At 49.3% G+C, this 265,875-nt stretch overlaps 1 protein-coding gene and 1 long non-coding RNA gene across 2 annotated transcripts; both read left to right on the top strand.

The window, feature by feature from the left end:
* The first annotated feature begins 32,836 nt into the window (after positions 1 to 32,836).
* On the top strand, positions 32,837 to 242,232 carry GALNT14 (polypeptide N-acetylgalactosaminyltransferase 14). The gene is made up of 15 exons (XM_004777897.3): positions 32,837 to 33,535; positions 171,007 to 171,176; positions 197,952 to 198,050; positions 205,490 to 205,557; positions 206,708 to 206,773; positions 206,915 to 207,036; positions 214,555 to 214,642; positions 215,347 to 215,431; positions 218,079 to 218,182; positions 225,467 to 225,593; positions 227,585 to 227,677; positions 231,200 to 231,283; positions 231,718 to 231,862; positions 240,370 to 240,489; positions 241,649 to 242,232. Exons 1-15 carry the CDS (start codon positions 33,407 to 33,409, stop codon positions 241,805 to 241,807), a joined length of 1,659 nt encoding a protein of 552 aa, XP_004777954.1. The 5' UTR covers positions 32,837 to 33,406; the 3' UTR covers positions 241,808 to 242,232.
* Positions 85,077 to 91,505, top strand: LOC101682111. The gene is made up of 3 exons (XR_001177166.2): positions 85,077 to 85,470; positions 87,725 to 87,797; positions 91,254 to 91,505. It is a non-coding gene; the product is annotated as an uncharacterized LOC101682111 (long non-coding RNA).
* Positions 242,233 to 265,875: the final 23,643 nt, after the last annotated feature.

Raw genomic sequence — 265,875 nt, 5'->3', positions numbered from 1 at the left:
TCCCCTCCCGTCAGGCAGACAGACTCCAGGTTGCTAGCTGGTGGTTTCCCAGGCCACAGACCAGGCGACTTCTGGGAGAGTCTTCTACGAGATGGCAGACTGACCAGAACTTACTCCAGGAACTTTGCTGGGCAGCTCAGTCGCGATCTAGAGCTGACCTTAGAGTGAGGAGGTGTGGCATGGCCATGGTTCAGAGGGCTGCCCCTGGCTCCGGTCCTGCAGCTAGGCACTCAGCCCTCTGTGGGAAGGCACTTGGCCACCTTCTACAGTGGGCCAGGCCCTGTACTGGGCCCTGGGTACCAGAGTGACAATCTTTCGGGGTGGCAGAAGACTGGCAGGTGGCCTGGCTCTGTGATGGGTGAGGCAAGGCTTCTTGTGAGATGATGCTTAGTAAAGAGGTTAGAAACTAGAAACCGAGGGGAGAACAACCAAGTTCCCCATGGAGGGTACTGCATGGGTGTGTGTGCGCGCCCATGTGCATGTGTGTGTGTGTGTGTGAAAAACCCGGGTGAAGGATGGAATCATACATTTGGATAGCAGCCAGCAGGTCAGTGGACCCAGAGCTTAGCTCTGCTTGAGGGAACGGCATGTCGCAGGTGGCCCAGGCAGGTCGTGACCAGGGCCCTCTAAGCTCCGTCACATCACAGCATCCGGGTCCTCTCCTGCAGGGCTGAGGCATCACCCAGGAACTTCAAGCCTCGTTCTGAGACCTCCAGGCCCTTCTTTCCCACCAGCAAAGCCAGGAAGTCAGTAGGGTACAGACAGTGACCTGGGGGCAAGACAGAAGAACTGAATTCAAACCCCTTTCCTGGTTCACCTTTTTGAATCTCCACAGCATCATTGACAAAATGGCGGGAACGGCACTCACCCCTAAAGGTCAGGACCTGAAGATAACCAGGGACAGGTGCCTTTATTCCCGCCTGTGTGGCATGCGCTGAGGCTATTTCAGCACTAGATGGCGCTCTGCCCCCACACACCGGCTCCTTCCTGGCCCAGGACCGGCAGGGGACAGCTTCAGCCACCAGTCTGGGCATCTGGTCCCTTTAGTGCCCTCACAGTCTGACTCTGCTCAAAAGGCCAACGTCAGCCCCATGCAGGTTCACTTTCCTTTTCTTGCTTCTTTGCTTCTGCTTAGTTTTGAATGGATGCCCTGAGCTTTTACAAATCCTGTCCTACAAGTAACGCATAGCTTTTTTGTTTCTGAAAAAGGCAAAACTATGTTTTCAAGCCTTTATTGTAAAGGCGTCTCCTTGAGAGACACAACCATGCCCAGTCCACTCACCCATGAGCCCTGCCACCTAGCTTAGCCCCTAGCTTGATGCCGAGCTCATGTTTGAGGTTCACCGAATGAATGGACAATTTTTGAAGTAATTCAGGTGAATCCTGTCACAAAAGAGTCAGTGTGTATTCGAGATGCTAACCGAAGATGTTAGCATATAAGGGTTGCTTACAGAAATGTAATGATTGTCCTCTAAAAGGGTCCCTCTGATGTGACCCAAGATAGTTCACTCTGGGGTCCTGGGCCATACCCTGGTCCCAGGGCCAGTTCAAACCACCACCCAAAAGCTCATTAGACTCTCCCTGAAGTCATTCTTATTTTGACATTTTGGGGACTTGGACATCATTTTCTCTTACGTATTCAGAATTCCTCCTCCCAAAAGCATTAACCATCTGGGACAGGTTCCGGAGCCTTTTACTTTCCGCGGAAGCTATGTGAGCCGTGGGAGGTAGCTGGTCCTGGGCCAGATCCAGACTGAGGTGAGGCCAGGTTGGTAAGTCCTTCTCTCCACTCTGAGCTTACTCAGCCTCTCCTGCTTGCAGAAGCAGAAAAGGCCAGACGTGGTGTAGCCCAATGCAGGCCTGGTGGGGGTAGTAGAAGGTAGTGGAAGATAGTGGAAGGCCTCACCTTTCAGGGAGTCTGGTTGTTTTTTGTTTCCCTGACCAGCTGTCCATGGGGCCGAAGATGAGTTCCCTAACTTCCTAGCTCAACTATTTTAGGAAGTTATATGTGCAGTTGGGGGAACTTGGATTGTATAACTTCTAAATCTGCCTCTGGACAGAACAAATTTGCAAGAGCACAGCCTGGCTTTAAAAAAAGATGCCTGCTTGAGGCCAGCTCTCCCATTTCCTGGTGTAAGTTCCCTTCACGAGTCCCAAATGTTCCCGTCTGCAGTCCGGAGGGTGCCCTGTGGATGGCATCGGATCACACACTTCAATAGCTCAGCCCAGAACCGGGCCTCTGCTGTGCCCTCTCTATTAGGGAAAAAGCTAGATGGTTTCTTAACCGGGGCAAAGCAGAGGCCACAAGTCTCTGATGCTTGATACCCAAGCTTCCATTCTACTTAGAAAACATCTCTTGGAAAGCTTTCATACAAAAGATCTGGTTCCCAGATTCATTTTCATTCTGGCTGAACGAGGGGATCGAAATGAGGGTTGTCTTTGTTCTGACTTCCCTCCCACTGGCTTCACATCAAGTCTCCCCCAAGAGAAAACCTCAACATGCTTGACATTGCCCTCACACAGCACTCAGACCAATTTGTTCATCAACAGGGATGGTGGGATGCAGCCCTGTGGCCACCTAGTGGGCAGCAGCTCAGACCCAGCGGGAGGGCCAGGCGTGGGCCCCTAGGTTGCCTCCTCCGACCTTTTACCCTTGGTCCCTCACACACTAGGGGAAGTGGGCCTGCTTCAGGTTCCTTGGCAAAGCTGGCCCGTGTGCTAAACCTCACTCCCCAGAGTGCAGTTGGGGGTGGCCTGGGGGCAGCTCAGATGGGTAACTCACCAAGAACCTTCTTTTCCTGGTCTTTGGCAACTTGGGAAGGAAGAAACCAGAGATTGTGAGAGTGCCCTTGGCCTGGGGTTTAATGCGGAGAGGACCGTGGTATTCTTGAGGTGTGGACACTCGGCTCCTCAAACTGCTGCCATCTCCTCATGAGTGGAGGAACTTCTCGAAGGAGCAGGGTGCAGGCAGGCTTCCTGCAGACTCTAGGAGTCTGTGATAAGCTTCTGGGTTTGCAGACGTTACGGGGAAGCGGTGCTGTGAGATGGTTGCTCAGGCCTGCTCATTGCTCCAGATCCGTGCCCCGTGAGCGTGAATGTGTGTGTCCCACACCCAGGCGTGCAGGAGTGGTGTAGGTCAGGAGTGGCTGCAGGTCAGGCAGGGCCGGGCTGGGAGGCTTGGGAGCTGGCAGGAGAGGTCTGAATTCAGTGAGTTGTGCTGTGAAATGTGGGGTCTCCCGGGGGGGTAGAAAGGATCCTGGGAGGAGGTGCTGGCCACATGGGAGACGCACTTGACCAGAAGCCAGTTGGCTTGTTCCGACCTCTCCCCTGCCACCGACAGGCCGTGCGACTGTGTGGGCTCAGGAACATTGTTAAACTTCCCGCAGTTGGTGGGAACTCCTGCCTCATAGGATGGTGGTGGCAAAGACTAAATAAGATTTGGAGTGTGAGAGAGCTTTGCACACTGTATAGTGGCGGTTTCACACACAGCCGAGGCTTAGTGCTCTAGGAACAGACCTGGCATCATGTGCATTGGCTGGATGTTTTGAGAATATTTGACTCGGCTCTAGAAAATAAGGGAAGCCAATGGATGAGACTCGATCTTACTAAGTGAGGAAGCAGACGGCACGTTAGATGGAGATAGAGGGCTGCTGGGGTGTAAACAGATGGGGGGAGGAGCGGAGTAGACACAAAATATACCTGAATGTACGTGAGACACAGGGAGCACCAGACACTCAGGATACAGCAAACACATGAGAGGCCCCCGAGGCCCTCCGTCCTGCGTCGTTTGCCCATCAGTGCCCCCCATGGCTCCACTGTAAGCCCGGGAAATGCAGTCTGGGAGTCCACGCTCCCAGCTGATGACCTGGCTCGCGGCCACTGTTGCCGGCCAACCCTGTCCCTCGATCTCTCTGATGGAGTAGATGTGTCATTGGGCACCAGCCCCTTCTGGTTAGTAGGCTCCTTGCTCAAACCTCAAGTCTGGTGCTTGCGACCCCACCGTCAGCAGGAAGGGCTGATGTGGTGAAGACACGATTCAAGGTTGTGGGTAGAAGGGACCCTTCCGTGCCCGCTCCCCACCAGTCCACCACACCCAAACCAGCTACCATGAAGAACACCGAGCAATGCCAAAGACCACACCGCCTGGACGATCTGCCGGTAACCCCCCCCCCCAACCTCCTCCCCTTGCCCTAAGCGAAGAGCACAAAGAAAACGGGGTCAGAGTCCAGCCTCTGCTACGTACAAGCTGTGGGAGTTAAGTGAGGCAAACTCTATGTCTTGGTTTATTTGCTAATAAGCCCAGGCTCTAGTGACAGCTAATGTTTATTCAACAACTAAAGCACAGATAAGGCAGCTAGTCCTTTATTTTATTTTTTTTCCCCCCATAGGTACTTGATTTTATTATTTACATAGTTTTTGTTTAAAAAAAAAATAGGCTAGGCTAGATCCTAGGACACAGAGATGAAAATTCAGCTCCTGTTCTTAAGGACGTTGCAGTGTGGTTGGAGGAAAATGCAAGAAAGTCAGCCCAGCGCAGGGTATAGAGAACACATGGGAGATCTCGGACTTAGCTGGGAGTCTTGGAAGCATTCCTGGAGGACGTGTACTCAGCATGAAGCCTCAGAGACGAACCCGGGGACAGAAGGATGCCCTGGATAAGAGGAATAGCATGGGGCAGGACCGAGCTTGAGAAAGCAGACTCCTCAGGAGAGGGACACTGGCTGTCAAGACAAGCGGCTGTAGCAGGGTACATGTTCTGGAGAGACTGTTCTAGTAGCTTAGCAGGGGACAGGTTGGCAGAGAGAGAAATGGGAAGCAGTTTAGAGAACATAAGTGGCGACCCAAGGTCTACAGGAAGTAGGAGGTTCTCATGACTTATCTCTTTCTGGGCCCTCTCCCCCGGTTCTTAGAACCCCGGAAGTCCTCACAGGTGCCCTTCCAGTCAGATCTACTGCCTGTCCTCACTCTCATGGCTGAGGAATGAGTTGTTCTTATGAGAGATGGGGCAAGGTGGCTGCCCCATCCCACCTCATGTCTCAGAGACCCAGACAATGGCTTGTTGAAAGTGCGATAGGACAGGGCAGCCCTGGGAAAGGGTATACAGGAGGTGTCCCCAAACCCTGCTGTCCTGCCCAGGCCATACTCCATCAGGGGAGTCTTGAGGGAGCTAGGGAAGAAAGGGGAGGAAGAAGAGGCTAACACATGACTTCATAGATGTGTCTCAGCTTTGGTTTTCCCCAATTAGCTGGAAAGGTATTTCTGTCCAATTCATTTTTTTTTTTTTTTAGATTTATTTATTTGAGAGAGACAGAGTATAAGCATAAGGGGTAAGGGCATAGGGAAATAGAGAGAGAGAATCTTAAGCAGACACCCTGCTGAGTGTGGAGCCTGACTCAGGGCTTGATCTCACAATCCTGAGATCGTGACCTGAGCTGAAACCAGGAGTCTGATGTTCAACTCACTGAGCCCCCCAGGCGCCCTTCTGTTCCACCCATCTTGTGAGGTGTGTGATAGACATGGTCCAAGATGCAAACGACATGTGCAGTGAATAAGACAAGGCATTTTCTACCTAGACTCATGCCAATAAGACCAGACTTTCCGGACAGGAGCTATAAAAACTTGCCTTTTGCTACCACAGAGTCTTACTGAACACTGTGGGGCTGTTGAACACAGGACTTCCTTTCCTGGGGATGATCTTTTGGAGGAAACCATCTTATTGTCAGAGAAGCTATCTGGGCCCAGTCAGGAGAGAGAAATGCACAGGATGGTGAACAGGAAAGCTTTTCTATGAAGACTTTGTAACTGTAAGGGGATTGGAGTAAGGAAAGATTGGGTGAGAAAGCTTAATGAGAGAGTTAAACAATACAACATTGGCAGGAATAAAGTCATGTGCTCCCCCCACCCCCAGGGCTGAGACAGGGTAGCCAAGAGCCAACTTCCTTCCCCCTCACAGAGCCGGCCCAGACTTTGATGAAGAGGGAACATCTGTGGCTCATGAATGGCAGAGAAGTCCCTATGGTGCCATATGGCAGAACCTATGGAAATGTGAACCCTGGAACTTGCCGGAAATGTGCCCTCTCGTGTGCCAGGGAAAGCTATTCACCAGGAAGTGTCTCCCCGGGGTATTCCGTTGTTCATCTCTCTTTAAGTGTACTTTCCTCACACAAAATATGAAAAGGCATGAGTTCAAGGGTTGAGATTTAATCAAATTAGTCATTTTTACTGCTTCATCAAAGATATTCTTAAGTGAAATTGGCATATATTCCCCCCTTTTCACTGGGAGTGTGGACTGGAGTGAGAGTGTGGGGTTCGGTGACAACTGGATGGATTGGGTGCAGGACGCCTGCTGTTTACCCACACTGCTTCTGCACCATTGGTGTACATGCTGCCACAATGCACAAGGACAAGAACAGCTTAGCACTATTACTCAAACGGTTTGATCCCTCTGGGCCCTGGAAGGATCCGCAAACTGCCCTTGGAGTTCTGTGGGGTTCCATGACTTGCCCATATACAAGCAGAAAGTAGGGTCAGGATTCAGACTTTGGGCTCCTGGCTTCAATCCCTGTGCCCTTTCCCCCAAAGCTGTTGAGAGACCCCAGTACGCATCCCTCTTCCTTGTTCAGATTCTCAATAAGTTGAGAGATAAAAGAAAACTCGAGTCTAACTGTCATTTTCATTACTGGTAGAGGCCACGCTGGGGGACATAGCATCAGGTCTGGTAACCAGGTGGGTTTGCTAATAGCAAGTGCTCTCAGCCGTGCGGTGCCGGCCATGTGTGCATACAGGGTAGGGAGGGTGCAGGGAGCACTGCATCAGGGGTAGGACTCGTGCAGTCGGCTCAACCCCAGGAGGGAGAGCGCAGAGCTGAGCTGAAGGTGGTCAGTTATTCCCAAGTCTTGACTGTCCTAAGAGATGGGAGAAGCCCAGCCTTCGCACAGGGTTCTCAGACACTTGCAGCCCTCCCATTCCACAGCTGGGATGTCTTCCCTTCGCCCCACGGCTGGTTCCTCATTCTACCCAGCTGAAGACAGTCTCCATGTGGCCAGTTCCCAGGATTTCTCGTCATTTCTTGGGTATGCCTTTCAACGGTCTACATTCTACACTAAAAACAATCCGATGCTTTTTTAGATAGAGAAAGCATGCTGGAAGTCCCCTTGATGAGAGGCAGTGGGAGGTTGAGGAGGAGAAGCAGCTACTTTCTAGCTGGGTCTCCGATGACCTGTGGGACCTTCCCAGTTCAACGCTCAGCTGGTTGGAAACCCCCAGGTCAGGGCACCCAGAAGTGATCTGTCTCTGGGAACCTGGGTCCTCACCCATCACGCTCACGTATGTGGAGTGAGGTGTCCTGGGAATTCAATCCGTCCACTGTCAACGGAGGCTGTTCCTTTGGAGTGACCAGGTGGGGACGCCCGCCCTCCGAGAAGGGCCACCTCTGGGCACCTGGAAAGGCAAACAAATCATTACATGGCTAAACAGTGAGATGAGCCAGAGCCGCTGCAGCGGAGGCCTTTCCAGTGATTAAATATTTGTGCTGCCAGCTGTGCACTCCTGTCCCCCCGGACAGCCCTCTGCCACGGCACTGAGCTCTGCTTCCCCTTCGCGCGCCATCCGCTGTTACTGTCATCCGTCTGCTTGCGCGCATGTATGACACCGCCGTCCTCCTGCGAGTGCATGGAGCTCGTGGCCGTCCACGCTGCCCAACTTTCCAGGTGATTCTATGTTGGTTTGCGTCGCCGAGTGTGCAGGGTGGGCCCTCTGGCACCCGTGGGTGCCCTCCCTGTTGTGCCTGCAGCCGAGCTCCCTGTAGGCAACACACCCCTCTCAGGAGTGCGGGTTCCCCTTGGATCCGAGCAAAGAGACTGTGACCCGCCCTTGAGCTGCATGGAAAGCCTGGCATGGGTGAGTTTACTTCACTAATAACTGTGCCCTTGAAGCCTACTGGCCCTAGGAGCCCATGGGAGCTTAGATAAATACCATTTATGCCAAAAGTAATAGCAAGTGTGCACGGGACTTAAGCAGAGCCAACCTTTGACTTTAAGTTTGGGATTTTGAAACTCAAAGCTTTTTCTCCCTTACAAAGAATTTTTAAAAAAAAGGTAAACAAACAAATTTTGTTAATAGGCATTTAAAAGCTAATCTTTAGGAGAAACAAGTCACTTAAACCCCAGGTCTGCATCTTCAAGTGTGAATCCCTCCTTAGAGCCCCAGACTTCTGAGGTTCCTTTTGGGGACTGCCCATGAGTTCCCTATGGCTCCGTCTCCTCCCTGATTGTACAAGCTCTCGCTAGTACGGCCCCATAAGGAAAGGAGGCTGGAAAGCAGTCCGTTTGCTTCAAAACTGAGACTCTTCCTGACTACCTTGGTTTTAAACCGTGAACTCCAGGAGTGTGGGTGATTTACATGGTGTGGGTTGCCATGAATATAGGAGCATTCATGAAAAAGCTGAATTTTCACATCTTGGCCCAGAATTTCAGATGTAATTGGTGAATGAAGGTGCCCCCTGCACGCCCAGGGAAGCAGCAACCCCAGATGCAACCAACCCAGGGTGCCGACTGGTGGGGCCTTACTTAAATCAGAACCCCGTGGGGAGGTTTGAAACATAGCTTCCAGGGTTCTTCATCATAGCACATGACACTTTCTTTTTCTAAGATGTTTATTTATTTATTTATTTATTTATTTAAGATTTTATTTATTTATTTGACAGAGATCACAAGTAGGCACAGCGGCAGGCAGAGAGAGAGAGCAAGGGAAGCAGGCTCCCTGCTGAGCAGAGAGCTCCATGCGTGGCTGGATCCCAGGACTCCAATATCATGATCTGAGCTGAAGGCAGAGGCTTAACCCACTGAGCCACCCAGGTGCCCAAGATTTTTATTTATTTATTTGTCAGAGAGAGAGAGTGAGCGAGAGAGCACAAGCAGAGAGAGCAGCAGGTAAAGGGAGAAGCAGATTCTCTGCTGAGCAAATAGCCTGATACGGGTCTCAATCTCAGGACCTGAGCCGGGATCATGACCTGAGCCCAAGACAGACATTTAACCATCTGAGGCCCCCAGGGACCCCCAGACATGGCACTTTCATGGTATGTCACGTTCGTCAAGTTTATAGATGACTCTGTGTTGGTTGCATCTGGGGTTGCTGCTTCCCTGGGCGTGCAGGGGGCACCTTCATTCACCAATTACATCTGAAATTCTGGGCCAAGATGTGAAAATTCAGCTTTTTCATGAATGCTCCTATATTCATGAAAAATCACTAAAATGCTTCTGATGTCTGCAGAGAGCTGTGTTTCAGAACCTACCCACTTCTCTCTGTTAGCTTCACATGTTCTGTCCTCCTTCAAGAGGGGCTCTGGTCAGGGGTGTTCAGAACACAGCAGACTCCTGCCAGACCCCTGCCTGACGGGCGCTGGCCGTGAGCACCTCCCGGCATAATGGAAAATGCTGGTTTGTACATTTCCTCACCCTCGCTCCTGTGCTGCTTGCTCACACCTGTGCTTGGTCCAGAGCTGCCCAGTGCCAAGGGGACCTGCAGACGCTGAACCTGACCCATTGGCAGCTCAAGGAGAAGGTGAGGAAATGAGCGTTTGGCTTACTGGGGCTGGCACACACATTAATTTTAGGGTCTTCATCTGCTTTGGTAGATAAATCACAAACATTTCCATGAATAACCACGTCTGTTATGCAAATTGGTTTCCAACCGCTGGTCTGCTGAGAATAATGTTACAATTACAACGGTTATTTACTTATGGGTAAATCAGCTTTCTTACCACCTTCTCCCTTTGAGAGGAGCCTTTGACTGCTGCCGGAGCCTGTGGGTCTGGCTGGGCTGCCGGGCTCTGTCTCTGTGAGCCTGTGGGTCTGAGTTTGCAGGTCCTGGGGCCAAGGAGAAGCTAGATACGTTCAGCCAATGAGTGGAGATGAGCCCCCCCTCCACTTTGGCTTCTCTGTGCTTAGATGTCTAGGACACGGTCCTCAGGGGTTTTATAGCTAGCTGGAAAAGAAAAAAAAAGAAGAATAAGAACCCATGTGGAACAAATATATGAGAATGAAGGCCTGAGATAAAGGATTCTACCTAGGATCGATGTAGTAAGTATTCATCAAGGAAGACATCCTGACCTGGCTTCCTGGAGGGGAAGTCGCCCTGGGCTTTAGAAGCTGGGAAGGGTTCATGGAGAGGCCCCAGGTGGGAAGGTATTCCATGCCCCGAGTAGAGACCGGAGGAAGGATCTAAGGTAAAACGGGCTGTCTGGGGGCGGGGGTGGGGGGCCTCCCATCCTGGAAGGAACGGACGTGAATTGAGCCTCTGCTCTCTGGCTGGAGCCACATCATATTCCTCTGGTTAGCCTCCAACAGTGGTGAGGCAGGGAGGGATAGATAGCTCCAGATCAGGAATCAAGCAGGGGGATGTTAGAACAGTTTGCCTGAGGTTATAAAACCAGGAAAAGGCAAGGTTGGAAAAGAAGGCAGGATCAGAGGATAGTGGATGTTCTAGAATCCCAGGGAGAGATCCTAAAACATAACTCTCTGGGATCATGACATTCGATGAAATGAAAAACAATTGCAGGGTCATAGGGAAGTTCTATTTTTAATTTCTTGAGGAATCTCCACACTGTTCTCCAAAGAGGCTGCACCAACTTGCATTCCCACCAACAGCGTAAGAGGGTTTCCCTTTCTCCATATCCTCTCCAACACCTGTTGTTTCCTGTCTTGTTCATTTTGGCCATTCTAACTGGTATAAGGTGATATCTCAATGTGGTTTTAATTTGAATCTCCCTGAGGGCTAGTGATGATGAATGAAAAACAATGTTGCAAGGACCAATCAGGGGAGACGGGGTGGGCGGAAGAGTGGGGACAACAATCTCACTTTCTTTTCTGGATCTCTTGACTTCCCTCCCCAGATATCTTTTTCACCTTGGTTTTGTAAATTGAACCCAAGGAATGTTATCTATATATTTTTTTTAATTTTCAGTATTTCACAGATAATGAAAATGAGACCAAGGAAAAGTACATCACTAGCCATATGGGCTTGTTTTCCTAGCTAGCCACAGAGTGCTGACTCTCTTGTGCTGTGATGTGTCCCCCTCCCTTAATTATAATTAATAATGGTACTCATGTCATAGGAAATTTCACTTTACACTTTCAATACCGCCCAGAGTGTCTGGTATAGTCCTCGTCTTCGAACAGCTTCCATTCCAACAGGGAAGCATTCAGTGTCTACTGAGCAAAGGCATAGAAGAGGGACAGGACGATGTGCAGAAAAACCCTCTTAGTCTCCCTGGAGGCTGTCTTGGTGGGAAAAGATCAGAAATCTCAAAGATTCAGTATGCTAAAGAGTGTGAGTTCTGCAAAGGGGCTGCTGACACATAAAACTAAAAATCCAGCCAGATAAACCAAATACAGGATTTCCCCCTCACTATCTAGCAGGTGGAGGGCAAGTGAGCAGAGAAGGGGAAGCTTGTGAGAAAGTCAGATGAGCTATGGAAAAATAAAACAATTTTCTGTGCATAGTTACAGTGTCAGTAACTGTGTGGCCCCGTTAATCCCATGGGCACAGGGACTTTTATAGAGGAAGCGTTTGTACGTTACTCATTCATACCTTTATTCCATGAGTGTTTGTTCAACCACTCCATGTCCAGAACTGTGCGAATAGAGATGGACAGACCCAGTCTGGTTCTCTGTGATTCACATCCTAGTTAAGGGGAGCCGAATATTCAGGTTTATTAAGATCACTGTGGAGCTCCAAGTAGAGCTAAGTGTCAGGTGTTAACGCGACACCAAAGGGGGCTCACAACCCAGGATCGAGAAACACTTCCAGGCAGAAGCAACATCTGCCCAGAATGCTCAGCCACACTGGTCTTCTTGCAGTTACAAGTTCCCTGCTGCTCCAGGGCACCTTCATTTGCTGTTCCCTCAGCTTCACATGCTGTTCCCTCCCATGTGACTGTCTCCTCGCGTATGTCTTCAGTCTCGGCACAAACCCCACTCTCTCACAGTCTTCCCCTGGGTAAACCTCCCAACCGATGTGGTGATTCCTGTGTTGTTTTTTTTTCCTGCTACTCTATTCCTTTCTTCTGTAGCATGAATGTATCTGTATCTCTGTGAATCTTTATTTTTTCTCAAATTTTATTTATTTATTTATTTACTTACTTACTTACTTATTTACTTTCTTATTTATTTATGAATAAATATGAGCAGCAGGGAAGGGCAGAGGGAGAAGCAGACTCCCAGCTGAGCAGGGAGCCCGATACAGGGCTTAATCCCAAGACCCTGGGATCATAACCTGAGTGGAAGGCAGATGCTTAACCGACTGAGCCACCCAGGTGCCCTCTATGTGAATCTTTTCTCATCTCTTTTCCTTGCTAGCATGTAAGCTTTTCAAAGTACACTTATCTCCGCTGCGTATGCAATAGTGTCTGCCACACAGAGGACTCTCGGTAAATATCAGTGGGACATATGTGTGACCTTACCCAACAAAGGCAAGTCAGTTTCTTCATCTGAAAATTGGGATTTATGGACCCACTTTCTAGGGTTTGTGCAGTGTGGTTGGCTGAGTAACGACTCCCAGAAATTTTCACATCCGCATTTCTGGAAGCTGTGAATTTGTTACCTTAAATGGCAAAAGGGGTTTTGCAGATATGATCAAATTAAGGATTTTGGGGTGGGGAGATTATCCTGGAATATCCATATGGGTGTGATGTGTTCACAGGAGTCCTTGCAAAAGGCAGGCAGGAGACCTGCGGGATAGATGGGGATGTGGTAATAGAGGCAGAGGGAGATTGAAGGTGTTACGTGGTTGGCCCTGTAGATGCAGGAAGGGGCAACAGGCCAAGGACTGCAAGTTAGAAAGGACCAGAAACAGATCCTTCCTTGGAGCCTTCAGAAATAACCACCCTGCTGATGCACTGATTTAGCTCTGGAAGGCTCACTTTGGACTTCTGACTTCCAGGACTATAATAGAAAAAAAAATTGTGTTATTTTAAGCTTCTCAATTTGTAGTAATTTGTTACAGCAGCAATAGGAAACTAATACACGTAGGGATCAAATAAGATAATGTGTGGGAAGACTCTTGGAAAAACACAAAGCCAGGAATCATTATTAGTTTATGACGGCTCACCCTTGTTTATTACATTTCTGTGTGGTGCCTATGTAAGTTCCAGCTACCCTAATGAGGAGAGATGCTTGAATAATAGCCCTCCACCCCAAGGAAGGGTATTTTTTCATAGTTTATAATTGCCATAGAGCTTGAAAATCTTCCAGGTCTTATAGTTCTTAATTATGCTCTCATGCATATGCATCAATTACCCACATGCTCCTACCTAGCTTGTTACTGCAAAGATACTTAAAAAAAAAAAAATTTGGAACAGTTTCCTCTGCATGCATCTCCCTCTGAAAATATCCTATGAAATATTTCACCTCCACTGCAATAATCTGCTCCAGTTGGGAAATGCTTGCCAGTCTTCCGTGCTCGACAGAATTAAACCTCCACCCTTGTCGGCAGCCTCCGTGCCTGTTTGTTCTACCTGCCAATTCTCCCCTCCTGACTCCCGGTGGCTTAATTGCAGGTTTGGTCCTCTGGGTTTGTGTCTGCTTTGCTGGGTATGATCTGCAATCCAGTAGGGGCCAGGGAGTACCTGACCCAGGTGGTTATACTTAAATGCCAGCAGAGGGGGAGGAGAGGGTGTTGATGTTTTTGCTTGCTGTTTCTCCCTGTAGAAATGGCTCTGCAGGGAGTTTCTGTGCTCCAGAGGCCATTTTATCTGCAAGCAAATGACTTTGTCAAGCGATAGCAGCATGTCACTCCCCAAGTGGCCGTCCCGGTGATTTTCAGGCCTGCCTGACTCGGTTTACCAACCCGTGAGTCAGTTTTGTTCTTCCCTGAGCCTCTCTTTTCCCTGTGTTCCCTCTCTCCTTGACTGCTCTTTCTGTGTGAGAGATGCCCCTAGGAACTCTGCCTGTTTGTTCCTGTTGGGAAGATCATAGATCTTCATGAAGCATTTTCTTCCCATGGACCCATGCCATTCTATTGCCAAGCTAAAAGGCAGTGGTCTGTCTCAAGTTTTGACTGTCATGGTGAGCTTTAAAAAATGTCGCTTGTGAAACAAGAGATCTCACCTTTGGAAACCTTCATTTTATAATGTGAGTCGTGTCACTGGGTCAATTCCTTATCCTGTGTTTCCTTGTCTGTGAGATGGAGGTCATGATAATAGAAACATGGCGGAGGGTTGAATTCATGGGGAGGGTTTAATTAATTAATTAATATGTGAAATGCTTGTCACGCACAGAGCACAGTCACCTGGAGAATGCTTGTTTCCTCCTTTGCCCCCTCACCCCACTTTCACACTTGAGGGGTTTGAGGGGTGTCCAGACCCTCCAGTGAGGTGGCTTTGAAGGGAGGTTCCAAGCCCAGAGAGTCAGATTTGGTTGGTCTGGGGAGAAGCCTGGGAGTCTAGCTTCCCCAGTGACACGGATGCTGGTGGGCTTTGGTCTGCCTCAGGGACTGCTCCCTGGGCTGTGAAGATGATAAGCTTGGGCCGTAGCATCCGAAGGGTAGCGCCAATGTGATGTCAACTTCTATCATGACAATGCCTGTCACGGAGAAGACATCCGACACACACCGGCCAGTGTTAGATGAGTGTCTCTGTGCTCTTTCAAGATAACCTAATTTATTTTTTCAACTTTTACTCCTCACCGGGCAATTAGAAAGCTATGTATAAAGCACACTAGGACTACAACCCATCGCCTGAACTGTGGAACAGGTTCGCAGGGAACATCTGGGGTCCCCAGTCTCCCCCATTCCTGCATGTCCACATCTAACCATTATGTTCAGTAAGCCTCAGCTCAGAGCTATGTCCTTTCTCCATGGTGCCTTTCCTGGTTAGAGCTAACACAACCCTCCTCCACTTCAGCCAGTTTCTCTCTGACACATTTAAAATAGGTTAACTCAAAAAAATAAAAATACATAAACAAAATAAAACCGGTTAATTCCTACAGGCCATGCATGTCCAGTAGCTCTCTCGCTACACTGCACAGCCCTTGCTGGTTTCTCCCTCGAATATCTCTCAATTCCATGCCCTTCCCCATCTGGGCATCACGGGCCCCGTCCCAGCCCCCAGTCTTGCTCGGACCTATGACATGGCTTCTCTGATCTGTCCACATCATTCTTTCCCCTTCCAAATTGTTTTTCTCTTTGCAGCCAAAGGGAGTCTTGGAATACAGGAGTCTGATACTCTCAGCGGTCTGTTAACCTTTCCTCACCCACCTGCCACTTAGAATCCTCTGGAGGCTCTTCTTCCCTGGGCTGCTGGGATAAAGCCCACAGATCTGAACATGACCTTGAAAGTTCTGTGGAGCTGAGCTGCCCTTTGCCTCTCTAGTCTCACTGGACATTATCATCCCTCCACTCGGGACAGCCTCTTCTTCCTCAAATGCAACACACTGCCTTTGGCTACATGCCTTCGCACGTGCCAGCCTTCCCTCCTGGAGTGCTCCTCTCACCCTTGCCCCCTGGGCTAGGGAACTTTGTTTTCAGCACTGAATGCAAACCTCACATCCTTGGGAAAGCCTCCAGTTCAGCCCTCTCCCCAGTCTAGATAAAATCCCTTGGTTCCGTGTTCTCCTCTGTTCCCTCATTGTCCTCGTCTTCCTTTGTAATCATGTCAATAGTACAGATACTCGGTTAATGTATGTGTCCAGGAGACCAGGGACCTGTCTGCGTTTGCTCTGCTGGGTCTCCTCTGTCTAGAAGGTCAGATGTAACACACACCAGGTGAAGAGTTGGTAAATAAGGGAATTATGTGCAGCTTTTCCTTTGAGTGGGGGCTACTCTTGAACTCACTCCAAAAGCACCTGGTTTTCTTAAGTTCTAGGGATCAGAATTAAGCCATTGGTCTCTAGAAGTCAGAATTGAAATATTTGTGAAAACTGGTTTATGGTTTAACTTGGACTCAGGCAACCATGCTGATTGATGTGTTATGACTACCTTCATTAAGGATAAGTCCTCTAATTCCCAAAGGAAGTAGATTTTGCTGACTAAATGATTTACAGAACAGACTTGCATAGACAGATGGCTATAGGATACTGCATCAACATGAGCTGGGGAGACAAATGTTTTCCAACAAGCAGGGAAGCAGCTGTGTGCTCAGATAAGTGGGGTGCAGGCAGGTGATCATGGAGGTGGCCATGTGGAATGTCTGGATGGAGATCCTGTGCCATCATATACCATATTGTATATGGTATCCTCCCTCCAAAAAGGAGGGAGGACTATCATGTGAGAGTAACTGTGGTGGAAGGCTGCCTGTGTGGCTCAGTTGGGTTAAGCATCTGATTCTTGATTTGAGCTCAGGTCGTGATCCCAGGGTCCTGGGATTGAGCCCTGTGTTGGGCTTCCCACTCAAAGGGGAGTCTACTTTTCTCCCTCTCCCTTTGTCACTCTTCCTGCTCATGCTGTATCTCTCTCTCTCTCTCTCTCTCTCTCAAATAACAAATAATTTTTTTTCTTTTTCAAAGAGTAACTATAGTTGAGGGTAAGGAGTATAAAAGTCATGGTCAGAAAAAGACATTCAAAAGGTGTAAAGAAAGCATGGAAAAACAAAGAGAAGTATTGAATGACAGGCAGCAAGCATAGAAACTTCAGGAAATAAAGGGGCTCAGGAGATTCCCCATCTTAGAAGCTGTAGTCGACATAGCTTGAGTTTCTGCCCCTGCCAAGGCTTCCTCTTTGGCCAGTGGCTCCCAGCCCAGATGGAGGAGGTTGTCCAAGGCAGTCATGACTGTAGCGTGCGACCTGCTCCTCCCCCTTAATTCTTATATAATTGTTTGGTCTAGAGCAGTTTCCTGAGCAGAGCTGAATCCATTAGATTCTGCTCTCAAAATCTGGAAGTGGGATAGTGAAGGGACTAAGAGAGTTCTTTGTCTTAACTTGGGCCCAATGTGTAGATAGAGCTGGGGTCAGAGTCAGCCCAATGCGGGGCCGAAGCTGAGGTTACAAATGCAGTAGCCAAGAGTGACAAAGCAGAGAGGAGAGGATAGAACAAGCTGGAGAGAGGCTGAGATGAAAGACTGCTCGTGTCAGAGAGAACCAGAGAGGGTTCTGTGCCTTTCAAGTACTTAGATCCTCTTTCCAAGAGGCCCAGCTGGGTCAGGTGACCACAAGTTCCATACCTTTTCAATAAACTCTTCTTTATGTGGGCTAGCTTAAAGGCGTCTCTCTATTCTTTATTTTCAAAAGAAATGTGAGAAGCAGTCAGTGATTGAGCACGTGCTGGAGTAAAGAGTTTCCACTTGAACTTGAGATATACCTGGGAGGGCTCAACTTTCCTGAAGAGCCACAAACATGGCCTCAGAAGACACAAGCTGGAAAATCCATGCTTGCAGCTAACCTGAAAGCTAGTTCTTGTGTGTATGCATATAGCTGGCATTCTCTGTTGCACTTGAGTGAGGAGATTTTCCTGCCTGGACATCAGACCCAGCATGAGTTGGGCTAACGGGTCATTATGGAGGAACCCCTGAACCTGAGGTCCAACATGAAGAGTCTTCTTTGTTGCCTTGGGAGATGGTAGTGGGAATGACAGGCAGAAAGAATTACTTTAGCTTTTCCCTCTTCCCCTCTAATCACCACTTGGCCTACCAAATCCCTGCTCTTCTGGATTATTTCTAAGGTCTTACCACCGTGCTGATGCTCTTGTAAAATCACACTGGTTGCTATTCCCTTTGGATGGTGTCTCAGCCACTAGCTCTAAATGCTTCAGATGTTTAAGGCAGGAGATTAAGCACCCTCTTCCTTGGCCTTGATGTTGTCAGCTAGTCAGCAAATGTTTACTGAGTATCCCCTGGGTGCCCAACTCTGCACCAGGTGTTCCGTGCCCTTGGCGTCTATGTGTGAAGAAAACAGTTAATTGACTACTGGATGTGCTATTTTGTTGGAAGGTTCTGACGCTTTGGTGAGCATTGCCAGGGCAACCAGACCAGGAGTCTCTTAATTAATTAATATCACAGTGATTGCACCCAACTCTAGCTAAAGAGGAGAGGAAGCTGGTTGAGATGATTTTCTTCTGGGTGAGGGATGGATGAAAGAGAAACATGGAGTTTTATAGCATAGTAGGGGGGTTTGTCTCATTTTAAAGTCAGCCGGGGAAAGATACTGAAAGAACTGGCAGGAACAGGGGCAGGGCGGAGGTGGGGATGAAAATAGTTCAGCTCATAAGCAGCTGGATGACCCGCGGAAAAAGAGCTGAAGGTTAAAGGAAACTGTCACTGAAGCATCTATCAGGATAGAAACTCAACTTGCTGAGTTAGTCAAGTCTAGCCTTCTGATCAGTGTTCCCGAGAAGATCCACTAAAGAGGGCTCTCAGAGAAACAACTGGGCATTCACAAAGAAAGACATGTACATGTGTGTTTTGTGCATTCTTAAAAATATCTTGTGTGTGTGTATGTGTGTGTATAATAACAAAAACTGATTAGTGATTGTCCAACTTCCCAATGGGAACACAAAATTAAATAAAACAAAGACTGTGCACGTGATGGTTTTTTATGAAAGATGCAGATTCCTTCTTCCCACAGTGCTGGCTGCCTTTTTGTGCTTCGGTGCCATTCTGCAACTAAGGGTCTTGGGACATAGAGTGGACTCCAAAGGAACTCACTTGTAGTTTAAACCGAGCCAATCGGATTCTTTCTCTCTTCAGGGATTTCACTAAGAAACTAAATTAGTCAATAATCAGGAGCTTGAATTGGGGAGAGGACTCAGGGGAGGTCACAGGGACTAGTGCTAGGCAGCCATTTTGTTCTATGAGCACCCAGAAGCAGAGAACAAGCCTGGGGAGAGAAGGAGGATTCATTCCCTCCCTCATTCATTCTTTATTCACTTAAAACAATCGACGAGCACCTTCTATGCATCATACTCTCTTTAGGGCACAGGTGATGTAATGTTGCCTAAACCAAAGTCCCTTTCCTCATAGGGTCTGCATTCTAGTGGGGCAAGGGAGAGATCTAGAATAAATAAACATAGCCTGTGTGCTCAGGCCATCGTAAGTGCTATGAAGGAAAAGAAAGCCCGAAGGTCATAGAGGTTGATATTAATGGTCGTGAGGCTACTATTTTTGACAAGGAAGAAGGAGAGGTAGAACAAGGGACCCATCCACGTGGCTATCCAGGGGGATATAATGAAAACAGCCACTGTGAGGATTCATAGCAAGGCTTCATGTGGTGCTAGAGAAACAGAGAGAGAAATTCTTCTGAGATTTGGCTGTCTTTATTGTCCTTACTGTCCTTCTGTTAGCTACTCAGCTATATATCCAATGAATTCCTCCTTTTTGCTTAAGCCAGTATGAGTGGTTTTCCTTTCTTGCAGTTAACAAATTTCAAAGTCATCTACAAATCCACAAGGTGAGTCTACATCAGTGATAAGCTCTCTAGAATTTCTGTTAAGGCTCCCTGGTCGGAGCACGGGCTCTTTATCACCACCAATGATGGCCGTAAAGGGCAGGGGCCTTCACCAAGGGGCAAAAACCAACCAGTCTGTGAGTAAAAGAGGTGTCAAGATGTAATAACGCCACAACTGTTTTTTTTTTTTTTTTATGCCAGTTCAGCAAATCTTGAAAATGCAAGGAATTAGAGTCTTGAAAGCATTAAAAGAATATTTGCACCAGGATTATCCCATTTCATCTGGGGGATTGGGGGAAACTTTAAAAAAAAAAAAAAAAAAGGCTTTATTTATTTATTTATTTATTTTTTGAATGAGGGCCACTGTTGGTCCTCAACCTGGCTGCGTCTCATACAGATCACTGTTGATGGCTCTGAGTGATGCGACATAGAAATGCGTACAGTTTATTTGACATACAAATGTGTACATGGTACGATTTGTTCTTGGCCTCATGACCTCACTCTAGCTAGAGAACCAACTGACAAGATGGAATCTCTCTAGAACTATGTGGACCCCCAGGGTACACCAACACTCTAAAGTCAAAAAAGGAACACAAGGCAATTTTGTGGCCGCCACTGGAGTTACGCTATAGGAAAATAATATTTATTGAGTCCTTTGGTGCCAGACGCTTGGCATAGATTTCCTCCTCCTGCTGTCCCTAAGGCATGAACCTCCTTCTAAAGATGAGGAAACTGAACTGCAGAGATTCCGTCCCTTGCTAGATCTGTCAAGTTTGGGGTTGGAAGCTAAAGGACATTACCATGACTGGTAGAACAGAAACAGAATATTGAGAGGAATTGGGGTGAAGCTTCCAGGGGTACACCGAGCCTTGCACTGCAGAGGGGGTCCACTGAGCAAAGCTACCGTTACCCTTATAGAACTGGGTGCCAGGGTGCGCCTGGCTGCCATGTCCGGCAGGTATGCGGCCACCACTGCTCCGGCCACCACTGCCACCACCATGCCTCTTTTGCCCCCTAAAATTCAACCTTCCTGCTCTCATGACTCCCACCGCTCTCTTGTCTTATCAGCTCCCACGGAAAACTTTGGCAAACTGGGTTCTTGTTTTGAGATTATAAATCTGGGCTCTCATTGCAAGGGAGGCTAGAAAGGGCAGTGGCTGGTCTTTTCAGCTCCCAAGACAGACCGGTTCAGTCCCTCATGGAAGTGGGGGGATTCCTCTAAAATAGAAAGTGGTTCAGATGTCAGCAGCCAGACACAAGTCACATGCCCACCGGAATTGTCAATATGGCTCATCCCCAGAGGAGTGGAGTGGGTGCTCCATTTCCAGCCTATCACTTTCCATTCCCTCCTGTAGGGCTCTCGATGGAGTAGAAGGAGATGCTCGCTTTAAAAAAATGTATTGAACAGGAGTGCCTGGGTGGCTCCGTTGGTTAAGCGTCTGCTTTTGGCTCAGTTCAGGAACCCGGGGTCCTGGGATCAAGCCCTGCATCGGGCTCCCTGCTCAGCGGTGAATCTGTTTCTCCCTCTCCCTCTGTCTCTCCACCTGCTTGTGCTCTCTCTTTTTCTGTCAAATGAATAAACAAAATCTGTAAAAAAAAAAAAATGTGTTGAACAAACATGGTGCTGAGTATTTTCATTGTGTCACTACGTGGTGAGGGGTACAAAGGTACAGAAGACGCGGTCCTTGTCCTCAGGGTGTCAGCCCCTCTAGCCGGCCTCACATGGTCCTGAGCAGCAGTGACAAATGTCGAACGTACTGATTACCTTCTGTACCAGGGACGTCGTATTCACTGTCTCTAAACTCTGACAACAACCCGCCAGGAGATATTCTGAATGCCATTTTGTTGTTCAGATGGCAACACTGACATTCAAAGAGGCTACATAACATGCCCAGATCACACAGATAAGAAGCAGCAGGTCCCAGATGAGAACCAGAGGTTCTGTCTGACCAATTCAAACCTGGGGGCTCTGGGGGACAGAGAGATCAGTAGCCACAGCTGCTGGCTGAGCTGGGATTTGAACACAGGCCTCTGATTCCAGCACCCGCAAGCTAAACCACTAAGTGAGACTGACTCCATAGATCAATGGTCTGCCTCTTTTGCCTTCATTGGTCTGGATGCCTTTTATTCAGTCTTGAGGTTATAGAACTTGTCTTTTCCAGTTCCGTCTTTTTGAGAGATGGTGACCACCTCCGCTGATTCTAGGATGGGGCGTGTCGCTAAACCAGACCACCCAACGCTCCTCTGAAGGCAACTAGAAAGAATCAGGGCACCGGCCAGCTGACCTTGAAGGTCACTTCCCTGTCTGACTCCCCGTGAAGAGGGCTCATTCCTGGAGTGTGTGGCTTCTCTAAGACAGAAAGCTCTAGATTTTAACTCTCATCTGTGAGACTGTGGGCTTTCTGATCTCAGATCAGTCACCCTGACCACTGGTGAGTTCCATCCCTAAAGGCTGAGGACAGGCTGCTAGTGGTGATAAAGTTTGTAATGAGGGAAAAGGATTGTGAAGAAGAAACAGGCTCAGCGCCTCTGGTGGGGGTGTCGAGAGTGACGTTGTGAGGGCCTGGCTCCCAGCTGGACAGGCCTGGCTGTGCTGAGGGTAAGAAGAGCAGATAGTCTTCGAGAGGTCATGAGAGGTTGAGAGACAGAGACAGAGACCCAGAGAATCAGGCGGACTTGGTTCTTTAGCCCATGACTTTTCTCCCATCTTGCACGGCTGGTCCAGGGTCCGCCATAGTTACCCAGCCTCAGTTCTCCCGTGGCTCCTCACCGCACCAGCGTGGTCTGCATATACGCACGCAAGCACTTCTGTTGTCCTGTTAGCACTATCCGTTCCTGTAAGCTGGAGCCCACACCGCCCCCCACCCCCAGCGTACACACACAGGTGCACACACACACCACCCCACGCCTCCTACACACACTCCCATACCACACACACCACACCATCCACACCATACTGCCCTACATCCCCCAACACATCCCCGCACACCCCCACACTCCCCCACACTCCCCAACACTACACTCTCAAGTACACCTGCCCACATCACACACACCATACCATCCACACCACACCACACACATCACATCCCCTGACCGCCACACCACATGCACACACACCACACACATACTACTAACCACACCACACACATCATACCACACCCACTGTACCCCCCCAAAACCACATACATACCCCTCACCACACCACATACAACATACCCACCATGGCACGTACACACAGTACACACACACCACACCCACCACAGACACCCCTCATCCCCCCCATCCCCCCACCATATACACACACACACACACACACACACTCCTGATCCCCACCCCCAACCACACATCCTACCAGTAAAAACTTTGGAGCCAAGGCGGTACCCTGGAGATTGCTTTGTCTTTGAAGAGTCTGAAAAGAAAAACCCATCAGCCATCAAAGATTTTAATTATTTATTTTTAATTACACAAGCAATGCATGAATATGTTCTACTTGTAAAAAATTCACACAATACATATAAAATCAAAGTCTCCGTCAAGTCAAGAATTTTAAGTAGTTCCAGTCCTCACCTGTCAGACAGCAGTCTGCTGCGGACCAGCTCTGGGGAACGCTGGGGAGCCCGGCAGGGGATTAAGGAAACATGGAGCCCTTGTTAGACAGGCAGGGGTGAGGACACTGGGGTCCCTTGTAAAACAGAAGGGGGGTCTCCAGCTGACTAGCTCCTTTCTGCTTAGAAGCTGTTGACGCTGCCAGGAACATGCTCTTAGATTTTTTTGAGTTTGCTTTTTAAAGAACAAGGAAAAGGAGGCTCAGACTCCACAGAGATGTGCCCTTTCCTCTTACACTTGTGGCCTCAGGCCAGCCAGACCCACAAGAAAATGCCCAGCCTCCCGGCCTGCTGCCTTCTGCTCCAGGAGCCTGCCTTCCCAGCCTGGGCAGATGAGAGAGAATCTTCCTCAGGCTCACCCTGTCCCACCTAACTTACTGAAATGTTTCTCAGTATTGGCTCACACCCTCCTTGAGCTTAAGGGACCCGGCTATATTTGGCCATCGGAAGTGGGAGAATTTTTGTCAACTCCACCTCTTTCTCCACCACATTCTATTAGTGGGTGTTTCCTGAGGACTCAGTAAACCCATGTATACATTTGCTATGGAACTGAGAGGAGATGAATCAAGGGTTTTGAACGAGGACGCAGAGATACAGTGAATTAAAGGAAGGTGGAAGCAGAATCTTAGAGACCATCGGTTTCGTTCTTCCGTTGACAGCTGAAGACTCCAGAGAAGGGCGGTGTCCGATGCCCTGCGTCCCATAGGCAGCGCTGAGAACTAGGATTCCCGGGGTCAGACCCTCCGCTCGGTGCTCTCTATTCATTGCACCAGAGTAGGAATCCACGCGGCCACTGGGATCTACCCGCAATGGTTCTTGTCCCCGCCTGCTTCATCACTTCTATCCACCTTAGAGTAGCTTTGCAAAGACATCACATGAAATAAGGACTGTTGAGTGCCATACAAATCGCCCAGTAATTTCCCAGCATAAACCGTGAACCGCAGCTCAGCTATTAGAAAGACAAGCGTTCTTAATTAGTCACCTTACAATAGTGTCTCTCAGAGCACAGTTGTCACCTCTCTGGATAAACATTTTTGGGAATTTGGACAGGAAACTTCATTGTTTTGTTTCGGTCTTTTTAAGTCCCCTAGAAATTTGCTTACGGACGAAGTGTCCAATTATCTTAGGAAACTATTTTTAATTCAGTTAGGTGTGATAATGGTGTTGTGGTTATGCCCAGGATGTCACTAATTTTCAAAACTGTGTGCTGAAGTATCTGGGGGTTATTTAGGGTTATTGTTTTAGTGTTGTGTATCATGATGTCTGCAGTGTATTTTTTAAGGGTTCAGGAACTGTGTGATGTGCATACCTGTGCAGGCCCACGTGTATATGGCTAAACGTTAACCACTTCTGAATCTAGGTGGTGGCTATGTTACAGGTGTGACCGTTGAGTGGATATAATCTATCTGTGTGTTCGAGAACTTCTACAGTAAAAATGACTAGTAAAACTTTCTCCAGGTGATTCTGATTCGCTCCGCTGGTTTGAGAACCATTATGGAGCTGCACTTACCAATGACAGTACATGAGTGGAACAGTCTTTTTAATTCCCTCCTTGGTGTCTCATTAGAATTGGATCCACTTTTCCCCAGCAATACTGGTAAGGTTCTATTTCCTTTTTCTTTGTTTTGTCTGTCTGAGTCATCGGCAGAGCCAAAATATTGATCTAATAGGCTGTCTTTCTCATTTCCAGGCAGGCCTAGAAGCATAACGAACTCAATTGGAACCTAGGGACTAAGGCCAGTAGTTCCCAAACTTGGGAGCCTAGAAACATTACCCAGGGAATTTCAGCAGGCTTAGGGTGAGACATAGCTATCTGATTTGACAGCCATCAGAGGTAATTCTAATAACGTGCATCTAGGTTTGAGACCCATATTTTTTATAATAACGACCACAAAGCCAAGGTCACAGGTTTGATTTCCAGCTTAAGAGGTACTGAACTTTGCATGAAGAAAAGTTCCATTCCCCCAATGACATCTTGCACACCTTACCTTATTCTACCAATTTGATTATTTATTTTTTGTTTTTAAATATTTTATTTATTTGACAGAGAGAGAGAGAGAGAGAGGCAGCGAGAGAGGAGCACAAGCAGGGCAAGTGGGAGAGGGAGAAGCAGACTTCCCACCGAGAAGGGAGCCTGATCTGTGGCTTCATCCTAGGGCCCTGGGATCATGACCTGAGCCAAAGGCAGACGCTTAATGACTGAGGCCCCCAGATTCTCCTGTTCTCCTGTTCTCCTGAAGGTTTTGGGGAAAGAAATTAAAAAAAAGAAAAAGAACCAGGATAAAGAAGATAAATGATCAGAGCAATTTACTGTTGCAAATACATATACAATTTCCCTTCTTCTTCTGAGGACCTGCTACATTCTGTTGTAGAGGGGGGCTGTATTTTATTGTTGGGTGAAAAGAGGCCTTTATTTGTCATTCCCGGATTACCCTACGTATCAACTATTTCAGGAATTTCGGATGGAAAGGTGAAAAAGTTTTGTCAGCATCAGTGAATTGTAATCAAAATGAATGGGGCTTTTAATGAAAAACACCTGATAAAAATTTCCCCCACAAGCCTGAGAGGAGAAATTGAATGTCAGGAGACAGAAAAATTAACCACTCCCCCTCCTCCCCCAACCATCTTTACAGTGAACCCTTTCTGGGGCTCCTTCTGCCATGAAGGAAGGTGGGAGCAGCCCTTCAGTGGAGCCCTGATTCCTGCGGCACAAGGCAGCGTCCCTTGGTCTTACGTAATACGTCTTTGCAGCTTAAACCTTTAATTAACCAGAGATGTCATCAAGAAAAGTTTGCCAAGGAAGAGGATGCCTGGTTTAATTAAAAAGATCTTTAATAGTTATTAAGGAAATCAATCTGGAAGTCAGGCCTAGAGCGCGGTGATGGGGGAAGAAATCAGTGAGAGGAACTTGGCCATCTCTTGGGGTAATGGATTTTAACCCTTGGATCCGGGTGGCCTCAGAATCCCTGGGGCAGTGGTGCAGAGATTCAGAGGAAATCTTATCAGCCCTCATCGCTTTAGAATTTACATTCAGGATCCAAGAGGCGGGTCTGCCTTACGGACACGAAGCCTAACCTTTCTGGAATGCAGTTATCCTGGCAATTGAAGGAAATAGGAAACCTTTATAAATTGAAAATCTCCTACCTCATAAGTATAAGCTATTTTTTTTTTTCAAAGAGATGCATTATTTCTCCCTGGGGATTTGTGCTTGGACTGTACATCAGGCTTCTTTCCATTACCGTGCAACCCCGCCTTCTTCGGATCAAGCTAGAAAAAGGGATTTGGCTCTTCGCAGCACAAGAGAAATATTATTTTCACTTGTCTCATGAAAATGATGACACAAAAGGTGAAATAGCCAGAGGATGGGCAAAATAAATTGTCGGTGTGGAGGAAAACTGCACAAGGGAAGGAGTTTTGCTTTTTAAAAAATAGCATTTTGCCAACAGGGGGATGATATTAATACCATCCTCTGATGCAACCCAGTTGAGTTCAAATGCTAAAAGCACTTTTCAAATAGTCTATGTTTAATTAATATTTGTACAGCACTTAGAGAGAGAAACTGAAGACAGGTGCAGAGTATGGCTACAAAAATAATTTTTCCTGTTGCAATGTAGACATTTCTCTGGTGGGCGTAAGAGCCTGTCCCTGAGACGCCAGTCATCACTCACTGGAAACTCAACAGAGAGGAGGAACGAGGTCTTTGAACCCTCAAGCCTGCTCCCTAATGGCAGCTTCCACTTTCTCGAGAGCTGGACACAGTCCTTGTATTTCTATTCCTTGCAGGAAATTGTCCAGAATCTGCACTCCCAATGGATTTGTTGATTGCTCTACTGATTACCTGGAAATCTCTGGGCTTAGCAGTGCCCCCCCTGCAAAGTGCCTTAGCTCCCTGTTTCACTCGAAGGACATGGCTTAGGGAATTTGGGGGGGGGGTGGATCTGGCTAGATACATGATAACCCAAGCTTTAGTAACAAACTTGTTTTCTTGCTGTAGCTAGATCATGTAGCTTCTCAGGCTCCACTTTCCTTAATTACAAAACAAGGAGCACTGAACTAGATGTTCTCCAAGGCCCCTTCTGACCCTAACATATTCTGATCCATTATTTCCCCTTGGCCTGAACAGCATGTATCATGTATCTGTTCTAAGTCAATAGAATGACGGTGCCTGGGAAATAACAGGGCTTATTAAAACATTGACGGCTGAAGGATGGGTTGTAAACCGGCCAGCAGCGGGCTGGCTCTGGACTGGACATCTGTTTAACTTAGCCCACCTGATTATCTTCCCCCTCCCCAAGGGTGGGAATTGAATTAGTTACCAATAGTTAAAATCCAGGAGATGTCTCATAGTTATCTAGACTTCTATTTCTGTTGAGAAGTTGGAAAACTCTGGCAATCATCTCCACTGCCAGTGATCAGCTGGAACTGCCTCCATGTGTGGCTTGCACCCTCCCCCCAAAACTGTGTCCTCAGCACGAAGGTTGAATGTCAGTTCCATTGCTCCCACTTAATTCTTTTATTTTTTAAAGACTTATTTATTTGACAGAGAGATCACCGGTAGGCAGAGAGGCAGGCAAAGAGAGAGGGGGAAGCAGGCTCCCTGCTGAGCAGAGAGCCCTATAGGAGGCTCCATCCTAGGACCCTGAGATCATGACCTGAGCCAAAGGCAGAGGCTTAACCCACTGAGCCACCCAGGTGCCGCATTGTTCCCACTTTACTTACGCTCTTGTGTCCCTGACCCTATCTTATTGTACTCGTTCATGTTTCTTTCGTGGCCTGTGGAGGTACAGGGGTGACAGGAAGAGGTGGTTGGAGGGATAATTAGGGTCTGATGTCAGGAAGCCCTGCCCTCTGAAGGGACACCTGGCTGCTTTCTGGGATGTGTGAGCAGCTAGGTGTGTAAAATACCTTCAGGCAGTAAAAGGGATTGGACCCTGATGTGGGCCATAGAACTGTTTCCTATTTTTCTTTTTTTAAAGATTTTGTTTATTTATTTGACAGACAGACATTACATGTAGGCAGAGAGGCAGGCAGAGAGAGAGGAGGAAGTAGGCTCCCCGCTGAGCAGAAAGCCTGATGCGGGGCTCCATCCCAGGACCCTGAGATCATGACCTGAGCCAAAGGCAGAGGCTTAACCCACTGAGCCACCCAGGCGCCCCAGAACTGTTTCCTATTTAAAGCTTGCTCAGTTTGTCCACATTGCCTCCTCTTTGGAGAAATGTCTTGAATATCATTTACTCCTAGAAGTGCCCCACATGAACATTCAGATTACCTTGAGCTCAGCACCCACACAAAAGTACTTTTAACAGCAAAGACCCCCATGTTCAGTCACCTAAGAAAATCAATCTCGTGTTTGGCAACATCATCAGAAGCCCTCCTGTCCATTATTGTGGTCATCTAATGTATTGTCTAAAATAGCACTTTCTTAACAGTCAAAGGGGGTACTGTTAATAATCACGCCGAGAAAGTAGGAAGAAACCAGGATTTTCTCATGCAACCTGGGACATGCGGTCACCCTGCTTGATATCTAACATCCACTAATGACCTGGTTACAGAATCTGCCATTGGCCCCTGGAAGTTGTCCTGGGAAGGAGGTTTGTCCCACTGGAACCCATACTGGGTTTCTCTCGCTGTTGATGATCCTGCCAGATTGGAAAGAACCCACACAGTTCTGTTCCTTCTGGGCCTCCAGCCCTTCTACCTTTCACAGGTGCCTCTAAGCATAAGCCTCCGAAGTTCTGTCTTTGACAGTCAGAGAGGATGCAGATGGCTGTCCGAGCTGGCCGTCTGAAATTCTGGGGACCCGGAGAGTAAATGACAGCTGACTTTGAATCCCTTCATTCCTTCTGCTTGTGCTCCCCTCTTTCAGAGACTTTTCTAGGTAATTCAGGTTAAAGAATTTTCCTCTACTTTTCTTTAAGCTAATTGGGTCACCCCTTCATGCAACTAGAACTTTGTACTTTCTTTGGGGGTAGCAGTGTGGAGGTGGTTCATGGCTCAGGTCAAGGCAGGACACTACCACTGGAGACAGAATCACTTTCTACAACCGGTGAAGACCTATCACTGTGGCAATGGTAAGTTCTCCGCTGGGTATCTGGGGAAGAAACAAAGAAAGTTTGGGGGCATTTCAAATAATGAAAGAGGAAGCAGGCTTTTGAAATGCAAAGATATAAATCCCTTTCGAGGAAGCAAATTACACCTGGGAAACAAAAGGGAGGAGGGGCGGAAGGGAGTGGGGTGGTGAAGAGTTGTTTAATGGATAGGGAAAGATCCAGAAAGGTGATTCTCAGATGTCTTAGATAAAGCCACCCATCTACTCATCAAAGATGAGAGGAAAAGCCAGTGGCTTTATTCTTCTGACAAAGATGCACCAACGTGGCAGAGAGAGGAGGGAGGCTGGCAATGGCTCGTGCACATTCCCCATGCAGCTGAAACTATTCTCTCCCTCACGTTATCAAAAGGCCTTGCAGGAGACTCGGGGCATGTGGTTGTGACAGAATTTGCAGTGGCAGGGAAAAGGGAGAGGAACACAGAGGAAAAGGGGCTGATCTATTATTTACAGTTGGAGAACTCGAACAGAACAGACTGCAGGGGACGGCCCGAAGACCTCTGTCTGTACGACTGTGGAATAAAGACAAGACATCTCTGAATTCTTGGTGTGCTCCTTCTGCTGCCAGGGCCCCCTGCCAGGGCTGGGCCAGTAGGCGCACATGCCCTCTCTCCACTGTGCCACAGTCTGCCCTCCCCAATTACCTCTTCCCATGGCCCGAAAGGGGGAAAGACCTCAACAGAAAGCTGCCCCGGGCCTCTGTGGGTAAGAATCTCATTAGGTGGGCACAGAGGGCATCTCGCTGGTGGTGACAGGTCTAATAAGCATGCAGATGGAAGACCCGCGTGCACGCACACTCTCTCCCTTAAGTGACACAGTGGGCAGAGAGGAAGGATGCAGGAAACCGGATCTGAAAGGAACAAAAGGCTGCAGGCTCCGCAGCAAGCTCGGTGAGAATGACAGGAGGACGGTTCAAGGAAACCAGAAGGAAAAGTGTGAAAGCCCAAAGCCAAAGCCACTGGAGAGCATGTGCCTTGGACTTCCCAGCTTCTTCCTGTTTCCAGCTTACATTTGCTCCATATGCTGCTTTACACAGCTTTCCGGGGCCATAATGGGTTTTATTCCATAGTTTTTATATGAACATGAATGACTCACATCTGCTCCAATACCCAATTTCCTCTCTAATGTCTTCGGTTGTGAGGAGAGAACAGCTTACACGGAACTTGCCAACGACAGGAGTAGCAGAGAAGTCCTGATCCAGGGGTGAGGCACGTTAGGACCCTCCGTGCGTGAGCTGGAAGGGCCTTTGAGAGGGCATGACGTTATGGATGGGGAAACTGAGACCCGGAGAAATGAGGAACTGGCTCAGGAACGTCAGGACCAGGGAAGCGGATCTGTTTTAGGGCACGGGAATCTTCCTAATTCCTTATTCCTAATGAGTGTACTTGTTTAATTCATCTTATTTCCTGCTATGTTAAATCTTTTGCTAGGAGCTTTTCCTCCCCGTATAAGCTGTGATGAGAAAAAAAGTAACTTGGATTAATCACCAACGATAGCTAATCCCCCACTGCGATCAACTGTGCTCTGCATTACTTAAGCTGGTTATTAAAGTTTTAAATATCCGCCAGAGTGTGGGGGACCCGGTGCTGGGTCCTGGAAGAGACCTATGGGGTTGGGTCCTGTGCGGGGACTCCCCTGGCTTCCAGATGTTTCAAGTCCCATCTGAAGTGGATATCAATCCTGATGACAGTTCTTGGTCTGACAACCCAGACTAATATGGCTTTGGGCTGGATCAGGTAATGACACTTGGCAAAACTGGATTCCCTTGACAGCTTCCACAGGCTCAGGGAATCATCTCCACTTGAGTAGAGGACAAAATAAGGATTTTAAGAAGCAGGCGCCTCGGAAGGCACTCCCTGCTCTCCCAGACATTGTAGTCCCTGTGTGGAGCTGCTGTGGGAAACCCGGGGCCTCAGTTTCCCCAGATGCCCAACACAATGATGCCCCTCAGCCCCTTGCAGCAGGCACTATCTCTAAAGCCTGGCGGTTGTGTAACTGTCGACCATCTGTTACCCAGGAGCAGCGTCACAAAGCGCTGAGCAATGGACTACAGGCCGGTGCGGCAGCTCCCGCCTGGAGCCAAGAGCATCTCCGAGGCTTGCCTGGGGGTCCCCTGCAGAGCCCGAGGAGCACACTGCGCCAGCCTGAGCCTGCAGGCCGAAGGTGAGGCCCCTGGAAGACACGCAGAGGGCTTGAGATGCTGCAGGGATGGGTTCTCCTTCTGCTCCCCTCACTCCTCCCATTACAGTGATCTACCTGGATTTTTGCCCAGCCAGAGTGGCGGCTGGGGAGCCTACCCCAACACTTGAGTGTGCAGAGTTCTAATAAAGTTGAGTTCTGGAACCCCCCTCCCTGCTCCCTACCCTTCCCCCTGCCCCACCCCGCCCCCAGGTTCTATGTGATGGTCTGAGAGTTCAGCCGAACCTTAGGACAGGCTGCCAAGAGTGTTCAGCTTTTGTGGGCTCTTTGATTTCCACCTCTGTTCCCAACCCAAAACTTTTTATCCACAGCCTGGCCAAGGACGCGTTGGGGCTGTGGGGCAGGACTGCCCTGTGGCTGGATGAGCAGGTACCAAGCACAAGGTGCTTCAGGCAGATTCCTCCATATCTGACTCCACTTCTTGGGGGCTCTATTTTACTGGAGAATGATTTCCGAAGTCCTGCTCCACACCTGCCCCACCTCCACACAGGGTATGGGGCTCCCCCTCTGCCAAGCTCTGCAGGGAGAGGCAGGTGGTGGGGGCTGGGGAGCGGGGGCTAGACAGTGCTAGTTACATCATCCGCGCCTCCCCATCAGTCAGCTCCCCTCCAGCTCTGGCTGGGGACATGAAAATGACACTGGCATTTTCTGGCAGCTGCTGTCCCCCAGGCAGGACAGAGTTTTTCATACCCTTCTTTGAGGGATCAGATGATCAGAAACACAGCACCTCGAATTCAGCTTTCACAACTATTCCCTCATTGTCAGAAGTATTACCATCCCCACCACTGTATAGGTGAAGAATCCAAGGCTGGGGAAAGGTAAAGGACTTGCCCACTATTCACACGGCTCCTAAATCTGACCCAGTCCAGGAACCCCTCGTCCAGTGACAGCAGCATGATCCCAGCCTAGTGGAGGCCTACAAGGGAATCCAATCCCTAATTTGCTCTGCATCTAGACCCAAATAGTTTGCATCTGCAAAAAGGAGGAGAACGCACTTTCCAAGGGCGTTTGGGAAAAGGCGGCTTTTCCCAGGGTCATTTTCCAGGTACACCATGAGTTGGCGCAACTTTGGACCCCTGCTTCCTTACAGGCACAGAGCCCTGATGCTTACAGGGAGAGAAAAACCCTTAAGGGAGATAATTGCGCCTTAATTTTAAGACAGATTTCTTTAAAGTTAATTTTAGACCTGCTCAGCGTTCCATCGTTCCATTAAGCGGAAAAAGTTGCCAGGCACCTTCAGGCAGGCGTAGAAACACCCTGGGGAGCTGGCCGAACTCGGCCTCGGGCCTAAGCGGCCCAGGACAGCGAACCGTGGTTGGGGGAGCAGCTCCGCCAGCGCCCGCGTCCCGCGATCCCACAGTCCCACGCCGGCTCCCGGAAGGCAGGTGCATTGGGGGCGGGCCCCGGGAGTGAGCTCCACGTGCAGCCCCCGCGGCGAGCGGGAAAGTCCTCCCAGGCCCCGCTCTGCCGGGCGCGGGTCGGCCCCGAGGTCCCAGCCGGGCGCTGGGGTGGCGGGGCTGCGGCAGCACAGTTCCTGCCCCGCCCCGCCCCAGCCTAGGCAGGCCCGGGAGCTGCGTGCGGGGCTCGGCTCCGGCGGCCCCAGAGCAGCACGGTGCGCCTCGGTCGGCGGGCGGCGGTAGCGCCCCCTTGCAGAGCCCCGCTCGCTCCCGCCCGGGCTTCCTCGGAGTCGCTCTGTCGGGCCCACGCTCTCCCTTCGCTCCCTCTCCTCCCTCCTCCCTTGTGTTCCTCCCGGGGTGCCGGGCACAGCCTCGGATTCCTCCCTCCCCGCAGCTCCAGTCCGTTTCCCTCGCGGCGGCGGCGGCGGGCGAGGCTGCGGCGGCGGCGGCGGCTCGGGGAGCATCTCGGCTGCCACTGCGCTTCTCCGGCGGGAGCGGGTGTCCAGCTTGGCTGCCTTTCGGTCCTTCCCTGCCGCTCTGCGCCCCGAGACCCCTGCCCTTGCTCCCTTTCCTCCGAAGCGGGCGGGGCCCCTGCCTAGCAGCTTCCCGCCGGCCCTGCACCGGGATCCCGGGGCCGCGGCTCTCGCGGACTCCTGCCCCTCCGACCCTGACCGCCAGGGGGTGCCCCAGGGGCGTAGCGCCGCGGAGAAGGCGAGGCAAACGGGACCATGCGGCGTCTGACTCGCCGCCTGGCGCTGCCGATCTTCGGGGTGCTCTGGATCACCGTGCTGCTGTTCTTCTGGGTAACCAAGAAGAAGTTGGAGGTGCCGCCGGGACCTGAAGTGCCGACCCCCAAGGTATGGGCTTGGGCGGCGTGGTGGGCGCGGGGCACTGGTTTGCAGGAGTGCGCGCAGCCCGCGCGCCGGGCTCGCGGGCTCCCGGGAAGCCGGGGAGGGGGTCTGGGTGCCGCGGGCAGGTAACAGGGCGCCGGATGCGGCCACAAGGCGCTATTTCTAGATTTTAAGAAGCTCTGGGCACCGCGGGACCCGCGGAGCGTGGGAGTGGGAGTGGGTGTGGGTCGCGGGCGCGCGCTCGCGGACAGAGAGTGGCGCCGAACTTGGGCAGCGCGCGGGGGTCCCGGGGCGGAGGGGGCGCTGCAGACCAGCTGCCCAGGGGTGGCGGTCGGTGGACGCCGCGGCGAGTCGCGGGCGGTCGGGTCGGGAGGGCAGGGCAGGTGGGTGCTGGCGCCCGCGGGAAGTCTGGCCGCGGTGTTGACCTCCTTCCTTCCCGCAGCCGCCAGGCCCGACCAGGGGAGGCCGGAGGCCCGGGGTGCGCCGTGCGCGCGTGTGCATCGCGGGCGAGCGCGTGCAGCCTCCCGCAATCTTGCTGCCGGGCCCACCGGCCTGTCGCCACCCGGCTTTCTAATTGTCCCCGAGCTCTCCAGCTGCGTGGGAAGTTGAATGTGCCCTGAACGCCACTGAGGAGCCTGTAAAAGCAGACGCCTTGGTGTTGGTGGGGAGTTGGGGAAATGAGGATCGAAGTGGCTTTTCCAACTCCTGCCCAGCCGTTCCTCCCAGCACAGGCAGAAGGTTCTCCCTTCGGGCTCACTCTTACCTGTCATTCGGAGCCCCCGTTTCTCCTGCTCCCCTCTTTCACAGACCTCGCCACGGGACACAGAAGGAGGCCTGGGGGTTCCGGGCCAGGCAGGCATCATTTATGAACGGGGTCCAGAGCAGCCCTCCAGGGACTTGGGAAAAAGCCCTTGGAGGAGGTTATGGTCTCAAGCAGGAAGCTAATAAAAGGGGGGAGGGACCGAGAGGGGAGTCTCCCCAGTAAGTTTGGTACAGAGGACCCACTCTGTGTCTGGTACGCTGTGGGTGCTTCTTCGTAAGTCATTGTGTAAGTTGGGGGGGGTCTCCTAATTTCATAGATTAAGAAGCAAGTTCAGTCTTTGTACCTTGCCTTAGTCATTCTGATTCGAACTCAGACCTCAGATATTCAGAATCTTTCCACTATATTAAGTTGTGTCTTTCAGAGCCCCTTTTAGCTAAGTGTTCTGGCATGTAGGTTTTGGGATCTCACTAATGCCGAATTTATTGGTAGTGTGCTGTGTGCCAAATAGTGTGTTAGGGGCTATGGGTACAGAGATGTAGAACTTGCTCTTTGAGAATAGGAGATTTGCTCAGAAAGGGTCCAGGACCCTCCAGTTTGCAGAGGGCCATCAGGGTTCATGTCTCTGGGCATCATGGGAGCCTGGGGCCTTCCTGGAGGAGAAGGATGTAACAGAACTGAGTTGAGAAGGATGAACAGTAGGTTTGCCAGGAGGTAGGGAGGGCATTCCAGGTAGAGGTTAACTGTACCCAACAGGCTCAGAGGAATGACACAGCAGGTTGTGTGCGTTTGGCATAATTTGAGCATAGACCATGTGGCTGATGGCACGAGTGAGACTGAGGGCAGGTGGATAAGGGTCGGATTGAGTAGGACCTTGTGGGTGCTAGGGGCCCTTGGAGGGGTAGCAGGTAGGGGAGTGACGAGATCAGACTGGTGATTTCAAACAGCCTTTGGAGCACTGGATCAATTTTCTCGCCTCAGACCTGCCTGTAGATCTGGAGAGCTTTTCTTCCTTTTCCCCCGGGGTGGGTCTGCTCCTTGTGTTGCGGTTAATGAAGCCTGCAGGGACATGAACTCTCTCCTGTTTTGCGTTGAACCTCATTACCTTAAGCGTACTTATTCTTAGTTTACACCAGGGAGCTGGGACAAGAAATCTCTATCCCTCTTTGTGCACTCTGTGTTTTGTCCTTACCCGCCTCTCCTTCTAGTGTGCGCTGAACACACAATTATCGAATGCAGCTGTGTGCCCCGCTCTGTGCTAGGTTTGAAGGTTGCTGGGATGAGGACACTGGGTCCCTGCCCCCTTCCAGGGAGGTGGGAAGCTTCACAAATTCCTGGTTGAGGCAGAATTACAAACAAATGAGTAGTGGGTGGGGTGGAGGGAGTAATCTGATATTGGAATTCTGGGCAGAGTGCTGTGCAGGCATGGAAGAAGGGGGTCTTCTGGTTTTGACCCCTTGCTTTTTGTCTTTATTGCTTATTTCTGTTTTTTCCCCCATTTTCTGTGTTCTTTAGAAACACAAATTCTATAGACTTCTAAAATCGTGATTTCTTTTATTATTAGGCACCCTTATTAGTATATTTCTCCTTCCTGTTTTTTCCCGTTTGTCTGACTTCACATGTCCACATATATTTGTTGTGTGCATTTGTGTCTGGCACACGTATCTGGAGAAAGAGATGGAGAGACAAAGAGTCCTTGGCGCCAGAATGATTTTATTGCCATGACGGATCTATTTCTGAAATTTGCACATCTTGCCCAGAGGAGTGTGGTTGGTTCCCAGACCCGAGTGCATGTCAGAATCCCCCGGAGAGCTCATTGAACACACGAGCTTTGGGGGTTATTGCCGTGATTAGGATTCTGTGGGTCTGGGAGAAGGTCCCAGAATCACTGTCTTTACAAGTGTTCCGTGTAAGTCGGAAGCCGCCTATTGATGGATAACATTTGGAGCTAGAAGAAGAATAGGAAGTATATTGATTTTTTTTCTTTTTCTTTTCTTTCTTTTTTTTTTTTGCAGTTTAGCTGGCCCCATGTAAGTATGGCTGAGTGAGTTCCGCCTTCTGGAGCTCCTCAAGGACCACGCTGGCATGAGCGTGTGTGCACATGTGAAATAACGGTAGCTAGAATTTATGTAGGGCTTCACACGTTCACAAACTCTAGTTCATGCATATTAGCTCATTTAATCTCCACAACAACTGGAGGGGTGGAAAATACTTTTATGCAGTTAAGACTGGATGATGAAATTTTACAATCGGCCCAAGCTAACAAGGTTATTATTAAGTGGCCACATCAGAGCTAAGAATGGAACCCGGATCCCTTAGGGAACTGCCCACTCAAAGGCCCAGTCCATGGTGCTCACTATGCTGTGTGGACTGCCCGGGTCTACACTTGTGGGTGATGGGGGGAGGCTGGGGTATTTATAGCATGTGCTTCCCAACCTACTGTCCAGCATATCCATGGCTCAGTCCTAGGTGCTTGCCTTTGGAAAGCTCCAGGGAAGGCCGAGGGTGTTGGTGTACTTGGAGGGACGTCTGGCTCTGCCCTTGGAGGAGATCTGCTGGGGCAGAGGAGGCTCCTCTGACTGGACACACTGTGGTGGGGAGGGTCCCCTGGGAGGCTGCATCCGATGGTTGGAGCACCCCTGGTTTAGGAATCATTGCCAAGATAGAGCTTGTTTCCTCAACAGCAGAGATTCCGATGGGACACTTGTCTATTGTAGGGAAAGAACTCCGTTTTGAGCAAGTGCAGTACCCTGGCTTTTTCTAAGAAATAGTCCTGGGGGAGCTCTTGCCTTGGGTGTGTGGAAGCCTTCAGGAACTTTTCGTCTTGCCTGGGCATCTTCCCACTGTGGGAGAGGGTGTCAGCTTATTTTCCAAAGCATGAGCAGTGGGCTCCTTTCCTTTAAACAATTTAGAGAGGTCAGGGGATTGGTGGAGGGACCAGAGACTGTGGCCGGGGCTTCTGGGCCCAGGTCCCCTCTGTGTAGCTTCCATGTAGCAAGCTGCCTTCCCTGGGGTCTAGGACAGTCTCTTATTCCCAGGCCCTTCCTTGCCTTCCCTGCCAGCTTTGGGAAGCATCCTTACTCACCTAGTGATGGGATCTCTAAAGTGGGCCTGATAATAAGATAAAATCCATGCCTTGTCACAATTCTGCTGATGTAGAGAAGGCATGCTGCACTCCTAGTTTAAGGAAATTAATTGGATTTCTTTCTTTTTCTTTTCTTTTCTTTTCTTTTTCTTTTTTTTTTTTTTTTTTTTTTTTAGTTCCAAGAAGGTCTGGTTCTATTAATAGCTCAAGTAAAGATTTCTTGAAGTTTGACTTTTTAATGTTGATTTGATTCTTTTACTGCCCCCCCACCAAATTCTGCAGAGCTCTAATTCCTAATTGAAAATCATAGAACAAGTTGGATGTCTTAATTCAAACTGTATTTCAGTGATAAATACTGTACCACTAAAAATATGTGAAACATGTTTTTATTTCTTCTCTCCCCTATCATTTGTTTGCCATTTGGAGAATTATACAATAACCGACAGAATTTAAAAAAAAAAAAAAAAGGCAGCAAATTTGTCTCTGACTTCCAAGAAACTAAATTTAGTCCAGGGGCTTAGGGCTTAGTAAAAGCAAAAGAATTTGAAGCCTGAGGGTACTTTTTGAGGAAGGTACTGGAAATGTGAAGGCTTTGAATAAAGTGCCTCGGGCCCATGTAGATGTATTTGTGCTCTACTAGAAATAGAGCAAACACTATTAGAAAGGAGCTTGTCTCTCCGTAATATTTGCATACCACAAACGCCTGGAGTATGTGACACTGTTATTTTATTCCCCATTTAGTAGATCATTTCTCCCGTTTAAAAAAAAAATTATGAATTTTAGAAAGAGTGACCCTATTAATCTGCGGATACTCTGAGCATGCATATTGGACTCTGTCCAGGGAATTTTGACTCTGGCACGACCAGAAGTAGCCCGCTGTCAGATGAATGTTCATCCTTTCATTCATTCTTGTGTGTGGGTGCCTGTGCCCTGCGCTGGGCTGTTTTCCCCCCACTGTGGAGGTTCCTAGAGCAGGTGGAGGGTAGTGTTGCTTCGGGGTCCAGCAGGGGTCGCTATAAGAGGATGGGAAATAAGAAAGCAGCAGGTTGGACTGTCAGGTGTCCAAAAATGGCATATCTTTGCTTTGTAGATATGAACAAGCTGCTTTTTTAAAAAACCCTGCCCTCTCCCCCAGTCCCCCAAATCCAGGCCATTAGGCTGGTGAGAATCTCTTCACCCTGGGTTGTTTTTGGCCTGCCCAGGTTGTACCTGTGTCCCAGCTTGCTTTCCCAGCCAGCAGCACCACCCCCCCCAGGACCCGACAAGAAGCCCTGTCCTAGGGACGGATGGATCTGTTCTGAGGGACCCTCTTTGAGTCAATTTGGGGAGCTCTCTGTCTCCCTAAACCCTGTTCCCCTGAGTGGCCTCATGCCTTTGGAAACTAAGACCAGGAATCCCTGTCTCAAATGTTCCTGTTGGCGTAGAATGATGCCAGCTCAAATCAGAGAAGACAAGGGACAAAACCAAGAAGAGACATTAATGTCCCTGTCACAAGCCTCCCCAGCCTGTCTAGAGACAACCCTTTATCCAGGTTGCTCGTTTGTATTATTTTAAAGTGTTAATTTCCACTCATCAGAGGTCATTTGTAAACAAAACAGGGACAGAATGAGGCTACCGGGGCTGGTGCCCGAGGCCCAGGGTTTCCGCATGGCCTGCTTCAGCACGTCTACCTCCCTTGCCTGCATCCTCTCCCGCAGCTTTCCATCCCAAATTTCCTAAACAGTCTTAGCCATTTCCAGGCATGTGGGAAGGGATGTGTTGCCGTGCCCTTGTTGAGGGTCTGATGTGTACGGTTCTGTCGCTCTTCCAGAGCATCTCCAAGTCCCCATTGCATTTCTGGAAAAGCATCTGAATTAGAGAGCGGGGATCTGTCCCCTCCCCGCTCCTCTCTTCGGGGCAGTCTGTGAACCCTGCCATGGCTTTGCACATTCCGCCCCAGAGACCAACACTCTAGACCCACCATCTGCTGGGGAAGTGAGCGTGGCCGTGCCCGCTGCCCGCACCGGCGGGCTGCTGACTCTTGCCACGGGCCGTAGCACCTCGAGAGGGTGATTGGCCTCCCTGCTCCCCAGCAGCCTCAGAGACACGCATGGCTCACTGGAGTCGGGAGACAGAGTCCCCATCCTCTCCTGGGAGCTCCCGTCCTGTAATCATGTGCAGTTTCACCTTCTGGCTTTTCTTTTATGTGTGGCAGCCTGTCGGCGGGCGCCAGGGGTAACTCAGGTCCTTTCTCCCAGGCCCAGTCTCCCTAGCTGTGAAATGGGGGTGGCTTGCCATGGCCCCGGGGCCCATCTGCCACTTGCTCCACCAGCAGTCTCTGTCGATTCGGGTGACTTGCGATTCACTCCAAAGTGAGACCTCATGGCTATAAATAATTATGCCACAGATACTCCGTGTCTATTACTTATCTTTTAATTATTTTACCAGAAACGCTAGATTAACCAAAAAAATAAATCAGTCTCCGAGTCCTCAGATGTTGAGCTGATTAAGAAAGAACCCCTTTGGGATATGTGAGAACACACACGCGTACTCGGGTGCCCTGGGGAGTTCTGCAGAAGCTCTGGAAATCTGCTGGCTCTGGTATTTTGGTATTTCAGAATAAATGGCCTGATGTGACCTTCTAGGGCAGCAGCCTTTGCTTTTGGCAGCAGCTGCTGCCATCCTAGGACCTAATGAACGTGAGGAAGCCAAGAGGGGGGAGAGAGGAAGAGGTCTCTATGGCGTGAGCAGGGGGTCCTCCGTGCTCCTGCTGTCTTCCCTGCACTGTGTTCTCCCTCCTCTTATCTGCATCTCCTGAAGATCTGGTGGGGTCCAGAGTACAGAGCCCCGGGACACTTGGCTGAGAGCCCCAGGAAGAAGTCTGGAGGGACAGGAGCCTGGGACTTCCCTTGCAAGGCTCTAGCCAAGGTCAGGAGCAGCCTGCGTCCCTGCCGCTCTGGGTGAAATAGCGGTTCTTCATGAAGGAGAGAAGTGGCTGCCTTGCCCTGGGCCACCCTGGACCATTCCATTTGGATGCCCTGAGAGGGGCATCAGCCCTTCCCCGAGGGAACCCGGGAGCCCGCTGACCCCACTGCCTCCTGGACACTGCCGCTTCCTAGTAGCACGTCTCTTCCGCATACCACGCCCAGAGACAAGATTAGGCACTTAAAAAAATAATTAAATTCTCCTCATGTCACTTGTCTTCTTAACTGTAAGCACTACAGAGATCTTTCAAGGAAATGCAGGGAGGAGCGGCACACTCACATGTTCCTGCCATTGGGTTTGAATTCCCAAATGAGGAGAACAGCCACCCAGCTGCCTCCTTCCTAATGATCCCGGCTGTTCAAAGCCAATTTGCATCTCATTCCGGCCCAGGAGAGAGAGGGAAGCATCTACAGACCGAGTAGGACCACCCCGTCTCGACAGGATCTCTCCGAAAGAGGCTCGTCGTCTCTTTCCCTTGTCGTACTAAGGTTTAGAAATTAGGATTTTCTTCCCCGTGGTCGGGACTTGAGATTTATGTAGCTTCTCTTGTTCCTCGGAGAACAAGGTAGTCATTCATTACTTCCCTAACCCCCCCCTCGCCACCCCGAGCCACAGAGAAGCTGGTCCAATCAATATTTATGCGCCCATCGCTCGCAGCTGCGACATGCAGGCATCGAGGACGCCGTATTCCTTGATGGCCCCGGAAGAATTAGCTGGTGCCTGTAGATCAGGCTCATTGTTTTCCGGGATCTCGGGGAGATCAGGGCACGTGGTGCACAGATCAATTACGCTGCCTAGATAATTGGCTGCTAATAGATGGCCAATTGATGGCTGCCAGCTGGGGCCTGAATGACTGGCATTCTTACGGTGGGGCTGGGGTCTTCATCAGCAGAAGAGCGGCCTCAAAGCCTTGATTAACGGTGAATCAGGAACAGGACGTGAGCTGAGTGAGAGCTTCTTTCCCATACTACGTCCTGTGATGTTTTGTAGTTTACACAGTGTTCGCATTCACAGATGCCTCATTTGATCTTTCCTGCCGCCCCATGGGGTGGAGTTATTATTACTCTCCCTTTCTGAAGTGGGAAGGAGGCTCTGGAAGCACCCCCCAACTAGTAAACGGCCTTGAACTCACTCTTTTGACTCGAAAGCTTGCGCTCGCTCTCTCTATTATGGCCATGCTCAACTTCTGGTTAGCTCCCTGCTCCGGGGGAAATGAAACCTATTTTACATATGTGTATATTGTATGTATGTTTTCTTGTGGACGAGAAGTTAATGCTCTTGCTAAGAAATGACTTCCGACCTCTCAAACACCAGCATTGCTTTTCTGCATGCAAGAGGGAACTGAGAAGTGGATTTTAGGCGCACCAAGGAGCCCATCTTAGGAGGGCCACTGGAGGGGGCCAAGAGGACTTTGGGTTTTCTTCCAGGATGGGCCCGAGTGTAACTTGCCCATAGGCCCTACAGAACCGTTCCACAGGATGTGGGAAGATGCTGGGCATGAGTAGCTCTCTCCTTGTGCGGGTGAGCCCATGCTTGCCTGCCGGGTCCTTTCTGGGTTGGCAGGGGTTAAGGGGGGGGTGACAGCAGGAAATGAGGCTCTGCCGTCAGTCAAAGTCAACAGGACTGTGCAATTAAGACAGACACCGTTGCTCTGAATCCCTTTCGTGATGAATGTAGTCCTTAAACAATCAGAAGCAATTCCCCTCTAAGAGGAAAAATGTCCTTTGAAAGAACCTCATAGGTCCTGTTGGAGATGCAAGGCAGGCGTGTGGGGGAGGACTCTAGGGAAGGGTCTTTAGGAGACGGGACATGTCACCTGAGCCTCTTTCTGGACGACAGAGGGCGCTCTGCCTGTGTCGTGCTCCTGGGCTGTGAGGACCCTTGATGACTGCTTACTCCTGCTCTGTAATTGGGTTGCTGGCTGGACCCAGCACGGGGCTCCGCTGCTTTGTGGCTGCTTGAGAGGACCGGTGTGAGTTATAGTTGCTGCCCTGTGTGCGTGGTTCAGGGGCCGAAAGCATGAAATCAGGAGCTGCTAATGTCTTCCTGGATATTTCGTCAGTAATTCCGATGAACTACCGGAGGGCTCCTGGTGGTGCTTTTCTTATGTGGCCTGAATGACAAAGTCAGTGTCTGCTCCAAGATCCCAAGCAGAAACACGACTTTTCCACTCCTGTCGATTTCCGCTGAGCGCGGCAACATTAGAGGGAACTGTATTTTTAAAGCGCATGCATGGAGTTAGAAGGAAATAAACGGAAACCTCGTGCTTGATATTTTCCCTCTCCACTCGTAGGTCCCCATGATTTTCTAAGCATATTTGCTCAATTCTGGATAAGATGACTTGCTGTAATTCTCCCTGCCTCTTTTAAAACTCACATTACGGTTTCTGCTCTGGGTTTTAGCTTTTCCCTTAAAACCGAGGAATATTTTTGGAAAGCTTCTTGGTAGCGTCTGCGAAAGCCTAGCATAGGTACACACCTATGTGTCACTCCTAACTGTGAGCCCAAGAGAAGCACAGTCGTATTTCAGTGAATGTCATGCACCTGAGTAGGAGTTGGCGGGCTTTTTCTGGAAAGGGCCAGATAGTAAGTATTTTTGGTTTTTTAGGTTATACAGCTTCTGCTGTATCTACTCAACAGTGCTCTATCTACTCAACAGTGCTCTTGTAGAGCAACAGTACGTAAACAAATGGGTGTGGCTGTGTCCCCCAAAACTTCATTTATGGACACTGAAATTTGAACCCCATAACTTTTGCATCTTATGAAGTATTCTCCTTTTAGGATTATGTATTTTCAAATATTTGTACGTGTGAACTGCTTTTTTTGAAGTTCACAGGATGTGCTAAAACAGGTCAGGGGCAGGCCAGACTTGACACTGGGATTCTGTTTATATTCAGTATGGAAACAGGCAAAACTCATCTGTGATGTTAGAAGTCAGTTTCACAGGGACCTTTGGTTGGAGTCTGTGACAGGAAGGAGGCAGGAGAGGGATGCCTGGGTGGTGCAGCCAGTGAAACATCTGCCTTCAGTTCAGGTCATGATCTCAGGGTCATGATCGAACCCCGAGTTGGGCTCCCTGCTGGGGTGGGGGGAGTCTCTTTCCTCATTCTGCCTCCCTCCAACCCACTCATGTTCTCTCTCTCTCTCTCTCTCAAATAAGTAAATAAGTAAATAAGATCTTAAAAAAATAGGGGACATTTGGGGAGAACTGGTTCTGTTCAGTTTCTTGATCTGGGTAACACACTCAGGTGTGTTTACTTTGTGAAAATCCATCCGACGTGTGCCCTTTTCTGTGTGGATTTCGCTTCAGTGAAAAGTTAAAAAAAAAAAAAAATCTGGACTGCATGTGTGGCTTCTGACTCAGATTTTAGCACCTTCTCTGGGGTCAGAGCATAGTGGTTTTTATTCTTTTTGTAGCTCTTGATTCCTGTTTCCCAGATGAGACCGTCTCTGGAGAAAGGTCTTGGTATGTCTTTCCGGTTTCCCAAATCTCATTCCCTTTTATAATCAGGGAGATGTTTAACAGCTGGTGTGGTCCAGCCAACCGAAGTTTTTCTTGACACCAACTCATGTAGGTTCCATTTCTTCAGTAATTTGAATTACTGGTTCAGCAGGAACCAGGAAGAACAATAACTTTGTAGTCAGAATGTCATCCAACTCTGTATTGTTTACTTTATTGTAAATACTGGTCCACAGGGGTCAATAATATAGTTTTATATTCCTTAAAGAAGGAAAACCAAAGTGTGTGCTGAGTGTTAATCCCTTCATCACTGGATCATAGGAAGATGGGGAGGAGTCCAGGAGGGTTGGTGTGGTTGGAAGGCTTTCAAGACAGTGGGAACTGTGAGTAGGACGTTGGCTGGTGTCACTGTCCCATACTGAATCCATAGCGCTTCTGGGAATGAGACACATCTTGTTTCGACCAGAAACTATTGGATGCAGTGGTTTTATGTCGGAAGCCAGCTCTTCTAGGACAAGTCATTTTATAACAATATTCAAGGAGGAAACTTTACAACAGTTTCAAAGAGAAATATATTGCGCTTTCGGCACCGTTTGACAGCCTTATGAGCACTTCGCTCCTGTGGATGACTGGAAATGTTTCTGGTCCCAGGGTTGAACTTGAAAAAAGGAAATCTGCAAGTATCACGTTCTTGTGAGCACAGAGGCGTGCTTCAGGACTGATCGGAGAGGGGGCAGTGAGAATCGATCCACAGATGGGAAAACACTCAGGCCGTCGTAGATGGCTAGCTGCTCCAACATCATCTCTCCGAGAGGAGGACTCCCTCATCCCGCATAATAGCACCAATTATTCCGTTGTTTGTGCTAAGGAGTTGAAAGCTATCGTGTGCCGGGGAAAATACTCAGCACGGAGCAGTAATTACGGATCAGCTGATGATAAAAGATGCATTGGATTGACTGCTAATTAGATTATTAGCACCAAAAACAAATATCTGCTATTAATACCATAAATAAGCCACGTTTATGATATTTTCTACTGCAAGTGCATATTTCTTTTTATAATGTGCAATTGCCTTTCTTCTCTTTGGGGGCCAAGACTTCCAGTTTTCCCCAGCCATACTAAGCATATTTGTTCATTGAGCTATAATCCGGTCATCTTGTTTTCTTCCAGTCTCAAGCAGCGGGATCGAGAGAGCTGGTATGTGTAGTTAGTGCCACACATCAGGTCCTGAAATGTGTTAGATCCTTCCAGAGAAAAAGCATCCAGGTCTTTCCCACTGGGCACAGCATTATTGTGAAGGGCAAGGAATTGTAGAGTTTTCCCTGTGAGATCAGTGCTGGAGTTCATTGCCAAATAAATGAGCCAGTTGTTTTTTTGGTGGCATTTTAAGATTTGGTCCTTTTTGTCCTGGGCTCAAGGTGGATGGGACAGACACTTGGGTGTTTCAGTTGCCAGCACCCCCCTCCCCCACTGAGTTGGCCATCTTTCTACAAGTATGTTGATGGTGTGTGCCCAGCAGTGTGAGACTCCAGCTGTTTTCCCATCTTGGGTGGCTGTGAGTTTCAAGGCTAGGACCATTGGAAAGAGCCCTCGGGAGCTTCCTGGGTTGCGTGGAGAGAGAGGCCCACTCCGGCAAGAGCCAAGGGACAGCTCTGGCCATGACCTTGGTAAGCGGTGCAAGTGACTGTTGAGTGTCTTGTGTGAAATTGTAGAGATGGATTTGGTTCAAGACCACCATTATGTGCCAGGAGTCTTTGCAGGAAGGAGAGTTTTCTTTGGGGGGAGGGGTGGTGCATGACTGCCTGTTGGGAGAAGTGCTAGGTGCTTATCTGAGTTAAGTCATTCATTCATTTTTTTTCTAAGATTTTATTTATTTATTTGACAGAGAGAGAGATCACAAGTAGGCAGAGAGGTCACAAGTAGGCAGAAAGGCAGGCAGGGGGTGGGGGAAGCAGGCTCCCCGCTGAGCAGAGAGCCCAATGTGGGGCTCAATCCCAGGACCCTGAGATCATGACCTGAGCCGAAGGCAGAGGCTTTAACCCACTGAGCCACCCAGGTGCCCCAAGTCATTCATTCTTAAAACCATCCTAGGAGATGGGCAGGCTCCTCATCACAGTCACGCTGGGTGTGGAAGGCTGGCGCCCTTCTGATTACACGGTGTCTGAACCATACAGATTGTTCAAATGTTCTCTGGGTGATGCTGATTAGCCTTATTTTACCGATGAAGACCTTGAGGTTCAAGTTCCAATAACTTGCCAAAATTAGTAGAGCTGGTAAGTGGCGGAGCTGAGACAGGTCTGGGTGATTCTGGACCCCATGCTGGGGCACCGTCAGGATGGTTCACAAGGGGGGGGGTAGTGAGTTCATTGAAAGAGTTCCCCCTTTTGAGTGCCTCGCCAGTGTGGAGTGACAGAGTGAGCAAATGCCCCTGTCCCTGGGTCACACTCGTCAGTTCATCCTGCAAGCCGCTATGGGGTGAGTGTGAAGCCCACTGCCGGCGGTGTCCCAGCTGGGTGCTGCCCTCCTTGCCCAGGGCAGATTTGGGGCAGTCGTGGAGTATGGAGGTGGGGCTGTCTTCTGGCTCCTGGCTGCCCTTCTAGAACCGTCTCCCTCCTGGATTTTGTATCGTGTTGTGTATTATTGGAAGGATACAACTGTGTCTCTACGATGGCTTTTTCACAGTGAAAGGGACTGCAAGATGAACAGGAATCTTTTCTCTCTTTTGAGTCAAAGTGGAACGTGAGGCCAAGGGGAGAGAGAAACCTTATTCGACTTCACGGGATAAAGGTTTGAGAAGATTGCCTTTGAATTTACTAGTTGTCTTTGCAAGGTTGACTTTCTTCCCTTGATCATGTCCCTCTTCTGTTAGCTCAGAAAGCTCAGTTGAAGGTCAGTCTCATCCTGGAAAGCTGTTTCACTGAAACAGGAACCTGTTATTCCACAAGGCCTCTTATTAGAAGCAGCAGCATTTAGGGGATGGTCTTTGAAAGTCATTTGGGTGATTTTTGAAGAAATACATTTGCTTGGATCTACTCATCCCCAAAGTGTTTGCTGTTTGAAAAGCATAGGCGCATGTAGGTGGCTCATTTGGTTAAGGCTTTGCTTTCAGCTGGGGTCATGATCCCAGGGTACTGGAATTGAGCCCCGCATCAGGCTCCCTGCTTCTCCCTCTCCCACGCCCCTTGCTTGTGTTGTCTGTCTCGCTCTCTCTCTCTCTGCCAAATAAATAAATAAAATCTAAAAAAAAAAAAAAAAGGAAAGCATAACACTAGTTTCAGGAGGACAGGAAAGGAAAACCAACTTCAGGATAGAAAATAGGGTGACAGAGCAACCCAGTTTGATTGAATTTGCCAGGCATGACTGTTGGGTTTCTATACTTTTGGGGTACCCAAGACATGGCCCACAGCCAGTTCCTTCTTCCTGTTGTTTATGGATGGCCGGGGAACTAAGAATGGCTTTTTTAAAAAAATATTTTTTAATGGCTGGAAAAAAACTTGGAAGAAAAATAATATTTTGTGACACATGAAAGCTATATGAGATTCAAATTCCAATGTCCATAAATAAAGTTTTATGGGGACACAGTCATGCTGGCTCCTTTATGTGGTGGCCTTCGTGCTGTAGCGGCAGAGCTGAGCAGTGAGGAAGGCTGGATGGGTTACAAAGCCAACATTTTAAGGGGCCCTTGAGAGGAAACATTTGCTAATCCCTGCCCCAGACCTTTGTTTCTCCAAGTAGGACTTCTGGGCAGGGATGTTGATTCCCCTGAAAGTTGGTTAGAAATCCTAAATCTCAGGCCACCCCTACCGATTATACACCTGCATCGAGGCACAACTCCCATGTGGTTTCTGTACAATTCAAGTTTGAGAAACGCTGGGTTAGAGGTCAACTAACTCTTCCAGAAAGCTTATGTGGGACAAACTGAGGTCTAGAGTCGGTTTCATTATTTCCCTATTTATTGTGGATTCCACCAGATTGGATCATTCAGGACTAAACTCCTATCCTCCCCCGCCTCCCCATGTTGGCCTGGGGATTCTTCTGCTACTTTTAGCTGCACAAAGAGCCAGTGCCTTGAAACAGGATAGGAGTTTGAATTCTTGAATCATCTTGAATCTTCCAGGCATTGTGGTTAGAGCGAGAACATCATTGACCAAAGCCTTTCCTCCATGCCTTGAAACAGGATAGGAGTTTGAATTCTTGAATCATCTTCAGTCTTCCAGGCATTGTGGTCAGAGCAAGAACATCATTAACCAAAGCCTTCATGGTTGTGCTGCTCCCAGGCTGGTGGGTTCTGTGTGACACCAGAGGCCCCCCACACTCAGGGTCCCGCCTCCTTAGGGTCAGCAGCGAGCCATTCTTCTTGGATCTTGTGACCCTCTGAGCACCCGCCTCCTCTCAACTCTTAGGACTGGCTGCCTCAATTGTCTTTCCAAGTTGGAGGAATTCCCTTTTTCCGTTACACCCTGGGTTACTTATTCATTCAAGGACATTGGCTTTTACACATCACCTCTGCAGAAGCAAGGGAGCATCGAGCCCTAGTTATGTGCTGAGATGGGGGGTTAGGGTAGGACTGGGGTTGGAGAAAGTGGAGAAGAAATATAATGAATATCCCAATACATTATCTCACCACACTTGCGGTGTATTATGATACAGTTGATGGGACAACCCATGGCATCTAGGACAGTAGTAGACAGACGGTCTTCCTGTAGAAAAAGAGGTAACTCCTACAAGAATTTAGAGAGAGGGAGACTGTGTGGGTGACAGGGGCAAGGGAGGTCTTCTGAGGTGCTGGGACTCCCAACAAGAGTGACCAGAGGTCAGTGGAAACCAGGTGTGGAAGAGTTTGAAAATAAAGTCATTTGCTTATTTTTGCTCTAAGATGCACGTTATGTCTGAAGGTAAACAGCTATCCCCAGTTGGGAATATTATACCCCTACCCCCTGGGGACTTGGTTCAGTAAATGTTTTGGGTTTGAGAGTTTTAACTGCTCAGAGTATCCTCATTGCTTTTAAAGTAGCAATTCCTTGAAATTTGAACTTGATGTTCCTGGTCTTGAATGAGAGTAACTGTGTATGTTCTCCATTTCTCACCAACGTCCATTCTGTTTTTTTCTGACCACCTGTTTTCATCTTTAATTCATGTGGCTGCTCTTAAAGAAATGCTCCCTGGAAAAATCTATCTCACCTGTCTACATTCCCTTGAGTGAAGGCTTGGCAGGGCTGTGGCCAAAAGTCACCTAGAACAGTCATGTCCTCTGAAGGGTATGCTTGGGGTCCCGAGTCCTAGAGACTTGAGTCGGTGCACATTAGTTGGAGACATGGAGGAATGATGACATCCTGGCTGGTTCCTGGGAGGACAGATCACAGTCAGGATCTAAAGCTTCCCTTCTTCTTGTATATACCAGGTAGCCCAAGGCTGATGGTGTTTTTGCATTAACTGTGATGTGTGGCTGATCCACTGTGCCTCTTTCCATATCACCCTCTTGGGAAGGTAGATTAGGAAAGAACCTAATTCAGTGGACACACAAATAGGTTCATGATGTACCACGTTAAAAAAAAAAAAAAAAGTAGGATTCAAAATTGTGTCCATAGTAGGACCTTATTTTGTTTAACACAAGATGTATATGGAGGAGAAAAAAAAAAAAAACTTAGAACATCAAAAGGGGTGATTTATCTAAATGGGATATTGTCTAGGCTGTATTTCTCATTGCTGCTAATTAATTAATTGTTGGATTGATTGATTTTGACTTATCTGCTCCCCAGTTCCCTCCACTCCCACGTCTCCCCACTTTTACATAACAATGTAGTAACCTGGATATGTAAACTTCAGTATCTTTCTCTGTGCACCTGTCAAATCTGCCTTTACAGATTTGTTATGGCCGTTATTACAAAGGAGAGGAGAAATTGATCGTACTGTGTATCTCTTTGCATTTTACTCAGCATTTAATCACATAGCCTAGAAATCCTCAGGTCAGCCAGCTTGTTTTTAATGACTGCCTAATATTCTGTGGTATGGATGTGCTTTATTTCATTCCCTTTTTTCCTTTTGGTGGGTATCTATTTTGTCTCTTAGCTTTGTCACCAAACACAGTGTTGCAGTAAATATCTGTGCACACACATTCTCCCATGTTGGGGCTTTTGTTTCTACATGATGGATTTTGAGGAACGGGAATTCTGAGTCAAAGGGAATCTGATTTTTATGCTAATGGGTATATATTAAGATTGCTTTTAGAAGTGGTGTAATCATGCACATTTCCACTAGCAAAGGGAGAGTTCTCTCTTCCCAGCATCCTCTTTAACATAAATGTTCTTCTTTCCCCTTTGCCATTCGAAAGGGTGGGAAACAGGATCCTATTTTAAGGTTACATTCCTCTGACCACCAGGGAAGTTGGATATGTTCTCGGATGTTTATTGTCTTAAAGATCTGCACTTCTGTGATGGATCTGTTCATAACCTCTGCCCATTTTCCCCTGGGCTGTTTAGCCTTTTCTTGTTAGTTACAAGAGCTCTTTGTATGTGGTAGACAGTTTTTTATAGGTCATGTGTATTACAGATTTTTTTTCTAATCATTTGTTACACTGTTGATTTTGTTTATGGTGTATATTGCCATATACTTTTTTTTGCTTGTTTTCATATAGTTAAATATGTCTTTTTAATTATAGCTAATGACCATTCTGTCTCATTATAAAGATCTTCCTGATGTTTAGGTTGTATATAGAACATCCTAAATTTCCTTTTCTACATGACTTAAAATATTTTTAAATCTTAAGTCTATCTGGAATTAATGTTTATGTCTAGTTTGAGGTAGGGATTCAACTCCGTCTTCTTCTAAATGGGTATTTATTTGTGTCAATATCAGTAATTAAAGAAAATATCATTTCCTCCAGTGACTGACACACTACTTTTGTTATATATTTATTTCCCATAAATATTGAGTTTTAATTCTGGGAAATCCATTCTGTTCTGTTGACCTGTATATCTCTTACTATGCCAATATCCTACTTTTACTGGAATTTTTAAATTAAATCCAGTAGTTACTTGAATAATCCATTAGGTTTCCTAGGTATAAAATCATATCATTATCAAAATGAATTAAGTGTATCTCTCTTTTGGAATATCTCTTAATTATTTCATTATCTTGTTTTGGATTAATGAGAACATTCAAAATGCCACATCTTGCTAATACAGAACTTTTTCTTGATTTTGATGCAAATAGCTCTAATGTTTCACTATTTACTATCCACTTTTCTGAAATACTCTATTGTATGTTAGTAATTTCCTTTTCCTGTTTTACCTCATTTTTTAAAAATTAGAAATGATTTTTTTAATTTTTCCATATCTTGATTGAATTATATAACTTTTCTCTTTTTTGATGTAGTGAATTATTTTGATTTCCTTATATAAACCATCTTTGCATTCCTGGAATAAACTCTATACAGTCACAGTTTATTTATTTATTTTTTTTTATGTTGCTGGATTTTATTTGTTGGTGTTTATTTGGAATTTTAACATTTGCATTCATGAATTAGATTAATTTATTTTTTGGTACTCTATCAGAATGTGTATTTAAGACTATACTGCTTCCATACAATGAATTAGGAAGATTTTTTTTTAATATGTGGGGATAGTTAAATAATTTGGATGTTATCTGTTCTTTAATGGCCACATGAAACTCAGCTCAAATGATCTGGCCCTGATGACTTCTCCAGTGGTACCCCTTGATTACCTTAGGAACCTATTTTTTTTACAAGATTTTATTTATTTATTTAAGAGAGAGAGAAACACAAGCAGGGGGAAAAGCAGAGGGAGAAGTGGACTCAGCAAGTGGACTCCTTGCTGAACAGGAAACCCACAACGCAGGGCTCATTGAGCAGCACAATGAGATCATGACCTGAGCTGAAGGCAGATGCTTAACCAACTGAGCCACACAAGCAGCCCCCTTGCATGCCTATTTTTATTTTCAGTCCAATATGGTAATGTTTGTATTTTAATAGGAATATTATACATATCATGATTCGTGGACTAATTGATATATTGAAAATTTACTATTTATTTTTATCTTTCTCCTTTATATTATTTTCACTAGTTTAGCCAATGGTCATTGGCCATTTCAATTCCTCTGTCCTTTTTCCATTGGGACATCTTATTGTGCCATCAACACTGACTGTTACCTTCCTTTTCAGGGCACTGAAATACCTATTTCCATGAAAACAAAATATCAGCGAGTTTTCCCTGCTAAGATGTTTTCCTCGCCCACTCATTATCAACCTGAGGAGTTGAGCCTCGTGTGACAATTTTTACTTCCTTAGGCTTGCTTCTGCTGAAAGCAGGTGGAACTTCAGACAGCTTTTACTCCCTTCATCTTCTACCATCCTAATTTCCAGGCTTTGCTGAGATAATTTAACACCTCTAGAACTAAATGTCAGGTTTTCTTTGCATAATGCCTCTTTTTCAAGTACTCTTATTTGTGACTTACATTACACGTTCCAAGCACTTTATTACTCTTTAAACATAACAACTCACAAGGTTCACCACTGTGTTCTCTTGATCTTGCCTGTCTTGAGATTTCTGTTTGAATTCATTCATTTTTTTTTTTTTTTTTTTTTTAACCTGAGCATTTTCCTCAGATGGCATGTGTGGCTTATCTTTCCTGTGATTGCCTTGTATACCCATGAATATTCTGCAGCTTGAACAGGTGAGTAACATCTGGCTTGGCTACCTGCCAGTCTGTGGATGGCTTCCCACTGTCTTTCTGATTTTGGTTTTGCAAATGGCAGGTATACTTGAAGACTGATTATTTTTCCTTTGTAAGTTCTTTCTGATTGGGGCCTGGGGAGATTTTCTGCTTCTCCTTGGAACTTAGGAACACACCTTGGGACATGTCCTTTTCCACGACTCTTATGAGCTTGGTACCTTTTGTAGACTTGGGTCTTCCTTCAAAGGAAAATCGCTACTTTTATTACTTTAATTCTGTCTATTCTTTTTCTGCTCATTTTTCTTGTACTGTTATCCACAGATTAGGTCTTTGGGGGTGGATCTGTTCTCCTGAAATCTTTTTGCCCCTGATTTTTAGGTCTTTGTGGTTCTGCTCTTGTTGTGATATTTTTTCCTATTTGATCTTCCAGGACACTGATTCTGGTCTCTACAGCAACGATCCCTTTTGTCAACTCATCTGATGAACTTTTTAGTATGAAGATCATATTTTTGGTTCCAGGGAGTCTATCTGGATGTGTGTGTTGTGAATGAACGTCAGGAAGTGCTATTATTTTTGTTCTTTGTGCCCTCCAGCAGCTCTGTTTCATCAGCAGCCTCCCCTTTCTAAATGTTTTGCTCCTTCTTCCCTCTGGCTTCTGGTCCCCTCTGTGGGTGGCTCTTTCCCTTTGTCTGTTTGGATGAAGCTTAGAACCAGCTGTCTGGCTGTCTTCAGATAGGAGCAGCAGGGAGTGGTGATGGTCTTGTCATCTTGACTTCTGTACTTTAGGGTGCTTCCATTTGGTTAGTGTCATTTCCATGAGACAACAGAAGGAACCCGCTGAATCGCTCTCGCTCCAGGCTAGAGAGGAGTTGATGGGCCTGTTCAGCTTCCAGCCCTACCTCTGGGCCAGGGAGATGGAAGGCCCTCTCCAGAGTGCTCGTGGCAGGGAGAGCTGCCTTCCTCCCCGGGCTCCATCTCACTCTTGGCTGAGCTGTCCATAGAATTTGGGGGCTCTGCTCTTGCTCTGCACCTCTGTGCTCTTGTTCCCTCTGCTGTCTTTGCTGTCTCTGATGTTCTGCCTCAGCTTTCTCCATCCAGCTCTGCAGGACCCTTGCTCCCCTCTCACAGGTGACTCTCACAGACTCCCCACCACCCTGCGTGCTGGCCTCTGGGCCCGCCAGGCTCACGAGAGCACCCTGCAGTTGGACTGAATTGAGAGAGACGACAGCTCCAGATGTTAGCAGGCACACATTCAAGACTCTGTTGTCCCAAATGGCTTCCTCAATTTCTGAATTTTCAGTTGTGAATTTTCAGAAACGTCTGTGCAAGTTCTGTTCTAAGATTTAGGTTTCTTTGAACCTAAATCATTAAGTTAATGATTTAGGTTCAAAGAAGTTGAACCTAAAGAAGTTAATGTTAAACTTAATCATAATTAAGTTCTGGTAGGAGGTAGAGTCTTTGCATCAACTTTCGTATCCTGCCACATCCTGGGAGAGGGGTTTTGCTTTGGTTTTCACTGGGAAATGGTTGCTGTGATTCTATCGCCACTGCATAGAGTAACACTACTGGATAGGCCTCGCTCATCTGGACTTAAGTGGCTTCCTTATGGGGCCAGTTGGGAACTTCTAGGCTTCATTCATCACAAAGTAAGAGTTCCAGGAGGATATGAGGATGAGATTCTTTAACCAGAGAAAGGAGGATTTGATGTAACATGGGCATCAAAGTGAAGAACCTGGGGATGGCAAGAATGAGAAGATTTGAAGTAAAATCAGGGACAAACTCCATGGTGTTGTGGGCCGATGAGCATAGAATTAGATCTTGTTCCCTAGAGAAGACAGAGTGCTTCATGGACCCTAGATTGCTGGGAAATCAATAGGCCAAGTTTTTATCAGATGTCCCTCAAGTGAGGAGAACTGGAATGAATGATCATAAATAGGTCATGAATGTTGGCCATTTTTCTTTGAAGACTGGGGCATATTCCAAAGATCAGCTCATGAAGAATTCAGGAGATCCTCACCCTTTTAAAAATGTATTAAATAACTCTTGCATACAGAATAGTGTTCCCAGTGCTGCCAGATCTCATCTGATCTCCACCTGACACTCTGTGAGGCAGGCTTTTCACACTTTACATGACTAAGAAGGGAGTGACTTATTCAAGGTCATGGGTCAGTAAATGCCTGTGGCACGCCTTTGAGAGTGATCAGGGGGCCTGACTCGGATGGGACAGTGTTGTTGAAAAGCATAGGTTTGGCGGTGCCTGGGTGGCTCAGTCAGGTAAGCATCCGACTTCAGCTCAGGTCCTGATCTTGGGGTCCCGTGTTGGGCTCCCTGCTCAGTGGGGAGTCTGCTGCTTCTCCCTCTCCCTCTCCCCTCCCCCGGCTTGTGCTAGCTCTCACACTCAAACAAATAAATAAATACAATCTTTAAAAGGAGAAAAAAAAAAAAAGAAAAGCATAGGTTTTGGTTGAGGATTTGTTCAAACAGTGCTCAGAGTAAGAAGGCAAGGATGGCATGTTTGCCGTCCTGCTCGTGCCTCCTGGCAGCAGCATTTCAGGAATACTTCTTCTGGTTGGGCAGAGTGTGAGTGACCGCTGGCCTTCTCTAAAGGGTGGTCTCTCAGGGAATTTGAGACTGAAATGGGAGCTCAGGTCCCCTGTGGAACAGGAAGGGATACAAAGAAGGAGAAAGAAGCAAATCCCCAGAGCGCTAGGGAGAGGAGGCACCCAGCCCCCCAGCTGGAGGCAGCTACCCTCTGTGGCTCTGGCCTGTTGCTAATGGTGCTTCGGGTGGACTGTTTAACACATGGAAAGAGAAATAAGCTAGGAGAAAGAAGCAAAATAGACGGAGGAGGAGAAGGAGGAGGGGGAGGATAGGGGTGAGGGGGAGGGGGAAAGGATCAAATGGAAACTCAGCTTGCCTAGAAAAAGTGATCAGGTGGGGACCTCCATTTGGAGCAAGACTGTAAGCAAGTCCCTGTTGACCTGTATCCTCTTGCTTCACGTGGAAAGGTGAAGGGCGCTCGGGGTGCGCTCATGCTCACGGGGACACAGCCGGGATTCTCCAGGGGCCGGGCTCAGGGCTGAGCCTTGTGCGGTATTTTGTTATGGTTTACTTGCTGTTTGATGGGCTGGAGTTTGAAGTCCTGGATGAAAGCCACACATGGGGTTCACACAAAAGATGTCCCAGACACAGCCGTCTGGGGAACAAGCAGGCAGTCCTCTCTGACTCCCCCTCCCCCTTGCCTTTGGCTCTCCTGCTGTGGATTCAGTGAACAAATTGAATTCGACCCCTGTTTAGAGACTTACCTGCTGTATGACGAGCGCTGAACTCGCGTTGGGGGAATAAAAGTACAAGCAGGCCCTTTGCCCTGGAGTCTTGTGGCCTCTAGCAGGGTAGCCTTCCTGGGAGACGTTGTCTTGGTGTCCTCGGAGCTTGCTCACGTGGGCTTCCTGGATCTGCATGCCGGGCTGCTCAACCGTGGCCTTTCCTCGACCACAATCTGGAAGGTTCCCTGGAGTTTCAGAGCTGAAGTGAGAGGAAGCGTTGTGTTCTCTACCTTGCCCTGGTTTGTGGTCTTTGAGGCTCTGGAGTCCTCGCTGTTTAAAATTCTCAGGCTCTGCTGGCGAATACACCCTAAGAGTGAGGGATAGTTTGGCTACCTGTCTTACAACTGGAGTACAACCCTCTCAGTCGGTCAGGGATGTGGCGTTCTGTTCCAGGCTCCCACCTTTTCCTTAATTCCCCTGAGTCCATTTGAGTCATATTTTTGAAAATCATACTAAGAAGATTTTTCTGCTTGAATCCAGCACTGGTGGAAGTTGCTACAAGGTTCGCAGATTCAGTTTTTCCCACTCAGAGAAAAAGACCAATCAGCTTGACATTAATTCCCCGGAATTTGAGAACAGATGGTTTTCTGAGCACTTAGGAAAAAAATGGGGTGATTGCCAGAGCTAGCCTGCCCTCCCCCCCAAGAACATAGCATGCTTTCTTCCCTCTGGGAGGTCCACTGGGAGGTCAAGAGAAGGACACAGCAAGAGATGGCCAACACCTAGCCCAGGGGCCGTAGCTCCCTCCCCTGGCAGTCCAAGGAGCCGGCTCCAACTGTCCTGTGCCAGCATTCATCCACAGTTTTCATGGAAGCCAGCACATGCTAGGCATCTCCTGTTACACCGTGATTTTGCTTGTTAAAGATTGCCTTCTAGATTAAAAAAAACAGGGTTCTTTTGTGACTTTTAAAATCCCTGGCCTGTTCCATCTCCAAGATGCCTCATGTTTGAGAGACCTGTCCCGCAGAATCACAACGAGTGGGACAACCTTTGGCTTGACGAGCCAGTGAGTGGAGTGCCTAGAAATGGGAGAATCTGTGTGCTTCTTGCATTTATAGGGAATACAAGCATTTAAGAAGTAAGAAGGGGAGAAAGAAGGATCCGTCTAGGTGTTCAGAGACCTGGAATATTGTTTCAGAGAAAGGAAATACAGAAATTAAACCTTTTTTTTTTTTTTTTGAAAGATGGGACTCAAAGACAAGGAAAGAATGGATTTGTTTTTAACGATTTCAAGTAGAATTGAGGCTGTTCCTGCAATTGTTGGAAATAAAATTGGTTAGAAATGATGTCAGCAGAGAGTGGGGACTGTGAACCAGGAAAATAAATGAGCTCTGAAATCACCTTCTATTTTATAAATATTGTTTCTGGAGCTGAGAAAAAATTGAGACAGATTATTCCTCTTTCTCTCTCCCAAGCTATGGGTGGAAGAAGCCCTGAGTATCCCATTTGGACTTCGCAAGGAGCATCTCATCTTGTCCTGGCGCGCTAAGTAGCTTTGTCTGCATTTAGACACACTCCATTTCCCCTTCAAGGACCACTATCAGCAGTAGCCAATTACAAACACACCTCATAACACATTATTGAGACACACTGCACGCAAATAAGCTGGAGAGATGTTTAATGAATGTACTGCGTCGTGTCCGTGACAATCTGTCCGCACTGCCGTAGGACAGAGGGGCCCGGTCCTGTGTGCGTGCATCTCTGTGTCTATGTGCGTATGAGCGTTGCATTTTCAGTGCGTCCTAATTAGACATAATTCGAGCCAAAGCAGTTCACACTTTCAAGGAAGGAGAAAGGGCATCGTTTCCCATTCTGACAGGCTCCTTTGAAGCCTCTGATTCCTCGTCTTTGGTTTTCTAAAGCTATCAGCGCTATTAGCTGCCTGAATTCATCTCAGAACGAGGAATGATGCATTTTCAGACTCACTGGGTGGCTTCTTTCTTTTTGCTGCTTCTCGTGGAGAGGCAAAAGGTGGGCAATTGCGAGAAATGTTACTTAGGCAGTCACTTCCTTCCCTTGTGCTGCTGCTGGCTTGGGTGTATAGTGCGAGTTTGCTGGGTTTTATTTTTCTCTGCCATTTGCCGTTGCTGTTGGTCTTGGAGTGACGATGGCATTTTACCACGGTGACAGCTGCATTCCAGGCCTGGGTGGAGTGGCAGCTGATTCACAAAAGCTCCAGGCCTTCCCTTATGGTGTTGGGGGTCTGGGTTCTGGGGGTGACACCACAGTTAGGCTCAGGGGACAGACCAGAATCTTCATTTGTTGAGGCAGGGAGCCTTTGAGTTTATCTGACCTGCTTGCTCCCTAGGTTTGAGGATACGGACCCTGGGGAAAGGAAGTGACTTTCTCAGGAATACTTAGCAGGCTCTTGGCAGAACTCACCTGGAACCTGGAACCTGGCCTCTTGGCCTCTACTACTCCAAATTCTTTGTGTTCTGTCTGTTCCAAGCTGCCTGCTTTTGTGTCTTGAAATGTGAAGCTCAGTAGGGAGCTGCCCGCAGGGATGCTGGGTGCCTGCTGGACCCTCCTGCTGTGAAACCCATCACATCTTTCAGAGAGCATGCAAATGATTAACACTTGCCTGGTGCTTGTTCCCCCAGGAAACCCTTCCCCTTCCAAAGAGCCTTCTGAAGGAGGACATGGGGTTTCAAAGAGCTATTTTATCAAAAGATAGTTCTTATCCTCACTCTTTTGGAAAAACTGAATGCCCAGTGTCCCCACCAGTGTTGCCTTTCTTGAGTTTCGCTCCTGTAGTTCTGGGCCTTCTTCGAGGAGGTAGCAGAGGGAAGAGAGAGCTAGCCTTTGTGTTTGCCTTTAAGTCAGCCTGAAATGTTTTCAGCCAGATGGAAAACTAGGTTGGGTCTTCCAGAGTCTGTTTGTATAGTTGAGTGGGTGACGTGTCCAGCCTCCCAAACTTGAAAAAATTTACTGTTCACACTTCATTCATATGTTCCTTAGTCCTTGGCAAGCGAATTGCTTTTGAAGAATTTATGTTCCCATCTGCCACTTCTATTAGTAAGGGTGATATTTGTGACTTATGCGGGGATGGTGGAGCCCTGAGGTCTCGGTGATTGAGTGCTGACCATCTGCAGCCTGAAACCTTGGGGTTCACGGGGGGTCAGAGGCAGGAGTCTGGGTCTGGTATTTCCTGAAACACTGCCTGGCTGAGAGAGCCTGTGTTTGCTCACAGCCAGGCGGATGGTGCCAAGTAGTGGCACATTCCTACTGTTACTTTTGCAGCCAGCAAGAGAAATGAGACAGGGCAGCCAGCAAATTGGTATTTTGAAGAAGCTGCTGTGTCTTTGGGTGTGAGTGGGGGTGTGGGTGGGGAGGTGGTGAGAGTCTAAGGCGTGGGGTATGCGTCTAGTCCTAAAGAACCAGCTGTTTCCTGGCTCAGGGTTGGGGAAGAGCAGATGCTAAAGGAGTAAGAGAACGAGAGGTAAAATGATCAGCACCATGGAAAGCGCCGTGTTTCTTGCCTTGGAGGAAAGCCTTCCTAGCAGCAGGGAGACTAGCCTTGTGTTTGCACCTTCCGTTCTCTGTTCTCCGCGTTGATCATCTTCAGAAGGAGCGAGGAGAGGGGCAACTGGTTCTTCTGGCAGTTCTGCTAATGGCAGACCGAGGCTTAAGGCACGGCTGGTTTGACATGTTGTGGTGAGCAACATGCAAATAGCAACCAGCAAATAGGACTTATAGCATGATACGGTTTGTGCGAGACAACCTCTTTTGCTTTCTTCTTTGGGATATCCTACAAGAACAACAAGAAGAACAATTAAAAAAAAAACTTAAATGTCATTTTCAGTGAAATTAGAGAATAGATATAACCTCTGGAATCTGAAGTTGGTGTAAGGGCGACCCAAGCTGCTAGGTTGGGGAGGGACCACCAGGTCGGGAAAGGGTGGGGAATGTGTGTGTGGAGAGGTAGAGAAGAGTGGCAGGAAGGCCTTGGGGCAGCAGATGGCCGAGAGTGCCAGGGGAGTGTGTGACCCGGAGGTGCAAGGACATCCTGATGAACCCCAGCCATATCCCTTATTTGCAAACACTGGGCAGGGATTGGCGTGAGCAGAATTGAAGGAAGGGTGCCTCCTGAGTCTGTTTTGCTTCAGAGAAGCAGAGGAGGTGGGTTGATACAAAGCATCCTCTGGAAAAGGCCTAGTTGCAGGAAGTAAAGATTGTGACAGTAGGAAAAAAGTCATCCTTCCCTCCCTTCTTTCCTTAATGTTTTTCTTTTTCTTTTTAAAAATTTCTTTTTCATGTTTTTTTTTTTTAAAAATATTTATTTATTTGACACAGAGAGAGAGACAGGGAATACAGCAGGGGGGGAGGGAATGGGAGAAGCAGGCTTCCCACTGAGCAGGGAGCCCAGTGTGGGGCTTGGTCCCAGAGCCCTGGGATCATGACCTGAGCTGAAGTCAGACACTCAATGACTGAGCCACGCAGGTGCCCCTCCTTACTATTTTTCTTGAGGTATAACATGCAGACAAACAAAGTATACAAATATTCTTTAGCTCGCCAGAATTTACACATGTGTGTCCTTGTCGAACCACCACCTAGATCAAGATCTAGAGCGTTTTTGGCATCCCAGAGGTCTCCCTGGGCTTTCTCCCAGTCATTATCCCTCCCACAAAGAGAATTTTCTTTTAATAATGAAATGCTGCCCTGGTCCTTCCTCCTATTCCATGGGAACTTCCTGCAAAAAACCAGACCAAGAAAGTCCACCTTGCAAGGTAAGAAAAGAGAACTTGAGAGCATTGGTAAAAATAGAAGCAAAGGTATTATAGTGAAAAAATGTCAGCAGTAGCCACAAAAGTTAAGGAACTCCCGAAATAATGAACACTCCTAGGAAAATGTTCTTAGGGAGCAGATGAAAATTGAAGTCAAGGATTTCACAAAGAATTTAAAGACCTCAATGAAGCAATTGTTTCTGTGAAGAAAAACTACAAAGCAGTAAAAAGAATTCTGGAAGGGATGACAGCATGGCAAGAGGTAAGGAAACGTGAGCTGTCAGTACTCGAGGAAAAAGGCAAATCTATCTCAGAAATGAAGATCAAGTCTGAAGGGTCTCAAGGGAAAATAGACACTGGAAAATACAGTGTGGAACGTAGACAATAGAAATGAGAAAGGTGGATATATGGAATTGAAATAAGGCAAGCATTCATGAAGATTAGAAAGAAGGTAATAGATACAGAAGACAAGCAGTGGAAATGCAGCACATGTGTGATTTCAGTCCCTGAAGGAAAACACAAAATGATTGAGTAGAACAAGTATTTAAACTATAAATTAGGAAAGCTTTCAGGATGTAAAAGAAGACTTAAATCTAAATGTTAAGGAACATAAATGTGGGTGTTGGAGAAAATGACCCAGAGCAGTTAACACCAAGATATACCCTTGAAAAGTTCTGACATTGAAGATAGGGAATAATTCTCTCCCCCTCCCTCCCTCTTTTCTCCCTTCTTCTTTCCTTCCTCCCTTCCTTCTTTCTTTCCTTCCTCCCTTCCTTCCTTCCTTCCTTCCTTCCTTCCTTCCTTCCTTCCTTCCTCATTCTCATCATCCTTCCCTTCCCTCCCTTCCCCTTCTTTTCCCAGCAGGGTAGAGGGTGGGCATGGAGGTAGCATGCATAGAAGATGGCCAGAATGACTGGGAGATTTGTTATGGGGGCAAATAGGTTAATTTGTTGAGCAAGTAAATAAATATAGAGAGGTTAGTAGGACCCATGTTCTTCACTGTTTGAGAAGAGATTTATAAACATGTCAAGAGGGAAGATTGGAAAGAACTGGGAATGCTGGACTGGAACTAGAAACATCCATATGTGTGAATCTACATACATACATACATTTCCTTACTCATTGTGGTGAAATGGTCTAGAAGCAGAGGAACTGCAGTAGCCCTGAGTGCACACTGAGTACGCATGTCTTTCTAAATAACATCCCCCACTAAAAATTACTGGGGCTCCTCAGAGAGGTGGTTGGCTTACAGGGTGGGGCAGAGAAAGGATGAAATGAATCTGCAATGTTCTGTTTTGCAGAAAGTCAGGAAGGACTTAGAACATACGAAGAGGACACAGAAGCCAGCTTGGAGTTTCCACAGGACACATTGAGGAATAAGAGCATGAGTGTCAGATTATGATCTGTTGACTAAAGCAGGAATCCATGAGTTCATACTCTTATAAATGAATGAATGAATATATAGATAAATAGATAAGTTAGCAAACAAATACGCAGGAGAGAAGAAAAAACTCTTCCTTAGAATGGAGTGGGAATACATTCTGATAAATGTATCTGGTAAATGTAGAAAAAACAGTGGAAATAGATACTCACCTCTTGGTAACTATTATAATGGTAGGTGAAACAGGCAGGTGTTGTCAGTGGATGCTAAGTCATGTGGTGGAGGTATCTGAGAAGGACCAGTCTTTTGGCACAGTATTGGACTAGCCTCCGACAAAATTGTAATCAAACACAATGGAAAGATGGTGAATTGTCGGTGGTGAAACCTGGCAGACACCACTGCTATAAGTCAACATCATGGGTCGTAGGATGGTTTGACCTGGAGTACCCTGGATGGGGTATGCTAATACAGCATCATTTCTGTTGTATTTCCACCAAGAATGCATGGCTTCCATCTGGTCATGAGGAAATATAAGATGGGCCTGGACCCTACAAGATGAAACTCATTTGAGATCTTTAAGGACTTAAGAAGCAGAGAAGGACTGAAGCAGAGAAGTGTTCCAGATGGGAGCAGACTAATGAGACATGGTAGCTAGCTGGAATGTGTGTTGGGGGTTAGGATCCTGGACCAAGAATGAAAAAGAGACATTGTTCCAGCTGTTGGAGAAATCTGAGTGGGTTTGTGGGTGGGTCTGTGCTGGCCAAGTGTTGGTGTTATGGCTAAGAGGCCTGTATGGTGGTCAAGTGGGAGAAAGGTTCCTGTCTTTGGGGGGCATATACCAGACTATTTAGAGGTGATAGACATCCTGCCAAAAGAATACTTCTCCATCCAAAAATGAGGAAAACAGACTTAAACGTTATCATCTAGAGACTCGGTGTGGAGGAAGTATAAACATTTGTATTGTTCATGCAAAAAAAATTTTTTTTAAGGTTTGGAATTTTTTCAAAAATTAACAAAAAGACCATAAAAAAGAAATAGTAAATAAAAAGAAGGAATTCATTGGGAATATGTGCAAAGAAATCAAATTACTTGTGGGGGGAAAAATATCAGGTTGGTCCCAGTTTCCTTAGCAGCAACATCCAATGCCCCAAAGACAGGGAAGCATCTGAAAGATAAGCAAAGAAAGAAAGTGTGAGCCAAAATTTATATCCATCTTAGCCATCTTTTAAGTATAAAGAGTTTTGAGCCTGAGATAACTCAGGGAATATTGTTCCCATGAGCCCTTCTTGAGCAAACTAGCAGAGGATGAACTTCAGCCAGCAAAGAGAAGACTGAGGGTGAATGCTGAATATTTCCAACCATACAATCTACACTAAAACTAAGACAAAACAAATACAAGCATTAGAGCAAGAGAGGAGAATGTTCTGTGCCCTGTGATGATGAAATGACACAACCATCACATTTGGGAAGGCTGGGGGGAGGGAGAGTAAATTCTCTGAATGCTTCATTCTATAATAACAGGGACTCAAAGGATGTAATTTAGAGCTGACAAAAGGAGTAACATAAGCATAATTAAATTTAACAATAAATGGTAAACATTAAGAAAGATAATATTATTTTCCAAAATCAGGTGGTAGAAGAGAGGCAGCATAGCCAGAGTCAGTGGTACCCAGGGGCTATGTCATATGTTTATGGTCTCCCTGCCCATGTGCAGCGGACACTGTGTTAACATCTCCATAGTCTTTCATATAACTGCCACCCGGGGCACGTGTGTCTCTCTGTCCCTACTCCAACGATGCTTTTGCATTGCCTCTGCAGAAAGAGTTGAGGGGAAAGAAAAGAAAATAGACCAATTTTATTTTGCTTATAGTATAAGATTAATCAGTCATGTCTAAAGACATAGGTTAAGATTATTAGCATTGCAGTTAGGAAAAAACCATGAACCCTCTCAGAAGAACCACAACAGTGGAAACAATCATAGGAAGACTAAAAATAATGCCAAGAAACCAGAAAACACGATATAAAACGAGAACAGGAATAAACCTATTTGTCATGTTGCTAAATATAAGTGAGTTTATTTTAAAAAGGTTTTCAGATCGGATCACAAATCACAACCCAATTGTATATTATCTGTAGAGACACCCCTAAAGTAAAGTGATGCAGGAAGGTTGGAAATACAGGAAGGATAAGTAAAGGAATGCTAGGGAAATATGGAAATAAATGGTAGTAATGATGAGCTTGCATCAAACGAAGTAGAATTCAGTTTAGAGGGCATTTGATGAAATAAAGGAACTTCATAATGCTAAATTGTACATTTCACAATGAAAAAAAAAAAAACATAGCAGCAATATTGAAAGGTCGGATTTCAGGAGATGCGAGGAGAAATAGACCAAAGCACGTTAGTAACAGATCACTTTAATTCACATGTTTCAATCTCCAGATAACTGGACAAAGAATAAAAATCAATATTGAAGACCTAGTTAACATACTAAAAGAAGATCCCATGGATAAATAGCAAACCCTGTAGATTAAATGAAGAGAACACATCTTTCAGGGGCCCATGGCACATTCACAAATATTGACCATCTATTAGGGAACAAAGATAACTTCAGCAAATCCCAAAAGATGGGAAAAAAAAAAGAAGCAGTATTCTTTGATACAATTAAGCTAGAAATTAATATGAAATCAGAAAAGCAAAAGACCATCACACTGAATGTAAAATCAAATCAAATTAAAAAAAAACTTAATGCATGGCTTAAAGAGGAATATAAAAACTGAAATCACAGATTTTCTAGAAAACAATGATTAATGAAAACACCATCAGAACAGATGTGTGATAGCTAAAGCTGTACTCAGAGGAGAAATGATGGTCCTAAGTATTTACACAAAAGAATGATAACATATAAATTAATCATCTGAGTCAAGGAATTACAACAGAATAAAACAGATTATGGCAGAGGGAAAGCAGAAGGAAGACAAAGATAAAAGTAAAATTAATGAGTTAGAAAAGAAACAGTTGAAATAAATTTCAAAGCTGATTTTGGGGAAAAACAATGGTAAAATGATAAACTACTAGTTAATCTAATCAAGAGAATGTGGAAGCAAGTACAGATACATAAAATAAGAAATGATATGTGGGAAATAATCATGTAAATAGGAAATTAAAGGAGTCCCAAGAGACTGACCCAGCTGTATGCAAATATATTTTTTGAAAGAGTCCTTTTATTTGTTTATTTATATATTTGACAGAGGGTTAGAGAGCCAGAGTGTACAAGCAGCGGGAGCAGCAGGGGGAAAAGGAGAAGCAAGCTTGCAGCTGAGCAGGGAGCCCAGTGCGGGGCTTGATCCCAGGATCCTGGGATCATGACTTGAGCTAAAGGCAGCAGCTTAACTGACTGAGCCACCCAGGTACCCTATGCAAATACATCTGAAGGTCTAAGTGAACTAGATAGTCTTCCAGGAAAATAAAATTTATTCAACTGATCCCAGAAAGGAATCTGGGATTTCCAAAATGGAAATTAAAATGCAAAAGTCAGGGAACCGGGTGGCTTAGTGGTTAAGCGTCTGCCTTTGGCTCAGGTCATGATCCCAGGATCCTGGGATAGAGCCCCACCTTGGGCTCCCTGCTTGGCAGGAAGCCTGCTTCTCCCTTTCCCACTCCCCCTGCTTGTGTTCCCTCTCTCGCTGTCTCTCTCTCTGTCAAATAAAATCTTCAAAAAAATAAAATAAAATGCAATGCAAAAAACAAAACAAAAACCAAAACCTAAACTTTCAAACAGGTATACCTACCCCAAAGAAGAAATCACCAGTCCAAATGATTTTACAGGGAAAATTTATCCAAAGAACAGGTAGTTCCAGTATGTTCCAGAGCATAGACAAAGAGAAACAGTTATAAGTTTGACAAAGAAGGCACAAAGAGAAAATCAAAGACTAATCCCATTATGAATATTAATTCAGAATTCCAAGAAAAAAACTTCAGCAAAACAACTTCAGCAATACATTTGAATACATATGTCATAATCAAGAGGGTTTTATTCCTAGAATGCTGATACAGTTGTACACTAGTTAACATTAGCAGAAAAAATATTCATGGTTATCTTTATAGATTCTGAAAAGGTTTTTGAGAAATTTCAAAGATCATGTTTTAATTAAAAAAAAAAAAAAAAAACAAGACAACAGAACAGCTGGGTACCTTCTTAACAGGCTAAAAATACATGCACCTCAGACTAAAAGCCAGCATCAGGCTTCATGGGGAAACAACAAAGGAATTCCACTAAAGTAAAGAACAGGGATCTACACTATTAGTATGAGGATTCCTTTTGCATTGGTGATGCTTGCCAATGCACTAGACAAGAGAAATCAATTTGAAGAGAGATGTGCAGAGGAGGTGTGGGTCAGTGTATGTGCAGGTATTATGATTGTATGGCTGGAGAACATAAGAGAAATCACTGGAAAACTATCCCAAACAATAAACGAATCCAGTAAAGTAACTGTGCAAAAATTAGTAGAAAGAAATTAATACCTTCCATATATACAGACATCAGATAAAATATACATAGGAGAAACCTCAGTTATAATAACCTCAAAACACATAAAATGGTGATGAACTTGGCAGATATGTCAGACATATAAGGTTTTTTTTTTTTTAGATATTTATTTATTTATTTGACAGAGATCAAGCAGGCAGAGAGGCAGGCAGAGGGTGGGGGGGTAAGCAGGCTCCCTGCTGAGCAGAGAGCCCGATGTGGGGCTCGATCCCAGGACCCTGGGCTCATGATCTGTGCTGAAGGCAGAGGCTTTAACCCACTGAGCCACCCAGACGCCCCAAGTTTATTTAAAAGCACCACGGAAAGATATGAAAGGAGCCTTGAGCAAATGGAGCGATGTATCATGTTCATGGATAGAAAAACAATAGAGGTCATTCTCTTTCATTTGTAAATATAATGCAATCTAAATAAAAGTACCAGATGCCCTTTTTTTTTAATCAGCTAAGTTTTAAAATTCACACACACAGAAATGAGAATACTCCAAAAAAATTCTGAAAAAGAAAAGCAATATGGGAGGACTGACCCTTCTAGATGCTACTGTATTTTTTAAATACACAGTTCTTTTTTCCTAAGGTTTATTTATTATTTTAGAGAGACAGAAGGAGCACACACAGGGGGAGGAGTAGAGGGAGAGAGAGAATCTGAAGCAGACTCCCTGTGGAGTGTGGAGCCCAATGCAGGGCTTTTTCTCATGACCTTGAGATCATGACCTGAGCTGAAATTAGGAGGTAAACACTTAGCTGACTGAGCCATCCAGGTGCTGTGATGCTAGAACTTATTATAGTGCCTTATATATGGAAACAGAATGTATGCACAAACAGTTAAAAAGGAACTGAGTGGGGGCACCTGGGTGGCTCAGTGGGTTAAAGCCTCTGCCTTCGGCTCAGGTCATGATTCCAGTGTCCTGAGATCGAGCCCCGAATCGGGCTCTCTGCTCAGCGGGGAGCCTGCTTCCTTTCCTCTCTCTCTGCCTGCCTCTCTGCCTACTTGTGATCTCTGTCTGTCAAATAAATAAATAAAATCTTAAAAAAAAAAAGGAACAGAGTGAATAATCTATAAAAAGATCCCAATTGCATATGATCATTTAGTATTTGGTAAAGGTGGCATCTCAGATCACTGGAGGAAAAGTTTAAATATGTGTTGTTAGGATAACTGGTCACCCTGTGAGGGAGAAAGAACACTGGATCCATAGCTCATAGCATACAGACACCAGGATGAAATTCAAAACAAAAATAACATCTAAATATTAAAACTATGAAATACCAGAAAAAAAATGTACCAGAAGATAGCACAGAGGAGGTCTTTTTAACCAAGATTTCAATCCAGAATCCATAAAAGAAAAAAATCTGATATATATGATAATATAAAAATGGAAAGAAAAAAACCAACAAAATCATCTGACTGGCAAAAAAAATTGACATAAAGTAAACTAAAAGACAAATGACAAAGGACTAATCATTTTAATAAAGAACTCCAAAGAGTCAATTAGATAAAGCCCTTCAATCTAATAGAAAAAAAAAATAGGCAGAGTATATAACTAGATAGATCATGGACAAGGAAATATAAAGCATCCTAAATGTGTTAAGAGATATGCTCAACCTTACCTCATAAAAAATCTATTTAAATTTATATCTAAATACCTTACTTCATCTATCAGATTGCCGGATGAAAAATGAGATGGAGAACAAGGTGTATACAATACTAATTTTATATGAAAGATGATGGAGTGGGGGTGGGGCGGAATTAGAATGTATTTACATTTGCATCTATATGCATAAGAAATTCTGGAAGGAGATACAACAAACTAACAATGGTTGCCTTTAAGGGTGGCGATGTGAACTAGGGAAGAGCCAGCATAGAAGGGAAACTTTTCGTTGTACGCCTTTTTTTTTTAAATAAACCATGTAAATGCATTTTTTTTAAAGAAGAAGATTATCACACTCCCAGGATTTTGACATATTCACTGGTACTTTTGTCGCAAGATGACGCATGCCCCCTTGGCTGCACGTACAGAAGAGGGTGTAAATGCTTCGAATCCAGCCTAATATGATTTGATCCAATCCTTTCCCCTCCCTAGTAATCCGCGAAGGATAGAAGCTGGAGCTCCGAGCTCGGAGTTCGCCATGAATGTTGCAGGTGAAATCAGCATCATCTAGAATCGCTAACTTTCACAGGCACTGGAGTGTTTGTTTGTAGAACGTGTGTGCTGAGCGTGCAGTCTGCAACTCCCTTGACGATTTGGTATGGATCTGAATCGAGTGTTAGTTGCTTGTTTTGCAGCTTTTTAATAGAAATGTAGGATGGTGATTGATACAGGCTTGAGATTACTCAGCTCCCTCTTAAGATGTATGTCTGAGCAGCTCCTACAAAGGGAGCATGGGACATCACGTGATGGAAGTGAATGGATCATAGGGATTGACTCACGAAACTCCCCCAGTTCACTGGTGAGGAAACGCTCCAGGCCAGGTGGAAGGTGCTCGGCTCGTCAGCAGTGAGCTAGAGCTTGAACCTGAGGTTCTGAGCTGGAACCTGCCAGTTCTGGGTTCTTTCCCATCTGCCCATTCCCCATGATCACAGAGGTCTTGGCTGGGTCAGTGCGGGGTTCGCACGGGGAAAGCGCAGTACCGGGGTGGCGGGTGAGGGCCACTCTGTTAGGAGGCTTGGGGTGTGACCAACAGGAAGCCTGACCCAAATGGGCTTTTACAAAGGAGAAAATAGCTAGTCAAGCTGTGAAGTCCGGTTAGCACCCTTGGTTTCTCTCTGGAACAAAAACCCTATTTTATTTTCTCATAGCCTGTAACACTCTTGAATGAATCTTCTTGAATTTGCTTATTTGGTAGCTCTGTGACAGCGCCGGCCTTTTATGGCTCATCCAGTTTCGTGTCTCCCATGCCGAGAGCACGTTTTAGGTGTTCCGTACGTGAATGCTTGTGGAAGGAGTTAAATCCCTGCCCTTGAGGTGCAAGGTGAAGGAGTGTGTGGGTCAGAGAGAGACTGCGCTCAGAAAATGTTCATGTGACAGTTCATGCTAGGGGCCCTGGAAAACCAAAGTCTGCTGTGCCTCACAAACTGGGGCAGCCTTTGGCTCTCTTCTCTTCCCTTGTTTTCTAGAGAATGTCTTCCCCTTCATGTTTTCCCTTCCACAGAAGCTCAGGGAGAAGCTTTCGTAACTGTGATTAGTGAACCTATGTTACAGGAGCAGTAGGGCCTCGAGATCTCTCAGCTCCGTAGAGAGGATGGCAGACTCTCCCCCAGTCCTGCCCCAGCCAGAGGCTCCTATGGTTTCTCCTTGGGTTAGAACCAGGATTATGCTTGACGGTATGCCATCTCAGAGCGTGAAAGGAGGAGTCTGGTTTGGGGAGGACACTTGCAGTGGGACACAGACAGACAGAGGACAGGAATCCAAAGTGGGAGTCCTGACTTACCTGTAGAGACTGGCGCCTGCCCTCGCCATACTTCTCCAGGTAGGTCAGGTTGTGCTTTGGCTGAATGGTTGTAAAGGTGGTTGTGGTGGTGGTGACCATCTTCCCTGTGTGTGCATTTCCATGGTGGTCACAAAGGTTTTCACCTAGGGCAGGTGTAGTCAGCAGATTCTAACTGGAAAACACAATTGTCGTTTGCTAGGTGCATGACCTTGGGCGAATCATTTAACTTCCTCGTCTCAGATTACACACCTACAAAGTGGGCATCAGAGCCCTTTTTCCTGTGTGTTTCCCAGGATTGATGTGAGAATTTAATGAGACAAAGCAGAGACAGAAGCTAGTCTTTCAGTGACCTTGTTTTATCCCCCCAAAGCAATAGATCTTAAAGATCTTCTTAGACTAAAGCCCTCGGTTTTAGAAGAAGGAACCAAAATGACAGGAGGTTTGGCCAGGGTCCTAGCCTTAGCTAGTAGAGGAAAATGTTTCTCAGCCTCCCTGAGAGTACTGTGGTAAGTAACATAATGCCCTCTCTTCCCCATGTTCCCCTGAAAAGATGTCCTCTCCCAATCTCCAGAAATTGTACAAGTCTATTACACGACAAAGGGGACTTGAGTTGCTAATCATTTCACCTTAAAATAAGGACAGGGTCCTGGATTACCCTGAGTAATCCTGAGTGAGTCCAGGGTACTCAGAAGAGTCTTTAAAGTAGAAGAAGGATGGGGCACTTGGCTGGCTAGGTTGGTAGAGCACACAACTCTTGATCTCAGGGTTGTAAGTTTTGTTTTTTTTTAAAGATTTTATTTATTTATTTGGCAGACAGAGATCAGAAGTAGGCAGAGAGGCAAGCAGAGAGAGAGGAGGAAGCAGGCTCCCTGCTGAGCAGAGAGCCCGATGCGGGGCTCCATCCCAGGACCCTGAGATCATGAGCCAAGCTGAAGGCAGAGGCTTTAACCCACTGAGCCATCCAAGCGCCCTCAGGGTTGTAAATTTGAGCCCCATATTGGGTGTTGAAATTACTTAAAAATAAAATCTTAAAAAAAAGTGGAAGAAGGAAGCAGATGAAATGATCAGAGTGATTCACTGTGAGGTCTCCACCCCCTGTTGCTGGCTTTGAAGGTGTAGAGGCAGAAAAGAAGCTGGATGAGGGAAGGAAACCAGTTCTCCCCTGGAGCCTCCAGAAGGAAGGCACCCTTGCCAGCACCTTGATTTCAGCTTCACTGAGACTCGTGGGACTTCTAACCTAGAGAATTATAGGTAAATCATTGGCATTGTTTTATGCTACTAAGCTTGAGGTATTTTGTTATAGCAGCCCTAGAAAATGGATACAGGTATGATTACAAATGAGAGAACTGAGCAGAGAAAGGTAGAGACTTTTTCTAAGTCATAAATCTCAGCTACTTCGGGAACTTTTTCTAGAGAAAGAAATTGATGTGTTGAGTGTATTTAATAATGGCTCTGAGAGATGGCCTGGAAGAGATTAGGATATTAAATAGATGGTCTTAGAAAGAAATCTTCCTCTCTTTCTGGCTAGCCAGCATTCCACCCATGGAGGGTCAAGAGTTTTAAAATCTATTATGTTCTCAGTGACCTGGTGTAATCATTACTTGTCCTGATGAGTAGGCGGTTTGCCTTTTTTTTTTTTTTTTTTTCCCCAAGACCAGAGAACATTTTAGTGGGAGGGTAAAAAATAAGAAGTTGGAGCAGAAACCATTTGTGTGTAATTGGAAGTAGAGACTTTGGTGTACATCCTTTTTCAGGATGATTTCCCCTGTGCCCAATTAGCACTAGGTAGGAAGGAGTAGCTTAATGCAGAGCCCACGCTGTGCCAGAAACTTCTCTTGCTGTTGTTCTCTTGTTGGGGCTGATGCACGTTGGTGAGCACATCTGAGCAAGGTTGCCGTTCATAGACACGGAATGCTGGCTGGGATCCTGGTGGGCATTCTACCTAGCGGTATTTGTGTTGGTGGCATTAAGCTATTAAGATGACAACATTTCTACCAAAATTAAGTCACTTATGTGTTGTCTGGACTCTTCTATTTATACCTCTTTAACTCAGCACGTTGTCTGTACCCTTAGCGACTCAGCTAGGATATGCTCACTGATCCCACTCCAGACTTGACATTTGCCTGGTGGTTCTTTTGCATCAGCTCTTGGCCTCTTCCTCATTTTGATCTTGCTAGCCCTGCCCTGTGGCTCTGACCTTGCTTCCGGTTCAGTCTGCTCCCTGGAAAGACAAGCCACTAAAGCCAGGAAGGAGAAATAGCCTGTGTGGGGCCTGGTATCTCCAGGACAGCAAAGGGGCCAGAGCCCAGCCTCCTGGACTCCCTCCCTTGCCCCTAAACCACATTCTCCTCCAGCCAGTCTGTGTGGGGACATCACTGCTGGACTGGACATGGCTTATGCCTTCCAGTCTCCAAGCCAGCCTCATAGTTCTTTGGGGGAAACTAGTCATGAATTTCTGTTTTCTCTATGCTAAATGCTGACAGCAGAGAAGAAGCTGAGACACCTGGGAGATGGTGATGTCTGGCAGGTGTAATAAAATGGATCAAGGGAGACCCAAGGCCAGACAGTGACTGAGGGCACCTGGCCACCTGGTACCCAATGTCCAGTTCCGGTGGCTCCCTGATCACACAAATAGCCCGCAGCTGAATGGATCTTATTGTACCAAAACGGATGTGAATTACCTATGTTCTGTGGGTTTCTGGCCAATCCATGTGCTTGAGAGAGGTTTCTCACATCTTGCTCAGGATAGTTGAGCCCAGGCCCATGGACCAGCCTGGCATCTTTACTGTTCTGTGCTCACGGATGGTTTTCTTTTTGAGCAGAGGCAAGCCTGCAGAAGTTTCTCAGGCCATTTGCATTCAACACCTGCTGGAGGCTATGGAAATAAAATGATGTATACATGATAGATAATAATAAGAGATGTAACACTTGTCATTTGCTAACAGTGCTATTCATTATTCTTTGCAGCAGTGGGATGTGATAGACTCATGTTATCTTCTTCCTGAGGAGGAAAGATATGCGCATGGGGTGTGGGAATCACATTTCGTGTCTTTGCTCCCTGCTTGGGACGTGAAGTTCCAGAACCCCTCAGACGCTGCTTGGAGAGGTGGCCTGGCCTCTCCTCTAGGTTGGCTGAAAAGATCGGAAGTCCCTGTCCTGGCAGAGCCTGGCCAGGTCCTCAGGCTTCGATCGACTTGGTCCCCTGAGTTGTGGCCGAAGCATGTTGCCCAAACACGGCATCCCAGGATGTCCTGCCCTGTGGATGCTCGTGGGGTAGTTAAGGAGGTCTTGACGAGAGGAGTGCTCTTCCGGTCGTCACCAATCACTAAATTTCATACTTATGACATTGTGCATTCCCTACTGTGATTATGTGTAGCGTTAGGGAACTCAGGGCTTGAGACAGCTCAGACAGCCCAGGCACTTCTTGATACGGAGCTGGAATGGGTCTCTGGCCCCATGTTTATTCCCTGCAGCCAGAGAGAAGGATCCTTATCTTCTTCCTTTGTGACATGTCTTGGACAGTTGAAGGCGCCCCTTTAATTAACTCTCTAACCGTTCTTCCTCGGACACACCCATGTCTGAATCCCAACATATTCCTTTTTGCCCTCCTGAATAGGATCCACTTCATCTGTTTTCTCTCTTAAAGTGGAATTCCCAGCCCAGCATCACCCAGCTTCTTCCAGATTTTTTTCTAGGAGTAGCCTTGGGGCAGGTAGAAAAATGGTCTGTATCAGGGTTTGGCAAACTTTCTAACTAAAGGGCTAATTAGTAAATCATTTGGCTTTACAGGTCAAATTTACAGGCTTTGACAGGTCTTTGTTGCATCCTCTCCAGTAGCTTTCTAGTGTAGCACGAAGGCAGCCACAGACTGTATGTAAACAAGTGAGTGTGGCTGTATTTCAATCAGTCTTGATTCATGGATGCTCTAATTTGAATTTCATGTAACTTTCATGCGTCACAAAATACTCTTCATTTGACTTTTTTTCCCCCCATCTGCTTAAAAAAAAATGTAAAGACTGCTCTTAGCTCATCTGTCATACAGAAACAGGTGGTAGGTTAGATTTGGGTGGTGGGCTGCATTTTGCTGACCTCTAGTCTGTGTTCTGTCAGTAAGGTCCCTCAGTCGAAACACAGACAGTTGCCTTCACCCAAGCCTGAAGTAACACCCCTGCTGAAGGAGGAAAACATGGCCCTCTGCCGAAGAGGAGAAGGGGGAAGTCAGAGGGCCAGTTAATGTAGTCTTTACAACTTTAGTATGAATTAGCTCTAATGACTTCCTCTTGTAAAAAACACTTGCCAGTTTCTCAAACATGAATTATTTTATTCTGTCCTTAGAGCACCTGTGAAATGGATACTTTCATATCTACCTTCATGGATGAGGAGAAAGTCCCTTGAAGCTTAAGTGACTATCTTGGGCTCCACAGTTCAGACAGATCTGAGGCTCGATTCACGTTCTCTTCCTACCTGTGTTAGAGTATAACAGACCATTCCTTGGGCACCTGCTTGTGCCTGGAACACTGCCAGAGAAGGAAATATGGATGGGTAAGGTACAGCCCCAGACGAGAGAGCTCAGAGCCTCATGGGCAAAATATCTGGTGACAGATATTCTAACCACTCCTTGGTTAGAATCTCCTGGAAGCTCAGAAAAGGGGACCCTCCCCTAGCACAGCTGTGGACTGGAGCACTTCTTGAGGGCCATTTTGCTCTGACAGAGGACATGGGGTGGGCAGGCTTGCGATTCTGGTGTCTGGAAATGACAACTTGGGGGTTAGAATGAAGGTCTTGGGGAGGATAGAAAGTGAGCGCCTTTCTTCCCCGCCTCATGAGCTTGCCTGTGGCAGCCCCGTTGTCAAGCAAGAGTTCTTTCAACCAAACCTGTTTTCTTCACGTATAACTGGTGGGTGTTAAAGAGGGCGGTGCGGGACCTTCTGAAACTGATGGGTTCCTGGAACAGAGGCTTCAAGGTGCACTCAGCCCCCCAGGCTCAGGCGGGGAAGGCCCTCGAAAGTGAGCTCCTTCTGTTCTCCCTCAGTTATAAATAAGATCCGCGTAGTTGGGATGGAGGGAGCATGCCGGCTGCTTGTTATTTCTGGGACCCCTTGCATGAAATACAGACTCCCTAGCATCACCTGTCAGATCTGGCAGTTTTTGTTTCATTAAAAATAAAACAGAAAGCCCTCTAAGCAGTGGCATTAAAGAACATCTGGAAAATAACCCTCTGCTTTCCCAGGGAAGATGTCAGTACGTCCAAGGCAGGACTGATGAAAGGATTTTTGAAGCAGTCAAGAAAAGAAAATGGCTCAGGCTTCAGGGAAGTTGGCATAAGAAGTGAGGGGAGGGGGAAAAAAAAAACTGACCTAGAAAACATGTCTGTCTTCGAAAACAGTAGTTCTGGTGGCTAACTCTTACTAGCTGATCTTGCTTAATATGTTTTGGTCCAAGATGGCTGTCCAAGCAGACAGTAACAGATACTTTTCCTTTGTGAGCCAGTTAACAAGTAATTAAGCCTCCTTGGCATGAACATCAGTGGCCATCGGTATCGTGGGGGGTTCAGAAGAAGCAGACGCCCACCCCCCCCATGGCTCATTGAACTTACTTCCAGCAGAGGAAATGGGCGAGTTAAGTCCTACATCAAACCATGGAAGGCTAACAAAGGATTGGGCCGAGGTGGAGATTCCAGATGCTGTAGGAAAAGGGGAGGGTCGTGGTAGGCTAGAGTTGTTAGCAGAGGCCTTTGAGGAGAACGTGGGACCTGAAAGAATTTACATCAGTGGAGAAAATCAAAAGGACATTTAAGGAAGAGAAAACAGTGCACCAAGATACTCTCTTCTCCTTGCCTACCACATTCCCTACCCATGACCTTGCCTCATCATTCCTTGAGAAGACTGAGTCCATTCAATGTGAGTTCATCTTTCCCCTCCCGGACTTTAGAACCTTCTGGTATCTGTATCCACCTCTCTCCCTCCTGTAACAAAGGAGGATTCAGGTCCCTGCTGGTCTAAGGCCGGTTCTTCCCTGTCTTGGGGATCTCATCCCCTCTCGCTCTACTCATCCATGTTGTCCTTCCAAAGCCAGCTCATCTCCCCTGGGCACCCAAGTCCTCTTTCACTGTGATAGAACATTTTCCCGTTAGTATATAAATACATCTGGCATCACCTATGTTAAAAATAAACCCATCTGACTACACATTCCGCCTTGCATCAGTCAGCTCTGTCCTCCATAGTCCTGGGCAACAGATACCCGCAGCATCACGGGGGCGGACAAGAAGGATGTGTGTCCTTGCTCCTCGGCCCGTGGGCTGGCCCGAGGGCTCCACAGATCTAGGCTGGGCTCCCAAGCTATGGGTTGTCTGTCTAGTCTATGCCACAGGTCATCCATCCTCCCTCGTCCAGAGGCTGCCCAAAGTATGTGCTTCTTGTGGAGGAGGACAAGAGAGAGACAAGAGAGCAAGCCCAAGCAAGCAAGCATATCTTAAGCCCTTGTTGAGGGCATATCTGCACCTCTCATGGGCCAAGTCACGTCGGGTGTCCAAGCCCAGCGTCAGTGGCCTGGGGATTACACTCCTCTCATGGAGACCGAGAGAGGGAGCGAATGCTTGCTGAACAGAATAGACCATGTTCTTTCTTCTTCACTGTCTTTGTTCTGGTTCTCTGGATAGCCAAACTTTTGGAAGGGGTTGTCTACGCAGGATGTCCTCAGTTCCTCCTGTCCCTTTTCCTCTTCCTCTCACTCCACTGGTTCTGCCACAGCGACCCCTCCTGGGCCCATCCTGTCCAGGCCAGCAACACTGTCCCCACTGTCAAGGCCAATGCATGTGTTTCCATCCTTGTCTTATTTCCTCCACCTCGTGGGTCCCTCCCTCTTTCTCTTTCTCTGGAGCAGCTCCTGGTTTTCCTCCTCTCTCCCTGACGCCTCGTCGGCCCCCAGCTCCGTGGTCGCATTTCTAATAAGTTGGTCTGGAGCTCCTCTTCTCTTCTCTGCTTTCTCTAAACCCCATCACTGTTCACAGACTTTGAACACAGTCTCTCTGTTGGTGACTCCTGAATGTCTGTTTGTAATTCAGGAATCTGATTTCTACCCTTTTCCCGAATTCACCCATTGTGACGTTTGACATGTGGATGTCACAGTCACTCCCAAACTTAACACTTCCACATGGAATTGTTCCTTCCTCTATAATTTGCCACTCACTGTCCTCACCCTCTGCTAAACAGACCATGATGTCACCTGCCTCAGAACCTTCGTGAAGACTGTTTTTTAAGCCTGAAATGCCTTTTCCTCTTCTCCGGATCCGTGCTCTCCCTCTCGTGACTGGTGTCTGGTCCTCATCCGGGTCCTGAAGACACCTGTCATTACCCCAGAGAAGCCTTCCTTCTTCCTTCAGTCCCCCACCATGCTGCCTCATTTTTGTAGGTGTTTTCCTAGTTAGCATCATGGGTCATTCTTTTTTTTTTTTGATGTTTTCTGACTCTCTTTGAAGGATGTGCACTTCTTACTTAGCAGACAGTCAGTAAATATTGGTTGAATTAGTGAGTTTGAAAGGCCCTTGGAGAGTGTCGAGCTCCCTGTCTGCCAGGCTGCAGGCCGTGGGCCCCCAGAGGGCTCTGGAAATGTGACCCCGGGTCCGAGGACCCACATAGAACTCCTGTCACTGCTGTGCTGTTGGATCACAAGTAATAAATCTTCCTCAAAGGTGGATTATTGTTTTTCAAATGATGCCATTGTAACGAATAACGTACAAATTCATTTGAAGGTGTTTCTAAATTCATAGGGCTATTTTATCTCACCTGTGAACATAATTTGTATAACTTCTATCTTTATAGCTCATAACCACAGCTGCAGAAGGAGGAAGGTACTTGCTCAAGGTCACATTCTTCTGCAGTAGAAAGGCCTGGAGGGGGTTGAAAAGGAAAGGTCAAGGGACTGGGGAGCTGTCGAGCCTGGTGATTAAGAGCGAGGCCGTGAGGCAGACACTCTGAAGGTACCTGGGCGAGCGGGGCGGTCCCCTGCCCACGGGCCTGAGCTGCTGTGTGTGGTTGAAAGGAAGGGCCCGGGTAGGCGGTAGCAGGTGTCCAGGTCAAAGAGCTAGTGACCCCATGTTCCTGAAAAGCAAGGTTAGCCTGGAATAGAGTGTGGTCCCAGTCCACTGAAGGCCTGACAGCCAGGGTAGCCTGTGGTGGTGGCAGAGCCGATGTCACCTGTGGGCGAGAACTGAGTGCGTCCGTGAGGAGAGCCTCCGGAAGCAGGAGAGAGCTGAAGGGTCATGGTCATGCATGGAGTGGGGAGGGCATGGCTGCTCACAAGCATAGAACAAGGCAGAGGGGAGTGTTGGCGTGACCCGGGGGGAGGTCTGGCAGAGGTGGCAGCGTCTTGTGCGGGATTTGAGATTCCTCTGGTGAGCACAGGGGTGCCCAGGCCAGGGTGTGGAAGAGACTGAGTTTCTGGCCTCGCTCTCTGTGCCTCCGGCTCCATCCCTGTTGCTGTCCCGTGGGTAAGGCTCCCTCGTTGTCTTTTGGCTCAGATTTGAACTCATCTGTGGTTATACCCAGGGGCATCTTTTTTTTTTTTTTTTAAAGATTCTATTTATTTATTTGACATAGAGAGATCACAACTAGGCAGAGAGGCAGACAGAGAGAGGAGGAAGCAGGTTCCCCACTGAGCAGAGAGCCCCATGCGGGGCTCGATCCCAGGACCCTGAGATCATGACCCGAGCTGAAGGCAGAGGCTTAACCCACTGGTCCACCCATGTGTCCAGGGGTATCTTTTTGAAGCACTGGCTCCGTCCTTTCTCTAGAAGTCTCTGTCTTGCTCCTGGACCACTTCTCCGGATGCCTGAAAGATGGGGAATGAGGAGTGGAGACTCTGAGTTCGGCTTCTCGCCAGACAAGTCAGTCTGGTCTGGTTAAATGCCATCAGCGGGGGCGCGGGCTCTCTTCTGTCTGTCTTGTGGGCCTGGCACCCTCGCCTGTTAGCAGATGTCTGCTTGAAGTGGCGTACCCCGCGTGTGGAGGGCTGCACTGTACCCCCTGCAGGGCGGAGTGTGACACACGCACTGTCTTGACCACTCCCACTGGTGATGGCTGAGCCGGCTCGGAGAGATGAGGCTGAGGTGAAGCGAGGTTAAGTGACTTGCTTCAGGCACTAAGTTATCAAGCAGCAGAGCCATTATCCCGGTCCACACGCATGCTGCTCCTCTGCTGCCACCTGAGCCCTGTCCCCAAGGAGGTCACCAGCCCCATGTCCATGACCCAGGCACGCTGAACTTTGGCTCAGAATGTCGAAGCCGTTCATAAACGTGGAGGAGCTGGTCATGTCTCCTGCAGGGCTTCCAGTGCCACACTGGACGGCTGGCCCTGAGGTTTCTGCTTTCTTGCATCAGCCATGTTAGTTCAGTGCAAGCTCCAGTCCCCCGTCCCCATCCAGAGCCACACCTTCAGGGTTCCAGAATCGACTGTTTGAGCTTCAGCCAACACACTGAACCACCTGATAGCTTTCTTGTCCCAAACAGCTCTCCTCTGTTAGCCTTGTCTTTCACTTTTCTGAGACTCTCTCACCACAAAAAAAAAAAAAAAAAAAAAAAAAAAAAAGGAAGGATAGTAATGCAAATTTTGGAATTCTGTGTTGAGGACTGAGGACGAGGGTGAGCTGAGGCTGAACTGGAGGTTTGGAACCCAGTGCGCTTTCCCCTCTGCTCTGTGCTGCATGCCATCAGCCTGGAGAAATGGTGTGCCTCAGTCCATCCCCAAGCCCCTCGGGGAGCTAAGGGGGTCCCTGGCTGCTTCCCAGGAATCAGCCTGTCACCAGGATTTTCCAGGCCTTTCGTGCTCCCCCTGTCTGAAGGGTGACACAGCAGCAAGAGAGGAAGCAGGCACCTACAGCTGAGTGACTGCCCTTCCCTTGGGTCACCCAGGGGGCTTGGTGACAGGGTTGTGGGGAAGGTCTTGGCCCGCGGCTGCCTGACATGGGGAGTGCAGGGCTGCCCGCAGAACCACGGTGTCCTGAGCCTGTTCCCGGCCAGGCGCCCAGGCCTTTCCACAGACGGACGGGCAGAGGCGAACACTCGGGGAAGGGTAGGGAGACCGGCTGAAAGTCCATGATCCCAGGCCCGGCCAGTCCCCACGTTCTCACTGTCCCCTCCTGCCTCCTGTTCTGTTTTCTTTAACCAGAACCGTCAGGAGGAAATGATCAGACCGGCAGCTTGTTAACAGTCATCGATTCACTGCGTTCCCTTCACCAGGTGCTGTGAAGAGACAAGCTAGATGCGGGCCTCAAACAAGAAAGCCCTGCTTGGCCCTGGAGCAGATGCGTGCCTGGCTCCCTGACTCTCCTGGCCTTTGATCCCCACAGCTACAGGCTCTTGGGGCCCCCCTGCAGCTTCTGACCCACCTCCAGGCTCTGTGATCCATCTGGGTCCTTCTCAGAGAGAGAAGGTCCCACCATCCCCGTCTGCCTGGCTCTTTCTGGCTTTGGCCCTGAATGCGCCACGTCTTGGGAAACCCATCAGTCCCAGGCAGGCTAGACAGTTGGTTATGCTAGCAGGAACACTTGATCACTATCATTGCCAGTCATAATAGATACCGAGCACTTCCTCATGCACCAAGCTGACCTGTGCCACACGTTCTAAAGCTTTGGGAGGCCAATCCATGCTCCCTTTTAGGAAGCTGAGACAGAAGTTGCAGCTAATTTATCTGGCTAACCTATCATTTCCCTGAACCCCTAACTTGTGTGTTGAGCATCTATCTGGTCAGGTTCCTATGGGGTCTCCCCAATCCTCTTGTTCTAAAAACTGGTCTCCTCCTAGCTTCTGCCTTGTCCTGGTCTGTGGCTGTCAGCCTCTCCTCTGGCTGAGGTTCAGTGATTGCTCCAGTCTAGTGTGACCACGGTCAGCCTTGTCCCAGAATTCTGTAAGAGCCTTGAGTGTCACACGTGAATTTCAGTCCCTAGGCTTGGCCTTGACACCTGCATTCTGGATCCTGGTGGCTGTTTTTACCTGCGCCTGCTCATTGACATCTCATGAAATTTATGGAATATTGACCTGACAGTGAAAAACAGAATGATTGTTCAGGGGCGAGGTGGCGGGGGGGGGGGTCGGTTCTAAGGCTGCGGGTGGTTCATCCTCGTGGTCGCGTGGCTGACCGGGAGCTGTGCTCACTGCCGCTGCCCAGTGTCACGACAGTATCGTACTACGTATTGCTAGCCTGAGAAAAGATCAAAGTTCAAAATGTAAAGTATGCTTTATGTTGAATGTGTATCGCTTCGCATCAGGGCAAAGTCAGAGGGGTGCCAGGGAACCTGCTGTAAATCAGAGACTGTCTGTAGCTGGTGCTTGGTTGGCCTTCCTGGGATTATCTGCTCCTTGTCCTGTTGGCATAGCATGGGGAACAAGTTCTTTTCATATCAGCCTCAGCATCGCGTCACTCGCCCAGGAGACCACTGAAAATAACCTCAGGCACTCCAGAGGCCTGTATAAATGACTTTTGGGTAGGGTGGGCTCTCGATTAAAATCGAATTGATTCAGATCATGATTTGAATCACTAGTCAGGAAGAGTCGATTAAATCAATATTTTCCCTTCAAAAATGCATTCGTTTTTGATATAATTTTAATGCATAGTCTTCACAACTCTGACAGAGATAGATGTGGTTTTCATTTTTAGAAGTTACATACCATGCATTTTTAAGCCATGATTTATTTTGACATTTCATTGAATCAATTTTGCAGCCACTTCTGAGTCTTGAGTGATGACTTGGTTATTTTATTTACCAAAGCTAATCAAACAAATGTGTATAATTTTCCCAACAAAATAAGCATGTGCACTTTTGAATGTTTTAACTATTTTTTTGCTGTAAATGTAAAAATGTGTCTTTGCTGAGATAAATTAGACTGTTTGGGGGGGCAGATTCAACCCAAAACACTTACCTGTTTTGGAGTTAACTCAGTCTTTACCTTTCCTTTCTGCTTATTTGCATATTAGAAGAGAAAGACAAGTTTTCATGGCTCCCAGATGATTTTTATTTTTATTTTTTCAAAGATTTTATTTACTTATTTGAGAAAGAGAGAGTACACACCAGTGTGAGGAAGGGGCAGAGGGAGAAGCAGACTCCCCGCTGAGCAGAGAGCCTGGTGTGGGGCTTGAACCCAGGATCCTGAGATCATGACCTGAGCCGAAGGCAGATGCTGAACTGACAGAGCCACCCGAGGCATCCCCCAAATGATTTTTAAATTTATAATGAATTTGTCTTTTCTGGAAGACATTCTTGGATGTGTAGAGAAGAAATAGTTATGGTCACATGAACTCGATTGATACCCCTCTTCAACGTTGTTGAGAAGCCATGTGCTTGATGTCTGCGAGCCATTGGCATGGCCTTCTGGAAGCCTTACCAGTGTCTTTTGTGATTGAGCTTTACCCTATCTGAAACAAATTCTTTTTATGGGGATCAGTGGATTTTATTTTAAGAAAGTATTTTCACAGTAACAAATCATTTTTAGGGTACACATTTGGAGTCAGACACAGTCTTAGAGAAAGCTGTCTTCTGGGAGGGCTACTTCTCTTCTGTCAGCATCAGAATGTTTGGGATGCATACATACGGCTTTAGAGGCCCAGACGACGTAGTTGGGTTTATGAGTTCGTCTCTGTATTATCTGATCCTGCTTCTGGCATCATCTCTTAGAACTCGGCCATATGCATTCTCTGCCTGCTGGAAAGGCAAGTGTCTGTTGTTACTTGAATGGATAAAGAAAATGTGACACAAATATACAATGGAACATTATTTGGACATAAAAAAGGAAATTCTGTTATTTGTGACAGTATGAATGAACCCGAAGGTCATTACACTCAGTGAAATATGCTAGACACAGAAAGAGAAGTCTACGTGATCTTACTTGTGTGTGGAATCTAAATAGTCAAAGTCACAGAGGCAGAGTAGAATGGTGGCAGCCGGAAAGGGAAATGGGGACATACAGGCCAAGGGTACAAAGTTCCAGGTGTAAGGATGAATGAATTCTGGGCACCCAGTGTACAGTGTGATGACTGTACTTAATAATGCTTTATTTTTAATTAACTTATTATGATTATTATTTATTATGTTCAGTTAGCCAGTATATAGGCTTGGAATTTGCTGAGAGTAGACCAGAAAAAAAAAAAGGGAACTATGTGATATGATGATGGTATATTATGTTAATAAAAGAAAAAAAGGACCTGTATTTTTCCAAGTTGTTTAGTTTTTTTTTGTTTGTTTGTTTTTGTTTTAGGACTTGGAATATAAAAACATTTTGTTTACCCTTTCCATATAGTCCTAATTGAATAGAATCATATTATTTTAGAGTTGGAAAGAACGCAGTGATTTCCTAGTCCTGTCCTCAAACTAACTCTTTAATGTAAAGATTCAGTGACTTACACAGGTGACAGGCCTGGGATGGGAAACCATGTCCTCTGAGTCTCCTGGAAGAGGGTGTTTTCTGTAATAAACCATGCCTGGACTTTGGTAATTTCCCCTTACAGTCTTCCTCTTCCGGAAAGAAATGATTCTTTAAATCTCTTCTCCATATACCAGCATCTATCTTTTATTCTTTTAAAGCTGTCCTTTGCTGGTGCTGTGCTTTGAGTTAACCATGGAATGGTTTCTTAGCAGGGATGCCAGATTCAGCAAATAGGACTAGAAGACACCAGTTATAGTTGAATTTCAGCTAAACAATGAATATGTTTTTAGTATAAGTATGTCCCAAATATGGCATGGGACATACTTATACTAAAAACTGAACAGGGGTGCCCTGTATTTTATATTGTGATCCCATTCTCCCTGTTATTCGGGGTATTGTCTTTTGTTTGGTTTCCTGTGATGTCTGTAAGGTGTCAAGTTATGTACAGAATCCACCTTCTAGGTGGCCAGACATCTTGAGTTGTACTTTCAAAATATACTCTACTCTTCTTTGTTGTTTCATTAAAACAAAACAAAACCAAACCACTTACTTTGGTCCACTCTGGTTTTGCCCCTTGTAACATTTTCATGAATATGCACCACTGGAGCCCTTCCGGAAGGGATCCTGATGCTTGCAGAGCCCATCCGTGCCCAATGCAGCCTGCGAGGCCCCAGACTGCAAGGGGCTGGTGTGACGCGGGACTGCCAGGGGCCGGAGTGGTATCTAGAGCATACCGCCTGGGCCTCCCTGGGAGCAGCGGGAGGTTCAGTGAGAGGGGGCTGAGTGACCTGAACCTTACTGGACCCAGAACGGGAGATCGAGACCCCCGTGACCCAAGAAGCCTGTGGAAAGCTCGTGCTGACACACTCCATCAGCTGGTGGATGGGAACCTCACCGGGAAGCTGATTATTGTGAGATGCGTAGCTTTCTCACTAGAGGGGCACATCTTGTCTGTCTGTCTTCCCTCCTGAAGCTCTGGGTTCAGAAAAGCTGTTTTCCCAGAGGTGTGGTCACCTTAGTCGTAGGTCTTGGTATGCATTTCCATTTCTTGTCTCTTTCCTTGAGTTGAAAATGCTCTGCACCTGAGGCTTGGGCCCAGCCATCTTGCTCAGAAGCCACCCCCAGGCCTCCTAGTGTAGCTCCCCTGCTCTCCCTCCAAGGCCTGAATTTGCAGACCCACGCTCCTCTGCTCTGTGAGCTCCCTGTTCTCTCTCCAAGCCCAGTGCTCCCACATATGGATCCTGTTCTCGGCCTTGATATTATGTGCTGGTGCCCCTTCCTGCTGCTTTATCCTGATGGTCTCTCCACGTTGTCCAGCTTCTGGACCTTGGCCATGGGTGAAAAGCCTGCCTTGAGTGCAGAGCGTGGCCCCCAGGAGCTGGGGCTTGTGACCTCCCTGATCGGGGAGCTCTGCAGGGCTGGGCACAGCAGGGTATGTGGGACTGATCTGAAGGGGGTCCGCCAGATCCTTCCAGGATGGCTTTGATGAGAACTTCAGACATAGGCCTTTAATTCTAAAGTCATCTAGTTGGCGTTGAGGCTGGACACAATTTTCGGGGAACCTTGAAAATGATAGGGTTTCTTTACCAATCTGTGGTCCTTTAATGAGAGAAGGGCTGATTGAGCCTGGAGTTAGGCAGCAGACCCAGTGAGCTTCTGATTGATTAATGTTATCAAACCCAATTACTATTTTCAAAGCCTTGCCGAACCTCAGAATGTCATCGAGGAGGATCGTTACTGATGGAGTTTTCTCAAACGGAGCCTCAGCTTGGCTTGCCAGAGCCTGCGCCTGGCATGTTCCACCTGTTGCCATGGTTGACTGCAGCATGTAATTGGTCCTGGCCTTTGTCAAGCCTCCGCATTCCGGACCCAGCCCAGTCTCCCTGCAGCCAGGCTCCTCCACATTACCCCGCCCCTTCCCATTTCCCTTCTGGTCACTTTGGCTGGGACAGAGCAGCAGTCCTAGCTCCTTGAGGACTACCTCAGCCTCTGGGTGTGCGCTGATCTGTCCCAGACCCAGGGCCCCCATGGGCCTGGAGTGACCAAACCTGGTCGCGTTCCTTGGCCAGGGCACTGCAGCCTCTCCCTCTGGCCTGTCCCTGGACTGCGTGTGGATGGGAGGCCGTGGTGCAGCTGCCCTGCCCATTATGCGCTGAAACCCAGAGGTGAGGAAATGGAGTGAGACGTGTGTGTGTGTGTGTGTGTGTGTGTTTTGCCAATACTTAGGGAAAAGCCGGTTTAATTAAAGGCAGATCAGGAGGTAAATAAAGATTTCTGGGGATCGTGGAAGGGGACTTCTGGGCACCTTTGATGTCATTATTGGATGACAGAACTGTTTATTATTTTAAAGTTTATTTTACAACTTAAGCTTTCATTTGCCTTCATAGGAGGAACTCTTAGACATCAAATGAGATTAGCTGGTGTCTTTGGAGGTTTGTAACAGGAACGGAAATGAGGAAAGAAATATTTAGAGAGAAGGAAGAAGTCTATCCGGAGATCATTGAGGGGAGAAGAGGGGCAGATGTTGCAGAGGGAAGCAGATGTTAAAATGGAGAGAAAGAAACCACTGGAGATGCCAGGAGCTGAGCTATGGATCATAAGAGATGGGTGTGGATTTCGGATTTCAGAGCCGCCTTGAGGAATACAGGAGAAACCAAGTAACAGGACACCCACAGTTTGCAATTAAGATGAGGCCCTTTAAATTCAGACAGTTCTTGGGGCACCTGGGTGGCTCAGTGGGTTGTGACTGCTCAGGTCACAATCTCGGAGTCCTGGGATGGGGTCCCACATCGGGCTCCTTGCTTAGCAGGGAGCCTGTTTCCTCCTCTTCCACTCTCCCTGCTTGTGCTCTCTCTCTCTCTTTGTGCCAGATAAATACAGTCTTTAAATAAAATGCAGACAGTTCTTGAGGACTCAAGTTTGTGGCCGTTGTCATGTTGCTTAAACCTAAACTCTGCACCTGCTTTGACTCTCTGTAAAATGGGTCTCATAATGCCCATCCTCATCATTGCAACAGTCAAATGAGATGATGTTTGTAGTGGCTCAGCACTGTACTTGGCGTATCAAAGCACGAGAAGCTGCAGTTATTGTAAGGGCCATTGCTGTAATAGCACAAATCAGAGTGATCGTTAGTGCTTTTGTCATAAGGGATACGGTGTCATTGTGCAGAATTCACATTTGCATAGGACCCCTTAAAGCTGGGTTTACATAAGTTGCTGGAGCTCAGATGGTCTAGTTATCCTCGGTGACCTGATGTCTTAGCTCACTTGGCCAGTCCCATTTATATGTGTTGTCCCAGTGTACTTGTTAGCAATGGCTCCTTTCATTCTTTTTTAAATTTTTTTTTATTTTTATTTTTTAAAGATTTTAAAAAATTTATTTATCTGACAAAGAGCAACACAGCAAAAGAGGGAATGCAAGCAGGGGGAGTGGGAGAGGGAGAAGCAGGCTTCGCGCTGAGAAGGGAGCCTGATGTGGGGCTCCATCCAAGGACCCTGGGATCATGACCTGAGCCGAAGGCAGATGCTTAATGACTGAGCCACCCAGGTGCTCCTCATTCTTTTTTTTTTTTTTTTTTTTTTTTTTTAAGATTTTATTTATTTTAGAGAGAGAGCAAACGAAAGAGCATTCAGGGACACGAGCAGGGGAGAGGCCAGAAGAGGAGGGAGGAGCAGACCCTTCCATGAGCAGGACCTGAGCTGAAGGTAGATGCTTAACTGAATGAGCTACCCAGGCTCCCCACTTTCATTCTGAAATGTTCCAGTTGGATGACAAGTCATAGAGTTATTCTATGTATGGCTTTTACTGTCTAAATCGGTAAGACAGTGTTTTTGCATTATTCATGGTTTCCTATTTTCTCAAAGAGATTTTGAGTTTCTTGAGGCCACTATATACGTGCGTGTGTGTGTGTTTATATACATACATACATGGATCTGTGAATGTGTACACACACATACACACGATGTCCACATCTGCATTGGTGTTTCGACAGTGCATGTCCCATAGTGGTGTTGGTGACCTCATCCTTCGGGGGTCATCTCTGCAGGACCTCCTTTTGCCCCTCTGTGGGCCTCTCACAGAGAGGGGTCATCAGAAGATGGGGGGCTGCGAGGAGAGCTGGAGAGAGGGTGTTCATAGGAACAGAGCTGGTTCTGACGCGGGAAGCCGGTTTGCTTTCTTCTCTCCTACCTCAGAGCTGCAGGCTCCTGGGCAGTCTGAACTTTTGGAGGCTCTGTTTGTTCAGAAAGAAACTGGGGGCCACAAATGAGATCCTGAAAGCTTGTTAGAAAGGCGACTTGGCAGGCTCCTGACTGGGTGCCCAGCGGACAGGAACCTTGAGCAGGGCAGATCTCTGCGGGTACGTGGGCAGCCTTGCATCCCTGCCTGTTCCTGTTCCGCTCCTTTCTCCTGTTCTTCCAGCTGATGGTTACACACCAGTTTCCAGGTCCATGGGTGACCTGAGCATGCGCAAGTTCGGGAAGCTTCTGGCCAGGTAGGTGGCTGGGTCAGTTCCTTCGTGCAGTAAGTATTTACAGAAGGGGCCTGTGGGCGCTGTCCTGGGCGTGGGGAATTCTCTGGCTGATTGCTGTATGCAGTCTCTTGTCTTAACTCATAACTGCCAGAGTTTTTCATAGGGTGCATTAGGAAGGTTGCTTTCCCTAACTCATGAATGCATAGAATTTTCCAGAGTCGCAGAGCCCAGCCTCTGGGAGGAGCTTTCCTACCACAGGCTTTGAACTTCTTGCCTGCCTGGAAGTTAAATCATGTTATTCAAATGGGATATTTGTGATTCAATAATCAATTCAACAGTGAAAGGAAAAAGAGCAGCTTGCCAGTCCCGGCAGAGTAAATCCTCCCGTAAGCATATGAGGAACAGCGGCTCCTAATAGCTCTTGTAAACATGCTGTCACTCTCGGGGCTGGGCCGGGTCCAGCCGAACCTCTCCTTGCCATGTGTCTCCGTTTCCCAGAAGCCCTGTGAGAGCTTCCTGTCCATCAGGAAGCCCTTCTCAGACCTGTGTCTCCAGGCCCCAGAGATGGTTTCTGATTATTTCCAGAGCAGTCCACCAGCCTTTTTTGGATGGCGCATCTTCTGGATGGGCGAAGGGTAGAGGCTCAGAGAAGCGTGAGACACATTTGCATGTGGCAGATGTGTGGGGACCGTGGGACCCCTATTGTGTGCCAAGTCCCCGTTTTACTGTCCCGAGTGCTCACGGCAGCTGTCCCTTGTTAGCTGCATTTCTCAGGCGAAGAAGCTCAGACTTGGGGAGGTCAAGGGACTTCTCCAAGGTCATGGAGCTGAGATTTAGGTCCAGATCTGTTTCTGCTGTGTTCTCTGCTCAGCGTACGGTGACCTGAACATCTCCGTTAGACCTGTCTCCATTCGATCTCACTGTGTGTAAACCCCGACTGATTATTACTATGCGCAGAGAACTCAGGGCCCCGATAATACACAGGAAGGCAGATAGTCTGGGGGACAGCAGAGGGCCCCAGGTGGCTATAGAAAGACATTCTATCCCAGATGCTGCTCTTCTCTTCCTTTTGAGCCTCCGGATTTGCTTTATTTTTTCATGGCAAAGGCAGTTTATCTATGATTTGTCTATCTTCTGCCTAGAATGCAGACACCAAGAGGGCAAAGGCTTTGTCAGTTTTCTTGACCATTGCATTCCCTGTGCCTAAACCAACACCTGTATACGGCCAGTGTGCAACAAATGTATATATGTTTAAAGATTTGTTTATTAGAGAGAGAGAGTGAGCGGGTGCACAGGAGGGAGAGGGAGAAGGGGGAATCTCCAGCAGACTCCCCACTGAGCCCAGAGCCCGGCTCAGGGCTCCATCTCATGACCCTGAGATCATGACCTGAGCTGAAATCAAGAGTCAGATGCTGAAGTGACAGAGCCACCCAGGTGCCCCACAAATGTATTTTTCAAGTCTCATCTTGATAATGAACTTGTTTGGAGTGCATATAATATGCCAGGCACAGGGCAGAGTTATTTATGTTATCCAGATCTCCAAATCCCCATGGAGTGAGTCCTATAAATATCCCCGTTTGGCAGACAAGGGCTCTGGAGCACAAAGTGGTTAAACAGCTTGCCCATGATCCTGCAGCTGCTTAGCTGGGGGGCCGGGCTGTTGACTCCGGATCAGATGCCCTCTGACGCCACCCGTGGGGGACCACGGGCTACCAGCACTGAAGCTGCTGGGGGAGGGACGTGCCCAGCAGAGGTGGTCTGACCCCCACGGTTCCTGCTGCTTCCTCTGAATGCGGGTGTTTTTCTTACGTCTTCCGTGTACCCAGCACTTAGCTTTCCAGGGCAAAAGCCAGTGTCTCATTGTTGTGTTGAGAACATAGGGTTCAAATAAGACATATAGACAGTTAGCAAGCCCAGTGTGGGAAATGTGTGGTCATGGCAGGAGCACTGGGCTAGAGTCTGGTGGCTTGTGTCACCCTGTCCTGCACGGCTCTCGTGGGGTCGTGGGGTGCAGAGCTTCCCTCGTCCTCTTGCCCCACGGAGAGGGCTGAGGGGCAAGTCCCGCCATCCTGGTGCACTGAGGCGAGGGTTCCTGTAGTGGGAGCAGGTGTCCCCCGGGGTCTCCTTCGGCTCTGAGAACCTGAGTCTGTGAGTCTGTGAGTCCAGTGAGGTGGAAGCAAAGGAAGGAAGAATCTCTCAGGGAACCCAGGGCAGGGGGCCAGGGACATGGGAAGGAGAAGAGAGAGAGCAGGAAGCAGGGTGGAGTGAGGACAGACAGGGGACAGGCCAGGGGCCCAGAGGAGGGTGAGGATGGGAGAGAGAGAGAGGAAGGCCACAAAGGGACAAAGAAGACAGAGAAGGGGAGCAGGAGAGGAAAGTAAATGTGTATGTACTGTGTGTGTGTGTGTGTGAGAGAGAGAGAGATGGAGAGAGACACGGTGCAGGAAGGAGCCTGGAAGGAGGGGGAGGTGAGCTCCTGCCAGGCTGAGCTCACCCCCGCCCAGCATCCGCGTGCCCTCCGCACAGCTCAGGTTCACGACCAGGCCTCGGCGCTTCTGTGCCGAGACGCTGGGTCTGCCCAGGTTCACCCGTTCTTCCGTGGGTCTCTCCTATCCCTCCCTTCCTGGCTCCTTCCGATTCCCTCTCCTTTCTCCCACACAAGGGTGGTTCCCCCACGGCAGCCCTGGGTGTCTCCGGGTGATGTCTCCACTGGGGCTGCTGACGGGTGCCTCTAGTTTGGATCTGCGTGTCGGGGCAGCCCCTGGAACACAGCTGGCCTCCCAGAGTGTGACGGGAGGGTGCACAGCGAGCTGTTGTCACCTCGATATTCATAGTGGATTTTGAGCCAGGAGCTAGCAGTTTTCATGTTGAGGTAGGCCTCACCAGCTTTGTTCCCTCAGAGCCCAGACACCCCCTGGGGGGTCTGAAGGGACAGAGAGAGACACAGAGTTTGGAGGTAAGAGGAAGGAAGGCCGGGGCATAGCTGGTCAGGTGAGGAGAGCAGCCAGGGAACAGCTGGGAAGGGGTGGGCGGTGGGGGCAGGGCATTCCTGAAACCCGGGGAGCCAGGAGACCCTGTAAGACAGGAGGGGCCAGCTGGGGCACACAGAGTCAGAGCCTACAGGGCCTCCACCCCGAGGCCACAGTGCCACTTGGGGTTCAACTGAGTAGGCAAAGAAGGGAGCCCGAATGGCTGTGATGAGGGAGGCGCTGTCACTCGATGCCAGTTTCGGAACCAAGCTGCTCTGTCTACCCTTGGTGTCACCTCCGAGATAGCTGCCCTCAGAGCTTTTGGCTCTCCACCGAGCTCTGCTGTCCTCTGGACTGTGTTCAAGAAATAGCTGCAGAAGGTCAAGTGCAGGGAGAGCTCAGAATCAGGATGGTCATCCTTGGTTGAGTCTGCGTCTGCTTTTTTTCCGAGTCCAAGGAGGTCATGAGATCTTTCTGGCAATAACGACAGCCTTCACTGCTCCCGCAGGCCCAGGGTCCAGCCCCGAGGAGGGCCTGCCATTCTCCATCCCTCGAACGGCAACTCACCCCAACTTGCAAATCTGCATTTTTGCCATCGGACGAAGGGATTTTGGATTGTCCAACCGGCGCAGTGCTTGGCGCATTTGCCTCCACGCTGGAATTTGGATGCACCTGAGAAAAAACATTGAGAATCAGGATGTAGGATTTCAAATTAAAATTAAAAGTGTGGCTGTGCTGGCTCATGGCTGTCAGCCGCCTCCCCTAGAGCACGCTTGATAAATCACTGCTGAGCCTTTCCTCAGGCTGGTAGAAAACGGATGAGTCACGGGGCTCTGAGAGCCTAACTGCAAACCTGCTTATGGTCATTGTCAAATGGGCAGGTGGAAGAAGATGACCTTTGACTAGGGCCCTCCTGGCGAAGTGGGGGGGCTATAAGCATCTCTGTTTCTAAAGACAAGACAGCCGGGGCAAACCCAGCATGGTGTTGCATTTCTATGTTTCTTCTGTCATCAGAAGAACATGGGACCTAACCCCCCAAACTGACCTCCTGGGTTTGTTATGAGATCCTAGGGACAAGTGCTGGGTCCCTACTGGATTTGTGACAGGTGCTTGGTGAATAAGCATGTGTGCAGAGGGGTCCCCGGTTAACCCCGGGGAAGAAGACCTTGAACGTGTGTCAGAGTGTGCGTGCTGCCGGATGGGGGTAGGGCCTGCCTGGACGTCACTCCGGCTGCGGCTCACAGTTTGTATTTCCTCCCGGAGGTTCTTGGAGGATGCTTTGTGGACCCTGGAGGGGAGGTGCGGGTAGATGGAGGGACGACCGCGGCTCTGCTGTTGATTGACTGATTCAGCCAGCTCCTTTCTTCACCGGGGTTTGGACCAGCCTTGACGGATTTCTCTCCTCCCTGTCACCACGCCTGCTTGTCACGGAGCAAGGCAGTTCATCACCCCATTGGGATGGGAGAGACAAATGACAGCGGTGATATGAACTGGGGAGGATTAGATAAAACCAAAGAGCTATCACACACAACGGTGGACAGTCATTTAAAAGGAAATCCATCCCGATGTTGCCCGAGGCCTCTTGGGAAGAAAAAGACATCTTCGTACCGCGAGTTCCGTTTTCACTGCTGGGGTCGGCCTCCGGGGAGTCCGGGCCCTGCTCCTGCGGTTGGGCAGGACCCTGGATTAACAAAGAGCAGCCTTACCGCTCTTTCTGAGCCACTGACCTTCCTCCTGCCCTTCTCCAAAAGGGCAGATTAAGTGGGGAGTCATTCTAGCATCTTATTATTATCATTATTATTTTTAAAAAGAGCTCTATGGAGATGTAATTTACATACCATGAGATCCGTCCCTGTAATGTGCATAGCTCAGTGGTTTGGGTGTGTTCCCAGGGTTATACGACCATCACCGTAATATAATTTTAGTGCATCTTCCTCCTCAGAGAGGAAGCCATGTACCCATTAGCATTCACTCCCCACGCGCGCCCCCACTCTGCCCCCAGCCCCTCGTGACCACTGGTCTGGTTTCTCTCTCGGTGGATTTGCCTGTTCTGGATAGCACACGCAAACAGAATCTCCAATGTGGCCCTTTGTGACAGCCTTCTTTCCCTTAGCATCCTGTCCTCCAGGTCCGTCTCTGTGTTGCTGTGGGAGTCAGTCCTTCAGTCTTTTTAGCTGGCAGATAGCATTTCCTCGTACGGATGTGCGTTTCGTTCACCCATTCATTAGCTGGCGGACGTCTGGATTGTTTTCACTTTATTATGAATAACCCAGGCTTGGCTTTGATGCTCTGGGGCCCCATTGCTGTCCTGCGCTGCCGGGGACTTGCTTCTGGTTTGGATCATCGGGGGTTGGGAGGGGAACAGGGGTAACTCTGCACTTCTTGTTCCTACTTGGAGCAAGTTTGTCGTCAGTCACAGACCTTTCTTGGGGTGCAGCCCTTTCTGTTCCTTCAGAAGCAACGATAATATAGGTGCAGGGCTGGGTCCCTGGTGATGATCAGAGGTTCCTGTTTGGGGAATGACTTGGGAGTCCCTGTCTGGGTGGCAGGAAGGGCGGGGTGGGGGTCAGGATGGGAAGTGGAGGCTCCTGGGTTTTGATGCTGTTGCAGAATCCATACCCACACAAAGGAAGAGCAGACTTGGGCGGGTACCTCTCACCTTTCTGTCTGCATCTCCCCCAGATGGTGGCCCATGCAGATAAGAATACTGTACCCGTCCAACCTGCCTGGGTTTGGCTCAGCCACAGGGTGACATTGAGCAGGTCACTGAGCACATGTGAGCCCCAGCCTTTGTCTGAAAAATGGGGTGAGGCATGCCCACTTCATAAAATGTTAATGAGAATTAAGGGAGCGGATGGTACTGGAAGCAGAGCGCGGCATCGACATGAAAGGTCATTTTTATTGCACGAGTAGGCATGGACTCCTAAGCCCTCCCTCTGCAGTAGGGACAGGCTCCTCTGTCTTTGAAGCTGGTAAACTGAGGCAAGGGAAGCAACCTCAGTCTCAGAGCCACTGAGGACAGAGCTGGAGATGATGCCTGGTTTCACAACAGATCTGGTGTCCTGTGGCCACCCTGCCTTCCTGAGCCAATGTGGTATCTGCCTTCACAAAAGCCCCTGGAAGGAGGAATCTGGAGAATCTTTACTGTCTGTGCTTAGGATGTGGTACATAAGCCTAGGCCTTCTTGGATCTGTGCTGTCTCTCTGTGTCACTGCTGTTGCTGGGGTGGGTGTCCTAGCCCTGAGGGGATTAGACGTACCTGCCCCGAGGGGGGTAGGGCTGGTGCCCCAGCACCTCAGCGGGACCACGGGAGAGGTAAGGGGTGGCCAGTACCCCTCCGAACGTCCCCCTTCTCAGCCTGACTGGACCTGGGAACTGGATTTCCACAGACCTGCGGCCTCCTGCTTGGACTTGGTTTCTCCGCTGTTTCTGGAGAGTGGCCCAGACTGGGAGGGCCGGCATGTTGTGTCATAGGGGTAGGCCGGCCGTTGGAAGGCCAGGCAGCTGGCACAGGAGGTCCGAGGTAGGGGAAACCCCCACCTGCAGCCAAGCCGGCAAGCCACTCTGTGCTCCGCCTCTGTGTGGAGACCCATTTTTGTAGCCGGTTTTATCTTTCCGGCAGGATCGTTATGATGATGACGTTTTGGGCCAAGATGTAGCTGCTGTCCAACCTATGTCAGCACTTCCGAGGTGAAGAGCTCTAATTAAAGGCTTCCCTGCACGGCCCCCTCCCTGCGTGCTCAGCAGAAGTGACATAAATAAGCCCCTTGTTTCTCTTTCACAAGCTGAGACCCTTAAAGGTGGCTGGCCACCCCCCCAGCCAGGCCCCTGGCAGCTACCCGGAGTCCTCAGGCAGAGCAGGTGAATAATGGCCGCTGTCCAAGCCAGAGCCTCGCTCCTCTGGCTTCTGACAGGCTCCCGGGTACTTTACAGCGGGGGCGGGGGCTATGAATTCTTCCTCCGTCTCCCTCTGCCCGAGCTGCTCTGGCCCCTGGGGGGGTCTAAAAACAGCTTAGTTGAGGAACGGCTGGAAAGCAGCTAACAGTAGGCACACACAGAATGGAACGTCCACAGACTGATGATAAGGGGAAACAGGGTCATGGGGAGGGAGTACAGTCCCTCCCACGCAGTCAGATGCTGTGTGGTATCCAGCTCTGGGCTAGGCACCTGACAGCTCTGAATTAATCTCGCCTACATATCAACTGTGTGAGCAAGATAAAGTAAGTAAGGCCCAGAGAGGCTGAACCACTTGCCCTAGGTCACACAGCTAGGGAGATGCTAGAGCAGAGATTTGAGTCTTGCGTTGAAAGCCTGTGCTCTGGTCGTTGTGCATTCTGCCTTCCCATGGGCTGTGTTTTCAGCAGTTTGTGGGGACATTTTGGTAAGTCATAAGGCACAAATGTGTCTGAGCTGGAACTCAAATCCAGCTTAGCCTCTGGCCTCTGGTCTTGCTGTTCTGCTTTCCCTGGGCACCCAGGAATGGTTTGTTGGACACCCATGATTTATTGGGCATCTAGGGAGGAGACGCAGGAGGTTTGCTATAGTCATTCTCAAAGCAGGAGGCTCCCCAATGGGCTTGGAGGGTGATTCATTTCGCGATGCTTCGATTCACATAATTTTAAAAATCCAATGTGGTGAGCAGGATCTGTAAATCTGAGACCCAGGAGGGGCCATTACCAAGTTGACGGGGCTGGGAGGTGTACAGCAGCATTCACTCATCCAGGGCCTCCCTCGTGGCCCCAGACAGGTTCTGGGTAAGCCAAGCCAGCACTCTGCTGGTGGTGCCTGTGTCTTGTTCCCTGGGATTTGCCAGGCACTGAGCTGAGTGTTTCACCTATGGTATCTGCTTTGCCTTAATTCTCACTCTGCTGCCAAATATTCTCCCTATTTTTGCTCTGCAGAAAACGGAGCTCGGAGAGAGTCAAAGACTCATCTAAGTTTACGCAGCTATTACATAGAAGGGAAGGATCTGGACTGATTCACAGAGGTCCTTTTCCTGTGATCACGTTAGCCTCTTCTGGAGGGAGGGGAGAGGACTGGGGTCAGGGGGTATAGGGTGGGGGGCTGCGGGTCGAAGACAGAGTGTAGAACATCAGACATCCTCTCTGCCCTTAGGGCCCTGAGGACTTAGAGCATCCACGTAAAAACAGTCAAAATAATAAAACAAAAGAGGATGATAAAGGACCAGGAGGGACGCACAGGCTGCAAATTTTGTGGGAGTCCAGAGCGGGGCGGTCTTCAGGGCTGATCTGGAGGGGAGAGGTCGGTGTGGGGCTTGCCACAGCCTCCTTCCTCGCCTCCACTTTTCATCCCTCGAGTTGAAGCCTAGCCAGCCTGGAAGTGTGAGCGCTTAATCTGCCGGCAATGAAGGAGGAGATGAATCTCTTTAACCGTGCTCACAGTTTTTCACGGCTCTCTCTTTCCTCGTCCCTGTTTATTCTGGAGATCGATACAGACAAAGGCAAAGTTGTTCCCTGGGAGGGCCTGGCTGTGGGGTTTGAAAAAAAAAAAAAAATATCCTTCGTCCTTCTTACCCGGGCTCTTGCCTGTCCCCCACGGCATTTATTTAGAGCGGAGCCATTTCTGGCCAGCGGTACCAGGTAGCGATGTTGAACTGGGAGCTGTAATGGCTGCAGCCTGGTCCGTGGCTGGGCTAGTGGAGGACCCGGACACCCAGATGGCATGGGCATCTGACTCGAGGCTCTCCTCTCTTTCCTTTAGATAGGGATGTTTGCTTTCTGAACCGGAAGCAGGAGAGGGCAGCCCTCCGGAGACAGAGCACCCCCTGGTGGGTAGAGGATCGGACCCCCTGGTGGGTGGGGCAGAGGACCCCCTGGTGGGTAGGTGTTCTTCTGGCTTCAGGTCTCAGGGTGTGGGGGTGTCTGGCAAGATCCAGAGGACTATCTAAATTGTACCAATCCAACAGGAATCAGTATCCTCCGTATCACACATTTTGATGTGTGAACATAGCCTCTGCTGTTCTGTAAGCTGGTTGAACGATCTGGAGAATTAGAATAGACATTAAGTTGCAACTCTTTTCCCTGGAGGAATCCTTTTAGTTGGTTGGAAGTCTATGCCAGGCTGCAAATGTGAACTGTATATTGGGGGGCTCTGCTTTTGGGGAACAGGGTTTGGGGGTGCTACTGCCCCCCACTCCTCTCTGGGCTACCATGGGGCCTGGGGCTCTGAGGGAGGTCAGGGAAGCATCAGAGGAGTCAGCCCCAGAGGTTGTTTTTCCAGTTCTGAGGTTCTAGAAATTGACAATCTCATGTTATTCTCTTGGGTTTGTGCCTTTGTCTGCACTCTCCAGGGAGTCAGGGGAAGCCGTGGTGGCAGGGACTCTGTCTTGCCTTTGTTGTGTGTCCCCACACACAGTAGGAACATAAAAGCAGATTTGTACCCCACTGAGTTGCAGTCTCCATTCTCCCTAACATCGGGTGTTTGCAGCAGGGGTTCCCGGGGACAGAGCTGCTCCCCCCACCCCCGCCCCAGTGTGGATGTGACATTGTTCTGAGTTCTGGAGGAGTTGGCCTGAGCCTTGCCGTTCCTCCTGCTGCCATCTGGGAGAGAGAATACTCGGCCAGATCTGGAGAAAATGAGAATAAAACCTCAGCCTGGATGTTTCCTCCTGTTGAATTGTCTTTTCAAATCTTTTCCATCCAGGCAGAATTACTCTTAAGTACTATGAGGCAGGGATTCAGTTCATTCTCGAGATTTTATTGGAACCGTTTGGTTCGGGCACTGCATTAAATGTTGGGGGTATGAGTAACTTCAGCTGTGATCCTGTTCCAGGACTGTTCAGTGTGGTCAGCGACAGGAGGCGTCTTGGGACAGAGGGCGGGGTTAGGAGAGGTCGCGGTCAGTGCTCAGAAAAGAGGCAGGTATGGAGAAATTTGCAAAGCTTTCCTCTGAAAGGGCCCAGGGAACCAGGCTCAAAGTGTAAGGGGTAAGGGAAAGAGCCTTCTAGGCAGGCGGAACCCTGCAGGCCTGTTAGGGTAGCATGGTGCTCTGGGGTCGTTGGAACATTGGGTCTGCTGAGAGAGTTCCTGGAGGTGAACCTGGCCAGCGAGTTTGGGTCCCCAATGGAAAACGGCCATATATGCTACAGAACGAAGAATTTGTTTCCAGGAGGAGAAATGTGTGGTCATTGCTGTTTTAGGAAGATTGCTCTGGTATTTTGGAGGCAGCATACTGGAGCAAGGAGAAAGGGGGGCTCCGCTGTCCTTGGGGGTGTCGATCGGAGCCCAGACTGAGACGGGGAGCTTTCCTCTCGAATGAGAGACAGGGCAAGGGGATGGAGGCCAGAGATCCCTGGAAGGAGATTTAATACCTCTGTCCATGCACGTGAGGGCCGAGAAGACACATGAAGAGGCCAGATGTTTGGCCTGAGACACTGGGCAGAGGAAGGAACTTGGTGGTTTCCTTGACTGGAGTCAGGCGCAGAAGGAGTGCTGTGGGAGTTGAAGGTGGTCATGAGGCAGCCACAGTGGGCGGGGTAGGCGGGGCATCCCAGTGGGGTGTCCTGCAGGGGGTCTGGGGGGCTCTGGGACCCTTGACATAGGGATGAAGGCTGACTGGGTGTGGATGGGCCCTCAGCACTTGAAGGATGGGAAGAGAAACACCGACACTTTCAATGGAAAGGGAGAAGAGGCCGAGAAGAAAGGCAGAAGGAAGAGGTGGAGGAGGGGCCTCCTGTTTCTCAGAGAACCATCCTGGGAGCAGCCCAACACAGCGGGATGGCCTGGGGCTTCCCTAGAAAGGTCCCGAGTCGGGGGCCTCAAGTCAGGACTCCAGCTGGAGCGGAGCCAGGGGACTCCGCAGAATTGGCTGCCTTCTGGGCCACACTGGCTACCCTTGAAGAGAGGTGACCTGCTGGGCCCAGAGCACTGAGACTAATGGGGAGGGCTGTTTAACTTAAACACGTCACCTCCACTGAGCCCGTGGCTGGGCCCCCAGGGGGGCACAGTGACTGGCCCATTAAAGTTGCAGCTCCCCGGTGCGGTGCAGGATGGGGGCGGGGGGGGGGGCTCACAGTTGCGAGGAGCTGCTCTTAACACCATTTAGTAGCAGGACTGTAGCTAATGGTGAGCAAATGTTTTATGAACAGTTTCCTCATGCTCTGTGAAGGCAGATTCAATTTATTCGGAATGGATTTGCTTTCCCCTATTAAAGCTCAAGGGTGTATAAGCAGCTTCTTCCCTCCACTGGAGGGCTTTCTCTCCGGCAGGAGTGGGACCTGTTTCAGTTAAATAGGGAGCCCTGGGGGGTAGGCGTGTGTGTCGGGGGGGGGGGTCTCGTGTGCAGTGATGGCAGAGCAGGGACCCACATGACTGGTGTGTGGAGAGCAGAGAAGGACAATCTGGATGAGCTCCAGGGTCTTGATAGATGCTTCCCAGCCCCAGTAGAAAAAAATCGTGACCTCCTTGATTCCAGTGGTGGATGGAATATTGGCTTCCCCGTCACTCGTGGGCAAAGCCATTTAACCTTCCTGCCTCTGGTCTCTTCATCTGTGAAGTTCAGCTAATAACACCTCTCTTCCTCTCAAGTGTATTGTAGGAATTAATGGCCATGGAGCGTTTCAAGGGTCGGGGCTAGGAAAGACTCAGGATTGCGTCCACACTAAGCATTCAAAGAGAGTCAGGAATTCCCCGTGATGGGGAGGGAAAGTATAATTTGACTTTACCAATAAATCAGACATGAAGTTGGATTTCTGAGGGTATTTATTCAGAAAAAGTAACATGCTAGGTTAAGTCCGTAAAGCATTGAGCTGTTTCTGTTTAGGCTAAAAGCGGGCCGTGGTTTCTGTTTTTATTTATTTTCATTTTTTTATTTTTTAAAGATTTTATTTATTTATTTGACAGAGAGAGATCACAAGTAGGCAGAGAGGCAGGCAGAGAGAGAGAGAGAGGAGGAAGCAGGCTCCCTGCTGAGCAGGGAGCCCGATGCGGGGCTCAATCCCAGGACCCTGAGATCATGACCTGAGCCGAAGGCAGCGGCTTAACCCACTGAGCCAACCAGGTGCCCGGTTTCTGTTTTTAATTCAGAGGAAATGAGCTCTTTTCTCATGGATGCTGGACCACCAGGCTGTCTCACCTCCCCTTTAAAATGAAGGTTAAAAAAAAAAAAAAAGGTGTCTTTTGGCAGATAAACAGACCATGCTTTCCAGCCCTTCAACTTTTACTTAAATGTAAGATGTTTCTTTCATCTTTCTGCGTTTCCTGGAATTATTTTCTCTAAATTACACAATTAAACCAGAAACGCTCAATGACCAGTAGATGGATGACATCCGGGCCATTTCTGTTCTTCCGTGAAGGGCCCGTCTTCCCAGACGATTGCGGGGTGGGAGGGGGGAGTTGTTGAGTCATTTATATCTGCTGTCTTTGGTCGTTCTGTTGGGAAAGAAACGAAGACATTTAGAAAATGGGAGAGCTAGGTCTGGTTCTGGTAGTTAGTGAACGTGAGATTTTGGACAAGTTTCTTAGTATCTCTGAACTCGGTCTCATCCAAGAAAGAAGTCGTGTCCTCACGCCCACTTGGTGACGGACAGATCAGATGGGACATCCTCCGTGAAAGCTGTGTGCTCTCAGCTGTGGGCATTTATTGCCAAGGGGAAAGAGGAAGGAAATGAAGAGGACATCTGGGGGGGTCCCCAGGTGTCTTCCCTGAGTGATTCCTCTGGGGTCAGCCTGACCCCCTTCCTTGTCCCTTGAGGATTGTCCCCCTGGCTGCTGATTCTTGGCCCCTGAGTCCTCTGTACCCCCAAAAGATGCCCCCCACCCCTGCCCAGAGTGGTGTTGGCCATTCTGGACGAGGGATATTCTTGATCTGCTCACCAAGGACAAGCTGCATGTAACCTGTCCTTGGAGTTCATCGCTAGTTCTAAAATGGGAGGTGATTCCCCTGGCTTCCATGGACCAGGCATCCTGCTAGGTCTGTTGTACACTGTCCCCCTGAACCCTCACAAACCCCAATGATGAGGTAGGTGTTGGGATTCCCCTTTCATGGACCAGCAAGCTTAGACTGGTGGGACACCTTGCTCAAAGTCATGGAGCTACGGACGGGTTTTATCAGTGGGGCTCTTGCAAGCCACAGTGGGCACACACGGGGACTATGTCTGAGGGGCCCTTGATGAAGGGGCTTCTGAAAGATCTGTGGGCAGGACAAGGGAGGCAGCAGAGGACAGAGCAGGCCTCAGGGACCAACAAGAGTGGGAAGCATTTACCCACTAGGGCAGGACAGGGGAGGGTCCACGTTCCTGGAGTGGGAGAGGTCAGCATCTGGGCAGGGCACAGAGCAGGTTGGAAAATTTCAGAGACTATATATTTGGGGGCACAAATGGAGAATGACCAGGATGCAGACCCCAGACTCTGACGTCAAAATCAAGGCTATAAGCTGACCAGTATTTCCCACTCCTAGTGGAGTGCTGTTGTCCTGTGATGTCCTAAGCCTCCATGACAAAAAAGAGAAGCACCTGGTGATCTTCCTGGCATTATGAAGAGGGCTGTTGTGGGGCCCTGGCTGACTCAGTTGGTGGATCGTGCAACTTGAGTTGGAGCCCCACATTGGGGGTAGAGTTCACTTAAAAAAAAAAAAAAAGAATGAAATTTGAAAGTTAAAAAAAAAAGGAGGGGGGCACCTGGGTGGCGCAGTCAGCTAAGCGTCTGCCTTCGGCTCAGGTCATGATCTCAGGGTCCTGGGAAAAGCCCTATGTCATGTTCCCTGCTCAGCATGGAGTTTTCTTCTCCCTCTCCTTCTGCCCTTCCTCCCACGTGTGCTCTCTCTCTCTGTCAAATAAATAAATAAAATCTTAAAAAAAAAAAAAAAAGAGAGAGAGAAGAGGTCTGTTTCTTCTCCCTTGGTGTCCAAGCCAGGCCCGGTGCCCCTTTGGGCAGAGCTGGCTCTTCTGGGCCCCAACTTCACAAATACACAGTTGCAGGTGTTTGGAATTGTTTTTTCCATCTTTGTTACTACCCCAAAATTATAGCAGTTATTAGACTACTGTAGGATCTTGTTGTTGAAAGCATTAATGAGGAAATACAGCATTACTCTATTAAGTTTTTTTTTTAATTTATTTTTTATGAACATTTAATGTATTGTTAGCCCCAGGGGTACAGGTCTGTGACTCGTCAGGCTTACATACTTCACAGCACTCGCCATAGCACATACCCTTTCCAATGTCTATAACCCAACCACCCTCTCTATCTCCCTCTCCCCAGCAACCCTCAGTTTGTTTTGTGGGATTAAGAGTCTCTTTTGGTTTGTCTCATTCACGATCCCATCTTGTTTAATTTTTTCTTTCTCTACCCTCCATGTTGCCTCTCAAATTCCTCATATCAGGGAGATCATATGATAATTGTATTTCTCTGATTGATTTATTTTGCTCAGCGTAATACCCTCTAGTTCCATCCATGTCATTGCAAATGGCAAGATTTCACTTCTTTTGATGGCTGCATAGTATTCCATTGTATACATATATACCACATCTTATTTATCCATTCATCTGTTGATGGACATCTAGGTTCTTTCCATAGTTTGGCTATTGTGGATGTTGATGCTATAAACATTAGGGTGCATGTGCCCCTTCAGATCAGATTTGTATCTTTGGGGTCAATACTCAGTAGTGCGATTGCTGGATCATAGTGTAGCTCTGTTTTCAACTTTTTGAGGAACCTCCATGCTGTTTCCCAGAGTGGTTGCACCAGCTTGCATTCCCACCAACAGTGTAGGAGGGTTTCCCTTTTTCAGCATCCTCGCCAGCATCTGTCACTTCCTGACTTGTTTATTTTAGCCATTTGACTGGTGTGAGGTGGTATCTCATTGTGGTTTTGATTTGTATTTCCCTGATGCTGAGTGATGTGGAGTATTTTTTCATGTTATCTGTTGGCCATCTAGATGTTTTATTTGCAGAAATGTCTGTTCATATTTTCTGCCCATTTCTTGATTGGATTATTTGTTCTTTGGGTGTTGAGTTTGATAAGTTCTTTATAGATTTTGGATACTAGCCCTTTATCTGATATGTTGTCTGCAAATATCTTCTCCCATTCTGTCAGTTGTCTTTTGATTTTTTTGACTGTTTCTTTGCTGTGCCAAAGCTTTTGATCTTGATGAAGTCCCAATAGTTCATTTTTGCCCTGTTTCCCTTGCCTTTGGCTATGTTTCTAGGAAGAAGTTGTTGCATCTGAGGTCGCAGAGGTCGCTGCCAGTGTTCTCCTCAAGGATTTTGATGGATTCCTTTCCACACTGAGGTCTTTCATCCATTTAGAGTTCGTTTTTGTGTGTGGTGTAAGGAAATGTTCCAGTTTCATTTTTCTGCATGTGGCTGTTCAATTTTCCCAACACCATTTATTGAAGAGGCTGTCTTTTTTCCATTGGACGTTCTTTCCTGGTTTGTCAAAGATTAGTTGACCATAGAGTTGAGGGTCTATTTCTGGGCTCTCTATTCTGTTCCATTGATCTATGTGTCTGTTTTTGTGCCAGTACCATAATGTTTTGATGATAACAGCTTTGTAATAGAGCTTGAAGTCTGGAATTGTGATGCCACCAACTTTGGTGTTCTTTTTCAACATTTCTCTGGCTATTCGAGGTCTTTTCTGGTTCCATATAAATTTTAAGATTATTTGTTCCATTTCTTTGAAAAAAATGGATGGTTTTGATAGGGATTGCATTAAATGTGTATATTGCTTTAGGTAGCATAGACATTTTCACAATATTTGTTCTTCCAATCCATGAGCATGGAACATTTTTCCATTTCTTTGTGTCTTCCTCAATTTCTTTCATGAGTAGTTTATAGTTTTCTGAGTACAGATTCTTTGTCTCTTTGGTTAGGTTTATTCCTAGGTATCTTATGGTTTTGGGTACAATTGTAAATGGGATTGACTCCTTAATTTCTCTTTCTTCTGTCTTGCTGTTGGTATACAGAAATGCAACTGATTTCTGTGCATTGATTTTATATCCTGACACTTTACTGAATTCCTGTACAAGTTCCAACAGATTTGGAGTGGAGTCTTTTGGGTTTTCCACAAAAGTATCATCTGCAAAGAGTGATAGTTTGACTTCTTCTTTGCCAATTTGGATGCCTTTAATTTCTTTTTGTTGTCTGATTGCTGAGGCTAGGTCTCCTAGTACTATATTGAATAGCAGTGGTGATAATGGACATCCCTGCTGTGTTCCTGACCTTAGTGGAAAAGCTCTGTTTTTCTCCTTTGAGAATGATATTCATGGTGGGTTTTTCATAGATGGCTTTGATGATATTGAGGTATGTACCCTCTGTCCCTACACTTTGAAGAGTTTTGATCAAGAAAGGATGCTGTACTTTATCAAATGCTTTTTCAGCATCTATTCAGAGTATCCTATGGTTCTTCTTCTTTCTTTTATTAATGTATTGTATCACATCAGTTGATTTGCAGATGTTGAACCAACCTTGCAGCCAGGGAATAAATCTCACTTTGTCAGGGTGAATAATCCTTTTAATGTACTGTTGGATCCTATTGGCTAGTATTTTGGTGAGAAGTTTTGTATCCATGTTTATCAAGGATATTGGTGTGTAATTATTCTTTTTATGGGGTCTTTGTCTGGTTTTGGGATCAAGGTAATGCTGGCCTCATAAAATGAGTTTGGCAGTTTTTCTTTCATTTCTATTTTTTGGAACAGTTTCAGGACAATAGGTATTAATTCTTCTTTAAATGTTTGGTAGAATTCCCCTGGGAAGCCGTCTGGCCCTGGGCTCTTGTTTGTTGGGAGCTTTTTTATGACTGCTTCAATCTCCTTACTGGTTATGATTCTGTTCAGGTGTTCTCTTCCTGGTTCAGTTTTGGTAGTTTATACATCTCTATGAATGCATCCATTTCTTCCAGATTGTCAAATTTGCTGGCATATAGTTGCTCATAATATGTTCTTATAATTGTTTGTATTTCTTTGGTGCTGGTTGTGATCTCTCCTCTTTCATTCATGATTTTATTTATTTGGGTTCTTTCTCTTTTCTTTTTGATAATTCTGGCCAGGGGTTTATCAATCTTATTAATTCTTTGAAAGAACCATCTCCTAGTTTTGTTGATTTGTTCTACTGGGGTTTTTTTTTGTGTTTGTTTCTATTTCATTGATTTCTGCTCTGATCTTTATTATTTCTCTTCTGCTGGGTTTAGGCTATGTTTGCTGTTCTTTCTCCAGCTCCTTTAGGTATAGGGTTAGGTTGTGTACTTGAGACCTTTCTTATTTCTTGAGAAAGGCTTGTATCACTATATATTTTCCTTTCAGGACTGCCTTTGCTGTGTTCCACAGATTTCGAACTGTTGTGTTTTCATGATCATTTGTTTTTCATGAATTTTTCACCTCTTCTTTAATTTTCTGGTTGACCCATTCATTCATTCTTTAGTAGGATGCTCTTTAGCCTCCATGTATTTGGAGTTTTTCCAACTTTCCTCTTGTGATTCAGTTCTAGCTTCAGAGCACTGTGGTCTGAAAATATGCAGGGAATGATCCCAATCTTTTGGTACCAGTTGAGACCTGATTTGTGACCCAGGATGTGATCTATTCTGGAGAATGTTCCACATGCACTAGAGAAGAATGTGTATTCTGTTTCTTTGGGAAGGAATGTTCTGAATAGATCTGTGATGTCCATCTGGTCCAATGTGTCATTTAAGGCCTTGATTTCCTTGTTGATCTTTTGCTTGGATGATCTGTCCATTTCAATGAGGGGGGTGTGTTAATGTCCCCTACTATTATTATATTATGTCGATATGTTTCTTTGATTTTGTTATTAATTGGTTTATATAGTTGGCTGCTCCTATGTTAGGGGCATAGATATGTAAAATTGTTAGATCTTCTTGTTGGACAGACCATTTGAGTATGATATAGTGTCCTTCCTCCTCTCTTATTAGAGTCTTTGGCTTAAAATCTAATTGATCTGATATAAGGATTGCCACCCCAGCTTTCTTTTGATGTCCATTAGCATGGTAAATTGTTTTCCACCCCCTCATTTTAAATCTGGAGGTGTCTTCAGGTCTAAAATGAGTTTCTTGTAGACAGCATATTGAGGATTTTATTTTTTTATGCATACTGATACCCTGTATCTTTTGATTGGGGCATTTAGCCCATTAACATTCAGGGTAACTATTGAAAGATATGAATTTAATGTCATTGTATTGCCTATAAGGCGACTGTTACCGTATATTGTCTCTGTTCCTTTCTGGTCTAATACTTTTAGGGTCTCTCTTTGCTTAGAGGACCCCTTTCAATAGTTTTTGTTTGTCTTGGAACAAGATAGCCTTGCTAGATACACTATTCTTGGCTGCATGTTTTTCTCATTTAGTGCTCTGAATATATCACACCAGTTCTCTCTGGCCTGCCAGGCCTTTGTGGATAAGTCTGCTGCCAATCTAATATTTTTACCATTGTATGTTACAGACTTTTTCTGGGCTGCTTTCAGGATTTTCTCTTTGTCAGTAAGCCTTGTAAGTTTTACTATTAGATGATGGGGCCTGGACTTATTTTTATTGATTTTGAGCTGGGTTTTCTGTGCCTGCTGGATTTTGATTCTTGTTCCCTTTGCCATATTAGGGAAATTCTCTACTATAATTCGCTCCAACATACCTTCTGCCCCACTTTCTCTTTCTTCTTCTTCTGGAATCCCAGTTATTCTAATGTTTTTCTCTCTTATGGTATCACTTATCTCTTGAATTCTCCCTTTGTGGCCCAGGAGTTGTTTCTCTCTCTTTTGCTCAGCGTCTTTATTCTCCATCATTTGGTCTTCTAGATCACTAATTCTCTCTTCTGCCTCATTTGTCATAGCAGTAAGAGCCTCCATTTTTTATTGTACCTCATTTTTTTTCTAATTTTTTTTAAGATTTTATTTATTTGACAGAGGGCAATCACAAGTAGGCAGAGAGGCAGGCAGAGAGAGAGGAAGGGAAGCAGGCTCCCTGCTGAGCAGAAAGCCCGATGCGGGACTCCATCCGAGGACCCCGAGATCATGACCTGAGCCAAAGGCAGCGGCTTAACCCTCTAAGCCACCCAGGCGCCCTTTATTGTACCTCATTAATAGCTTTTTTTATTTCAGCTTGGTTAAATTTTAGTTCTTATATTTCTCCAGAAAGGGCTTTTCTTTCTCTAGACAGTGTTTCTCTAATGTCTTCCATGCCTTTTTGAGCCCAGCTAGCACCTTGAGAATTTCATTCTGAACTCTAGATCTGACATTTTACCAATGTCTGTATTGATTAGGTCCTGAGCCTTCAGTACTGCCTCTTGGTTTTGTTTTGTTTTGTTTTGTTTGTGGTGATTTTTTCCGCCTTGTCATTTTATCCAGATAAGAATATATGAATGAGAGAATAAAATACTAAAAGGGTGTCAAAGACCCCAGAAAAATGTATGCTAACCAAATCAGAAGAGACCTCACATTTGGGGGAGAGGAAAGGGAGTAAAAAGAAGTTTTAAAAAAGTTTAAAAAATTAAAATATACATGTATATTAGACTCGTGAATAGAACAGAGCCATCCACTTGATTTTGGGTGTATTTTGGTCTCTTAGAAGAAACTACCTCCCAAAATTTTAAAGAAGGAAAAACATATGTATACAAAAATAAGAGTAAACACAAAGAAGGGATGGAATATAACTGTAAAGATGAAAATTTAAAAAAAATTCTGAAAAAGGAATTGATTAGGTAAGTTGGTTGGAAAAAGAAAGAAAAAGAAAGTGGAGAGAATTTGCTCAGGCTGGAGACTAGAACAGAGCCCTGTGCTAGATTTAGGGTATATTTTTATCTCTTAGAAGAAATTGTATCCCAACATTTTTTAGAAGAAATAACCCTACATGTATACAAAAAAAAAAAAAAAAGTTATATACAATGAAGGATAAGATATGACTATAATAATGAAGGCTTAAAAAGGTTTTTTTAGAAAGCTATTGTTAAGATAAACTAGTTAAAATACTTCAAAAGAGAAAAGAGGAAAAGTTTTAAAAATTAGAATAAGAAAAAAAATTAATTAACTTTGCAAGACTAAAGAATCATGGGGAAAAAGCCTTGAATTCCATGCATTGCTTTCCCCTATCTCTGGAGTTCAGTTTTTCTCCTTGATCTGTGAACTTAGTCTTGGCTGAATATTCTTGTTGATCTTCTGTGGGAGGGTCCTTTTGCCATGATTCTCAAACTTCTTTGCCGGAGGTGGAATTGCACTGCCCTTGCCAGGGGCTGGACTAAATAATCTGCTCGGTTTCGCTATTGGGAGCTTTTGTTCCCTGAACGCTTTCCATAGAGTTCTGGAGGATGGGAATGAAAATGGCGGCCTCCCAGTGTCTGACCCAGAGGAACCGAGAGCTTGGGCCCCACTCCTCAGTGCGCCCTTGGAGAAAAGCGCTCAATCACTCCTGTCTCCCTGTCTCTGGCTGAGCTCCAGGCTCACCCAACCTGTGACCAAGCGTTTCTTTCTCTGACGTATGGCCCTGTTTGGAGTCTCCAATCCCAGCAGATTCCTGCCTCCAGAGAAGGAAGGTGAGTCTCCCCAGATCTGACACTTGTGGGTTCTCTGCTCAAAGAGCAGTGGCCCGACTGTGCCTTAGATCATGGTTTAAGATAACCCTGAGTTGAGAGCTCACTCCTCTCCTCCATCTCTGTAGCCGGCTTCCCCACTCCAATACCTGTGAGCTCTGCCACACTCAGATACCCCCATTCCTTCTGTGACCCCATGGGACCTGAGACCATGCTGTCCCCATGAGGGCTCCACCCTTGCTTAGCCTCTGGAGCAATGTCCCTTAGTGGAGCAGACTTCTAAACATTTGGATTTTGTGCTCGTTGCTCTCCTGTTTGCCAGGAGCCGGCCCCTTCCCCCACGGTCTATCTTCCCATCTCTTCGGATTCACTTCTCCCACATCCTTCCTTCCAGAAAGTGGTCGATTTTCTGTTTCTAGAATTGCTGCTCTTCTTCTCCTCGATCTTCTTTTGGTTTGTAGGTGTTTGGAATGATTTGATAACTATCTAGCTGATCTCTTGCGACTGGAATGATTTGATAACTATCTAGCTGATCTCCTGCTACCGGATGTCATCTCAGTCTGCTACTCCTCCACCATCTCGACTCCTCTCCTACTCTAATAAGTTTAAAAAAACATTTTGGAAAACCACATTTGAATATGATTTGTTTCCTTTGTATCAGTGTGCACTTTATTTTATGCATTTATAAGCATTATTTTGAGAAGGGCTTCCCGCAGCCCACATACACACAGAAGGTTCCAAAGGCCCCGAGCTGGAGGGTCATGACCCTAAGCATGTTCCTCCCTGTGGAGGTACCAGACTGTGGTTGGTGATACCTCAAAGGTCTCAGTCACAGGACCTGACCAGTGATTCCCTGAGACCCAAGGCCAAGAGCCCTAGACAAGCTCTATGGTCGTTCTGGTGCTTTCTGTCTCTGGATTCACTGACCTCAACACTGATCCTTTCAGAGAATCAGGCTTCTGAGACAAATGCTTCCTCAGAGTGTGAATTCTTCATCCCCCACCTATCCTAGAACCACTAGGGGAGCTTATTAAAATATAGACTTCCAAGACCCCACCCCAGGCCTAAGGATTCAGAATTGGGGGAACAGGGCCTAGTAATCTGCATTTGATACGTTTCTTGGGTGATTCGTAGGCATATTGCTGTTTGAGACCCAGAACCACGGCTTTGGATGGCTTGTGCCCTGGGGCTTCTAATTTGACCCAAATTTCAGAATTGTAAATTGAATTTTCAAGAACACATCTAGCTTTTAAACCAGGCTACACTCTGAAGAAAAGCACACAGATGAGGAGACTCATGGCTTTTCACATTGTACATACACGCCTCTCCGGGGGCCCGTCTGGCATTGCTGAAGGTCTTCTGCTCAGGACAGGCTGTGGCTCTTTGCCATCTTCTCTGGCTGGGCCACTCTTCGTAAGAGAAATAAAGCAGCTAGTTGCTGTACTATGGGGGTCTCTTCCCCTGCTGGAAGGTGGGAGATGTTACAGATCCAATGTCCAGTTCTTCAGGTGGCCATTGGTGGCCAGGGGCTGGCCAGAGGGGAGCCTGTCCATTGACTATGTCCTTCTGTGACACAGGGAGCACCCTCTCCCCATTGACCCAGTGATCTGCAGGCAAGTAACACAAACATTTGAGTGGCAGGGGATGTGCCAGGGCTCTGAGAGCAGATAATGACACAGTGGCCCCTTTGACCTCTAGCAGCTAGAGTAACAGCTGACCTGGACTCTTCTGTTCCAACCGTGAAGTTTTGCATTGCAAAAGCCAGTCTGTGGATCAAGGGAAATGACAGGTTGTGGCTTATCCAGCACCTTTAGCCCTGACATTGCAAGTGCTGCCCAAAGGTCAGCTTTCAAGGGATAACTGCCTGTGACATTGACACTCTTTGAAATAAACTAGAATAAGTGGAAAGAAGTATGCTGGCACCTTGCTAATAGGGGTGCACTTTCCAAATTTTCATTAGCCCTTCTGAAGAGTGCCAGTGTTCCATGGATGGTCCCTTTGATAGCAGTGAGCCTGAAGACACATTGTATCTGTGCTGTGAATGATAATTTCAGCTTTCATTTAAATTACTCCGTTTCCAGAGCATGATTTCTTTTATGAGCACTATTTTCATGGCTGAATCCTCCATTGCTCAGACGGTTTGGTGGACAGAACTCTGGCTCAGTTTCCTGCCTGTGGTTCTACAGGGGCCTACGCCTCAGACTTGCTCACCAGAAAATAGGTGGATATTTCTGTCTTTCCACCCCAAAGACCTGTTAGTACTTCCGATTTCTATGGTTTCCTGTCTTGAAGGACCTTATCCACTAAATAAGCGGCTCTGATGTTATGATGCTTTTGTTTTCACACTTTCAGGAACCAAAATGTATTTACTAATTAGAGTTTCTGATTGGTATGGGAACCAGGAACACTAAAGGCATCGGTATCATTCCAGTCAAAAGCAAAGAAATGTAAGGTCTTATTTCTCCTATGGGGCTTTACCAAGCAGAGGTAGTCTGCTGGGCTTTGGAATATAAGCGGATGGCTCGCGGTGCCCTGTCACTACATTCCAGGGCCCCTGGAGGCTGGGAACCCCTGGTTCTCTCTGTTCATTCATTCGTTCATTCACTGATGCAGCCCACTCCCATGGCATGGACATGGGCAGGGGTAACATTGAGTGAGCCAGACCAGAGTCTGCTCTAGACCAAGACAGAGAACAGGGAAGGAGAGGCCAGGGAGCAATAAATGCCGTAATAGGGATAAAATGGCATGATGGGTGCAGAGTGACATTTTAGATCAGGCAGATGGGAGAGCCTCTCAGAGGAGGGGCCCTCTGAGACAAGAGTGGGCCATGCCAAGGCTGTTTTTGGTCACATTGCTGTAATGGCCAGAATAAGTCCATCCATAAGTTATTGGGACTTCCATCTTATCTCTAACCACTAAAAACAAAATAAAACAAAACAAACAAACAAAAAAACAAGAATAGCTGTTAAGTAGAGCATCTCAGGGGATCCAAGCATTTGTCACACGTCCTTGAATTGGCCAGTATATTTGTTTCTCTCCCTTAATCAGGCAGGACACTGACTAGCTCTGCTCACATGCACAGAGCCTAATGCAGTGTCTGGCTCAGAGGGGGGCCTGGGCTAAATTCAGCAGGTGAGGGAAGGATGGAGAAATGAATCATGTTCATTTGCACTCTCCTCGGACTTTGCCTAATGACCCCATGGTGGGCTTCTTACTCAGCAGTGACAGGCTCTCCAAGGTGGGCAGGAACTAGTATGAGAGGTCTTCCTAGCCTCAATCAGACTTGCTAGTCACTTGAACACTATGGTCTGAAGACCAGCGTAAGAAGAAGATTAGTCCTTCATAAAATAGGAATGCCCTGCCGTGTCTCTTGTTCTGCAAGCAAGGTAGCTAAGAAGCCAGTGTAATCAGAATAAAATTGTGTTTGGACTCAGACCACCCATGGAACAGGTGCCTCGGGGAAAGTGATGAATGATCCCATGTGGGATGGTCCCTCAGTGTAGTTGGGGGGGTCTTCTTTTGAAGGGTGGTCCTGCTCTGGAACCACACCTGGCTAATATCTTACCCATGGCTATCAGTGTTGGAGATGAGCAGACAGGAGGGCCTGACAAGGCTGGTGGGGACAGATGGGCTGAGAAGAGTCCCACTCACCTGGTGGAGAGCTTACCCAGCTGTAGGTGCTGGTGGCTGAGTTTCCACCTGCAGTCAGCACAGGGGTCAGGGCTGGAGGTGTCTTCAGCCACACACCCACTGGGAAGGGTGTGGTACCCAAGGTCAAGTGGCTGGGATTTATGCTGGGATTTAGGCACTGGACCTGAGGATGTGCAAAGGTTCTCAGAAAGGTCCTGGGTAGAGCACTAGCACAGGCCTTCAGGCACAGGAAGTGGGATGCAAGGCTTAAGCCTGGAGCCCAGTGTTGGGGCTGGTTGGGACCTCTGAGGCTCTGCTTTTGTGTATCAGGCTTAGTCCCTCAGCTTCGGGTTGAGCCTGGGCTGAGTGAGGAAGAGGAAGGTGAGGCCCAGAGGCTGGCGACCACCTCGGGCCTGATGTTGTAGCTCTCAGGCATCTCCTCTCTTGGAAGTAGGGAGACCAGGTAAGATCGAGGATTCCCGGTTAGAGGCTCTGAATTTCAGAGAAACAACAATTTTTTAAAACTATAAGTGTGTCCCAAATCCTGCACGAGATGCATTTGTAGTTGATCTGAAATTAAAATTTAATTGCGCATGCCGTATTTTTATTTGGTAAGTATGCCAATCCTAATTTGAAGGCCAAAGTCAGAAGCTCGCAAAGAAGACCACATTTCTACGGTGTGTGCTGCTCAGCTGTCCTTTGCGGGTGAGGTGGATGGAGCTGGGGTGTCTCCTCTGCCTCCCGAGCACACGTTCCTCTGAGTTGGTAGTAGATCTGGTAGTAGATCTGATGCCAAGGGAAGGGGTGTCTTGGCTAAGCGGAGGAAGGGTGTCCTATGTCTTCCTGGGGACCGGGCTTCTCCAGAGAGCGGTCAGCTGCCCTTTGCTATCCATCCTTGAATAAGTGAACCAAGTGAAATGCTTAGCTTTCCACTCTGTTGTTTAACCTTGAGTATGTCCTCTGGCAGCACGAAGGTGTGACCTTGAGATGTCATGCACCTAACGGTATGGGTCAGTGTTTCTATCAGGTGAAGGTTCTCTGCTTCCCAGAGAGGGGGGCCTAAGGCCCATAGAGCACAGGAAGATGAGTGGCTCAGGGTCATGTGGGGGGCTGCAGATACAGCCCAAGCCTGGGGTCTCCTGGGTCAGCTTAGTGCCCACAGGTCCTGGGCTGCCTCCCAGATGCCACTCTGCGGGCCGGACAACTTACAAGGACCCACGGCCTGCCCCCGGGAGGTGGCTAACACAGCACCCCTCTGAGCACCCCTCCTCTGGCAGACGGCGTATTTGTTCTTCTCACTGAGGAGATTCCGCCAGCCCAGGGGCGCACGTGAGTGAGCGGGGGAGTAGGACATTGACTGATGTGTTGTTATTTTTGAGCTGGAAATGAAAGGCAGGGGCGGGGGGGGAATGTCCACTGAGCTATTTTCTGAAATGTTTGTCATTTCCTGTCACTTCTGAGTTCAGGGAAAGACATCTTCTTAAGACAGTCAATACGAACTCTTTATTTCGGTGACTGAACGCTGCAGCTGTGGGAGCGCCTGTGGTGGGGTGTTACACCCCCTAAACCACAGAGGGACATCGGCAGGATAGTGAAGGCCACTCACGGGTGCCTCTGCCCCTGCCTCTGACGTTCTGGACTCCCCGCTTCTCTTGTATCAGTCAAGGCTTTCTAGAGAACCAGTGTTGGCCTATGTGTGTGTCTGTAGATCTGCATCTACATCCATCTCTCTTTCTGAAAGAGATTAATTTTAAGGCATCGACTCACATGATTGTGGGACTGGTGAGACTGAAATCTATAGGCCTGGAAATTCAGGGGAGAGCTGATGCTTCAGTCTTGGGTTTGAAATTCCTTGGGCAGGCCAGGCAGGATGGAAATGTGAGGAGGGTTTCTGGGTGGCCATCTTAAGGAGAATTCCTTCATCTCTGGGAAGCCTCAGAACCTTGGTCTTTGTTCTTTAATTCATTAGGTGAGGCCCGCCCATGTGAGCAAGGGCAATCTGCTAGACTCAAAATCTGTTGATCTAAATGTTAACCTTCACTCAAAGTCTACTGAGTTAAATGTTAATCACGTGGTTAACATACCTTCTCAGCAACATTAAGACTGTTGGTGTTGGCCCGAAAACCGGGCCCATAGCCTTGCCCAGCTGACTCAGAACAGATACATCACCATGAACTTGTCCAGACGTGCTGAGTGTGCAGAGCCAGCCAGAGGTGCAGGGGGAATGTCGGCCACTTTCAGGAGAACATTTCTCTCTGGTTAGGGGCTGGGCCACTGGCTTTTCTATAGAAGGTTTGCAGAGGTCAGAGTGTCCATCTTGATTTCCCCTTCTCTTCTTATTACTATGTCACAGTCTTTTTTGCTTGGGAGAGATCTCTCTGTGTTCTCTTAAGACCTTCAACTGATTGGACATAGCCCACCCAAATGACAGAGGGTCATCTGCTTGACACAGTCTATTGATGGTAAATGTGAATCTCATGCAAATCATACTTTCATGGCAACATCTAGGCTGGTGTTTGGCCAACTGGACACTGTAGCTTACCCTGGTTTAAACACAAAATTAACTGTATACCTTCCCTATGCCACGTGCTGGCAATTGAGAGACTCTGTTGTTGCCTTGGGTGAGAAGGTATGACCACCTGTATTCAGAGCAGAGATTTGGTGTGGTGGGAGCAGACCAGGAGCTGGAGAGATGGGGAAGGGACATACCTCAGTGGTCATATTCACTGGATCCACCACCCCTACCCAACAGAAGCTGGTATAAGATAGAAGACATTGGGAAAGCCCAAAGCCAATTTCAGCAGAGGGGGTGGCCGGAGGGGGTGATGGGGAATGGGGGATGGGGGATGGGGAATGACTGCCAGCCTTCCCCTCCCTGGTCAGGGCTGTTACTGTTTCTTCATGGGCCGTGGTTGAGAATTCCAAACACACCCAGCTGGGGGAGGGTTTCTGTGAAACCCCTGGAGGCAGGTTCAAAAGGATTCTGTTGATGGGCTGCCTGATGGGAGTCCAGAGTACTTCATGTGGCTTAAGGCTTTCTACCTGGTTCATTCTACCCTCCATCCAGAGGCCTTTTCTTGGGATGAAATGGTCTCTCTGTACAGTCTTCCTGTCTGATTCCTTGGGCTGCCCCCGGACTCCACTCCCATGATATGGAAACCCTTTTATCCCTAGAAGGGCAGCACAGTCAGTTTTTCAAAAATTAAACTTTTTAGTTTAGAATTCTCTTAGATGCACAGAAAAGTTGCAAAGCTAATACAGAGAGTCCCTGCACACCCCTCACCTAGCCCCCCAACCCCATAATGTGATCATCTCACGCCCCGTGGAACATTTGTCATAATTCGGAAACCAACACAGTTGCATCACTACTCACTCCAGACCTGATTTGGCTTTCACTTGTTTTTCAGTTCCAGGCTTTGGTGCAGGGTGTCACATTGCCTTTAGTGCCTGGGCAGGTGTGGTCTGTGTTCCACTCACTCCGCTGGCCGGGCCCCGCTCTCCCCTCTTCTGCTCCTTAGCCTGCAAGTCCCTGGCTGAGAGTCACTGACCAGAAGCTCATGGTGCTCTCTGTTGATGTTCATTCATTCAGAGGCCTGACCTGAACTTTCTTCCCTCTGGCACGCTGGAAGGAAGGAAGCCATCCTGGCCACCTGGTAAATATTTTACAACATCTAATGGAATCGAGTTGTTTAGTCTGCAGAAAATAGAAAGGCATTAGTTAAAGAAAGTAACAAGCTGGCCGGTTGCTGAGTCTTCAGGTCTAGTGAGAGGTCCGGGAGCCTGAATGATTTCTATTTAAGGGGTTTTAGTGCTGACCTAGAGCATCCCAGAAGCAATTGGCTTCTGTTGCTTCTCAGGACGGCGCCCTTGCCAGGAGCCAGGCTCCTATAACCTCAAACTCATGAGGGACCTTGCTGGGGTCCTGCTCAGTGCTGTCCCCAGAATAGTCCTCATTCCCAGGTAGTCCTCCCCTCGCTTCTTCCTCCCCAGCTTGACTTTGGCCCATGCCCCTTGGACGCGTCTTGTGGGACTGTGGAGCCTATCCTGAGCCTGTCATGTCTGTGTGCTTCTGGAACCCTGGTGAGCTGGGCCCAGCCACCCAGTCCCTTACTCACAGGACCAGGCCTGTGGTACTCAGTACTTGGCCGAGAGACAGAGCAAAACAGGGCCGCTGGTGGTGGTTAGCCTGGGGGAAGGCCTACATCCCCACACGGCCACGTGGGACATTCATTTCCCGCTCCTCCGAGCACCCCCCACCTCCTGGTCCTGCTCCTACTTTTTCACACTTTGCCCCCCAAGAGTTTCATTTCACAGAAGAGTGAGATAAAAATGTTTATTATTTAAACCAAGGCATATAAAGGCTGTAGTAAATTGTTTTGATGCCATTTACAAGCTGTGCATTGTAGTAAAGTTTAATGTGAAGTCAGAAGGGAATCAGTGAGGGAAGTCTGAGCAGAATCTCGAATGAGGGGGAATGGATTTCAGAGGCCCACGGGTCTGCAGTTTGCTCTCTTCCTGGTTCGCCATTCTAAGAGGAGCATTGTCTACTTCGGTCCTCCGTGCTCTGCCCTGTGGCTTCCTCTGCCCCCCCTCAGCCTGCAGACCTCCTCTGCCCTGAACCCCCTCACCTTCCTCACCCCTGCCACATGCACACCATAGTTCAGGGCTTCTCCATGACCAAGGGCCAGAGACGGAGCCGCCAGCGTGGTTCCAGGCCTCTACTCAGTGCCGTGATGGCCCCGCTAGCCCTCGGTCACTTGAGAGCCAGGGCCTGGAGCCAGCTCAGTCCTGGCCTGAAGCATTAAGGAGCATTTGACTGGACTTCAGAGATTTCTGAGGAACCTCGGGTCATCTTTCTTGGTTCGATAATCGTTCCCACTTTGAGCATTTAATGAGTTTTTTGTGTGACACCTGATTGAGCTGAAGACACAGACCCTCACCTGAGATGGGGGGTTTGAGGTGGGTGACACTGAAGTGGACAGTCAGATGCCCAAGTAGGGCAGATGAGGATTGTCAAGGAAGTAAGGAAGTGGGTATCTGTGTTCCACGACGGAGAGCGAGCTGGGTAAAATACACTTTATGAGAACACGCAGGACTTGCAAGGACAGCGCAGGGTATCTGTAATGGCTGGGCTCCTCCCTTCTCATTTGTGAGGGCGGCTGACTGGGCAGGGGGAAGGGGGAAGGGAGAGGTGGATAAGGGAAAAGGGGGGGACTTGTGGGCTGGAAGGAGCCTTTGTCCAGTGAAGGGGTCCTAGCGGGAATGAGCAGGTCAGGGGAAGGGCCTTGACTTCTGAGGAGCAGTAGGGCTTGAGTTCAGTCTTGATCATGAGGGCAGGAGGGGCTTCTCTGGGGTCTGGGGCAGCGCATTGCCTGGCCCAAGATCGAGAGAGGAACAGCAGCAGCACAGAGTGAAGGAGTCAGCTCAGAGCTCTAGGACCTTCAGGGAGAAGAGGATGAGACCGTGGTTCCTAGTGGGCATTTCTGTGTGGAGGATTGGTGGCAGAGCTGCACAGGAGGATGCCGGTATTGGTGTGGGAGGAGAAACAAGGCAGGAGCTGGCCTGGGAGGCTGTTCCAGGGCCTGGTCATCTCTGACTCCTGAGGATCTGGCCATTTGCTGCTTTAGTGTCCACAGGCTGGTGAGTCGTCCCTGTTGGAATTGGATGGGGGCGGGGAGAGGTCCTCCCTCAGCCTTGGGCTTCCAGAGCAGATTTTGCAGTCCAGGTCCCAGTAGGGGTTATCAGCTATGAGAGTAGAGTCCTGTCATCCCTAGTCAAGATCCTCACAGGGGAGAAGTGGGTGGTTTGAGGCACACTGGGACATTCCGGTGTCCCCTAGCCAAAAGCTACAGAGCCAGTGATTCCTGATAGAAAGCAGGAAAAGCGGAGCATCATGGGACTCCTGACCCCAGCCCTCCTGCCTGGTGTGGGCAGCACATATGCCCAGAAGCCCTCCTCAGGCGTTGATGAGGTTATCCCTGCCGCTGAGCATGCCCGTCTAGACCCTGGCCAGGTGGTTTCAGGGCCCTCATGTCGGGATCGTTTCTCCCAGAGGGCCGGGAGCCTGTTCTCGGATGTTTGGAGGCATCCCACATGCTCAGCACCTTTGGATGAGAATGTTCTAAATCTACCTATTATAGACCCTAAGCCGGAGCCCCGAGGGACTGATGTTGGCTGCCAGCCTGCGCTCCCAGAATAGGTCGGGCGCTGGAACTGGAAACGAGCCTGGAGATGAGGTGGGTGGGCGAGCTCTGGCTCCCACAGCTCATCTCTGGCTGGATGTGCCCTCTTTCCAGTTGTGGCGAGTAAGAAGTTTCTGGCACAACTTTGTCCCCTTATGGCATGTGACTCACCCTGTGGAGCTGGCCAACATGCAGATTCCAAGGCCCACTGGCAGAGTTTATGATCCATCCGGGCCCGGGAATCTGCATTTTGGAAGCACTCTCCTGGGAGATTGTGTCGTGCAGCCGGATTTGGGACCCCTGGCTCTGGTGCCCCCTCTGCTGGAGAAAGGAGCCCTTCAAGGTCACTGGAAGGGAGACTGGGGAATACCTTAGGCTCCTGGCCCTTGTTTTGAGTTATGCTGTGGTAAGACCTGTTACCTCTCTGGGTCTGATTGGGGGTGTGGGGGAGGTGGGACAGCAGCCAGGGGCTCCCCCACGCTTCTCTTGGCAGCCCGACGTCTGCAGCTCAGCCTCCTGCTGGGCAGACCCGGCCCTGTTCTCTCCTGGAGGAGTGTTTGTTCCCTCCACTGATGGCAGGCACTGTGCACCCTGTGTTCGTCAGAGTTCTACCAGGAAGGTGGTCGGCGCTGCGGGATTAGCCGTGAACAGGGGGGAAGACCCGGATGGAGTCTGTTTCTGGCCGCACCGCCTCCTCCTCGCATCTGAGCCCAGCTGAGGGGCTCGGCCGCTGTGAGCTTGAGCTTCTCCATTTGCCAAAGACGATTTTGATGTTTGCCCTGCCTTCCTTCTAGAAAGAGTTTAAAACGAGCTGAGAGATGGGGGAACATCTTGAGAATTCTGAAGCAAGGCCTGTGAACTTGACATGAGGGACATCCGTGACTGGGCTGGGCAGTCATGAAGAATGGTGAGCGCAGCAAACCGGAGAGCAGAATTCAGTTCAATTAGAAAAAATTGGTAGCGGAGGCTCCAAATTATGCAAATTTAAGGGCCAAATATGGCTTGTGAGCCAACAATGAATCCTACGGTAAAGCGCCATTCAAAAGCCAGGTGGCCGTCATGAATTTCCATACCACACGTGTGACCTTTTCCAAACAGTGCCCTACCAAGTAGTTGATGCCTGTGCGTGTATGTGTGTAGGGGCTGTGAGAGTGTGGGCTCCTGGATCGGCCTCCTGAGATCCAAGTCCATCTCTGGTGCTTGGCCACATTATTTCAACTTCCTCTGCTTTCTCTCTCTCTCTCTCTCTCTCTCTCTCTCTCTCGATCTTTCCATGTCAAATGTGGATGATAATGACACCTATTATCGGCAAGGATTAAATAGGATGCCCATGAAAAGCTTAACCTAATAACAGTTTGTAACCTAACCTGCCCAATAAAAGTATCATACTATTATTATTATTATCACTCTTGTATCGTAATATTCTCTGCTTTATTGCACAAACGGTTAAGGGGTGCATACAGTAAGAGCAGCATGATGGTAATATAGAATAAGAGATAGAGGTAGAGGGTAGGAAGTTAAGAGCAGACAGAGGTCACCACAGAGGTCATTAGTGGTTCCTGCTGCAAGGCGTGACCTTTTACTTTTAGTTTCCAGATAACCACAGAGAACGGGAGAAATAGGCAGTTGCAAGCTTCTTTATCAACATGGGGGAGGGATCACGAAAGTTCTTTCTGGATCTGGGCTTGTTTTTTGTTCCAGAAGTAGAAAAGATTTCCATCCTTGAATAATGGGCTGCCTGGGAAACCCAGGGCCGTGGGGTTTCTTAACAGGCCTCTCCTCATTGGTGGACCTGAGACCCGCTTGGCACCTCAAGTGTTCTTGAACCTCACTCAGTTGGACAAGCTCCTAATCCTGGCTGGGGATGATGGCGGTGCTTAGGTCCCTGGGTGCTGGGACGTAGAAACGGCCCCCTCGTGGCTTACCACTTTAGAGTTCAAAGTTTGGGCTAGTTTTCTCATCTACCCACATGCCCCACCCAGATTATGGGTGATGTTCATAGATTTCAGCGGTCCCATCCTCACCTGCGCCTGTACCTGAGCCTCTGCCTGCACAACCTTGTTATTCTTCTCTTCCCAGCATTCACATAGCTCCTGACGTCTGCCTCACCTCCCTTCTTAAAGCCCTTCTGAGGGTTTTCTAGATGGTGATTTTCTATGACTTTGTTGGTTTGAATTTCCAGTGCCTTTGATGGATCTACCCAAATGCACCTGAGATAGAGTGTAGTGAGGATACCATTTCTAGAAGACTCCTTTCTGGTTTGTGCACTGCTAATGTAGAGTACTGAAGTAAAAGCTTCTAGAATACAGAGATCATGCCTCTGTTGTCTTGCTCTGAATTACATCCTGGGCCCAGAGGGACACTTAATACATCAATGTCTTGATGAAAATGGGGGTGTTATCAGTAGATGATAATAATCGGGAATGGGAGAGAGAAAACGTTACTTGATTTGAATGTGAACCTTGGGTTTTCAGGGGAAAGCAAGCTCTATGCACATTTCCAGGGGTGCATATTTTAAGGGGGCGGTGTGTTGAGTTTGCAAGCACAACGCCGTTGCTGGATGAAATGAGCCCTGTGCTATTTATTGCTGAGTCCTTGCAAGTGTTTCTGCAAACTCTGATGTGTCGGGACAAAAGGCCTGTCTTCACAACACTGTGTGGCTTTTAAGGGTTTACGAATGGGAACACCAAGAAACGATCCCATGCAAAAATTGATCTTTGAATGATTAAATGGTCTTCTAAGAAGTTGCTAATCCTTGGCTCTGTTGTTGTAGAGGACAGTGTATGAAGTCAGCAGGCAGGAAACTTGACGGCATTCTCAGAGGCCGGATCCTCCTGGTGCTGCTCTCCACGGTGCAGCGAGGCCTCCTATAGCCTAGCAGACCCATCCCCTGGTCACCTTTTATCTTTCCCTTCCCCCTATTATTTCATATTGTTGTGACTGTGATTCCACGACATCTTGTAGAGAGACGTCTGAAACCATAATCTCTTACCATTCTTTGTCTACATATTGGTCTCTCTGGACTGTGGGAAGGGACTGGTGTGGTGTGATGTCTTACTAATCTTCATATACACAGGACCTCCCATGTAGCAGGTCCTCAATTTGTATCTGTGGAATGAATGAAATGATTTTGGGAACGCACCAAGAATAAAACCACGTGGTCCCTCCCTGGTAAGGCGGAGGGCCCCAGCAAGTTTTAAGCCCCTTGTCTGGAGCCCCATGGGCAGACATGGCCCTGCAGGTATTGGGTCCTTTGTCTTCCGTCTCCAAGGACAGTGTTTCTCAGGTTGGAGTTATTGAGCTGTTGTTTTTCTCCCCTTGTTTGTCTGCATGGTTTTTGTTTTTTTGTTTTTTTTTTTCATCTTCATTCATCCATTTATTGACTCATTCCTACGTTTGTTTCTTGAACAGCTTACATTGAGTTAGGTACAAAACAACACAGATAAAGAACTCTAACAGAGCTTTTATTTTAGCAAGGGAAGATAGCCAGTAAATAATAAGCATGTTCGAGAAGGCAAGTATACGGTATGTCAGAAGGAAATAAGTGCTGTGTAAAAAGGAAACAGGAGAGCAAAGTGGGGGATTGGAAATACCGAGGGGCAGGTGGTAGGCTGTCGCATTTCAGGGGGTGAGAGTGACAAAGGTTTGAGGTTTGAACAAAGACTGGAAGGAGGTGAGGGATTCAGTCTTGCCAATATCTGGGGGAGTGTGTTCCAGGCAGAAGAAAGAACCAAGGCAATGGCTCTCTCATGAGAGTGCACAGGAAACCTCGAAGAACAGCAATGGGCTGACATCATTGCTGTGGTGGGGCCAGGTGAGGGTAGGAGGAGCAGGTGGGGATGACATGAGACAGGTCACCAGAACCATGTCAGGTAAGGCCTTGTAAGCCAGAAGAAGGACTTTGGGTTAGATCCGGAAGAAATGAGGAACCACTGGTGGTGGTTTCTTCCTCACCAATTCAAACACCATCCTTTTCGTAATCCCTTTAAGATCCATCACCTCCTATATGACATCTACCTGGACTAATTTTACCTGGCTGAAGTCTCCCAGTTCATTCCATATTCATACATAGATTTGCTTTACCTAACACAGCAGATGAGTTTGTGAAAAGAGAGGTGTAAGTCACCTTTCCAAAAAAATATTGAAGCCTATTTTATATTCACCAGGGGAGCTAACTATTTAAAGTGCCCTATTATTAACGCTTTTGTAAGGTGACGAATCCTTTTGTTCAATGACTGTGGATCTCCACTAATTTATCAGTTATGAAAGATCAGGGCATAAATGTATAAAACTGAGCACACACTTGTATAATATGTCTCTACACATGAGGTACTTGCTAAGCATCTCATCTGAGAGCCTCTTGGGACTTCGGGCTCATCATCACCTGAGCTCATCATGTTCCTCCTGAATCATCTTCCTCTTGTATTCCTTGTTGCACGTGGGCCTGAAGCCCAGAGTCATCTCTTGACATCCGCTCTCCTCCTTCTCCCCCTGCCCCCAGCTCACCTTCTCCACCTCTGCAAACTCTCCTGCATTCTCTCCATGACCCTCTCTGCTTCTGTTATAGTTCAAGTGCCCAAGACATTTTCGTGGACTTCTCAACACTTCGCCCTGTAACTGCTTCACCCGTGTTCTCCAAGGCCTCATCCCACATTCAGCTATTCAAGTCAGCTGCTCAAAGCATCCTTCTTACCCTGAGCCTTCTCTGTTCAAACATCTGTAACCTCCCCATCACCTTGCCTGGAGCTTACAGCCTAAACCCCTGAGCATGACGTCCAAACCCTGTCTGTGACCAACCTGCGTGTACCTTTCTGGTCTTCTCACTGCCACTTATCCCATTCATCCTCATGCACCATAAGGGGCATCCATGAATAAGCACTTCCCACACCCCTACAGCCCTGAGCATGAGCAGGTGGGGGCCCGCACCTTTACCACCCCTGCCTTGCAGTGCCCCTCCGGCCACCTTATTCTGCTCAGGTCCTTTCCATTTTCCAAGACCAGCCTGAACACCCAATCCTCTTTGAAGGCATTCTTTTTGATGCCTTCTCACTCGTCAGACAGAAATGACCCCTCCTTTCATAGTACTTAGCAAGTCACTTTTATAACGCATGTCACTCTTCTTATGTTTTGTTATTCTACTTGTCATGCCTTCTTCACCAGCCTGCATCCTTCCTGCCCACTGGGTGCTGTCTTAATCCTCACCTCTGTGTTTTGTGCCTTATGTGTAGTGAGCATGTAATAATCACGTGTAGCATGATACTAAGGCTGTCCTTGTTCTGACTATGTTTTATGGTTGACATGGGAGGCCCACATTAAATTGTAAGGTTTGTGAAATCTAGAACTATCTTTGGCTTTTTTTTTTTTTTTTTTGTACCCTCATCCCTTACCATGCAGTCCCCACAGATGGCATTTATTGGGCTAATTCTCCATTAACCTTTGTGTTTCAAGGTTGCGTGATCCTAACAGTAGAAACACAGCAAATTGGGAATTCATCCCAGGCACTCTGGCCTCCGGTTTATTTATTTATTCATTCATTTATTTATCTCTCACGTAGCAGGTATAAATTCCAGGCCACAACAGTAGGGTGCAAGAAATGTCACATTTCTTTATTTCTCTAAATCAAATTTAATCGGTGCCAAGCTTCCACATGCTGAGCTGGCAGGAAATTTAATCTGTCTTTTGAGAGACCTCTGCCCCCAACGGCTCCCTGAGGACTGTACGGAAGAAGCCTTAGGGCTCTCACTAGTTCTGAAGAGCTGCATGAAGGACCCTCTTGTTTGGGATCCATGCTGGTCATGTCTTACCCCATGTGGCCTACAGGCCAGTGTCTTCTCTGCTTCCATATTGAGAGAGCTTAAGGGCCCAGACTGGAAGCACCAGTTTTGTTTTGATTCCTGAGAGCCACTCGCGTAGTCCCAGGGCACTGCAGGAAGAAAAGCTCCAATGCCTACTCATCGTACCTTCACAAATCAGGCCCATCTCAGTTTCAGAGTACATTCTCATCTTCCTCCAGATGACAGGGAGAATACCTTTCGTTCCTTTTAGCCTCTTTCAGTATGGTCAAAATATTAATAGAATGATCTTCCTATCGTAATAAATTGATGTAGGCTCAGTATACATCATAAATCTGTGACAGTAGAGAAATAGAAAGAAATTGGGGAGAAATCAGGGAAAGAATGCAAAGTTTCAAATAAAAAGCTCAAACAATAACTATTATAGTTAAGCTTCACATTTGACTCTAAGCTTCCTGGTTGCCAAAGTGAAAAGGGAAATGTGGTCTCATACCTGTTACCAGAAAGGGAAGAAAATTAGTTTCTCAAGAGAAGCAAAATTTTTTATATTACTTGGCTCTAAAATAAATTTTTCATGTGGTGAAGCATTATAAAGGGATCATGACTCAGGGGTATTGCATATAGGCGTCTGTTTCTTGCAGCCTGTAGCTCTCGATAACCACGCCCAAGGATAAGTGTGCCTGTGGGCCTGCACATAGGAGCATTGACCACACACGTTGATCTGTACTTTTGCTACCTTTATGTCCTGTTCAGACTTTTAAACATTACCAGATATTATTGACATCACCAGTGCCCCACAGCCTAAGCAGAACAAAGATTGAAATAAATGTCTACTGAAGATTGTAACCTACGTGACAGAGAAAGATGATTGGTGTGATCAAGCAGGTTTTGCTCCTGATGTTTCCTTGGTCTGCTGATGGTTTTGGCCATTTCCTTCCCCTGTTAACGTCTCTTCGAGCAAAGGGGCTAAGACTTTATATTCATCACTGAATTGCCAATGCCAGGCATGGTGTCTGATTCTCACAGGTGGTAAACAAATCATTGTTGAATTAATAGGCTTGTTTATTGCCTCTTTCATATCTGTAACATCGTATTTTAAGTTACTCTCCTGTATTTCAAGAATAATATGGAGGGGCACCTGGGTGGCTCAGTGGGTTAAGCCTCTGCCTTCAGCTCAGGTCATGATCTCAGGATCCTGGGATCGAGCCCCACATCTGGCTCTCTCCTCAGCAGGGAGCCTACTTCCCCCTCTCTCTCTGCCTACCTCTCTGCCTACTTGTGATTTTTCTGTATATCAAATAAATAAAATCTTAAAAAAAAAAAAAGAAGAATATGGAGCCAAATGAGAAAAGAGTTCCTGTAGGGTGGACCCTTCCCCACCTCATACATGACAGAACTAAGAAAATAGGCTTAATGATCCATCACTGACTTAGAGGACATGGGAGGAAGAACATATTATACTGTCAATGAGGACAGTGAAAACTGGTGGCCTGCTTGGTAGAAAACATGAAGTTGTGGTATATAAAGCAATAATTATGGTATTAGAAAGTACAAACCCTGATTCAAGTCTTAGAGTAATTCTTTACTTGCTGTGAGACCTTGGTCAGATCATTTCATTTCCTCATCTGTAAAATGAGGAGGGTAGCATCTATTTCAGTTGTTCTTTTCTGCAATAAAAAGCCTCCTTATAAACTGAGAATTCTAAGGGGATGTTTCTTATTATCCTTGTTGTTGTCTGTTTTAAGTGAGGGTAGGCATCTCAGGAAACGAAATTGTATGAGCAGAATCTTACTAACCAGAATGAACTTGATATATTCAAAAATAAGTGACTGTGTTAGAATAAATGAATCCAGCAAAGTTGCAGGATACAAAAAACAACACACAGAAATGAGTTGTGTTTCTGTACATTAATAATAAGCACTTTGAAGGGGAAATCAAGAAAACAACTTTATTTATAATAGCATCAAAAAGAATAAAAAATTTAGGATTAGACCTAACTGGGGTAAAGACTTGTACACTGAGAACTACAAAACATTCCTGCAAGAAATTAAGGAAAGCACAAGTAAATGGAAAGACATCCCCTGTTCATGGACTGGAAGACTTAATATTGTTAAGATGTCAGTACTACCCAAAGTGGTCTGTGAATCTATGGGGTCAGATCCTACAAGATTTCCATCAAAATCTCCATGACATTGCAGAAACAGAAAAACCCATCTTAAAATTCATATGTATGGAGTTGGTTTGATTTGTTGTTGATTCTCCAGTTCTTTAAGGTGTAGAGACAGCTGGTGTATTCTGGATTTTTCAGTTTTTTTTGAGGGAGGCTTGGATGGCTATGTATTTCCCCCTTAGGACCGCCTTTGCTATGTCCCATAGGTTTTGGACCGAAGTGTCTTCATTCTCATTGGTTTCCATGAATTGTTTCAGTCCTTCTTTGATCTCCTGGTTGATCCAAGCATTCTTAAGCAAGGTGGTCTTTAGCTTCCAGGTGTTTGAGTTCCTTCGGAACTTTTCCTTGTGATTGAGCTCCAGTTTCAAAGCATTGTGATCTGAGAATATGCAGGGAATAATCTCAGTCTTTTGGTATCTGTTGAGTTCTGATTTGTGACCCAGTATGTGGTCTATTCTGGAGAAGGTTCCGTGTGCACTTGAGAAGAATGAGTATTCTGTTGTTTTAGGGTGGAATGTTCTGTACATATCTATGAGGTCCATCTGGTCCAATGAGCCATTCAGTGCTCTTGTTTCTTTATTGATTTTCTGCTTCGATGATCTATTTCTGAGAGAGGCGTGTTAAGATCTCCTACGATTAGTGTATTCATATCAATATGACTCTTTATCTTGATTAACAGTTTTCTTAAGTAATTGGCTGCTCCCATATTGGGAGCATAGATATTTACAATTGTTAGATCATCTTGGTGGATAGTCCCTTTAAGGATTATGTAGTGTCCTTCTGTATCTCTGACTACAGTCTTTAGTTTGAAGTCTAATTTATCTGATATGAGAATCGCTACCCCAGACTTCTTTTGTGGCCCATTGGCATGAAAGATGCTTCTCCATCCCTTCACTTTCAGTCTGGGTGTATCTTTGGGTTCAAAATGGGTCTCTTGTAGACAACATATGGATGGGTCCTGTCGTTTTATCCAGTCTGCAACCCTGTGCCGTTTTATGGGCGCATTTAGGCCATTCACATCGAGAGTGATTATTGATAGATACGTTTTTATTGACATCGAGTTACCTTTGAAGTCTTTCTTTCTGTAGACTGTCTCTATATTTCTGTTCAATGCTATTCTTAGGATTTTTCCTCTTTTATAGAAGCCCCCTTAATATTTCCTGCAGTGTCGGCTTGGTGGTTGCATAGTCTTTTAAGAATTGCCGGTCTTGGAAACTCTCTATCTCTCCATCCATTTTGAATGCCAGTCTTGCTGTATAAAGTATTCTTGGCTGCATGTTCTTCTCATTTAGTGCCCTGAATATATCTTGCCAGCCTTTTCTGGCTTGCCAGGTCTCTGTGGACAGGTCTGACGTTATTCTGATGGGCTTCCCTCTGTAAGTAAGGAGCCTCTTTGCCCTGGCAGCTTTTAAGAGATTATACCTACAATTATAATTCCTCAATTTGACTATCAGGTGTCGTGATGTTTTTTTGGAATATATAATCTTGGGTGGAGACCGTTCAGCCTCTAGTACATGAATGCTGGTTCCATTCACGAGATTGGGAAAATTTTCATGAAGGACTTGTTCCACTATATCTTCTAGACTTCTTTCTTTCTCCTCCCCTTCAGGGACTCCAATAATTATGACGTTGGAACGCTTCATGGCATCATTTATTTCCCTGATTCTGTTTTCGTGGTTTCTAAGCTGTTTGTTCCAGGCTTCCTCCTGATCCTTTCTCTCTATCTGTTTGTCTTCTAGATCACTAATTCTATCTTCTGTATCAGTTACCCTAGCTTTGAGAGAGTTTAGATTAGATTGGAACTCATTGAGAGCATTGTGAACCTCTTCCCTGGTAGCATTAAGCTCCGCCCTAACATTGTGAACATCCTGTCTGGTTGCTTTCAGTTCGGCCCTAATCAATTCCGTTTGGTCATCCATGGCTTTCTCCAACCTAGCTATTGCTTAGATAATTGTTAGGCTGAATTCTCTTTCTGACATATTGTCTATGTTGATAGCCATTACCTCTGTTGCAGAAGGTCCATCCTCTGTATTTTTCTTCTGTTGGGCATTCCTCCTCCTAGTCATTTTGGTGGGAGATGACTGAACAGATGTAGCTGGATGTATCAACTGTGGTACAGTCAAGGTGCACCCTGGAACACTTCTGAGCAATCAGGATTCCCCACCCAAACAAGAGACAAAAGAAAAGAAAAAGAAAAAGAAAAAAGAAGAAAAAAGAGAGAGGGAGAGACAGGAAAGAAAGGGAAGATGAAAGAGAAGCTTCAGCCCAGATGGGCCCCAAGGTAAGATTTATGAAGTAGACAAACAAAAAGAGACAAAAAGACTGATACAAGTATATGACAAGAGAAAAAAAATATATATGCAAATAAAGGAAGAACCTCGTCTAAAAGAACCCCAGGTGTAAGATTTATATGCTATCAGGACAAACACAAAAACAGAGAAACACTGGTGGAAGAAGAAGATGGGAGAGTTCTTATAAATTCTCAGTGTGTGCGAGGAAGGTTGTTTTGATTCTTCCTGGATATATCTTGATATCTTTGTTAAAGGACTCAACTTTCCTAAGATAAAGGGGATTAAAAATTGGTTTACGTATAGTGGTAGTATTGATTAGGGAAAGGGGATTACTTTGAAGTTTAACTCTATATGAATATTAGAAGATAAAAATAAAAAGGAATAAACTAGACTAAACTAAACTAAAATTTAAAAAAAGGAATTCAAAAAATAAAAATGCAAAAGAAAAACATAGATGTATGTATCAAAAATTCAGGTTAGAAGGGTATTATGGAATTTGATGTACTGTACAGCTCACTGTGATGGTAAATACGTTAAAAAAAATTACCTATGTGTAAAAAAAAAATGAACCGGAATAGTGGGAACGAGTGAACAATACAAGTTTTGCTATGAAGTAGTGGTTGTTCTCCTGTAGTCCTTTTTTTTTTTTCTCTTTAAAAAAAAAAATCATATGTAATCTCAGGGGACTCTTAATCCCCAAAACAATTTTTTTTTTCAAATTTTTCAAGAAAAACAGAATTGAATGACTCATGTTCTTGAGTTCAAAACATATGATAAAGCACAGTAATCCAAACAGTGTGATACTGGCATAAAAGACATATATAGGCCAATGGAATAGAATAGTGGTTTCAGAAATAAATCGTTTTGTATGTGGGCATATGTTCTTCAGCAGTGGTGAATGCAGAAAGGACAATCTCTTCAACAAAGGGTGCTGGGAAGACTGTACACCTGCCCACAAAAGAATGCATATGGACTCTTACTTTATACCATAGACAAAATTTAACTCAAAATGCGTTAAAGACATAAACATAAGATCCTAAACTATAAGATATAAACATAAGATCCTAAACTGCTTTCCTCTTAGGAGAAAACGGGGAAAATCTTCATGACATTGGACTTGGCAGTGAGTTCTTGGACAGGACATGAAAAAAACAGGCAACAACAACAAAAATAGATGAATACGACTACATCAGCTTAAAAACCTGTACATCCAAGGCCACAACAGAGTGAAAAGAAAACCTGTAGAATGGGAGAAAATATTCGCCAATCTTTTATCTCACAAAGATTTAATATCCAGCATATGCAAAGAATGCTTCCAGCTTAACAATAAAAAGATCCTGTAACCTGATTTAAAAATAGGCAAAAGGCTCAGATAAACACTGCTCCCCAAATGATATACAAATGGCCAACAAGCATATGAAAAGATATTCAAAATCCCTAATCATTAAAAAAATTAAAATAAAAACACAGTGAGATATCACCTCACACCTAGTGGGATGGCTACCATTAAAAAAAAAAAAAAGAAGGTGCTCACAAAAGCAGAAAATAACAAATATGGTTGAGGAAGAAGAAGTTGTACTGTGGGTGGAATTTTAAAATGGTTCAGTCACTATGGAAAACAGTATGGTAGTTACTAAAAAGTTAAAAATAGATCATGTGGTAATGTGATTCAGCAATCCTTCTTCTGGGTACATATCCAAAAGAATTGAAAGCAGAGTCTAGAAGAGATACTTGTACACCTGTGCTCATGGCAGGCACTGTTTGTGATAGCCAAGAGGTGGGAGCAACCTAATGTCCATCAAAAGATGAATAGAAAAGCAAAATGTATACAATGGAGTATATATATTGGAGGACTGTGCAGCCTTAAAAAGGAAAGAAATCCTGTCACAAGCTACAGTGTGGTTGAACCTTGAAGATACTATGCTAAAGGAAATAAGCCATCATGAAAAGGAAAAACGACTTATGATTCCACTTATGTGAGTTATTTAAAATAGCCAAATTCATAGGAATAGAAAGTAGAGGGTAGAGGAGTGTTGTTTAATGAGTATATGATACAGCATTTCAGTTCTGCAAGGTGAAAAATTTTGAGCTGTGTTTCACAACAAGATAAAAATTCTTAACACTATTGAACTGTAGACTTAAAACAGTTAAGCTGATTAAACTGTATATGCTCTTTATCATGAATAAAATAGCAATAAAAAAAAAAAAGCCAGCCATTGGAGCACTTCCAAAATGGCAGAGTAGTAATTTCAAAAAAACCAGCTCTGCCATAAAAAAAAATGAGAATGCTGGCAAAAATTGTCAAGACCAACTTTTCTAGAGTTCTAGAAATTAACTGAAGGCTTGCAACAATTTCAGGAACATTTTTTTTTTTTCAAGAAAAATAGCTGAATATTAGTAAGGACAATGAATTTTGTGACATTTTAACTTACCCTGTTCCCATTTGCTTCAGCTCTGCAATATTCTTTTTTTTTTTAAGATTTTATTTATTTATTTGACAGAGAGGGATCACAAGTAGGCAGAGAGGCAGGCAGAGAGAGGAAGGGAAGCAGGCCCCCTGCTGAGCAGAGAGCTCGATGCGGGACTCGATCCCAGGACCCTGAGATCATGACCTGAGCCGAAGGCAGTGGCTTAACCCACTGAGCCACCCAGGCGCCCCTCAGCTCTGCAATATTCTTAAAAACCAACAGCCTAGAAACTACAGTAGCTATGCAAACCAGCGGACTAGCTACTCTGGAGGGAGCAGAATGGGGTTGGAGCTTCCCCCCACCTCGCCCTCACCCCACTGTAGCCCCATCTCCTAAGAGTTTTCACTATGTGACCTGTCTGGCAGCACCTTGGAAATGCCCCATTCTTGGAGCTTGTCTTTATTTGACCTGACTCAGGGAGCACTTAGTGCAAACATGCCTATCACCAGGGCATTTGTTTAAAAAAAAATAAAAAAGCATCAATTATTTAGCATCACTGTGGCATGAAACAATGACACCAGTTGGGGAAAATAAGAAGCTAACCAAAATACTTAAAAGAAAAATCTGTGGAGTGAGATGTCAACAGGGGGCTGACATATTCTTGCTAACCTAGAAAGCCACACACATATGCTGAGCTGTGTGCATGACCAAGAAATATCTGAGGAGGCCTTAATTTCTCACCCTTGGCTGATTTTGAGACTTTATGCAGGCAGAAAGTGAAGGATGAGGCAGAGTTGTAATGCTGAAAGCATGCCCCAACACATACAGAGTCTCTCAGGAAATGCTGGGACTATAGTGGTTGCATTGATAAAAAAAAAAAAAAAAAAAATCCAGATTTTATAGAATCAGTCCAGGAAAGTCACTAAACACACAAATAGCCACAACAGCAGCAACCACAAACCCTGAAGTACGGAATTTATCTGATTTCCAGAGTTGCCATATTATATAATTTAAATATCTGATATTCAGTAACACCAAAAATTGTGAGGCATTCAAAGAAATAGTGAAACATGGCTCATACACAGAGGCATGAAAGGAATCAATAGAAATTGCTGGCGAGGGACCTCAGATTTTAGACTTAACAGACAAGAACTTTAAATCAGCAATTATACATACGTTTAAAAAACTAAAGGAAACTGTGTCTAAATAATTAAAGGAAAGTATGCAAACATTTGTTCATTAAATAGAGAATATCATAAAGAAGTAGAAATTTTCTAAGAACTAAATAGACATTCTGGAGTTGGAAGATGTAAGAACTGAAAAATAAAATTCACTAGAGAAGCTCAACAATAGATCTGAGCTGGCAGAAGAAAGAATCAACAAGGGGTGCCTGGGTGGCTCAGTGGGTTAGGCCTCTGCCTTCAGCTCAGGTCATGATCTCAGGGTCCTGGGATCGAGCCCCACATCTGGCTTTTTGCTCAGCGGGGAGCCTGCTTCCTCCTCTCTCTCTGCCTGCTGCTCTTCCTACTTTGGAGCACTTCCAAAATGGCAGAGTAGTAATTTCCAAAAAACCAGCTCTGCCATAAAAAAAAAAAAAATGAGAATGCTGGCAAAAAGCTTTCTCTCTCTATCTCTATCAAATTGATCTCTCTCTCTATCAAATAAATAAATAAAATTTAAAAAAGAAAGAAAGAAAGAATCAACACACTTAAAAGTAAGCCAATCAAGACTATCCAGGCTGAGGAATAGGGTGAATAAAGAATTAAGAAGAACAGACAAAATATCAGAGACCTATGGGACACCATAAAACATACCAATATATGGATTATAGGAATCCCAGAAGAAGAGAAAAGAATGTGGCAGAAAGATTTCAAGAAGTGATATCTAGAAATTCCAAATTTATGAAAAATATTAATTTGCACATCCAAGAAACTCAACAAATCCAAGTAGAAAAAAACTCAAATCTACACCTAGACACATCATAATTACACTGTCAAAAGACAGAGAAAAAGCAAGCATCTTGAAGGCAGTAAGAGAGAAGAGTCTTGTCACATGGAAGAGATCTACTAAGATTAACAGCTCACTTCTCATAAGAAATCTTGGAGTTTAGAAATTGGTGGTATGAAATATTCAAAATGCTGAGAGAGAAAGACTGTCACCCAAGCATTTTATATTCAGTAAAAACAATCATTCAAGGGTGAAGGAGAAATTAAGATATTCTCAGATAGACAAAAACTGAGGGAGGTGGTTATTAGAAGATCTGCCCTATGAGAAATATTAAAAAGAATCTTTTAGGCTGAAATGAAATCTCACTTAATGTAATTCAAATCCACATGAAAAAATAAAGAGTAGTAGTAAAAGCTACTACAGTGTAAATGTATTTTTATCTGTCACCCTTTTAATCTCTTATTTCCTTCAAAAGACAGCTGTACAAAGTAATTATAAAACCATGTTGAAAGGCTTATAATGCATTAAGATGTAATTTGTACTGCAAAACTAGAAGCAAAACGGGGGGGTTGGGTGGAGCAATATTGGAGCAAAGATTTTCTATCCTATTTAAAATAGGTTAGCATTAATCTGAATGAGGTTGTTATAAATTAAGACATTAATTATAACCTATAGGGAACCCACCAGGAAAATAACTTTTAAAAAAACCTGGAAAAGTGAAAGGAAAAGAGAATAAATATGGTGCACTAGAAAACATCCATTTAACATAAAAAGAAGGCAGAGATGCAAAAATAAAGGAATAAAGATATAAAACATAGAGAAAACAAATAGCAAAATGGCAGTCATAAATCCTACCTTATCATTAATTACATTAAATTTAAATGGACTAAACACTCCAATAAAATGGCAAGATGGATTTTTAAAAAATCCAACTATATGCTATGTACAAGAAGACACTTTAGATTTAAAGACAAAAAGAGGGTGGAAGTAAAAGGATGGTTAAAAATAGAACATGCAATCAAGAACAAGAAGGACGTATACTAATATCAGGCATAATAGACTTTAAAACAGCATTTTTTAGTAGTGACCAAGATGAACATTTTATAATGATGGAAGAGTCAATTTATCAGAAAGACGTAACAGATATAAGCATGTAATCACCTAACAGCAGAGCCCCCAAGATATGTGAAGAAATAACTAATGGAATTAAAAGAAAAAAGACAGTTTGACAATAATAGTCGGAGACTTCACTACTCCACTTTCAATAATGGATAAAGTCAGCACATGACCAAAAACGAGATAGAAGGTTTGAACACTCTAAGCTAGCTAGGTCTAACATATCTGTAGAACGCCTCACCCAACAATAGCAGAATATGCATTCTTCCCCAATGCACATGAGACATCCTCCAGGTAGACCAGATGCCATGCCATGAAAGAGCTTCAGTGCGTTTTAAACGACTGAAATCATGCAAAGTAGTTGCTCCAACCACAGTGGAGTGAAATTGGAAATCAATGACAGAAAAGCATCTGGGAAATTATACTCCTCCATAACCAGCAGGTTAGAGAAGACATTCCAGGGAAGGTAGAAAATACTTTGGGAAGCATGAAAACAAAAATACAACATATTTGGAGCAGCCACTCTGGAGAACAGTATGAGAACAGGTCCCTCAAGAAGTTAAAAATAGAGCTACCCTACAATCCAGCATTTGCAGTAGTAGGTATTGACCCAAAGAATACAAAAATCTGAATTCAGAGGGATGCACGCACCCTGATGTTTATAGCAGCATAATCTATGACAGCCAAATTATGGAAACAGCCCGTGTCCATCAACAGATGAATGGGTAAAGAAGAGATGAGGATAAAGAAGATAGGAGAGTGTCTATCTTTCTCTAAAGATAGCTAGATATAGATACAGATATAAATATATGGAGAGAGAGAATAGAATATTACTCAGCCATAAAAATGATGAAATACTGCCGATTTGCAATGGTGTGGATCAATCTAGAGAGTATTATGCTAGGCAAAATAAGTCAGAGAAAGACACCATATGATTTCACTCATGTGAAATTTAAGAAACAAAACAGATGAACAAAGGGAAAAAGAGAGGCAAAGCAAGAAACAGACTCTTAACCACAGAGAACAAACTGCTGGTTACCAGAGGGGGCTTGGCTGGGGCAATGGGTTAAAAAGATGGTGGGGATGAGGGAGGGCACTTGAGCTGAGCACCAGCTGTTGTATAGAAGTGTTGAGTCCCTACATGGTACACCTGAGACTATTAGAACACTGTATGTTCACTAACTGGGAATTTAAATAAAAGCTTTTTAAAAATGTGTGAACCCCCCCTAAAAAAAGAAAAGAAAAGACAACATACCAAAACTTAGGAGATGCTGCTAAACCATTGCTTAGACAGAAATTTCTGGCTGTACGGGCTTATATTTAAAAAGAAGAAATATCTCAAGTCAATAACATAAACCTCTACCTTAAGAAAGTAGAAAAAACCAAATCAGACAGAAGGAGAGAAATTAGTAAAGATTAGAGCAGAAATGAATCAGAGAAACAGTCACAAAGATCATAAGTCAGTGGGTGGGCGAGTGGCAGGAACTCTCCAGGATCCCTCCAGGCAGAGCTGCGAAGGATCGTGGGGCCATTTTGCAAGGCCCTGGTACTGGACTAAAGCACTGTATTTTGACATATGGGCTGGGCAGAGTCCTTGAAATTTTCCCTTGGAAGAGTAACAACATGAACTAAGTGTGCAAAAGGATTGTTTGGTGTCAGTCTTCATTCCTGGGAGGCGGTGTTCAGTACTTTATAACGGCTAAGGAATGAGATCAGCAAGATGGAGAAGCAGTTACTGGGCTAATCCAGGGAGCTAGAGACAAAAGCCTAGAGCAAAGAAGGACATGGAAGAACAGGTTCAGTATAAAATGGTTTAGGGAGGAAAATAGACTTCATAGTATTTTTTTTCTTTTTTTACGATTTTTATTTTTAAGTAATCTCTACACCCAATGTGGGCCTCGAACTCACAACCTGGAGATCAAGAGTCGCGTGCTCTACTGATTGAGCCAGCCAGGCATCCTCACTCCATAGGATTTGATAGCTGTTTGGGTCTTTGATCTGAGAAGTAGGAAAGGAGAAAAACTGAGTGTAGTCTTGGCTTCATAATTTACTAGCTTTTTGATCTTGGGCAGGTCTTCAGAGCCCTAATCCCTTCATCTATGAAATAATAGCAAAGCCTGCCTGGCCTACATTTTAGGGCTTTGTGTATGATTTAAATGGGATAATGGGTATAAAATAGGTGTAGAAGCCACTTGTGAATGCTCGATCTCTTGACAAGTACGAAGGCCTGTCTTCTATTATCATATAATGAGTTCAGTTTCTGATGTGCATTTTCAATAATGAGAACATCTCAGTGGAGACGTTGTGCGGATGGTTGGAAACGTGGGAGGGAATTCTGCAGAGAAATTAGTGCCAGAACTAACATTTGGGCATCACCTTCCTGTCTCAGGAGGGGAGGGGGGTGGGGGCGGCGTGGGCAAGAACTCAGCCAGTGGAGAAATCCAGACGGTTAGGGGCAGAGGCAGGCTAGGGTAGAGCTGGAAAGGAAGTACCAGGTGCCCCAAGTTGCAGATTGTCATTACCCCTGAGGCGTGAAAGAGAGGCTAGCAGATCCTGGGATAAGCCGATGTCTGTGATCTGTACACTGGAGTTTCTTTAGGAAATCAAGCAGGCAAAACAGTATTGTCAGAATTTAGCTGGAGAATCTGGCGTAAGGAATGGTAGGCAGTAGGGTAGCCTATCATTCTAAACCACTGGCTTTGGAGGAAAGAATTCAGATAATTTCAGAGTCTTGAGTTGAAATTTCATGTTTTCTTATTTTAATAGAAACTCTGTTGTGGTTCTCTTGTTGGAGGTGTCAGGGTCTTGACGGAGGCCACCAGGAAGACAGGGGACCCCCTCTAGTCCCTGCCTCTGGTGCATTGCATTTTACAAGTAGGAGCCGTGCTACACATGATGGGTAGAGGGGAACCCTCTCCATTGGAGGCAGGAAGGAAGTGCCTGGCAAATCGAGATATCCCAAAGCCTCAGGAGCTCATCTCTTCCCCATGACTCAGCCCGAGCACCTGCAGAAGCAGCCCACCCAAGCCAGCAGAGCTCATTTCGGAGACCTGATTCTTTTATGGCCATCTGTCCCTTTATGTGCAGCACCAGCTAGATTACGCTCAGTCCTTTCCCCAACCCAAGGATGTCCTCGGTTGTGTGGCACTAAACTTGGGGGTGAGGTGTGACTCCGGGCCCCTCCCAGCTCAGGGATGCTTTGGGGGTTGACTGATCCAGGAGTCCCTGAGAGGATGGAAGGCAGCCCACCCTGGCACCCTCTCCCACAGAGCCCAGCTGTTTTTCCAGCATGGGCTAAGTGCCACTCAAGGCAGGGCTTCCTGGCTCCCAAGTGCGGGACACACCTTCTGCTCTTGACAGCAGACCTGTGGGAGACTGATACGGCTTTAATCACTCAGCAGTGCTGCTGAGCTGTGCCAAGGAGAGGCCTCCTGGCCTGGGAAAGAGAGAAAATCTCAGGGCAGCAGCGGGAATATTCTCAACAGCTAAGCTGGCAGGAAGATTGCAGAATCAAGTTGTGCACTTGCTTGCACAGACCTTGGGCTGCTTCACTTTCTTCCTGGCCCAGGATGCTTCTTAATAGGCTTGACCTCAGAAAGCACTAGAAAAGTAAAAGCAGCAAAAGTTGTTGAGCCCAAGCTATCCAGAACTGCCGACTTTATTGGTTGCTTGCAGCTTGAATGAAAATGTCCCGGCCTTTAGTTGCCATTCAGGATCTTCTGGAGCCTGGGGCTCCGGTCCTTGTGCCTGTGGTCACTCTTGTTCTCCCTGCATCCCATTCTGACTTTCTCATCTGCAACCCTGAGCCCGGATGAGGATGGTCATTCTGGGATGTCATGGCTTGGAAGTTATCTCGAGTAGACGAATCCTCAACCAGCCATCCCCACCAGTTCCCTGGGGACCACGAGCACAGAAGACTTTCTGAGAAAAATCACTCTCCTACGTGTGCGGGCTTGGGCCTGAGCCTCTGCTGGGTCACCCATCCTGGGGAGCTGGCCTGTTCACAGTGGGCCTCGGGCACTCCTGTGTATCCATCAGTCTGGCCCCTGGGTGTTCCTTCCAAAATCCCACCATGGTTTCCATATGACATTCCTGAAGGACAAGGCTGCCTTGTTCCACATGAAGGAAGGTCCCTGGTAGGTTAGAATGGCAGCTACAAGGACCTCCTAAAGGTACAGGGGGAGGGAGCAGGGAAACTCATTAGTGCCAGAGACAGAGCCCCAAACAGGAAGACGCTTACCGGAGGGAGAACATACTGTGTGTCTGTCCCATGCTCTGCTCCTCCGTGAGAGTGTGGAGAGAGGGGAGAAATCCTCTGTCCTTCCCTACAAGTTGGAAGGTATAGCCAAGATCCTGCACCCAAAGCCACATTTCCTTATGGGGTTCTAAGGGTGCTGGCTCTTCTCAAGGCTTAGGCAGGGCATTCAGAGCCTTCCCTTTTTCTCCACATGATGGTGTCTGGATGGAACCCAGTGTTGCAAATGTGTGCCAACAAGCCGATGTTGGTGGCCGAGGTGGCACAGGGACATCGGTCTCTGTAAGAACCACAGAGCTTGTCTAACCCTTCATTTTACAAATGGTGGGTTGGACGGGAGGAGGAAGCAATGAGCCCAGATGGGGAGATGTGGTGGCCTTGGTAGATGAGCGGCTAATCAAAGAATCCGCAGCGCCATCTGCAAAGGTAGACTGGGTCCAAGTAGTGTTCATTACTTGAGTGAGCCTGAAAAGGGTTTCCTCATTGCGAGTTGTGATGATGATATCATACCTAAATCTAGTCGTTTGAAAGCAATGCTCTGGTGACCTCAGAACAAAAGTGTGTCCGAGTCTTGTGCTTTATTTTGTTATTATTTAAACATTTTTATCATGTGTGTGTGCTTGCTTTCAGGAGCATTTCCTGTCACCTGTGGGAGGAAGTGGGAGGCGGGAAGTAATGGGACTTGCTCCCCAGCCCTGGGGCCACCTGATGGGACTCCTATGACCATGCAGGCATTCACCCCTGATCTCCAGGTGTCAGGACCAGACTTGGATGTCTGGAGTTTTGAGAAAGGGCTTGCAGACCCTTAAAGATTATGATGTTAAGTTCCCTGAACACACAGGTGATCTCCGTTAGAGGAAATTACATTCTTGTGTGAGCTTTACGAATTTGAGCTCGCTGGCCTGAGGTGTGAGGTTTTGCCAGCATTTTGGGATGTCCTCCTAACAGTGACAGAAGTGTCTGCCCACTCTGCACGGTAGGCAGCAGAGACCATTGGTGGTGGTTTCTAGAATTCCTACATTTTCTGGTTTTCTGAACATCAACCATTACTTCTTAACTTTTGCTTTCTCAGCCTTTTCAACAATTTCCTGAGCTTCTAAATGCCTCTGTCAGATCGCTTTGGCTTCCAGTACGTGGCGTGGTCTCTGACTCAGACCCTTGGTTTTTCTCTTCTGTCCCATCCTGGTGCCCGGCCTGTGTGATTTCCCGGAGGGGGTGGACAAACGCTGCCCTGTCAGGGAGCCTCTCCTCCACGGGCCTCTAGGAATGGCCGCGGTCCCCACGAGTCTCGTTGGCTCCAGTCCCAGCACAGGACGTAGGCTCTGGAGGCCCGTTGCTTCTCCCCCCCGGGCTCTTCTGAAAACTCAGAGTGGGCAGGCCCGTCCATCCGTAAGGGATGTCTGATATGCTTCTGCCGCGATGAGTACCCTTGAAGTCATCTGATGGGGATTTTATCCATTCACTTAGCTGCTTTTTGGCTGCTCACTGTCCAGAAATCACACATGTAATAACCCAGGACGTTTGTACGAGAGGCTCTCACAGAGTGCTGTCCTCAGGACGACGAGCTGTGGCCGCACAGCTGTGGCCTCAAGCTTCGGCCTCTCCCTGGAAGGACGGTGAGAGGCGTGTTGATTAGGATGTAGACTGTGGGTCCACCAAGAGAGAAGCTCCTTTCCTCGCTCTATAATCCAAAGGTGGGCCGGGTTGGGGGGATTCTGTGGTATGAGGTCACATGGAGAGACGGGCTTTGCCTTCTTGCTCCTCCCTTCGTGACTTAGAGTGTCACCCTTATCGTTCCCTCCATGTCCCAGTCGAGGAGCGAGGGATAGTCAGTATCCTTTTTGAAGGTCATGACCTATATGTGGCCCACAGAACGTCCATTCCCCTTCCATTCGTGATGTGGTTCCCTCTGGCTGTGGGGCCGACGAGGGAGAACAGTCGCTGGCCAAGCAACCATGCCTCGCTGGCACTCGGGGCGTTTGGTACCAAACGGACAATGTGGGGCAAGAGTCAAGGCCAGGGGTTTCCCTGGGAAGCGACACAAGACCTTCTGCTGCCGATGTGGGGCTGGCTTGGTGGAAGGCCCGAGACCGGTGCTGGGAGTGGAGGCCAGTGTTGGTGGCCAAGGTGACCCGGAGACGGCAGTCTCTACAAGAACCACAGAGCTTGTCTATCTCTTCATTTTACCAATGACAAAACAGTTCCAGAGACCGGAAGTGACTTGCCTGGGTCCCCCTGCTAGTGAGTCGCTGACACGAAGCCGAGCTCCTACCGCGCGCCTGTCTGGGCCTGTGGTCTTCACGGTGGGCACGTTAGCATTTTGCAGGGGTGGGGCACTTTGGTGAATGGGACTCTCCAAGAGAGCTGAGGGGAGCAGGAGCACAGAACGGCTGACAGTCCCTCCGCCTTCTTTCTAGAAAGCAGTGTTTCTGATTTTGTTTCTGTTTTGTTTTTTAACCTGGCCAGTCTCTCTGCCCCGGCTCCTCCCAGACATGGCTGCTTAGCCTGCGAGCTGTCCTTCCCTCTCCCCACCTTTCCTTCCCCGCCAGAGATCCCGGCCATGAAATACCACCTTGGCCGAGGCGGGACATTCGTCATTTTTACATCTCTACGTCCTAGTGTCTTCTGCTCCCGGTGACAAATAAATCCCCGGGCTGATGGCTGGCCCCGGCCATTCATTAAGCAAATAAAGCCCCAGTGTGTGAGTCGGGGACTCGTAAATAATCCCTGGTGTTTTATCCCGTCGCCGGCTGCCTCCCCAGTTTTGCATATTTATAATATAGGAGCAGTAGTTCTGACACAGACTATTATATGTGGGAGACACTGGGGAGAAGGGCGGGCAGCCGCTGGCTCTAACCTGGATGGAACTGGCCTGTGTGCTCTGACCCCAAAACTCTGACTCTGTCGTGTTGGGCCCAGACCTGGTCCTGGATGGACTGGGTTCTGATCTGGCTCCGAGTCGAGGTGAGGAGGCACGGGGAGACCTGAGGCAGGTGATGGGTTCAGCCCATTCTGTCGTGGGGGTAGAGGACCAGTGGAGGAGGGCAGTGGCTGGAGCACAGGGAGGCCTCTCTCGGTGAGACTGGTGGTCGAATGTGTCCCCCTCAGAGAGGCCAAACACCCTCACGCCTGTCCCTCTGGGCAGCCTCCTGTGTGAGGGGCCAGTCTTCTGGCCCCGAGGAGCTGACGAAAGATCAGGAAAAGTTTACGCTAGCAACAAGGAGGATGGGGAAGATCATTAACAGGAAGATTTAACTTTAAAGAAGGGGTTCACATGTCCAAGGGCACTGATATGTGTTATTTACCAGACTGCATATGTGCCTGAGCAGTGGACTCAGCAAGCCTCACTCTCCTGTGCAAGATGCCACTGCTGCAGCCACCTTGCCCCCAGCACGCATGCGTGACCTCACATGCACGCGCGCGCGCGCACACATACACACACACAAACACCCATGGCTCTCTGTGTGTCATATCCCCCAGGCAGCCGTGGTTGCCTAAAGCCTAAAGCCAGAATCAAAGATTATGGTTTATAGAGGAGTGTAGTCTTCGTGGGTTCGTAATGGTGGATGTGAATTTCATTTCAACTCCCATTTAACTACATAGGGTGGACCCATGAGATTCTGGTGATAAATGGAAACAGAAGACGGGCATCTAATGCTATGTCCCTGTCCCGAAAGGGAGGCTTGGGAATACTATTAAGCTACTGGTATCCAGGTACCAGGTTTCTTCCTAAATTTGCCAAGAGTTGGCTGATCTCTCCTATCACCCCTTTTGTCTGGGGTCTGTGTGTACTGTGCTAGCACCCCCGAGGTTAAAGATTGGAGCTTTACCTGGGCCCCGTGACTTCTCAGAGTAAAAAAAGACTGAAAGCAGAGCCTGTCCTTTAGCCCCAGGGAGAGTATAGTGCTTTTCTTTAAATATGGATTATGGGGCATCAGTGAATTATACATTTTAAGGGGTGGGACAAAGTGAGAGGGCATTATAAGCGGGAAGGGAGGGCGTCATTCATAAAAGGTTAGTCCCTCTTGTACTGGTCGCTGTATGTGCCGTGTGGATGTTCTCCTCACAGTGCAAAATGCATTTCTCACCTTAGGTTGCACTCAAGAAGGTGGGCAGCATGGGAAAGACTGGAGAGGAAAGGGCTCTGGACTCAGAGTTGAGCGTCCTGCGTTCGCTTCCCAGCTGTGGCCTTAAGTTCTTGTGTTTGCAGGGCGCCTGGTTAGCTCAGTGGGTTAAGCCGCTGCCTTCGGCTCGGGTCATGATCTCAGGGTGCTGGGATCGAGTCCCGCATTGGGCTCTCTGCTCACCAGGGAGCCTGCTTCCTCCTCTCTCTTTCTGTCTGCCTCTCTGCCTACTTGTGATCTCTCTCTGTCAAATAAATAAATAAAATCTTTAAAAAAAAAAAAAAAAGTTCTTGTGTTTGCAAACCCTGCCTCGGGCCAGACCCCTTTGTACATAAGCATGGTGGAAATGACCAGCCATGATGGCTTAGGTGGGATGCTAGAGCTGGAAGACACCTTGGAAATGACCCAAGTCTTTGTGGGATCTCAAGGTTGGAGGTCAGGAAAGACCTGTCCACAGTTACCTGGCAGGTTAGTGACAGAGGCAGGACTGGAGCCCACTGTGATTCTTGGGCCAGGCCCCCTTCTGATAAGTAATAGGCACAGGGGCCTTGGAAATCTCCTTAGAAGCAAACGTCTTCATGCGGCAGCCAGGATTGGAGCTGGTGTCACCCCATTCTACGTCCCATTCATCTCTAAGCCGGGGAAGGATGGCCCCTTAGGCATCACAGGCCACACTCCAGCATCTGTCTGGGGAAAGAAGACAAGATACTCTGCACCCTATTAAAAGCAACAGGAGGGTGTCAGGGAGACAGAACATAGCTTTCCATATTGGAAGCCAGCCAAGGCATCCTCGTGCCAAGATTAAGAAGGATAATAACAACAGCCATAATAGTGGGAAGAAAAACACTTCTACAAGGCCTCAGGGACCTGGCAAAGTAATAGGAGAAGGGAAATCAAGATGGACACTCTGACCTTTGCAAAGCTGTGGAAAAGCCAGTGGCCCAGCCCCTTACCGGAGAAAAGTGTCCTCTTGAAAGTGCCTGATACTCCACGTGGATCTCTGGCTGGCTCTGCATACATAGGACATCTAAGGATAAGCTCACGGCAATGGTTGAATCTATGTGTCCTGTTGGGGGGAGGCTGTGGGCCTCAATTATTTGTGCAACACCAGTCTAGATGTTACTATTAAGGTATTTTAAACATGTGATAAACATTTAAATCAACAGATTTTCAGTCAAGCAGATTACTCTCCATCATGTGATGGGCCTTGTCCAATCAGTTGAAGGCCTTCAGAGCAAAAAGTGAGGTTTACTGAAGAAGAAGGAATTCTCTTCAAGGTGGGAGCACAGAAACCCTGCCTGAGTTTCCAGTCTTCCAACTCAAGACAACAGCACCAACTCTTGCTGGAGCCTATTCCTTAACATCTCCATCTCCCTCTCCATATTACAGAATGGTAGTGATGGACGGGCCCCTTGCATATCCTGATGCCAGCCCCTCTCACAGATTAACAGAACGAGGTGGGGAGGGACTCGAGCTCTAGAATCAGACCTCCTGCATGAGGATCTAGGCTTGACAACTTCTTGGCATTATAATAAATCTTTCTGCCATAGTTTTTTCACCTCTGAAATAGGTATAATAGTGAATTATGAAAAAGATTAAATGTAAAGTATTTAATCTAAGGGCTTAAGTCACTGGTGGCTAGTTTCATTATTATCATAGAATTTAAAAAAAAAAAAAAAAGTTGCCCGAAATGGATGAAGTATGTGGCCTGCTACATATAGAGTGTCTACATGATAGCTGAATCACATGTTATATATTTTGACTTCCTGTCTCGGAATTGCTGTACTGCCACAAGCCTGCTGTCACTGCTGGGAAGATGGTCCCAGAGCCTGCTGTGTGGGATCACTCTCCTCAGAGGTTTTCAGTGGTCCCCCACTGCTTCTCCAAATAAAATCCTTACTTTCAGGCTTAGCAGTAACTCAGCAAGTGTTTATTGCAAGGGATCACATACCAGGCTCTGGGCTGGGTGCCAGGGATACCCAGTGAAGCTTTTGCCCTCATGGGGCTTACATTCTAGTGAGAGAAGACAGAAAGCAAAAGGATACATAAACTGAATGAATGAATATGTAGAAAAACCAAACAGAATAAGGGGAAGGTGGTCCAGATGAGTCCTCTAAAGAGGTGAGGTAAGATCTGAACAGAAGGGAGTGAGCTAGGCACATACCTGAGGGGAAGGCATTCCAGATGGTAGGAACAACAAGTGTAAAGGTCCTGAGGTTCGCGGGAGCTTGGTGGGCAGCAGAAAGGAATAGTGAGGAGCCTAGGGTGACTGGAGTAGAATAAACAAGAGAGGAGAAAACATAGGAATCTTTGGACCATTGTAAGGACTTTGTGAGTGAGGTGTGCAGCCAAGAGAAAGTTTTGTGCAGAAGTGCCATGTAATCTGCCTTTTGTGCTTAAAGGATGACCCTTGTTGGTTTCTGTGTGGAGAAAGACCTCTAAGGAGAAAAAGAAAAAATGGGGAGACCAGTTAGAACTCAGGTGAGACAGGCTGGTGTGGGCCAGGAGTAGTGATGGGGGCACTGAATCATATGGGTTATATTACAAGTTTGACAAAGGATGTGAAGAGTGAGACCAGGAAGAGAATGGGGTGATCTGTACACTGAAGGCTGGAGAAGTGGGGTAAACAGATTCGCCTCTTACTGAGTGGAGAAGGCTCAGAGAAGCAGGTTTGAAGAAGAAATCAAGACCTGGGTTGGAGATTTCCTGTCAGGAAATAATTTAGACCTTCCAGTGGAAGGTGCTGGGTAAGCAGTTGGACGTGAAGAGGGAGAGAGGTTGGAGGTAAACATAGAAATTTAGGAGTCCTCTTTATGTTGAAATCCTTGGTTCTAGAGGAGATCATGAAAGGAGTATGTGTGGATACAGAGGAGAAGATGGAAGAGGACTTCAGTGCTTAGCAAGGAGGATACTGAGCAGGGGCAGCCAGAGGTGGGAAGGAACCCAGGAGAGAGTGGTGTCCCAGAGGCAAAGGAGGAGAGTATCCCAGTGGAAGGGCTGAAGCTACCATGCAGTGAAGCTGCTGGGTCAAGAATGAGAGAACTAATAATTGTGGATTGTCTTCAACCATGTGGAAGGCATGGATGACCTCCATAAGGATCATTCATAAATCATGGATGGCCTCCATAAGGATCTTTCATAAATCATGGATGGCCTCCATAAGGATCATTCATAAATCATGCATGGCTTCCATAAGGATCATTCATAAATCATGGGTGACCTCCATAAAGATCATTTATAAATCATGTATGACCTCCATAAAGGCCATTTTGGTGGAGACATGGGGTGAGAGCCTGATGGGATGGGGCTCAGCAGAGAAGAGGAAGAGAGAATGAAAGCAGGATTCTTTGTATAAAGGTAAACCAAGAAAGGTGGTGTTTGCTGGAGAGGGATCTGGGGTAAAGGGAGAATTTTTAAAAATAATTTTATCACTTAAGTATAGTTGACATACAATGTTATATTAGTTTCAGGTGTACAACATGGTGGTTCAACAGTTCTATACATTACGTAATGTTCACCATGACACAACATACTATAATAGTATTGACTATTCCCTATGCTGTACTTTTCTACTCTCTTTGACTTATTTTATAACTGGGAGTTTGTACCTCTTAATCCTCGTCACATATTTCGTCATCTCTCCTGCTCTTCTCTCCTCTGGCTACCACCAGTTTTTTCTCTGTATTTATGAGTCTATCTGTTTTTTCATTTGTTTTGCTTTTTAAGATTCTGCATGTAAGTGAAATCATATGGTATTTGTCTTTCTTTGTCTGACTTACTTCACTGAGCATTATACCCTCTGGGTCCATCCATATTGTCGGCAAGGTTTCATTTTCCTAATGGCTGAGTAATATTCCATTCCATTCCACCACATCTTCTTTATCCATTCATCTACTGATGGACACTTGGGTTGCTTTGATATCTTGACTGTTGTAAATGGGCTGTAATTAACATGGGGGTGCATAGACCTTTTCAAATTAGTGTTTTCATTTTCTTTGGCTAAATACCTGGTAGTGTAATTGCTAGATCATATGGCATTTCTATTTTTAATTTTTTGAGGAAACCTCCATACTGTTTTCCACAGTGGTTGCACCAATTTATGTTCCCACCAACGTGCATGAGGGTTCCCTCATTCCGCATCCTCACCAACATCTGTTATTTCTTGTCTTTTTGATACTGGCTATTCTGACAGGTGTGGGGTGGTATCTCCTTGTGGTTTTGATTTGCATTTCCCTGATGATGAGTGATGTTGTGTGCCTTTCCATGTGTCTGTTGGCCACGGGTATGTCTTGTTTGGAAAAATGTTTTTTCAGGGCCCTGCCCATTTTTGACCAGATTATCTGGACTTTTTGGTTTTTTGATTTTTGTTTTTGGGGAGTTTCTTTGGTGTTCAGTTGTAGAAGTTCATTACCTACTTTGGATATTAACCCCTTATTGGGTATATCATTTGCAAATATCTTTTCCCATTTAGTAGGTTGCCTTTTGTTTTGTGCATGGCAAAGGAGGGTTTTTGAAAGACAGTAAATATTGTTCCAGGATTGTGTGCTGATGGAGACAAATGATCCAGCAGAGAGGGGAAATGTGATGATGTAAGACAGACAGGACAGTTACAGGAAAAAATTCCTTGAGGGACCAAGAGGGAAGGAGATCGAAGTAATATTCCCATACTCTACCTCACTAGTGTTATTTTTCAGCCATCAGAACCTTTCCCAGGCAAGATTTAGAATTTTACTATTCCTTCAAAGACATCTTTTTTCTTCCCCCTCCATACTTTGGTCAGACTCTTAACTAGAAAACTGTCTCCCACATCTCAATCTGTTGAAATGTCCGTTATTCAAGGTCCGCTGATGCATCCACGAGTCCCCTTTCAGACGTGGTCCCTGTTGCCCATCTATGCCCTTTGTTGGGGATGTCTACAGCATGAGCATCCGTGTTGACTTATCTGCTAAGCAGAGAGCTGCACACCAGGGCTGCCAGTGGCTGGGGGGCAAACGGAAGAAGTCAGCTCCCATGAGCTTACTCTGGCATCTAAAAAGATACAAAGGACCTCTTTCCATATCAGGGTATCTGTAAGTCTTGGATGTCAATGTGTCATGTTTTAATTTAGAGTTATCTGTGGGGAGGGGTACCATAATTTCTTCTCTGCTTAAACCCTAAAGATCCTTAAAGATCCTTCCTTACATGGCCCTGCTTGCTTCCCTTTTGCATGGAGGAAGCCAGAAGCCCCTTGAACAGTCATTGTGTCCCACCAGTCTTGTGACCACTCAATACTTCCTTGGCCCCTCAGGACTCATTGGTTAAGTGTGAGGACACTGTCTGGTACAAGCGTTATATGGCAACTGAAGGCCCGTGCATTCTGACTTTCAGGAAGGTGGAGTGTTGTGAAAAAAGGGGCCTCATTTGAGAACCAGGGTTGAGAGCAGACTTCAAGGTGAATACAGGTCAAGATCCATAATTCTCAGCCCAAGGGGAAATCGACCCAAGCCAGGTAGTAGGACAGGGCTGGGGCCCAGCATCCTGTCCTCCCCCACTGAGGAGGCCCCTGGAGGCTCAGTGGCCATACTTTGGGTCTGGCAGCATCCACATTAAAAAAGAAAGCAGGCTTTGATTCACCTGCTTTATCAGTATTTCTCTTGGTCCAATCAAGTCGGTGACAAAGAATGGCTCTCCCGTCATCACTCCTTTCCTCCCCTTTCTGACCCACACCTAACACTTATACGAGTATTTGCAACAGCACATGCAGGGTCTCTGAAGCAAGTCCAGCCTCGAAGACAAGGGTTATTTCAGGACCACAGAGGAAGAACACCAACTTCCTTGTCTCAGCACCTGCCTTTGAAACCTTCACTGGACACACAGCTTGTCCAGGTTTTACTCATTGTGGCAACAGCCCTGGAAAGGAGATACTCTATCCCCATTGGATAGACGAGAAACTCAGCTGCTGATCCACAGAGAAGGGAAGACCGCTCCCAGAGGCACGCAGCAAGGGCAGGGCAGGGTACACGCTGTGTCTCCAGTCTGCCCCTTCTAGGCTCGGGCTCTGGTGCCTTTCCGACGACACCAGGGGTTGGCAGGCTTTTTCTCTAAAGGGCCTGGTATTAAATATTTTAGATTTTGCAGGCCATATGGTCTCAGCTCTGCTGTTGTAGTGAGAGAGCCCTGGACAGCGTGCTAACGAGGGGATGTGACCGTGTCTCTATAAAACTTTATTTATCAGAGCAGGTGGCCAGCTTGACCTGGCTCATAGATCTGAGAGGGAGACCCTCGGACCTTCTCCAAAGCTGCCCTCACCTTGATGCCCTTTTGTGATCACTGCTTCTCATGAACCCCAGAGGGTCCCTCCCTTGCTTGCAAACCCGCTCATCTGTGCCATGCCCGCGTGCATTTCCAGCTATTGCATGAATCTCTTTTGGCTCCAGGATGGGAATTCGTGCTCCTGCCTTCCCTCCAGGCCCATTGGCAGGTGATTAAGAGCCCAGCTAGACATTTCTGACAGCAGTGGCTGGCAGGAGGGACCGTGTGGCGGAGATAAGCGAGTGTGTGCTGGGGAAGGGGATGGCCATGTGGGACGTGGGTTTCAATCCTGGAGAGGAGTAATAAGCATGTAATTGCCTTTTCAGAAACGCTCAGGCTGCTGGAAAGCCTGGGTCTCCCACACGCTGTATGCTCTTCAGAGCAGCAGAGACCGACTCACCCAGAACGGGGATGAGCTGGATGAGTTCCGGATCGGCAGGTGGGCTGCCTTGTCCCAGATGATCACTATAAACTGTGTGATGTCTGGGAGCTAAGAGGCCGAGTAGGACAAAACAGAGAATGTAGGCTGATCCCACTGGCAGCACGCTTCCCGCCCCGAGGGGCGCAGAAGCACATCTCCAGGGGGCCAGTCCCAGACTCAGCAGGACTGTTGACAGGTAGAGAATTCAACAGGGGCCCCTGCCTGGCATCTACAGATGAGAGCATCCTTATGTGCTGCCGAGGCCACCTGGAAATCCAGGCACAGGTGGGAATTGTCCAGCCTTCAGCTTTGTCCTGTGCAGAAGGGTGGTCTGTTAGTCTCCGAGGCAGAGAGATCAGGGGTTGCTGGGTGTCCCCCACTTCTTCCTAAACCTCTCTGTTCCCTGCTATATTGTTGACTCATGTGGAGGTATGAATGTCGGTAGCTAGGTTTTAGATAGAACAGTTACAAAAAAATAAGCTTCTACTTTGAGTTCAGTCCCCTTTTGATGAGCACCATGCAAACTTACAGGCCTGTAGATGGAGTATATTTTTCTGTCATGGGAAAAGATCCAACACTGCTTTGCTGGGTTATAGTAGCAAAACACATCCCTCCGGTGTATGTGTTCCCGAATCTCTGGCCGTTTCCCTTGTCTGTTCTGCAGAGACGCTGTCTGCTGTGGGCACTGCCTGAGCGCCTCTCCCCACCAGCTCCAGTCTGGTTCTGTACCGAGTCTCTGGGACACGTGCAATGCTGCTAGGTTGTCAAGGCACTTCTGCTCGCGTCCTGTTACTTCACTCCCGTGATGACCCCGTGACCTGCGCGGCTCCAGTATCCTGCTCTCCGTTTTACAGAGTGGGGAACGCAGACGGCAAGCTCAGTATTTGGAGTCGCCCAGGAAGCAGATGCCAATGCGACTAGGATGCCAGCTCTCTTGCCTCTGCCCCAAGCTGCCACAGTCAGGACGGTCTGGGCTCCGGGCTGGGGTGCGGGCCTCTGGGCAGGAAGCCACAGCTACCTAACCTCAGCAGGAAGCCCTTGCGTCCTCTGGACCTGCCTGGTCGTGACCATCATGATGTGTCGCTGTTGACTGCAGGTCCCTGATGTGGGGGACTGGGCTGTGTGATTGTGTGGGGGACCCCGCAGCCTCCTGCCTAGTCCAGGCCCTACAGGGCACAGAGAGAGTCCCTCTAAGTGGTCATTAAACAAGTGAATGTCAGGTGACCCTCGGCCCTCACAGATAATAGCAATGACAGGAGCTGGTGAGGTGTGTCCGGTGTCAGAGCCTGGCATGGCGGGTCCTGGAGGAAGGGTTCTTTACCAATGAAAATGAAAGCAAAACCGGTTCAAAATAGGCTCCGGGGATGACACATTCTCAGCCTGAGCCCCATCCTGAACTAAGACAGTGCTGGTGTGTATTGACCCAGAGCTTCCACTGTAGGGAGGCATCTTCCCTTTGTCCATCTCTGAGGCCCTCTACCTTGCAGGTGTTGTTCATGCCAGATTTCCATTCCTGTGGACTCTCAGCCAGAGCAAAGTGTATGTGGCCATCATTCTTCCTGAGTCCTTCGGAGCCGGTGTTCTCAGGCACTGGAGATGGCAGGGGACAGAGCTGCTGGCCTCCCCGCCCTGCCCTGCTCCCAAGGCTGCTACCCACCCCCCCACCCCCGTGCAGACCCAGAGCTGTGCTGCCCCTGAGGCCCAGGGCGGTGGGGAGGCTAACCTCACCCTTGTCGCTGTAACTACAGATGCCCTTATTACCCACGCAGACGGCTCACCCTTGTTTAACAACATATTAAACCATTAGTCTCCGTGCCAGTGGGTTCAGCTAGTTCACAGTGGCAAAAGCTGATCATTAAATCCCCTTTTCCCTGCTTAATCTCTTTTAAATTGGTAGCTTTTTAATTTCATCAAGTGCCCTCTTTCTCAACCATTCCGTCACCCGCCCGGTGTCTCAGCACGGGCTTGTTTCCAGGTGAGGGGAGCGGGGCCCTCTGCGTCTTCCCAAGGCGGAGAGTGTGTGTGTGTGTGGGGGGGGGGTGGCTATTCGTGACTTCAGGGTCACTGGAGCAGGACCTCAACAGGACCTTCTCCCTGCAGAATGGGCCCCCAGTCCAGGGGCTATGAATGGGTTACTGGTCCTGTTTCCCTCTCGCTCAACTCTGGCTCGTTCCTGAGGCAGAAGATTCCAGTCTTGAAACCTTTGCTTGGTCAAGAACCTGGGTCCCCTGCAGGTAGAAATAAAAATCTTATGTTTTCTTAGCAGGAAATCCAAATACTTATAAAAACGGATAGTGTATTATGTGCATTATTACTTGAAGTAACTTCGCATGTCGTTAGGGCTGTAATGGAGTCTGGAGAATTCGTATTGCTGGGCCTGCGCGAAATGCTTTTGGTGGGCGGGAAGGGAAGGTGGCGGGGGTGGCGGTGCTCAGGGTCCACTGTGGCTCCCGAGCAGGCCCTGTGGGCCACGGGACAGGAAGTTCCAGCTCTCAAGGTTCCAGGGCTCAGGGCATGGGGATGGAGGGGCTTAGAGTCATAGGAAGTTTCTGAAAATGTGGGGGCAGAATGGATATATGAGACAGAAGTTCTGTTAGCAGGATGACCACAGGGCCAGAGAGACTGGGGTACAAATGAAAAGTCTGCCATGGTCAGCTGGGAGGCCTTTGCTCATCCAGGAAGCGGTCATGGGGTTACTCCCATTGGAGGGCTGCTCAAGGGGCCAGGGGAAAATGAACATAGCTCACCTAGTGCAGAGCCTGGCTCGGTGAGGGCTGATGGCTGACGTCCACTGAGAAATACCTGCACGCCAGGGATGGTTCTAAACAAGACAGGTATTACCTTGGGTCTCGGGTCAGGATCCACACTGCTGAACCTTGGAAAGTGACGTAAGCCAGAGCTCTCCCAGGAGCAGGGGCACGAGGGAAGGCGGCAGGGCAGCGGGAGGATAATTGCCCTTGCTGTGCAAAGCTGGGGCCTTGGAAATGAGCTTGGGTCTGGTCCCACGAGGAGCCCAGAGCGAAGTCTGCTTCGCCTTGGCACTGGCTGCTCCCTGGGACCCGGGACGGAAGCTTCAGGAGACACTGGTCCCACTCGGCCGAGGGCAGTTCTCTGAGGAGTTGGCAGCCAGTGCCCTCCGTTGCTGGAGAACGGGGGATATAGGCATGGTGGATGGGGGGGGGGCCGTGCACCCACCACCGTCCCCTGCTCCATCCAGTACAACCCATGCACCATCCAAGTGTCTTAGGGATTCATGTTGGGTAATTTCTAGGGAAACCTGTGAGGGAGGGGCTAGTGGAACAAACTAGGGTTGTTCCTGGGGCTGGACCTGACCCCTCGTGTCACCCTCCCCACCAGGCATCCTAGATTCCCCGCACTCCACCTGCCCTGAGGACCGGTCTAGATCGCTGGCCTGGCAAGGTGACCTGGACTCTCATCCCCGAGGCCCTGGTTCTGTTCAGTTGGGACTTGCAGTTTCTGCTTACTACCCATCCTGTCAGCGCCCAGGGAGTCACCTGAGTGCCAACCACATGCCCCCCGTCCCCATCACACTGTGGCCCAGCTCCTCACCTCACCTCAGTTGTCCTCCTCTGGTAGCCATCCTCTGGGCCTGCTGGTCTCCTGGTAAGAAGAATCAAAACGAAAGAGGTGACTTTGGGACCTCTCTGGGACCCAGTAGGTCCAGACCTTGAGAGCCTCAATTGTGAAGGAAAAAGGCACAAGCTCCCCGAGTGCGGGAGTGGTGAATCTGTCCTCTCCCATCTCTATTCCTTGGTACTCAGACCCGTGAACCTCACCTACTGACCCAATGACCATAAAGCCCCATATCCTGGCCACTGGTGCCTCGCAGCTGCCCAGGGGATGGTGTCCTGTCCCCTAGGGCATCATCTCTGTGTTGGTGTCTCAGAGACACTCCAAGTGACAGGCTTGCCAGTTCTGGATGGCCTGGTATGTTTTAGGACCAGTGGATCTGTAGTCTTGTACTTATTGCTTTCCCCCTCTTTGACATAAAACAGGTCCCTTGGTTTGAGACCATGGCATGGGGAATTCTGGCTGAGAGGTCAGACTGCCCAAGAGCTGCCTCTAATGGCATTTTTATGACCCTAGACACAGCCCTGCTATTACCAAAACGACAGTCGACAACCTCACCGGTGTTCCCGCTGACGCACTTTGTCTTTTCTGGGATCCAATTCCAGCTCCCATGTTGTATTCCGTTATGTCTCCTTAGTCTCCTTCCACGTGTGACAGCTTCCCTGGCTTTCCTTGTTTTCCCTGACCTTGACACTTTGAAGAGTACTAGTCGGTTACTTTGTACAATGTCTCTCAATTGGGTTTGTCTGATGTTTCCTCCTTAGATTGAGCCTTTGTTAAGAAGGCTGTGGAGGTGATGCCGACCCCCACCGCCCCCCCCACCGCCCCGAGCGCACCATTTCGGGAGAAATGTGATACCGGTGTTTGAGTACCATGGTGGGCACCACGTCTGGCTATGGTGATGCCTGCCAGGTTTCTCCATTTAAAAATATATGTTCCCTTTGTAGTTAATGAAAATCTTGAAGGAATGTACTTTGAAATTCTGAAAAAATCCTGTTTCTTCTCAAAAAATTTTTTTAAGATTTTATTTATTTATTTGACAGAGATCACAAGTAGGCAGAGAGGCAGGCAGAGAGAGAGAAGGGGAAGCAGGCTCCCCGCTGAGCAGAGAGCCTGATGCGGGACTCGATCCCAGGACCCTGCGACCATGACCCAAGCCAAAGACATAGACTTTAACCCACTGAGCCACCCACGCGTCCTCTGTTTCTTCTCAAATTTTAACCCCCTTATTTATTTTATTGCATTTTATGCTGTTTCATGGACACTTTTCAGAACGTGGTGTTGACTTCTTTGTGCAGTGCTCCTGTTGGGAGAGGAATTTGGGGTGCCCCATGCAGGGGGAGGAAGCTACCTCTCTGCTTTCACAGGCAGGGAGTGCCCTGACACCCTGCAGAGCCTTTCTGAGTCATTTTCTCACCCCCTCCCCTGCCGATTTACACTTGCTAGCTGGTCTCCTGTTTCCCATGCTGTTCTCCCTCCTGCCTTCATCAGCTTGTTGATTTTTTGTGATCCAAAGACTTCATGCTAGGGATGCCACCCGCTCAGAAGTCTGCACTCTCTGGGCATGTGGTAGACCCAGAGAACTTGGGAGAGACACATCCCTGTATTTCCCTGATGAAGACATAGACCCTGATCCCTGAAGAGGAGCAGTTGTGTAGGGAGGACCCAGTGCCAGATCTAGAACTTCGCTTCCTGACCTTTCACGTTCTCCATTCATTCTCAGGGCTGGTCATACGGAGATTCCCCCCAGGCCCTCAGGAGCTGGCTGCTACCTGTCACGGGCTCCTGGTGGGAGGTGACGTCCTCACATTCGGTCTTGACCTTCTCAACCTCCATCCTGAGGAAAGGGGGGGCTGCTGTCTGGCTGGTTGGACACTGGGAGCCCCACACCCCTCTGTGGGGAAGGCTTCTCCCTGCTCTGACTTGCAGCACCCAGGACAGGGACCTTTGTGAGAGCCCAGAGTACCCCCTGAACTCTCTAGACCCAAACCGTCCTCCTCTTGCCTTTTGCCCGGTGGGGGAGGCATTGGCGCGCCCATTTCCATTCTAGTTTTTATCCTCTTCTTTGGTTACCTTCACCTCTCAGCGAATTGTGACGTGCAAGTCCCTGCTTTCCGCAGACGGAATCTTCATTTAATCCTTGAACCCTGTGACACAGGCATGATTCTCCTGCTTTGCAGGTGAGGGAAACTGAGGCTCAAGTTTGTTAAGTAGCTTACTCCAGAGTGCATCAATAGTTAAGTTTAATGGCCATTCCCACAGCTGTTTGGGTTTGTTCTCATCACAAAATAGACTCAATGCTCTACTGGTTCGTATCCTTCATTCCCTTTTCATTTCGAACTGTTTCTTCACTGGCCGGAAGTTATCATCTAGCAGATTCTTCAAAACAGGCTCCTGTGTGCTGTCGCCCCTGCTTTTTCTCTGATGGCGAGAATGTCAGCCTCTTGCCTTCACACCCGAGCCACACCCTAACAGGGGAAGATGCTCCCGGGTCGCATGTGAAGTGACCCTCTTTGGCATCTGTCCTTTGTCCTCTGACGGCAGATGCTGCTCTAAGCGAGTCTGAGGTCAGCCGGTGTTCTCCCTTTTGCGGGTGACTTGTCAGGTCTGCCCGGATGCTTGCTGACCTCTGCCTTGATTTTCTGAGCTCAGAACCCAAGCGAGGACGTGGCTTTGCATCCGCTGGTCCACATCAGAGTTTTGTGGAACCGTGCAGCAAGCTGCTTCCTTGTGCACTTTCTGTTCTTGACTCACTTCAGGAGTGTCATTTAGAAAAAAAACAAATACCTTGCGTGTGTTTCGCCCATGTCTCTGCTTCATGTTCACCAGCTTTCTGATGTTGGCCACCTTTGCTGTATCTACCTGGCTTTTCTCCCCTCTAGTTGCATTGATAACGGAAGCCTTTCTCCCGGGCCGTCACTGAGACTCACCCTGGACCCAGCACTAGCAGGTGGCAGAGCAGAACTGGGACCCTTTCGCCCGTACAATTAATTAGATTCTCTGCAGAGTCTGCCCCTGCTTCTTGAAATTTCTACACATATTTATGGGCTCTGCAAAAGTGTGTAGTGGTTCTCCACTGTAGAAATAACCCTGCATGTCACTTCTTTGTTTTATCATCTAACCTTTTAGCTCTTGTCTTAGTGAATTCTTATTCTTAGGTTGTTCTAGAACATGAAGCATGTTCAGGTAATTTCTTTCTGTTCCTTAGGTCCTGTTTTCTTTCACACTGGGGTTTCTGTGTGTGTGTGTATGTGTATGCGTGTGGTAGAGTTTATTATTGTTATTGTTTTTGTTATTGTTATTGTTATTTTCATGCTATGCTCCCCTTTCTGTTTTTGTTTCTCCTCCCAGCAACATGACTGCATTTTGGCCATGCCCTTGGTCTTCCATCTTGCTGGACTTCCTGACCCTGATTTAGGACAGGGCATTTCTTGACCGCTTTCCTAGCATGTCTGAGCCCTTTCACTTCCCTCCACAAGGCAGAATTAGAGGGCTGGGGGGAGCTCTGTGTTCTACTTCCTGCAGCCTAAGTGTGCTGGCCAGGGGAGGGTGGAGCGGCCGAGCTGGTCTGGGGCCGCGAGCTGTTTTTATGAGGACACCCCACCCCGCCTGTGCCAGATGCGAGAATCCACAGGGAAAACCCACGCTCCTACCTCTGAGGCACACACAGCTTGGGGTGGGAAGACCCGGTAAGCAGGTAATTCTAGTAAGTGCTGTGACACGAGGGGGACATTTTTAGATTGCTGGGGTCAGATCGTCTCAACTTTCTTTGAGCACAGGTGGTGGCAGTTTAAGATGAAAGATACCAGTAAGGATCCCCGTGTGTGGGGTCCAGAACCGAGCCAGATGAGGCCGGAAGTCGAGGGAAGGACTTACAGCCCATGCAAAGGGATGGGACCTGACTGTATTTCAGAAGAGTCACTCCAGCAGCACCGTGAAAAATTAAATGCAGGTCTAAAGACTTCAGTTCCCCAGAGAATATCTTTGGGGCACCTCTGCAAAGAGGCCAAGGAAATATATTTTGTGCTCGGAGCTGAGGCATGAAGGAGTCGAAAAGTTCCTAAAATGGGCTGACATCCCCACCCTTCTGGTCCTCGCCCCATTTAGCACACCCTCGGCTTCTGGGCAGATGCTGAGACCCCCGACTTTCTCTCCCAGGGCTGTTCCTCGTGGACCTCTGCAGACACTTTCCAGGTCTGCCCAGATGGCAGCAGGGGCGAGGGCTGTGCATCTGGACAGCGTGTCAAGACTGTTGTCTTGTTACAGCGCAGCCCAGGCCAGGGACCAATTACAGGGTCCCTCTGCACAGCATCCTTATTACTGCGCTCAGCATGAAACAGGCAGAGGCTGGCAGAGCTGGGAACTGGCTTCCACCCCTAAAGGCCAGCCGGGCAGGAGGAAGGAGGGCATCATCGATTTCTTCCCTTTCGGGCAGGTTTTCCCCTGTGAGCCTGTCTTTACAAGGAGGCACCCACTCCTCCACACTGGGCCTGACAGCCAGGGGCCTCCTGGAGCTTCAGGGTAGCACTGGATCTGGAATGCTCTGAGCAGAAATTTGCATCTGTGTATCCAAGGATATCTCTCTGGGGAGAAGGCCCATGGCTCCCATCACTTTGCAAAGGGGGGGCCCTGTGTCGTCGGAGTAGTTAAAAGACCTTCTCTCTCTCTCTCATCTTTACATCTGATGGCCAGGGGATCTCAGCAGAGACCCAGAGAGCAGACGGGATTTGCCCAAGGACATAAGGACATCCACTTCCGGGGTGGTGGCAGAGGCCACCAGATCTCCTGGCTCCCCCCAGGACCCTCCTCACTGCCTCCTTGGTGAGACCCCTTCCTTCCTGTGCTGCGGACTCACGCGTTTCTGTGCTTTGCTAACACAGGAACATGTAGCTGCTCTGTCTTGAGTGCTTGGTGTATGCACAGCACAGTGCTCTATAGTTCACTTGTGGTAGTCCATTCGTTCATCAACCTGCATCATGATTTCAGAGCGTAGGCTGGTGTGGTGCTCTCCGTGGCCAGGGAGAGGTTAAACCACTTGCCTGAGGTCACAGAGGTAGAAACCAGAGGAGAGGGATGGCAAACCCAGCCCTGTAGGGCATCTACTCTTCCCAGGCCCCACTGGCCACGTCCGTGTTCAAATCCTGTCAGCCTGGCCCATCCCTGAAGGCCCAAGCCAGGACCTGCATGTTTCCCAAAGGGTTCTGACAAGCCCAGCCCTTGCTGCCTTCCCTCCTCTGGGCAGACGGAGCCCTGACAAGTGCTCTGCAGGCAGATGGCCCTGATTCCCCAGCCAGGCCTGCTCCTTCCTTGCTGGCTGCCCTCGGGCGTGTCTCCTTCTCCTCCTCTAGCCTCTGCTTCTCTATGACACGGGAATTGTGGCATCCAAATCCTGGGGCTCTTAATGAGATAATTCATGTCCGCAGAGTCATTTATTCAACAAATATTTGAGAATCTGCCATGTGCCAGGAACCATGCAGGTGATACCCGTGGTGAGGGAGAAGACATGGTTCCGGCTTTCAGGATGTCAGTGGCTGGTCAGAGAGGCAGATGCTTAAGAGATGTTTAGTCAGAGTGAGCTGGTGTAGGCCGGGGTGTCCAGATGCCTTCAAGGAGAGGTACAAGGGTCTAGGAGAGTGTAAGGAGAGACTGATTCAACCTGAGGTCCGGGGAAAGGCTCTTTAAAGAGGCGGCACTTCGTCTGAGCCGGATGGATGAGGAGGAGTGGGTCAGGTAAAGACTGTTCCAGGCGGAGAGCCCCACAGACATGGAGGCCACTCAGTGGGGTTGCCGTAGCAAAATACCACCCACTGCGGGGCTTAAACAACAGAAATTCCTCCTCTTGAGGTTCTGGAGGCCTGGAGCCCGAGATCAAAGTGTTGGCAGTGACATTTTTCCTTGAGGCCTCTCTCCCTGGCTTGCCACCTTCCTGCTGTGTCCTCACATGGCCTCTTCTCTGTGTGAGGACACCCCTGGTGTCTCTGCCTCTTTTTATAAGGACACCAGTCATGGGGGATCAGGGCTCCACTCTGATAGCTATTTTAACATAATCCCCTCTTTGAAGGCCCTATCTCCAGCCAGTAGCACGAATTAGCCCCTCCCCAAATGACCTCATTTAACCTTCATTACTTCTTTAAAGGCGCTATCTCCAGATATGGTCACATTCTGAGGTCCCAGAGACCTCAACAGAGGAATCTTGGGAGGGGGAGAGACAACTCAGCCCAGAACAAGTGGGAAAGAGCCAGTCTTGTTTTGGAAGCTGAAGAGGCCAGGGAGCTGGAGGAGAATGACCAAAGGGGACAGGAGAGTGGGAGGGGGCTGGAGACTTAGCAGGGCTTGGGGTGGGGGGGTGAGGGCACAGCAGAGTGGGGACAATATTCCGAGTGCTGAGGGAGCCACTGGAGAGGTTTGGAGCTAGAATGGGAAACAGAGGATCAGGTGTGATTTTAAAAATGTGTCTCTGGAAAATGGGTGCTTGGGGCCAAGAGTTGAAGTTCAGAGTTGGGTCTTCTTGACTCAAGAGGTGGTTGCTGTAGAGATAGAGGAGGATAGATGGAGACCCGTGTTAGGATGTGGTGTTGGGTTAGGTATGGGGGAGGGGCGGTTCAGGTGATCAGGCTGAGAACAAAGGTGAGAGAGAAATAAGTGCCAGAAAGAAAGATGGTCGGATTCCTCTCGGAGTCACTTCACAGATAATGGCGCCATTCCTTCTAATGGGAAGGACAAGGGGAGGTGCCAGTTGGGACGGGAAGATCGAGCCTACTTGGGGGGAGACACCCCCGTGAGCATGTCAGGCAGGCCTTTGTGTAGTGCAGAGGCAGAGCAAGGAGGTCCAGGCTGCGACGCTATATGGGGAGCTGGCCAACTATGGGAGGCATTGGAGGCACAGGGGTAGAAGAAAGTCACCTATGGTGAGCAGGTGGGAAGCAGGATTTAATCCGTGAGGATTCCAACATTTCGAAGCCAGGGAGGGGAAGAAGCCAGCAAAGGAGATGGAGAAGAGACCAGAGCATGAGGAGGAGGACGAGGAAGCCAGGAGACCTTGGCTGGTAGGTCTGTGGACCCCTTTCCTTGCCATTCTCTGCTTCTTACTGAATTTTTTTCTTTTCTATTTTATTTTATTTTATTTATTTATTTGACAGACCGAGGTTGCAAGTAGGCAGAGAGGCAAGCAGAGAGAGGAGGAAGCAGGCTCCCCGCTGAGCAGAGAGCTCAATGCAGGGCTCGATCCCAGGACCCTGAGATCATGACCTGAGCCAAAGGCAGAGGCTTTAACACACTGAGCCACCCAGGCGCCCCTGTCTTTTTTTTCTGAATAGCTGTTGGCAGTTTCCCTCAGGTGATAGAACTCAGGAAATAACGAGTGAATGAATGAACACACATGCTCAGAGCAGAGGAATAACTGCCAGTCTTATGAATGGGCCTTGGTGGTGTGGGTGGGGGCAGGGGGACAGGACTTGTAACTACCCTCACCTCCCTCCTGTAGCCCAGGTACAGATTCTGTCGAAGTGGCTAGGCTGGGTGCGAGTCTGCTGGAAACCCACAGCCCTGTGGAGCCGAGGGCCCTCTGTGGAGCCACACCTCATGCCTGTCAGCGTCCTGTCCTGAGCAGGACTGAGCGAGTCGCCTTGGCTGCCTGTGCAGGGAGCCGCCTCCCCCAGCAGGTCGCCGGAGTCCCTGTCGCCTTTCCTCCCCGAGCAGTGTCGACTGCACTGTAATCACACAATTATGATGCCATTAAAATGTCACATTTGGAGAAATCCATATAAACAAAGCATTAACAACCCCTTGAAAATTGCAGTCTTTACCACTAATGACCTACTTTCTCTACACACCACGCCCTCCCGCCACCCCCACTCGGCTGCTGCTTTCCCCAGCCCTGCGTTCGGAGGTGCTCCAGAGGGTACGGTCTGTCGTCTCTGCTGCCGGGAAACCCTTGATGTCTAATGTGCTGGCAGTGGCTCTGTGATGGGGCCAAAGGCAGCCAGGCCAGGGGAGCCCAGCGCCGAGCCACTTAGTGCAGGTGACCAGAGGAAGCCACACCCAGGCAGGGCCAGGGTCCTGCAGGAAGGGCCCTAAGAGAGAAGCCGGCCCTTGGGAAGTTGAAGGAGGAAGATGGTGTTGAAAAATCTGAAAGGTCACTTCATGCCTTAGCTTGGACCTCCCTTCCCCGCCCCGTCTTGGGGCACCAAGCTAGAACCAGACAGGTAGTTCTCAGATTCACAGCGTAACACAACACGGGAAGAAAGTGTCCTGCTCGGGACTGTGAGCGAGAGGGCTCTGGATCCCTGCTGCCTCGAGTCCAGGAGGAGACATAGGTGGGCTGGGCAGAGAGGCCCCGGCCAAGAGAGACTTGATGGTTTTAACTTCGTTTCCTAGAAGAGTGCTCTGGGGAATTTCACATACTGAATTTTCTTTGTCACCAGAATCTAATTTTAATGCATGAAGAAAATGGATTACTTAGAGGAATGTTATATATGAGTGCTCTTATAAAATAAAGTGAATGAGTGCTCTTATAAAGTAAAACATAAACCAAAACAGCTCTGGCAAGTAATTAATCTCTTCCAATGTATCTGAATTGCAAATCTGGATTCCCATAGAGTCCCGGATGTGATTAAAGGGAGAGGGTGCCTAATTCTGACAAAGCAAAGAGGAGGCCACCATGGATTAGAAGCAGTTGGGTTAGCGTGTAGGGGTTTTAAATAGTGCTCTGGCACTTTCCACCCCCTCTCAGTTCAGGGCTCACCTGCAGAAGGGATCAGGCCCCATACACCCTGATGAGTGGACAAGAATGGTTGGTGACCAGCATGTCATCTGGGGAAAGCAGTTATTGGTGCTTCCTGAGTGAGGGAGATGGGGGGGTCTTGTTTACAAGCAAGTGCATCCTAAACTCCCTTTTTATAGTTCCTGTGACAGGCCATGGACCATGTTCCCACTGCATCCTGAAGATGGTCAGTATTTAGGACAGGCCAGGAGGGTTTCTGTTTTTCAGCCCACTGCGATGATCACTGGCTGTGTCGCCTGTAGCACTCAGCTTGCCCTTGGCCAAGGCAGGACTCCCACCCTCACCCAGATTCAGCAGGCAAGCCGTCTGGGTACTCGCGTCTGTTTTGACAAAAAGATCTCCTTTCATAAAAGCCGACCAGCGGTCCCCCATGGGGTGCTGTCAGATAAAGTCATTTCAAAGTCATGCACACCAACCCCACACCTACATATTCAGCAGCTGACCTAGTTTTGAAGAAGCTGGAGGGTATGTGGATGTCACCTTATTTACAGAGCAGCTAGAAAACGCGCTAAGCTCTGGGCCCCTGCTGCACGCGGTATCTGGGGAGATCTAGCCTGCACGTTGAAGGTATGGAAGAGAAGGGAACAAATTCTCCTCAGCCGAGAGCTCGGGGCTTCTTGCTAATGTCACCTTTGGGGAATGAATGACAGGGCTTAGGGGATACTGAAGCCTGAAACTCCTTTTCTAGCCAGAATTCAGTTTAGCGTGCAGATTAGGAAAGGTGTTTCCAGGCTAACCTGGCAGAGAGTATAGGACTGATCTGGTGGAATCCCTCCTCCCTTTTCCCTCCTCCTCTCTAGGCGGTACTGGGCAGTGGTCACTCCGCCAGTGACCCCCTGCCATCGCAGGTCCCTCTTAAGGACCCAACAGAGCCCCCATGTCTGGGCTTCATCCCAGCATCTCTACTTACTTGGCCAAGTCCCTTGAGACTCTCAAACCTCAGTTTCCCCTTCCGTAACATAGGATTCATAAAAGCACCTGCTTCAGGTTTGTCCTGAGTGTGCGATGAGTGACCTTTCAGGACAGAGCCTGGTGCACAGTAAACGTTACAGGTGTGAGAATTGATCACCTTTTCAAGTCAGCCCTTTCCCTGGCCTTCCATAGCCATCTCTATCTTGATTTCTCCAAGGTCGCCTTTGCCTGGGCAGAACATACAGGGAGATTTGGGGAGGCTGCAAACCTTGCCAAACACATTCCTTGTGAGTAGAGCTGTAGGACTAGCCAGTCCAGCCCTCAGGAGCCAAGTCCCAGGAGGCCTGGAGAAGACACTCTGGGACTAATGTGTCCGGTGGAAGAGACAGGCCCGCAGTGGAGCAGAGAGCCCTGGCAACCAGGTTCCTTGGTTTGTTGGGAAACTTGGGGTGTTAAGCAGGTTCAAGTTTCTGACCTCACCCCCAAGATTCCTCAGTTCTCTCCTCAGAATTGCCCACATTGTTCTGTGCGGTCCCAGTTCCCACCTGCACACCTGTAAAATGAGGATTAGCTCAGAGGTCCTGCAAAGTTCCGTTTATGTCCTTCCAAACGAAAGGGAACCCTTAGCTATTATACTTCTTAAAATAGTTTTTTGTCTTATCATTTGCATAGCCCTTGGGTAGACCCACCCTGCGGGATCCCAGGACACATGACGTTGGTAATGACCTAGGGCTTTCCTCCCAGTGGACAGCCCGGTGATGCCTATAGTCATTCACTTGTGGATGCTGTCAGAGACCCCATTTCTACCACAGGGAAGGAAGAAGCTAAACATAGATTGGCTGACTATAAATTGCTTTTTCTCTCCATTAGCATCCAGTACCCCCCAAAAATAATAGTAACTGTAGCAATGTTGACAATAATAATATGTTACATACGCATTATGTTTTGCCAAGCAATTTTTCAGGCCGTATCTCATTTCTGAGATCTAATTTGGGGCCTGTAAAATTGTGTGGGGTACCCTCAGGGTGGAGGGAAGGCCTGACCACAAGCAGTTGAAAGGACGCGTGGAACACAGCCAGGCTCCGGACCCAGCTTTTCCTGACTTGCATTCTCTTCCTGACATCAAAGAAACGGTGGAGAAGGATTATAGGGTCATCCCTAGTGTGGCGCTCCCCATTCTGTGCCCGTCTCTGTTCTCCCACACACAAACCCTCTGGTGGCTGCGATTCTGTCCGGTGAAATTGGGTTGAAATATACAAGGAGCCCCCTGAAGGAGAAAAGAAATCACGGAAGCGTCCTCTGTAGTAGGAGCACTGTTCCCTTCCTGTCATCCTTCCCTCCTTTATCTTTCTTTACTTTTCTCCTTTTATTCCATGACTGCCCCCAGGGTCACAATTTGGTGGCCTTCAGGCCAAATGTAGCCTGTGGGCATATTTTGCCCAAAGAGGAGATTGAAAGAGCCTTAACTAGATCAGGTTTTGTGTGGTATGTACAAGGTATTCATTTCTGTTCAAGGCATTTCTGTTCTCAGTGACCCTGAAGGCATGTTCTTTTGTGACCCCTGCTAGATCACCCGTTGTTCAGTAGTGTCCCTTGACAATTGCCTGGATCCACAGCTGTTCCTTGAGGCAAAAGAGCTTCCTGATGAGGCCTGGTGATGCTTCCCAGCCCTGCTGGGGCAAGGGAGGGGAGAGGAGTCTGACTTTGGAGGAGAGATTTCTTCTGTCACTGAGAAATGCAAATCTTGTTTTTAGTGTTTTATTCTTTCTTTGGAGAACTTGCTTTCCTTGGGGGTAAAGCCCTGACCTTGAGGCCCCATCTCAGTCCTGCAAGAGGCCACTGTGGCCACGTTGGAATATGGCTGCAGCATCCCCTTGCAGACCCTCCCTCAGTCTGATGAGGTGACCGTGCACCTAAGATGACTCACCGTCCATGCCAGAGACCGTGTTGCATGTCCTGTCTTGTCCGGCTGGAGGCTTCCCCTCCCGAGCCCACTTCCACTGCTCTTCCCAAGTCCAGATTCTCTGCTCCGTCTCTCCGTCTCTCCAGGGCACAATTCCATCTCTTGGTGCATTTTCTCCTCCAGCATCAGCCTCCTGGTTGGGGGCAAATCCAACTGCCTGTGTCACTGACAAATCCTCTTTCTCCTGAGCCCCATGGGGGTACCTGGCTCCCTCCCCTTCTGATCTCTTGCTTTCTGGGCTCCAGACCTGGAAGGGATGAGGCTTCTGCCATTCCGGGGGTTGGCTTACTGCTCTAGTCTTTGAACACCAAGAAGAGGATACAGAACTGAATGCTGTGGGCTGGGCCAGCTCTCTCTCAGTCCTCACGCCCACCAGCAATGGGGAGGGATTCTTTTTTTTTTTTTTTTTTTTTTTTGGAAAGATTTTATTTATTTATTTGACAGAAAGAGGGAGAGATCACAAGTAGGCAGAGAGGCAGGCAGAGACAGAGGAGGAATCAGGCTCCCTGATGAGCAGAGAGCCCGATGTATGGCTCAATCCCAGAATTCCCGAGACCATGATCTGAGCCGAAGGCAGAGGCTTTACCCACTGAGCCACCGAGGCACCCCTGGGAGGGATTCTTTAAGCAAGCTGTAAGCTATTTGAGATGCCTGTCCACCTAAAAGAGCTCTGGGTTGAGTCTTTCTTTGGTGGTGGAATTTATAGGACGTTGGGTGGGAAGGGTGCAGACGCATCGGCATTGCTCATGCTCCCTGACACCTGCGGGGGTGGGGGACAGGCCCTCTTCCCCAGTCACGCAGACTTAAATCTCCCTGGTACCTCCCTCTCATGCTAATTAGTAAGCAAATTAATTTCGATATAAGGTCCAAATTGTGTGAGTTTGGTTTTTTTCTATTCCAGAAACAAAAGCTGGGCTGCTGTCCATTCCATTAATCATATTATATGTCACAGTTGGAGTTTTTAGGCAATTATAATAATTATCAGAACTTCTCCTCTTCCAGAAAGCTCGAAGCCTCCCCCCAAAGCCGTATTTGCGCGTGGTGTGCAGTTGGGATACAGGTGGTGTGTGTATGTTGGGGCAGTGGCAGGGAGGAGAGAGCTGGGCAGTAGTGGCTCTTGCTGGCAGAGCCTCAGTGACACTGACTAGAGGCAGACGGAGAAAGAGACCAGTGTTCCAGAGGGTTCTAGGCATGGCGTCCAGGCTGGCAGACCTTCCAGGGGTGCAGAGAAGCCATAACAAGCAGCTCCCAGCAGACCCATTTTGTAGGCACCTAGCTCTAGGGCGGGGAAGAGGGGGATGAAAGCAAAGTACGGGAAGAAATGGACAGAGCAGGACTAGAAGAGTAAACTCATCCCTGCTGATTACATGCTACCTCATTTGGTCCAAGAAATAGCCTTTTCCCCTCCATTATATGTCCATTCCATCCTCCATATTCTTTAAGGAGTGTCTTTCATATAATTAATACTAACCATTAAACTACAGCATTAAAGGAGCAATTGCCTAATTCTGAGGAAAATTTAAATTTATTACCAGCACCCGAGATAAAATGAATACTGAAGAGAAGGAGAGAAATCCCTGCAGAAGATAAATAGAAAGCCAAGTGGGATATTGACTTGATCCTTCTCCAGTGCAGGGTAATTTGGCTTCTAAAGTGAGTTAGATCATAATAAATTAAATTTAGATTTCTGCACATCAGTTAAATAACTCCCAAGACAGAATTCCAGCCAGAGGAAGAGGTGATAATACATGGTGGAAATATTAAAATGAAGATCTTATCTAATAATCCATAATTGATGTGCTGTCCCTAGATGAGGGAAAAGGATTTTCCAGCTCTTTCCTTTGCCGTGAGCCCAGGTGAGCAAGGGAGGGGCTGGCCGTCCCTTCCTTCTTTGCTGGAATTCGTCTTACATGCTGTGGCGGGAGGGAGTCCATTCCCAGGATTGTTCCTTTCCCAGCCCATTCACCCTGGACAAGATTTGCATAGAGATGTGCTGTCCTCTTCACTCTCTGGACTAGCCCTTGGAAAAATAAGGCCCATCCCCAGCTGGGTGGGTATTAGAATAACACTGGTGTGAGCAGATAACTTCTACATGTTTGGTTATCACCATCCAGGTTCATTCTCGCAACCCTGAATTCAGGACCCTGAGATCAGATCTGAGCCAAAACCAAGAGTCAGACGCTCAACTGATTGAGCCAGCCAGATGCCTTTGATCTTTTTTATTGTGATTTTGTCTTTCAGTGAGCTTTGTGGAACTCCTGAGGATGTAAATTGGAGATAGTTTTCTCCAGGTAGGATTTACGTTTGCTTCTGGCAGGAGACAGATTCTGGTTTAATATTAGAAGGAAACTTCTAGAAGTCGCAAGCCTTCGAAGTTTGGAATGGGTTCCTTGGGACCTCTGTGTCCCTGGCTGGACCCAGGAGGGATGTCCACTGGACAGTGGAATGTTATGCTGGAGTGTCAAATATTGAATGGGTAGATGAATTCTGTCATCTTTAAATAAGCCCTATCATTGTTTTCAGTTCTTACCTACTGTGTGTTAGCCTGGCATCTTCCAACCTTCCTGTAGGAATCTGCCTGTGGAGTTGCATCCTTTCTGCCCTGGCCTGGGGGGAGACCAGTCTTGCACTCAGGATGAAGAGTAGTGGACCAGTGCGGGGATGGTGAAGGAGACACAGAGATCCTCTGAGGGGGGAGATCTCAATCAGAGAAAGAAGTTGGCAGAGAAAAATAATGGGAAACACATAGTCTTTGAAGATGGCCAAAGGAAATGGCAGGAAGGCTCTGGGAAGGCAGTGTCACCTCGTGGTTGGGAGCACAACAGTGGAGCCAGGCTCCATGGGTTCAAACCCTGGCTCAAGCGTGTACTACCTGTGTGACATTGGCCAAGTCACCTGATCACTCTCTGCCTTGGTTTCCCCAGTTGTAAAATGGGAATGGTAAAATCGGCATCTGTGATTGTGAGGATTAGATGTGAAAGTTTATGACATGTGATAGGTACTCCTAGAGTGTTAGTTGTTTTATCGTAGGGTAAGTTTGAGAAGTTTTATTAAGGATCAGCACTGTTCAGAGAAGGATAGAAGTTTCTTCAAGTGATAGAGACATTCTCATTCTAATGGTAGGGGGTGGGGAAGAAAAGACCTAAGGCAATGAGAGAACTAGTAGCTGGGGGAAAGAAGAGAGGGAGACAAACACATTAAAATCATAGAGAGCCCCATAATCAGTTCTAATAGCGCTGGAGCCAAATAATCAGCCTGCACGAGAAATGAGAGCAACAGGCCAGGGAAGGTCAGAGGAAAGGGGACTCGGGGCGTCTCCTGTAAGTACAAGTGGGAGGAAAGAAACAAATGTGCTTCTGCATGTTCATTTTTGGTGCCCAGTTATTTAAGCAGGCTTTGGGTGACGTAATCAGATCCATTCTGTTGAAAAGATCATCTTGGTTTTCTGTACATGACATCATACTTACAGTTGAAACGCATACACTCTAAGTTGAGTAAATTCTGGTCAGAGATGCAAGAAAGATTTTGCCTGTGGGTCGTGGGTGGTGGGGGGGGGCCCACAGGAGGGGTCAGAGCCCTGGGGCGGGAGCTTGTGGGAGTTCCTGGTGGGAGAGAACCGTATTATCACTTCCTGTAACAGCAAAGTTTGCGAAGGTGCACGTGCGGGTCTAAGCAGTGCCTCGGGTGATCACAGGAGCCAGGAAGCAAGGAATCCAAAGTGTGGGTACCATTTGCTGCCCTCTGGCTCCTCAGAGCCTGAATATGGGGCCTCGTGAATTGAAGAGCTTGGAAACCAACTCCAAATTAGTACTAGAAGTATTTGTGGGAGTCTGGGGCCCTTTAGAAATCCTGGGAGGGCCACAGCCACTTCCCTCTGCGGACCAGCAGGGAAAGAGGGGCTGGTCCTTCCCATGGGCTTGGCCTCCACCTCGCTCCTCTCCATTCGCTCTCCGGAGAGGACATGCCCCCGATTGGTTTCTGTGATAGAGCAAACAGAGGCATTGAGAGGTTCGAGAAGGATTCAATCAGCAGTCCCTTCACTTTCTAGCCATGAAGCTTGGGCAAGCCAGCCAGCTAGCCTCTCTCCCTGCTGATCCCTCTCTGTACAGATGGGGTTGTGTGTGCATTCTGAGGCAATATGTGTGGGATGCCTTGTAAAACAGAAATTATTATTCAGATGGTAATGTTAGTATTTTAAACACAGTGTCACTATTATTTAATACATCCAGATATTGTTGTAGGAAAACCAAGCTCCCAGGCCAGGGAGTTCCCCCCCAGTGGATCTCGGTGCAGCGAAGTGTGAACCCGCTCTGTGCACGTGACCATCGGAGGAAGCGGTCCCCTCCGGGGAAGTTTTGAGTGATTGTTCAGTTTTTCTCACCAGCCAGGCTGTTACTCTGGCTCTGAGCTTTCTAGGGTCCAGAATCACAGCTGAGTTCCCATGGCCCCCTCACCAAGGAGGCAGAATCTGCCAGGAATGGTTTGCTGCCTGTAGGGTGGTGATTGCTGGCCTTGAGCCTGGTCTGGTGTGAATAGAGAGTAGGGGACGAGGCCAAGAGGTCTCTACCTGCCTTTTCTCCAGCCCATCCCCGGGGCCTGCTCCTCCATCTGCTTCTCCAGCTGATGCGTGGAACCTTCTTCCATCAGTGCCCCAGCACCGCCCCTGTTCAGCCCTCCCTTTCCACCAGCCTCAATTCCTGAGCTCCCCTCCCAGCTGGGCTCCTTGGGGCAATCTCTTCCCTCCACTTCGTCCCGCACCTGTGGCCAGAGGCCCTTCCCCCTGACCTGCTTCATACAGACCCAGCTGTGTTGCAGAATTCGCTTTCACTCATGCGTTCTTTGCGGTCCACATTCTGGCTGCCCCATTCCTGAGCTAGCCCTGTCCTCAGCAGATTCTCCCTTCCCCAGGTCTTCCCACCCTTTATCTGGGTTTTCACTCCACACATATTTCCTCTCCCACTTCCTCCTAAGCAAAGCAAATTGCCTGCTCATCCTTCAAGCACAAACTGATTTGACGCTTCTTCCAGGCAGCCCTCCCCATTTCCCTCACTCCTCTGGTAGAAGCGGTAAAGGAGTCTTCATGCATGTCTCTCTGCAACCTTGCAACCTACTCGAGTTCTGGGACCTTCCATCTCTGCATCTCCCCTCCGTAGCACAGAGTGTTGGAGGAGCTCACCCCTGACTGAGAGACTTGCAGTGAATCTAACTGGGAACGAGCCAGTGGGGGACATTACCGGGTCCCATGATTTCAGGGGTGACAGCTATCAGTCTGTGACATTGCACAGCTCAGGCTGGGTAGGGTGTGGAGGGGGAGGGTCTCACACTCCACCCCCTGTGTAGCAGCAGTATCCAAGCACATTCATAAAATCAATTATTGGCTAAAACTCGCTGGTTTTCGAAGCTTCATTTTGTGCTATTAGCAAGAGAATGTTGTTTCAAAAGGAGATAACAGAGAGAGAGAGGCAGATCAATTACCAGATAAGATCGAGTGGTACGTGAGATAAATGTGCACATCATGAACCACCCCACAGAGCCACCTTCTGGGTTTGGGGGGCACCTGGCCAGACATCTGCGGGGCCTGCCCTGAACCTTTCCTTCAGGTTCCGCACGTCCAGGAGGGCTTCCTGGTCAGCGATGAGGGAGGGGGTCCAGGCAGCTTTTCACATTTGCACCGCAACCAGGGGTCAGTAACACACGAGTGAGCATCCCATCCTTGGGGACATTGTTAGCCCCAGGGCCCCAGCCCTCACGGTCTAGGGCAGAACCTGGTCAGTGGGTTCTCCCCAGAGATAGAGTGCCAGCCTCCCCTGGCAGGGACCATTAAGGGAAGCAGCCAGCGTGCAGAGGCTCTGAAGCCGAGAGCTGGCGTGGTCCGGGAAGCCAAGGCAGCCCGGCTCTGGGCTCGAGCCACTGTGTGCCCTCACTGTGTGCCTTGCCTTCTCTGCTGTGCAAATGTACTGGCGGGCCCAGGAGGCTGAGCTCTGCTTTTGGCTCGACCCCTGTCCCACCTGTGCAGACAAACCTGGAACTTTGGTGAGAACTTGTCTTCCCAGCTCAGCACAGAGCGTCTGGGGAGGACAGAACAAGATCATGAGTACACAAGCTACTCATACCTATTTCTAAAGCACTGTTCCTGCACTGATGCTTAAATATAATCCCAGCTTTAGGGACACTTGCGTGGCTCGGTCAGTTCAGGGTCCGACTCTTGATTTTGGCTCAGAACCTGATCTCAGGGATGGAGCCCCCTATGGGACCCCCTGCTTGGGGTTCTCACTCTCCCTCTGCCCTTTCCTCTGCATGCTCTTTCTCTCTCAAATAAATAAATAATCTAAAAAAAAGTAATCACAGATTTCTGGGTCGGGTCAGAGGAAGAGGGGAACACGCAGGCCTCCATCCGGTGGGGAGCACGTTCTTACAGATGGATCGCCTGCGTCCTGTGGCAGAGGGGGGATGGCGGTCCTAGTCCTTCTGTACCTGCTCCCAAGCCAGCGCTTTTCAGCCAGGTGTTCTCAGATTACCCTGGTGAGGCGGCCTGCGGGCTCAGGGTGCTAGAACCCAAGTCCCAGCCCAGCCAACTTCCTGAGGGTGGGATCCTGAGAAGGAGGTACTTAGCCCATGGAGGCTGTTTTCTTGTGTTGGTCCTGGGACCACATCCTGGGACGGCCAGTGGGAATGAGTAACGGTTCTAGCACAGCGCCTCGTGCACAGGGCTCAGCAAACAGCAGCTGCCCTCACCGTGTCGCCCTGTGTGTTATCATCGTTGCTGAGGTTTCATTAACCTCTGGCCCCATCCTTGGGCTAAACTGTGCCGGGGAAAACCTGTTCTCTGCAGCTGGGCAGCAACAGACGGAGAGGGCTGGGGGAGGGCTGGGAGCTCTTCTCACTGACTTCGCATTTGTGCTCCGCAGACTTTGGACTCTGACTGGGAAGACCCATGGGACCAGTTTGATGAGCGGCAGTATCTGAATGCCAAAAAGTGGCGCGTGGGCGACGATCCCTATAAGCTGTATGCTTTCAACCAGCGGGAGAGCGAGCGGATCTCCAGCAGCCGGGCAGTGCCTGACACCCGCCATCTGAGGTACCTCCCCCTGCTCTCACTTGCTACTCTCTCTCCTACCCGGTGGTGATGACAGAGCAAGGGCAGGCTGGATTCGGGGGATGGGGATGGGCTGTACCAAGAATCGGGGCAGGCACACGCAATCTGCAGGCTGGATTCGGGGTTGCGGGGACCCGGGCCAAGGATCGGGGCAGGTACATACCATCTGCAGGCTGGATTGGGGATGCCCAGGCCAAGGATCGAGGCAGGCATGCACCGTCTGTTGCCGGCCGGTCAGTAGTTAAGGCTCTCTGCACTCCTCACTGCTGTGAGCCACCCCCCAGGCGCCTCCAGGGGGAATAGGGGAGACCCCTTCGCCTGCACTTTGCCCCCCTCACCCAGTGTCCACCCCGAAATCATGGAGCACTAGAGAACTTAGAGCCTGAGCCTGGTTTCCCTGGTAGATTCCCATGGCCTGGCCTGGCACGGCTTTCAAAGGGAGGGAGGGCAAGACCCGCGGACCCCTGGGAAGTCAGGTTGGTGGCTTCGTCTGTCGCTGGGATGGGTCATTTCCTCGGACAGCCCAGTTTCGTCATGCGAGATGCGGGGCTTCTTCACATGCCCCTGCTGTCTGCTATGGGGCGCCCTGTTCCCAGCCTCTGTTCTGCTGTCTCCTCCGCGGGAGGTCAGGCCTGACACAATGCAGAAAGCTTCTTTTCTCGGGGGAAGGAGCCTTTGTGAAGGTCGGTTGCCTCATTACCAGTCCCTCCTAGAATCAATACAGTCCTTTGCTTCCTCATGAGGCCCGAGTAAGCTGGTCCATCTCTACCCCAGCCCCTCCGCACTGGCCTCCCTGCCTACAACGGGGAGGCCCAGCTGTGCCGAAGGCCCCCAGGGCTGTGTTTCTGTCTCCCATGGGAAATGCACTTGGCACCAGCTCCAAAGAGCAGACAGGCGTGTTCGGGGTGGAGGGGCTTGGAGGTGTGGTTAAACCGAGAGGCTGGCCGACTGGGGGCAGCTTCTCAGCTTTCTGTCTTTGTTTGGGTCTGGGGAGACCTGCTTGTGGATACTGGGGTGTCACTGGGAGCAGGTCAGTAAGAGTTTTCATGACTTAGGATGCCGGTCAATCTGGTGATGCTTAAGTTGTCAGTCTGTGAAGGGGGGTGGACTCAGTTTCCCCAGCTAGGCTGTACAACCCAGAGACCTTGACTTACATAACATGCATCTCATGGAGGGGCTCATGTCAGTCACCATCATTCATAAAAGGAGCCAGAGCCCCGATCCCCCCATAGGGCCCTGAGCCATAAGGCATCTGTGGCTTTAGAAGTCTTCAGAAGACTCCAAGAGTCTGCAAACTGAACACCCCCCGACCCCAGCCTCGAGGTACCCACGAGAGTCTCCTTAGCAGCAGGAAATGCCCTACAGTCAGAGATCTGGGGCACTGGCTCTACCTTGAACATTCTTGGCTGCTGGCCTGAAAGCTTCTTCAAGTCAGAGTCTTGTAATATTGCTGTCAGAATTCCGCAGCCCTTATCATGGCCCTTGGCATCTGAGAGAATTTTCTTTAAAACTTAGGTAACCTGGGGGCAACTGGGTGGCTCAGTTGGTTAAGTGTCTGCCTTCAGCTCAGGTCATGATCTTGGGGTCCTGTGATCGAGCCCCGTGTCAGGATCCCTGCTCAGCAGAGAGCCTGCTTCTCCCTCTCCCTCTGCCCCTCCCCTCCTGCTTGTGCTCTTTCTCTCAAATAAATAAATAAAATCTTTTAAAAAGGATTAAGTAATTTTATTTCCCTGAGCGGAGACTACAGGTAGAATGGAGAAGGCTGAAAAGTCCCCCATCTTAGGCACCTGGTCCCTCCCTTGTCCTGAGTCCTGATGGTGAGAACCTCTAGAAGGACGAAGGGCTACCTCCTAGCCAGGAAAGGAGCCGGTACATTGGGACACGAGCTCTGTAGAAGGGAGGCATGGAGTGGGGGGTTCACTGAGCAGGCAGGTTCCAGGGGATACCCTGAGCAGGACGAATTTCTGTGTTCACCCTCATCTGTGATCCGAGAGGCAGAAATGAAAGTGGTTTAAGAGGACTGGACATAGGTGCGGGATGTGGGGGAGGAACTGAGACCGTCCGCCAGGATTCTGGTTTACCGGGTCCTGTTCGGGGTTCTCTCCCAGTGCGTTGTATCTGTCAGGGAAGTTTGATCTGCTGGCAGGGTGGCAAGAGGGACGGACAGGATTTAGATGGAATCTAAGGCCCCTTTGAGGAAGACAAAGAGGAAAAGTCTGTCAGCCATATGTGTGCCTCTGGGCACTCACCTTGCCCTGTGGGAGTGCGGATTGTGTGACTCGGAGAATTTCAGATCTGGGGATCCTGATCCAAAAAAGCAGAGAGAGGAGAGGACAGGGGAATAGGAATGAGAGCAGGCACATGGGACCAGGCAGCCATGGCGGGGCTGTTGAGCACCGACTGTGTACAAAGCCCCAGGCTAGTGAATGGCGTCAGTCATGTCTAGGCTGCGGGTGGTAGGGGGCTGAGTCTGTGCCCAGACCACTCTTGTGCTAAAGAGAGTTCCAGAGACTGCCAGCGAAGCCCAGGATGCTTCCCTCTGATGGGCCCCCCCACCCCCGGTGATGGACTTTCTGTCTACAGGATCTCATTCTTCCAGCCCTCGATTCCCAGGGAATTGTGTCCGTGAAGTTAAAACCACCAACTAAATCCCTTAATCCTGTGACGCCAGCTTTCCTGTATCCTGACTTCATCCTGAGGTAATGCCCGGGGCCGGCCTGCCTGGGCTGCCAGCACACTCGGACCCGTCTTGGGGCCTGCTCGTCCCTGCTCTAACCAGCTGTGGCTGCTGGTGACCTGTCTCCCGTCGCCCAGGGATTCAGTCAGGGGCTGGCATTTACTGCGAGGGCTGTGCTGTGCATTGTAGGATGCTGGGCAGCCTCTCTGGGCTCCACCCACCAGATGCCAGGAGCACCCCCCACCATGTGACGTGGCCAGCTGTCACCGGAGGGGCAGAGGGGCAGTGAGACCGAACCCCTGCTGCAGAGCCAGCCCCACTTCTTACCTCAAGACTGAAACATCAACAACCCCGGCAACAGAACAAGGCCTTCCACCCTTTAGCGGAGACAGCTTTGCTGGCTTCCAGTACAGTGCCTGGCAGGTGATAGAATTCCGAGAAACACTTGTTGAACAAAGGAGAGGGAGAGGAAATCTGCAAAGACACTTGACTACTTTGCCCCATGTGTCTTCTGTGCAAAGAGGGAAAGAGGACAGAGAAGCAGCCCCCCAGCCTCCTCTCCTTCCATCCTCGGCGGCTTCCGATGAGGAGGCAGGAGAACGGAGTCCGTGAAAGGAGTTCTCATTAGTGGGAAGAGAAGAGCAAAGAAACAGCATGGGGGAGTGGCCTGAGCTTATTAAATTTGCTTCCAATTTTCTTACCACCATAATTGGATTCTGATTTATAGGACGCGTGTGGACGAGCGCCTGAGATGGAGCTATTAGCTGAGCATTAGAGCACACGCTGCGGGGAGGCTGGCGTGGGGGGGCATCACCCAGGAATTCAGAAATGCCACGAGGCCGGAGGAGGCAGCAGGTGGGGGGAGGGGACAGGGCCACAGAAGTTTTTGCCCGATAGGCTGCTGAGCCGATGGAAAAGCCAAGCACACTGGCAGTTATGGAAGCCTTCCCAAGCACATCGTGGCCTGGCCCCGAGCAAAAGCAGCCTCATAGAGGCCGGGGCTTCATCTCCCTATGAGGAATAGAACCATTACCTTGTCCTCTTGGTCCTCCATGTCAGGGAACCCCGGGTATTTTATGGGCTTGGCTGGAGTCACCTGGAGAGCAGAGTGACCGAGGCAAGGAGGTGGGCTTTATGGGGTGGTGGGCAGTGAGGGATGTCCACATCCAGGCTAGTTTAGTGAGTATCTCTGGTTTCCAAAGGATCCGCTTCATATTCACCCTTGGGGGTTGACAACCGGAACTTCCCTTGCTCACCCACCCCTGACCCAACAGGCGACATTTTCACAGTCTCGAGATGGACGGCTGCTGTCATCGGCCTTTCAATACATCTTGGCTGTGGCTCAGTTTCCTCATCCCTGCTCCAGGCCAGTGGGAGGCATGGGAACCAGGCCCAGCAGTGGTCTTCCCTCTGCACATTCTCTCCCAGCTTTGCTCTCTCTTTACATTGGACTAGAAGGCCTTGAAGCTTTATGGGCACAGTCACTGCACCTTGCAAGTCCATGGATCCTGCTGCAGCCGGTCTTCTCGTTCTGGAAGTATCCACGTCCATGTGCTCGGCTCTCCCACCTGCCTCCGTGGGAATCTCTTGGTTGTGCTGGTGTTGGAACAACCTCTTGCCATCTTGTCCCCTGAGACCCTCAATCCTGTTAACATGGATGAGAGAGCCCTAACTCCTGGGGTCCCGCCAAGGTCCACTAGGGTTGCAAGAATGATGACGAGATGGCAGTGGTGTCACTGTGTCAGTGTAACAAAGGGACAGCATCTAGCCAGGGTGATTCTGAGATGATTTCCCAGCAGAGTTCTCCTGTTTATCGAGCACGGATGGTCCAACAAACAGTCCTTGTTTTCCAGTTGTCCTGCCCTCACCACTGTCCCCACATTTGGGTGACAGCAGCTGGCCCTGCCCTCATCCAAGCAGCACAGAAAACATCTAGCAGACAAGAAGCCACTCGATAGAGGCACCCCCCGCCCCCGGGGAGGGGAGGGCAGTCTTTTGATAAAGCAAATGTATATTTTTTGCTGTTGCCTAGCAATACTTATTATGGGGTTGCTTTGACTGTGGGGGCGCAGGTGGCAGGGTGGACTGCGCCCAGGAACCACGAGCTGGAAGACCTTGCTGCTGGGAAGCCTCATTAGGTCGCGTCCTGCTGGCCGGCGGGCGCTGATTTTTCCCCTCAGCCTGCTCTCCCAGCCTCTGTCCAGGGCACGGTGCTAAATGGTTCAAACAGTGGGATACCCATCGCTTGCCTGGAGGGAAAATTCCACACTTCGATAGGTCTCACCAGGAAGACATTTTTCCTTTGCTCCTTTTCATCCTGGGAAATGAAGGGGCAGCGGCCCAGTCTGGGATCGCCAGTCTCCCTCCTCGTATTTACTCGGTTGGAATGGCTGCCAAAGATCATCATCATTTCTCTCCTTGTACTCGTCACTTAGCAGTAATAGGATAAAAATCTTTACGGCTGGGAACGGCTAAGCATAAAAAATGTTCATATTCCCTCCGAGTCAAGGCTATTCCACGAGCTTAGCACAGAGTTGGTGATTCCGCATCGAGGCGGAGGGACAAGAGAGGAAACCCATCACAGACACTTAGCTTTTGCAAACATGCTCTCCCCATCTGCTCTGTTCTGGTCCCTCCTGTGCACCATTTTTCAATACAGGAGTTTGTGAGCCTGTTGATAGGAGCTGTGAGTGCGCCTCCCTCTAGAGCATCCTGGAGTCCCAGGGAGCCTTGGATGGGGGCAGCAGAATGAGTTTCTGCACATCCTAGAAGTGGCTTTCCGGAAGAATGGCATCGGCTGCCCTGGGGGCTGTCTGAGTCCCTGGGGCAAGGTGTAGGAGCGGGTTCTCACCAGGGGGGAGGGGAGGAGAAACCACAGAAGCTGAGCTGGGAGGTGCCTCTGGGCCAGGATTCCTTCCACTCCTGGGCCTCTAGGTCCTTGTTTGCTAGCCCTGCTTCTCCACCTCTGCCTCTTCTGTGAGTTTCAGGCAGATTTCCCAAAGAGGCAGCATCTCAGCCTTTGAAAGGGGACTGGTCAAGAAAATTGTGGATGAGAATTCATCTGAACGAGCTTCCTTCACTAATGTCTTCTCACCCCTTGTTTGAGCTCATTCCCACCAGCGTTGACATTGTGTGTTGTGTGCATTCATTCATTTTCCTGTTCTTCCACTCATTCATCCACTGGACAGGTTTATTGAGCAATAACCACATGCCAAGCTCAATGCTAGGAATTGGTCCCCCTCCCAGGGAGCTCATGGTCTATGGAGAAAATGCACATGGCACTGATTCCTGGTGCTCAACTGTGAATTGCTCTGAGGCCTGTCGTTGAATCTGGAACTAATGCATGGACTTCCTGTCCTCAATTCCCAAGTGCCCATCTCCTGCCCTGTCCTGGTTTTGGTGTCACTATTTCTGTCTTGGACATGAAGCAAACCATATGAGTTGGGAACTTTCCTGTAAAAAAAAAAAAAAAAAAGTTGAAACAGCATTAAGCTGGTTTACCCAGGAGAAGGAAGAAGGCATTTGCACTTGGACAGGAGGCAGAGGCTTTTGGAAGGAAATGGCATTGGAGCTGGAATTGGGGGCGACAGGTAGGATTTTAACTGGTGGCAGGCATCCCAGATTGAGGGAACAGCATACGCAAAGACAAGGAGGTGGAAGAGCCACACTGTTTTGCAGGAGTCAGTCCAATTTCCTTGGAGTGTGGGTGATGGAGGGGAAAGTAATTCTGGATGGGAAACTTGGGGTTGGGTTGTAGCCAAGTCTTGAATTCAAGGTAAGGAATTTAGAGTCAGTTCAGTCAACACTGGAATGCTTGGACTCTCATCGTGTCATAGCCTCATCATCTCAGTAACCCCAGGAGATCTCCTAAACAACGCATCCCTGGCCAGTCCTGGGTCAGTGGAGCTCCTGCCGAGATGGACAGGAGGCCGTGGGGAATACTACGGTAGGTCCGAACAGAACAGTGATGCCCTCTGCACCCCCAAAACCATCCCAGTGGGGTAGAGTGTGACTTAGGATCTTGGCTCTAAGGCATTGACATCCTCAGGTTGGGGGTGCTGGGTGCTACAGTGGGGAATTTGTTCCCCATTGTAGGTGGGAGAGAAGTGAGAACTGGTCTGGAGGGAATAGTAGATGGTGAGGTCCGGGAAAAGGAGTCTGTCCAGTCTGACTGTTGGATTTGGGGCTGAGTACCATACTGGATACGAAGACTTGGGCAGAAAAACAAGACTAGCAGATGGAGCACATCCTAGGTAAAGAGATCTAGGCTCAGGGGGGTTAGGGGACATGTCCAGGATCACACAGCTAGTCAGTGTTTGGCTGAAACTCAAAACCCAAGTTTTCTGGTTCTAGGTCTGTATGTAGATAAATATATATATATACATATATATATATATATATATGTATATATATATATTCTGTCCCGATTAAAAAGCCTGGATTATGTCCAAGTTCACTGAGCATGCACATGTTTTACTGGTGCTTGTAGGGCAAGGAGAAAAGATGATGTGTGGGGGTTCTGTTTCCCAGTTGAGATAGTTTGATACTTCGATTTGAGCTTTGCTTGGGGCATGGATATAACATATTTCAGGCAGCTGACGGAGTCAGTAGTTTCTTGTGTTCTGTCGCCAAGACCAAGAAGAACCTGTGTGCCTTGAAAGGCACTAAATGGTTTTAGCTGTGGAGGCACATTTTCCTCTCTCCCCATTGGGTTTGCCTCCTTTATTACATGTTGCCTGAGGAAGGAGATGATGGAAAGGAATGTGGAAAGATACAGAGAAGTGGGTCAGTGCCCAGAATTGGGAAACTGGTTTGGAATTAAATATTTCCCTTGCAGAATTTATCCTGCCAATTATTGAGTCTTAGGTTAGTAGGTGTTAACCTTAAAAATCGAACAACAAAGGCGTCAAGCAGCAAATGAGTTTGCTCAGGAAGAGCAGAGATATCACAGTTTGGGGTCTATAATCTATAGACAGGCAAGTCTGGAGAACGAAGGGGAGAGCGTTCTCCAGTGGAAGAAAGAAGGAAGTCGGAGGGGTCGTTCGGAACAAACGTTCATTGGAGGAAAAAGAGTTTGAAGTGGTGGCAGCTTCTCATTGGCTGCAGGCAAAGACAGCCTGAGGTTTCCTTTACTCATTTTCACACCGGGACATATCCGTCAATAAGCAGTCCACTTGCTCTCATGGGGCTTCCTCAAGGAGGCAAATCTGCCAGCTGGGTGACTGGGAGCTCCTCACTGCCCTCCGCAGGCCACCCATCCCTTCTCACCAGAGGGCCACTCCCCTGGGAAGAATGTTCCCTTCACTAGCCTTGAAAACAAGCCCTGACCCGTGGACTTGGGGGCCAGTAACACCAAGGAGAAGGTGCCATCATGGCTTTATCCTCTAAGTTATCCTTTTTTCCCGCATTCATTGCCTTTGGAATATACATTTTTAAGAAAGCAGAAGGCTGAAGAGGAGACCCTGGACTTCCACTGTGCATCCTGGAATGTTCTCTTTAGTGCTAGACAGCTGGAGTGCTCAGGGGAAGAGAAAGCAATACAGAGTGTGGCTGTGGTTCTTGCCTCTAATCGTGGGCTATATTGAAGCCTTTCACTTCCGTGACTTTTGAAATATGTCTGCAAGACCAAAATATTCCTCAAGATCCAGAACCTCTCCTCGTCTTACTTAGAATCAGAGTCCCACATATGTACAGAAAGGTTGACACTTCATACATATGCCTCTTGAAGAAATTTCCAGAGAGAACACTCCCGCATTCCCACATCAAGCACCTCCATCAAGGGAAGGGTGACTGTTAGTTTGCCAGAAGCATCCTGTTGTCCCAGCCCTTACTCCCCACTGTAGGTAAGACTGTCCCAACTTCAAATGCCAGAGTCTGGCATTGCTTATTTTTGAACTTTAAATAAAAAGACTTACACAGTATGTGCTCTTGTGTGTCTGGCTTCCCTCAAAATTAAGTGTGTGAAACCAGCCATGTTTTCCGAGATATGGTGTATTTATTTTCACTGCTGTATAGTATTCCTTGGTGTGAGTCTGTTGCAATTTATGTATCTGTTCCACTGTTAATCCTCGTTTGGGGTTTTTCCAGTGTGGGGCTCTGATGAACCATGTTCCTTTGATTAATCTTATACTTGTCTTTTGGTGAACACGCATGTCGACCCCACCCACCGTGTACGTGTCTGAGAGTTCCATGGCTCCACATCTTTGCAGTCAGTCACTGGCTATTGTCTGTTTCACTGGAGCCTTTGAGAGGCTGAGTCGTGGTATCTTCCTGTGGTTGGGGTTCACCTTTCCCTGATCACTGAGGCAGGGCACCTTTCAGAAGTTCGTGGGCCACGCCAGTCGCCAGTCAAGCATTTCACACCTGCTTCTCTTCACCTCTCTAGGCCCTTTGCCCAAGAACGAAGCACAACGCCTGACTCTTAGTCTGTCCTCAATAATTTCTCTACAGAGTGTTTATGTCATTTTCTCCCACATCATGGCGGTGCACGATAAACGGGAGGGAAGCCACTAGACAGAGCGTGAGAAGCCGTGGGTCCTGTCTAAGATAGTGCCCAACACTTCAGCCCTCAGTGTGTCTGTTTCCTCACAGGTAAGAAGAGAGACGTAGCTCAGAGATGCTTATTAAGGTCACTTCCAGCCTTGTCTGCTGGTTGAAAATACTGGTGCTGATAAGAATGTGCAAGAACTGGCTGAGGGACTGAATCTGATTGGAGGCTATTTCCAGAAGCACAACTCCCTCCAGCTCAGCAGCACACACAACCCCCCCCCTCTGCCACCATGGCCCTGGATGAATCCTTCCCCTCACACACTTCTCTTCCTAAGGAGACTCAAGGGCCTGCAGGACTACAAGAGCTGTCCTTTATGGCCGCCTTGCCCATTTCTTTGCGCCCTTATGCCTTCCCCTGGGTGGAGGTCCCCAGACCCCCCACCCAGCTTGAGATGCCAGCGTAAGCTGCTTTGATACCATCTTCCAACAACAGAGCTATTTGCTCCTGGAGCGGGCGCGTCCCAAGGATGGCAGCTTGACTGAAAACTGGGGACCTGCCCACGGTTTTCAGCGTGGAATAAGGTGTCAGAACATGTGAACTTTCTCCCTTTATACCACAGAATGTTGTCATGTTGGGTTCCCGTTACCCCCCAGCTCTTTGAAGAACCATCGGCTGGGGTGACGTGCCCCTTCTCTGCACCTCTAATGCCAGAAAGAGACGGGGCTGGCAGGATGGGCCCCGGGTCCTCCTGAGGGGCTCAGGCACCTGGTACAAGTCCTCAGTAAAATCTGAACCTTGGGGGAAAAAAAAAATCTGAACCTTGGCCATGCTCTGAGTAAGAGTAACCACACCTTGTAGCTCCAGAAGACTGCACAGAGCCTTCTCATGTCCCTTTAAAAAGAAAAAAAAAAAAAAAAGGATTTATTTATTTATCTATTTGACAGAGACAGAGACAGAGACAAAGACAAGTGAGGGAATGCAAGTGGGGGAGCAGAAGAGGGGAAAATCTGGCTTCCCACTGGATGCGGGGCTCGATCTCAGGACCCTGGGATCATGACCTGAGCCAAAGGCAGACACTTAATGACTGAGCCACCCAAATGCCCCCCCTCCACATCCCTTTCTTAGCAGCGCTAAAGGAGCCCTGGCACCATAGCTGGTTAAGGAGTGGCAGGGCGAGGCATCCTAGCCCTGTGGGCTTTGAGATTGGGTTGCCTATCATGTATCAGCTGCTCCTTGGGCGAGTTACTCAAACTCCCCGAGCCCCAGTGCCTCATCTTGAAATGGAAATAATAGTAAAAGCCAGGGTTGCCCTCAGGGGGAGAGAAATAATCCATGCCGGAAGCCAAGCAGAGTCTTTAGCCCCGGGTCAGCTCTGTCTGTTAGCTGCCGTGCTGAGTGTCCGGTGGCCCGAGTTCCAGGATCCCTGGGAGCACCCAGACCCGGGGATCTTACCGAGGCTCGGGAGCAAGCCTGGGAGGCAGGGCAGAGCGGGGGCCGGCCCTGAAGGAGCAAGGAGCTACGTGAATGAGTTTGGAGAGGCCCTGGCTCTGTGCCCAGTCCCCCACCTCTGAGCTGGGGTGTGCTCCAGGAACAGGGGGGTGCGGGGGCGGGGAGGTGCGGGCAGAGAAGTTCTGCTCGGCGCTTCCTGCCTCTCAGCCTTGGCTCCTGGTGCCGAAACACTTCACTTGCCTGAATGTCAAACTTAACTTAAAAAAACCCAAGCGCAAAATAAGCAATGAGGCAAGCGCGATGCCGCGTCTGGTGAAATGTGTACTTTTAAAATAGTGGGGAGAGAAGCCAAGGCCAGCAGAGGGAGTGATTTCAGGGCCGGGGGCCAGGAAGCAGAACTGTGTCTGACAGCAGATGAAAAGAGCAGAGGAGGTGACAGCTGGGGGGCGGGTGGCTGTGGAAAGCCGGTGCTGGCCAGGGTGACAGACAGTGGGATGGAGTGACGCGAGCGGTGGGCCTGGGGGCGGCTGGAAAAGCAGCTGAAGTAAGGCACAATGTGACAGAAGAAGGGGGCCCTGTGGAGTCACGTAGCAGCAGGGTTTGGTCTGGGCCAGCAAGGGCACGGTCAGCTAATGTCCCTGTGGTTGTCCTTGGTGTTCCTGGTGCAGCAGGGGAACCCTGATATTTGACTGAAGCAGGGGTGTCTGGACAGCTCTCACCTCCTGCCGCCACCTGACCCTCTCCATAACCCTGACACCGGCCAGAGCCCTTCCTCTGCTCTCCTTCCCTGCTCTGCCTTGATGCATCATATGGACACATCTTTTTTTTTTTTAATTTTACTAATTTGTTAGAGAGAGCAGAGGGAGGGGCACAGGGAGAGGGAGAATCTCTAGCAGATTCTGAGCTGAGCATGGAGCCTGATATGGGGCTCCATCCCACGACCCCAAGCTCATGACCTGAGCTGAAATCAGGAGTTGGGCGTTCACCTACTGAGCCACGCAGCACCCCTGGACACATCATTTATTCCTAACCCCAAGCCTCACTGAGCCTGCCTGTACCACCTCTGGAGACAGCAGGCATCCACTTTGCTCTCACCCGTTCCACCTCAGGACAGGTCCCACTGTTGACCTTGGACCCAAGCCCACACCTTTGGAGTCTGACTTGGCCCACCCTCATTCCCTTGAGTGTGCCTCCTACATAGCCCTTGGACCTTGGCCTTGCTTGGTCCTCAGCGACTGTCCCCTCTCACCAGGGTGACTTCTGCGGCAGCCCCCACCGCCCTCCACCATGCATCTGGCCCCGGACCAGTCTGTCCTCTGCGTTTCCTCCATGGAGATCTTTCTAAATGCAGACACTTGGCTTCCCATCTAAAATCCTTCTAATGTCGTTGGCTCGCTTCTCCCGGAAGGCCGGTCCACCCCAGCTAGTCAGGGGCTGTGGCTCCCTGACGGTGCTCAAAGCATCATGGCTTTTCATCTGCGCTGCTCTGTCTGCGCAGGGCACTCCTGCATCTTTCAGGAACCTGGGGTGGGGTGAAGAGGGTCTTTTCCAAGAAGACATCTCACCCCCTCCCCCTGAGTTCAGTGGCTCCCCCTCACTCCCATGCTCACTGTGAGCACTCGTTACCCCAGGGGCACACATCCATCTTCCCCACCCCCCCCCCCGCCCCATGACCCAGAGTGACCGGGTGAAGGTGTGCCGGCAGCGTGCCTGACACATAGTCTCTCATCGGTACAGGTTGAGGGACTGCGGACCCAAAGCGTACCTCGCTGGCTTCCCTGTCAAACTGTCTCCTGAAAACATGAGGCTTTGGGAGCACAGGTATGGGGAAAGAATCCTCGAAACAGAGGGAGAAAATCAAATCCTGGGAAATTTAAACCCACCTTCACTCAACAAAGGATTCTCCGTGTTAGCCCATAAATCCGGGACCATAATCAGCCAATGTTTATTGATCAAAGTATTCCCCTGGCACGTGGCAGGCACCTTGTATGTGTTCTCCCAGCCCAGCAACCTTGCTGTGATTCTGGTTGAGAGATGAGGACATCGACTCCAGTCGGTTGACTAAATTGCCCTTAAGAAATGTAAAGAATTAGGAAAGTGGGCCCTGCCCATAGAGAAGACAGCACAGCTTTGCAGACAGGGGAGTAACTCCCATGAGAAATGTGGTAGGGGACGCTGACGTGGGTGGGCATAAGGCTGGCATTTAGGCAGCCCTGGACAAGAAGATGGGGTGTGGGGGATGGGGAGGCGTGTGGAGGTCGTGCTCAAGGGAGAAATGAATGGACCAGGTTAGCAGGACTGGAAGGCTCAGGCAGGGGAGTTATGGGGCAGGGCTGGGGGTTAGTGTGATTGGGGGGCCTTGGGATGCAGTCAGGGCTTGGCTTCAAGGACCCAAGTGAGGCTAGGGAGAGCAGGGAGGGAGGAGATGTTGGGGTGGCTCTGCAGGCAAGAACAGTCAGGGGGCTTTGCAAGGGTGCAGACCCAGCTTGGGCGGGCAGAAGTGAGAATAAAGGAGGCAGAATGTGGGGCAGGACCGACTCAGGATGGATAGATGGATGAATTGGCTAGGAGGAGAGCTTGGGAAGCTGTGAGAAGCCTTTGCTTTTTACCTCCCCCTTCGGACCTTCCAGAAGGGCACGCTGTTGTGAGTCCGCAGAAGAAGTGGGGAACACTTGGCCCTCAAGCAGATGGTCCCTGAGCTCAGTGGCTGCAACCCTGGATTCACTAGGGCTACAGGTTTTATCCCAGCTGCTTCAGTCTGAGGATTGAAGGCAAAAGGTAAAAGGAAGGACTGACTATTCTCTGATCCTTGAGCTGGAGAGTCTGAGAAATATCAGGGAATTGCTCAGGGAGCATCAAAGGGAACTGCTATTCTTTAGCAGGTGAGGGACAGCCCAGACTTGTGTTTTTTCCATCTTTCCAGAACATTCTAGCATGTGTCCTTCAAGACCAAAGGCAGGGAGAAAGGTGAGAGAAAGGCCGGGAGCCACTGACTCACATGACCATCCAGGGGTCCCCAAGACGAGCATGTGAGAGCACAGAGTTGGGAGCCGGCCCATGTGGTTTTATCTCGAGGCTCCGCCGCTCACTGACCTGCCCTCACAGTCCCCTCTGCGATGAGAGAGGAGGACTTCGGAGAGTCACTGTGCAGATCTCAAGCTCTTGGGAGAAGACCTGAGGCAGAACCAGGGGTCAGTAGGTGTTGTGTGTTATTACTATTGTGTAACCTGATTCCAGCAGGGCTAAAATAAGACTTGAAGGAACCCTTGTCCCAGACACTGAGGAAATCTTTTTCAGAAACATTGCAAAATTAGGCCTTGGCCCAGCTCCACACTTCCTGGTCCCAGCTACACTCTGCCTTTGTCTTTTGAGAACATCCCCCCACCACGTGTGTGCACGCACACATTAAGCATACGAGCACAGGCGCACGCGGCTGCCATCTGGGTGGTTCTTGGTACCGGCGAACGCAGGTTCTGGCAGTGTCCCGAGAGAAGCCTCTTGGCTGTGTCCCGAGAGCCGTCACGCTTCCTGGAGGGACGGTCCTGCCGCTTCCCTGTGGCTTCCCCCAAACTCCGGGCTCCCACTCGTTTCAAAGGAGCTAGTCCACGTAACGGAGCAAAATCAGTTGTCTGGGCCAACAAGGGGGTCCTCTCTAGTGGGGAGAAGTGGTGGTTTCCAGAAGGCCTAAGTTTAGCCTGACGTATCCGCATCGCCTAGTCGGATGCAAGTTCTGAGCCAGTTGCACAGGCAGCAAAAGTACGTGAGGAGATAAGTGGGGACCTGAGATCATAAAAACCATCGCGAGCTGTGAGGCTCAACAGCCCCAAGAACAGACTTGGGGCTGTTGGTTCTGGAGCAAAGAGTAGAGGCTTCCTGTCTTCCGTGTTCAGTGTGCATGGCACATGGGGTGGCGGGGGAGGGGGTGTCGAACCCAGGCACGTCATAATTTAGTGGGCAGACCTCTGAGCTGTACTTTCACGTGTGAATTAGTACAAATCTGATCCTTGGTGTTGGGGCAAGAGGGGATACCGTGAGTGAGATGCTCTTAAAGCTTAATTCTACAATTTAAAGGGTTTTTAATGGTTCTGAAATTGCAGCCTTTTCTAGTGTTTAAACAGCCTTTTATGAAAGGATGATATTAGATGATGGGATTTTTAAAATATGTTCTCTCCCACAAAATGTTGCAAACCTAATAATGGTCTTTATAAATTTTTTAAGGTTTTATTTTACTCGTACAAAAGAACCCAGCATCTAGAAACCATTGTCTGGCACTAAGGGTGAAATCTGAAATCGGATTGTATACAAGCTAAGCTTGAGGAATATCTAGGACAACGATGTGCGTTAGAAATAGACGTAAGCCACGTAGGCAATGTGAAATCTTCTAGTAGTCATGTTTTAAAAAGCAAAAGAAACAAGTGAAATTAATTTTAATAATACCTTTTAACTCAGTACACCCAAATATGACCATTTTGACATACAGTGAGTATGATGAGCTATTTTGCATTCTTTTTCATACAAAGTCTTTGCCATCTTGCACATATTTCACACTCCAATGCCCAGTAGCTACTGCATTGGACAGTGTGGGTCTGGACGAAGAGGGTGTCCAAACCATGTCTGGCAACCCCGTCCAGGTAGGATTCAGTCTGTCTCCCCTCACTTGAGAGAGCAAGTGTTCATCATCCTTGAACACTGTTCGATGGACATCTGGATGAACAGTGTTTTCACCTCCATGAACAGTGTTCTTCATCCCTGGGACTTTGGTAAACAAGGAGAACATCTCGGCTCTTTAAATACAGGTGGATATTTCCAATTCCAGCATGTCAGAGCTCTCCACAGGCATCAGATGACTGTCCCCAGTGTCTCCCAGGACACCCTTCATGCAAGGCTCCCTGTTTGTGCCACCGAGGCTCCATATTCCAACTTCGGTCTTAGTGACTTGTTTGGTCTCTCTTCTCCGTATGATTGACCTTGAGACCTTGCTCAGCTTAGAACTCAGGAGTTCCCTCGAGCTGGTGTAACTCATAACTTGTCAAGGAACGCTGTCCCCTCCAACTTCTTCTCAGTGGGCACCCACCTGCTTCCTCCCTCACAGATGCATCCACTCATTCTTCAGACCTGTGTTGTATGTCTTATGTGTTAGGTTCTGAGATCCCAACTACAAATGAGTCCTTGCCTTTGGTGCAGCCAATAGTAGAGGGGAAGATAAGTAAGTTCACAATGTTTGGTAATCGATTACGAGGATGTCCTCGGAGAGCACCTTGGAAAAGCCTGGGGAGATCAAGAAATGCTTTCCAGGGAAAGTAACTTCCAAGCCAAGATTAGAAGAACAGAAAATTGCCTGACCTTGAAAGAGAGGAGAGTGCATTTCAGACACGGGGAGGGAGGCCATGCCTGTAGAGGTCCATAGAAAGAAGAGTGGGTCAGGCAGAACCTGGCCGAAACTTGGAGCATGCAGGGGAGGAGTCAGAAGTGGTGCTGGGTCACTAGGATAGGAAGCTGTGATTAAGGGTTTCAGCTTCATTTTGCAAGCAGTTAGGTAGCGTTGAAACATGTTAAAAATTTGCAGTTTGGAAAGATCATTTTAGCTGCAGCATCCTGGATAGATTGTAAGGGGATAAAGCTGGCTGAGAAGTTGCTGCAGTAATGCAGACAAGACATGATGGGAATGTGAAGAAACAGCCAGGTCATGAGATAGGTAAGAGGGATTGACAGGCCTAGGCCTTTAGTTAGGTTAGGGGCCTGGGGAGAGGCAGGATTTGAGAATATCTCTTGGATTTGGGCACATGATAGATGGTGGGTTGGGGAACAAGGCACAGCAGACTTGGCCAAGGTGCTGAAGGCAGAGTGTAGGTGAAGAGGTCACCTCATGGGGACCTCCAAGGGAAGGTGCTCTTTAGAATTAGGAATAAGGTTGGGGACATTAGCAAATAGATAGGAAATTGAAGCCTTGGGGAAAAGTTGAGTAGTCCAAATAGAAGGAAGACTGAGAAGAAGATGGTTTACTAGAATTTGCAGGGGACACTAGAATTTCAGATGAGGGAAAGAAGAGGAAAACCCAGAAGAGACAGCCTAAGGAGAGGATAGCCACACTAAGGTGATTTCACCAAAGCCAAGGGCAAAGAACCAAGTATTTAATAAAATGTGTGACCCTCCATGTCACATTTTACAGAGGTAACAAGTAAAGCAAAGACTGAGAAGTTTCCATTAGTTTAGCGACATGGAGGAGTGGTAGGGATGTTGGTAGTAGGATTTGGTAGGGAGAGGGGGTGAGAGGGCACTGGAAGGCAGAAGTGAGCGGAAACCCTATGTGGACTGAAGCGTGGGGCCTCTCTGAGTCCTCTGACAGGGGCCCCAAGCTTGGTTCCTTGAAGGAAAGAGCAGGTTCAGTGGTAAGGCCCAGAAGATCCTTGCTGGACCATAACTAGCAGGGTGGCCTTGGGCAGGTCAGTTCACTGTTACGGGCCTCAATTTCCTCATCAGTGAATATAGAGGGAGCCGGAAGCAATGTGTTCTAAACCTGTGTCCCACACAGTCCTCCCTGTATATCCGGGAAACATGCACATTCCCGCTATGTGTAAGGCGTTGTGTGCTAGAAGAAAAGAAAAAATGCACGGGTGGGCGGGGGCAGGTTTTGAGATCAAAGCTGGGTAAACAGTAGGCTAGCAGGTCTCAGAACCTGTAACACGTTCATGTGTATTGGCGATCACCGGAAAGGTGATCTAGCAGTTTTCCAGTATTTCTCATTTGCCCAACTGACTTGACTTGTGCCAACTGTGTTCAGAGAGCAGGCATAGGCTTCTCTTGGAAACACTGTCCACCAGGGGTCGCCCAGCCAGATGCTCTCTGTGGTACTTCCTAGTGTTGCAGCAACTCAGGGGTTCGTCTGGAGTCCAGGAGAGAAAGGTCTTCCAGCTGCCAAGGGCTGCAAAACAAAGTAGAAGTGGAGGCTGGGCCTTTAGGGGAATCCAGATATCATGGCCTCTTTTTTTTTTTTTTTTCTTGAAAGAGTAAGAGAGAGAGAAGGAGCAGGAGGGAGAGGAAAGGAGAAACCAAAGCTGGCTCCATGCTGAGTGCAGAGCCTGATGCAGGGCTCGATCCCACGACCACAAGATCATGACCTGACCCAAAACAAAGAGCTACCCAGGTGTACAATATTATGGCCTTTTATATAATGGTGCCCTCTTTCCCCAGTGAGCATCCCAGTCTGTCAGCAGAGATGCCTGGGGGACTTCTTACATTTGCCAGGAAAATGGGCTTGTAGAGCTATTTTCTGGAAACACTGTTCTGATCTATGGGCAGCCGTTAATCTGTTGGTGGAAGTGCTCTCGCAGGGTCAACATGTAGATTGTCTTAGAAATGTGATGCCACAGGGAGTCGGTGGCTGAGAAATCCAGGGGGATACCCTGAGGAGGAAGAAATGAACGGCAGGTCCTGAGCTGGACTGACAGCAGCAACTCCCATCCCTGGGAGAAGTGAGCAAAGAGACAACTTCTTATGTATTGTATGGTTCATATTAAGGGAGTTGAATCTATAAAGATTGGGACAAGCCCAAAAGGTACTACTGGAGAACTTTTCTGTGTGTGTAGGGCCCTCAGGCATCCATATCTAGCATCATCTTGGGGGATGGAGGCCACCAGAGGGTCCTGTAAGGGGCTCTGGAAGGACCTTGTGGGGTCAGCTACCAACTGCCCAAGAGGATTTATCATTGACCCCCAGGGAGTGAGAAATGCTGCTGACCTTGTTTCTTCAGGTACCTATATTCATTGTCTCTTGTTGCATAACAAATTACCCACCATTTAGTAGCTTAATAGGACATTTATTATCTCAGTTTCTGGGGATCAGGCATTCAGGCGTGGCTCAGGTGTGTCCTTGACTGCAGGCTCTCCCAGGCGGGAATCCAGGGGTCAGCTGGAGCTGCTGGCATCTGAGGGCAAAACCAGGCTGGACTCTCATCCCATCTCCCTTGTGTGGTTCTGGGCAGGATTCCAGTCCTCACGAGCTATTGACCCAAGGCCATGCTCACTCATTCCTAGCCATGTGGGACAGCCCCGCGTGGCAGCTTGCTTCACCAGCATGCACAAGCCGCAGGGATGGATGTCCCGATCTTTCCTAACCTGATCACAGACTTGGCATCCCAACACTTTAGCTGTGTTCTGTTCCTGAGAAGCCACTCACCGGGGTCAGCCCATGCTCCAGGGGAGGGGACACCACAAGGACTTGGGAGTCAGAGGCATCTGCTGCCCACCACAGTACCCGACCAGGCTTCAGGGAAGCTCATTCCCCAGCCCTGGCCCACGAACCCTCTTCCCAGCATAAAGGAATTTAATAATGCGTTCAGCAATTAAAATGTAGCAGCACAATGGAGTAACAGATCTCACTGTTATTCTTAGTATCATTTATGAGATGCAGGATTTCTGTAATCCTAAATGAGGACAGCTGTTGAGGCAAGACCTAGGAGCACTCTATGTTTATGTGGATGAACAAATTAATCTGCATGTGAAATCCCAGTGAAATTGACATGAAATAAAAATTTCATGCCTTACAGTGTATCTGTGTTGCCCATGAAATGAGATAAAAAGGAATTTCTGATTCTACCGTTGTCATACTTTTTATACTGCTTGCATTTTTCTCTTCTAAAGACTCGAGTTTGAACCCAGAAGCCAGGTGCAGGTTTGGCATTTTGTACCTTTTGGCCATCTTCCTTCTCCGCTTGGCTGGGAGCCGGCTTCCTTACAGACAACTGATTCGGGAATGTATTAGCTCTAAATGTATTCACTCTCAGCTCTAAATACAGAACCTGTGATTCTCAACGCAGATAGCATGTTCGCTGTCCCTGTCCCAGGGCAGCTGACATTCTGGAAAGGTCCCTGGGCCTTGAGCTTTGCTCCCCTCATCCTTCTGGGTGTTCGTGTCCTGGGGACTGAGGGGAGGAGATGCTGGTCTCATCAAGGCTGGAGCCATGACATGGGGAGATGAGACAAAAGTGTGGGAGGGACAGAGGATGTGCCCCCATGCCTCTGCACCTGGAAATCCTCAAATTGTCGCTCCCTCGGGGACAGACAGTGTTCTCCCAGGAAACAGGCCCCACCCCCACGCTATGCCTGTGTTTCTCTTGGCCCTCGAGTCCATAGAGCTTGGGAAATGGAACACACAGAGAAGACAGCCCATTCGTTCTCTCTGCCTGAGTCTGCCCTCTGCCACGTGGGCGAGACTGTAAGAGTCACGGTCACTAGCTATTTAGAAATAGGTGTGCACGGTTTGTCCCTCCCCCGCCCAGGGCCTCACTGAAATCACCGCTCTGCTGGCCGCATCCAGGCAGAAAGTAGGAGTCCCTGTCAGGATCCCCCAGTGGCGGCTCAGTCAGCCATTTCCCTGTCTTCCTCTAACTGCCCAGGAGCAGCAACCTGTCTCTCCCCTCTGGGCAGGTGGCTGCAACAGCTAGGTTCTAGAGTTCCATAGAAACTGCTTCTTGGGTTGGTAACTTGAGTGGGGACACATGGGTTCTCAGGGCATAGGGCACACAGATGGGACTTAGCAGCAGCTGGAGGCTTTTGGATATCCTAGTGCTTGGAACAGTGCTGGCGTGGAGAGGTAGTGGCATGGTGACAGTTGTGGCATGGTGACGAGGACAGCTAGCAGGCCTACGTTCAAATCTCTGCACTGGCTACAAGTTACTTAACCTCCCTATGCCTCAGTCTTCTTCTGAGTGAGTCCATCAAGCAGTGACCCCTCATAAGGTTTTGGTGAGCATTTAAATACACAAGGTGCCCTGCACAGTGCCCGGCAGCAGGCGTCACTGAGTAGTAGGGGGTTTTTTGGTTATTTATTTATTTATTTACTTGGTGAGGGAGAGAACGAGCGAGCACATGCACCCACAAGCAGGGGTTGTATGCCGGGGGAGAGAGGGAGAGACAGAATCCCTGGCCGGCTCCACACACAGCACGGAGCCCGACACAGGGCTTGATCTCCCTACCCCGAGGTCATGACCTGAGTGAAGACCAAGAGCCAGACGCTTACCGACTGAGCTACCCAGGCGCCCCTGAAGTAGTAGTTTTAAAAACACGATGAAGTGGAGTTTTTATCCCTGTAGACCAGGAGCTGAGGCTTAGCGAAGGGAAGTCGCTGCCAAGCCCCCGAGTGGTAACACACCCAGGTGTCCCACCTCAGGCCTGTGTGATCTCCATTACATTCTGTGACGTATCTGTGTGACTTTTGCCCTTTTTCTAACTGCCTTCGATCTCCCCTCTGGGACATCGGAGCCCCCCCGCCCCGCCGGGAGCATCTCTTGTCTCACTTGGTGCCATTGTCATTTGTGGGGGAGTCCAGGGGCCTTCCTTTCCATCAACATTTTGGTGACCATAATTATTATTATTATCAGAGTCCCTGGGTCTGCCTCTTCATCACTCCCTCCTGCTTTGACTTTCCAAAGTCAAACACCAGATGTTATCATTTATGGCCATGTCTTTTCTTCCATAAGGGTAGCATGCTGTACGAGGAAGGTGTGTGTCCAGGAGTCAGAGGACCAGGTTACCAGCCCCAGCAGGCCCACATGGGACCATCAGGATCCTCTGTTGCCCACTGATAAGTTGGGGCTGGTGGGATCATAACAGTGCTTAGAGGCAGCTGTCCATTTCATGAGCTTTGGCAACAAAATAAAAGGCAGGTTCATGGGGCGCCTGGGTGCCTCTGTCGGTTAAGCATCTGCCTTCGGCTCAGGTTGTGATCCCAGGGTCCTGTGTCAGGCTTTGAGCTCAGCGGTGGGGAGTCTGCTTCTCCCTCTCCCCCTACCCCCCTCCCCGCCTCCTGTGTGCGTGCTCCCTCTCTCAAATAAATAAATAAAATAATTTTTTTTTTAAAAAAAAAGCATGTGCACCTTACATTTCTATGGGAAATGACAGTGACCTTCACTTAGCATGTTTCTGACATACCCGCCTTGGCACCTGTTGGAGTGTAGGGACGGGGCAGGGGTGGGTAGGGGAGCAGGGACCAGTGATGGAGAGCTGGAAAGAGATGGAAGGGGAAGAAGTTCCTTCCTGCGCCTGGGGCTGGTGTCTCAGAAGCTCCATGGAAGCGTCTCAGCCGGTAAGTGGTACTAAGCACTCAAAAAGTTGATGGTTCAGGAAGACACACCTGAATTTGGGGAAATTGAGAGCCTCAGTTGAATTTTTCAGAAAGAAAAAGAAGCACAGAACAACAACAACAAAAAAACCTGCACATGGGGAGTGAGCTCAGCGGAGTGTACGTTATTCAGGATGTCGTGGGGTCGTGGGGACAGCAGCCCCGGTGGGCGGGCTGGCGTCAGTCTCCCCACACTGTGTGGTCCGCCTTTCCTCTGGGCTCTGCCCCCACCACAATCTTTCCTGCTCACTCGCTCTTCTCGCCAGTAAAACCCCTGAATCTTTAATAAATTATAAACATGCTTTCCTGTCCGTCTGCGGGCGCCAGATCTCAGCATTGGCAGCTTTGACATTCCCCCAGAGTCCTAATAGATCTTGCCATTTGATTAATCTTTTAGAACCTTCTCCCAGAGAGTCCAACTTCTGAGCTGACTCCTCACGGAGTCCAGTCCGAAGGATTTTTCTCCGCCTTTCGGCCTTGTTGCTGCCAGTGCCAGTGTCCCCAAGCAGGGCGGTGGGGTGTTGGTAACAGGAGGGCAGTTAGAATTCACAGGACCTGGGTTCAGCTCGCCTGAGTCATTCTCCAGGTATGTGACCCTGAGTGAGATTCGGAGCCCCCAGGTCCTCTATTCTTGGGAGTGCAGGTTCTCAGAAGCTATTTTGGGGGTCTGATGAGACAGTGGAAACTCTGTGACCGGGATCAGAGGGAAGAATCCGTGAAGTCCAAGGAGCCAGGCTGCCTATGCCACCGAGGTCAGAGCAGTGCCCTGCTGCCCACTCTCCCTGGGCCTGTGTACGCTGGAGCTCTTGGGGGAATTGCCGCCCCCCAGATAAGAACCGCCCCCATCCTTTATCCTGCAGGAGTGGGGAGGGGAATGAGGTCCCAGAACACGATTGCCCGGCCTCCCACCAATGCCTGTCACACCACCAAGTTCTGCCCAGTTTAGGAAGTTGAACTGGGTCGTCTCCAAGGCCCCTTCCTTTTCGGAATCATGAGTTCATGGTTCTAGTCCCTAAGCACAGAACAGGATATGGAGGCTGGTTCAGCACCAGGAGCCGTGCTAAAAAGAATTCTCGTGGCCATTTACTCGGCTTCTGTTAAACACCTCGCCCGTTGTCTGCAGTCTGTGGTCTTGGCTGCAAGCCTGTAATGGAGGTATCTGTCTGCATTTCAGAGGTGACACACCGAGCCTCTGAGAAGGCAAACGATGTGCCCGAGGGCCCACAGCACAGTTCTCGGTGGAGTCAGGGTTCAGACTGACATCACAGCCCGTCTTCCTTTCTCTAACACCGATGCTGGCTGCTTTGCTCTCCCTGCCTCCTCGCACCCCTCGGGGCCTCTCAGGGCCCCTCACCTTTTGTCAGACAGGACAGAACCACCCAATGGGAGCAGTACTCTGCACATTTGAACTCACTCTTGAAGATAACGGCCCCGACGGGCTTGTCAAGCTTGGACTATTCCCTAACAACATAGTAATAATCTAGGGGGGAAACTATACAAGTTAAAAATTGTTGTCTCCACTTTCCAGAAGGAAAAATGGAGGCTCGGAAAGGTCAATTCAATGTCCAGCCACACAGTCGAGCTCATGCTGCAGGACGGTCTTTGTGGGGTTCTGTCACATCAGCCATCTTTATTTGGGGTCAGCTACAGTTAGAGCTTCTGATTCCTGTGCTCCCTTACACAGGAGAGCCCAGCCCCTGTCCTACAGATGAGCAGACAGCAAGCTGGAGAGGAGGTGCCTGGCCCATACTCCTACAGCCAGTTGGTAGGGTATGACCCCCCCAGCAAATATTCTATGAACCGTCTCATACGGCACTCAACCTGGGGGTCCAGAACAGTGCCAGTGCTGGGACACTGTACCCCATTTCTCTCTGTCCATCCCTACTTCATCCAGCACCTCCTCGTCCGTGAAGACTTCAGCAGCCCAGGCAGCGTTGTGCCTGCCTCTCTGGTCTGCGGGCGCCATGCGTGCGTGCTGCTGGGCCCTTGTACATTTACACGCTGCCTCCCCCAGCTGCATTGACCGAGGCAGGAGAAATGGCCTCTGTCCCCGGAGGCTCTCTGAGCGGCTCCCACTACCGCCGTCCCACACCAACTTGCCCTAAAGAACTTCCGTCACCAAGGCTGGGGTTTGGGGTCCCTTGGCCATCCCCATGGTAGTGCCCAGCCTCTGCGCCTTGGCCCAGCCCTGCCAGTCATGGCCTTGGGAGTCACTTGGGTCAGTCTTTCTTTTTGTCTCCTCTCTGACAGAGACGATGAGGTCCTGCTAAGCTCTCAGCTTTATTACCTTCCTAGAAAAGACAGATGATCACCCCTCGGCTCCCTGACATCCACCTCCTTCCTTTCAGCACTCACCATGCTCGCTGCTGCCTCCCCCGCTGCCTGGGTCTCCCCAAGGCCCTCCACACCCTCACGGCCCCTGTAGCACAGCAGCCGAGGGCCTCCCTCCCCACCCTACCAACCAAGTCCATCTCAACTAGACTCCCACCCTTCTCCCTCATTGCTCCTAATTTAAACTCAGGTCTCTATATAAAGATAGGCAAGTTCAAGACCTCTTCTCCCTGGGGGCCATGTCCAAACATTTTCCTTCCCGTTTTATGATAGCTAGCAAATCCATATAAATCACCGCCAAAACTTAGTAGCCAAAAACCACAGGAATCATTGCTTATCTTCATAGTATTTGTGGGTCCGAAATTCTGGGAGGTCCAGCGTGGAGCCAATGGGACTTCTGTCATCTGCTGGCTGGGCTAGCATTGGGGGACTCCCTCCTGGGGTGTCTCATTCACGTGGCTGGCAAGTTGGTGGCAGTGGGGGCAAGAGGCCTCTCTTCTCCCATGCATGAGCATCTCTCCACGGGTCTGCTTGCGTGTCCTCAGCGGCTGGTTTCCCTCCAGGTGGCCAAAGCAGAGCCTGCACTGTTTCTAGCCTTGGAGGTGTCACCCATGGTCACTTCTGTCATAGTCTGTTGGTTGTGGGAGCTAGCCCCGATTCAGCGAGGGACAGGACAAAGCAAGGCATGAGGACCAGTAGGTGAGATTTGCTGGATGCCTTCTGGGATGCTGGTGGCCACACCTTCAAAAACCATCAGTTCTTAAGTCAGCAGCTGAGCTAGGAATGCATTTCCCAAATCTCTTTCTCCCTCTCCCGGTGAATGGGCATCTAGTATGCTGAACTCTTGTTTGGGGGACGTGGAGAGAGACAAGCATCCTTTCCTAGAGATAGGGGACTAGTTCCCTAGAACTCATAGTCAGGTGTGGAAGACTGTCCCATCTCCGAAAGTTCTAGAAGAAAGATCTGTACAGAATACAGGAATACAAAGGACAGGTCATTGTTTATGTGGGGGGAATGGGGAAGGCCTTCACAGCAGGAGGGACATTTGCTCTGGGTCTTGAAGGATGAGTAGAAGCTCATTAGGAGGAGAAAGCAAGAAGGACGCTGCTCCGTGCAGAAGTCCTAGGATGAGCAGTGAAAGAGAGTTCTGGAAGCAAATGATGCTGCCACCAAGGGAGGTCTCAGGGGGCTGTGATAGGGAGATTGGACCTTCTGCAACAGGAGCCACTGAGGGCTTCCGGCCAGAGGAAGGCCTGCACAGAGCTGTGTGGTGGACAGGATGTGTGTGGCAGGGGCAGAGGGTGGAGGCAGGAAGACCAGTCAGCAGGTTGCCCCAGGGATCCCTGAGAGGAGTGAGGACTCTGGGAGCCGGGCCCATGGGAACAACAGAACAGGAGTGGATTCTGGAGGGTTTTCTTAGTAGACGTTGCTCACATGATGTGGTGAGGTGTTGTCTTTGGCGGGTTGGGAGAGAGGGGACCGGGAAGGCCTGAAGGTCGTGACTTAACTTTCCACTATCTTCCCCTGGGGCCTTCCTTTCTTAATTCTTGGTTCCTGGCAGGTGACCCAAGCCCAGCTGTGCTCACAGGGCCCCGCTTTCACTGCACAAATTCTCCTGTTCAGTGTTTGCTTTTGGAGGAACGTGTTCAAGTCTCAGGGAGGCCAAAGGAACGTCAGGCTCGTTGGCCTAGGATTGAGATGAAGCGCTTTCAGCCACAGACTTCTTTGAGAATCCAGTGAAGAGTATGAATCATCTTCCCAGAGAAAAACAAAACCAAACCACAGACAACCCACACATTTGCATACACCGCTTTGCCAATGGTATCAGCGGGCTCCCGGGGCCCTGGAAGTCCAGCCTTGGATCTCCAGACCCCCAAACTCAAAGCCCTGAGCCGAGGACAAAATTAGAAAATGAAGAGAAGAAACATTTGACTCCCCAAATGTCTGTTATTTACTTCCTCGTTTAATACCACTCCGTGTAATTGGACAGCCCCTGGAAGAGCTGGAAACAGGAGGAAGCACTTACCCAGGGATGGTCCCTGGTGGCACCAGCATCACTTGGCGGGTTTATTTTCATTATTATAGTAATTTTCGGGCTGCAGGCTACAATTTTCCCTTGCAGCGAGGTATTAAATTGAAATTACCCCAGATGTAATTGTCACACGAAATGATCCTGGACACGTGGAAATGAAAGCTTTTTCAAGATGGAGTTTTATTGTCTGTGCCAGGGTGTTAGGGCTCTGCCTGGTTAAACTTGCCAGATTTCTGCCTGTGTGGCAGGAGGTCAGGAGTCAGTATGCGGGGGATGGGCTGGAGCTGCTGGCCCAGGACACGGTGAAGCCTCTGTTGACCTGGATGGACACAGACCAGGGAGCAGAGCCCAAGACTTGGGGGAGGCTTGGTGTGGCCACTAGGAGTCCCTGTGCATGAACTCGTCCCACGTTTATGTTCTGTATGCTAACTTAACTTGGATCCAAGCCCAGGTTCCCCTGTGGAGGTGGGCAATTTAGCTTCAGTCATTCTGGGCTCTCCCTGCCCTGGGGTCTTCACCCGTGCTGTGCAGCTGGGGTGGTCCCCCCAGACGCCAGGCCTCTCTCTGTACTGGGGACCGCCGCAGTGCCCTTGGTTCCAGCCCTTTAGATCTGCTTTGCCCCCCAAGGCCTTATGTGTCCTCATGCCTTTCCTCCCCCAGATGCACCCTGCTGGTCTACTGCGCTGACCTCCCCCCGACCAGCATCATCATCACCTTCCACAACGAGGCCCGCTCCACCTTGCTCAGAACCATCCGCAGGTAAGACGATCCTCCTCAGGAGGGGGAATGGCCCTGCGGGAAAAACATCGGGCATTTCTGACTCCATGCCCACATTGTCTGACACACTCATGCATCCATTCCGTCACTTCCCTCACTCCTCTGGGGGAGCGTGTACCCTGTCTCATAGGGGAGAGACAGAGGCCTGCTTTGCTCAGCAGCTTGCCTGTCACTGGCAGCCACAGAGAACCTGGAGCTCTCGCCCTTGACCATGGTACTAGACTGCCTCTGGAATGAGTTCTAACTCCCACAGCTGCCAAGGTTGCGGAGGCTGGCGAGGCAGAGTCCATACCTAACCCCAGCATCAGGCTGGATTAGAACTTGTGTCTGCCAAGTGCCGCCTCTCCCAGCACCCGTCTCACCACAGCTTCCCACATGGCCAGGAGCCGTGGTACACACCAGAGCAGCCCGAGGGCAGTGGCTGACCTTTGCTTTCCTGGCCATCTTTCTCTTCCAGCCCCAGCCCCGCTCTGCCTCTCCACCCGCCCTCAGTTCTGAGTCTGGGCCCCACTCATGCTCTAACAGGTGCATCCTTCTTTTGGCCCATGGCGTGCATGAGTCTGAGACAAGCAAAAGTCCCAGCACCAGCTCCCAGCAGAACTCTCCTCAGAACACAGATGGAGCCCTGGGGGCCTGGCCCTGGTTGTTTCGGCTCCCCTACGGCATACCATGTCCTTCTGTAACTCTGGAGCTCCCATACCCCTCTTCCCTTCTCTCCATCTGTCCCCCCTTCCTCTTTGGGGTCTTGGGCTGCATTGGCATCTCAGATGGTGGCAGTAGTGACCATTAGTCATGAGGCCCCTGGTGTGTAGACATGCCTGGGCTCATGCTCTCAGCTGGGAAGGTGTGAGGCTGCTGCTGTACCCAGTCTACAGCTGAGAAAACTGAAGCTCAGAGACACTCAATCAAAGCCTCCTGTTGCTCAGCAATGGTGGCGAAGCTGGGTTCAAACCCTTGCTCTCTGACCTCAGTTCTTCTCAGCATTCTCTGTGGGCCAGGCTGGTCTCCGGGTGGTGTTTAGCAGCCCTGGTGTTGGGGCTGACCCTGGGACAGAGCACATGCATACCTCCATGCCCCTAGGACACACGGCCTGCATGAGCCCATCCCTGTCTGGTAGGCAGCACAGCACAGGGTCGCTGATCCTACAGGGAGGGAGGGCCTAGAGAGTACAGTCAAGCATGGCAAAATTGCTCGTCATTTCCATCACGAAGCCACACTTTCTTGTTCCTGGCAGGGGACAGACAGGGAAGCTCCAGGTGGTGGGCGGGAGTCAGTAATAGGCTCACCCTGATGGCGGGCACCAGGTTTTGGGGGCCACCTGTCACTTACAATGAACGTCCTCTGTGCAGTGTCCATGCATCCCATGGAAATGCAGGGATGGGCCTGCCCAAATGCACATTGTTTCCCCGTGTCCACAGGGGCAGCTCTGTCTGCGGCCCAGATGTCCCTGGCAGCTGGCTGGCTCACTCCTTCTGCCAGCTGCTTGCCCTGTCTGTCCTGCCTGCTGCATTCACCCCACCAGTCCGGAGATCCGCACCTGATTTCCCAAAAAGCCTTCAGATCTTAACGCGAAGATGTCCTGAGTCACTGTCAGGAGCCACCGTGAGCCTCGCGGTAGCCGAATAAAGTACCTTTCGGATTTGTAAACCTGAGCGGGTGTGTGTAAGGGCAGGGGTCTGGGGACCTCCGATTTACCTGGGTCTTTTCTGGTGTGGGGAGAGCATGGTTCCTGGCTGGGCAGGGTGAGCAGGTGCACTGTCAGAGCTGATTGCTTTGACAAAATGCCAGACCCCAGCCCCACTGCCGTCATGGTCTGCCTGGGCACGAGGTAGAGTTTCTAGAACAGACTTAGGGCAGCCTCTGCCTTTCCCACCATGGTGGTTGTTCCACAAGGTCATGTCTGGGCATGTATGCCAGATGTTTCCATGAGGACACTATAGGATCAGAGAGAGGCCCTTTGCCTTCTGGGCTGGCCTCTCTTCTTCCTTACAGGAGTCCTCTGACATCAGACACCTCCACCCCCTCAACACAGACACACATACATATACACACACATTTAGGGCCTTCTTCTGGGCTCTTTACTGCCCATCTCAACTCTAACACTTAAGGCATTTTTCCCAGATGTCATCTTCAGGGAGCTCCTTTAGGGCAAGGACTACATCTTATTCATCTCTAAGTTCCCTGAGACTCAGTTGCCTGGTCAGGGAAATGGGAATCATGACCATAGCTACCACACAGAGTTGCTTTGGGTTTAGTCAGCTAAGGGACTGACCACTGTGGCTGGCAGACATTAGCTATGTCTGTATCTGCACAGCGCCTAGGCTTTCAAAAGAAAAGAGACTGTGGGTCCCTGGGGTTCAGTCCTTCCTTTGCCACCTTGTAGCTGTGTGACCTTGTGTAGGTCACTGACACCATCCGTAAGGGCAGGGCTAAAAATATCTTTCGCATTTCCAGTGTTTGCAGTTCTATCCCATTTCCCAAAAGAAGACATTACACTGGGACATTTGGGGGTGTTCAAAGACCCTGTGGGGCTCCCAGACCCCCCATAATTCCCATACAGGGTCACTTCAGCTGCTGCTCATAGACTCATCCTTTCCAGCTCTATGGCGTACTTTCCCTTCTCCCGCTACTCCTCCATCTCCTCATAATTGTAATAATGATGGATTATAATAATATTATTAATATTTTAAATGTACGCTGAGCTTTATGGTCTCCAGAACACATTTCTTGTCACTTCGACTGCAGTCCCATCTGGAACCTGCGAAGTCAGGGGTGCATGAGGTGAACGGAGACCCCCTGGCCACTGGGCTAGGAGGCACGGGAGCCAAGACTGGGGTTTCGGACTCCCTGGGGAGTGGGGGTGGGGGCACAGCTAAGGGCACAGCCCCAGCGACTCTGTCCGCCAGGCTGATGGGGGCTACCCCAAGGCCTGGTGCACTGTGTTCTGAAAGGGGGCTTGAGGCCCTTCAACACCATACTTCTCAGAAGGCCCCCCAGGAAGTCCCAGGCCATACACCAAACTGGGTGCTTTGCCAGGAGAGCCCATGGATCTATTTCCCACCTCTGAGGAACCTCTGATATAAACCAGGCGCCCGGGCTCCGATCCAAGCGTGATACACAAAAACCTCAGAATGAGGGGGAACCTGTGTGTGAACAGACAGGCTTTTCTATCCTAAGCAGGGTAAAGGGGAATTTTAGCGGAGGAAGCATGGAAGATGACTTCTAGAAATTTCCACGGCAGGTATTATTTCCTTGGGATTCTCTACCGTTCTTACACTCCCTATCCCGAGGCACAAATAAATCAGTAGCTCTGAGATGGGACTGAATGAGGATCACTTCCTCTCCTGTTGTCCCCAGTGCAAGGATCTTTTCTAAGGTATCCTCCATCATTCATGTTCCAGAATTCTGATGGCTTTGCTGCCAGGCTCTCACAAAAAGATGCTCAAGGGTAGGACTGAATGTACCCTCTCTTCCCCTCCCTTCCCCCAGCACTTGGCCAAGCCTTCGTCCCTCTGTTCATCCCTGCCCGAGCCCTCTTGCCCGTTGAGCTCCTGAGTTAGCTGTGGGACTGGGGGCTGGAAGGGCACACACGGTGGCACTCAGAGCTAGCAGAAGCCTGATGGGGATGCTGACGAGGAGGGAAAGAGTCACAACCCAACGAGGGTGTTTCTTTCCTTAAGCAGAGAGAAGATAAGCCCTGAGGAACGGTTTATCTTATCTGGTACTGCAGGGGGCCCCTGTGTCTATGTGAGACCCAGGGCTGTCCCCTTCCTTTCCGGGCATCCTTCACCCCTATCCACCCTCGGGGAGGGCTCAAGAGCTTGTGCAGTTGATCTCTTTATATCCCAAATCTCCTTAACCGTTGCTGTTTTGTGAAACTACCCTGGATTTCAAGGAGCAATGTCTTAGATTAAGGTGGATAAGAAGTGGGACCCTGGAGCCAGATTTGCCTGCTCTGCTACCCACCATGTGACCCTGGACAAGATCCTTGACCTCTCTTCCCAGTTTCCTTTTCATAAGACGAGAGCTACTGATAACTGTCTCACATGGTGATGGGGAAGAGCGAGTTCAGGTGGGTAAAGTCCTTGACGCAGCACATGGCACAGAGGGAGCCCGTGCAAGTCACAGCAGGTGTCGTGATGGCCCTGCAGCCTGGGTAGGCAGCCGCCTTGTGTGGCTCTCTGGCCGGAACCCACATCAGAAAGCCCTGGAGCTTCCCATCCTCCGTATTCTAACTCAGTAAGTCCAGAGTGGGGCCCAAGCACGTGCCTTTCTAATGAGCCCCCAGGTGACGTAGACGCTGCTGGCCCTGGGATCACCCTTTGAGAACTAGAATCTTCCTTATTATCCATACCCAGATTCTGAAAGCAGCTGCGGGGCCAAGCTCAGTGCTCAGCACCTTCCGTGCACCTGAGGAAGTTGGGTGCTGCAGGTTCAGTAGCTAAGTACCGAAGCACCTCGGCATTGATGCTCTCGAGCCGGCGTGGGTAGAGTACTTGACCCCAAGTCATCCAGGCTGCAGAACGCCCAAACTGAACTGCCAGCTGGGCCCCAGGTCTTCATTCCGCTGGTATTTATGGAGCAGTTGATAAACCCAGCCCGCGTAGAGCACCTCGGAGTTCACAAAGCAATTTCAAATACATTTCCTCATTTCAGACGCACAAAAGCCTGTGAAGTAGGTCAAGTATTAATATCGCCTGCCTTTACAAGGAAAATGTAATTACAGATGAAAACGAAGGCTAGGAGCAGCCTGGCGTCTTGTTCGGGATGGCGGAAAGCCTGGCCTCCCACGCCGCTCACACGGCCGTGCCCCCCACCCCCACCACCACCCCGGGGAGGCTCCGTGTGGTCCTGCTGCACGGGCATGGCGGCTGCCAAGTGGAAGGTGAAGGTGGGTGCTGGCTGCACAGCCCCCCTCTGGCAGAGAAGTGAGCTGTGGCAAGGGAGGCTCCGTTCTAGAACAGTTCCCAGGCAGAGTGGACCTTGGTACGCCAGTGAGGCAAGCACTCAGTCCCTGGCTGAGGCTGTCGCAAAAGGGCATGAACAGTCCTGGGAGAGAGGCTTATCTGAAGCTGGAGGAAAGGGAGGTTTGGCTCCGTGGCAGAGGGGCTAGCGAAGCGTCCTGGGGGACAAACTGGGGACAACAACGTTGGGAGGGGGAGCACAGAGCAACCAGGGGCAGGGTGGTGGGAGTGGCAGTGGATGTGCAGAAGGAGAGCCCTGGGGAGGACCATCTGGGGACCAGGTCAGCTCCCCTGGGCTACACTTGACCTTCCTCCTCCAGCCACCCCAGGAGCCCAGAACACCTGCCCTTCGCAGGCCCTCCCGGTCCAGACCCAGGTTCCTGGAGCCCCCCGCTCTCACTCCAATTGCTCTGATTAGAGGAGCAAAAACAAGCCAGGTGTTACCAGGAAATGGTCTAATTAGCACTTAGTGCTGACGATTTCTGGGTTGTTTTCTTTTTTAAACCCTGGACATTTTTTATTCGCTAATCATCTCTCAGTTCAACCAGCACAGAGCTGCACACGATTTACCTTTTGATGTTCACAGAAGAGAACTCTTGAATTTCAAAGAGCCGGCAGGGATTTGGGGGGAATCGCACGCAGAAGCTGCAGCCTTAATCAAACCTCATTAGAGGCTATTCTTCAAGCAGGTTTTCCCTCTCTTGCTGCCTCCCTCCCCATCCCCCCCTCCTTTTCTGATTACAAGACTGGTTATTGGGTCGGTGTGTGTTTTCTTTGGGACTCTCAATTGATCCCAAGTAGTGAGGGTCTCCCCCAACCACCGCCTTCCCCTCCCTGTCCCCACCTCCCAACAGCAGAGCTCAGGGCTTGGAGTCAGGGTTCCTCTCCCACCTTATACTAGTTGCCATGGTGAGAATTAAGGTTTCATAAATAAAAGTAGCTCCAGGCAAAGTTCTCCTCCTGGAGAGTCTCTGTACCCTGCTTAGACAGGGAGGCTCACCAGAAACAGGGCTCAGATCTGCCCTCCTGAGGGAACTCACAGCGCCTCCATCCGCAGCACCATGTGAACCCCTCTCTGACCCGTGCAGGACCATGGGCACCCCACAGTAAGTGGTGTGGCCCCAGAAGTTGTCTGAGGAACCGTACAGTCTGGGGATCTTTGGAAGTGGGTTACAGCCCCCTTTGGGAGACCCCAAAGGAACATGGAAACGCAGCCTCACCCTGGGAGTCCAGATCTAGAGCCCAGGCCAGCACATGAAGTCAATCCCAAGATCGTTCATTCCTGCCACCCCAAAATAGCAGTAATTGCCGCTTCGAGCCATACATGGTGCTGAATCCTCTAGAAACAGTTTCTCTCCAATTCTCCCAACAGCCCGGTGAAGTAGGTGCGAATGTTCTTATCTCCGTTTTATAGATGGGGCTTCTTGCTACACAGAACAGTAACTAGCCCCAGATCACACAGCTGGTAAGAAGGAGCTCCTAGACAGTGGGCTGCTGGCAGGCAGAGAGGACATCCCCTTTGTTCCTCGTGGACCCAGAGCTGAGTGCATAGGAGGTGGGCACTACGCATCCCTGGAGGGAATGACGGGCCACGGCTCTGGGCTGGCCTCTGGCAGCACAGAGAGTCCTGATAGGGACCCTGCCCCCAGGGACATGACCATCTCATGGGGCCAGCAAACCAGCCCTCAGAGTTGGACACGATGAAGGCCTTGGGAAGAGGAAAGAGTCAGTGCTCGCTAAATAGCAGGTGGCTGTGAGGGAGGGGTGCAGTGAACGGGTCCTCGTGGCACAGGAGGAGCATTGCAGGCCACGGCATTGAGGGAGAGAGGGGTCCCCATTGGGAATAAGCAGGATACCACCAGACGAGGGTTCTGGGCCTGAGGAGGCTGCCAGTGGGGGCCCTGGCCACACGGTGAAGAGTGAGCAGGCTGAGGGTGTGGGCGGGGGTGCTGGGGAGCCACTGTGCAGGCTCGGTCAGCTGGTCTGTCGGCGTTAGTGAGGGAAGTCTCACAATGCGCCATCCTATCGAGCCTTCAAAGGCTCACTCCAGAGCCCCTGCAAGGACCGCCCGCTCAGGTCAAGGCTGCTGCAAAAAATGGGGCAGAAGTTGACCGTGGCAAAGGTGGACAAGGTGGAAGTGGTTTGAGTGACCTTCTTTCGTAGACAGGCAAGTCTCGGTCACTGACCCGGTATGAGGTTTGGGGCAGTGGCAGGGGAGGGCAGTCACTGAGGATGACTCCTGGGCTCCCATTTCGGCATGGGGCACCCACGGCCGTGCTCACTAGGAGGAGGCAGGGTCGTGTCCCAGGGGCTCGCAGGTGAGCCGTGTGACTGCACGAGCCTTTTGGGCTGCCCTGCATTTTCATTCCTCAAATACAATGGTGTCTGGGTAAAGCTTGGTTAATATAGGCGTTTGCTGCTAGACGTCATAATTCTCTCCCTCCTTCCGCCTTGCAGCGTGTTAAACCGCACGCCAATGAATCTGATCCAGGAGATCATATTAGTGGATGACTTCAGCAATGACCGTAAGTATATCTTCGCCCCCTTGCTCTGTTAATGCAAGTTTCTGTTCCTGCGTAACAGGCAGAGGCCAGGCCACTGATTCTCCGGGGAGGGAGGAAAGCCTGGGTTTATAGAAGGTGTGCAAGACTTTGAGTGTCCATCAGGGGCTCAGGAGGGAGACATATCTTACATTTTAAAAATAATGTCTTGGATTCCCGGTTCTGTGTCTTTGAGGACTTATGCAGTAGATTTAGTTGATCCTTGATTGGGTTGGGGTGTGTGTGTGCTTATGTGTGTCATTGTCACCTAACCTACATTCCTGGACATGGAAACCTTTGGAAGATTGACCCTGGGACCCAGAGCCCAGAGCAATTTCTATCACTAGAGGTTCCTGACTTGGATCTGTGGTCATTTGCTAGCCTGATCACAGCCAGAAATATCCTCTCCTTTCATTCCCATGAAGGACTGGGTGGGCTCCATGGGAGAGAGGCTAAGGCTGGTAGACCAGTGAAGTGAAACCAACATGGTGGCATCCCAGGGTTGATAAATCCAGCAAGGGACGGGGTAAGGAGGCAAGGCAGAGACAGTTCTGGGGTGATATCTAAGATAGGGTCTCCTCCTACCCATCCTGATACATTCCCCTGAATGGGGAAAGTTAGGCCAGCTCTGTGTGATGGGGCACAGTGGACAGAGCACTCAACAGATAAGGTCTCCAGTATCGGAAGTCCATAATCAAAAAGGAAACGCCAACATTCATCTCATCCATTGTGTGGTCTCCCAGCAGTTTTTGCTAGACCCCACTAGAGTGAGCAGGACTCTGGTCTCATATTTTTAATGGTGTATGGAAAAGGAAAAGGGTCTCCAGGTGACCATACCATACCAGGTGTCCCCGTCAGGAAGTGCTTCCTAGTAAGCACACAGGTGCTGCTGTGTGACTGACCTGTTCCAAAGAGGCCGCCTTGCGGTCACTTTGAACAGAGTGGGCCACATTGCATATGGATAGAAGTGTTGGGTCAGCCTCATCCAAAACCCACAACCATGCTGGCATCGGGATGGGGCTCTGTGGTTGGGAGCAGGGACAGCAGGCTGGGCTGCCTTGCCTAATCTTCGGGTTCACATTGCTCCAGCGAGTCCCAGGGTGCTCACACCACACATAACCTTCTGTCTTCACAGCTGAGGATTGCTTACAGCTCATCAAGTTGCCCAAGGTGAAGTGCATACGCAATAACGAGCGGCAAGGTGGGTCTGTGCAGAGGGGCATGTCGGGGGGATGCATCCGGCTGTGTGTTCAGCATGCAGGGGCTGTCCTGTGGCTCCTCTGTGAACTTTCTGGAAGACAGAAGGACAGGGCACCCACGTTTCTGTTTGTTCCTACCACAGGTCTGGTCCGGTCCCGGATCCGGGGTGCTAATGTGGCCAAGGGCACTACTTTGACTTTCCTGGACAGCCACTGCGAGGTGAACAGGGACTGGCTCCAGCCGCTGCTGCACAGAGTCAAAGAGGTGAGTGGGGCAGACTGAGGGTCAGGGGCTGTGTCCCCACCCTCCCTAGGCTCTCTCAAGCCCGTACTTCACATATGCCGCCCCCCCCCAGGCCCTCTGGGAGGGGCATGAGACTCATCGCTGGCCCCATGTTATATAGATGGAGACACTGAGATCCACGGTCACACAGCGTGCAGTGGGGGGGCAAAGTTGGGGACGTGTTTCCGTTTCATGCTGTCACCCGCGGCAGGCCTGCGAGTAGGGCTAATGGCAGCTGCTGATACGTGACGCCTGCAGCTTCTTGGGTGAGAGAACTACCCAGGAACTGTTTCTCCCAGACAATAGACTATTCCAGAAAGGGAGCCCTGATGAGTGCCTTTTGTGACAAGGAGGCAGCGGAGTTAACTGATTCTTGTCCCCAGTTCCTGAGGCTTCTGTCTTCCTTCCACCCATGCATCACCCTTGCCTGGAGGCTGAGGCAAGTGGATGGGCTGCTGAGAAACCTGAGCTCCTGGCCTCTGCGTGCCCTTAAATTGCTCCAGAATTCTGCATGCTTCCTCTCTCCATTCTCAGTGGCTCCTTTTGAAAGTGAAAAAAACCTTAATGTTCCCCATTTGTTCGATATTCCACAAAGACCGTCCACCCCTGACCTGATCGACAGAAGGCGCTGTGTTGTAGGAGCCTAGCATTTGGGCTGTTGCTGTCCTACCTGAGTTTCTGACTCCCGCAGCTGCTCTGTGAAGTACGAGGCTGGGTATTTTTGAGATACCCATTTCACAAATGAGGACACGGCGTGGGGGGGAGTGGTGTAACTTGGGCTGATTTTTCCTGACGGGCACCACGCACACCAGAGCCCGCACACCGTCTCCCCTGAGGCGTGGTGATTTCCTTCTGGCTGTCTGCAGCAGCTACTCTGCTTCCCCTGCCCTACCCCCAACCCCGCAAAAGGACAGCGTTGACCAAAGAATCCCTGTGTGTGAACCACTCAGAGAAGTGGGAAATCCTTCCCGACTCTGTTCGTTCTGGTGAGAGAACCTCGGTGTGTGAGCAGAGCTCTCACACGGGGGGGGCCCGACGTGATCACACGGGATCCCCTGCCCTGAGATTGAGAGGGACACTTAGTGCCCTATAGGAAAATACCCTCTTCCCCACTTTCTGCCACAATCCAGGTGAAGAGGTCTGCATTGAGAAATAGATTAGGAACAGACCATGTAGTTGAAGGTCCCAGATCTTCCCCTCTCTGTGTCCCAGAGGGGAGGGGTGCTGGGGGTGGGGCGGAAAGTGCCAGCCATCTGTCACGTGGTTGGTCCATGCCTCCCACCCCAGAACAGTCGCCTCATTAGCATAAACTCAGGTCTGCTGAGAGAAGATTGCTGTGGGTCACACGGATGCCTGTCACCCCTCCACTCACGAAATCCCAAAGGTTTCAGAATCCCTTGTTTGATGAACCACAAAGACCACATGGAGATTTCGTCTTGTATCACAACATCACGGTATATACCACATTGTTAATTGTTTTAATTCGAGTATTGTTAGCATAGTGTTCTATTAGTTTCAGGTGTACCATATGGTGACTCCACAATTTATCTGTTGCTCACTGCTCATCCCAACAGGTGTGCTCCAAATCCCCTTCACCTGTGCCACCCCTCCCCACCCACCCACCTCCCCTCTGGTGGCCATCAGTTTGTTCCCGGCAGCTAAAGGGCTGTCTCTTGGTTTCTCTCCCTCTCCTTTTTCCTACCTTTGCTCATTTGTTTTATTTTTTAAATTCTACATGTGAGTGAAATCACACGGCTTTTGTCTTTCTCTGACTGACTTATTTCACTTAGGGTTATACCTTCTGGATCCATCCGTGATATCGCAAATGGCAAGGTTTCATCTTTTTTGTGGCTGAGTACTATTCCACTGGATCGGTCTCTCTCTCTCTCTCTCTCTCTCTCTCCCTCCCACATCTTCTTTATCCATTCAGCAGTTGGTGACCCCTTGGGCTGCTTCCACAGTTTGGCTATTGTAGATAGTGCTGCAATAAACATAGGGGTGCATGTATCCCTTTGAATTAGTGTTTCCGTATTAGGGGGCGTAAATACATGGTGGTATGATGACTGTAGGGCAGCTCCATTTATAGCTTTTCGAGGAACCTCCATACTGTTTCCCAGAGGGGCTGCACCAGCTTGCATTCCCACCAACAGTGCACGAGTCTTCCTCCTTCTCCACATCCTCTCCAACAGTTGCTCCTTGCCTTGTTGATTGTAGCCATTCTCACAGCTGTGGAATTGTATCTCATTGTGGTGTTTATTTGCATTTGCCTGATGATCAGTGATGATGAGCATCTTTTCACGTGTCTGTTGGCCATTTGTATGTCTTCTTTGGAGAAATGTCTGCTTGGGTCCTCTGCCCATTTTTAATTGATGGGGTTTTTTGTTTTGTTTTTGGTGTCGAGTTTTGTAAGTTCTTTATATTTTTGGAGACTATCAGATAGGTCGTTTGCAAATGTATTCTTTCATCCAGTGGCTTGTATTTTAGTTTGGTTGATTGTTTCCTTCCCTGTGCAGAAGCTTTTTTATTTTGATGTAGTTCCAGCAGTTTATTTTGGCTTTTGTTTCCCTGGCCTCAGGAGATGTATCTAGAAAGAAGTTGTCCGATGTCGCAGAAATTACTGCCTGAATACCACAGTTTGTTTATGCATTCCTCTGCTAATAGACATTTTGGGTTGTTTCCACCTTTTTACTCTTGTGAATAGCACTGCTGTGAACATTAGTATTTAAGTTTAAGTACCTGCTCCCAGTTCTTTGGGATCCATACCAATGAGCTACGTATGGTGGGGTCATGTGGCAGTTCAGGGTTTGACCTTTAGGACGCCTGCCCGCCCCCGCAAGCTGATGTGGCCCTGCAGGATATGTTAGGGGGACTTGCTTTCCTCAGACAGCCTTAATGAAGCTTGCATCTTCTCCTTTCTCCCTGTGAGTGCTCCTTGCATTCCACTGCTCCTGTGGGAGGCATTTGGCTCCACAATAGGGCTCACCCTCCCCGGTCCCCACCACTGTCTGACCTAAAGCTTTGGTAGCAGAGGACTGGTTGGACAGACTTGGGGCTGTGGTCGGACTCTGCCCCTTGCAGGGGTCACAGCAGCCTCTGTGGGCTGCAGAGGTTTTTACCAGACGCTGACTCCTGTTGATGGAACATTCAACTGAGACTTCCCCTTCAGGACAGGGATGTGGGCGTGTGTCAGCCCATGTTAACACGTGTCTTTGTGTCTTGTCTCAGAGTAAAACGTGATTTGTCTTGTAAGTGGAAGTGGAAATTTTAAGCTGTAATTGGAGTTAGGAATTTTCAAAAATAGAAAGAGATAAGAAAGATCTGGGTTTGGGCTGTCAGAAGCTGTCCTCAGCTGGTCTTGTCCACATGGAACCCTCTCGATGTCCCGTTTCTTCCCTTCAGTTACTTGATGATACTTGAAACAAGAACCAGGTTGGTTTTAATTTTTTTTTTAAACAGAGGCCTCTTTCCCCCCACTCCTTATCTACATATTTCTTTAGTTGGAAAAAATGATTTTGAGAAATTTCAGTCCCTGTAACATTTGGTAAATTTATATAAATAATGGCTTACATATGCTTCAAAGACTTTCACACGCCTCCCTCCCTTATTCCATCCAAAAGCCCTGTGAGGAAGTCAAGATAGTTTTTCAAATAATAATTTGTCTTTGCTTTATAGTGTGTGCTGGTGTGTTTAAGGTGACATGGATTCTAGATGGCGGAGTCAGGACAAGAACTCAGGTCTCCTGTCACCTGCTGGAGGACCCTTCCTTCTCCTGCACCCATCCCACCTGGCTGCCTCAGGGGCTGCATTGCAATCCCCTGTCCCCTGTTCTCCATTTCCCTAGACCGTGAAGCCTTATTCATCTTTGTACCTGTGACAATTCCTAAACTATAAGAAGTGCTCTGTAAAGCCGGTTGATCAAATGAGTGAATGATCTCTCTAGCAGGTTTTGTTTTTAATTATCATTGTTACTATTTTTTACTATTTTTTAGAGGGGTGGCAAGGGGCAGAGGCAGAAGGAGAGGGAGAGAGAGAATCTTAAGCAGGCTCCACACCCAGTGCAGAGCCTGACCTGGGGCTTGATCTCACGACCCTGAGGTTATGACCTGAGCTGAAATTGAGAGTTGGACGCTTCACCAGCTGAGCCCGCCAAGTGGCCATCTCTCAGAATGTTTTCAGGGCCTGTTCCCAATATGGTTTTAGTTATATGAACGGGCGGAGAAAGGAGATGTGTACCGCAGGGAGCACTGATGGCCATTGGGTGATGCCTTCGGTCTCTGTGATTGCTGGGCTCCTGTCCATGGGGCAGGGTTGGGGCCTGGGCTCTGATTTGTGTTGGGGAGAGGGGAAGAAGGGGTGCAGTCCTGGGTCTGTCAGGGGTTCGCCCAGCTGTCTGATTACACCTACCTGTGGGCCTAGCCTTAGAGACCAGCTTCCTGGAGCACACAAGCAGGGACCTGTGGTGGGTCTGGGTATCCTTATGGAGAGTCCCTCTATCCCAGAACTGTGGGAGGAGAGGCCATCTTTCCCAGCAGGAACGGACCTGCCCACTCTGCTGCCAGCCTTTGACCTGTGTCCTCTTCAGCCTCTTCAGTCAGTGCCAGAAGATCCCCTGTGCCCAGCAGGCTGAGGGCTGGTGCTGAGGGCTACACAGGCGGACCGAGCAGGAATGACCCCCTAGGTCCCTCAGAGAGGTTTGTATCTTGGCTTCAAGGCCCATGCATACAACCTCGTACAGCATCTTTTGAAGGTCTTGTCTCCACACAGCTCTTAGCCCTAAAGGTCCCTCATCACCTATCTGGTCTCCATGACTCAAACAGACACCACACATGAGCTGTGGCAAGGATAAGAGAAGGGCAGAAGCCCTCAGAACCTATAGGGAGAGGGTACCAAAACCCCCCCACTGGTGTACCCAGTGCACCCCAGAGGCTGAGTCCCTGGGTGGCTTCCCGGAAAGGTTGTGGCCAGAGGTAAGCAACCGGCATTTTATTTCATATTTCGGTTTCCAAATATTGAGGAGAATTTAAAAAACCAGGATTGCAGTTAGGGGACCCCCTGAGACCACCCTCAGGTTTAGTAATTCACTAGATGGACTTGGAACTTAGCAAAGCTGTTCTAGTCATGATTGCTGTTTAGGATAGCAAAACGGATGCAGGTGAGACTTCGCAGCGGCGAAAGGCACGCAGAGAAAGTTCCAGACATGAGCCTCCGGTGGACCGCCCCCGGTAGGGTTGGACAGACAGCACTTCCTTCTCCCAGCAATGGTGTAGAACACGTACAGGTCACTGAGAAACAGGGAAGCCCACCCAAGTCTTGGAGTCTGGGCTTTGTGTCTGTTTTGGAGAACAGTCATAGAAATATGACCGCCCCCATGGTCTCCATGCGCCTCCAGAGGTCAGAGTGAGCTGGTCGCACGCAGACCAAAGCCCTTAGCCTAAGTCACACTGTTAGCATAGACTGTCTGGTATATCCCAAGGCATGCAGGTAAACAGAGGCAGGACGTTCTGAGGGCTCAGAAGTTACTGCCCAGAAGCCAGGCAAGGGCCAAACATACCTGTGGGCAAGGTGAATCCTTGACCATACAAGCCTCCATGTAAAGACTTTGTAAAGCTACAGAGACCCCAAAACTCAACAAACGAAGGCAAAATGAGAACTATGTCCGACTCACAGAAGTTTGGTCTCTGAACTTGTAAGAACGTGTCAGAATTCAAGTTCTGGGAGTGTCTTTGGGGTCATGTCCATGGGTGGGAATGGGTGTGGATGGCTAAACGTGCTTGTGCATGCACACGCACACACACAGACGCAGGGTGACACTGCCCGAGGAGAGCCCGGAGAGCGGAGGCAGCTGGGCAGGTGTCATGCTGGCTGCAGAAGAAGCGTCTGTGCATGTCCCCGAGGTAGAAGCAATGCATCGAAAATGAGCATTTCTTTCCACACGGGCCACTCGGCTTCCGAGGTACCTTGTCACTGTCAGGATGAGTCACACGTGGAAGCCGAGGGCCAGACCAAGTCTGAGAACATAAAAGCAGGCACCTGGTGAGTCTGAGCTTAAAATAAGAGGACAGCCTCATTTGGGAGAGAGATTGAACCAGGAAATGAAATGGCTATAAGGAGAAACAAAGGCTTGCACCCATGCCAGGGGTGGGAGTGGGGGCAGGAGGTTGGGGGGGTGGTGGGGGGTGCAGAAGACTGCAAAAGAGGCCCTGCCTGACTTGCCCACACCTGCTGGTACTCCTGGGCTGCCTGGTTCTTGGTTGGCTGAGGAGTGGCCTTCCCACTGCTCCCTGCCCCTCCTCCTGTGAGCCAGGTACCAGCCGTTCACCCAGAGCCGTTCACCCAGAAACCCATGCAATGCCCTGACAGCCCCCCGGCACTAGCGAATATGTCTTGCATATTTTGAAAGCATTTCCTGGGTGGCTTTGATGCCTGTGGGCAGGATAGTCTGTGGGATGCAGCAAGTAAGGAGGCTGGAGAGGGAGATACAGGCTCTTTGTGGATGGTCCCGCATGCCAGGCTAAGGAGCGTGAGCCCTATCTTCTGGGCAATTCAGGGTTTTAGCAACTGAGCCACAGAGTGAGATTTTCCCATCCAAATGACAACTTCCCTGGCCACCAAAGGGAAGAGGGTGAGCTGAGGTCAGGAGTCCACCACGGTCCACCAGGTGTGAGGGAAAGGGAGAAGCACGCCACGTGCAGAAGAGTACTTCTGGAGTTCGAATTGGCAAGACCGATCGGGGTGATGGGCAGAGGCAAAGCTTCTTTGCGCTGGGAAGCAGAGGGCTGCGCAATTGTTCTGTTAGCAGAAATAGGCAACCCAAGGGAAAGGAGCATGTTTGGAGAGAAGATAAGGAAGCTGTCACTGAAAGCCCATGTGAAATCCCCATGGAAGGGGCCAGTGGCCTAGTCGCTCCGAGTCTGGGAGCAAGGGCGTGTAAGTCAGGGCTGGAGGCACAGATCTGTGAGGACCACAGATGACTTCTGAAGGACGGAGTCTCCAGGGATGCTGTTCCTCACCTTGCCTAGAAACATACGCATCAAATGAAAATTTTGGAAATACCAAGGTGTTCTTCCTGTGCGGGTGTGGCTTTGCTTCATGAGACTACAGACTGAGGTCACCTTCCCGGCTGCCTGTGGCTTCTGCCTCCTTGGAGCCCACCAGTAGTGGAGGACTTCTAAAGCCCCCTTCTTCCTGCCTTTCCCTTCCTCAGTGTCCTCACTCTTTGGCCCCTGCTGGGTCCCTGCCATGCTCCAATGGCTTTGGGGGCTGAGGAAGCCACCAGAAGTCAGAGAAAGGTTTTTAGCATTTTAGGCATTAGAACCAGGGCAGTCACAGTCTCCAGTGCTCTATTTTATAGATGAGAAAATTGAGATCCAAAGATAGAAGTGCTTGGTCAAGGCCATTAAACCAGCCTGGCATTATCAGGGCAGGGCCCTCCCATGCCCGCTGACACCTAGCCTGGCTCCTTGATGCCCCGGACTGAGCCCGGAGTCTGCTGTCTTCCAGGACTACACGCGGGTGGTCTGCCCTGTGATTGACATCATCAGCTTGGACAACTTCAACTACATCGAGTCTGCCACGGAGCTCAGAGGGGGTGAGTGGGACCAATGCCTTCTCCCCAGCAAGGAACCACTGCTCCCCCTGGTCAAATCTTTCTAGGGGAAGAATGGGGAAAGGTCTCTAGTTGTTTGTCTGGAACGTCCAGCCCTGTGTCCTATAATGTCAGCAGCCCAGTGGTAGCCTTACCACTGAGACAATGAATGCAATGGCCAGGGTCCCGTGCGGGACACATCCAGACCCCAGAGCTCTGGCTCCAACATGGGCTCATCCCGGGATGAGGAGGGAAGGTGAGGACATCCTGGCTTAGGTGGGGCCTGACCTGTTCCAGCACCGCAGTCTTGGGTACCACGCACTCTCTGAGACCCACCATGGTGGTTCTCAGGACCTAATGCTGGTCCCCAAGACTGATTTGAGATGACTCAGCCCCATAAAAACCTGCTTGTACCTTCCCAAGACTCCTGACCAAGGGCCACACCCATGACTGTCCATCCTGTCCCCCTTAGGTTCTGTTGAACCTGACTCTATCATCTGCCCTGTATCCCCTCACCGTGCCCAGCAGGGGAGGCTCAGAGAGGCAATAAGAAGTAGAAAGAAACTGTGAGAGGGACACCCAACTGCCTGCTTGCTGATGAGCCTGGGTGAGACCTGCTGTCTCCAGGCCCACCTTCCCTGGATGTGTTCACAAGCTTCTAGAAAAGGGATGTATTGTGCACATCAGCTGAGTGGGTGTTGTTCTAGGGTTTGACTGGAGCCTTCACTTCCAATGGGAGCAACTCTCCCCAGAGCAGAAGGCTCGGCGTCTGGACCCTGCTGAGCCCATAAGGTAAGTCAGGTCAGGGGTGGGTAGCGTCACCACTGGGTCCTTTTCTCTGCCACATCGTGGAGCAGGCATTTCACATTAGATGTTCAAAAGATTGAGAAGAGACCAAAAGAACCTTTGGCAGGCCAACCCTCCTTTACCCTTACTTTAGGAGTTTCTGTCTTCAAGGAGACTTCTCCTAAGGGGACAGAGGCCTGGTAAGACCCGTACTAAGGAGCTGCTCAGTGTGTTCCTCCCACACACATGCTACCATGTACTTAGGCTTCCCATTAAATGCTGGAGGGTCCCAGATGGTCCTGCTTGAGCCTCTGACAGAGGGAAAGATGGTCTGTTCAGGCCAGAGCAGGACTGCTAGGTCTTGGATATCAGAATTCAGCCGAAGAAGGTCAGTTCACTTACCCCCAACTCCTGCTGTTTAGTAACCCCCATGTCTGCTCAGCCCCATTGCAAGGACGGGATGTCGCATTGACTCTGGGTTCTTCAGCAGAGCCGTGGATGCTTTCTCCTGGTCTGCATTCTCCCTTCACACAGGAGGCTCCCAGCACATGGGTTTGGGGCCTCTCAGAGGACCGGGGTAGACTGGAGTATGATGTCCACCCCGTGCGGGAGCCTGGGTTCTCAGCTTTGAGGGCGTATGGTCTGTATGTTCCTACCAAAGATGGGCACACCTGCCCCAGAACCACGGATGTCCACACTGACCCTTGTGGGCCTTGGTTGGGGTGCTGGGCGTCCAAAGTGCTTGGAGAAGTATGCAAAAGGCCCCTTTCTCCAGCCAGTGGCTTAGGGTGCCCCAGATTCTTCGTGGGCATCTCTGTATCTCCAGAATGGCTGTATGGTAAACGTTGGATCACTTGCACTGAATCAGCTTAAGTCAGATGGGAAGCAAGGAGCTAGGAAGAGCCGAATGCTGACGCTTCTGACAAATGTGTATGGCTAGGAACACTTCGCCGGGGACCAATGTCTCACCCACCTGCTGGCCCCTTCCCCCTTCCCAGCCTTCATGAGCTGGAGCAGCGCCAAGAGGGGGATTGGAGCCAGACAGCATGCTGGCTAGTGGCTTCTACTTCTGAACCTCTATCATGTGGGGCAGCTTCTCAGTTACCCCCTATGGGCGGCCCCTGATGGGGCAGCCGGCCAAGTCAAGGACAAGGGCAGCTGTGCTGGTGCAGCTTACCTTCTCTGGCCCAGTGTGGGGGTGTCTCAGGGCAGCTTCTGTTCTTGTGGGAATATCTCTCTCATCAGAGAGCGAGTGTTTCCCAGGCTCAGTCCAGGGAATGCCCAGGGGTCGTGGCCCTGGGAGACCGGGTTTCTTGACCTGCTATCCATCAACTACCTGACATGGGAGAAAACTCCCTTCGCCCTCTGGCCCTGCTGGATGAGGAGCCAGGTCCCTGTGGGCTCACCTGCCTTTCCCTGCTGTTGATCCTTCTAGATACAAGTCCTGGTGCTCACTGGGTTATCTGGTTGGACTCTGCTGGGCTCACCTGCCTTCCTTGGCAGTACTTTGCTTTCTGAGTGGCTTCTCTGGCTTCCTTCTCAGTGGCCAGGGGCAGGGGAAGTGGGGCAGAACCCCAAGGAAGAAGACGAAGGGTGTACTAGTTTGTTGGGGCTATAGCAACATGTCACCCATGAAGCTGCTTATCAGCAGAAACATACTGTCCTGCAGGTCCAGAGGCTAGAACCACAGAGTCAAGGTGTCAGTGGGGTTATTTCCTTCTGAGCGCTATGCCGGCCTCTTTCCTTGGCTTGTTTTTTTTTTTTTTTTTTCTTTTTAAAGAATTATTTATTTTAGAGAGACTACAGGAGCGTGGGGGAAGGGCAGAGGGTGAAAGGGAAGAGAAGTGGATTCCCTGATGAGCGGCGAGCCTGATGCGGGACTAGATCCCTGGACCCTGAGATCATGACCTGAGCCAAAACCAAGAGTTGGATGTTTAACCCACTGAGCCACCCAGCCGCCCACTCCTTGACTTTCAGATGGCCATCTTCTCTGTGTCTCTTCCCATTATGTGCTCTCTGTGCATGTCTGTCTCTCCGGCTCCACATTTCCTTTGTGTAAGGACACTAGGCATGTGGGGTTGGGGGCCACCCGGATAACCTCATTTTAACTTGATTACTTCTATAGAGACTTTCTCCCCAAATAAGGGCACATTCCGAGGTACTGGGGGTTAGGACCCAAATATATTATTTTAGGGTGACATAACCCCTCACCGAGAGTTAAAGAAGGAAGAAAAGGGAGAGAGAGCCCAATCTCAAAACATGGGTATGCCTTAACGGGTGCTGCCTCAGTCCTCCTCCTCTGCCGGGGCTCCCAACAGTGGAGCCCCCAAAGAGAGCCACGCTGGGCAGAGCCTATGGGAGATTCCAGCAGAGGATCCCCGGTCCCTCGGCACAGCGGGCTTCTGAGCAAGTTCTGGCCCCCTACAGAAGGCATGCTGATGAGAAAATGAGCCTGTCTATGAGGTCAGGATTTTTAAAATCAAAAGGAAAAACCCTGGAGTCTGTTCTTGTTTTAGGTAACGCATTGACCCTCGTAAAGTGGGAAAGCGGTGGAGAGAGAAGCGTGTGGGATTCTGCCTGGTGGGGCAGATGACTGGGATGGCGGTCCCTCTCTGCTCTCCCATGACCTTCTCTTTCCCTTCCGAATGCACAGGACTCCCATCATAGCTGGAGGGCTCTTCGTGATGGACAAATCCTGGTTCGATTACCTGGGGAAGTACGACACGGACATGGACATCTGGGGTGGAGAGAATTTTGGTGAGTCACTGTTTCTGCATCCAGGGGCCAGCGGCATCTCTGTGTCCTGGGCCTACACGTACCTGGGATGAGGGCCTGAGGGGGGCAGTAGATCACTCCTTGGGGGCAAGGCCAGGTGGGGCACAAGAGGAGTGGTTGCTGGGAAGCTGGAGGTAACGGGGCATTTCTCCAGGGGGAAAGCCTCCCCGGGAAGACCATCCGGGGCAAGTTGACAACAAGCCAGCGGGGAGCAGGGAAAGGAAAGGAACATTGGTCATGCCAGGAGGGGGCTGGGAGTTTGACAGACCTAGCTCCACGGATTTTCACAAGAACCCCAAGAAGCAGCCCCATGTCATACTCTTTTTTTTTTTTTTTTAAGATTTTATTTATTTATTTGACAGAGAAAAAGATCACAGGTAGGCAGAGAGGCAGGCAGAGAGAGAGGAAGGGAAGCAGGCTCCCTGCTGAGCAGAGAGCCCGATGCTGGGCTTGATCCCAGGACCCTGAGATCATGACCTGAGCCAAAAGCAGAGGCTTAACCCACTGAGCTACCCAGGTGCCCCCCCCCATGTCATACTCTTAACACACGAGGCGGCTGTAGGGTAGATCAGTGTTATGAGCTCCTCTGGGGGGGGGGGGTCCCAGACTTCTCTCTCTCCTGGGGCTGCAGAATGAGCTCTATCCTACTGTGGTTTGGGAACCTGCGCCCCCTTCCACCCTCACCCCTTTCTCTTTCACTGAGATAATGGCCAGAAGCTCCCAGGCTTCCGTAGTGACTACCCCAGACCCTCTTCATTAACCCACTGCTGAGTGCTGTGCGCACGGGGCAGCCAACAGAGGTTTACCAAATGTTACAGGAATCGCCATCAATCCTCTTCACCCCCAGGCGCCTACCCCCAAATCCCCGAGTTCAGTGCTCCAAGCTCAAGCCTGCCTCGGGCAGGGATTCGGCTCTGTTTTGTTCCCAGACGTCTCCGGGGTTTCAAACAGCGCCCCCATGAAGGAGGTTTCTGTAAACTTGTTGAATGAAGCACCAGAGGAGGACAGCAAGAGGCGGGCGTGTCACCGGGCACTGTTCAGCACGGGTCCCCAGACGGTGGCACGGCCCCGAGAATGGATGATCCGTGGGGCCCGTCTGGCATCCAGCAGTAATCCCGTGCATCGTCCTCTGCCATTGTTTTCTCCTGTTCCTGCCTCTGGAGTATTTTATGGCTTTCTTCCTCAGTCACTAAGAGTTATTTTCCAGAAATTTATGGCTGCCAGCCTGACCCACAGCATCTGTTCTCCCAAACTGGGCAGTGTAGAGAAATCCATCAGACAAGTACCATTCAGGGCCCGGATTAGAAGCTCAGCAAACAAGCAGGAAAAAAAAAAAAAAAAAACACCCAAGCCGCCGAAACCAAACTGATTCTTCTGCCTGGCACCCAGTCTTGGAACATAACAGGGAAATCGGTTACAGGTTCAAGATCAGGACTGCCTGCACAGGCCCAGGAGAACCTGGGGCCCGATAGGGTCTTATCCTTCCCTCTCGTGATCTGTAGCGATGTGCTCTGGCCTTTCCTCCCGTCGTCAAGTGACTCCTTCCTGTAGCCCATTTGATAGACAGCAGTCCTCTCATTTCTGCTCCAGTGCCATTTATGACAATAGCGTTCACCGCTTCACAGTTTGGCACACTGAGTCATTGCGAATTTGTGTGTTGAATTATTAGAAAATGCTTCTAGCACATCTCGCTCTAGCCTGTGTCTGGCAGGGCTGACACAGCCTCCCTCAACCTTGCAGAGGGAGTGTGACCTTTCCTCCACGTGGCAGTCACTTTGGGATTCAGGCGGCACGTTATTTTTCATGATGGCCTGTTCTGGTCCAGCCTGCCCGTCCCTTCTTTTGATGGCGGTGTGGACGCACACCTGCGCCTGTCCAGGGGCAACTTCGGCTGTTGCCTCCCAGTCGTCTGACGCTCCCAAGTGCTGATCGGAATGGGGAACGAGGGAGGGGCTTCTGAGAAGCTGTGGAAGAAGCATTTTACAGTCCATCACAGAATTTTTTAAACCACAAAAAAGTATTGCAGATGGTTATCCCAGGAGACACTGTTTTTCTCCCATCACAACATTCCGTTATGTTATAGCCCGCTCCCAGCGCTTTAAAAGCCATTTTTGGACCTTTTTTTTTTTTTTTTTAAAGCATTTTATATGTCAGAAGATGCAGTGCTTTCCTGATAGTACTTAGATCCTGTGGGGCAGTCCAGCTCTGCCAGAGAGCATAGGTAGGCACCTGAGGGCATGACCATGGGGATTGGGAAGAGCCCATCAGGATGGAGTGACCATCGGGGGTTTGCTGGGACTGGGGAGCACTGGTTCACCTTCAGAGGAGAGTTGATACTGAGGGAAAGAGTTCTTCTCCAGGGGATGGCAGGGGGCCTTCTGCACCTCCTAGCTCACCACATCCTGAGAGCCCCGGTGTCACTCACATGCACTCCTCTCTCCATCCCCAGGACTGTTCTGTTCTCCTCAAAGCCAGCCTCCCACTGGGCCAGAGAGCGCAGTCTGAAATGCCATTCCCTCCCGCTTTCCAGACCAGGCAATCGCTGCAGCTGCAGCTTGTCCTGTTCCATAGGGAGTATGGGAAGTTAAGGACACCCCCTCGGCATTTGCGGTCTACGGCCCTGGGTGACCTCGGTGGGCCTATGGCTAGTCCTTGTTCAGCAGGAGGGCTGGATGCAACGTGATTGCCCCAGATGGCGTGAAGTACAGTGTTATGGACCAATCAGATGATCTCTGCTCAAGTCCCATGTGTTCATTGCAAAATAATAACAGAGCTTCCAGGCCCAGGAGTGCTGAGAACTTAAAAGTTCATTAAAAGGAAGGGTCTCTATTGGTGCATTTCTATGTGTGGACTTAGGGATAGCAGTAGCTTAGGGATACAGTAGCTGTAACAGTAGTACTGTTACAGAGTAACAGTAGGGATGACCTCAATGCCCACCGCGGCCCGCACCACGCCCCGTCCTGAGCTGGCCAGGGTTACAGTGGGTCCCTGCTGCTGTGGGTACAGTGTGTGTTCATACATGGGACATGTTGCTCTGTGCAAGCTGGAGTCATTGCATTCAGTGGAGCCTGTGTCTCAAGCTCCCTCCACCTTCGCTCAGAAACCAGACTAGGAAATGGAACTGGAACCTTGGTGGGTCTGGCCGAGCTATGATGTACAGATAGCTGTAGTTTGGCTTCCGGGGGGAAAGCATCCTCTTCCCCATCCAGCAGTCGTGGGCTTGGCGCATAGACAGCTAGGCTGGTGGAGGGCAGGGACAGGGGGCCCCGGCGCCCTGGTCAGACAGCCAGTGGGTTGATGAGGTCACAGGAGGAAAGGAGTGAGGGTGGAGGGTGGGGAGATTTGCCCTCAAGTAGGAGTCTGACGTCTAAAGAAAATAAGATAGCGGTGCCCCCCATGAGGGTAGAATAATTACCCGTCTCCCTGTCTGCAATTCAAAGTGGATTAGGGCCTGCCTGATGCTCATCACAGGGGAAGTTGTGGCGGCGCTGACTCAGCAAGAACCCCCTACAGAATCCCTCCATCGTCTTTTCGCCCCGTCCCCCTCACTTAAGAAAGTGATGACTCGGCAAGAGCCCCAGACGTGGAAAGCGGAGGGTCTGGACAACGCCCCACACCTCCCCGCATGAGCCCCCGCCGCCTGGCGCCTTTGGATTATGAGACTTTCCCCAGAGTCAGCACATCCCCGGGAGGACAGTCATCCTGACATCAGTGGTGTTGACGAGGGCAGGCAACTCCACTTCTGGGTGTTAAATATCCCTGTGAACCATCACGCTCATCTGCACACTCCAGACTGTCCGAGTCAGGCCCTGGGTCTCCGGTCACCACCTTTCTAATATGCAGGACCCTGGAGCCTAGAAGCTGTTCTGCCTCTCAGGGTGCAGGCACCTTGGCGAGGCATCAGCTGCACTGAGGGGGCGCGAAGACGGACATCTGTCAGGACTGGATGGAGGTGCTGGTGGTCGCTAGTTGTAGAGGAGCCTCTCTTGTTGGCCTCTGAAAGCCTCGAAGGCAGTGTCTTTGTACCCGGAGCGCCACTGGTCGCCGGAGGGCTGAGTTATGGAGCGGGAAGCGGTGCTTCAGCCCCCAGGCACTGGATGGCAGGGGTCAGGTTGGACTGCTGCTGATCATAACATAAGGACATCCACAACCATGAACATGATCATTAAGATGACTAACAAGCTACCACCTGAGGGAGGGAGACCAAACAGAGTATAGCCCCGTCTCACCAGGGTGGATGAAGAGATCCATTTTCCCCCCATGACTCAACGTTTGCAGAGTTGAGATACAGGGCAGTTTTCAGCTAAAGCACCAGACACAAGACAATGAGGAGGGCAGGTTTGACAGGTGAGGGAGTGGAGGCAGGCAGCAGTGGGCTGTGGACAGGCGGCCAGGGGCAGAAGGTGCATATTATCTGCTGGTGTCCAGCGCCCCTCAGTTGAGCGTCACACGGCCCGTGGAAGCCTGTGCTGGAGCTAGGACAGAGCTGGGGCTGGGGAGGTATGAAGGGGAGCCCCTCAGCTTCAAGTGAACCATGAGGTCAGCCGAGGAAACAGGGTCAGGGGGACCCTGCAAAGACAGAGCCTTGGAGGGTGGAGCCTTGGAGTGGAAGACTGCCAGCAGACTGGAAGGAAGGGGAGGGACCAGGGTCAGATAACTACTTGCCAAGGTGGGTCCTGTGTCTACGGTGGCAGAAGGCGGGACTCAGAGATGCGGAGGGAAGCGAGATGGCACGCAAGGGGAGCACAGAGAGAGAAACAGGTTGCTGGGGTAGGAGGGGGTGGGGGAGGGAACCGAAGCATCGTTTGGAGGGATTCGCTTTGTAAATGAGGAGGGACATATGTCTTATTTGAATACATGGAAAGGAAGAGACCATGGCCAAAACGTATGCGTATTTTGGGAAGAGGGCTGGCACCAAATTTGTAGGTTATATCTAGTAAACCAGATCTCCGTCTCTAGTTTTGAAAGATGAGATGGTTTTCCTTTTTTGGAATTGGAGCAGACCGTATTTTGAGATCCTGGGGAGGAAGGGATTGGAGCACAGCAGACTTTTGGAGCACACTGTTGAGGAAGACGTCCTGAGACTGAAGTCACACACGCACTGACAGTCCCACGGGCTGACCCCTGCAGCCAGCCCCGCAGTGCGCTCACGGCAAGGTGGAGTGGTGGGGGGGGGGGTGGCAGTCAGCTAAGCTCTCCCGTGCTCCGTGTCTCACCCCCACCCCCACGAATACCAGTCTGGGACATGTGAGCTCCACAGTGCCCCAGCCAAGCACCATATTGCTACGTATTGGGGGCTTGATAGAAAGTCAAAATCTGGAATGTTATGTCCACAAATTTCAAGTGGCGTTGGTGGCAGAAGAAGAAAGCTGGAAGCAGGCACAGGAGGCCAGTGCTAACAGGGTCTGTGTTTCGGAGACTGGCTTCAGGGACGTCTGATCGTAGCTGCGGCTCATCTTTCCGTCCTGCTTAAGTGTTCCCCATAGTCTCAAAATTGTGTTTCATTTGACGTGGATGGCCGCCCTGCAGCACGGACCCTCGGTGAGGTGAAGCAGGCTTCCCCACGGACACAGCCTGGGGGCTGCTGCAGAGTCGGGGGCTGCGGACCCCAAGGCCAAGCTCTTCCGGTCTCCCTCCCTCCGTGTTCTTGCCGTCATTTGGAAGCAATCCTGAAAGAGTTCTTTCTTTATTCTAGCACACACACATTGTCCCTACCGTGTCCCCGAACTTCCTGGGAATGAGCTGTAGCCCATTTGGGACAGCACCTGGGCACGCAGAGAGCCAGGTGTCAAGAAGGTGATGGCAATGGGTGTGGTGTCCGCAGAGCCTTGCCTGCAGCTTAGGTACACAGGGCAAAGTCTGGTTGAGGACAAGTAAGTGAGAGAGCCGGTGAGGATCACGATGAAGACATCGTGTCCAGACGCCTGCTTGGGGAGCTGGACAGGAAGGAGACACAGAGCAGGAAGTGGAAAGAGAGAGAGAGGACCCAGGTGAAGGAACCCAGGGAGGTGGTGCCCAAGAAGCTGGAGGGTGCCGTGCATGTATATGGTAAGAAGGCACTAGAATACTCACATCCTTTCCTACTCCTGGACCCCAGCCTGCTTCCATGTGCCCCTCCCCCACACCTGCAGGAGGAGTCACCCAGGGCATGGGTTGCCCCTGAGCCAGCCTGCCCTCCTATTTGAGCTTGACTGCAGAAGCACGAACCAGGCAGGAATTCCCAAGTGGGAAACAGACGTTGGCCACCAGCGGCGTACCCTGCGGGATGCACGCGGTGCAGTCAGTAAGGAGGTGCACTGTCTGCAGAGAAGTTAAAGCCCTCACAACACTGCCGAGCAGTCACTAATATTCCCCTCCACCACTCTGGTCTGCCACTGCTTCCTTCCGGGGCAGGGGCACTGCCTCAAGCCACTGAGGACCTTGGTCCCAGGGGAGAGAGGCACACCCCGGCCTAATCCCGGCTGCCTCTGGGGACTCCTCTCCTCCTGCAGCTTGCAGCAGCCAACCGGGAAGAAATGGGCATGTGTGCAACATCCCCGCCCTGGGGGGCGACCCCAGCAACAGCTCAGCGGCTTCCAGCATTTTCTAGGCTACTGCCAAGACGTCCCCCCACAGGCTATAATTCAGGCATCCTTACGGAGGGGCAGAATTGTGGTCCGGGTGTTGGGAGCTGCTTTCCTGGATGCCTCGTCCAGGAGCTTGCTGGGAATCCTGCCCATGGGTATTGCTGGCCGGTCAGAGTGTGAACCTCACCACCTCCATGACAGTCTCTTCTATCTGGGTCTGGACTGTTGCTAAAGTCTGCTATATTCTTAAATGGAAAATTCTTTCTCCTTGGTCCTGGTTCTTAGCCGCCAGGGTCATCTAAGCATGTCTAATCCATCTTCCATGTGTCCAGAAGCAGCAGTCTGGGTCACCCAAAGGCTGTAGCAGGGCCCTGCACCAGGCTGGTCCCCAAATACGGCCCTCGCCCCCCATGAATGTGCTCCTCCAAGCCAGTCCCTGTGTGTTTCCATATTCACGTGCATCACCCTTCCAGTTCTGAGTTATCATCAGCCCCGGTTGCTGAAAGGGAAACTCAGGTCACCCAGCCAGCAGAGCACACAGTCTGACTCTGGAGCCAGCTTTTGACCCCCAGTCCCAGGCTGGATGCGGCGGGAGGCCCTGACCCCTTCCTTGGGCCTGGTGCCCTTGATACTGCCATCCTGTGTCCCCTCCCCTCCGGAGAGCACAGAGCCGTGCTGAGGGGGCACGACTATCTTGCAGAAATCTCCTTCAGAGTGTGGATGTGTGGCGGCAGCCTCGAGATCGTCCCCTGCAGCCGAGTGGGCCATGTCTTCCGCAAGAAACACCCGTATGTTTTCCCAGATGGAAACGCCAACACGTATATAAAGTAAGTGCGAGTCCCAGGGGTTCTGTGGGGGCAGCAGAAAGCCTGGTGAAGGGTTGTGGCTGTCCCCAGTTGTCTGGTAGGTTGGTAGGTTGCCTGAGTGTTCTGGGCGCTCAGGAGCCACAGTCGTGCTCCTTGGGACTCTGCCTAAGCAAGGGAGTTCGGAAGCAAGGCCCACCCAGCAGCAGGAGGAGGCGGTCTGAAGCTCTTCTCCACCACGGACGTCCCCGCGGCTTGCCGAGGCCTGCGAGTCACTGGGCAGCACTGTCCTGTCGGGCTTTGGATGTTTGGGGTTGTTTGGGTTTGGGGGAGAAGATTCCATTTTTGTTTCCAAGTTCCAGAAGATCTATAGCTTCCTCTTTCAGCCTGGGTCCCCAAGGGAAAGGTTACTGGAAGGATTTGAGAACGGGAGAGCACAAGCAGCTACTGCTCACATGCTTGGCCCTGGCTTCTTCCCTAGGGTGTCTGCACCTCCTGCTAGGGGACGAGATGAAGATCCCGGGGTCTCAGTACGTCCGTGGTGTCCACTTGCTCATTCCTGCTCTGTCCCTTCATACGGCTTCTGTGATTCCTTCTCCTTCGGGCTTTGCCTCTGTTTTGGGAACATTTCACGTATGTCCCTCTTTCCTCCAGCTTCTCACCTTTTCCCTTTTTCCCCTTTGTCGCTCATCATCTGACGGCTTCACTTACCCATTTACCCTTCTTTTCCCTTTTTTCTTTTCTGTCTTGTCCATTTGGGGGAGGGGGGAGCTCAGCATTTCTTCATTTGGGGCGTCATTTTCCTCATCTGTGTTCTTCTGTCCTCGGTTTTCACACGTATGGGCGGGTGTGGGTTACATCCTGACACGAGCATCCTGGGGCCGGCATGGCGCTGACCAAGGGGGAAAGTTAACAACACCTTTTGCAGAAACCTCTGGGCGAGGGTGGCGCGGTGAGAAATCCGGCGGGCACTGAAGACAGGGCTGCCTTGGGCCTTGGGTTTCCAGGAGGAAAACGTGAGCAGGCGACACTTGGTATAGAAGAGCGATGGGGACAGTCCTGGGCTCCAGAACATTCTCTGTCTTTGAGTCTGGGCCCTAGCCAGTGGGTCAAGCGGCATACAATTTGCTGATGGTGAGGCCCCAGGCAAGGAGCCAGCAAAGCGCTGGGAACTGCCCTGCACCAAGAGCAGGCTGCCAGTGTGACTGTCATTTTGGGTCCACTGGCTGGGACAGATTTGCCATAGACCTCCATGGAAGACCTCTGCTCCAGACAGAACCGGAAATCTGCAGGGGCATGCCCTGTTGAATGAGGCCCCAGGGTCACAGATGGGGGCCCCAGCAGGGACTGCTCCTCCACTGCCCCTGGTGTCTGTTTTCTGATGGCCTCTTTCTTGCCCTGGGGCTCTTCTGGTACCACTGCCTCCCTGCTTGCTGTGCAGGGACACACAGCCTCCATGGCAGTCTCTCTCGTTTTCCGTGACCAGCCCTAGAGCAAACACCTGATGGAAAAGCCTAGTGAGCTGGCCAGATAGCTGACAGTTGGGCTAATTACTTGGTTCTTGACACATGTACCTTGCTCTAGGACGCTGTATGTGACCGGCTGTCCTGCCCAGAGCTGGGACCCCAGCCTTTGCCCTGCAGAAAGGGGGAGCACCTGGAGAGGGAGCCTGTGTGCAGAGGGAGGCAAGGTGGCCACCGCCGGCCCTGCCTCTCTCCTCCTGGTTCCTGGCAACACGGGCGTATGTGGTGTGTGGACTCTCCTCTCCCAGCCCCCTCCTCCTTTTTCTTTTTGAGCTGCAAAAGTTCCATTTCTGGCACAATTTTTCAGGTGTTACCTTTTGAGGAAGAGTTTGTCCTGTGTCTTGGAGTAAAGGCCCCTTAGGAGGTTGGGTGGGATGTGGCCGGGCTGAGCCCCAGTGGAGGAGAGCTGTTACTGGATCGTGGGGGCCCCTGGCTAGGTGATGCTGCTGCGTGTGCATACAAACTCCTCTGGGACACTCCCTGTCTCCCCAGGAACACCAAGCGGACAGCTGAGGTGTGGATGGATGAGTACAAGCAGTACTACTACGCTGCCCGGCCGTTTGCTCTGGAGAGGCCCTTTGGGAAGTAAGTGCCCATTCCGGCTGCTTTGCACGGGGGTCAGGAGGAGTGCTGGCTGCTGACAGCCAATGTATCTGGTCGCCCAGGCAGGGGCCGCTCTCTTTCACGTCTCTTCTTGTTCCTGCCCTCCTGGGGATGCAGGGATTTCAGCAGCTCTTGCAGAACAAGTGGCAACATGGGCCACTGCCCATGTGGTGATGGGGTGCCTTGCACCATGGACGGATGTTTCTTTTTCCATAAAGGTGGGGTGTGGGACAGGACGGACTTAGTCCCTCTAGCTCAGAGCTCCTCTTCCTGGTTCTGAGTTCCCCAAGGCCAAAGCACCCTCCTTCCTCCATGGAGCAGTATCCTACAGGTGTCCCCAAGAGTCGTGCTCCGGCTTCGTCCAGGTAGACGAGAACAGGGAAAGAATTCTGTGCCGAGGCCACAAAGGCTCTCCTGGGAGTGCTCCCCAGACTCTGAGAAGTGGGTTTTGTTGCCTCCATTTCACAGGACAGGAGACTGAGTTTTCTGCAGATTAAGCTACATGCCCTGATCACATCACTGAACCGGGGGCATGAGGCTCTAACCACCCCTGTCCGATCCCCAAAACCATATGTTGCATTCTCCACCACAGAACTGAGGAGAGAAAAATGGAAACTTCATCTGTGTTAGCATCTGATTATTTGGAGGGACAACCAGTGGCCTTTTGTCATGCCGATGTCCCTCCGCCAGACTAAGGCTGGGGAGTGGATGGGTTTCTCCCCCCTACACCGTGTAGGGGAGCCTGTCACTGCTCCGGAGGATTAAATCAGACTCGGCCAAAATGGCTTATGTCTCTGAAATTATAACTCCGTGTTGTTGCCCGCAGTTCAATCGCTCAGAACCTCACAAAGCATTTGTCCCGAGTCCTCGTCAAACTCCCGGCCCACGGACCACGGCTGTGCGTCTCCCTTTCCTCACCTCTCCCCATCCCTCCCTCCCCTGCTTGGTTTTGGCTCTCCTGCTTAGAGAGAGGCTTAAAAGACATCATCCTCAGATCTTTGGCCCTGTTGTGCATCTGTCAGCCCCTCAGGCAAAGTTTTCTCAATCCTGGATACACCTGACTTTGTACCTTTCCCTCCTCCCTTCCCTACACAGGCTGCTGAAGGTTCTGGAAAGTATCAGCCGGTGCTGCTAACACACCGTGGCCATCACGCTCAGGCAGGACCTTAGTAGACTTGTCAGTCGTGCTGCCTTTCCCGGCCATCATTGTCCCCAGTCCCCATTTAAAACTCTCCTGTCTCCCTACCCCTCCCCCCAAGTCCACCTGTCACTCACATCAGATGACATCTGTTTTACAGCTGAGAGAGACGGCATTGACTTCCCAAGACAAACCGACCGGGAAACTTTGCTCTCTCTGCCGCACTCTTCTTCCATCTCCTGAGACAGGTGTGCCCCCTGCCGTGTGAGACCCGCCCTCCACTTGTAACGGGCTGCCCTTCATCTGCATTCCTTCCTAAATCAACACTTGTCCAGCTCCCTCTGCCTGGATTCCTCCTCTTCTGCCTCCTGGCTCAGGGCTTCTTAAACTTTAATACACACAGATCTCCCGCGGCTTTTGTTAAAATGTGGTTGTTGATCCCCTAGGGTGGCATTTCCAGGAAGTTCCCAGGTAGTGTCTGAGGGCCTGTCTGGACAGAGCAGAGCAGAGCTCCAGGCCAGGCCAGTGCTTCCCAAACTAGCCTGCACCCTGCAGTCATCCAGGGGGCTTCGGAAGCTATGGGTGCCGCTCCCAGAGAACTGCTCCGGTCTGGGGTACAGCCTGGGCTGGAGAATTGTTGAAAGGCAGCCCCCTGCCCGCACTCCCCAGACTCTGATATGCAGCCGGTGCGGACACCAGTGTTCTAGGAGACCCTGCCTTCTGCTGCCTCATCCCTGATCTGTCTTTGCTAATGCACAGTCCCCATCAGCATTTAAACTGATTCAGGGTCTCACATCTTAAAACTTAAATGATTTAAAAAGGAATAGGAGGGAAGAAAAGAAAGTGTGCACTTTGGGAAGCTCATGCCCCACCTCTCCTGAGTGTGCTTGGAGACCTCCCCTGTCCCTGAGAGCCCCTTCCCGACCACGGTGACCGTGCCTACAGTCTCCGCCTGCCTGGTCCTGCTGCGGCCTCACTTTTCTCTTTCCTGCCGTGTTTGTGGTCCTCCCCGAGGGTCCGTCATCGCCGTCTCTGTACTGCGCATTCCCCCTGGCGTTCACCACCGCTTCTGTACTGCTGACTCGTGGGTCTCTGTCCCTGACCTGGGCCTCTCATTCTGAGCCGTAGCCCCTTCTATCCCACTGCAAACTGGACATCTCCACTTGGACAACTCCCAAGCTGCTCCAGCTCCAATCCTAAAGGGAACAGCCACGGTGCTTCGAAACATGCTCCCCAGCCTGTCTCCCCCAACTCCAGGAACACTCTTCCTCGTGTCCTCTGGCCCAAGTCACAGGTCTGGGTGTCGACCTTGACTCTTCCCTCCCCCACCCGCCCGGGGTCAAACAGCCCCTGAGCCCTGGTGCTGCGGCCTCCTTCATGCACGCAGCGCCAAGGTTTTTTGCTAAACACTGAACATTCAACTCTAAAGAAAAAAAACTGACATCATTCTTTGGCTCATGTTGCTTTGAGTCTGGTGAGGAAAGGTGGTTAGCGCTAAGAAGCCCAGTGTGGGCTGGAGGAGGTGAGGCTGGCCGAGTAGGGCCGGTCCTGTGGGCTCACCCAGGAAGCACAAGGTGCAAATGGGGTAAGGAAGGTGGTGGCGGGGATAAATGGAGGGACTTGACCTGTCCCTTCTCTCCATTCCGCCCCCAACTTCCCTGCCTGAGAGCACGACCAGCAGCTGGCTGTCTGCAGCCCCCTCCCACAGCTCTCCCTGTCTCCAGCCTTGCCCTGCCAGACCCAATCTCACCCCCTCCCCCGTGAGATGCTCTTAAAGTTCAGATGTCCCCACATCATGCTTTGCTTAAGCCCAGAACATACACACGTTCGTGAGTGCACACAACTCAGCCTCGCGCAACACTCTTCTCTGTTGTTCAGAAGCCCACCGTTGAGCACAATGCCTGGCACACAGTAGGTGCTCAATAAATATCTGATGAGTAAAGGTGTGACTGGGCCCCAGAACTAGCCACAGAAGCTGATTCTTTGAGGATGGGGTGGGCAGGAGTGGTATTCTTTGGCTGCAGAAGCCAAAGAGAGATTTGTGGGTAAGTAGACTCAGGGCCCCAGTGGTGAATCAGTGACAGACATACTACATGTTCTCCTAGCCTTGTTTTGAAAGAAAAGTAAAACATCCCTGAATCCTGTTTTTGAATGAAAGCACAAACCCTCCGTGTCGGTACCACACCATTGTGAGCTCCTGCTGTGGTCTTCTGGAGCTCTTCCTGGAGCTCTGGAACTCTCCCTGGGTGAGTTTCTCCATCACCCTCAGGAGAGACATGCTGGGCACAGCATGTGCATTTGTCTCTCAGCCTCATTCCTGCCACTGACCCATCTCTCTGTGTCTCTCCCGCCCCGCTTCCTGCCAGCATTGAGAGCAGACTGAACCTGAGGAAGAATCTTCAGTGCCAGAGCTTCAAGTGGTACCTGGAGAACGTCTATCCAGAACTCAGGTACATGCCCTGCCTTCTGACTTGTCAGGAGAGACCCTCAGCTGACTGGGTCTGGACAAGGGACATCCCATGGCCAGCTGGATACAGGGTGTTAAGTTTAGGGAGGTCTGAGGAGACCAGTTGGCTCCCCTTATTCCTGAAATCAGAAGAGGAGTTAAGTTCATCAGTAGCTTAAGGGCTGGAGGTTAGCAGCATTTCGCAGCTGCTGGGATTTGAGTCCCGGGTGTGACCTGAGGCTAGCACTGTCTCCGCGCCAGGCTCCGTCTGCCGTGGTGGCTCCTGGGTCTCTCCTCACTGCCTTGTGCCCAGAGGCAGCTGCCGACCCCGGGCGAAATGCCCCTGACATCCTCAGAACCCTGCCTCTACCTCTCTAGTGGCTAGTGTCACTCAGCCAAAGGGCAGTTGGTTCTCACGTCTCTGTGGCTTTCCTCCAGAATCCCCAGTGATTCCTCCATCCAGAAGGGCAGCATCCGACAGAGGCAGAAGTGCCTAGAGTCTCAAAGGCAGAAAAACACGGAGACCTACACCCTCAGGTTAAGCCCCTGTGTCAAGAACAAAGGCGAGGATGTAAAATCCCAGGTACGTAACAGGCAAGGGGGGCCAGAATGTGTGCGGGGACTCCGCCTCCGCCACCTGCTTTTATATGACATCAAGTGTCCGGTTATACCCAGAGCCTAGCCACAGGGCAGGAGAAGTACGACTTCCCCTCACTCTGGGACCAGTGTCACTCTACTGGGTTTCCAGAGGTGTCGAGTTTCTCTGAAGGACAGAGATTCTCCTGCAGTCCTCTTTTCTCTCTCTTTTTTTCTTTGCTGGCTCCCCTGCCCCACTTTGATGGGTTCGTGGTGAGTGCTCACGAAGGTTCTTAGGTCATTATTCTTTTCTCTGGAACCGGTGTCTTGGAGATTTTATCCAAGCTTCCAGCTTTGGCCCCGCCCTCTCTGTTTCATCAATGCACAAATCCTAGTTTTCATCCCTCCACAAACTGATCCATTCACTCCATAACCATCTCTGTTCTCTGCTAACTGGGAAGACACGGAGATGAGTGGCTAGGTCGCAGGTCTCTGTGGGCCCTTGGGGGATCGAACACAGGAACAAGCAAGTAAGCAGCTGTTCTGTTCAACTCTGTCCTGGATGGAGTTCAGTCCAGGCTGCTCTAGAAGCAGTGAGAGACGGTCTTTGCCATATGCACAAGAGTCAGGGACGTCTTCCTGGAGGACTTGATAATGAGCTGCATCCTGAGAAAGGAGTAGAAATGGGCTCTGTGAGGAGGGGGAGAAGGAGCAGCCCAGGAAGGAGAGCACGCGTGAAGGCCTGGGCTGGGTTGGGTGGCCTGCGCGAGCCCATGGCCACCGCAGCATCGTCTGTGGTTCTAGTAGATGGACGGCTACGAGCAGCAGCCTGGCCCCACAGCCACCTCCCTGTCCCACTCCTCTCCGTGTGACTATCTTCGCCCGAGCTCCACGGCTCCAATCCCCACTGTCTGCTCTGGCTCCATTTTCTCCTGGTCGGCTTTCCTTAGCAGTGGCATTGGTGAGGTTTTGGGCCCGATGGTTCTTTGTGTGGGAAGCTGTCCTTGCTCTAAGGCCCACCTAGCAGCATCCCTGGCCTCTGCCCCCCAGGAACACCTCACATATGCCAGCCCTGACTAGCGAGCTGTCTCTAGGCTACACCAGACACCCCAGGGCCAATAAAACCACCCAGATTTGTGGGGGGGGGGGGTGCTGGGTGGCTCAGTCGTTAAGTGTCTGCCTTGGGCTCTAGTCATGTTCCTGGGATCCTGGGATCGAGCCCCACATCGGGCTCCCTGCTCATTGGGGAAGCCTGCTTCTCCCTCTCCCACTCCCCCTGCTTATGTTCCTGCTCTCACTATCTCTCTCTCTGTCAAATAAATAAATAAAATCTTAAACAAAAACAAAAACAAAAACCGCCCGGATTGGGAACCACCGTGTTAGGTTCAAACCCTAGCCTCTAGTCTCTGCCCCTCGTCCCCCCTGCCGACACATCACCATCAGACCATTGTTCTTCGCCTCAATACAGGCTCCAGGGCCCCCCCCCCCCCCGTGGCCTCCCTCAGAAACACACCCCCTGGCGTTCAAGGCCACGCAACCCTGGCCTCCCACTCGCAGTGACTTTTCCCAGACCCGTCTCTCTGCTCCAGCAGGACTTGGGAGGGGCTGCCTGAGCTGGACAGGAAAAGGGGAAGCCAGCGGAGGTCTCCGTCTGGCTTTAGGGATGGTCACAGGCTGGGAACGGCACTGTTTACTCAGGTGGCATTTTGTAAATCGTTGTGAAGAGCTGAGTCATGTCCCTATCTTCTGAAGCCGTGTGTGGGCGCTGTTCATAGGGGATCCCAACGGCCAGAATGTTGTCACCCTCCACCCCCCCGATCCCTGAGATGGAAGCTTGCTCGACCTGCCTTCAGCAAAGCAGTGGCTTTCCTGGTACTTAATGCACAAGGAAGTAGAAGGAGGGGAGCCATAGTTAAATCTGGGTCTCTCGGGGAGGGGCTCTCCAGTCTCCAAAAGATGCCAGGCCTTTACTTAAGTGGAGAGTCAAAGTACCCATTGCACCTGACCTTCCAATGGCACAAGAAAGGGGAGGAAAAGCAGTCATCCGTGGGAAACTAAGGGTGATCCTAGTAACAGTCTTTGAGCCAAGAGTCCTTTCTAGATGCTAGGGCCAAGCCATCACTCCTTCTCGCTTTGAAAAGAACAGTTGAGTTTGCGCAGCAGGAGTGTAAATTCTGGGAAAACGGAAGAAGACTCTGAGATCGATGTTCCGTCCGCTTGCACAGAGGACAGTGAGGGCCCGTGGTGCTCCTGGCCCCTGGCTGCGTGTCGGGGGACAGGGAGGGCCTGGGCTGGATTAGACTCAGCCCCCTTCTAAAGTGGCCCATGGCCAATCGCGGGGCTGGGATGCACGTCCAGGTTTTCTGAAAGTGTAAACCCGCTTTAGACAGATAGAAATCTACATAACTATTTCTGCTAGAATAATCCCCGCGTGTACATGTGTGTGCATGTGCGTTTACACATGCGTGTGAGCCCTACACCCTTGTAGGGCTGACCTGTCTACCTTTCTCAGCCTTTCAGTAGCTTCCCTCCTTCCGGCATAAGAAAGACAGTCCCGTCTTTGTGTTCGCCAATCCTTTCTGCCACCGCGGTCGGGCTCCAGGAGTTCTCTCTCTCTCTCTCTGACCCTGCTCTGCCTTCTTGGCCCCTCCTACATTTCATTTCTCCTCTTGCACAGCCTCTTGGCCTGTCCAGAGCGGGTCTCGCCCCTTTGGGCTCAGCTGTGTGTAGTAGGGACTCAGTCTGCCTTTGGGAGGACTGATGCAGGGTAAGATCTACCCGGATCCTGCAATCCGGTTCAGGCCATTTGGGTGGAGGATTCCGGGGTTCCGAGATATCTGGAGTAAAAGAAAATCACGGGGTTCAAGCCAAGAGCTCAGAATTGTGCTTCTTGCTGGCTACGTGCTCTCAGGGGTGTGTCCCCCTCTGGCACGTCGGTGTCCTCATTGCTGAAATGAGACAGTCAGACCTCGGCCTCGGATGCAGGTTCATGCCCCTGCCCCACCCCCCGCCCATCCATCCCTACCCCTGTCTTACTTCTCTTTCTTGGCCGGCTTGTCAACCTTGGGAACAAAATGTTTAATCTTGGTGTGTACAGAAGACATCGGCAGGCTCATACCTTGGGTGGAGTACAAGAGAAATACATCATCAGTTTGCAAACCTGCTGAGCCCAAGAAGCCTCCAGGTTAACAAGTTTCCCCTTAACTTTATTGGATTCTCTGGAAGAATATGTGTGTGAAAAATGGAAGGAAGACAGGTGCACCAATCTCACTGCTATCCCCAATTTAAAGACAGGGAGAAAAACGGAAAAACTTCGCAGTGTGTTCATCTACCTGCATTCCGGGCAGTTTGGGCTCCTGGCTTGGGAAGGATGCACATGGGCAGCTGGACATTCGGGTGGGCAAGAGAAGGTGGGCCTCCTTCTCCAGCCCCAGCAGCAGCCACTCTCCAGCTCGGCAGAGGACCCAGCATCAGATGTACTGGGTGTGGGGTTTTAATCATACGCATATAAAGTGTATCTGACAGCTTGGGTTGAAGGGATAGGATGAACCAGAAATAAAAGACCCCAACAGCGAGTCCAGGAAAGGTCCCAGTCAAAAGCAGGAAGCATGTCTCTGAGCCCGCTGGGTCACACTGCTGCTGCTGGTCAGCAGGGAGAGGCAGCAGTCTGTGTCTGTGCAGCTGACACTGTCCCCAGTCAGTGTGTTTGCATGGACCTTTGGGAACCGATTGCACCAAGAGGCTGGCTGAACTAAAGCGTAGCCACTTTACGTTCCAGACACCGTGTCTGAAGAAGGCTGCGGGGGTGTGTGTGGCCGTCAGTGTGACCTAAGTTCTTCAAAGCCAGTGGTGGCCCCAGAGGCTCTAGGCTCAGGTTCAATCTCACCGAGAGGGCCGTGTTCATAGTCAACCCTGTGGTCTGCTCCTGGCGTTGCCTAGACTGACCCCCGCTCTCTCTTCTCTTCCATGAAGTCGTACTCGCCTCCCAGGATCACTGTGAATGTGAAGCATCTAGAACCAGAGGCCCTCAAAAATGAGTGGGTTTGCCCATCTAACCACAGCACACCCAGCAGTGTTGCTCGGCATTTGGGGTCTTTTCCCCGTCGGGTGTAGTTCCCCACACAGAAGAGCGTGTGGACGGGGAGCTCACCACCATCAGTAACTGATTCAGGTTTATGTGTTCATGAAAGCACAGCCCCTGCCTTCTCCCCACGTGTGAATGTTTGCCCCCTCACCCAACCCCGGCTCCTCCCACGTGTCACCAAAGCACTGTCCCCAGAGACTGCGCCGGAGCCAGCCACTGGCCTGCGGGTTCCACAGGCCTCATCTGGGTTAGTTATCCCACGGCCCTCCGAGCCCTGTCCTGTTGGCCCCGCCGTCTCACAGATGCGGTAAGTGAGGCTGAGAGAGGTGGACCCGCTCTCCCTGGGTCAGACAGGAGGAATGGCAGGCCTTCCGCTTCTAGGGACCAGGCCCTTCCCACGAGGCAATGGTGTTTCAACCCCAGCGCTGTTGGCATTGATACCAGATAATTCTGTGTTGTGGGGACTATCTGTGCACTGTAGGGGTTTGCCAGCATCTCTGCCCTCACCTGCTGGGTACCAGTAACACAACCCTCCCCCTAGTCATAGTCATCAGAAAATCATGCCTCCAAATCAAAAAAAGGCCTCCAAACATTGGCACATGGTGGGTGGACGGACAGATGGACGGATGGTTGGATAGAAAACAGAAGTGAGATCAGCCCAGTCGAGAGCTGCTGCCCCCGGCTGGGTGCTGGTTGCCAGGCGGGGTGCTGCGGCCTGCTTCATCCCAGCCCTCAAAGGCTACATCTGGCTGGTATTGCCCAGAGAGGAGTCTCCTGCCCCCACCTGCCAGGCCACTCCCTCCTCTACACGCAGGGGCCGTCCTCCAGAGTCTCCCACTAAGCACAGAAGGCCATTAGCCTGTCCAGCCTGGACCACTGCACCCCATCGTTGGCTCCCCTCTTCCAGGGCAGGGGCAAAGGAGCTAGAGGACTAGGAGTGAACCTTCTCCTCAGCCCCTTACTGGCCAGTCCGTGAGAGGGTGAGGCTGCCCACGCCGCCTCTGGGTTACCTCCCGTGGGTAGGGCCGTGTCTGTGCGCTGTGGGCCGGAGAGGGCTGTGACTTGGCCAGACCCCCCTAATGAAGCCGTCAGCCCATGGCCCAATGTACACTGATCCCTGCCGGGCCAGCCTGAGCAGCCCCTGCTACCTTCTTGAATCCATTTCTGACTCTGGGATTCATTTAATAAACCCATTCATCACAGGCCATTCTGGAGGCCTGACAGGCTGCAGAGTGGGAATCGGGGAACCTCTCGTCGCTCCCTGCCCCCACCTGCTTCTGTGTTCTGCTTCCCTCGCTCCTGTCTTGCAGATGTGGCCGGAGAGCTGTGTTCCTCTGAGAAATTGTGAGGCTGAATTAGTTCACTGCCAGTAAAGCACCAGCTAATGGAAAGTCCACTTGGTGTAAAGGCTTCCATCCCCCATCTCTGCTTGTGCACCTCCTCCCCTTGGGGATCTTAAGGTGATTTCTTCCAAGTCCAGCCCCAGCCGGGTACCATCTACACTCCTTCCCGCAAGGCATTAGTGGACGGCGTGTCTCAGATGTCAAAAGAAGGACCACTCCCCTCCCACCGTCACAGCACCCCCACACGTCCAGTGTTTAAAGCCCCTGGGTTTTTATAGAAGAAGAAATGCCAAGATGAGATTTTCAGAAATTGTGGTATATTTCAAGTGTTTATGTTTAATTTATTCTTTTAACATAAAAAAAATACAGAGTCAGTGTATTGTAGTAATCAAAATAATTACAGGATTTATTTTTCAAATGCTAATTCATGGCTCACAGCAGCTGTGTGGGGGGTAATGGGTCAGAGAGACGGACCTTACCTTCTTGCCACATCTCTGACTGTTTAGGCTCATTTCTCGACAACGGCAGCAATCTAAAGCTGAGGCTGGTTGTATATGGTGGGCCCGGGCAGCGGCTGGCTCCCTGGCAGACCTGCCCTTGGACTTGGGCCTGGGCTTCAGGCCTCTCTCGCCCCTTCCTGTACAGAATTCTCTGGACACATGCCCAAGACCAGCTCCCACCTTCTAGATCACACTCCTAAAGACCAGAGCCCCAGAATCCCCCATCCAGATGGCCCGAGCCTGATATCAGGCCCTACATGGATCGCCGGAGGGCACAGTGTGCCCCTAGTACACACTTAAGCCTAAAGGGGGCTTTTAAAGGGGAGTGGCCAAGCGAGCGTGGGTAAGCATATAGGGGAGCTGATGATGGGGCGTGGAGCCAGGATGGGGAGAAGAGGGGAGCAGGCCCGGGAAGCCAGCTGTGTGTGCCCCTCTGATGCGGAGTCTGAGCATGTGGGCCTCCATTCCTACTCTTGCCCCGTGCCCATCCTTGTCGGGGAGGGGCCTGCTCTCTTGGCTGCCCCCTCCCTCATCCCCCACACAGGGTGTGACCTTTGTTTCCAGTCTTGTGTGGCTGCCAGTGGGAACTGGCTGGCTCTCTGCTGTGGAGGTGGAGGTGATCTATAGTGTTCTTGTTTACAACCCAGAAGAGGGAGCTCGGGGACAGGCATTACCTGTGATTACACTGGGATAGAAGGAGCTGGGACTCTGGGGGCAGCAACAGCAAAGGAGCCAGAGAGAGTTGGTCAGAGAGAATTGTATAATTTCTGTGAGCCTCTCATCATGCAGAATGGGAACGATAATAATAATACCTATTTGGGATTCTTATGAAGGACAGGATTCTTATGAAGATTAAAGTCATCTGTGCTAAGCCCCCAGGACAGTGCCTAGGCATAGCCAGTGCTCAGGAAATGCTGGCCGTCGGTAACAAGCTCGTGATTACTGCGTCACCTCTGTGCACACAGACGCCTTTCCCTTCTAGCTAATCCCGGAGGGACGGAAATGTCATGTATAGTGTGGTGATGTTCAAGTCCAGAGGAGAACTTCCTGATACGTCCCAAGGAGTACATTTCATTACATTTAGTATTAAAAAATTTAAATAGATATAGATCTAGAACTAGATGGTAGAGTAGCCTGTAGCCATCTCTAGGCTTCAGGAATTCTCAACTCACAACCAGTATTTTATCCATCTGTATTTCCATCCCCCCGTCCCCCAGGGAGTGCCTTCTGGTCTAGGTCTTCTCCCAACACTGGCTGAAAAGGGACATGAGAATACACGTGCAGGACAGTGGCTCCCCCTAGGCTGGTGGCACCATCCAGGTGTCAGGGACAGAGAAGGTCCCAGATCAGGAGAGGCAGGGTTCTGCATCCAGGTGGTCCGGTGAGGCAGCAGAAGGACACAAGCCTGGGGGCAAGGAGGGGGACAGGCCAGGGCACAGAAAGACATCGAAGATGTCACCAGATGGCCGAAGTCAGGAGGGGTGCAGGGGCCGGAGGGGGAGGCTGCCGTGAGCTAGAGAATGTGCAGAATGAGGAGCACATGACAACAGTCAGCTTACGGGACACATGGCCCATAAGAGCAAGGGCCCTAGCTAAGGGACCCTTTTGTCATTCTCGGGCCAAGGAGAAGCAGCTGACCAGCGGCCTGGTCCAGGGGCTGAGGGTCAGCTGGGCAGCAGGCGTGGAGTGGAGAAGGTGCCCGGCACTTGACAGGTCCTCTCTGCAGCTCTCCCCAGGGTATCCAATTCACCGCTCACCTTCTTTGCCCCATGGTAAGGCTCCTACTTCACAGCCTGGGAGAGATCGTATGGAGGCTTCCATTTTTGTCCTTCTGACCTAAGAACTCAAAATACTTCGGGTGCCTTAGCAGCTTGTCGCTTCTCTGATCTCTGGCACTGCATGGAATAACCGAGAAACATTCTTTGTAATGACCCTCAGAGGAAGTGCCCCTTTCCTCTCCCCACACTCCTTGTCCATGGACTTTCTCAGCTTCTCTCCCTGTAGGGGCTCTGGGGCCCAACGTTCTGTTCTCCTGGAGTGCTGGAGTGCTCCCCTCTGCGGGGATCATGTTATGCCCAGTGACCGGCTCTCCCTCTGCCCTTCCTCCACTCCCTCCCTCGGCACACTCCCTCTTACCTCCCTCCTCACACCTGCCTCCTGTTCCTCAAGCCACTCCTTTTCAAGGAAGGAACATTCTAAAGACAGCTGGGGGTGGCCTGCCCCGGCAGCTGCTTACACTGTCAAGGGTGGGCAATAGACACACATCCAGAGAAACTAGAGACCCCACGGCTGGGCTGGAGCATTGTTCAGGCTTCCCCTCCTCAAGCCCAGAATTGTTCAGCAGCCCCCAGAGGTGGCCTCTGTGCCCAGACCGGTCCCCTTCCCAGGTGTAGGGATGGGGACTTCAATGGGGACATGATCTGGGAGTTTCTGGGTAGTGGGTCCCATTTTCCAAGGCGACCTTGTTGACAGTCTCTTCCTGCTGGGACCTCCAGTGCTTTTTACTCTAATTCTCACATAGTCCCAGATGTGTCTCACGAGGTTTCCAAGGATCCTAATATGAACCTTCTGGCCTCTTCCCCTCCAGATATGGGCCTTCACGTACACACAGCAGATCCTCCAGGAGGAGCTGTGCCTGTCCGTCATCACCGTGTTCCCAGGCGCCCCAGTGGTTCTTGTCCTCTGCAAGAACGGAGATGACAAGCAGGTGAGAGCTCGGCGGGTGCCCTCGGGGCGTGGTCGCCTTCAGTGACAGGCAGTCCTGTGTAGGTCCAGGTCTCGTGTGCAAGACCAGGGAGAAACTCTAGAGGTGGAGGGGCTGATCAGAAAGGGGCCCTTCTGGTTAGGGGGTGCACCTGCAGCATCAGTCAGCTTGGCCCTGGATGCCTGTGGACCTGGCTGGGCCCCAGTGGGCATGTGTACCTCATACTTGCCTGTCCAGTGCCTTCACCAACCTGGCATCCCTGAGCAGGAAGGCATAGGGACAAAGCCTTCAGGACCGCAGGATGAGTGGTACTGGAATCTTGGCCTTTGGGGGGCCTTGGGCCCTGGCAGGATGTCCACTTTGGGTGTGCCCTGTGCCCTGTCGGGCCTAAGCTGTTGACCCCATGCAGTCACCTGCTCCCTGGGCATTGGCATTAAGGAGATAGACATTCAGATGCCATTGTCTGGCTCACCGGCTGTGTGACACTGGACTTAGTTTCCTTCCTCTCTGAAATGGAGGTGATGAGGCCCCCCACATGGGGCAGCTGTTGAGAGAGATTAACGGAAGTGGGCCATTGTCCCCGTGCCGTGGTGGCTCCCCAAACCATGTTTGTCCCCTCCTTCTTTGTCACGTGAGGTAAAGTCTCGGGGGGGCAGCGGCACAAGACCCCTCTCTCTGTTTGGGTCCTTTGTGTGCCAAACGGCTATGGAGGAATCCAGGCTGCTGGCCTCAGGTGCTGCCCAGAAGCCCCTCTGCCTTCCTGTGCCCCTCCTCCACTGGCTCCCACATCTTCCCGACGTGCAGACACTGGCCGCACAACGTTTCTTTGGTTGTTCCCATGACTCACGTGCTTCTTGTTCTCTGGCCTATTGCTTGGAAAGTTATTAACTTCTAATGAGTTTTCCTACCAAACATAATGATTTTGCTTTTACTTTTTTATCCAAAAACAAAAAAAACAAACCAAAAAACAACAATAATGCCTGGAAAAGCAATTAGTTGCAATTTTATTCCTCCACGAGACTGTGAAAGTCAAGTCTCTGGGCGACCCTAGCCATGTGCCATAAACATGCCTGATTGTTCTGGAACTCCTGACATCATGGGTAGAACCTGGGCCCTTAGCCAGAGAATCCTGGTTCATGCTCTCTCCTCTCCATCTTCTCAGCAATGGACCAAGACGGGCTCCCGCATCGAACACATAGCGTCCCATCTCTGCCTAGACACGGACATGTTTGGTGATGGCTCTGAGAATAGCAGGGAAGTCGTGGTCAACCCGTGCGAGTCATCACTTATGAGCCAGCACTGGGACCTGGTGAGCTCTTGAGGACCCGAGCCGGAACCAGTGGAGCTGTGGGTGCTGTTTCCCCGGATGCCAAGCAGACTGGAAATCAGGCTACAAGCAGCCCACAGCTTCCGTAGATGCTCTCAACGGGGAGGTGGAGGCAGAGCCCCCGGGCAGGAGCAGATGTCTCAGGGAGGATGGAGGAAGGGATTGCAAGCCAAGTGGGGCTCAGAGACAGACACCCGTGTTCTCCATGCTGTTCTGTTCCAGTCCTGGCCTGGTCGGCTCCCGCCTGAGATCTGGGGAGAGAGCTCACACGGGGAGTGTTACGTTGTTCCCTTTCCGACAGAGGAGGCCAAGGAGAAAAGCATTTTTTGTCACGAGGCCAGGACTAAATTGAGAGAGAAAGAATAGCGGTTGTTTTCAAAACAAATAAAGGAACCTTAGAAGTTTTCTCTGTGCATCTCTTTGTTTCCACTAGTGTTAGCACCGCGCTGAGCTGAGTTCTCCATTCAGAGGGAATGCTGGCTGCCATGACAGGCCTTGTGACCTTAAAAAGACACACAACTTCTCTGGCCCTCCATCTCCCAATACGTCACATTGGGGAACAGGAACAGATCCGTGGTTCTTACCCAGGATTACAGTCTCTCACCTGGAGAAATCGTGTCTGTTCAGGGCTCCAGGTTCCTGCTTCAGGAGATTCCAGTGGGGTCCAGACTCCCCCACTGATTCTTTTTTTTTAATAGTTTTTTTTTAAGATTTTATTTATTTATTTGACAGAGAGAGAGATCACAAGTAGGCAGAGAGGCAGGAGAGAAAGGGGGGAAGCAGGCTCCCCGCTGAGCAGAGAGCCAGATGCAGGGCTCTATCCCAGGACCCCGAGATCACGACCAGAGCCGAAGGCAGAGGCTTAACCCACTGAGCCACCCAGGCGCCCCTCCTCAGCTAATTCTGATGCCTCCCTCCGTTCCCCGGTTGGAACCACTGCCCTAAATGTCTCCCTGGGCCCTCGTGGTTTTATAGTCTGTGGCCACTAGCCAGGTGTTTCTTATTCTAATAAATCCCCACTGTGTCCTGGGAATTGGGTACTGTGTTTGTCCACTCTTATTAGTTAGGGTTTAAGAAAAGAACCAACCCAGGGGCACCTGGGTGGCTCAGTGGGTTAAGCCTCTGCCTTCAGCTCAGGTCGTGATCTCAGGGTCCTGGGATTGAGCCCCACATCTGGCTTCCCACTCAGCCGGGAGCCTGCTTCTCCCTCTGCCCCTCCCCTAGCCCGTGCTCATTCTTTCTCTCTCAAATAAATAAATAAAAATCTTTAAAGAAAAAAGTACCAATCCATATTATTGAAAAACTCCCCAAATAAGCCCCTACATTCTCTGCCGAGGTTCATTTGCCACAAGCTCTTTGGGAATGGTCTTAGTTATCTACTGCTGAGTGACAAATGACCTCCCCAAAACAGCAACTTAAAATGACACACATTTGTTATCAAACAGTTTCAAGGGCCAAGAATCCAGGCACAGCTTCGTGGGGTCCCCTGCTTCAGAGAGACTGAAAAGACTGCAGTCAAGGTGTTGTCAGAGGCCCTTGTCATCTCAAGGTTCAACCAGGAGGCTCTGTCCCAGGCTTACTCCATACTTGTTGGCAGCATTTGGTTCGCACGGCCTGCTGACCAGAAGCCGCCCTCAACCCCTTGCTATAAAGGCCTCTCCAACCTAACCACTCAGTTGACTGGAGCAAGCAAGCCCAGGAGCAGGAGATGAGGATGCCAGCAAGATGCAAGTTACTGTCTTCTAGAACCTAATCTCACAATAGTCTGTCCATCGCTTTTACCACCTTCTATGAGATACAAGCAAACCACTAGACTCGATCCACACTTAAGGGGAGGGAATTACACAAGAGAGCTGATGCCAGAAGGGGGAATCATTGGGACCCATTTTGGATACTGGTTGTCACAGTAACTATTAGGCCCTACACAGGTGTCTGTCTCCTCTCCATCCAGAAAGCCTTCAGGGAGGGCCTTGTTCAAGCTCATCATTACTGAGGACTGCTACAGGGTAGGAAGTCACAGGCCGAGTGTGCACACCCAGAATCTTCTCTACAGGTTGTATTTGTGTATACAGTCTTCCTATGACCTTCTTTAGTTATGATTTGGCTCTTTTGTGGGGTTATTACATTCCCCGCTACAGAAAGGAGAGGAAGCCATGAGATAGACAAAGACATCTATTGAAGAAGAGTTTGGATGTTTCCTTGAGCTATGTCTACAGGGTTTAAACTGGCCTTGCAGAGAAGAAGGAAAAGTCCAGATAGGTTCAACAGCACCCCTCCCCTGAGTAGGGGAAACAGGCACCACACTAAGAGAACCCAAGGACCCAATGCCCTTGCCCATTCTTGGTCTCCGTCTGTGTCTCTGCCTGTCCTTGAGTTCCCTGGTGGCAGCAAGGCTGTTGCTTGCCTTACTTCCACCACTGGGCTGGGCACATTAAACTCTCAGTGAAAGCTTTCCTAAATGGATGATTGGAAAAACTCTACCTTGCCCAAGATGAAGTAACTTTAGTCACATTTTACTACCCCTAAAAAGTTACAGAGTGTAGGAGGCTCTAAATCCCTTCTTGAACACCCAAGGAAATGAGGAAACATCCCAGGAAGACACGCATTTTTTATCTGGGCTGCTTTGATATGGCCAATGAGCTAGCCCTCAGCAATGCCATTGACTTCAGCCATCCTACTGACCTCCCTCTTACTAGTGAAAGGCCTTGGGATAATAATGAAGCATGTGGACAATAAGCCACTAATGGAGACATGGACGGTTCACATGTGAGCTATAGGGCTTGTGTCTTAAGGCTCCTGTAGCCAATTGTAGGGGTGACAACTCTGATGAGACAAACAGGAATCCTGACAACCACGTAGAGTTACCCGTTCACTCAGCTGTTGGTGATGCAGCCAAAGCAAGAGTAATATACAATTTGAAAGCAGAAATAGCAGTAGTTCCAAACCTTCCCCAGCACAATTCAATGCTGACGAGGCCCTCATGGGACAGTGACCTGCTCTAAAACATCGTGGCCTGCAGTTGCATAACTGACTGGGTGTGGCCAAGCTTTGCGTGGTGGTCAAGTCTTTCAGTGGATGCTGAACAGAGCCCTCAGTCAACTTGATCATTGAATTTGGTGCCAAATTTCAGCAATCTGGAAGAGCATGCTCAGTAGGCCACCAGTAGTCATAGGTGAAAGTAAAAGTTTGTCAAATGACATCGGCCTATGAAAACAGAAGGGACCTACACTCTTCATATTTTAAAGTCTCACAAAATTGAGACCCCAAGTTTGGGGTCACTACCCGGAACAGCCTCACCACATTGCCCAGTGAGGAGGTGACCAGGTATGACAGAAGCCCCCTCACCTGGGATCACATCTGGCTAGTGGACTCAGATACAAACAATAAGGGCTGCTGGGGGCACCTGGGTGGCTCAGTTGGATAAGTGTCTGCTTCTAGCTCAGGTCATGATCTCAGCATCCACATGGAGCCTGCTTCCCCCTCCCTCCTCTGCCTGCTGCTCCCCTTGCTTGTACCCTCACTCTCTGTCAGATAAATAAAATCTTTAAAAAAAAAAAAAAAAAAGCCAGGGGAGAGGGTGCTGCTAAGTTATCTGACTGGTGTTTGTGCAAATTAGATGGGAGGGATTTTTTTTATACATACGTTTTTTATATATACTGGAAAGAAAAGAGGCAGGGGCTCTGTGCATGCTCAAGTGTCTGGATTAGAGTTGGAAGGATGATAATATCGAGTGGATGGGCAGAAATGGGAGCTTTTGGATAATCCTGGGAGCAGCATAGGTGGTCAAGCTGGTGCCATATCAAATCTGAGCCTTGCTCTCTTGTCAGTTTGTTTCCTTATGTGCCATGCAATTCCTTCGTGTGAGCTCATCTTCAACAGGAATCATTTTCTCTGGGCATCCCAGATGCCTGGGTTGTGGAGGCATTGGTCAGGGAAGGTTTGAGTCTGCCTCATTGACCTTAAACCAGTTTATACATTGATTTCTCTGATTATGGTTTTCACTCTGTTAAAGTAATGGGAATTTGGACCCCACATCTACACTTGGCGCCAGCTTGATTTCCAATCTTTTGCCAGTTATCTTTTCCCTACCCCAGTTATTGTCCTGCTGTCATGCCATCACCATTCCCCCAGCTGATGAGTGGGGACGATTAGCCCTTATAAACCACCAACAGTATGTAAGGTCTTGTTTCTGGTCCCAGCCACCCAGGAGCCCGTGGCCTTCACATCCTGCCTCTTCTTGGGGGTTGGAACCCCAGCCATCTGGATTCAGTTCCCCTTCAGCTCACACTCACCACCCTGGCTTTGAATTTGCACTCATTTTTTTAAATCTGGGATTTCCCATTCCGTTCAAGTGCAGCTGCAATTTCAAATTGTTTTATTGTATTTTATACAATATTTACATATGTGTGTGGGAGGGGGCTGCCTATATCCGCTCAGACCAAAATTCCTTAGTGTTGTAATTAGCTGTCACCACTGTCTTTCCTGCTGGCTCCGGGACACCATATCTTAGTGCAGACACTCAATAAATTTCTGTGAATGAGTGAGAGAATAAGCCTCTGATTCTTTAGTACCACTTCCTAATTACCTCCTGGCTATAGCTATCAGACATTAGGGCTTTAAAAAGACAGCAAAGACAGAAACGGAGGACCAAGAAGACAAATTTATAACAATGAAATCTTGTTATAATACCCATAGATTTAGGGATCATGCATATTTTACTTTGTAATGACAGAATTTAATACTGAAAGTGCTAACTGGAAAGAACTATCAGTAATGGAAATCTTTAATACTGCTGTAGAGCCCAGCAAGAGAGAAACTGTTCTCATAAACTCTGGGGGATGGTGACAGAAGAGTAGACGGGCAGCGCCTGCCTTTCATCTGCAAGAATTTCGGGCATTTTCCCCGGCAGCTGGCAGTGTGAGTCCTGGCTGGCCTTCACGACAGGCTCGCCCTTGATCTCTGGTCCATGTGGTTTACCTCTATTTAAGGCCCCTTCCTTCCCCCACTCCACACGCTGAGCCACTGCCCACGCACACCCCTGGAGAGCCAGTGCCCTAACCTGTCCGTTCCCTCAGCAAGTGATCACAGCCTGGGCAGCGAGCAGGCTCCCAGATGAGACAGTGAAGGTTTGAGGGTTCCAGGACAAGTCTAGCAGCTGCATCGACACGGAGGCCTCTGGGGCCTCACAGGGGGCGGGTGGGAGCCTCTTCTCTCCAACACTCAGAGCCAAACCTCGCGGGCTCCCTGGTGGTCCGAGGTCTCGGGCAGCCCGACTCGGATTAGCACCCTCCGAAGCTCCGAGCGCTTTCCCATTTGCCATGGAGCTGACTAATTTAATGAAGCCGTCACAGCACACACCTCAGGGCTTATTGGAAAAGGACTGGAGCACGACATTATTTCTCAGCAGTAGATTGCATCATTTTCATTTCACGGCTTTCCAATGGGAAATAATAAAACAAAATTACAAACACAATGAAGGAAGAAAGGAGGGCAAAAAAAAAAAAAAAAAAAAAAAACCACCACTACCACCACCAAAACCCTGGGCGAGAGACGCCTCATCTGTGCAGCGACAGGGCTGGTTACCTTATTCATCTGAGCCGGTAAATATTGTGTGGCTTGGCTCGGCAGGAAGGAGCAGCCCAGGACACCTCCACCTGCTGCTGGAGATAACGGGCGGCAATAACTCACTGTCCAGCGCGGCCGGGAGCGCTGAGCTCCCTTGCAGGAGGCTCGCTGCGTGGCCTTGTGAGACGTGCCAGCTGCCGAGGGCATCTCCCGCCCCAGGCCCGCCGCAGCGCCTGGGTGAAGGGCCTTTGGTGACAGGAGGGTGACAGGGTAGGGGAGGGGTGCTGTGTGCCGGGTGCCACCCCGTACCCGCTGGAAGACGACTTCCCGCCAGGCCTTCGCGTGTCCCCAGAGCTGGAGGGGAGAAGAAGAGTCCCTGCCCCCATCCTTTCCTGCAGGGTGCTTTGGTGGGACAAAGTGAGCTGGCAACCAGAGGCTGGGACAAGGGACAGATCAAGCAAGCTCTGTTCCAGAAGTGTTCTCCTTCAGTGAGCGCGCGGAGGGCGATGATCAAGGGAGTCTTTCTGGCAGGCCTGTCCTTCAACTTGAGGAGATGCCCTGGGCCTGTCCCCACGTGGAGGAGACCGAACCCTTTCGCGCCACCCACACCCAGGTCCTCTCCTGCCCTTTACTGAAAATAACTTTTCTTGTCCATGAATGCAGGAGTCTAAGGCCATGTGGAATGAGCTGCTTCTCTCCGCCATAGCCTCCTTCGAGGCCGACCCCTCGCCTGTGCCTCAGGCCTCCTCCAACCCTCAGATGATGCTGTCCCTTCAGCCAACCCTTCCCCAGTCACTGCGCAGTGCCCTATTTTCTCCTTCCCTGCCTTAGAGACAAAAGTCTTCCCTTGAGCCTGATCTCCCCCTTGTCTTCATTCCACGCTCTCTTCTAAAGCACCACAGTTAGCCCCAGGGGCTGGGGTCAGATAACGGAGCTTCAGATTCTGGCTCCTCTAATTCCTGGCTGTGTGACTAGGGACCAATTACTTGGCTTCTCTGAGCTCAATGTCCTCTTCTGTCAATGGGGCAATAGTCCTACCTATCCCATCATTTTCGTGTGAGATTAAGTGAAGTGGGGAGTTCTCAGCACAGAACCAGGAATATAGCATATCACATGTTTGTTGTCTTTATCATTTTATTGTGAGGATTGAACATCCATGTCCCAGACCCAGGGCAGAATGTCGAAGGCTGAGCTCAATCCTCAGAGGTCACACAGCGATCAGGCTGGGTCTGAGACTCCCCTGTAGGGTTGCCTAGGGTCACAGAGGACCTGACACCCAGCACCAATTCTTGGGCTTAGAATTGGTGGCGAGCCCAAGAGGGGAAGGAAGCAGAGGAGAGCAGTTGGGAAATGCAGTCCCTCTGGCCAGTCTTCACCCTTTGTTGTCTGCGGCCCTTGGCCATTTCCCTGCGCTGGGCATCTCATCATCGCCTGGGTTCATTCCAGGGAGAGTGGAGCAGGTCAACCAGCCGGTGGTGTAGAAGACACAGAAGAGAGTGTGGGTCTACCAGATGCCAGGTAGAAGATAAGATTCTGAACTTGATTGGGCAGGTAGCTGTGAGCCACTGAAGGTGGTACAGCAAGAGAGTAATAGTGACCAGAGTGTAAGAGGTGGAAGATGGATTAAGTAGCGGGAAGTAAGGAGCTTTGGAGGTGAGATTCTATGGAGAAGGGCAAGTGTGGGACTCCAGAAATAGTCTGAGAAAGATTATGGGGCCCAAACCATGTCACAGTCAGTCAGAGCGGAAGTAGACATGATTCTGAGCGACTTGGGTGGCGGCCACAGGAGGAGAGCAGGAGATGAGGGCAGCCACTGGAGAATGGCCCTTGTGCCAAGGGGGTCCTGTTCTGCCTCCTGAACAAATGCCCTCGTAGTCCCACATTTAATTGTTCTATTTGAGTATCTGATAACCAGGCTTAATTAGTTAATCATAAAACATTTTAGACACACAAAAGAAGAACAGTAACATAGCAACCACTCACATAGCCCTTAACTCTGTGCTCGGCATTGTTCAGAGAGCTTTAAAGATTTTAACTGAGTCAGTCCTCATGAAAGTAATAGCTACGTGGTAACAATACTACTATTATCTCTCTGTTTTACTAACGAGTAACTTGGAAGCCAAGAAAGTGAAGTAATTTGCCCAAGTCATACAATAGGTAGTGGACATGGGATTCAGGTCCAAGAAGTCCATTCCAAGAGCCTTGGGTTCCTAACCACTCAGCTCAGCTGCTCCTCGCATTAAATATAAGATCACAAATATTTGTGTTCCTGCCAGAAAGAAAAAACAATGGGGGGAGCTTTGAGTTCACCAGTTCTGCACTTTGAACAACTAGTGAGCCACACTGACCTCAGATTCGTTCACCCACCAACAATTTGGTCAGTAAAGAAGGGAGAAAGGAAATTAGCATTTAGTGAGCTATTATTATGTGCCAACTATATGCCTATGTGCTCTGCAGTCACTGCTTTGCTGGATGCGAACAGCAGTCTGCAGGGTAGATATTACCCTCATAATTTCACAGATGAGGAACTTGAGTCTCCGAGAAGTTAAATGACGGGTCAAGGTTGCCCAACTTCTATAAGTGGCAGAGTGGCCTGCCTCTTCTCAGTGCCCACGCTACCTCACAAAGTACATGGCAGGTCAGCCCCCCCAAGTGTATATGAAGATCACCAAGCAAGAGGTATTTACTAGGCACCTGTTGTATGGCTGGCGCTATACCCAGAGCCGGCCACCAGGCTTTGCCTTAAGAACAACAAACGGAGGGAGAAATAGATTTTATTTCAGGGAGAGTTGGGATAGGGGAATGACGTGCTCCTGGCTGTAACAGAGGTCACTGGCATGCAAGGGGCATCAGGGAGGGGATGGGAAAGCTTCACAGGGGATGGCATGGCTGAGAGGACAGGAGGAAGAGGAGGTACAGTGCCTGCCCCCCAGGGAGCCATTTTGGCTTCTCCACACTGTCTTTCGGTACCTGGCCCAACCCAGGCTCTAATACTGTGGGTTAGTTATCGGGCATCTGGGTGGCTCCGTCAGTTAAGCGTCTGTCTGCCTTCTGCTCAAGTCATGAACCCAGGTGCTGGGTTCAAGTCCTACAGTGGGGTCCCTGCTCAGTGGAGAGTCCTGAGTCTCCCTCTGCCCCTCCCTTTTGCTTGTGATTTCTCTCTCTCTCATGCTCTTTCTCTCTCTCATATAAATAGAATCTTTTTTAAAAATGGGCTCAGCATCTTTATGAACTTTTGACAGTTTGTTTTGAGGTTGGAGAAGAACGTGGAGCTAAAGGAAGACAGAGTCAGCCCCTCGGAAATCCCTTCTAGGCTCCCCAGCACAAGGGCCGTGGGGAGGCTAGCTCTCCTCTGTCCCTACACAAGTGGCTTGTGTTCTTATGGAACACCTCGGGTCTACCTGGGCTCCTACATTCCCACGGCGCCCTCTGCAAAGCTGATGTAGCTCTTGCTGCATGAGAAGCACCCCATTTATATATGTGCCCTCCCACTGTCATTTCTTTGTAAGATCCCTGAAGGATGGGGCCCACACGGCATCTGGCAGGGTCTGGCTCTCCGGGTGGGCTTGCCGAGCCTTCTGAACTGCCCTGAGTGGACCGAACCAGATTTTCCAGATGAAGCCACTCCTCTGCTTGCTTCCTGTGTCTAGTAGCCGGCTGGGATCATACACATCTTTCTTTCCAGAACAGGCACTGGCAACTTGGACGGCACAAAGAGGCCATAGTTCATTCTAACCACCAAGAATTCCTTCTGTTGGATCATGAAGCAAATGAAAAACTCTCAAATCTAACCTCTGCTGATGGAAAATCGGCCCTTCTGTCCCGCGGCCCTGGGGAATTGATGCTGCAAATCTAGAGCATTCAGAAACTGCCTTGAGGAAGCTCCCAGCTGCCTTCGGGGTTATATGCCCCCCTCCCCCGCCAGCAGGACTGGCCCATCTGAGAAGGCCAAGGCAGCAGGCCAAGCATCCGGAGGAATGACCCCTGATCACCTTCTCCTGCGACAGGTGACTTTGGGACATCCTGACCAAGTGGGCTTTGGGATAACAGCCCACCTATGAAGTGGGGCCTGGGGAGGGGAACTTTCAAGAAGACAAGGTGGGCACTGGCACACGCATTCCAACCACAGGACGTAGTCCACACTCCAGAACCAGAAGCTCCAATGTGGGAACATGTCTTGAAGTTCAAGTCCTTGCATGTGCTGGCGACCCCATGCAGTCAGACAGGAATTCTGTTACAAAACAGTCATTCCTTGGAAAACAGGTTTGATGACCTATGCCTCTTCTCTAGCTGTTCCTTCTCATGGCAACAGCCCAATCGCATGGCCTGAATTCTGTATTTCTATGGAAGAATGGAAGAAAAGTATAGATGACTTGAGCATGAACAGAACTTGGAAAGAGCATTTCCAGTCCAGCTCCAACTTCTTGGCAAACCTGTACCCAATCACCACAGCCACTTGCTTCCATTTCGAAATGTCTTTAGAAATTGCGCTCAAATCAGTACTCAGCAGGTGCCTACTTTGTGTAGGTAGCCAGGTCTTCTCGGGCTGCAGTGAGATAAAATGGGCACACACTGTCCTGTCCGTGAGCACCCCGCAAGGAAGGTGTTGGTTTCCTTCCTCATCTACAGAGCAGGACTCCGCCTTTCTGAGCAGTGTGGTAACCAGTCCTAGGACACGAGCGAGTGTTGACAGCCAGCCCAACCAGGCTGAACCCCACTTTCTTGAGCTCCAGATCCCAGATCCCTGTTCTGGTTTTCTTTCTCCAAGGAAGTTTAACCTTTTGAAAATCTAGTCAGGAAAAACAGGAGAACGGTGTTATATAGAGTGTAACTAAGAAGTTCAAAATGTCACACATTTTAAAAGTTATCTTTTCTGTTCATGATGAGAAGAGCTGAGGTTTTGAATTGATAACGGCTGGACTAGTGGATTGAAAGGAAAAAAAAAAAAAGAGAGGCCACTAAGGGCTACACCAGCTATCTTTGTCTTTTTAAAAAACTTGATTTTACATTTAATTATTTTTTTATCAGAACACTTGTTTGAAGTATTGTTTACATACAGAGATCTCCTATTTCTCATGCACCCCCTTTCCCCAGAGGCATCCATCCTTCACACTTGTAGGGCTTTCCCCTTGCGTTTACCTCTATAATTGAATATTACACAGCTGTTTCTTGAAATATCAATTGTAGACATTATCTATTGACTTTGTGCCATGGGAGATAAGGACTTCGTTTTTCCACACCACTGCCCACATTTCTCTTCTTTTATCCCAGTGACATATTTATAAAATAAATTTTGGCAAAATCAATAATCAGCACTTATACACTGAGCCAAATGGTAAATTATGACCAACCTCCTTTCTTTTACAATCCTTTGTTTTTCCCCGAATTAATAATTGCTTCTTCTTTTTCATGTCCCTGGTTTTCTGGGAACCTCTCACACTTTTCTCCAAGTTTTCCAACATGTCTTAATAATACTTCCTGGGATTTCAAGCAAATCCTCATTCCCTTTTATTTCCTTCTTCTTTCCTTAAGAAATTTCACTCAAGAGGCTCTCTGTCCAATGTCCCAGTGTTCCTGGTAGCGCTCTCTGCAGGTTGTGTGACATCCTGGAGATTCTCTTCTTTGATCTCTAATTTTGGTTCCCCTCTTTCCTGGATCAGAGATCTCATTTCTTGATTTCCTTTCTTTTTCTCTCTCTCTCTTTCTTTCTTTCTTTCTTTCTTTTTCTTTCTTTCTTTCTTTCTTTTTTTTTTTTTTTTTCCTAGACTACGTCCTAGAGGACATTCCTGAGACTGGGAGGTAAACTTTTTTGGATTTGGTTTTGTAAAGGTAAAATTCCTGAATTGTAAGAATGTCTTTATTCTGCTTCACATGTATTCTGTACTTTGGTTGTGTATAAAATACTCACGTGATGGTCCATTTCCTTCCGCATTCTGAAGGCATTGCTGTCAAGAACTATCTAAAGCTTTGCTTCCACTGATATCAGGGTACTCATTTCCTTTAGTTTCTTGCCTTTTTTTCCCTCCCTTCCTGGAAGACTTGGGACCATCTTCTTATACCTGGTCTTCTGATACTTCGACGTATCAATTTGGAGATTCCTGTATCCTACACTTCTGGAGATTTTTCTGATATATTTCTTCAGTTATACATGGTTTTCTTCTCTATTGAACCCTCTTATGGAATTCTCTAGTTTTCTTTGGATTTGTTTGTTTGGTTCATTCTCTGTCCTTTAGCTTGGAGGGTTTCCTCAAATTTCCACCTACTGTGAACATAAGGGTATACTTAAGAAAGAGACACTAACAGCCTGTCATCCTGTGTGCATGGACAGGGCATGCCACCTGGTGAGCTGAAACATAAGGTGATCAAAAATGATCTGGGCTTTTCATTGTGAGGAGATCCTCATGGTCGGTTGGTCAATATTAGCAGGTATTTACTCTTGGTTCCTCTAGGTTCTCTAAAAACATCTGATGTCAGATTTGGATTTCTGAATGTAAGGCAGGAGAAGGAGCTGAGCCACCACATTTCAGCAAGCATATTTTTGTGAAGGAAAAGAAATAAATACGTGTGGTAAACCAATTCCCCATGACCCTCGTGTCCTCACAGTAGTCCCATCCCCATCCCCATTCCCACTGTCTCAGGGGTGGGCCTTACCTTAGAGCCTGAGACTCTTATTATGGTACAGAGGAAATTCACCAGAAATTGACCAGATCAGCAGGATGTATGATTCAAATACTCACTGATTCACCTCACCTGTGCTCTCTCTCATACAGACATTGTCGGTCTTCGTGGGTCGGTCTGGGGGGCGTATCTGGCACAGGACATTCTCACGGGAGATCCAGAGATCCTGGTAGAAGCATTTCTGCATGGAGCTTTGTGAAGAAAATGACTGCTTTTCCTTTTTCTTTTTATGTCATTTGACCTTGATTTCTTGATCCTTGAGGTGGTGTTTGCCCTTCTTTTTAAAAATTTTCCTTCACGGAGTGTTTGTGAACTCATCACACTCACTTCCTGAGCTCCCTGCGGACCTTCTGCCTCTTGCTAAAACTTACATTAAGTCCTAAGTTTCAAGGTCACTCCCGTAGTCATCACCTGCATGTGTGCTCGCAGAGTGGGGAAGCCCATGAACTCTTCCAGCAGTGCCTCTGACTCACTCTATCCCCAATCTCAGTGGCTGGGGCCTGGGAAGCTGTACTTTGGGAAATTCTGCTAAGTGATTCTGGTGTCCTCCTAATTGATAGGGATCTGTATATTTTTGCCTGTCATGACTGATGCCTGAATTTGGAGTTCTGATGACCTAAGCCTCCTGTCCCTGGTGCAGACTATCTGCCCACTGGAACCTCTGCCAATCCACTGCCCTGCTGGACGGAGCCTAAATACCAGACCCTAAACTTCGTATCACCCCCCAGCTATGGTCCTCCCACCCTGACTCTTTTTGGTCCTCACCCTGGCCTCTGGTCTCAGGCTGGCTTTGTGGACTCACTTGCCCTCACCAAGAGTCTTGTCCTCCCTCGCCCTTCCTCCACTACCCTACCCCTACCCCACACTCACATCCTGATATCTTGCCCCACTGTCTGGACCATCTGGATCTGCCCATGCCACAGGTCCCGTAAATAGAAAGGATGCTACTGAGGGTTACAATATTCAGTCGAATGAGAGATGCAGACAAAGAACAAAGAAGGAAGACATGGCTTCCAGGCATGTTACACTGAAAGAGAATTTCAGCCAGGCTTTTTGTATATTCATAGAGGAAAGCAAAGTCAAATCTAGAAAATACTTACAAGTGTCTCCTGCTGTTACAGTACAGGTACAACTATAATTACTCTTCCTACCGATAATCGTATGTTATTGAATCCCTCCTCTAAGATAAACCCTGCATATGTATGTGCTTATACATATACACCCATATATAGTTACATATACTTCTGCATACATACATAAACAATAATATATTTCCATATATTATTTGAGATTTTTCAACAACCCGACAAGACATGATTATCCCCATTTTAGAGATGTAAGAAATGAGGCACAGAGAATCATTCTCTCAAGACGAGTAAGTGCTCAAAGGAAGCCTGGCAGCCCAGTCTCCTGACTGGTTTCTTCTCCCCTTGCCATCGGCTCCCTGCCGCTTCCCTGTAATTAAAGCATCAGCTCCTCTCTCTGAGAGAAGCCACCTCCCCTCTCTCTTCCCAGGGAGACATCTGCAAATAAAACTCAAATCAAATCACTCTATGTCTCCCCTTCAGCATGTAGACCGAGGGCTCCTCCCTCGTGGGTGTCCATTATTCTGGGAGGTGAAGTGTGGCTAATCGTGGTGGTGATAATGGGATGGCCAGGAGAGTGGTGTGAAAGGCGAGGTGGCACAGAAAGCCTGCAGGCCCGCTGCACTGGACACCCTTTCTTTTCATCCCCCACAGCTGTCTGAGGCATTTGCTCGGAAACTGAAAACATTCATGGTTCGATGCAGCCCCAAATCTGAATTACTCTGCAAAAATTAAGTGCTTTTAGAGTTAGGCAAGCAAGAAAATATTTGACTTTTGCTCTAATGAAAGCCAATTGTTAACATTTAAGGTACAGAAAATAACCACACGTTTGCACTTCAGACTCTAGGGTTTGCCAGCATGCTGGGGTAGACAGTCTTTCAAGTGTGCAGTACATGAGAATCTAGGTTTCTGGGAAAGTTAAACTGCAGGAGATTATTTAACTCTTGACAAGAATGCCTCTGTACAGGAATTCCAACTGTTCAAAAACCTGAATCCTTCATCAGGCTCTACCACTTACTGGCAGAACCGCTCGGCACCTCAGTGTTCATGTCTGTAAAATGGAGAGACATGAGACGAACATGTCTCACTTCTACTGTGAGGCTGGCATGAGGATGTGGGGGGAAGCTGGTCAGCAGGGGAAGGAGGAGGTTCTGGTCCAGAAGTGGTACCCCAGGTGGCTGGGGGACCAGCCTCCCATCTAGATAAGCCGCATCTAGTCTGCCCTTCGCCTCCAGCATAATCTGAGCTGTTCCATTATGCTACGCAGTATCACCCTGCTGCCCTGCTATTTGGTTAAAAGTAAAGCTCCTGAGTACATTTTAATTTCTGATCATTAGTTACAAGATTTTCTTGTTAATTCTGATTCAGCAGATTTTGCTGAGACAGCTCTATTTCGTTCCCTTTTATTTTGGTCGTGTTGCACAGAGCCTGTTCAGACAGACAGTAAATCCGAGTGCTAACCTCCTTCCTGGGGATGAATCAGCAGCAGCTCTGTAAAGGACACAGCCAATAGGGTGGTGACAGGGAAGGGTCCTTCTCCCTGGCTTCTTTACAGGTGACTCTGGGGGACCTTTGGGATTCTGGCCCCATGATACAAACCACCCCATGGATTAAATCCGGGATAACAAGATTCCCCCCAGAGCTCAATAGCAGGCAGATCAGGGTTTAAAAAAAAAAAAAAAAGAAATAGAACAACCGAGGACAAGTCAGCAAAATCAGTTCCTGCTTTCTGGAGCTTTTATTAGATCACAGGTATCATGCGTCTGAATTTGCTGTAGATTTATCTAGCCTAGAGGCTCCGACAGAATTTTGCAACCAGCAAAATTGGTTTGGGGCCCTGCTCCTCCTCCTCTTTCCTTTTCCCTGTACCTGTCTGTGGGCACTGACATGAGTAGGTTTATTGTTCTCCTTGGTCTGGTAGGTAACCTCTTCTTGACCTTGGACTTGGGACAACAATGAACTCATCCATGCTAAAATGTTGTACGGGTCAGTTGTAATACCCTTCCCTCCCAGGGACCAGGAGTATTTTTAGACATTCTTGAGAAGAGCTAACACTCATGGAGGTTTTAGCTTGTGCGGGACACTCTTCATAATGCTTTTTATATATTAACTCACCGAAATGCCATATCAACCCCGTGAGATAGGTGTAATTATTATCCCCAGACACAGATGGTCAAACCGAGGCATGGAAAGGTTCAAGAGCTCTCTGTAGTCACACTTGTGGTCAGTGGCAAAGCTGGGGTTTGGTCACCAGTTCCAGAGTCCACACCCTTAGCAACTGCACTTTGCTGGAGCAACTTGTTTTGTCACAAGACATGGCCAGAGTGGCGTGCTGGCAATATCGAGAGAGCTCCGTCTCAGGGAAGAGAGAGCACCTGGGTTAGTCTAACAGGAAATGAGATGGGAGCTGGAGGAACAGACCTTGCTGGTCGACCGAGAGGAAGCCCTATCTAATGGCATCTCCAATCTGGGGCAAGAGGTAGCAGGGCCAACAAGCAATCCACATCATGGAGACTGAAGAGAATAGAAGGGTGTCCCTGACCTACAGGTAATCCAGGGCAAGAAACACTGGGCTGTGCAGCTGTCAGCGACCACTGGCAGCAGGCCACGGGACCCAGGTTGGACCCCAAGCTGAGGTGGGCTGGAACGCAGGAGTGAAGGGTAAGTTAGGAATCTCTGCCTCATGCCATATACAAAAATGAACTCCACATGAACCAATGACACAAATATAAGGGCTGAAACCATAAAACTCCTAGGAGAAAACATTGGGTAAATATCCATGGCCTCAGTTTTGGTAATGATTTCTTGGATAGGACACCAAGAGCACAGGCAGCACAAGAACAAAAACAGATAAATTGGACTACATCAGAATTCAAAGCTCTTGTGCATCAAAGGGCACCATCAAGAAGGTGAAAAGACAACCTACGGAATATATTTGCGTGTCATATATCCAAGAAGAGCCCGGTATCCAAAATATATAAAGAACTCTTTGAACTCAACAACAAAGGGGCAAACAATCCAATTTGAAAATAGAGGAAGGAATTACATCAACATTTCTCCAAAGAAGGTCTACAGATGGCTAACAAGCACCTGAAACGATGCCCCCTATCGCTAGTCATTGGAAAACTACAAATCAAAAGCACAAGGACATAGCCTTCATACCCCTGAGATGGCTATCATCCCAAACAACAACAACAAAAAAAAAAAACAAAAAAACCCAGAAAACAATTTGGGACAAGGATGTCGAGAAACTGGAACCCTCATACTTTGCTGGTGAGAATATAAATGCTCAGCTCCTATGGAAAACAGTTGGTGGTTCCTCAGAAAGTTGAGCATAGAGTTTATCATAGGACCCAGGTGTTCTACTCCTGGATATATGACTCAAAGAGAGGAAAACAGCTACTCAAACAAATACACACACACACACACACACACACACACACACACATCTTCATGGCAGCCCTATTCACCACAGCCAAGGATGGAAATGATAGGTGTGTTCAGCAATGGAGGAATGGACACACAAATTGCGTTACAAGCGTACAATGAGACGTCATCCCACGTAAAATGAAACATAGCACCAATACCCGCTTTAGTGGGGATGAGGCTTGAGAACATAATGCTAAGTGGAAAAAAAAAAAACAGACACAAAAGTTCTCAGATTGCGCGATTCCATTTATATGAAATCTCCAGAATAGGTAAATCCGGGGAGACAGCAGATTGGTGGTTGCCAGGCAATGTGGGGAGAAGGAAATGAAAAGTAACTGCTTAATGGATATGGAGTTTCCTTTCGGAGTGATGAAAATATTTTGGAACAAGATAGTAGTGGTTATACAATATTTTGGATGTACTAAATACTACTGAATTGCTCACTTGAAAATGGTGAGATTTACATGATGTGAATTTCATCTCTATTAAAAAGAAAAAAAAATAAGGGAGGCCCCTGGGATGACCTTTGACACCAGGCAAGACTAGGTTTCCAGGTACTTGAGCAGAGATACAGATGATGGGGGCTAAGTCTTGGGCCAGGAGATAGGGCCAGGTCTCCCGAGCAGGTGTAGTCTGGACGGCAGTCAAGTGAGGAGCAAAGCCAGCAGGGGAGATGGACTGTGCCCAGCCGGGCAGGGCGGAACCTGGGATCCCTTTCCAGGTGGGAGATGATCCCCGGCAAGGAGAGCAGAGGTGAGTAACCATGGGACCCGGAGCTTCCTGGGATGAAGGACATTTCTGGCCTCCCCCCCTCAAGCGGCATCAGCCCGGAGGTTTCGATGAATGCATTTGGCTCCTAATGGATCCTAAACACAAAGAAACAAGCGGGAGGCGTGGTGAAGGAGGGAATGTTCTGTTGTTGTTTAGAAAATGAACAAAACAGCTGGAGGTAAAGCTTTTGTTCCGGGCTGCCATCTCTGATTCATGGGCCTTTATAATCCTGACTGTGGTCTGAATGAGTCTGGAAGAGTGATTAGTACCTCGCGCGCAGCACCCACCAGCGTGGGCTTTATTGGGAGTAGACGGGCAGTTAGCAATGTCAGGAGCGTGCTCGTCGAGCCGCGGAACGGGCCACCGCCTGGACGGAGAGCCACCGCGACTCCTCAGATGCCCAAGGAGACGTGTTCACAAACTGTGAGGCCCCACTGAGGAACTCTGGCGGCTAGCGGGGGCTTGGGATCGGGAGGGAGGGGGGGGTCCAGCCTGAACCGTGCAGGGAAGCCTCCGCATCTGAGCAGAGGCTGACTTTGAGGGCAGTGAGAGGAAGCCCACTAACTTCCCTCTTGGCCGTGGACTGGGAAGAACAGGAAATTCTGAAAAGAAACAACAGGACTTGGACACCTGCACGTGCCCCCCAACCCTGTGCTCCTACCCTTTCCCCAACTCCTTCCTATGCTTCTCCTTTTTCTCAAGGACCTTCAAGCTGTCTTCGGCCCACAAAGCTCTCCCAGATGGTCAACTTCTTCTCTACCCACGCTCTAAAGCCAAGCCGAATGCCTCTGTCCCCGGGGACAGCGCGGGTACCTCCACGGTGGGCCCTTCTCTCTGCCCCCACCTGCTGTCTTCCTACCTTGCCTGGAAGGCCCAGCTTGCATGGTCTCTGTTTTGAGGCCTTTCTTGATTGCCTACCCAGATGTGCTCTCCCTACCTCTAAATAACCTAGAACCCACTCATGTCTCTCCGAAGGCTTCTCCTGCTCTGTTTCACATGGTTATTTCTGGACTTGTCATAACGCTCTTCGGTAGGCTGGATGGGTCCACCTCTGAATCATCTCCTAGGGCCTAGCGCACAAGGGATGATACATGCTTGCATATAGGAATACAGACATGAACGACTCCTTCCCACCTGATCAAATGTAAGAGTCTCCAAGACACTGCTGACCCATCCCGGCATCCCTGCGCCACCCACCGTGTCCCCTGGTGCAGGAAGCCCATCCTCAGTGTTTTTACTGAGAATGTGCGTGGGGAGGAAGGAGGCCAGAGGCTGGGGGGTACAGGGGATGGCAGGAGAAAAGTCAGGTGACAGCCCACAAGGCAAGGAATTGGTTTGCAGGATGTCAGGCCCCCAGCCAGGTGAGCCAGGACTCTTGATGGGGGTCTTCTTAGAGCAGGACGTGGGGCAGCTGCCCGTCCTCCTCATAAACTGAGCAACTCCAGCAGGCCAGGGAGGGGCAGGCCCCAACACACCCGGCCCAGGCAGACACCTGGTAAGCGTGGGCGGCTTAACTCTGCCCCGGCGCCGGGGAAGCTAGTGGTTGAGGCTGGGTACCCGACTGGGAGTTAGGACTGGCTCAGCTCTGACGGGGCCAGGCTTATGCTCACGGTGGATCTGGAGGGCTGGTAATGCAGGGATTGCCCCCAGCACCCGCCCCCCATTCCTAGAAACAGAGCCGGAAGGTAGAGGATCAAAGGCGCAAAGGAGCGGGAGGGGGGAGGGGGAAGAGTAACAGGGGCAGCTGTAGGTTCTTAGGATTTGGTGGGCTCTCTTAAAAAAGGACAAATGCTGCACTGGGTAGGAAGCTTGTGAGAGATCATGCCAGAGAGTGGCCTAAGCCTAAGCTTTATCCTCCCTAAAGAAGTCGGCCTCTGCCCAGTCTGGAGCGATTATATACAGACTGGGCGCGGTGAGGGTTGGGGGGGGGGGGCTAAGAGGTCCCGAAGAAGTACAGGCAGCCTCCTCCCAGATCGTGTTTCTCTCTCTTCTCTGGTGAACCTGGCGGGGCTCCCCAGGCGGCCTCCCTCCCAGCCGCCCCTCCCCCCTTCCAATTAAAACATCTATTCTGTATTTCCTGCATGCAGCACCCTTAATATTAGGTCTGAAAACAATTTGCAATCAGTTGTACTAATTAATCTAATTGAATTTAATTTCCCTTTCTTGGTGTTAGGGGTGAGCGAACTCCATATGCTGACTTATGTAAAGCAATATGCAAATTTGTATCTTGAGCCCAGAGCCCTGCAAATGTTTTTGATTACAAAAATGGCTGTGCCGAGGCCCTAGGGAAATGAACCACTGCGGTTTCTGGCCTGACACCCCTGTATTGCGGCTGCCTGGGCACACAGTATCCCCTCACTCTGCCACCTGTGTCTGTGTCTCGGTCACCCTTGTTCCTGCCCCTGACAGCACTGTTGGGTCCCTCCAAGGGATTCTGAGAAACCGGTATACCGTATTTTCACTTTAATTCTGGGTTCCTTCCCTTTATTATGCTGCTGCTCCTTCTCCCTCAGCCTCCCATTAAGCTTAAGAATGGATTCTAACTTTGGCTGCAAAGTCTGATGAGCCCCCATTTGGTGAGACATCCGCTTGCCCGGGGTGGGTGGGGGGAGGTCAGTGTTTTGCCAGCTGCCCCAGATCCCTCCAGCAGAGGGCAGTGTAGGGCTTGGTAGGGAACGCCATGCAGGGACACCAGGTATGTGACCCCAAAGAGCCCTCTGCGCCAATGGAGAGAATGTGGTATCACCCACAGAAGACAGTAGAGCAGAACGTCATGAGCCATGATTAGCCACAGCCAAGTCCCACAGTCCCTTGCAGTGCCCTGTCCCCATGAGCTGTCACACTGAGAGGTGCTGAGGACAAACACAGGCACCAACGCTGTCAGTCCCCGAGGGGCTTGCCTCCCTGGTGCTTTCACTCTGTTAAAAACCCAACATCTTAAATTTGGGTTTGCTTCAAAATAACCCAGGATGGGGAGAGGGGGATTGCACCGAGTAGAGAAAAATCGAGATGAGCCACGAGTTAAAAATCGTTGGAGCTATGTAATGGCTCATTGGGGTTTATTATACTTTTCTATTTCCATACGTGTTTGAAGTTTTCAGACCTAGTTCTGACACTGGTTCTAAGAGCTGGCTTTTTGCTTCCACTCGAGTGGGAGCTTACAGTGGGAATGAGGAAGAGAAAGGAAGCTTTACTATTAGCTCCTGCCATGCAGATACCCAGTGTGGACAGAAGCTCTAGCCTCCCACCTCCACCAGGCAGGGTAAGGGGGCTCAATGAGAGGGGGGAAGGGGCGCAGCGTGGGACTGTCCCGGGTACTTGCCGGTCCCATGGGTCCATGGGTCCATTCATTTGGCCGGTGAAGAACAATGATCCCAGCAGCAGGTTTTAAATGGTAAAACAGCAATGAAATGGACCCAGTGGTGGAGGACAGATTGGAAAAGTAGGAGGTTGAGGGGAGGAAGACCCATTTTGGGGGATGTGCAAGTTTTTTACAAGAGAAAAAAAAAATATGAGGGTTTGAATAGAGCAGAGCTAATGGCTATGGAGAGGAGGAAGACAGATTAGACAGACTCTCAAAACCAACCCATAGGGTTGGCTGGGTGGCTCAGTGGGTTAAGTTTTTGCTTTCAACTCGGGACGTGATCTCAGGGTCCTGAGATGGAGCCCCACATCGGGCTCTCTGCTCAGCGGGGAGCCTGCTTCCCCCTCTTTCTCTGCCTGCCTCTCTCTGTCTACTTATAATCTCTGTCTGTCAAATAGATAAACAAAATCTTTAAAAACAAACAAACAAACAAACAAAAAACAACCCATAGCCTATCTGGGAGAGATGAGCAGCAAGAAGCATCAAAGATTGCTCTATCCTGCCTAAATCGGTGGTGAAATCATCACCCGAGACAAAAAAATCCAGGTTGGAGGAGAAGGTTAGGGGGTGGAGAGGAAAAGCCTTTTTTTTTCCTCTCTCTCTTTTCTCAGTCAAATCTAATTTTGGACACAATAAGAACCCAAATGGAGTAGTCCGAGGAGGTTGGGAATATGAACCTGGAGCCCCAGGATGAAGCAGAAGCAGGAGGGAAAGGGGTGGAAATCACAGGCAGATCAGTGACAGCCCAGGGCACAAGGACAGAGAGGATCCCAGGGAATTCCGGCGTTCACAGGGCAGGAGGAGGAAACAGAGACCGCAGGCTGAGAGAGAAAATCAAAGGAGCATTTCAGGTGGAAGAAAGAGAATCAGAACTTTAATCGTGGCAGCCAGGAGAAGAGAGGATTCTGGAAAGAGAGTATAATGATGCCACATCCTGCAGAGAAGACTCATGAAATGAGGTCTGCACAAGATTTCACACGAAATTTGTGTGCTGGATTTCCTACAAAGAGGTCACCATCGACCGTGGCAAGAGTGGGAGGAATTTGCGTGAGTGCATATCCCTGGCGCTCAAAAGTTATATAATGCTTAAAAAACCATTAGGAAAAGGGTGAAAGCAATTTCTAAGCCTAGGTCTGTTGTGCATAAAATCCATATTCTTTCTAAATCCAGCCTCCCCTCCAGTATATTAACTATACCAGAGACGTTATTCAAAGTTCTTTAAGAACAAAGAATTTTTCAGTTCAGCCTCTGATGGGACGAAGAGTTTATTAATAAGAATACATTCAGCTGAGAAGGTAGGAAGAAGACAAGGATTAATGATTAAGGACAATTGAAAGGGGCCCCAGGGTGCTTTCAACCCCTTCTTCCTTGGTATAGAACTTCACTGCCCCCTTGGCAATTTTTGTTTTATCCTACACATCGTTCAACATTTCATGTAACCAAGATGTAATAAGGATGCACTAGGTGCTGGGCACATAGCACATGTGGAAGATTTAAAAAAGAAGAAAAGAGAAGTGGTTAAGACATATTCTAGCCATTAAGGAGCCAGGGTCCAGTAGGGAATTAGGAAGCCTTGAGTGGAGACTTTATCACAGAGACACGTTGCTGTGAGATGGTGTGGCTGAGAAAGTGAGGCAGAGCTGAGCCCCAGGTCCCTGACCTAGCCAGGCCCCCTCGGGATGCTTCTGCCTCACCCAGCCTCTCCAACAGAGGCTTCTGTTTCACATGGGCGTCTTACTTACTTACCAGGAAATGTGCCAAGATTTCAGAGGAACTGAGGTATAGACATCTAAATCCATGTCTACTTAGCATGCTACCTTGCTGGGTGTAGAGTTTACCAAAGGCCCTGTATTCAAAGTTCTCCTTCTTCTATGCCCTTCCCCAGACTCTGTCAGTTCCCTTATCTCTTCCAGGTAGAAAGGAAAACCTCCCCTAAGATGGTTGTGCCCTGTGTGGGACAAGGGGGCGTTTCAGCCAGCTCTGTAGGGCAACAGAGGAACCCTCTACTACCAGGTTTCTTGAGAGTCTGGATTCCCGTGCTATCTTGTAGCTGTCCTTGCTTGCTGGCTTCTGGGGGTGACGGTGGTTGTCTGACTCCTCTGCATATAAGAGAGATCAGATGATGGAGCAAAGCTCTGTCTCTGTCCCCAGGGGGTGACACAGGGAGAAAAGTGCCTGGGGTAGGGAAAGGGGGTTGACATTCTCGGCAGGAAAAGAAAAGCTGGGCTATCTCCAACTCCCTACCCTTTGAGCCACATCTCAGATTTGAAGGAGGAGGGTCAGGGGCCCAGGGGCCAGTGCTGCAATTAGCATGGGGAGAGTGAGGTATGGATTTCGGGCACAAAATTTAAGGGGGTGCCAAGAATGTAGTAATCAAGATAAATTATGTTTTAGTCAATATTAGAGAAATATCAAAATAAATGCAAACATTCGTGATGAGGAAAAGATGAAAATTTTAAATAAAGACAGGATCAATCAGGGAGGGAGAATTGTCCCAAGCTAGATGGGAAGTGCTGAGAGACTGTCCACAGAACACACACTGTCTTTCTAACCATAAAACCCAGTGAATTTCCTTCTCTCATTTAAACCCCCTACTTTTCCCCCAAATGTAGGAAGGCAGCTCTTTACCATGCATCTCTGCTTCTGCCCTGCCCAGCATGCCTGATCTCTTCCCTGCCCCAGGACCTTTGCACCTACTGATTCCTCTATCTGGAGCTTGTAAGAGATTTAGTATCATCTTTCAAATGTCAGCCCAAATACCCCCTCCTGGAACACTTCCCCACCCACAAGATTTAAAATAGGTCTCCCCGACATAGGGACGATCACACTCCCCTCTTTACTTCTCCTATTGCCCATGTCACCATCTGTAAAAATTGTCTTGTTTACTTGTTCACGATTTCTGAGGCTACACTGGAAGCTCCCTGAAAGCAGGAACCTTGCCTGTCATCCCTGTGGTACTGCCGACCCGAGCACAGGGCCTGACACATAGTAGGTGCGCACCAAATATTTGTGACCTGAATGGTTGAGTGGAACTCCGGTTCAGGTGTGGCCTTCTCTGCTGAGGTCCCTGGGATACGTATTCTCACCAGGGCCACCACGGAAGCCACTGCTTCTTTCTCTGTGCCCTCTGAGCACTCCGTGGACATTTTTGGAAGAGCATTCTGGCTGTC

The sequence above is a fragment of the Mustela putorius genome, unplaced genomic scaffold (genome assembly GCF_011764305.1).
Source record: "Mustela putorius furo isolate JIRA1106 unplaced genomic scaffold, ASM1176430v1.1 tig00000281_pilon_pilon_pilon, whole genome shotgun sequence".
Lineage (NCBI taxonomy): Eukaryota > Metazoa > Chordata > Mammalia > Carnivora > Mustelidae > Mustela > Mustela putorius.
Note: the sequence above shows the minus strand (reverse complement) of the source record. Positions and strands in the feature narration are given on the sequence as shown.

Bases quoted from the DNA above. Each gene is read 5' to 3' on its own strand.
- GALNT14 (XM_004777897.3), top strand. From the start codon at position 33,407: ATGCGGCGTCTGACTCGCCGCCTGGCGCTGCCGATCTTCGGGGTGCTC. The intron at 205,558-206,707 runs GTAAGTATATCT...CTGTCTTCACAG, and splicing joins GGATGACTTCAGCAATGACC to CTGAGGATTGCTTACAGCTC. The intron at 218,183-225,466 runs GTGAGTCACTGT...ACTATCTTGCAG, and splicing joins CTGGGGTGGAGAGAATTTTG to AAATCTCCTTCAGAGTGTGG.